The 265,746-nt window shown below is 49.9% G+C and overlaps 15 protein-coding genes and 2 long non-coding RNA genes across 51 annotated transcripts; 8 read left to right on the forward strand and 9 right to left on the reverse strand.

Moving 5' to 3' along the window:
* The first annotated feature begins 24,030 nt into the window (after positions 1-24,030).
* On the forward strand, positions 24,031-35,148 carry TMEM219 (transmembrane protein 219). 4 transcript variants are annotated; one of them, XM_047087649.1, is made up of 6 exons: positions 24,031-24,112; positions 25,185-25,383; positions 25,461-25,650; positions 32,203-32,432; positions 33,841-34,010; positions 35,049-35,148. In XM_047087649.1, exons 2-5 carry the CDS (start codon positions 25,219-25,221, stop codon positions 33,976-33,978), a joined length of 723 nt encoding a protein of 240 aa, XP_046943605.1. In that variant the 5' UTR covers positions 24,031-24,112; positions 25,185-25,218; the 3' UTR covers positions 33,979-34,010; positions 35,049-35,148. The 4 variants fall into 4 exon arrangements, with proteins under 4 accessions (XP_046943605.1, XP_046943606.1, XP_046943604.1 ...); XM_047087650.1 differs by having other exon boundaries at positions 24,044-24,112; positions 25,182-25,383; XM_047087648.1 differs by lacking the exon at positions 24,031-24,112 and adding an exon at positions 24,177-24,615.
* An 833-nt stretch (positions 35,149-35,981) lies between these two features.
* Positions 35,982-54,240, forward strand: TAOK2 (TAO kinase 2). 5 transcript variants are annotated; one of them, XM_047087180.1, is made up of 19 exons: positions 35,985-36,744; positions 39,796-39,962; positions 40,150-40,221; positions 40,320-40,421; positions 40,917-40,962; positions 41,095-41,191; positions 41,341-41,454; positions 41,560-41,651; positions 43,686-43,779; positions 43,877-43,958; positions 44,761-44,928; positions 45,087-45,365; positions 45,533-45,694; positions 47,197-47,562; positions 47,645-47,848; positions 48,137-48,376; positions 51,509-51,721; positions 52,698-52,880; positions 52,973-54,240. In XM_047087180.1, exons 2-19 carry the CDS (start codon positions 39,831-39,833, stop codon positions 53,492-53,494), a joined length of 3,168 nt encoding a protein of 1,055 aa, XP_046943136.1. In that variant the 5' UTR covers positions 35,985-36,744; positions 39,796-39,830; the 3' UTR covers positions 53,495-54,240. The 5 variants fall into 5 exon arrangements, with proteins under 5 accessions (XP_046943134.1, XP_046943135.1, XP_046943136.1 ...); XM_047087183.1 differs by lacking the exon at positions 52,973-54,240 and adding an exon at positions 52,453-52,560 and having other exon boundaries at positions 52,698-52,790; XM_047087182.1 differs by having other exon boundaries at positions 35,986-36,744; positions 45,105-45,365.
* Positions 54,241-55,265: 1,025 nt separating this feature from the next.
* Positions 55,266-57,942, reverse strand: HIRIP3 (HIRA interacting protein 3). Its single transcript, XM_047087310.1, has 7 exons — positions 57,856-57,942; positions 57,658-57,778; positions 57,428-57,542; positions 56,184-57,193; positions 55,915-56,083; positions 55,733-55,831; positions 55,266-55,648 (listed from the first exon to the last, which is right to left on the reverse strand). The coding sequence occupies exons 1-7, from the start codon at positions 57,918-57,920 to the stop codon at positions 55,485-55,487; spliced, it is 1,743 nt and encodes a 580-aa protein (XP_046943266.1). The 5' UTR covers positions 57,921-57,942; the 3' UTR covers positions 55,266-55,484.
* Positions 57,943-58,627: 685 nt separating this feature from the next.
* Positions 58,628-66,984, forward strand: INO80E (INO80 complex subunit E). Of its 11 annotated transcripts, none has more exons than XM_047087313.1 (7): positions 58,628-58,714; positions 58,872-58,942; positions 59,172-59,224; positions 61,783-61,861; positions 61,941-62,076; positions 62,460-62,576; positions 66,363-66,984. In XM_047087313.1, exons 1-7 carry the CDS (start codon positions 58,634-58,636, stop codon positions 66,582-66,584), a joined length of 759 nt encoding a protein of 252 aa, XP_046943269.1. In that variant the 5' UTR covers positions 58,628-58,633; the 3' UTR covers positions 66,585-66,984. The 11 variants fall into 11 exon arrangements, with proteins under 11 accessions (XP_046943269.1, XP_046943273.1, XP_046943272.1 ...); XM_047087317.1 differs by having other exon boundaries at positions 62,511-62,576; XM_047087316.1 differs by having other exon boundaries at positions 61,965-62,076.
* A 382-nt stretch (positions 66,985-67,366) lies between these two features.
* On the reverse strand, positions 67,367-71,271 carry DOC2A (double C2 domain alpha). The gene is made up of 10 exons (XM_047087773.1): positions 71,007-71,271; positions 70,571-70,650; positions 70,268-70,342; positions 70,036-70,145; positions 68,373-68,499; positions 68,229-68,288; positions 67,989-68,152; positions 67,800-67,881; positions 67,613-67,709; positions 67,367-67,512 (listed from the first exon to the last, which is right to left on the reverse strand). The coding sequence occupies exons 1-10, from the start codon at positions 71,269-71,271 to the stop codon at positions 67,367-67,369; spliced, it is 1,206 nt and encodes a 401-aa protein (XP_046943729.1).
* A 6,245-nt stretch (positions 71,272-77,516) lies between these two features.
* Positions 77,517-79,045, forward strand: CUNH16orf92 (chromosome unknown C16orf92 homolog). The gene is made up of 3 exons (XM_047087839.1): positions 77,517-77,710; positions 78,011-78,169; positions 78,285-79,045. The coding sequence occupies exons 1-3, from the start codon at positions 77,647-77,649 to the stop codon at positions 78,374-78,376; spliced, it is 315 nt and encodes a 104-aa protein (XP_046943795.1). The 5' UTR covers positions 77,517-77,646; the 3' UTR covers positions 78,377-79,045.
* Positions 79,046-79,566: 521 nt separating this feature from the next.
* On the reverse strand, positions 79,567-84,472 carry TLCD3B (TLC domain containing 3B). The gene is made up of 5 exons (XM_047087765.1): positions 84,348-84,472; positions 83,358-83,441; positions 80,546-80,780; positions 80,018-80,113; positions 79,567-79,854 (listed from the first exon to the last, which is right to left on the reverse strand). The coding sequence occupies exons 1-5, from the start codon at positions 84,470-84,472 to the stop codon at positions 79,567-79,569; spliced, it is 828 nt and encodes a 275-aa protein (XP_046943721.1).
* Positions 84,473-104,501: 20,029 nt separating this feature from the next.
* ALDOA (aldolase, fructose-bisphosphate A) lies at positions 104,502-109,087 on the forward strand. Its single transcript, XM_047087213.1, has 9 exons — positions 104,502-104,667; positions 105,988-106,114; positions 106,200-106,411; positions 107,252-107,306; positions 107,433-107,593; positions 107,949-108,032; positions 108,160-108,334; positions 108,498-108,697; positions 108,783-109,087. The coding sequence occupies exons 2-9, from the start codon at positions 106,003-106,005 to the stop codon at positions 108,876-108,878; spliced, it is 1,095 nt and encodes a 364-aa protein (XP_046943169.1). The 5' UTR covers positions 104,502-104,667; positions 105,988-106,002; the 3' UTR covers positions 108,879-109,087.
* Positions 109,088-111,112: 2,025 nt separating this feature from the next.
* Positions 111,113-118,357, forward strand: PPP4C (protein phosphatase 4 catalytic subunit). The gene is made up of 9 exons (XM_047087214.1): positions 111,113-111,148; positions 111,389-111,556; positions 114,961-115,012; positions 115,589-115,639; positions 115,856-115,957; positions 116,510-116,683; positions 116,777-116,903; positions 117,731-117,920; positions 118,006-118,357. The coding sequence occupies exons 2-9, from the start codon at positions 111,459-111,461 to the stop codon at positions 118,133-118,135; spliced, it is 924 nt and encodes a 307-aa protein (XP_046943170.1). The 5' UTR covers positions 111,113-111,148; positions 111,389-111,458; the 3' UTR covers positions 118,136-118,357.
* Positions 118,358-118,817: 460 nt separating this feature from the next.
* On the reverse strand, positions 118,818-123,155 carry TBX6 (T-box transcription factor 6). The gene is made up of 8 exons (XM_047087892.1): positions 122,880-123,155; positions 122,563-122,797; positions 121,401-121,668; positions 121,176-121,322; positions 121,029-121,099; positions 119,799-119,872; positions 119,531-119,714; positions 118,818-119,447 (listed from the first exon to the last, which is right to left on the reverse strand). The coding sequence occupies exons 1-8, from the start codon at positions 122,995-122,997 to the stop codon at positions 119,234-119,236; spliced, it is 1,311 nt and encodes a 436-aa protein (XP_046943848.1). The 5' UTR covers positions 122,998-123,155; the 3' UTR covers positions 118,818-119,233.
* A 991-nt stretch (positions 123,156-124,146) lies between these two features.
* YPEL3 (yippee like 3) lies at positions 124,147-127,496 on the reverse strand. Of its 3 annotated transcripts, XM_047087401.1 has the most exons (5): positions 127,280-127,496; positions 126,516-126,698; positions 126,380-126,423; positions 126,055-126,163; positions 124,147-124,631 (listed from the first exon to the last, which is right to left on the reverse strand). In XM_047087401.1, exons 2-5 carry the CDS (start codon positions 126,630-126,632, stop codon positions 124,542-124,544), a joined length of 360 nt encoding a protein of 119 aa, XP_046943357.1. In that variant the 5' UTR covers positions 126,633-126,698; positions 127,280-127,496; the 3' UTR covers positions 124,147-124,541. The 3 variants fall into 3 exon arrangements, with proteins under 3 accessions (XP_046943357.1, XP_046943355.1, XP_046943356.1); XM_047087399.1 differs by lacking the exon at positions 127,280-127,496 and having other exon boundaries at positions 126,516-127,254; XM_047087400.1 differs by lacking the exons at positions 124,147-124,631; positions 127,280-127,496 and having other exon boundaries at positions 126,070-126,284; positions 126,516-127,273.
* A 1,307-nt stretch (positions 127,497-128,803) lies between these two features.
* On the reverse strand, positions 128,804-134,591 carry GDPD3 (glycerophosphodiester phosphodiesterase domain containing 3). Its single transcript, XM_047087206.1, has 10 exons — positions 133,873-134,591; positions 133,581-133,623; positions 133,233-133,368; positions 133,088-133,133; positions 132,834-132,952; positions 132,655-132,744; positions 132,174-132,307; positions 130,786-130,845; positions 130,633-130,684; positions 128,804-129,001 (listed from the first exon to the last, which is right to left on the reverse strand). Exons 1-10 carry the CDS (start codon positions 134,009-134,011, stop codon positions 128,864-128,866), a joined length of 957 nt encoding a protein of 318 aa, XP_046943162.1. The 5' UTR covers positions 134,012-134,591; the 3' UTR covers positions 128,804-128,863.
* On the reverse strand, positions 133,882-140,910 carry MAPK3 (mitogen-activated protein kinase 3). Of its 3 annotated transcripts, XM_047087205.1 has the most exons (9): positions 140,741-140,910; positions 139,510-139,692; positions 137,840-138,029; positions 137,541-137,657; positions 137,138-137,252; positions 136,636-136,767; positions 136,359-136,468; positions 136,111-136,265; positions 134,692-135,290 (listed from the first exon to the last, which is right to left on the reverse strand). In XM_047087205.1, exons 1-8 carry the CDS (start codon positions 140,908-140,910, stop codon positions 136,143-136,145), a joined length of 1,140 nt encoding a protein of 379 aa, XP_046943161.1. In that variant the 3' UTR covers positions 134,692-135,290; positions 136,111-136,142. The 3 variants fall into 3 exon arrangements, with proteins under 3 accessions (XP_046943160.1, XP_046943161.1, XP_046943159.1); XM_047087204.1 differs by lacking the exon at positions 134,692-135,290 and adding an exon at positions 133,882-133,970 and having other exon boundaries at positions 136,111-136,468; XM_047087203.1 differs by having other exon boundaries at positions 136,111-136,468.
* Positions 140,911-143,858: 2,948 nt separating this feature from the next.
* Positions 143,859-159,844, reverse strand: LOC124517734 (uncharacterized). The gene is made up of 3 exons (XR_006963552.1): positions 159,518-159,844; positions 152,782-152,944; positions 143,859-144,502 (listed from the first exon to the last, which is right to left on the reverse strand). It is a non-coding gene; the product is annotated as an uncharacterized LOC124517734 (long non-coding RNA).
* Positions 159,845-183,321: 23,477 nt separating this feature from the next.
* Positions 183,322-189,345, forward strand: CORO1A (coronin 1A). Of its 2 annotated transcripts, none has more exons than XM_047087226.1 (11): positions 183,322-183,346; positions 185,535-185,733; positions 186,800-186,922; positions 187,015-187,144; positions 187,224-187,408; positions 187,567-187,686; positions 187,908-188,012; positions 188,143-188,288; positions 188,406-188,463; positions 188,579-188,794; positions 189,128-189,345. In XM_047087226.1, the coding sequence occupies exons 2-11, from the start codon at positions 185,536-185,538 to the stop codon at positions 189,230-189,232; spliced, it is 1,386 nt and encodes a 461-aa protein (XP_046943182.1). In that variant the 5' UTR covers positions 183,322-183,346; position 185,535; the 3' UTR covers positions 189,233-189,345. The 2 variants fall into 2 exon arrangements, with proteins under 2 accessions (XP_046943182.1, XP_046943181.1); XM_047087225.1 differs by lacking the exon at positions 183,322-183,346 and adding an exon at positions 183,795-183,931.
* A 9,315-nt stretch (positions 189,346-198,660) lies between these two features.
* Positions 198,661-238,126, forward strand: LOC124517743 (leucine carboxyl methyltransferase 1-like). 3 transcript variants are annotated; one of them, XM_047087227.1, is made up of 8 exons: positions 198,661-199,072; positions 199,797-199,916; positions 204,859-204,935; positions 206,977-207,038; positions 210,637-210,739; positions 214,254-214,374; positions 225,368-225,499; positions 237,309-238,126. In XM_047087227.1, exons 3-8 carry the CDS (start codon positions 204,904-204,906, stop codon positions 237,681-237,683), a joined length of 825 nt encoding a protein of 274 aa, XP_046943183.1. In that variant the 5' UTR covers positions 198,661-199,072; positions 199,797-199,916; positions 204,859-204,903; the 3' UTR covers positions 237,684-238,126. The 3 variants fall into 3 exon arrangements, with proteins under 3 accessions (XP_046943183.1, XP_046943186.1, XP_046943185.1); XM_047087230.1 differs by having other exon boundaries at positions 237,100-237,400; XM_047087229.1 differs by lacking the exon at positions 225,368-225,499.
* LOC124517744 (uncharacterized) lies at positions 210,538-244,341 on the reverse strand. 11 transcript variants are annotated; one of them, XR_006963553.1, is made up of 6 exons: positions 244,302-244,340; positions 241,350-241,405; positions 233,467-233,573; positions 219,492-219,531; positions 215,778-215,981; positions 210,538-210,644 (listed from the first exon to the last, which is right to left on the reverse strand). It is a non-coding gene; the product is annotated as an uncharacterized LOC124517744 (long non-coding RNA). The 11 variants fall into 11 exon arrangements; XR_006963554.1 differs by lacking the exon at positions 241,350-241,405 and having other exon boundaries at positions 244,302-244,341; XR_006963561.1 differs by lacking the exon at positions 233,467-233,573 and having other exon boundaries at positions 215,778-215,898.
* Positions 244,342-265,746: the final 21,405 nt, after the last annotated feature.

The raw sequence follows: 265,746 nt of genomic DNA on the forward strand, positions 1-265,746 counted from the left end.
CACCAAATCCTATTGCTTCTGGTATCTTCAATTCAACCACTTTTCTCCAACCCCATGTGATGACCTTGGTACTAGCTCATCATATCTTCCTTGCACTTTGGGAATTTTTCCTAATTTCCCCTTTCCCTCTATTTCCTCCTTTCTGTCTATTCTCCTTCCAGAGGCCAGAGTGATCACTTACAAATGCATATTTTATCATATTATTCTCCTTTAAAATCCCCATTGGCTTCCCATTTCTCTTTATAATAAACTCCAGTCTCTTTACAATGGTTTACAAGGCCCCAGCCCTGGAGTAGCTCTCCAACTTCTTTTCATACCACCCTCCCCTCCTTCATGTTCTGGTCACCCTGACTCCCTACAAGCCAGTCCTTTCCTCTCTGGGTTTATCACTGCTATTCCTTCTACTTGGAATGATCATCTGCCAGACTTTCACACAGAAAACTTCAGGTATCAGCTCAAATGTCACTTACACACACACACACACACACACACACACACACACACACACACACACCAAAAAACACCCCCCCCAAAAAAACACCTATCTGACTCCCTTATTTAAAGTGACCCATCTCTTATTCCCTGTATCTTCATATTCATTTCCTTCACATCCATTTCAAAATTACTTGTTAATGGTCTATCTTTCTCACTACAATGGAAGCTTTATGAGGTCTGGAGCATTATCAAACTTGTTCCCCACTATAATTCTAGCATCCAGGCACATAGGGTTGCTCTGTAAATTTTTGTAGAATGAATGCAGGTGGAAAAGGAGAGAAAGATGTTGGAGAAAGCACTGAGGAGTTGAGAGGGGATCTGGAGCACAATGAGGGGATTGGCCTTGGGCTGGATGAGGGACACATACATGCTCCTCTGTGACAGAGTCAAGGAGAAAAGCTTAGATGGGTATGCAGGCAAGTGTGTTTGTGGGGTGTGGTGGGTGTGTGGCAAGGGCATGGAGTCCAAGGATTTCATGGTTGATGGCTTCTTTCTGGTCACCTGTTGACAACTCAGATGGAAGTTTCAGAGGTTGGGTAAAGGATCTGAAGGAGAGTGGGAGAGCCTTGGAACAGTTACTGAGGAGAATGGGAGAGGGAACTCCCCAACATTTTGAGACTACCACATGCCAGCTACCAGATGAGTGTTGAGGTATAAGAGATAAGGAGGATGTGAAACAGTCTTTGCTTTCAGGAATTTGCAACTCAAAGGAGACTTTCTACAAGAAAGTTGGAATGCAGGATGCTGTGTATTGTAATGGATGGAGTGTTGCAGAGAGGCATGATGAGGGTGGGGACTCTTGAGAGTAGGAAAAAAACATTACAGAGGTTGTGCCCTTAGAGGTTGGTCTTGAAGAAAGAAAGTGTGTACCAGGTAGAAGTAAGTAAGTGTGTTCCAGGAAGACAGAACAGTGCTAGCCAAAAGTATGGTGGTGGGGAATAGCAGAATTGCAAGACGTTTATGTGGCTGGAGTGGAAAATGGAAGGCGTTGTTGGAAAGCAGGGTTGAGGCTAGGTTGTAAAGGATCTTATATGTACCAGGACTTAGAACTTTCTCCTGGAGTCAGCAAAGGTCTTTAGCAGAGCAGTGGAATCTTGGGATTGTTCTTTTAGGAAGCTAACCCAGTAGGCAATGTGGCTGATTGTTTGAAGGAAGGAGAAAATGGAGGCAGTGAGAAGGGTGAGGAGACACCTGGCTGCTGTAGTCCCAATGAGAGCTAATGACAGCCTCAAGAAATCAAAGGCAGTAGGCATGGAGAGAAGGGGAGGGATTCCAGTTTTGATGATGGATGGAGTGTGGGGGGTGAGGGGGGAGGGTGGCGTCAAGGTTGACTCAGAGGTTTCTTGCTTTGGAGACTGGGTAGATAATGATACTGTTACTTGAGATGAAGATACAGTAAGAGAGCAAAAGTAATAAGCTCAGTTTTTAAAAAAATTATGGTAAAATACATATAACATACAATTTTAACCATTTTATTTTTTTTTTTCAACTTTTTTTTTTTTATTTTTTTTTTATTTTTGGGACAGAGAGAGACAGAGCATGAACGGGGGAGGGGCAGAGAGAGAGGGAGACACAGAATTGGAAACAGGCTCCAGGCTCTGAGCAGTCAGCACAGAGCCCGACGCGGGGCTCGAACTCACGGACCGCGAGATCGTGACCTGGCTGAAGTCGGACGCTTAACCGACTGCGCCACCCAGGCGCCCCACAATTTTAACCATTTTAAAGGGCATAATCTGTGGCATTAAGTACATTTACAATGTTGTGCAATCATTACCTCTATCTAATTCCAACATATTTTCATCACCCTAGGGGAAATCCCACATCCATTAAACTGTTATTCCCTAGACCCCTTCTGCCTAGCCTCTGGCAACCACTTGTCTACTTTCTGTCTCTATGGCTTTGCCTCTTCTGGACATTTCATATAAATGGAATCATACAATATGTGACCTTTTGTGTCTGGCCTCTTTCACTCAGCATAATGTTTTCAGGGTTCATCCATGTTGTGTCACATGTCAGTACTTCATTCTTTATTTCCCCATCTTTTTTATTGTGTTAAAATATATGTAACATAAAGTTTACCATTTTATCCATCTTTAAGGGCAAGGTTCAGTGGCATTATGTACATTCACGTTGTGTAACCACCACCACTGTCCACCTCCAGAACTTTTTTCATTTTCCCAAACGGAAACTGTACCCATTGAATAATGACTCCCCATTCTCCTTTCCCTCGAGCCCCTAGCAACACCATTCTACTTTCTGTCTCTATGAATTTGGCTACTCTAGTACCTCATATACGTGGAACCATACAGTATGCATCTTTCTGTGACTAGCTCATTTCACTTAGCATAATGTTCTCAGGGTGCATCCATGTTGCAGTCTGCGTCAGAATGTCCTTCCTTTTTAAGGCTAAATAGTATTCCATTTTATATATCCATCATATTTTGTTTATCCATTCATCTGCTGATAGACATGTGGGTTATTTCCACCTTTTGGCCATTATGAATAGAAACACTGTGAACATTAGTGTACAGATTTTTGTCTGAACACTTGTTTTCAACCTTGGGGGGTATATGCTTAGGAGTGGATTTGCTGGGTCATATGGTAGTTGTATGTTTAATTTGTTGAGTAACTTCCTCAGTGGCTTCACCGTTTTACATTCCTACTAGCCATGTACAAGGTTCCAAAATCTCTACATCCTCACCAACATGTGTTATTTCCCTTTTGTTATTACTATTATTATTATTATTATGGCCATCCTAGTGAATGTGAAGTATTATCGCATTGTGACTTTGATTTGCATCTCCCTAATGACTAATGATGCTGAGCATCTTTTCACATGCTTATTGGTCATTTGTATATCTCCTCTGGAGAAATGTCTATTCAAGCCCTTTGCCCATTTTAAAAGTTGGGCTGTTTTTTTGCTGTTGTTGAGTTGTTAGGAGTTCTTTATATATCCTATATTAACCCCTTATCAGATACATGATTTGCAAATATTTTCTCCTGTGGGTTTTCTTTGCACTGTCTTGGTGGTGTTCTTGAATACACAAAACTTTTAAATTAAAAAAAAGTTTATTTTGAGAAAGAGAGAGAGCATGCACATGTACACGTGAGTGGGGGAGGTGCAGAGAGAGAGGGAGGGAGGGAGGGAGGGAGGGAGGGAGGGAAAGGGAAAATCCCAAGCAGTTTCCATGTTGTCAGTGCAGATCTTGATGTGGGCCTCAATCCCACAACCACAAGATCATGACCTGAGCCGAAATCTGGAGTCAGGTGTTTAACTGACTGAGCCACCCAGGTGCCCCACAAAATATTCAAATTTTGATGAAGCCCAATTTATCTTTAAAAAAAATGTGTTGCTTTGCTGTTGGTGTTATACTCAAGAAATCATTGACAAATACAATACCGCAAAGATTCCCTCCTATTTTTTTCTGAGATTTTTATAGTTTTAGCACTTAAATTTAGACCTTTGATCCATTTGAGTTAACTTTTGTGCATGGTGTAAAATAAGGGTCCAACATTATTCTTTTGCATGTGGAGATCAAGTTTTCCTCTCCCCACTTACCAAAGGTTGGTCCTTTGTCCATTGAATGGCCTTGGCTCCCTTGTTGCAAATCAATTGAACATGTATGTAAAGGTTTCTGCGTTCTTTATTCTATTCCGCTGGTTTATCTGTCTATCCTTATGCCAGTACCACACTGTTTTGATGACTGTACCTTTGTAGTATGTTTGGAAACCAGGACAGCGAATCCTTCAACTTTGTTCTTTCCTTTTTTTTTTTTTTCAAGACAGTTTTGGCTATTTGGGGTCCATTGAGAGTCCATATGAATTTTAAGATAGGTTTTTCTATTTCTCTAAAGAATGCCATTGGGATTTGGTAGGGACTGAATCTGGGGGTTGCTTTGGGTAATATTGTCATCTTCACAATAGTAAGTCTTCCAGTCTATGAACAGGGGATGTTCTTAGGTCTCCTTAAATTCTTTCAGAAATATTTTGTAGTTTTCAGTATATGGTCTTTGACCTCCTTGGTTAAATTTATTCCTAAGAATTTTTTGGATGCTATTTCAAGTGGAATCATTTTTTTTAAATTTCTTTTTCAGATTGTTTGTTGCAAATATGTAGAAATACAACTGATTTTTATGTGTTTTTATATACTGCAACTTTGCTGAATTCATTTATTAGCTCCTAAAATTTTTGTAGTCATCTGTAGGAAGACATAAATTTACTTTTTACATTCCAACACGGAAGTATTTTGCTTCTTTTTCTTGCTTAATTGCTCTGGCTAGGGCTTCCAGTGTGTGTTGAAAAGTAGTGGCCAAAGTAAGCATCCTTGTCTTGTTCCTGATCTTAGGGGAAATCTTTCAGTCTTTTACCACTGAGCATATTGTTAGCTGTGGGTGTTTATTTATTTTTGATGTTTATTTATTTTTTTAATATTTATTTTTGAGAGCGAGAGAGAGAAAGAGAGAGAGAGGTGAAGCATGAGAGGGGAAGGGGCAGAGAGAGAAAGAGACACAGAATCCGAAGCAGGCTCCAGGCTCTGAGCTGTCAGCACAGAGCCTGACTTGGGGCTCGAACTCATGAAGCATGAGATCATGACCTGAGCTGAAGTCAGAGGCTTAACCAACTGAGCTACCCAGATGCCCCGTTCTTTTTTTTTTTTTTTTAATTTAAATTCTAGTTAACATATAATGTAGTATTGGTTTCAGGAGTAGAATTTAATGATTCATCACTTACATATAACACCCAGTGCTCATCACAAGTGCCTTCCTTAATGCCCATCACCCATTTAGCCCCTCTCTCTACCCACTTCCCCTCCAGCAACCCTTAGTTTCTTCTCTGTATTTAAGAGTCTCTTATGGTTTGCCTCTCTTTTTGTTTTTATCTTATTTTATTTTTCGATCTCTTCCCCTATGTTCATCTGTTTTGTTTCTTAAATTCCACATATAAGTGAAATCATATATTTGTCTTTCTCTGACTGACTTACTTTGCTTAGCATAATACACTCTAGTTCCATCCTATTTATACTTTATATTTGTATATTTGTATCTATTTATTTAATGTGGTATATTACATTGATCAATTTTTGTATGTTGAACCACCCTTACATTCCTGGGATAAATCCAAATTGGTTATGGTATATAATCCTTTTAATATGCTGCTGGATTTGATTTGCTAGTGTTTTGTTGAGGGTATTTGCATCATTATTCAAAAGTAATATTAGTCTGTAGTTTTCTTGTGATGCCTTTGTCTGGTTTTGGTATCAGGGTAAAGCTGGCCTCACAGAAAGAGTTAGGAAGTGTTCTCTCCTCTTCTCTTTCTGAAGGATTGGTGTTCATTCTTCATTAAATGTTTGGTAACATTCACCAGCGAGGCCATCTGGTCCTGGGATTTTCTTTGTGGGGAGGTTTTACTTCTTTTTTAATTACCAATTCAGTCTGTTTGTTATAGTTCTGTTCAGATTTTCTGTTTCTTTTTCATCAATTTTGATAATTTGTATTTCCAGTAATTAATCCATTTCATCTAGGTTTTCTAATTTGTTACTGTACAATTGTTTGTAGTATTCTCATAATCTTTTTTCTTTATTTTTTAAAAGTTTGTTTAAATGATCTCTATACACAACATGGGGCTTGAACCCCAAGATCAAGAGTCGCATGTTCTTCTGACCAAGCAACCAGGTGCCCCTTTTTTCTTTCTGTAAGATTGCCAATAATGTCCCCACTGTCATTTTTTGTTAGTAATTTGAGTTGTGTCTCTCTTTTTTTCCCCCTTAGTCAATTTAGCTAAAGGTTTGTCAATTTTGTTAAACTTTTCAAAGAACCAACTTATGTATTCATTGTTTTTCTCTATTGTTTTCTATTCTCTATTTTATCTCCACTCTAAAATTTATTAACTCCTTCTTTTTTTTAATTTGTGGTTGGTTTGCTTTCCTTTTTCTAGTTTCTTTAGGTATTAAAATAGGTCATTAATTTGAGAACTTTTTTTTTTTTTTACTGTAGGTAGGTGTTTACAACTATAAATTTTCCTCTGAGCACTGCTTTCTCTGCATCCCTTATGGGAGATGTGAAACTTAAATTTTGAAATACATATATATATATATTTCCATATATATATTTCCATATATATATTTCCATATATATCCATATATATATTTCCATATATATATATATTTATTTCCATATATATTTGGGAATATATTTATTTCCATATATTTTTTCATTTTCATTCATCTGAAAGTATTCTAATTTCTCTTGTCATTTCTTCTTTGAATCATTGGTTATTTGTGTGTGTTATTTAATTTCCACACATTTGCGAATTTTCCAGTTTTCTTCTTGTTATTGATTTCTAGTTTTATTCCACTGTGGTTGGAGGATATACTTTGTATGATCCTAATCTTTTACATTTGTTGAGATTCGTTTTGTGACCTGGAGAATCTTACACGTGCACTTGAGGAGAATGTATTCTACTATTGTTGGGTAGAATGTCTCAATGTGTGTTAGATTTAATTGTTAAATTAAAACGCTGTTCAAATTCTCTACGTCCTTATTGATCTTCAATTTGTTCTAGCCATTATTGAAAATATAGAGATTTCCAACTATTATTTAAACGCCGTTTCTCCGTTCCATTTTACCAATTTTCGCTTCTCATATTTTGGGACTCTGTTGTTAGGTGTGTATAATCTTTGTAATTGTTGTATCTTCTTGATGAATTGACCCTTTCATCAATATGTAATGCCCTTTGTCTCTTGAAACAATTTTTTACTTAAAGTTTTATGTCTGATATTAGCAGAGCCACCCTGCTCTCTTTTGATTACTATTTGCATGGAATATCTTTTTTTACATTTATTTATTTATTTATTTATTTATTTATTTATTTATTTATTTATTTTGAGAGACACAAAGAGAGTGAGAGTGGCGGGTGGCAGAGAGGGAGAATCTCAAGCAGACTCCACGTTGTCAGTGCAGAGCCTGACGTGGGGCTCAAATGTGGGGCTTGTGAGATCAAGACCTGAGCCAAAATAAAAAGTTGGATGCTCAACGAACTGAGCCACCCAAGCACCCTTGGAATATCTTTTTCTATCCTTTTACTTTCAACCTCTTTGTGTCTTTGGATCTAATGTGAGTCTTTTGTAAATAACACATAGATGTTTTCCTTTTTTTATTCATTCTGCCCATCTCTTCCTTTTAACTGTAGAGTTCAATTAATTTACATTTAAAGTGATTACTGATAGGGAAGGACTTACCTGTGCCACTTTGTTATTTGTGCACTGTATGTCATATCTTTTTGGTTTCTCAATTCCTTCATTCTTCTCCTAACTTCTTTTTAAGTTTATTTGATTTTTTTAAAGTAATGTAACCTTTTGGTTCCTTTCTCACTTCCTTTTCTATTTTTTTATGATTATTTTCTTAGTGGTTGCCTTCAGAATTACAATTAGCATCTTAAACTAAGAGCAACCTAGTGTGAATACCAATGTAGCTTCAATAATGTGCAAAAACTCTGCTCCTATACAGCTCTCCCCCTCCCTTTTATGTTGTTATTGTCACAGATTCTATCTTTATACATTGTGTTGATTAATGTAGATTTACAATTACTGCTTTATGCATTTGCCTTTTAAACCATATAGGAAAAAATGGGAGTTACAAAATAAAAAATACAATAATACTGACTTTGATATTTACCTATGTAGTTACCTTTCCCAGTATTCTTCATTTCTTCAGATAGCTTCAAGTTACTGTTTCATGTCCTTTCACTGCAGCCTGAAGGATTCTCTTTGGCACTGCTTGTAAGGCAAGTCTGCCAGTGATGAACTCCCTCAGCTTTTGTTTATGTGTGAGTCTTAATTTCACCTTCATTCTTGAAGAACAGTTTTGTGAGATATAGAATTCTTGTTTGACAATTGTTTTTCTTTTTGCACTTTAAGCATGTTATTCCACGGACCACCAAGTTTTCGGATGAGAAAATGGCTGTTAATCTTATTGAAGATCCCTCATACACTACAAGTGGCTTCTCTGTTGCTGCTTTCTAGATTTTCTCTTTAGCTTTTGCTTTTGACAGTTTGATTACAATGTGTTAGTGTTGATCTCTTTCAGTTTATTTTACTTGGAGTTCATCCTATGTGGAGTTCATCAAGCTTCTTGGATGTGTAGATTCATATCTTTTTTTTTCTTTTTAATCAAATTTGGGCAGTTTTCAACCATTATTTCTTCAAATATTCTTCCTTCTCCCTTCTCTCTCTTCTCCTTCTAAGACTCCTATTATTTTTATGTTGGTACAATGGATGGTGTCCCACAAGTTTCTCAGGCTCTTCTTATTTTCCTTCAGTCTGCTCCTCAGATTGGGATCATTTTATTTGACCTATCATCAAGTTCACTTACTCTTTCTTCTGTCTGCTCAAATCTGCTGTTGAACCCCTCTAGTAAATTTTTCTTTTTCATTTTATTAATCATTAAAAAATTGTTTTTTCTGTTTTTCCTGATGCTTTTATATATGGAGACTTGCTAACCTAGAGAGACCCCTCTTCCCAGGGCTAGTCAATTCCTAGGAATAGTAAAGGATTCATCTGCAAGTGTGCTTTTCATATGCAAACCAAACAACCCAAAGCCCATATCCCCAACCACCTCCTTTACCAACCTCCTACATTTCAGGCCATTATGCCCCTGCCCTAATCACCCCAGGGCTAGATACAACTAGAGACAGTTTCAACACTCCAGGGCCCACTGAAATTATTCAAACTAGCCAATCCTAAGCATGCTTACCCTGTCTTACCCATTCCTTCTCATGGGTAAAACCACAATAAAGGCACTTGTCCTGGTATTTCTCCATGTTGACCTGTATATTGTGCTGTGCCTCCTGCTTCTAGGTATCTCTGAGTGTAGAAACTTCTTCCTTCATGACTTTAATTTCAATATCTTATCATACCTGATAAAAACAAATTCTGTGTACATTTTAAAATATCATTGTACTTAAAAAAAATTGGGGCACCTGGGTGGCTCAGTTGGTTAAGCATCTGACTCTCGGTTTCAGCTCAGGTCATGATCTTGTGATTTTGTGGCTTGGAGCCCCTCATCGGGCTCTGTGCAGAGCCTGCTTGGGCTTACTCTCTCCCTCTCTCTTTGCCCCTCCCCCACTCTCTCTGTCTCCATCTCTCTCGAAATAAATAAACTTAAAAAAATTTTAAGAATTATTGTACTTTTCAGTTACTAAATTTCTATTTGGTTCTTTTTTATAATTTCTATCTCTTTATTGATACTCTCTATTGTTGAGATATCATTCTGGTTTCCTTTAGTTCTTTGTCCATGGTTTTCTTTAGCTTATTGAATGCATTATAGACAGTTGATTTAAAGTCTTTGTTTAATAAATCCAAAGTCTGTGCTTCCTCAGGGACAGTTTCTATTACTTTCTTTTTCCTGTGAGTGGGCCATATTTTACTGTGGGCTTTTTTTTTTTTTTTTTGCATGCTTTGTAATTTTTTCTGAAAACTGAACATTTTGAAAATATGATGTGGAGACAGGAGAGAGGGAAGGAAGAGGAAAAGGAGAGGAGGGGAAGAAGAGAGGAGAGCAAAATAAAATTAAAAATACTTGCCAGGTCTTTGGAGATTGTCTCTGTGTTAGAGCACTCCTTCAACACTTAGCCAGGCCACTCACAACTCTGCCTCAGGCTTCACTTACTGCTTGTGCAGAACCTAAAGACCAGCCAGAAGTGAAACTTATGGTCTTCTCAGGTTATTTTCTGAGCCCTGGAGGTGGGAGCTTTTCAAAGCCCTATATTCCAAAGAGTCTCACTTCCTGTTTTTTGGTTTTTTTCTCTCCCTGGCTTTTGGTATACCTATAGTTTGCCCCTCCCATTATCTTTCCCCCTAGTTGGCACTGGCTTGTTAATTTAGCTTTTACTGTGTTCTGGGAAGGTCCTCCTACACTATAGCCACTTCTCTGTCCTGAGAGTGTTCTGAATTAGACAAAACAAGTTCATCAGTCCTTCAGGGAACCCATAGGCAGGTCAAAACACAAATATAATTCCTTAGGAATGAGATCCATTCTCTTCCCTTTGGGACCAGGTAACCACACCAGAAACACAATCTTCAAGACTGTCACTATGCAGGATGGGGATGGAGTAACATTAACGTTAAAGCACCACAAAGTTCTCCTACCTGGTTTCTGTGACCTTTCTTTTGGTTAAGCATTCACATAGTTGCTGTAAACCTTTGCTATCGTCCAGACTTGTGATATGTTCATTCTGACAATTTTTGCTAGTTCTGGGGAGAACGGGCTGCTAGAGGTCTCTACCCTGCCCTTCTCACTGATGTTGTTCCATGTGCTCAGTTTAAATGTACTAAGTGAGGTGCCTGTATGACACCAAGAGTAGACAATGTTATGAACTCTTGAAGCCACCAGATATCTGTCCACACCATTAGATACCCAGAACTTAGAAGTTCATTGCACAAGGGGACACTCAACAAATGTTTGTTGAATGAATGGGGATTTTAAGAAGACATTTGAAAATATGAACCTTAAACTTGGCTTCTGTATGACCTAAAGATAGGGATTTTTGAATCATCAATGTATAGATGGTGATTGAAGCCACTGATGAAACAGAAGCTGTTTTCAAATTACATCAGTATTAAATAAATTCTTTTTTAGGACAAAACAAAATTACTACTGTCACCTGCCCCCCTAAATTTAATGACTGGTCCTGTGCCCTGTACTATCTATTTTTACTATATGTGTATATATATATATATGTGTATATATATATATATTATATAAAATGTATGTACATATATAATTTTATATAAAACTATAACTTATATTGAGGCACCTGGGTAGCTCAGTTGGTTAAGCATCTGACTCTTGATCTCGGCTGAGGTCACGACCTTACAGTTTTTGAGTTCAATCCCCATTGTCAGTGAGGAGCCTTCTTGGGATTCTGTCTCTACCTCTCTCTGCCCCTCCCCTGCTCTCTCTCACTCCCTCTAAAAATAAACTTTAAAAAAAGTATATCTTATATATACACAGATATTTGGCAATAGCTTTTTAAATATTTATCTTGGAAAGATATCAGCAAAGTTTATATGATATATTCAAGATATTATTCTAGACATAATATACTACAGATGTTAAAAACACAGATCTAGATTTAGACTGCTTCAGTTCAAATATTTGCCCCAACACTTATTAAATGTGTAACTTTTATAAACTACTCTTACTTTCTTCATCTATAAAATGGAGTGCTCATAATAAATAGTTTATTTCTTGTGTAGTTTTTATTTGAGATTTAAATGAAACAATCCCATAAAAAGACCATAGCACCATGTTTGGTACATGGTAAACTTTCAGTAAAAGTTGACCATTTGGAATGAACAATCTGAACAGCAAGTCAAGAAAACAATGCCATTTACAATAGCATCAAAAAGAATAAAACAATTAGGAATAAGTTTAACCAATGAAGCACAAAACTTTTACACTGAAAACCACAAAATATTGGTGAAAGGAGACCTAAATAAATAGAAAGGCATCCTTGGATTGGAAGGTCTTGGATTGGAAGACCTAACATAGTTAAGATGACAATACTAATCAAAGAGATCTCTAGATTCAATGCAATCTCTATCAAATCCCAATAGCATTTTTTTTTCCACAAGTGGAAAGGTCAACCCTCAAATTTATTTGGAATTACAAGAAACCCCAAATAGCCAAAACAATCTTGAAAAAGAACAAAGTTAGAAGACTCATACTCCCTGATTTTAGAACTTCTTATAAAGCTACAGTAATCAAGACAGTGTGGTGTTGGCATAAGGATGGACATATAGATGAATAGAATAAAATTGAGAACTCAGAAATAAACCTTCACATCTATAGTCAATTGACTTTTCACACCATTGAATTATCTATTTTTGCATGTTTTATACAATAAATAATGTATTAGTAGAGCAATATCGTAAAAACTTTATAAGTAAACAAATACATATGTATTAAAGGTATAGGCTCAAAAGTTCTTCCTAACAGAAGTGTACAATCAAAAAAGATTTAGACAATGGTGTTGTTGACAGGGTGGTTTTCATAAAAGGAATTCAGGGTTGCTTTGTTTTTATATTGTTAATGAATAGAGATAAATATTTGTATGTAAATTAAATGAAGCCAGTGAGAAGGTAGATGACAAAAAACTTTCTTGTAGTAAAAAAAAAAAAAAAAGGTTGTGAAAAACGATTAGATCCGTATTTTGCAAGTCTTGAAAATTGGCTAGTGGCCATGCCTTTGTATGGTTAACTGATTTAAGAAAAAAAAATTTTTTTTAATGTCTATTCATTTTCTGAGAGAGAGAGAGAGAGAGAGGGACAGAGTGCAAGCAAGGGAGGGGCAGAAAGAAAGGGAGACACAGAATCCAAAGCAAGCTCCAGGCTCTGAGCTAGCAGCACAGAGCCCAATGCTAGGCTTGAACCCATGAACTGTGAGATCATGACCTGAGCCAAAGTTGGAAGCTTAATTGACTGAGTCACCCAGGTGCCCCTGGTTAAGTGACTTTTTTTTTTTTACAAGAGTGCTAAGATCATTCAATGGGGAAAATAAGAGTCTCTTTAAGAAATGGTGCCATAAATGCAGCCACTCTGGAAAACAGTGTGGAGGTTCCTCAAAAAATTAAAAATAGACCTACCCTATGACCCAGCAATAGCACTGCTAGGAATTGACCCAAGGGATACAGGAGTACTGATGCATAGGGGCACTTGTACTCCAATGTTTATAGCAGCACTCTCAACAATAGCCAAATTATGGAAAGAGCCTAAATGTCCATCAACTGATGAATGGATAAAAAAAATTGTGGTTTATATACACAATGGAGTACTACGTGGCAATGAGAAAGAATGAAATATGGCCCTTTGTAGCAACATGGATGGAACTGGAGAGTGTTATGCGAAGTGAAATAAGCCATACAGAGAAAGACAGATACCATATGGTTTCACTCTTATGTGGATCCTGAGAAACTTAACAGAAACCCATGGGGGAGGGGAAGGAAAAAAAAAGAGGTTAGAGTGGGAGAGAGCCAAAGCATAAGAGACTCTTAAAAACTGAGAACAAACTGAGGGTTGATGGGGGGTGGGAGGGAGAGGAGGGTGGGTGATGGGTATTGAGGAGGGCACCTTTTGAGATGAGCACTGGGTGTTGTATGGAAACCAATTTGACAATAAACTTCATATATTGAAAAAAAAAAAAGAAATGGTGCCATAAATACTGGATATCCACATGGTGAAAAATGAAGCTGGATCCTTATGCCAAATACACAAATTAATTAAAAGTAGATAATAGACCTAAATGTAAAAACGAAAACTACCAAACTCTTAGAAGAAAATATAGGGACAAATCTTCATGACCTTGGCAATGATTTCTTAAACATCACATCAAAGCACAGGCAACAAAAGAAAAAAAGTAGAAAAATTGGACTTAATTAGAATGAAAAACTTGTATATCAAAGGGCACCCTCAAGAGAGTGAAAAGACAAAACACAGACCGGGAGAAAATATTTGCAAATCACGTATCTGTTAAGAGATTCATTTCCAGAACATATACAGAACCCTACAACTCAAATGACAAAACCGCAAACAACCTAATTCCAAAACGGACAAAGGATTTGATTTATTTCAGAGAACATGTACAAATGATAAATACGCACATGGAAAATGCTCAACACCATTGGTTGTTAGGGAAATGCAAATAAAAACAACAAGACACTATTTCCAACACACTAGGATGGCTATTATCAAAAAGATAATAACAAGTGTCGGTGAGAATGTGGCAATAGTGGAACACTTACACATTGCCGGTGGAGATGTAGTATGGTGTAGCCATGGCGGAAAACAGTCTGGCAGTTTCTCAAAGAGTTAAACACAGGATTACCGGGGCGCCTGGGTGACTCAGTCGGTTGAGCGTCTGACTTTGGCTCAGGTCATGATCTCACAGCTCGTGAGCTCGAGCCCTGCGTCGGGCTCTGTGCTGACAGCTCAGAGCCTGGAGACTGCTTCTGCTTCCCAACCTCTTTGCCCCTAACCCACTCACATTCTGTCTCTGTCTCTGTCAAAAATAAATAAACATTAAAAAAAAATTTTAAAACAAAACAAAACACAGGATTACCTTATGACCAAGCAATTCCATTACCAGGCATATAAAGATTTGAAAACAAGGACTCAAACGGTTACTTGTACACCAATGTTTGTAGCAGAATTATTTACAATAGCCAAAATGTGCAAACAGTCTAAGTGTCCATCTATAAATGAATGAATAAACAATATGTGATGTGTATGTATGATGGAATATCATTCAGCCTTAAAAAGGAAAGAAATTCTTGGGGTACCTGGCTGGCTCAGTTGGTACAGCATGCAACTCTCAATCTCAGGGTCATGAGTTTAAGCCCCATGTTGGGAATGAACTCTATTAAAAAAAAAAAAGTAAAGAAATTCTGACACATGCTATAACATGGATGAACCTTGAAGACATTATGCTAATTAAAATTAGCCAGACACAAAATGACAAATATCATATGATTCCACTTATATGAAATATCTAGAATAGACAAACTTGTAAAAATAGGAAGTAGAAAAGCGGTTTTGGGGATCTGGGTCAAGGGGGAAGTGGGGATCTATTGCTTAATGGTTACAGAATTTTTGTTTAGGGTGATGAAAAGTTTTAGAAATAAACAGTGGTGATGGTTGTACAACATTGTGAATGAACTGTATAGTTTAAAATGATTAAAATGGCTAATTTTATGGGCACCTGAATAGCTCAGTCAGTTGAGCATCCACTTCAGCTCAGGTCATGATCTCATGGTTCGTGAGTTCAAGCCCCACACGCTGCTTGTTAGCCTGTTTGCACAGATCTTCTGTGCCCCTCTCTCTGTCCTTCCCCCCCCCCTTGTGCTTGCCCAAAAATAAACATTGAAAAAAAATAAAAATTAAAAAAATAAACTGGGAAATTTTATTATATGTAATTTATTACACTAAAACAAACAAACAAACAAACAACAACAACAATAACAAAAACAACCCTAAGCAAAAAAAAAATCAGGAAAACTAAGCAAAAAAATCAGGCAGGTCCTCATTTAAAGATTTTGCAATCTAAAAAAAACAAAACCAAACCACAAAAACTTACAATCTAGTAAGATAATTTGGACATTTAAGGAAAAAACATTAAGTATTTGATGATAGCGTGAGAATAGTGGTTTCCTTGGACAGAGGAGATGGGGAATAACTGGAAAGGGGAATGAGAGAAGTTCCTGGAGTGATGGGAAATGTTTTATGTTTTGATTGGAGTGTTTACATGGGCATTACATTTGTCAAAACTTAGAAATTTCATACTTAAGATCTGTGCACTTCATGTAAATTTCACCTGGTGGGGGGGGGGCACTATTAGCTGCTACTAATCATTTGACATTAATATATACAGTTTCTCCTATTTCTCACTTGCATGAAGTCCTTTAACATATATAGGCTTTAAAATTTTTTTTGTACCTCTTAATCCCCTTAATCTATTTTGCCCATCTCCCCACCCACTTCCCATGTGGCAACTCCCAGTTTCTTCTCTGTATTTAAGACTCTGGTTTTTGAGGGGTTTTTTAAATTTCACATTTAGGTGAAATCATATGATATTTCTCTTTCTCTGATTTATTTCACTTGGCATAATGCCCTTAGGCCCATCCATGTTGTCGCAAATGACAATATCTCATTCTTTTTTTTTAATTCATTTTTTAAAATTTGTTTTAATGTTTATTTTTGAGAGAGACAGAGCATGAGCGGGGGAGGGGCAGAGAGAGAGAGAGAGAGAGAGAGAGAGACAGACAGACAGAGACAGAGACAGAGAGAGGCAGAGACAGAGACAGAATATGAAGCAGACTCCCGGCTCTGAGCTGCCAGCACAGAGCCTGATATGGGGCCTGAACCCACAGACTGCAAGATCATGACCTGAGCCGAAATCGGTCGCTTAACCGACTGAGCCACCCAGGCGCCCCTTTTTAAATTCATTTTTGAGAGAGACAGAGACAGCGTGAGTTGGGGAGAGGCAGAGAGAGGGAGAGAGAGAATCTCAAGCAGGCTCTGCACTGTCAGTGCAGAGCCCAAGGTGGGGCTCCAACTCATGAAACCATGAAATCATGAGCCAAAACCAAGAGTTGGATGCTTAACCGACTGAGCCACCCAGGCGCCCCGAGATCTCATTCTTTTTTAAGGCTAATATTCCACTGTGTTTATATACCACATCTTCTTTATCCATTCAGCTATTGATGGACACTTGCTTCTGTATCATGGCTGCTATTGTAAATAATGCTGCAATAAACATAGGCGTACACGTATCTTTTCAAATTAGCATTTTCATTTCCTTTGGGTAAATACCCAGTAGCAGAATTACTGGATTGTGTAGTATTTCTGTTTTTAATTTTTTGAGGAGCCTTCATACCGTTTTCCACATGGCTGCACCAATTTACATTCCAACCAGCTATGTACGAGGGTTCCCTCTTCTCCACATCCTTTGGATCTTCTCCACATCTAACACTTGTTATTTATTGTCTTTAAGATATTAGCCTTTCTGGGGCGCCTGGGTGGCGCAGTCGGTTAAGCGTCCGACTTCAGCCAGGTCACGATCTCGCGGTCCGTGAGTTCGAGCCCCGCGTCGGGCTCTGGGCTGATGGCTCAGAGCCTGGAGCCTGTTTCCGATGCTGTGTCTCCCTCTCTCTCTGCCCCTCCCCCGTTCATGCTCTGTATCTCTCTGTCCCAAAAATAAATAAACGTTGAAAAAAAAATTAAAAAAAAAAAAGATATTAGCCTTTCTGACAGGTGTGGAGTGATATCTCCTTGTGGTTTTGACTTGCATTTCCCTGATGATTAGTGATGTTGAGCATCTTTTCATGTGTCTGTTGGCCATCTGATGTCTTCTTTGGAAAAATGTCTATTCAAGTCCTCTGTTCATTTTTAATTTGAAATTTTTTTGATGTTGAGTTGTGTAAGGTCTTTATATATTTTGCATATTAACCCCTCATCAGACATATCATTTGCAAATATTTTTTCCCATTCACTAGGTACCCTTTCTGTTTTGTTAATGGTTTCCTTTGCTGTGCAAAAGCTTTTTATTTTGGTGTAGTCCCAATAGTTTTTTTTTTTGTTTTTGTTTCCCTTGCCTGTGGAGACATATCCATAAATATGTTGCTAAGGCTAATATGTTGCTATGTCCAAGAGATTACTGCAGAGGCTTTTAATTTTAAATAGTTAAATTGATTCATGGGGTGCCTGCGTGACTCAGTCCATTGAGCATCCAACTCTTGATTTTGGTTCAGGTCATGATCCCAGGGTCATGGGACTGAGCCCCTCATCAGGCTCTGTGCTGAGCATGGAGATTAGGATTCTTTCTATCTCTCTCCCTCTGCTGCTCTCCCCCCACTCCCACCAGCCCTCTCTCTCTCTCAAAAAAAAAAATAAATAAATAAATAAGAAAAGAAAAAAGGAAAAAAACCTAAAAAAAATAGCTAAGTTGATCCATTTTTCCATTTATAGTTTCTGGTATTTGCCTTACTTTAGAAAGTATCTCATTCCAAGTTTGCAAATATTCTTTTTTCCAATATGTGTATCATACATACGTGTGTGTGTGTGCTTATATGTATGTATTACATGTAGCTGTTGACCAGCTGAACACCATGGGCAAGCTTCCTAACATTGCTAAGCCTTGGCTTTCTCATCGTAAAGTAGGGATAATGCTGATTTGCTTTTGCTATTGATAAGTTTGAACTAGATAACTTTTGAAGGCCATTAAATGCTTGACCCACTTAGAAGTTATTCAGAAAAGGGTAACTATTGTTATTTTATATTATGGTATTATCTATTATGGTATTTAACATTTTGTCGTAATTCTTTGTGTATCTGTCTCTTTTAGTAAGGATTTTCATTGGTAGGAAATGTGGCTTCCTCACTGCCTAACCAAGTACCTGGCATTTAACAGGTGTTCAAATGTTTGTTGAATGAATGAATGAGTTGATTGAATAGGTGAATAACACAAGATAAAATCAAGAAGTAAAAGAGAAAGAAGGGCTAATTTTATCAAGCAGTCCTGATATGAAACTAAACACTAAACTGAAGTCAAACTAGGGTAGAAGGAAACTTACTAAATTTGTAGGGTCTCCTGTCTGAGGATAGGCTCCAAGAGAACTGAGTTTCTGCTGATTGAAACTGCAAATGTTCAGGTAAAAGCGCATTTTTCGAGGGAGAACTTCCATTGGCGGATTTTACTTTCTAGGAAGTCAGGGATCCACCATTGTATTCCCCGCCTGGAGAATAGTGCCTGGCCGCTCAGAGATGTTATCTGACTGAATGAAAGCTTGCATCAGATTTTCAAAGCGGCCTGTGACTCCCTAAAGTTTTAGAGCTCAATAATATAGAAGGAAAAAAATCAAACAGATCCCTAAGAGCTTTTACCTGGGCCAGAGCTCAGAGAGGAATCTATCATTATGGAGTGATGGAGGAACCCCTCCCTCGATTCCTTTCAAAGAAATGGGTGGTTCCCTTCTCAATTGGCTTTCTGATTCTCACATTTGTAGATTCTTACATTTGTATTCAGGCTTGAATCATAAGCCAACTTCTGCCTCCCACTATCTGTGTGACCCTGGTTAAATTATTGAAGCTCTCTAGGACCAGTTTTCCCCAGTAACACTCACCTTAAGGGCCTGATGAGTGGATTACCAAACCAGAGTTTAGCTATAATGCTGATGGATTACAGTACACAACCAATTGTGTGTCTTCTTGGGCTACCCCCGCCCCAACTTTTTTTTTTTTTTTTTTCTGTGTAAGACATTTGTTTACATTCATTTACCCTGATTCTTAGGCCTTGAGGCAGTTCAATGCTTTAACCAGTTTGCCTCTACTGGTCCGTAGAATTGGTTGATTGGACTACATAAGTAAATATTAATTATGGTCATTTACAAGAACTGCTGTCCAAACATGCCCTATTACTCTGCAGTACAAGAATAATAAAGGGAAATTCACATTTGTTGACTTCCTATTGTGTACCACACTGGGCACTTTCATGCCTTATCTTATAACCCTGCAAATTAGACTTGTCATTAAGTAGAAACATTGACAAAGTTTTTGCTATATGGATACTAATTTTGTGCCTGGACCCCAGTAGACACTAAAATATAATTGTTGACTAAATAAACTTTCTTTTATCTTTTAACCTAAATTTCACAACCATTCAGCATGGGCAGATGTGCTTCCAACCTTAAAATGAAACCGAAAATTGGTGAGTTCTCAGTGAAATTGGCCTGTAAGAAGCTGTTTTCGAGGGGTGCCTGTGTGGTTCAGTGGGTTAAGCATCTGACTCTGGCTCACAATCTCACAGTTCATGAGTTTGAGCCCCACATCAGGCTCTGAGCTGAGAGCTCAGAGCCTGGAGCCTACTTCAGATTCTGGGTCTCCCTCCCTCTCTGCCCCTCCTCTGCTTGTATTCTCTCTCTCAAAAATAAGTAAGAAGTAAACATTAAAATATTTTTAAAAAAAACCCAAGAAGCTGTTTTCAATACATTAGTCAATAAATATTTATTGAGTAAATACTGTACTCAAACTATGAAAACTGGGGCTTGTGAGAGCATACAATTCCAAGAACTGTGGTAGAGGCTGGGGAGACAAAACTGAGACTAGGGAAAGGTGACCTCACTGGCTCCAACGGGGCTGGGTGTGGCTGAGAGTCAGATGGGCAGAGACTTTTACAGGTTTTCAGGAGAGATCCCTTGGCAGGATCTAGCAAGGAGGATTTGGTGAGAAAGGACTAGATTCGGTGTTGGGACACTTGGGCTCTAGTTCTGGCTGAGGTTTAACTGGTTGGGAGACTTGGGGCAAGTCCCTTAACCTCTCCAGACATCAGTTTAGCACCTGGAAAATAAAGTGGAAGTGGGGGTGGTTATTGTGGAACTTGCTCAGTTATTGAGTGCCTTCCGATTCTTAGATTTTAAAATTCTCTGTCGGCCACACTTCTTTTTCCTTTGAGAAGAAAATACTTCCTATGCTTGGAATTTCAATTAAGTTGATCAATGGATTCGTCACTCACTATACTCTAGGAGACTGTGCCATAAATTCACTCACACACACACACACACACACACCCCAGGGTTTTTTTTTTTTAATTATGTTTGTGGCAAAATATACATAACATACATATTTACCATCTTAACCTTTTTTTTCTTTTTTTGAGAGAGAGAGAGAGAGAGAGAGAGAGAGAGAGCGCGCACATGCATGAGCCGGGGGTTGGGGAAGAAGAGGCAGAGGTGGGGGTAGAGAGAATCTTAAGCAGGCTCCATGCTAGGGGCTCAATTCCACAACCCTGGGATCGTGACTTGAGCGGAAATCAAGAGTTAGATGCTCAACTGAATGAGCTGCCCAGGGGCCCTCCATCTTAACCATTTCTGTGCATCTTTAAGTGCAGAAATCCAGTAGTGTGAAGTATATTCATTACCATCATCCACCTCCAGAATTCTTTTCATCTTGCAAAACTGAAACTCTGTACCCATTAAACAGTAACTCCCCATTCCCATTTCCACCCCCCAGCCCCCCACCCCCAGCTTCCGGTAACCACCATTCTACTTTCTTTCTCTGTGAATTTGACTACTCTACTACCTTAAATCGATGGAATCATACAGTATTTGCCTTTTTGTGACTGGCTTATTTCACTCAGCATAATGCCCTCAAGGTTCATCCAGGTTGTAGCATGTATCAGAACTTCCTTTTAAAGACTGAAAAATATTTCACTGTATGTATATACCATATTTTATCTATCCATTCATCTGTTGATGGACCCTTGGGTTGCTTCCACCTTTTAGCCCTTGTGAATAATGCTGCTATGAACATGGGTATACAAATATCTCTTAGAGATTTTGCTTTCAATTCTTTGGGGGTATATACCCCAAAATTAGACTTGCTGGATAATATGGTAATTCTATTTTTTAAAGATTTTATTTTTATTTATTTATTTAAGATGTTTCTTCTGGAGAGAGAGACAGCTCGAGCAGGGGAGGGGCAGAGAGAGAGGGAGACCAAGGATGTGAAGCAGGCTCCTCCCTGTCAGTGCAGAGCCCAGTGTAGGGCTCAAACTCACAAACCGTGAGATCATGACCTGAGCTGAAGTCAAACACTTAACTGACTGAGACACCTAGGCACCCCAAGGCTTTTTTTTTTTAAAGTAATCTCTACACCCAACATGAGGCTCAAACTCACAACCCCAAGATCAAGAGCCAGCCAAACACCTCTGGTAATTCTATTTTTAATTTCATTTTTCAAGTTTATTTACTTTTGACAGAGACAGAGTGCGAGCATGAGCTGGGGAGGGGAAGAGAGAGGGAGACACAGAATCAGAAGCAGGCTCCATGCTCCAAGCTGTCAGCACAGAGCCTGACACAGGGCTTGAACTCACGAACTGTAAGATCATGACCTGGGCTGAAGTCGGACACTTAACTGACTGAGCCACCCAGGCACCCCTATTTTTAATTTTTTGAAGAGCCACCATTCTGTTTTCTGTACTGGTTGTACCATTTTAAATTCCCACCCACAGCACAAAAGCATTCCAATTTCTCCACAGTCTTGCTAGCACTTATTTTCCCTTCTTCTTCTTCTTTTTTTTTTAATAGTGCCCATACTAATTGCTGTGAGGTGTATCTAATTGTGGTTTTCATTTGCATTTCCCTAATGATCAGTAATGTTTAGTATTTTTTCATGGGCCTATTGGCCGTTTGTATATCTTTGGAGAAACATCTTCAAGTCCTTTGCCTATTTTTTAAACCAGGGTCTTTGTGGTGGTTGTGTTGAGCCGTACGAGCTCTTTATATATTCTGGATATTATTTAGTCTTTAGCAAATACGTGATTTGCAAATACTTCCTCCCATTCAGTGGGTTGCTTTTCACTCTCTTGTGTCCTTTGATGTACAAAAGTTTAAAAAACATTTTTAAAGTTTATTTCTTCTGAGAGAGAGACAGAGTGTGAGCAGGGCGGGGGGGGGGGGGGTGGGGGAGAGAATTCCAAGCAGACTCTGTGCTGACAGTGTCAAGCCTGAGAACTCATCAACCATGAGATCATGACCTGAGCTGAAACCAAGAGCTGGATGCTTAACCAGCTAAGCCATGCAGGCGCCCCCAGAAGTTTTAAATTTTGATGTAGTCCGATTCATCTTTTCTTTCGTTGTCTGTGCTTTTGGTGTCATAGCCAAGAAATCGTTGCCAAATCCAAGGTCACGAAGATTTCCTCATGTTTTCTTCTAAGAGTTTTATAGTTTCAGCTCTTACATTTAGTTCTTTGGTGCATTTTGAATTAACTTTTACATATGGTGTAAGGTAAGGGTTTAACATGTGGGTCTCTAGTCTTCCCAACACCATTTGTTGAGAAGACTAGCTTTTCCTCATTGAATGGTCTTTGCACCCTTGTTGAATATTATTTTACGATTTAGGAAAGGGTTTGGGGCTATAAACTTTTGGGAAGCGGGGTGGTACAGGAATGACATGGTCTCTGTCTTAACAGAGCGTCAGGAGAGTTGAATATTAAGATTTTGCTTCACGGAGCATTTATTTGTCGAGTGCAGTTGAGTGCTCAGTGCATACCGGGCCCATGTTTTCCCACACTTTGCCTCTTCAGCTTCCCATCCAACCAGTGAGGTAGGTAGGATGAACCCCCACCCCCTTTTTTTTAATGTTTATTTATTTTTGAGAGAGAGAGAGACCCAGTACGAGCAGGGGAGGGGTAGAGAGAGAAGTAGACACAGGATCTGAAGCAGGCTCCAGGCTCTGAGCTGTGGGCACAGAGCCCGATGTGGGGCTCGAACTCACAAACCGTGCGATTATGACCTGAGCCGAAGTCGGACACTTAACGGACTGAGCCACCCAGGCACCCCAGGATGAACCCCTTTAACAAACTCGGCTCCCCAAAAGAGCACGGTTATGGCTTATGCAGAGGCAGGAACAAAGTTAGGATTTGAACCCACGGTTCTTGGCTCCATGCGTCTCGCTATTTCAGGTGTTCTCATCTCTAAAATCTGGGCAGAAGTGAAATAAGACGGTCTCTATTGAGCAGCCCTGCAGCTATCCTACGCATTAAGGAGTCGCTAAAACCACAGTCCAAGCGTGAAGTGTAGACGTTACGTCCGCAGAGAAGAGCCGAACCCAAACAGCCCAGAAGGCCAGCGTCCTAGGACTGGAGTCCCGCCCCCGGGCGGACCCCAAATTCTTACCCGGAACCTGGGCGCGGCTGGGCTGTGCGACTGGCGCGGGTGGGGGACCAACAACAGAAAAATGCCCGCGACCGGATTGTCGTTGAAATGCCCCACAGTGTCTCCGGAGTGAGGCTTTCCAGTTCTAACAACGTCCCTGGAGTCAGCGCCTTTGCCTCTCTCCCTGTCACTCACCTACCGCGCGGTAGTTTCTTCTCCGTTGCCCCTTCCTTGCCTTTCCTCTTGGTACGCCCCCGCCCAGTCTGGGAGAGGCCGGGCGGCCGCCCGCGTAGCCACTGCGCATGCGAATCCCACGGCGAGGGTGGGGGTGGGTGAGTGGGAGCACGGACCCCGCCCCTTCGCTGCTCCACGCGTGACGTCGCGGGGGGCGCCGGCCTCCGCCCGGCTCCGAGCGGTGAGAGCTAGCGGCAGGCGGAACCGACGCCGCAAGACCGGGAAAGGGATGTTGCGGGTGTTGAGTTCATGCAGGAGGGGCTTGGGGCGGGGGGAAGGGAGGCCCAGGGGCACCACCAGCCGCTGACCTCGGGCTCTGCCCTCCCCCTTCGCGCTTCCTCCCTCTTTCCAGATGTGTCGGGACGGGAGGCAGGGCAGGGGTTGGGCATTTGGGACACCTGTATTTCCCTGGAGCCTTCCTTCTCCCCCCACCCAATATGTTTATCCCGTCTTCCAGATGTTCCTTTTCATAAGACTGTTGCTTCTTGCTTGGCAAAGGGCACTCTCTCTACCTGGAAGCAGAAAACGGGTTTCAGACCTGGCCCTGCCCCTCCTCTGTTAAAGTCCCCGAACCTCAGTTTCCACCACAGTGTTTTTTGCTTTGCTTCACCTAGTTTTAAAGATCATTATGACACAGAGAAATAGAAAGAAAATGGACATTTGTTGCGTCCCTGCAAGGCCCAAGTACTGTGCAAACTGCTTTATTTGTCACATTTAGTCCTCATTATTTGGTGTTCTTAGAACCACCCTTCACCCTCCTTCCCTTCACAGATCCTTAAGCTCACAAAGGTTAACAGATTTTTCTCACATAGCCAGTGAGTGGCAGAGGAGGCTTCAGACTGAACCGTTTTGCTCCAAAGTGGAGTTCTTTTCATCAGACACTTCCTTTGTCTAGGCTATTGGCTGGAATTGTTCTTCAGCCAAACCCTAACCCCAGAACAGCTGCTTCCTCAATTTCTCCCCTTGAGAACTCTCCATTTGGGTTCCGTTTTCGAGCACAGTGTGCTCTACTTTGCTTCTGCATTGATCACATCAGAAATGAAATACAGCAGACATTTTTTGAGTGGTGCAGGGGGATGAATACTTGGAGTCAAGAGCCTTGGGTTCTTGTCCTGGCTCTGCCACTATTGGCCGTGGAGCCTTGAGCAAGTCCCCTGTCTTTTCAGTGCTTTAGCCTCCCTTTGAATAAAAATGGGTAAGTGCCTTCTGACTCTCAGGCTCTTGTCCAGTTCTTCCTTCCTGTCCTCCAGCAGGCTCTCCGTGGAGGCCCGGACCCCTCTCCTCCCCATGGGCAGCTGCCAGGCAGGGCACAACCTGCATCTCTGTCTCGCCCACCACCCACCTCTGGTCTGTGCCACTTTGATCCTGCTGCTTCTTGGCCTTTCAGGCCTGGGCCTTGGCAGCTTCCTCCTCACCCACAGGACTGGCCTGCGCAGCCCTGACATCCCTCAGGTGAGTACCTTCATCCTTTCCATACAGGTCTGCTCATGCTGCTAAGGTCTCACCTCTCACCTTTCTTTTGCACACAGGACTGGGTCTCTTTCCTGAGATCTTTTGGCCAGCTGACCCTGTGCCCCGTGAATGGGACAGCCGCACGGAAGTCGCGTGGATCTCACGTTGTAGGCTTACTGACCACCTTGAACTTCGGAGATGGTCCAGACAGGAACAAGACCCAGACATTTGAAACCCAGGTCCTGGGTAGTCATATTGGATTGAAAGGTGAGATCAAGGAGGAATAGGGGTTGGGCATCAGAACACTTAGGGGTGGGCCCTGTCTCTGACCTCCCCAACCTGGTGACCTTGGGCATATCCCTTGGCCTTAGTCACTTCTGCTGTAGTAAGGGCTAGATACTTTCAGTGAACAAGTGTTTTCTTTCTCCTCTTCCGGCTCTGAGGTGGGTTTGTTTGTTTGTTTGTTTGTTTGTTTGTTTTTGAGAGAGTGAATATGAGTGGGGGTGGGGGCAGGGGGGAGAGAGAAAGAGAGAGAGAGAGAGAGAGAGAAATTCCTAAGTAGGCTCTGACACAGAGAGTGCAGAGCCTGACATGGGGCTCAATCCCATGACCTTGGGATCATGACCTAAGCTGAAATCAAATCAGACAAAGCCATCCAGGTGCCCCTGAAGTTTTTTGGTTCCATCCTTGGAGGTGTAATGAGATGGGGTAGATTTGACCTAATGTTTTTTCTCATCCTTCTTGATCTCTACCGCTTTCTCCTATTGGAGGCTACCTTCTTTCTCCTCGGGGATATTCAAGAAGCATGTCCTCCTTCAATTAAGCAAGTGTCCTAAGTTTCTCTTTTGTTCTTACCACAGCTCTATGTGCTATGGATGATACAGAAAAAAATTAGGCATCTCCATTCCCACAGAGCTTAGAGTCATCTGGGAAAATGATAAGAGAGAGAGCGAGAGCGAGAGAGAGTGTGTCAGTTTATTCCTGCATGAGATTTGGCCTCAAGTTCCTTGTCTGAAACTGGGGAGATGAAAAGGGAGGAGAGAAAGGTGGAACTGTGTGGCTTCTGAGGTCCTTTTCGACACTATCATTCTAAGCATCTCTTGTGAATTACATATGAAGCTGAGTGTGTCGCAGGAGGAGGTCTCTTATGTCCAGGTATACATATGTGTGATCACAGGATGAGAATAAAGGCAGGTGTCTGATACATACAGACTTGGGGTGCTTTTTCCTGTGCTTTTTATTTTCTAAATATATATACGAGAGCTTTGTTGAGATATGATCACATACCATAAAATTCACACATTTAAAATGTACAATTAAATGGCTTTTCACATACTCACAAAAGTGGGCAACTCTCACCACTGTCAATTTTAGAACATTTTCATTGCCTCCAAAAGAAATCCTAAACCCATTATCAGTCACTCCCCTTTTCCTCCTAACCTCCCAGACACAGGCAACTACTAATCTTGCTTTTTCTGTAGATTTGCGTACTGAACATTTCATACAATATGTGGTCTTTTGTGACTGCTTCTTTCAACCAGCATGTTTTCAAGGTTCATCCATGTCGTAGCACTTACCAGTGCTTCATGTTTTTATTGCCGAATAGCGCTCAGTGTATGAATAGTCCATCTTTCATTTATCCATTCGCCAGTTCATTGACATTTGGATTGTTCCTACTTTTTTACTATTATGAACAATGCCGCCATGAACATTCTCATACAAGATTTTGTGTGATCATACATTTTCATTTCTCTTGAGGAAAATGAAATACTAAGGAGTGGAGTTGCTGGATCATACGGTAACTCTATGTTTAATCTTTTTTTTTTTTAATGTTAATTTTTATTAGAGAGCGCGCATGAGCAAGGGAGGGGCAAAGAGAGAGGGAGAGAGAGAATCCCAGGCAGGTTCCATTCTCAGCTTGGAGGCCAACACAGGACTTGATTTCACGACTCTGTGATCATGACCTAAGCTGAAATCAAGAGTCAGACACTTAACTGATTGAGCCACCCAGGTGTTCCCATTAAATCTTTTGAGGAGCTTCCAGGCTGTTTTACAGCAGTGAATGAGAATTCCAATTTCTCCACGTCCTCACCAACATTTGTTATTGTCGGTCTTTTTTATTCCAACCATCCTAGGCCGTGGGAAATAGCATCTCGCTGTGGTTTTGATTGGCACGGCTAATGATACTGAACGTCTTTTTTTCATGCACTTATTTGTCTATCTCCTTTGGAGAAATGTTTATTTGGAGTTTGCTTGTGAAAAAATAATTGGATAATTTGTCTTATAATTATTGACTTCTAAGAGTTCTTTTTTTTAAAATTTTTTTAATGTTTATTTATTTTTGAGAGAGACAGAGACAGAATGCGAGTGGATTAGGGGCAGAGAGAGAGGGAGACACAGAATCCGAAGCAGGCTCCAGGCTCTGAGCTGTCAGCACAGAGCCCGACGCGGGGCTCGAACTCACAAGCTGTGAGATCGTGACCTGAGCCGAAGTCGGACGCTCAACCAACTGAGCCACCCAGGTGCCCCTATAAGAGTTCTTTATATTTTCTGGATACAAGTCTCTTATCTGAGGTATGATTTGCAAATATTTTCTCCCATTCTCTGGGTTGTCTTTTCATTTTGTGGATGGTGTTCTTTGAAGCACGAAGGTTTTAATTTTGATGAAATCCAGTTTATCAATTTTTTCTTCTGTTGCTTGTGCTTTTAGTGTGTTGGTTTAGCAGGCTTTGCCTAACTCAAGCTCACTAAGATTTACTTGTATATTTTCTACTAAAATTTTGTAGTTTTGACTTTACACTTAGCTCTATGATCCATTTTTGAGTTAATTTTTGTGAATGATGTGAGGATGGGATCCAACTTCATTGTTTGCAAGTGGCTATTCAGTTGTCCCAATATGTTTTGTTGAAAAGGCTATTCTTTCTTACCGAATAATTTTGGTACCCTTATTGAAAACCAGCTGAGCATGGATGTATATATGAATTTATTGCTGGACTCTGAGTTCTATTCCATTGATCCATATGTCTATCCTTATGCTAGCACCACACTCTCTTAATTACTGTAGCTTTGTATTAAGTTTGAAATCTGAAAATGTGAGTCTTCAGGGTGCCTGGGTGGCTCAGTCAGTTGAACATCCAACTTCGGCTCAGGTCATGATCTCACAGTCTGTGAGTTCAAGCCCCGCGTCGGGCTCTGTGCTGACAGCTCAGAGCCTGGAGCCTGCTTCAGATTCTGTGCCTCCCTCTATCTCTGCCCCTCCCCGCCTCAAGTTCTGTCTCTCTCTGTTTCTGAAAAATGAATAAACCTTAAAAAAAAAAAAAAAGAAAGAAAATGTGAGTCCTTAACTTTGTTCTTCTTTTTAAAAATTGTCATTATTGGGGCGCCTGGGTGGCGCAGTCGGTTAAGCGTCCGACTTCAGCCAGGTCACGATCTCGCGGTCCGTGAGTTCGAGCCCCGTGTCAGGCTCTGGGCTGATGGCTCGGAGCCTGGAGCCTGTTTCCGATTCTGTGTCTCCCTCTCTCTGCCCCTCCCCCGTTCATGCTCTGTCTCTCTCTCTCTGTCCCAAAAATAAATAAATGTTGAAAAAAAAAAATTAAAAAAAAAAATTGTCATTATTCCAGATTCCTTTAATTACTATATGAATTTTAGGATCAACTTCTCCAGTTCTGTTTTTGCAAACAAGCCCTTGTTCTTTTTATAATGGTTAGAACCAGAATAATATCATGAGAGATTACTCTGGACAAAAATAAAATATAACCCACCTATGATTGCATCACCTAAGTAATAATTATTGAGCACCTATTATGTAGCAAGCATGGGGAATATAGAGATGTATAAGACCCGGGTCCTCACTCCAAGCTGCTCACAGTCTAGCAAGGATACAGACATGAACAGAAGTAAATACCTTTCTTTCCTTTTAATTTTTATTTGAGAAAGAGCTAAAGCATGTGCACAGGTGGGGGAGGGGCAGAGGGAGAGAAAGAATCTCAAGCAGATTCCCTGCTGAGCCAAGTTGGGGCTCAATCCCACCACCCTGGGATCACGACCTGAGCTGATATCAAGAGTCAGATGCCCAACCCACTGAGCCACCCAGGCTCCCCAAAGTAAATACCTTTCAATGTATGTAGTAGCGCACAAGATACAGTGGGAATAGTTAGGAGCCTGCCAAGCAGGGATAGTGAAAACAGGCTTTTCCAAGGATTCAGTGCCTGAGCTGGCTTGAGGGAGGTTTAGGGCTTTGCTCTTCCAGCCAGAGGGACAAGCACATACAAAAGTATGCAGATGGGGACCGTAATGGCATGTTTGAGAACTTCAAGGGGTTCATTTTGGTGCAGGGGAAGGAGTGTTGAGTGAGTGGCAACAGATGGACTGGAGAGAGCAGACAGAATCCTATGGAAGGTCTTGTGTGCCAAGCCCAGGTAGTTGAACTTTAGTATGTTGGGCAAACTAACAATTTTAGGCAGAAAAATAGTAGGGTTTTGTTGTTGTTCTTTTAAAAGATCACAGTCTGTTGGCTGATTGTCTGGTAGGAATGCGCCCAGACGGAGGAGGACCAGTTAGGAGGTGGTTGCAATAGAAAGATGATGAGAAGGGGCAGCTGGCTGGCTCAATTGGTGGAGTCTGCGGCTTTTGATCTAGGGGTTGTGAGTTCAAGCCCCATGATGGGTGTAGAGATTACATAAAAAAAATTAAATAAAATCTTTTTTTTTTTTAACATTTATTTATTTTGGGGAGATAGAGCGAGAGAGAAGCAGAGAGAGGGGGAGACACAAAATCCAAAGCAGGCTCCAGACTCTGAGCTGTCAGCACAGACCCTGATGCGGGGCTCGAACTCATGAACCGTGAGATCATGACCTAGCCAAAGTCGGATGCTTAACCGACTGAGCCACCCAGGCACCCCTAAATAAAATCTTTGGAAAAAAAAAAGAAGATGGTAAGAAAAACTGAGCTAAAACAATGCTGTGAAAAACCGGGACTGATCTAAGAGACATTGGCAGTGTGGGATTGACAGGACTTTGGTAATTAATTTGATCTGGAAAACACTGAAAAAGGGGCATTCTCTTAGAAAATTTTACATGTACATTTCTCAGTTCTCATTATGATATATGTACTGGTTTCTATTTCTCTTTTTTCTCCTTATGACATCATTCTTTTTTCTTACTGCCCGGCCTGAATGTTATTATTTTAATGGATGTAAGGTGATCCATTAAGTGGCTAGGCCATCACTTGTAATGCTTTTCCTAGTGTTAAATATCTCTACTGTTTCTTATTTTTTGGCATTTTTTGTGAAATCACAATAAACATCTTGGTATACGTGGCATTTTTCTTTTGAATCCTTACCTTAGGATTAGTTTCTACAAGTGGTATGACTGAGTCCAAGGGTATGGACCTTTTTTTAATGGACAAATTCATTTTGTTGTGGATTTAGAGCACATAGAAGTATACAAAGCAGGTGTAAAAATCTTCCTTGCCTCAGGGTGCTCGATGGCTCAGTTGGTTAAGTGACTGACTTCGGCTCAAGTTATGATCTCACAGATGGTGGGTTTGAGCCCCCCATCGGGCTGTATGCTGTCAGCATGGAGCCTGTTTCATATTCTCCATCTCCCTCTCTCTCTGTTCCTCCCTTGTGTCCCCCCCACCCCCTACTCTCTCTCTATCAGAAAAACAAAACAAAAAATCCTCCTCATCTCCCCTGCACAGTCCACAGTTTGATGGGCATCTTCCTAGTCCCTCTCTGTACCCATTTGAAATTATGACAGAAACAGCCAAATTGTATTTTTCTGAAAGGTGTCACTCATTAAAACTGCCCATTTCCCCACATCTTCAGCAATTCTTATTATTATCAGTCTTTTTAATTTTTACCAATTTAATGAGCAAAGGAATTACCTGATTGTTTTAATTTACTTTCTCCCGATTATTAGTGAGGTTGAACATCTTTTGGTTTATTGGCCATTTTTGTGCCTCCGTGAATTTCCTGTTCATATCCTTTGCCCATTTTACTTTTATTTGTCTTGCGGTTTTGTGGGGGGGAAAAAATAAAAAAATGGTTTACCTTTATCTTCTTGATTTTTAGAAGATCCTTTTACATTCTGTATAGTAAACCTTTTTGCCAGTTAAACATAGGTATTTTCATCCATTCTGTTACTTTTTTTAAGTTCTCTTTCACTGTAGAGAAGTCTTTAACTGTTATGAGTTGTTTATTGCTCTCATTCTTTACTCAGGCTTTTAGGTCTTGTGTCTTTTTTAGGAAGGCCTTCCTCACTTTAAAATTAGAAAATATTCTTCTGTATTTTCTTTGGGTTTTGTTTTGTTTAGTTTGTTAGTATAGGTCTTTAGCACATCTGGACTTTATTTTATAGTGTGAGATGAGTCTAACTTTTTTTTTTTTTCCACAAATGGAAATCGTTCCAAATTCACTGACTAAATAGGCCATCCTTTTCCCGCTAATTTGAAATGGGGTGTGAACCTTTCAATGGATTTTGGTACCTAGTAGAAAGCTACTTTCTTAAAAAGGACAAACTAGTTTATACAGACTGACATTGGCAATGTGTATCTGCTCCAGTTTCACTGCAACTTTGTGAGTACTGGTATGATTACTTTATTGATTGTAAGCTAACTTAATTTTTTGTTTATATTGGTACACAGTTATTGTCATTTCTCAATGACATGATGATGGCACATAGAGTACTTTATTGAATAGCCTCAATGCCAAAACACCCGGTACTGTAGGAAGCCTTAGAAATGAATGTAAGTCTGAAGATGGATGCCTTCCAACCCACCCTCCATTTTCTTCCAACCCCTCTCCTGTGTCTCTCATAGGATCCTCTGCAACAGAGCGGGTCCTCATTACAGCCAGGGTGACCGCAGAGAGGACCCCAGGAACCTGCCTGTATTTTAGTGCTGCCCCAGGAATCCTGCCCGCCAGCCAGCCCCCCATATCCTGCTCAGAGGAGGGAGCAGGAAATGCCACCTTGAATTCTAGGATGGCTGAGGAGTGTGTCAGGGTCTGGAGCCACGAAGGCCTTGTGCTCACCAAGCTGCTCACGTCGGTAAGAACCTCAGGTTGTTGGGGTTTCATAGACTGCCGTGCTGAACGCTGTGTCTTGAAGGCTTCTGGAGGCAATTTTACCTAACAGAAAAAGGCATAGGGCTCTATAATTCTGCCTCAGAGGGGGTGTGACCTTGAGCAAGCATCTGAGCCTCTCTGAGTTGTAAAAATGGAAACATCATCTGTAAAATGGAAAACATAATATTATCTCCTGATTCCAACAAATAAAGATGAATGAGAATTAATGTCAAGTGCTCAGGACAATGCCTGGTACATAACAGAGATTTGGATAAACGACAGCTATTACTATTAACTTGTCTTTAAACAGAGTAAAGGAATTTGGAAGCTGTAAGAAGGGGCAGAATGGGCTAATTGCTATCATAGAGATGTGAGCAAAGTGTTATTCAGACATGGAGTAAGGAGCAATTAACCCTAACTTGAACATTTATGGAGAGTGCTTCACAGAGGAGGTGGCATTTAAGAAAGGGAATTGTATACAGTAGTTTATAATGTACCAAATGCTTTCAAGTTCATTATCTCATTTGATCTTAAAATAGCCTTTTGAGGTAGCTGTTATTATCCCATTTTACAGATGAGGAAACAGGCTTAGAGGGAGCAAATTGCCCAAGGCCACACAACTGGTTAAGTGGCAGACACAGGATTGCAACCTCTGCCTTCTGACTGTAGTCCCAGGCTTTGTCTGCCCTTTCACGGTGACCCTTGAAGAGGAGGAAGATGTGGATAGAGAATGCAATAGAGGGGGTTCAGGAGAGGGGGAACGCATTTCAGGCAAAAGGACCGGCACAAACACAGGCCTAGAGATTGAAAAGTGCTTGGCCTTCGAGGGCACTCCATGCTGAGGGGCTTAGGAATGACTGAGGGGAAGAGACAGAAGGGATGCAGAGGCCTGATTATGAGGTACCGTGATGCCAGGCTAAAATGCTACAACTTGACACTGTAGGCCAGGGGGTCCAGTGGTGCTGTGTGGAAGGAGAGAGACCAGTTAGGAGGCTGCTGTGTACTCCTTCCTCACACTTGCAAGGACCCTGGTGAGGAACATCACCTGGGAGTTTAGAACCAGAGAAAATACTTGTTTCCAGACCTGGCCCTACTTGAACATATTTAAAATGTGGATAGTAGTGGACTTTCCTACCTCTTGGAGACATTGTGGGATTTCACGTAAATGGCTGGGCAAGAAAGCAGTTTGTAGACCATCGAGACAATTAGCTTATACAGAAATTACATTTTCTCTTTGGGTTCTCCTTCTCTCCTGGATGTAGAGAGCCCTCTCCCCCATGGGGGCTTCTCTCTGTAGTTCTTGGCCTGGGGATAAGATGTCTTCCCAGGGGAAGATTCTCCACCCTCCCTCTCTCATTCATGCCTCCTTCCCTTCCTGTGCCCATCCCTAGGAGGAGCTGGCTCTGTGTGGCTCCAGACTGTTTGTTTTGGGCTCCTTCCTGCTTCTCTTCTGTGGCCTTCTCTGCTGTCTCACTGCTGTGTGCTTTCACCCGCGCCGGGAATCCCACTGGTCTAGAACCCGGCTCTGAGGGCGCTGGCCTAGTTCCCAACTTGTTCTCAGGTAAGGTTCTTTGCCCCAGTCCTGTGGGAGTAGGGGATGGAGTAGGGGTGGCAATTATAACTAAGATAGAGTCATTCCTTAATAATATGGTTTGGTTTTATTTTTGAACTTTATGTAGATGGAATCACATGCATTCTTTTGTGACTGACTTCTTTCAGTTAACATTCTGATTTTTAAGATTTCATGCATAGCTGTAGTTCACATCCAAGTTTTTTGGTAACAGTGGGAGTCAAGAGGGTTCAAATTTGATGATGCATCCTGGATGCGAATTAGGGTTGTCTTGCTTTTGTCCTGACATCCTGATACCCATTTTTATGATGCAGCTTTTGTAAAACTCAAATTGAACAGCTCAAAAGGATCGGTGATGCCCATTTACTAGGCACATACTTTGTGCCCAAGCATTTTACATACACCTCTTTTCCATCAGCCTTCACTGCATTTAGAAAAAGTTGATTCTGCTAACAGGATCTTTGGAGGAACACACCTCACAAAGGTAGCAGTGGGTGGGGGACATATTGGCTAACCATTTCATGTGTCAGCTCATTAAAGAAAAAAATTTTTTCTGTAAAAAAGTCTCACTCTGTCAGATGGATCTCACATAATATGCAAGTTACCTATTGTGCAGCCAACTCTTAAACTATTCTCAGCTTCAACAACTGGCTGCTGTGCCCTAGGAAATAACCTTGGGAGAAGCGGCAACTGCCCAAGCCCAGGGAGGGGCTCTGGCCAAAGGAACTGGATTGCTGAAAATCAACCTTGCTTATTTTGCTCAGGGCTAGACTTCACTGCCCTATCCATCTGCCTGGGATGGGAGATGGTGGAACTCTCTTAGCTTTTCTTAGATCTGAGTGGACTGGGAAAGGAAGCCTCTCTGGCTCCTGGCAGATTCTGGGGTCCTGAAGTTATCCACCCCAGTCAAGATAAGTGCTTGTACCTATCTCTAGCTGCCATTGCCTCTGCTCCTTACTTTGCAGCCATCCAGAGCTTCCCCCAAGGGCCCTGTGATCTGCCCTGGTTTTTAATTTTGTTTTTCTCCAGGTGTGAATCAACTTCTCTGGCCTTTGTTCTAAGTTCGAAGAGATGTTACAAAAAATGGAGAGCTGGAATGTGGGGGGAAATAAAAGGCTTTTTTGCCCAATGTCGCCCAGGGTGTTTATTGGGGATTGGATGGAGGTGGGAATTTCAGGGCAGACAGGTTTGGGGGACTTTACCTTGTTGAATCTTCAGTTTGGGATAGAGGCTGGCAAAGGGCGTGGATTACTGCAGCTCTATCCTCCTTTTACCTTTGGAAAACACCTTTTGATCGCAGCTCTGCCACTTTATGTCTTGTTTTCTTGTATGAAATAAGGTTGATAGTTCCCACTAGTTGATAGAATTAGGTGGGTATGGTCATGGAGATGCTCTGACATAAAGGCTTTGTGACCTTGGGCAGGTCATGCAATTGTGAGATGCCTGCTTCCCGAAGGGATTTGACAGACTGAGTTTTCCTAGCAGATTCCTCGAACTTAGGAGCCCACGTCCTGGCTGTATGGTTACTAACCAGAGCAGTCCATTTTCCCGCCTTTTCCGAGCCCAGCAAGCCTCCCTCCCTTGCCCCTCCCAACAGCTACCCTACACGCAGGCGCAGATCACGGCTTCTTCTTTCCTTCCACTCGCGCCCCCTCAAAGCTTCCCCTAGCAACAAGCTCGGGCTCTGCGCTGAGGAGGAGCGAACGCATGCGCCGAAGCCCTCTCCACCGCCAGTTGTCGGACTGCGCGCTGAGCTCCTCCCCCTTCAAGCCTAGCCCTTCTCCCCGCCTCCTTCCATCCCAGGGTCCGCGTGGCGGAGCGCGCGCGCACTCCGGCTTGGTGGCTGCACATCTCCCTGGCCGCGGCAGTAAGGATAGAGGGGCGGGGCTATTCACTTAGGGCTCCGCCCCCTTTGGCCCGGCGTCCCTACCGCGCCTGCGCGCTCCCGCCCGGTCTCCATCTTGGAATTGGGAGGAAGAGAGAGAGGGAGACCGGGACGAGACCGGGGCTGTGGTGCGGAGAGAGGCTGAGGCTGAGAAGAGGAGAGGGAGAGAAGGCGCGGGGACCGCCCTTAGCTACAATCTTTCAGCTGCCCTCAGGAGAGGAAGGGGGAAAGGGAGGAGACCGGGGCGGGAGTGAGGGCTGTCACCCTCGGACCCCGGCGTGAGAGGGGCCGTGCGGCCGGACGTCCTCGGGGTGGGCCCCCTGTCGGTGGCCGAAGACCTGGGGCTCAGGCCCTTCCGTCGTGAATTTCCGGGCTTGACTCCTCGCTTCTCAAATATCCGGGTATCAGCCCCTCAGATCCCACATATCCAGGACTCGGGTCCTAACCTCTCTAAACCTGGGGCTCCGTTTCATAGGATTTCAAATATCGGGTTCAGGTCCCTGCGTGCACCAGTATCCGGGGTTCATTCCCCACGCGTTCAGGTATCAAATTCAGCCTCCCTTCGTTCAAATATCTGGGGTTCAGACCCCACAATCAGAAATCCGGGATTCAGCAACTGTCGCCCTCGCGGAGGAGGAGGACTGGACCGCGAGGTCAGATCAGGTTGTCACCCCCTCCCCTCCAGGGGAGGCTTCCCGGGCCCGCCCCTCAGGAAGGGCGAAAGCCGAGGAAGAGGTGGCAAGGGGAAAGGTCTCCTTGCCCCTCTCCCTGCTTGGCAGAGCCGCTGGAGGACCCCAGGAGGAGGCGGAAGCGCTGGGGCACCATAGTGACCCCTACCAGGTGAGACGGGGTGCAGGGGCGCGGGTCCCTGTGTCTAACATTGAGAAGAAAGCGTGCTCCTTTTTGAGGAACTGGGCCTGGGTAGGCCCTCTCCTCAGAATGAAGCCCAGTGGGCCAGTGGTCAGCCTCTGGCTAGCCGTGCCTTCTGCTGCCACCTTGTTCCTCTTCCTTCATAATATCTGTTTCATGGGGGACCTCAGGTGACAGGGTCTTTGATGTCATTGGGGGTCACGCCCTAAGGTGCTTGAGCTAATTAGATGGGTTTGCACTCTTTTGCTCTTCTCCCATGTTCACTTTGTCCCTCACAGCTACCTGTTCTCCATTATACCTCTTTCTCCTGATTGCTCTGGGGTGTTGATTCCCTTGCCTCTGATCTCTCTGATGGGTCCACTTAGCTTTTTTTTTTTTAGGCATGATCTGGTTGGATTTCTTGTCCTTTGAAGGAAGTGTGTGTGTGCATTTGTGTTTGGGGATGCCTGGCAATATTTTCCCCCACCTGTATTGTTACCTTCCAACCTCCTGCTGATGGTGATACATTTGTCAAGCGGTCTGTCATTTACAAGTGTTTTATATCTGTTCTCTCATGTGACACCCCCCCCATTCACCCTGTGGGGGCCTCTTTTATTGCCGTCTTCCCATTTTACAGTTGAGAATATTGAGGCTCAGAGAGGTTGCTCAAGGTCACACAGTAGCAGAATCAGGATTTGAACCCAGGTTCTTGATGAAGTTTTGCCCCTGCTCCATACCTGTCTCTTGCCGTCTCTTCTTGGCCAGGGGTCCAAAGGGGAATGAGTTGGGGTGAGATAGAAGAATGGGGGGTGGGGTGGGGAGAAGAGCTTCCTTTTTAGGAGGACTATACTCAGAAGCTTTCCCTGATGGGAAGCTCTGGCTCCTGTCTTCTGTCTCATGGATTTTTCTCCCTACTGTGACCTTCATCTCTACCCTGATTCCAGTCTTTGGTCTAGGTTCCTGAGAGGGTTCTGTCTTTTGACAAATGATAGCCATAGTGGTGTCTCTTCACAGTTAAAGCCAAGCTGCTGGGGTAGGATGATCCCCAAAGTCTTAAGTCCTTTTTGTGGTGACCCTGGAGGCAGGGAAGGAAAAATCCATATGCTGAGTGTCTGCATAGTGTTCTTAAGGATGAGATCTCATTAAAAATCTCACAACAGCCCTATGCTGTAATCCGTTTTACTGAAGAGAAGACCAAGCATAAGGAACTTACTCAAAACCCTGTTGCTGTATGTTGCCGATGAGATGTACTGTTAGTGTAGTTTAGGGACAGACAGACTTGGGTTTCCCCATCTGCAGAATGGTGATAACATTGTCCCTTGAGAAGGTGGCTGTGATTTAGCACAGACCTTGGTAATTGCTCAAATGTTCATTATTTGAGGAAGAGGCCCCGTGTGATATTTTGTTGGCATCCTTACATGTGGCCTATGGTCCTGGGTTGACATTCTGGGCTGGGTGCTGGTAAAGAGGTCAAGAAGATTCCTTTGGCAAGTTGTGAGCACCTGCCTTTGTGTGTGGGTGTGTGGTGGGGGTGAGGGGTGCTTGGCAGGGTTGCTGGCAGGAGAATGGAGAAGGGGGCCGATTCTGAGCAGCTTGGGAGCTGCTGAGGGCTTGGCTGAGGGCAATCAATCAATCTCCTGGGCTATTCTGAGCCCTCTGCACCCTGGGGGCCCACCGGAGAGTCAGGCTTACTTCTTGCCCTCCAGCTTCCAGTTGGGCTGAGACAAAATTAACAACACAACAGGAAACAATGCCCGACAGAATATAATTACATGCTAAATTGTTAGGTGCTTTAAAGGAGCTAGAACTCTGCCCTGGGAGTCCAGCTCTGCTGAAGGCTCTTTTGTGCCTAAATTCCAACAAGTGCTTAGCCAGGAGCTTGGCCTGGCATTCCCTGGGGAAAAGGGGCGGGGTCCTTGGCTACCAGGTACTGCAGGCTCTTTCTCTGGGTGTTTGGCTGGGTGCTCTAGGAGCTCTCCCCAAAGGCTGAAGTGGTCAAGGGAGGCTTCCTGCAGGAGGGGGCTAAGAGAGTAATAAGCACACAGGCCTGACTGGAGAGAAGGTCCTCTTCTCTGACCTTGAAGAAGTCCTCCTTCCTTTCTATGCCTCAGTCACCTCATCTGTGAAATGGTGATCACTATCCTGCCCTGCTTGTTTCATAGCGCTGTTTTAAAAACAGTGGTAGAGGACCAGCTTTGGATGTCACTTAACCTTTCTGAGCCTGTTTCCTCATTGCAAGATAAGGGTACCCCGATAGTAATACCTCACAAGGTTGTGGCAAGGGTTGAATGAGAGAGATGCATGTAAGGTGCTTACTGTACATGCTCAATAAATGTTATTTGTACACCACAAATGTCCTGTACCTGTGTGTGATGCATATGCAATCGGACTGGTCAAGTAAGACAGCCCAGGTCACAGAGAGGTCCCCAAAGCCAGCCACCATTTCTGTCCCTGTCCTTCCCATCCTCCCTGCCACAACGTCCCTAGGCGTTTTTGAGAGCAAGTCTTCTGGCCCTTCTGGGCCAATACCCACTTCTAACAATGGCCGGATTTCCACTACCTCCGGCCTGGCCGTTTCCTGCTCTCTTCCAGGGTGTGAGAGGTTGAGGGAGGAGGGGGCCTCGACGCCAAGGGGAACAGGAAGGTGCCTGGAAATATTTGGGGTATGGGACTTGTGGGACAGGACACTTGGGAATCTGGGATTCTGGCTAGGAGGTGGGATCTTTATTCTTAAGGGGAGAAGTAGGGGGGTTGTAGGGAAATGGATCTTGCTGAGGGCTGAGGGGGGTGGTAAGGATGCTTAGCTCTCAGTCTTCCTAGCAGTTTTAGGGACTCCAGGGACCCGGCCCCCGTGCTCTGGTTGCTAGGGCAACTTCATTTTTTTGGAGCTTTGATGTTGTTCCTAATCTCCCCCCTGCCCTTCCTCAGCGGTGCCTCCCCCTCATCAGGGAACTAGGGGAGGAGAAGGCAGAAATTTGAGGGGTCCCTGCCTCTCTCTGAGTGTCTCATCTTCGCTGTAAGGGTCCCCTCTTCATTCTCCAGGTCAGGCCCCACTCTCAGGGCCCCCAGGGGCCATCATGCCAGCTGGGGGCCGGGCCGGGAGCCTGAAGGACCCTGATGTGGCTGAGCTCTTCTTCAAGGATGACCCTGAAAAGCTCTTCTCTGATCTCCGGGAAATTGGCCATGGCAGCTTTGGAGCCGTGTACTTTGTAAGTTGGGGCTTAGGAGAATGGGGTAGGGATGGGCACTGCATTCTTCCCCCTGTGGACCTCCAAGCCTCCTTCTGCGCTGCCATACCACACCAGCCTTTCCTGCCCTCTCCTTTTGGGCCAAAAAATCTTCCTGCTGCCCAGTTCTCACCAAGGGCTTTCACCAGCTTCTGGTCTGGTCTTCTAGGCCCGAGATGTCCGGAATAGTGAGGTGGTGGCCATCAAGAAGATGTCCTATAGTGGGAAGCAGTCAAATGAGGTGGGTCAGGTTTGACAAGAATGGTAAGGGACAGAGCAGGGGACCCCAGGCTCAATGTGCGGGCTGAGTAAACCTCTTCTCCCCTGACCTCCTCTCAGAAGTGGCAGGACATCATCAAGGAGGTGCGGTTCCTGCAGAAGCTCCGGCACCCCAATACCATTCAGTACCGGGGCTGTTACCTGAGGGAGCACACGGCTTGGGTGAGCTAGCCCACTGAATCTGGCCTGATCTTTGCCCCCATCCTTGTCCTGGTCCAGTCTCTTAGTGGGCCCTGTTCCAGGTGCCATTATGGGGACCTTGGAAGGGAGGAAGTCTCTCCCAACCTCTTTAGTCCTCAGGCAAACCCATGGACAACAGTGTCTCCAGAAAGAGAGGCTGGTTTGAAGAGAGTCATAAACTGTTAGTAGTTGGAAAGGGGCATATGGGCTGGAGGAAATGGAGATATAATGGGGCTTTGAAAGGATTCAGATGGGAGCTGTGGTATCTTGTCTCCCCTTCCTAGGGGAGGCCCTGACTAGGAACTCTCCCACCACCACCACCACGTTTTCTCAGTTGTCCTTCCTCTTTGTCTTCACCCTGGAGGTAATGCCTGAGTGAAGAATAGGCAGAGAAGCTCTCTGTTTGGATCTCTGCCCAAGAGAGGTGGGCCAGGGGTGACCAGATGTGCTTATCTCTGACCCTTCACCCTTTCTTAGCTGGTGATGGAGTATTGCCTGGGCTCAGCTTCTGACCTTCTAGAAGGTAAGTGGCTCTTTGGCCAACAAGTGGGAGAAGTGAGAAGAGCAAAGAAGCTGTAGGGAAAGGGATCAGGGGAGCTTGTTCCAGCCCCACCCTTGGGCTCCCTCAGTTTGATGTTTTTCCCTCACTCCCCAGTGCACAAGAAGCCCCTTCAGGAGGTGGAGATTGCAGCTGTGACCCATGGGGCCCTTCAGGGCCTGGCTTACCTGCACTCCCACAACATGATCCATAGGTACAAGGAACATTGACAATGGCTGGGAGGGGGTGCGCTCTACACCACTTATTCAGCTGGGCTGCAGCCTTCTTGGAAACCTGGTGCTAAAGCCCCTTGCCCAGCCTTCCTGAGATGTATGCCTCATCCTTGTGCTTCATCTCCGGCAGGGATGTGAAGGCTGGAAACATCTTGCTATCAGAGCCAGGCTTGGTGAAGCTAGGGGACTTCGGCTCTGCATCTATCATGGCACCCGCCAACTCCTTTGTGGGCACCCCGTACTGGTGAGTGGGATGGTGGTGAGTGGAGGGAGCCCCTAGGATGTTGGGAGCGATAGTTGGCAGAGTCTGGGCAGGTGATAAGCCTCTTTCTCCTGACCATTCTCCCAGGATGGCTCCAGAGGTGATCCTCGCAATGGATGAGGGGCAGTACGATGGCAAAGTGGATGTCTGGTCCTTGGGGATAACCTGCATCGAGCTGGGTAAGGACGACATCCTCTGTTTCTTCATCCTCTTTTCTCTCCACTGCTTTCTCTTTCTCTGTCTCTTTCCATCCCCATACCATTTCATCCTCAGGCCTCCAAGCTCCTGTCCATTTTGACTGTACCCTTGACCCCCAAGTCAGGCAGCTGTCAAATCCTACCAGTTCTTAGACCTGAGGATATCAGAGCATTCTTTTCCTGTCCACTACTCTAGTTTTACTTTTTTTTTTTGAGTGCTAGCTTTGTACCACGCTATGCTAGCAGGTTTTGGGGGTATAGCAATGAATGAGGTTCTTGGCCTTGTGGAACTTACATTCCAGTTGGGGAAACAGATGTGTTTTCTCTTACCGGGACAGAAGCTGAATGGAGGTTACAGGAGCAGTACAACCATAAAGCAAGAGACTTGATCTATTTCAGGGGCTAAGGAATATCTTACAGCAGATATCTAAGCAGAACCATAAAGTAGATAATAGCTGTTTGAAAGACTATAGGGAAGAGCATTCCAGATAGGTAAGAGCAGGCATGCGGAGCTGAGACTGGCTTCAGTTGTTTGAAATATTGCAGGTAATGCCATGTAAAGAGCAGTGAATGATAAGGCCAGAGAGTAAGGCTCACGTGAGTTCATGAGGCCTTGAAGCCTGTCCGGGTTCTCGTCTCTGCCAGCCTATGCTACTGAAATTAACTATTAGTGAGGTAATGTTTGTAAAGCCTCCAACACAGTGCCCGGCACAGACAGTTGCCCAAGAAAAGAGATGCTGTTAGTCTCTCTTATCAACAACTTCCTGCCATGATCTTTCCTACCTCCAGTCTCTTCTTCCCTCCAGTCTCTCTTATGTCAGAGAGATCTGCCCTAGCCGGGTGCTGTTGCTTCGCTCCCCTCCTCAGAGCCATCAGTGCTACCCATTCTCTTCAAGACCTATGCCATCCCTGCGCTTCCTTCCACCAAGCTAAAAGCCCCGCTTTCTGAAAGTTGGCTCTCACCTTTATAAGCTCCACACCCTGAGTGTGCCATGAACTTTTCCACTTTCTTAACTTGGTTTGTATTTTGTCTTCTGCCCGAAGTCCGAGATTTGGACACGCCCTTTCCCTCCATGTCCACATATGTGCATTTGTCACTCGAGACCACAGCTGGGCAGGTGATGCAAATACATTGGAACAAGCCAGGTAGAAGAAAAATATAGAGCTGTCCATTTTATTCCTACTTTTTGGTAGAGATGTGGACGCCGAGAAATATTTCTCTGTTATTGAAAAGAAACCACCAGTCCTGGTTATAAGCAGATAGTGCGTATCAAAGAAGTAATGTGAAAAAGATTACGGCAAACTGGAGACTGCTATTGCTTTGCTCTAGCCCATCGTTATGCGTAAGTGTCGGCTCCTTTTCACCACATCTAAGTTTTTAGAAGAAACCGGACATTTAGGTTATTATTACTAAATTGCTAGGTTGGAATGTAATTTAAAAATTGCTATTTGGGCCAAAAACATAACAAAACATTTGTCTGGGCCTCGAGGAGCTCCTGGCTTGCAACTTCTAATCTAAGGCCCAGCTCCAATATCCCTTTTTCCAAAAGACCTGCCCTTAATCCCCTGCACACCTACCAGCTTGAGAACCCACATGCACTCCCAGCTTCCCAACCATTTTTCTGTCTCCCTCTTGTAACTTGATAGTACTTGTTGAGTTTTACTTAATCTTTCCTGTTAGGCTAGAGGTTCCTTGAGGACAGAGCCTGTCTCTTGTTTTTCCTTATCTTTCCCTTAACACTTAGCAAGTTTTTTGCTCTTACTTGGCACCTAATAGAATGTTAGTTGGGCTGATAACTGCTTCTTTCTGCCTTTGATCTCTATTCCGTTGTATACAGGGGAGAGGATGGGTGTTACATTTTATGGAGGAAATTAATTGAGATGATGAGAATTGCTCAGGGCCATACAGCAAGGAAGTCAGGGAGCTGGGGTGTGAACCCAAATCCTCTGATTTCCATTCCACTCCTCTGCCCATCTGCCACCTCTCACCTTCTCCCTGTTCACCTTTCTCTGTAGCGGAACGGAAACCACCGCTGTTTAACATGAATGCGATGAGTGCCTTATACCACATTGCACAGAACGAGTCCCCCGTGCTCCAGTCAGGACACTGGTGAGGACTGGGATTCCTGGGCCCAGGGGTTAGGCCATAGGGTAAGGCTACCTGGCTTATGGCCTCCCCCCCTTCCTCATCCTCCCATGACTTCTAGGTCTGAGTACTTCCGGAATTTTGTTGACTCCTGTCTTCAGAAAATCCCTCAAGACAGACCAACCTCAGAGGTTCTTCTGAAGGTAAGGGCTCACTGGCCTAGCATTCTCCTAGAACCGTTGCCTGTTAGAACCACAAAACCCTTCAGTGAAATTAGTGATTCCCAGCTCTTCCTCCACCAAGAACTTCATGTATGAATTCCCACCCGCATTCCCAGTGCCCAATGGACTCTGTGTTTTGCAAGATTTTGTCTACCAGACTGTCTTTATTTATTAAGTAATAATTTGTTTTCCCATCTTTTGTTAATCAAAGACGTATATAATTGCCAGCCAGAGCTTCTGGTCTGCGTGCGATAACCAGGGTTACCACACTGATCTGATGTAATTCAAGCCAAAAGCCTGGGTAGCCTTGTCATGGGTAAATGTATGATTTCCCTTAGGTGTGTTTTGAGATCTCAAAAGTAGAGGGGCCCCCATTCCCTTCACAGATCCATGGGGCCTAAGGAGCCCCAGTTGGGAACTGATGTAGACAGTCTAGTTTGACCTACTTGTTTTATAATTGTGGGATACCTTATGAAATCCAGAGAGGCCTCATGACATGTCCAGGGGCACACAGCATGTTGATAGAGGACCTGGACTAGAATCCAGATCTCCTGCCTGTTCTTGTCTGTCAGCTGTGCTTGGAGGAACAGGAGCCTGTCTGGGGAGGGGTGATTGGGTGGTGAAAATGTGGGGGCAGGGCTTACCTAGCACAAGGCCAGCATCAGCTCCTGGTGGGCATGGGCCCCAGGGAAGTTCCACAGGCCAGAGGGAGTGTCAGGGCCCATGGGATATTTGGGGTGGGGGTAGGTGCTCTGCAGCAGGCCTCAGTGTTCTCTCCCCTCAGCACCGCTTTGTGCTCCGGGAGCGGCCACCCACAGTCATCATGGACCTGATCCAGAGGACCAAGGATGCCGTGCGGGAGCTGGACAATTTGCAGTACCGAAAGATGAAGAAGATACTGTTCCAAGAAGCACCCAATGGCCCTGGTGCTGAAGCCCCAGAGGAGGAGGAGGTGACCCAGCTTACCCTGCCACCCTTTTTTCCCCACTGTGTTTTGCTTGCCTCCTAGCAGCTGCTTGGCTCACCTTCCCTCTCCTTCCTCCTGCCCTCTGTCTCCCTGTGCTATCTCCATATACATACCCCTTATCCTTCCCCTTCCCTGCCCAACAGCCTGCGCCCTGTCCACAGGAGGCCGAGCCCTACATGCACCGGGCTGGGACGCTGACCAGTCTAGAGAGTAGCCACTCAGTGCCAAGCATGTCCATCAGCGCCTCCAGCCAGAGCAGTTCAGTCAATAGCCTAGCTGATGCCTCGGACAACGAGGAGGAAGAGGAGGAGGAGGAAGAGGAAGAGGAGGAGGAGGAAGGCCCTGAAGCCCGAGAGATGGCCATGATGCAAGAAGGGGAGCATACAGTTACCTCCCATAGTTCCATCATCCACCGACTGCCGGTATGCAGCTCACCTTCAGGAGGCCTGATGGTGACAAGGCCGAGCCCCAGCTCTCCCTCCCAAGTGTGATTGCTCCTCCTCTAAGTCAGACTGGGTCTCCAGGGATCTCCTCTTGGGCCCAGTGGCCTCTGAACCTTGGGCATCCCTTTCACCTTCCCTTCCTCTAGGGTTCTGACAACTTGTATGATGACCCCTACCAGCCGGAGATGACCCCAGGTCCTCTCCAGCCACCCGCAGCCCCAGCTCCCACCTCTACCACCTCTTCTGCCCGCCGCCGGGCCTACTGCCGCAACAGGGATCACTTTGCCACCATCCGTACTGCCTCCCTGGTAAGTGTAGCCATCCTCCCTCAGCCTGGATGCCCCAAACTCTTAAGTCCAGAGATGATTTGTTTTTCCCCTCTGGCACTGGATTAAGTTCAGATTCCGCTCTCACTTTTTGTTGCCGTCTTTCACTTTCTCCTCTCCTTGACCCTCTCCATTCTCTTCTCCCAACGGACTGTTTTGGTCACATTGCCCGATGTGGGTATTCCTAGTTTGATAAACTCTTCCTCCATTTTCATGGCTAGGCTTAAGTAGCATGTCCTGGGGTGCCTTCCCAGGCCCTTGACCAGCCAGGTGTATCACATCCCTGTGCTGTGGTGCTTCTAAATGACATTGTGATAGGTGTGCTGGATTTTATGCTCCTGGAGGGCAGGAATAGTGGCCAGTGTCTGCCTCATACCATGACTGGCTCTCAGGCTCACACACATGCCTGAGTATTTCATCCTTCCAGCTCCTCTGGAGGGAGAGGGTATGATCCCAGTTGAGAGATGAGGCAGTGGTGACTCAGACATTCTGCTTGTCCAAGGCACTTGCCGAAACACCTTTGGTGGTTTTCAGATTCTCAAATTAAGCAAGACTGGTTTTCCTAAGATCAAGTCATGGTAATGTTTTTCTCAGTTCACAGGAAAAGATGGGTAGACTTTTCATAAAACACAGTCTTTCATCCATACTTTGAGTAAACCTTTAGATTTCGTTCTTGCTTAGTTGCAAACACCAACATTAATTCCGTTATGGGCCAGTGATTGGTCTAGTGTATTCTTATGGGACAGCTGTTCAGATCCTGTGATGCTTAGTGCTTTGTTGTACTGTGTAGAGAGGTCCAGGGTTTCCTGGACCTGATTTCCGGTCCCTGATTTCCAGGGACTTGGCCACCTGGACTAGTTGGAGTTGTGCCCACTTGACAATGGGACCTGAGCTCCAAACCTCAGATGTGGACATCCAGGCCCAGTGTTCTTGATACTCTCAACATCTCAGGGCCCAGATCCCAGCTGCATACCTGGGCTATAATGAGTCCTCAGTGTTTGCTGAAGGGGAAGAAAAACAGTGTTTGTTAGTTCAGAGTGTTCTAGACGCTATTATGCATGTATCAGGCGTAATCTCCACAGCTTTCTATAAGGAGGTGGTATTGTCCCATTTAGCAGATAAGGGAACTGAGGCTAGTGTCATTAACTTGCTTGAGGTTACCTGGTTAGTAAGTGACCAAGCTGGGGGTTGGGCCCAGGTATGTTTGACTTTGAACTAACCTGAATTGTTGCCACTTTTGCATCGGGCCCTGCGCGCGGCACCTTTTATCGACTCATTCAGTGATATCAGCGTGTGAAATAGACTGTATCTCCATCATCCAGTGGAGGTGGCAGACTCAGAGGGGCTACGTGTGATGAAGGCACCAAATGAGAACCGAACCCATGAGTCTGAAATCCGTGTTCACCAATAGAGCATGAAAACCGTGTGAGTAATGAGATGAGGCCAGGACTGAGCCCCACTTCTCATCCTCTGTCCTGCCCCAGGTCAGCCGTCAGATCCAGGAGCATGAGCAGGACTCAGCCCTGCGGGAGCAGCTGAGTGGCTATAAGCGGATGCGACGACAGCACCAGAAACAGCTGCTGGCCTTGGAGTCACGGCTGAGGGGTGAACGTGAGGAGCATAGCGCACGGCTACAGCGGGAGCTTGAGGCACAGCGGGCCGGCTTTGGGGCTGAGGCAGAAAAACTGTCCCGGCGGCACCAGGCCATTGGTGAGAAGGAGGCACGAGCCGCCCAGGCCGAGGAGCGAAAGTTCCAGCAGCACATCCTTGGGCAGCAGAAGAAAGAGCTAGCGGCCCTGCTGGAGGCACAGAAGCGAACCTACAAACTTCGGAAGGAGCAGCTAAAGGAGGTGAGATGGGGCTGCAGCAACGGACAGGGCCTGTGGTGGGTGAGGTGCCCTGACTCCCTGCCCTCCGCATGGCCTTGCCCAGGAGCTCCAGGAGAACCCCAGCACACCCAAGCGGGAGAAGGCCGAGTGGCTTCTGCGGCAGAAGGAGCAACTCCAGCAGTGCCAGGCAGAGGAGGAGGCGGGGCTGCTGCGGCGACAGCGTCAGTACTTTGAGCTTCAGTGTCGCCAGTATAAGCGCAAGATGCTGCTGGCCCGTCACAGCCTGGACCAGGACCTGCTGCGGGAGGTAGGCCACCCCACCCTCCATCCCCCTCCCCACAGCACAGGCACCTATTTTTCCCTCTACCCTCTTTCGTGCTGTGGTTTGGCTTCTCTTCCACACCCCTTGTTTCCTCGTGCCTGTCACCCTGCTAGAGCTCCCTGGGCTTCCATTCCCAGGCCAGCCAGCAGCTTGGCTCCTTTACACCCCTCAGCTCCCCATGCTCAGCTCCCTCTGCCAGGGAGTTCTGGGGCTCTCTTGACACCAACAAGGCTTCCTGACTGAGCTCTGGGCCCTGCCTCCCTTCTGCCTCAGGATTTGAACAAGAAGCAGACCCAGAAGGACTTGGAGTGTGCGTTGCTGCTGCGGCAGCATGAGGCCACGCGAGAGCTGGAGCTACGGCAGCTCCAGGCTGTCCAGCGCACACGGGCCGAACTCACCCGCCTGCAGCACCAGACAGAGCTGGGCAACCAGCTGGAGTACAACAAGCGGCGTGAGCAAGAGTTGCGGCAGAAGCATGCAGCCCAGGTTCGCCAGCAGCCCAAGAGCCTCAAAGTACGTGCAGGCCAGCGTCCCCCGGGCCTCCCGCTCCCCATTCCTGGGGCTCTGGGACCACCCAGCACAGGCACCCCTAGAGAAGAGCAGCCCTGCTCATCTGGCCAGGAGGCAGTCCTGAACCAAAGAATTCTGGGAGAGGAGGAGGAGGAGGAAGCAGTTCCAGAGAGAAGGATTCTGGGAAAGGAAGGGGCTACCCTGGAGCCAGAGGAACAGAGGATATTGGGGGAAGAATCAGGAACCCCTAGTCCCAACCCACAAAAACATAGTTTGATTGATGAGGAAGGTTGGGGTCTGCCTGAGGAGGAGATAGAAGAGCTTAGGGTCCCATCCCTGGCGCCCCAAGAGAGGAGCATTGTGGGCCAGGAGGCAGCTGGGGAATGGAGGTTATGGGAGAAGCAGGACGGGAGCCTCCTGGATGAGGAATTTGAGCTTGGCTGGATCCCGGGCCCAGCGCTGACCCCAGTCCCCGAGGAAGATGAGGAAGAGGAAGAGGGGGCGCCAATTAGGACCCCGAGGGATCCTGGAGATGGCTGTCCCTCACCAGACATCCCCCCTGAACCCCCTCCAACACGTCTGAGGCATGGCCCTATTAGCCAGCTCCCTGGACTCCTGTCCCATGGCCTCCTGGCTGGCCTCTCCTTTGCAGTGGGATCCTCCTCTGGCCTCCTGCCCCTGCTACTTCTGCTGCTGCTCCCACTGCTGGCAGCCCAGGGTGGGGGTGGCCTGCAGGCAGCGCTCCTGGCCCTTGAGGTCGGGCTGGTGGGCCTGGGGGCCTCCTACCTACTTCTTTGTACAGCTCTGCACCTGCCCCCCAGTCTGTTCCTCCTCCTGGCCCAGGGCACCGCACTGGGGGCTGTCCTGGGTTTGAGCTGGCGCCGTGGCCTTATGGGTGTCCCTCTGGGCCTTGGGGCTGCCTGGCTCCTAGCCTGGCCAGGCCTGGCTCTACCTCTGGCAGCTCTGGCAGCTGGGGGCAAATGGGTGCGGCAGCAGGGCCCCCGGATGCGCCGGGGCATCTCTCGACTCTGGCTGCGGGCTCTGCTGCGCCTGTCGCCTGTGGCCTTTTGTGCCCTACAGGGCTGTGGAGCTGTGGGGGACCGAGGCCTATTTGCACTCTACCCCAAGACCAACAAGGATGGCTTCCGCAGCCGTCTGCCCGTTCCTGGGCCCCGGCGGGGTAATCCCCGCACTGCCCGACACCCGCTAGCCCTGTTGGCGAGGTTTTGGACCCTGTGCAAGGGCTGGAACTGGCGCCTGGCACGGGCCAGCCAGGGTTTAGCCTCCCACTTGCCCCCTTGGGCTATCCACACACTGGCCAGCTGGGGCCTGCTCCGAGGTGAGAGGCCCAGCCGTATCCCCCGGCTGCTGCCCCGTAGCCAGCGCCGGCTAGTGCCCTCTGCCTCTCGCCAATCAGCGCCCGGGACTCTAATTGGGCGGCGATCCCGACCCCGCCAGTCCCGGGCCCTGCCTCCTTGGAGGTAACCGACTAGCTCTTCCCCTGCCCAAATCTTAGAGCATCGAGCACTTTATTTCCCACTACTCAGTGAGGTTTCTCGAGTTCCAGTCCTCTCCTCCCTTTCACCCCTACCTCCTTAGTACACTTCCCCACCTCAGCCCAGTCCTCTGGACCTCTAGACAGGCAGCCTCCTCCACCAGGAGTTCAGAAGTTACACTTTGTGTTCTCCTGACACTCCTCCCCACCCTAAGTTATTGCTGTTCTCCCACTGTGTGTGTGCTCATCCTCACCCTCATCAACTCAGGCCTGGGGCCAGGGGTGGCGGTGGGTGGGAAGTCATGTTTTTTTTTTCTCTCTTTGATTTTGTTTTTCTGTCTCCCTTCCAACCTGTCCCCTTTCCCCCACCAAAAAAAGAAAAAGACAAACACAAATAAAATATCTGAGCGGAACTGTACCTTTGGCCCAGGCTGCCTCTGTCTGCTTTGTCCTGCCGCCTAGCCTCCCCGGTATGCCCCCAGTCTGGACCCTCGGCCCCCAGTTCCATGACCTCTTCACCCCCATCTACGTTATCTTAACCCCTTTCACTCCTCAGCCTCATCCTCTCTGCCTTCATAGCTTCGTTGCACCATGACCACCACCAGCTCAGAGGTCTGGGCCCCTGTTGAGCTTCCACAGAACTTCTTGGCCCCACAGCTCCCCTGTTGGTGGGTTCTTTTCCAGAGAGTGTCCTTAGGTTCCGGGGCCTTTTGTCCTTATCACCTGCCTTTTGTCCCAGCCCCTTCCCTATGTGGTTCCCTTCTGGGAACTGAATATCTCCCCTGGCATTAATTAGGCTTTACCCTAGAGGGCTTGGGGAAGGGACTGCAAACTACAGTAGGGGGTGGTGAGTTTGGGGGGCCAGGCAGAGAGTGGGGGCATGGAAATGGGATTGGTTGTGGGCTTGGAGTGGGAGCTGAGTGTCTAAGGGGCTGGGCTGGGACGTGGAGATCTGGTCAGGGTAGCAGCTGCTGGCCCATTGAACCTGTCAGGCCCTTTCTGGCCACCTCCTTTGCCCCTTTCCCTTACGTGGCCCTAGATGGGGCCACCCCATCTTATCCATTTCTCAGCTCGGAGCTTATCCTCCTTCCCTCCCTCCCACCCTAAGGTGTTGAACCTGGGACTTTCTCTGTCTTTCCTTAGCTGTGTCGCTCTCTTCCATGGGTGTGTTATGTGACTTGGTTTTCTCACTCTTGTGCACGTTCTGTATCTGCTCACTTGGTTTCTGTCTCTGGGTTGTATTTCCTCTGTCTTTGCATGGTCAGAGCTTCTTGTGTGTACTCCGTACCCTAAAGATTCTCAGTTCTCTGTCCACGAATTCTCCTGCTGTTTCTTGTGTTTTCTACCCAACCCTGAACATGCTCTTGGAACATGCTCTTGTTTACTTGTATCTCTTGCCCATTGAGAATCTTCCTGATCTCTCTTCAGCACAATCCCATCTCTCCATGTCTGTCTGTATACAGCTCCCCCCGCCCCCTCTGTCTAACATGTTTTCTGTTTCTCTCCCTCTCCCTGTCTCTGCTTCTGTCTCCTCTCCTCCTCTCTCTCTTCTCCCCTTCTCCCCTGGTTGTTCCTCCTCCTCCTCCTCCTCCTCCTCCTCTCCCTTGCCCCCATCTCCCCTTGGTCCGTCCACTGCATAGTCTAAGGAGCTGCAGATCAAGAAGCAGTTCCAGGAGACGTGTAAGATCCAGACTCGGCAGTACAAGGCCCTGCGGGCACACTTGCTGGAGACCACACCCAAAGCTCAGCACAAGAGCCTCCTTAAGCGGCTCAAGGAAGAACAGACCCGCAAGCTGGCGATTCTAGCCGAGCAGTATGACCAGTCCATCTCAGAGATGCTCAGCTCGCAGGCGGTGAGGCCTGGGGTCCAGGGAGGGAGCGTGGTGGAGGCTGGCCTTTGTACTCCCGCCTTGGTTATGGGAAGTTGGAAGTGGGGGAGTGCGGGGAAAGATGGGGCTTTTGTTCTTGGGGGAAACTTGGATACTCTCCCACTGTTAGTATTCTCCACAATGGTTTTTTTTTTTTTTTTATCTCTCTTGAGTATTTTCTTAAGGTCTTGACAAAGCCAGCCTGACTACTCTACCAAGAACCACCAAGGAAAGAGTGGCTATAATTGTTTCCTGGGCCTGAGTTAGTTTAATGTGTGAACAGGGAGCAAATCAAAATGATCGTGGCCCTTGGGCCGATTTACCCAGACTTCTGAGGATTTTGAAGATTGCTGTTCTAAAAGTGATCACACAACAACACTGGAATGGGCCAATTAAAAAATACCATAGCGTAAAAAGTGACAGTGCCCCTATTCATTGCCATTCTCTCACCCAATCCCATTCTCTGACCCAATCTCAGTTAACTGTTAATAATTGTATTTTAGGTTTTTTCCCTATGCATATTTGAAAGATTACACAAAATTATAAACAAAAGTAGGATTGTGTTGTACATACTGCTCTCTTCTTTTTCCACCTAGTATTTCTTGGACATTTTTCCATGTCAGTACACCTATCTCATTTTTTAAACAGTGTAGAATTTTCCATGGTATGGACGTACCATAATTTATTTAACCCATCCCTTATTGGTGGACATTTAGGTTGTTTCCAGTATTTTGCTATCACAACGCTTCAGTGAACACCTTCGAGCACATGTGCAAGTATACCTGGGGGATAAATTCCTGGAAGTGTAATTGCTGTGTCACAGGGTATGGCGACCTTTCATTTTGATAGATGTTGAGACTGGCTGCTTCTTGAAACCTTAGGGCCCAGGCCTACCTGGGGCAGGGGAGGATTGCGGGGGTGGGGGAGGAGGCCCCTAAAATTAGTTCTCCCTGTTTGCCAGCTACGGCTTGATGAGACCCAGGAGGCAGAATTCCAGGCCCTTCGGCAGCAGCTGCAGCAGGAGCTGGAGCTGCTAAACGCCTACCAGAGCAAGATCAAGATCCGCACCGAGAGCCAGCATGAGCGGGAGCTGCGGGAGCTGGAGCAGAGGGTGGCTCTGAGGCGGGCGCTGCTGGAGCAGCGGGTAAGGGGGCTCCGGCACCAAGAGGCGCTGGGGAGGGCAGGCTCCCCACCTCCTGCCCCCGGATGCGCTAACCTCTTTTCTGGGTGTCCCAGGTGGAAGAGGAGCTGCTGGCCTTGCAGACAGGGCGCTCCGAGCGAATCCGGAGTTTGCTCGAGCGGCAGGCCCGTGAGATCGAGGCTTTCGATGCTGAGAGCATGAGGCTGGGCTTCTCCAGTATGGCTCTGGGGGGCATCCCAGCCGAGGCTGCTGCACAGGGCTATCCTGCTCCACCTCCTGCCCCTGCCTGGCCCTCCCGTCCTGTTCCCCGATCAGGGGCACACTGGAGCCATGGCCCTCCTCCACCGGGCATGCCCCCCCCAGCCTGGCGTCAGCCCTCTCTGCTGGCTCCTCCGGGTCCCCCAAACTGGCTGGGGCCCCCCACACAGAGTGGGACACCTCGTGGTGGAGCCCTGCTGCTGCTAAGAAACAGCCCTCAGCCCCTGCGGCGGGCAGCCTCAGGGGGCAGTGGCAGCGACAACGTGGGCCCACCTGCTGCTGCAGTGCCTGGGCCTCTGAGCCGTAGCACCAGTGTCGCTTCCCACATCCTCAATGGTTCCTCCCACTTCTATTCCTGAAGTGCAGGGTGGATGAGCAGATGAATGGGGCAGGGGCAGGGGCAGGGGTGGGTGGAGCCGGTTCCTGGAGGGCTGTAAGCTTGAGGTCCACCCACAGGTGGGGGACAGGATGTTGGCTCCAGCTCCCCTTAGACCTCCTCATCTCATGAGCTTCTTGGGCTGGCCAGTGGCCCAGGGCCAGCTTGGGCCTCGGTGCCTCAAGGCTGACCAGGAGCCCTTGCCTCCCCACCATGGTGCCAGGGTCTCTCTCCATCACAGCCTTGGGAAAGGAGGGAGATGTGCGTGTCAAATATTCATCTGGTCCCCTGGGGGAGGGGAAGGGTGGGTCTAGATATATTATATTCAGAGAACTATACTACCCCCTGTAATGGGGCCATGGACTGGGGATGCCAGGCCCCCCAGACCTGAGGTGTGGCAGAGCAGGTCTGGGTGGGGAGAACAGAAGGAAAAGGCCTTCCTAGGAAAGGATCAGGATGTTGTCTTGGGGTCAGGATGCCTGGTCTCTCCATTCCCCCGTTGCTGTCTGACGTCCTGTGCCGTTTTGTCCTTTATCTTTTTTCTTTTTCTTTTTTTTCTTTTTTTTTTTTTTTTTTATTGAGATCAGAGCTGGGGCAGGGGAACAAGGGAAGGACCTTGGAAGGGGCTGCTTCCAGACCTGGGGGCAGTCGTGGGAACCCCTCCCAGCTATGGGGTTGGCACAGAGCCCCACAGCAAGCTTTTAATAAACTGTTGGTTATTCTAACAGACCCCGGGACTCACCCTTTCTGTCTAAAGTGTGTATTAAGGACTGTTCGTGGGAGGTGATAGTGTCATTTGTATTTAAAAAGAGAATTTATTGGGATGTGTAACTAAAAATTTCAGTGATTTTAATGACTTCGGGTAGGACTGGATCCACAACTTTAAAGGAGGTCATCCATCTCCTGACTTCTGCTTCCCTTTGTTTTGACTTCAAAGATTTCAAAAGGTTCACTTCACACCAGGCTCCTGGCAGCTCCAAGCCTGTATCTTCATAGCAATCTCAACAGCAAGAATGCCAGCAAAGTCCTAAAGTGACTTCATTGGCTCAGTCTGTAGCCAGAGGCCTGGGGTACTCCTGACCAGGTCTACGCCCTGTACCCACCCCTTAAAGGCTGAAAGAATTGGCTCAGGGACTAAATGGCTGTTTCCAGGGGGAAAAGGAAGACGTAGACACCAGCTGTCCCCAGGTTCTATCATTATGTTCCTCACATTCTTCTTAAGGCCAGTTACTCAGACCTTCCTCCCAACTAGGCATTAGGTTATGATAGCTAAAAGCGTGATGATAATGAGGGCCCTGCTGGTCAGGCTGGAGGAAGAAGGGTAGGAGCCACCCTCTTCTCTGATAGAGCCTGGTGGCAGATTGGATGGCAGGGTCTGGAGGCTGGGACTTCCTTTGGAGAACCTGAGGGAAATGAAAGGGAATGGGATGGGGTAGGGAGGCAATGGCTACTCACCTTCCTGGCCCACGGTATAGGGGTAAGAGAGGGGACCGGTTTTTTGTTTCACTATTTTTTAAGTTTATTCATTTTGAGAGAAAGAATCTAAAGCAGGCTTTGTTCTGTCAGCACAGAGCCCTACATGGGGCTCAATCCCATGAATCATGAGATCACGACCTGAGCCCAAACCGAGAGTTAGTCACTTAATCTTATTTAAGTAATCTCTACACTTCGAACTCAATGACCCCGAGATCAAGAGTTGCACCTCCCAACTAAGCCAGGCACCCCCCAAGTGGGGACCAGTTTTGACCAAGTGATTCAAACAACTCCTTTATTGAGTCTTAAAAAATAATCCCTGTAAACACCTTAAACTGAGAACATGAAGCTGAGAAGTAGGATCCCAACAATTTGTGTCCTTGAAGAAAGTCCTCTGAAGAAAGCGGCTTCTGCTCTGCAGGCACAGATTGGAGCGGGGGGTTGGCGGGCGGCATATCTGCTTTCTACAAGTGGAAAGCCTCCTGGGGAAGGTGAGGAGCTCAGTTACTCTCCCCATCACTGCTGATGATGCCACGCATATGTGACCAATCTGGGGGTGGGGGGCGGGGCTGTTCATCCTCTGAGCCCAAAGTCCGGCGGTATAGCTCCCCTGGGGGATCTGCTTCTCCTGAAGGGTTCCAAGCCGTGCGTCTGCGTGGCCGACCTAGATTGGGGGGCAGGAAAAGCAGATCAGTTGTCTGAGAAAACCCTAGCCCCACCTCTTGGGGAGTGGGAGGAAATCCCTCACCTGAACCACTGATGATGTTGGTAATGTCCAAGGAGGCTACCTCAGCCGCCTCCTCCCGCTGCTCCTTCAGGGCCCGACACTTCTCTAAGGAAGGATTGCCTGGGGCAGAAGAGGCTCATGATCCTCTCTTCCCCAGCAGCCAAGGCCCTCTCCCACAGCCTCCAGGGCACACCCAGCCTCACCCTTCATGCCCAGGGCTTCCAGCTCTGCCCGGAGGACACTGAGGCGCTCCTTGTGTGAGCGGCAGGGGCCCAGAAGCTTCTTGTAGTTTCGATGGGCACCACAGGCCCGAATGTAGCGCTTTAGCCTCATCACGGCTGGGTGGTCCTCACCACGGCGACCGGAGCCAGCCTGGCAAGGAAAAACAGCAGCTGAAGGCCAAACCTTCAGAGTTTGAGGTGAGGTCTCCGTCTTCCCTAAAGGTGGCCTCCCAGCCCATCTTCACCCTCACCTTCCTGCCTTTGGACTGCGGACTGCCATCTGTGGAAGAGGAGGAGGAGCTTCGTGCCCGGCCTTTCCTGGAGCTTTTCTTGGAAGAGCGGTTCCCCCTCTCCCCCTTAGGGCTATCCTCTGCCTCACTGTCACTCACCTCCCTCTCTGAGTCACTCGCCTCACCACTGATACCGCCCGCTTTGGCTGTCTTTCCAGCACCTTCAGCAGTTGGTTTCACCTTTCTCCAACTGTCTTCCCCATCCTCGCTGCTTCCACTCTGCCTTTTCCCACCTTTCTGCGGGGTCCTGTCCTTGCTCTTTCTCTGCACCAGGGGCTCTTCATCTCCCCCGCTGTTATCCCCACTGCCTGCTGCTGCTTTTTCCTCTTCTTCCTCTGTTTCCCCCAAGTCTCCTAGTAGCCTGGCTGCCCTGCTTTTCTGCTCGCAGCTCCTCTCCTCCCAAGCTGACTTTTTCCCTCCACTGCCCCGGGCTCCAGCTTTCCAATCCTTTTCCTCTTTCTCTCTGTTCTCTTTCTTCTTGGCTATGGTGTCTTCCTCCTCACTGTCCTTTGCACTTTCCTGGTGGCTTTCAGCACCTTTCTTTCCCTCCGCCTTCTTTCTTGTCCTCTGGGCAGGTTCCTCCTCACTGTCCTCACTCTCTTCCCTGGCCTGCTTCCTACTGGCTGAGGTTTTGCCCGGTGCCTGCTTATTCTTTGTCACAGGTTTCTTCCCAATCCTGCCTCTGGACTCCTCCTCGTCCCCTTCCTCATCTTCCTCACTGCTCTCTTCCTTTGAGACCTTACTTGTTCTGGCGGAGCCCTCTTCCTCCTCCCCACTGCTCTCCTTCACCTCCCTCTCTAATCCAGTCTTTGCAGCCAGGTCCCTCTGCTGTTCCTCATCACTGCTCTCCTCAACTGCTTTCCTTGAGGCTCGCTTTGGACTCTCCTCCTCTGCTGAACTGACTTCTGCTGCCATCCCATTCTTTGCTGAGAGGCCAAAACAGTCTGGACTGGAGGCTGCAGAGCTGGGCTCTGGAATATGGAGAGAAAAGAAGGTTGGGATGGGTTCCTCCTGTCCCTTCTCCCTCCACTTGGGATTGGTTACCTCTGACAGATGGAGGGAAGGGCAACAGAAAACACAGCTATCAATCGGTCCACCCTATTCCTGGTTCCTGACTCACTGGCCTCGTACCCTCATCTAATGCTTTGGGATATAATGCATGCACGATACTTTTTGAATGAACCAACTGTACAAAAGTCACTAACCTGACTCCGAATCGAAACGGAACCTTTTTCTCCCAGGGCCACTGCTGGGGGTGGGAGGCCTCTTAGCCTTCTTGGCAAGATCTGGCCTCTCTTCCCTGGCACCTGCTTCATCTACCTGCGTGGGCGCAAGAGGTCAAAACGTGTAGGAAGGTTGTGTTTCCTACGCCATCCCAGGCCCCTCCTCCTCAGCAACAAACCCCGCCTCCCGCGGCCCAGGCTCGCGCCCACACCTGCACTTTCAGCAGCTCCTTCTCCACCAGCCGCTTTAGTGCTTGCTTCTCGTCGGGTTCCAGGTGGTCGCGGCCCGCGTGAGCCAAGAACCTCCGCCGCACTATGGAGTGCGTGAGCGTGCTGCGGAGACATGTGTCAAGACGGAGTCCCCGTCCCGCCCCTGCCCTTTCCAACCCCAATTCCAGTCTCTAGTGCACCTGAGGTCCGGGCGGCCTCGGAAGAAGCTACGGATGAACTCCTGCATCTCGTTCTCCCGCGCCATTTTGCTCCACCTGGGATTGGTGGCTCCCGCCTTTTTTTCTTCTCGGCCTCCGTCACCGCGTTTGACAGGAGCTTGCGCACTCTGGAGGGTCGTGACGCGGTGAGGGGAGGGACGGTTGGGGGTCGGTGGCGGGTCGCTTGGACCGAGAACTTTGCCAGACAAAACTTGTTTTCCTCGGGTAGTTGGAGGGTCTCGCGGCTCCTTTTCTTAGGACCAATCGTTTTTTCAAGTTCTCGTTAGAAACTGACTGGGCGCCCGCAACCTTTGGGTGTAACGTAATCAACCTGCGACACTGCCTCCTCTCGTGGTCACAGGCCCTAGCTAGGCGACTGTGATTTCGAAAGACAGATGGAAAAGGATATCCTCGCCTGAAAACTAAGAATCCCTGGAGGCAAGTCTTGCGGCTTCCGATTGCTAAGCACATCTGGAATCAGTAAACGTGCCTTCGTCGTCCGCCATCTTTATGACCTCATCGCGTCGCTGCGACGCCATCTTCAGCGTAGTCCCTGGAAGCAAAGTTCCTTTCCCGGTGTTCCCTAAGAGGGCAGCCCCTGTGGTTAAGATCCCTGGGCGCAGGGTACGCCGGGAGTTGTAGTCCCAGCGGACACAGCCTTGCGGAGTCTCCGGAAGTGGAGGCGTGAGAAGCCGGGCTGAGCAGGCTCCGGGTAGCGGGACGCCCGACTACTGCTGGGGCACTGCTCCCGGGGCAGGTCATGAACGGGCCGGCGGACGGCGAAGTGGACTACAAGAAGAAGTACCGGAACCTGAAGCGGAAGCTCAAGTTCCTCATCTACGTGAGTGCTGGCGTGAGAGGTTGTGGGGGGTGAGGCCTGGAGTCTGTAGGACCTCAGTTTACCCACGTGTAAAGGGGAGTGGAGTGAGCTGTCCCCAGGTCCCGGGCGTCTTTACGGGTGGCCGTTGGCTCAGCGCCCCACCTTGCCTGTGATACAGGAACACGAGTGCTTCCAGGAGGAACTGAGGAAGGCGCAGAGGAAGTTGCTGAAGGTGTCCCGGGATAAGAGGTGGGACACGGTGGGGGTGGGGGACTGGGGGGAAGGGGAATGCCTGCGGGTGATATGGCTCCTGTGGATCTACATTCGGACCCTGTCCTTGGAATTAGGCCACAAATGCATGGCGCCTTCCTTGGGGCTGTTGCAAGGATCCAACGGGCCGGCTGGACGGGACAGGATTCCGGGAGAATGTTACTGAGATGGCAACAAACACTCTTGTTCTCTCCGCCTCTTCCCTTAGTTTCCTCCTAGACCGACTTCTGCAGTACGAGAACGTGGATGAAGATTCTTCTGGTGAGCAAGGTCATGAAAAATTGTTGGAGGACATGGCTCCTGGCACTTCAGCAAGCCTCCTGGGCCCCTCCTTTTAGGCTGCGGAGGCTGATAAAAACCTCCGGTGGTTCTTAAATCTATCGGTTATCCTTCACTCAAGCATTTATTGCTTTGCACAGGGGATACAGTGGAATTCGCATTCTGGTTGAGGGTGATAGGAAAGCAAAGCAGCTAGGGTCTCAGATGTGAAAGGAATAAAATCAGGGTTGTATGGTAGTGATTGGAGCAGAGCAGGGGTTGATAAGCTTTTTCTGTAAAGGACCAGGTAATAAATAGTTCACATTTTGCAGAGCTGTTGCAGCTACCCAGTTCTGTTATGGTGGTGCAAAAGTAGCCAGAGGTGATCTGTAAATAAATGAGCTTGGATGTGTTTCAATAAAACTGTATTTATGGACACTGAAATTTGAATTTCATGTAATTTTCACATGTCATAAATAGCATTTTTTTTATCCCTGCCCCCAACCATTTGAAAATGTAAAAGCCATTCTTAGTTTGCAGACCGTGTAAAAGCAGGTGACAGAGAGCGTCAACAGTGCTCAAGAAAAGCCTTTTTCAGGAAGTAATATTTGAGCTGAGACCGAGATAAGAAGCAGAAATCAATCTTGGAAAGATAGAAGGGAGAGATTTTCAGGTGGAGGAAATGACAAAGGCAGAGGGAAGAACGGACCAGGCTGTCTGGAGAGCAGCAGGGCTGAAGCATGTAGTGTTTCCAGACTTTGTTTTGAGCGTGGGACTCATTACATCAGACCAAGTCCCCCCCGTGCATACTTACTTATAAAACAATTTAATGAAAAAACAATGTTAAGATCATTGTATACAATTTGTTCTGTTGGTGTGTAGACTTTTTTCTTTCTTTCTTCCTTTCTTTTTTTTTTTTTTTAAACTTAATGCTGGTTGCAAACCAGTCAATTGACTTGATGACCCCACTAATGGATTGAGACCCACAGTTTGAAAAAGTACAAAGGTGGGCGTTTGTGGTCCCGTTCCAGGGTCCGGTCCATGTAACTTATTTGAAATACGGTCACCTCTTCCCCATGGTGCCTTTAAACACTGGTCTGGAGCAGGGGTGGGCAAGCAACAGTCAACGAGGCTGTTTGCTTTTGTAAGTAACGTTTTATTGGAACACACGACGCCCATTTGTTTATGTATGATAGGATGGTGGATGATGCGTGAGATCAGAGAAACAGGCAGGAGCCAACTCGTGTAGGTCAAGGCAAAACGTTTGGCTTTTTATTCTTGTTTCTCATTGTCTATCTACTCCTTTCCTGAGATCTTCCAGTTAGTTTGCTGTTTGAGGGGGGACTTCAGGACAGGAGCTATGAGAAAACCAGCAAGTTCACGGTCACAGTGGAGTGAATCTGAGGGGTGACAGCCACAGCTGTCAGCCACCATTCCTATCCGGGAAAAGCCCACAGTCTGGTCAGGGAGACACCCACACACGACACATCTTAGCACAGTGTGAGGAAAACCATGACAAGTGAGAGTAGCGAGTTGTGGGAGAGCCCGCAATTAACTGAGCCTGAAGGATTCCAGAAGGATTCTTCCCAGAGAGGTAGCATTTAATCCGCTTCCTAAAGGATCTCTCTGAGCAGGGAAATTGGGAACAGCATATGATCACGGGTCTCGGGTTTTTTTGTTTCTTAAGTTTATTTCGTGTTAGAGGTGGGGAGGGGCGGAGAGAGAACCCCAAGCAGGTTCCACACTGTTAGCGCAGAGCCCAGTGTGGGGGCTCGAACTCACAGATTGTGAGATCATGACCCAAGCTGAAGTTGTCTGCCTAACCAACTGAGCCACACAGGTGCCCCTGTCAGCTATTTGGAAATGAACCGTGGGCCTTCGAGGTGACGTACAGAACCGAGAGATGAGTTTCTTTTTGAGAACATAGGTGGGCATGATGTGGATAGTACAGTTTGGTTGGGAGACCAGAAAGGTAGGTTGAGACCAGATTAAGAAGCACTCCGAGTGCTTGCAGGCAGTGGGGAACGTCACCAGAAAAGCCGTGATCGACTTTACCTTTAGATCATTCTGGAATTGAAGTACTCAGTGGGTGGAGGGAGAGGTGAGATTGCTTAGATGTGATTTTGATGGTGGCCCGACCTAATAAAGGCCAGTGGTCTAAAGTGGTCAAGGAGTCAGAGATGTGGGTTCAAGTCCCAGCTCTACACTTTGCTCTCTGAGCCACAGTGGCCTCCTATGGAAAATGGATGTGATGCCCTCAACTTCCTCCTTGGTTGGTTATGAAGACAGGGAGTAACAGTGACCCAGAACACTCTTTCAGAGCCTGACACACAGTTAAGTGCTTGACAGATGTATTATGATGGAGTCCAGGCAGGAAGTCCATTGTCAAGGACGTTTCAGGAAGCTGGAGAGGCTGTGGGCCTCCCAGCATAGCATGTATGTGCCACCTGGGGAGTCAGGTTCCCTGGGCCCCTTCCATAGAGTTGAGATTGCACCTCTCTGAGGTAGACTGGAACCCCCCTCCCCCCGCTGCCCCACTGATCAGCCCTCCCCCCTCACAGACTCAGATGCCACTGCATCTTCAGATAACAGCGAGACAGAGGGAACACCCAAGTTGTCGGACACGCCAGCCCCCAAGAGGTGAGAAGAAGCCATCATTCTTCTCTGGGGGTGGAGGGTAGGGGGGGGGTACCTGGGCTTCCTAGCTGCTTCTGACCAGCCCCCTCCCCTGTCCTTTCTCCAGGAAGAGAAGCCCTCCACTGGGGGGTGTCCCCTCCCCCTCCAGCCTCTCCCTGCCTCCTTCAACAGGGTTTCCCCTTCAGGCCTCGGGGGCCCCCTCCCCATACCTGAGCTCGGTGAGTTGGGGTCAAGGGTGGGAAGTATAAGTGAGATGCCTGGGAAGAAGGTGGGCATCGTTTGGGCAGATGGGCCTCATGAGGGGTGAGGCCGGCCCAGCCCTGGGGGCGTCTGTCTGGGTGTGACCAGCAAGCGTTCCTTGGAGGGGTGTGAGTCGGGGCTGCCCGCTTCTCTCTGGCGTAGGAATGGGGGACAGACGTGACTGAGGAGAGCAGAGCTCAGGACAAAGTCCTGCTGCTGTCCCCTCCCCTTCTGTTCTCAGGAGCCACACTCATCACCATCTCTTGTTTTTCCATTCTTCCTCCTGTTTGCGTTTCTTCCCTTCACCCCCCACCCCATCCACTCCATTTCCCATCTCCATCCCCCTGACTCCTGCCTGCAGCTGGCTTCCCCCCCCTACCCCCCATTCCCTTCCGACTACCTGGCCCTGCAGCTGCCCGAGCCCAGCCCCCTGAGGCCCAAGCGGGAGAAACGGCCCCGCCTGCCCCGGAAACTCAAGGTACCCTGATTGGGGAATGTTAGGGAGGGGCCAGGATGGCAGCAGGACAGCCAGCTGAGGGAGGCTCAAGACAGGGGCTGGGGCCTGTCCAAAAACTTCCAGGGATTGATTTAGGGCTGCTGGGGGCCCAACCCAGGGCCAGGCGCCAAGGGCCAGGTCAGAGAAGTGCTGGCCCATAGGCTTGGTGAGGAGAAAAATGAGGGGTAGGACCAGCCTTGTGGGACTCAGAGTGAAGACTCCTGGAGGCCAGTCTCGTTTTTCATAGCTGTTCTGTGATGCCAGGCAGTCCCAGGGGACAGGTAAAGTTGTGGACAGTCAAGTCAAGGCTGCACCAGTTAAAAACCACGTGACCGTGAGCAGGTCTCTCTGACCCTCTAGATCTCCAGTTTTGCATCTGTAAATGAATGAGTGATGAACAAGGGTTTCTGGAGCACCAGCTATGTACCAGGTACTGTCTTAGGTGCTGCAGATGCAGTAGTAAACAAAAGAGACAAGAAATCCCTGTTCTAGCAAGAGCGGGGGAAAATGGACCCGATAAATCGGTGCCAGTGCTAAGACATGGAGCCAGGTGAAGGGCATGGGAAACTCCAGGGTAGATAGGAGCTGATACTTATGGGGGTCTGGTCTGGGACGGTATTCGGTCAGAGGCTTAAAAGAAAGGAGAACCAGCCATGCGGCTCTCTGGGAAAGTGTTCCAGGGAGAACAGGCAGCGCGAAGGCCCTGTGGAGGGTGGGTGTTTGGCTTGTTCAGGGACCAGGAAGGAGGTCGGTGTGGTCGGAGGCAAAGGAGGGGTAGGTGGGGGAGTGAGTAGATCAGAGAAATAACCAGGGGGCAGGATTGTGGAGAGCTTTCCGGGTATCGTAAAGATTTTACTTGTGCTGCGAATAAAGCGGGGAGCCATGGTAGAAGGTCGGGCAGAGAGGAATCTGCTCCAGTGTACGTGGTTCGCTGCTGTGTGGAGAGTGGACTGGGGAGGGGCTGGGTCAGGATGGATGTGGGGAGACCTCCGGGGAGGCTCCTGCGGGGAAGCGGGTAGAGCCGCTGAGAAGTGGCTGCTGGATCGATTTCAAAGATTGAGCCATGGGAAGACCAGCACGGGCTGTGGGAGAGAGCAAAGGCAAGGGCGAGTCCAGGGTGTGGGTCCCGAGCCAGGGAAGAAGTGGGCTAGCCTTTCTCTGGGACCAGGAGATCTGGGAGGAGCAGCTTTGGGAGGGAAAACGAGTTTGGTTGTGGATGCATGAAGATGTTGGCTGGAAATGCCAGCCAGACAACAGAGGAACGTGAGCCTGGGGCTCGTGGGTGCGCGTTTTGAAGTCATCGGCGTGGAGGCGGGCACGATTATTGGGTGAGAACGTGGATGGAGAACAGAAGAGGCCTGTGCACTGAGCCCCGGGAGAGATGGGGCACAGAGGACACAGTGCCCTCCCAGCTCTGAATCCAAGTGGAATTCAGACTGGGCAGGACAGCTTTCAAAGTGGGTAGACTATAGACACAAGGCCCTGGAGCCAGGAGCAAACTGAAAGGTCGCTTTGTGGCGATTAGGAGTGTGGGTTTTGGAGTTCACATCTCAGCTGTGTCTCTTACTCCTTCGGTGACCTTGGGTCTTGAGCCTGAGAAATGGGTAGATAATGCGTGATAATGCTGGCCCTTCGATCTCCTTGGCAGGGATTTTGCTTCTCGTCTGTAGGGCAGGATGGTGGAGAAAGCAGGGGTCAGCGAAGCCTGGAGCGGATGGGTAGGGGTGTGGCATGGCGGTTTGAGGCTTTCTAAAGTGCTGGGTCCTGAAGAGCTAAGTTCTGATCATACCAGCACGAGAAGGTTGGTTGAGAGAGGGGCTGGGATCTGTTGCTGTGGTGGAGGAAGGGATAAGTCGGGGAAGGCCTCCAAGAAGAGGTCATATTTGGGCCCAGGGAAAGTGAGATTTGGAAATTTGCAGGCTGAGCAGGAGTGGAAGGAAGACGAGAGACATGGTGAGAATATTGTTTGGGCTGACGCAGGAGTGAGAAGAGAGAAGGACGTCGGAAGGAAAGACAGGGTGAGGTGGGGCCGCAGAAGGCCTGGGTATCCACAGCCAGGATGTCCTGTTAAGGGGTGGGGGTCACTGAACTTTCTGGTGACTTCGTCTGAGGAGACAAGAGACAGGCACAAAGACAGGAACAGGTTAGTTAGGAGCCTGGGCCTCGGTCAGACAGAGTGGGTTTGAGTCCCAGGTCCTCCAAGCACCCACCTTGTGACATTGAGCAAGTCATTTGCCCCTCTGAGCCTCGACTTTCTTCTCTGTTCAGTGGGGTTAGTGTAGGATAAAATGAGTTAAAGAAGAGAAAACACATAGCCCAGTGCGTGGTCCCTGGTAAGCTGTGGGTAAACAGGAGTGCTCTCGGTCACACAGAGGCAGCCATTGAGTAAGGCCAAGCAGGTGTGGGCTGTGGGGACGAGGGTGGGGATCCAGTGGTGGCAGCCAGAGGAGGGAGGCTTCCTCATGGAGCTGGGCCTCCTGTCTATCACTGGTCCCAGCAGACTCTTGTACCTGGAGGCACCGACCAGGAGGTAAAAGCCACCGCCACCCCAAGGACAGCAGCCTGAGGGCTGAAGGTGTGAAAGCAATCCCAGGGACCACCGTAAAGACACATATAAGCGCTTCCTGCCACCCCGACCTGGGGCCAGATGGGACACACTGCCCACTGGGGTCCCAGGAGCCCTGTGCCTTAAAAGTCTCCCTTTGCAAGTCTCAGATTCCTCCTCTGGCCCATGACCTCCCCTCCCTTCGAGGGTGTTCGGAGTGGTCAGAGACCGTTAATGGAAATCACCTGGCACAGAGCAGGTGCTCAGTTTGTGCCCACGGGCAAAGGGTGAGACCCCCCCCCCCCCAGAGCTCTCTGTGGGGAGGACATCCGGCGACGGTGAGGCTGGAGGGTCGGGCAGGACAGAGGCCACTTCTCAGCCTCAGAGGACAAAGCAGGACTTTTGGTAAATAGAAAAAGGCACTCCAGGTGGAGGGACCGGCCTGTTCTCAGGCACGCCTTACCACCTGTCCCAAGGGCAGCGAGGAGCCTTTCCCTTGTGTGGAGGAGTGACGTGCTCAGGTTTGTGTTTTAGAGAGCTCACTCTGGCTGCAGTGTGGAGGAAGAGCTGGCTCTGGGAGAGGCTGAAGGCAGGGAGTCCAGTTAGGAGGCTGGGACCGTAGCCCAGGTGAGCTGTGAGAGGAGGGCCTGGCCTGGGCCAGCGGCTGTGGGTATCCCAAGGAGGGGCCCATCCAAGATATAAGAGGTAGAAACCTCCCGCTGGGGGGGGCGGGGGGGGGCGGGGCAGAGACCTCGGACACCCTCCACCTAACCAGTGAGTCCCGAAGTAAGAGGGAGGAGAGGAGGCCAGTGCTGGCAAAGTGGGGTCTGGGGTGCCCAGAGGCGGGCGGGCAGGCAGGTACCGGAGGCTGCCTCTGACCGGCTGTGAGTGCCGACACAGGGGCAGCCAAGGTGCCTCCCTGGAGAGGGCAGGGCCAGGCCTTCCCCTCCTGGTTTCTGTAAGACCCCTCACCACCACCACCCTCATCACCGCCTCCATCACCACCCCTCACCTCCAGGCACTTGCTGGTTCGAGGCTCAAGGGGCTGAGGTGGGGCAGGCCCCTGATTCCAGCATTGGCCGGCCCGGCTGTGTCCACTACCCCTTGGATGAATCTTTGCCCCCTTCCCCATCCCCCAGAACTGCCTTAGGAGGCACTGCCAGCCCCCTGGATTCCAGTGCCTCCCTGATAAGCCCACTCTGTGTTTCTTCCCCCTGCTGCAGATGGCCGTGGGACCCCCTGACTGCCCTGTGGGAGGGCCGCTGACTTTCCCAGGCCGGGGTTCTGGGGCTGGGGTGGGGGCAGCCCTGGCCCCACTGCCGCCCCCCAAGATGCCTCCCCCCACGATCCTCAGCGCCGTCCCTCGGCAGATGTTCAGCGACGCGGGCAGCGGGGACGATGCCCTGGACGGGGATGATGACCTGGTGATCGACATCCCGGAGTGACCCCCCCACCCCTACCCCCGGCCAAGCCCTTGCCCCGTGCCCGATGCCAGCACACACGAGCCCCCAGCTTCCGCAGAGACGTTTATTGACGCCCAGTTGCCATGCTGCGGCCACTGACACAATCAGAAAAGGCGTAAACATGCACGAACGTCCCCTGGAAGGTGGGTCCCCACTGGGGAGGGCACAGGCCCTGCCCTCACATCCCAGCCCCATCCAGGGGACAGTTATTTAAATGAGTGGCCAGGAGCACTGCCACCTCTCCGAGAGGCAGAGACCCTGCAGTGGCCCCCCACTTAAAAGGGCAGCTGTACAGGGCTAGGTTGGTTGGTTGGTTGGTTGGTTGGTTGGTTGGTTGGTTTTTAACGAAGATTCTGTATTAAAGGAGTGGCTCTTTTTTGTTTTTCGTCCTCTTTTTTGGAAACATTCTCCTCCTCCAAACCCCCCCTAATCCGACCTCCTCCCTGTGGGCCGAGGGGGACGGGGCAGCCTGGAGAGGCAGGAGAGAGGAGCGCAGCCCCCTGCAGGTGTGCACAGGATGGGTGTTTGCATATTTGCGTAGTAGCGAGTCAGGCAGGAGGAAGTTTGCATATGTGAATATAGATCTCCACGGTCCCTCACGAGAAGACAGACCCACGGTCACGCAGACTCTCACAAAATAAGACAGGTAGTGGGGGGCGGGGCTTCCACCCCGTGTAAACGTGCAACACACTCGTGCGAAGGTTGGGTACTGGACCTGGCCCCGGGGGAGGGGGGGGCCCTGTGCTGGGCAGGTGTGGTCCCGCTCAGGCCGAGGGCAAAGCCCCGGCCGCAGGGGGCAGCTCGCTGGTGAGGGTGTGCCAGCGTTCCAGGGCTGCGTCCGGCTGCTGCAGACAGTCACGCCAGTGCTTCCGGGCCTCTCCCCGAGCCCCAGGCCCCAGGGACACGCCACCTGGGAAGCAGGGAGAGGCAGGCAAAAGCAGGGCCCATCTCACTGCGGGTCTGCGCCCCCCCACCCCCATCAGCGCCACCCGGCAGGCTTCCCTCCTCACCGATGAAGTCGTTGGATTTGCCGATGTCATAGTCCCAGACTGTGACTTCCAGAGTCTTGGTGGCCAGAGCAGAGAGCTCCATCTCGTAGAAGAAGTCCTGGGGCAGAGCAGGCCACATCTTCCCTGAGGCCCTGGCCCCTGTCCCGAGCCCCAGCCCCCCTTGATTTCTGAGCCCTGCCCCACTTACCTCGTTAAATTCTGGATTGAGAGTCTTCTTCTTCACACACGTTTTATGCTTGGATTTTTTATCCACGTCAGGCCTCAGGTACCTGCCGAGGAGGGGGTGGCGGAGGAGTGGGGAGGTCAGGGGCAGGTGAGGCCCCGGGGGAGGATGGGGCAGAGGTCAGGCTCCCTGGGGAGGGAGGGGTGGGCTCACGTCTTGACGTAGGGGTCTGAGTAGCCATTGACGTCCATGGCGGCCAAGTGGGCACAGCGCACGATGCCCACCAGCAGCCCCCGGCGCCGAGAGCTGTAGCTGAGACTCAGCAGGATGCGCCCACGCTCTTCCAGCAGCCCGGGGCCCTGCTCTGCCTGTTCCAGCTGTGGGGCAGATGCAGGGGTCAGCCTGCATCCTCACCACCCCCCCCCCAGGTGTGGTCCCTGTGAGGTGCCTCACCTCCTTCAGGTAACAGGAGATGCCCCTCAGCGCTGCTGACATGGAGGAGGGTGAAGCCAGCTGAGGGGGCAGAGAGAAGGTTCTGGAAACCGGCCTCCCCAGGGCCCGCTCCCCCCACCCGGCACCCCACAGCCCCACACAGACCGGGACCTGGCGCTCAAGGCAGATGTTAAAATGTTTCTTCTGTGAAGGCTTGAGGCGGCGGAGGGGTACTCTGATCTCCCCAATGAATTCATTGTGGCTCAGCTTGTCCTCGTCACAGACGGAGATCCTGGCAGGGAACTGCAGGGTCAGGGCCCCCTGGCGTACCTGAACCTGCTCCAGTGTGGGGAGAAGGGTCCTCCGACCAAACTCTGAGCACCTGAAGCCAGTGCTAGCTGTACCCTAAATACTCTGCGCCTCGCCTGTCTCACGGGCCGTGTGGTGAGCACCAGGCCCGGAGCTTGAGAAGGGTGCTTTGATTTGCCCTGTTCCTCCACCCCTCCCTTTCCAGCTGCCCAGGCCACCCCCGGTCCATCAGGACCTGCGCCGCCACTGTGGGAAGCCCTCCCAGATCTTGAGGCCACTACCCTCCACTGCCTCCACTCAAGAGCCTGGGGACGGGATCCAACTGAATGTGCCCAGGGCATGCACTGGTGGATGTGGGTCACAGATTCAGTATGTGAGGGCTAGAAGGGCCTTGAGCAGCCTTGCGCAGCGGGACAAGGATCCCACACCTCCTCTGACGCTCCTGTCCTTTTCTGCACGGAGCCGGGGAACCAGCCTGGGAGGGATACGGGAGCCCAGCCGTGAAGCAATGGTTGCTTTTAGTTCCATGCGTCCCCTTCTGCAGCCCCCTGCACTTTCTTTTGTCCTGATGCTCTTGAGGAGCTATGTCATGTAGGGATATTTATACCCCAGCTCTGCCACTTGCTGGCCACCTATGTGACCTTGGACGAGTCACTTAAGCTCCCTCTACCTCAATTCCCACCTCTAAATGGAGATAGTGAGTACCTACCTCCCAGAACTATTGGGATCAAGGGAAATAAATGTAAAGACGCATAGCCCAGGGCTGGGAGCACTAGTGAGCACTCAGTTATTGGGCCTAATTCTCTCCCATCTGAAAGATGGGCCAGCCTTCCTGGAGTCAGGTCTGTCCTTCCCTCCAGTCTGCCTCACAGCCAACACAGGGCGATCTCCAAAACACAACCCTGACTGTGCGCCTGCCCCAGTACAAACCTTCCCCTGGTTTCCCAATTTGCCAAGAGCGCCGATAAAGGTCTCCCAAGCCTGGGTTTTGCTGCCCTTCACTCAGGTCGGGGACTACACCCCCCACAGCTCCCTCTCCTGGGGTGATGGAGCAGGTTTCCTGTCCTGATGGATGTTAGGGAGACACAGGCAACAGCATGGTTGCTACACAGGTCTGACTTGTCAGGGGCTCTGAGGAGGGGTCTCGGTGACCAGAGAAAGCTTCCAGGAAGAGGCACAGCCTAAATTTTGAGTGGGATTTAGTCTGGCCAAGAGAGAGGAAGCAGGGAGCACTTTCCATGGAAGAGACACAACAGGCAAAGGTCAGGAGCATAGAACCTGACCACTCCGAAGACAGCAGTCCTCTGTTGGAGCAGCAGTAGGAGGAGATATTTGGGGAACAGGAATGCCAGGGAAACCTCTGGCCTACTGCCGAAGGGGATGGGGAGCCCGTGATTGTTCTTGAGCATCTGAGAGGCACTTAATGGGAGGCAGATCAACCAAAGAAGGTGCCAATGACAGCTGTCCCAGAGGACAGCTGAGATGGAATCCTTGGTAACAGGGAGAATGGAGCGCTCACCTGAGCACCTTGTGGGTGATGTCATCATCCGTGATCCCACTGTACGTCAGATCTTCATTCCACACGGGATTCAGCGTGTTCCTCTGAGTCTTAGTTTTTAGCTTATTGGCCTGAGGTGTGGGGGCAAACGTTCTCAGGACATGTCCCCCTGACCCGTGGAGGCTGAAGGTAGGGGAAGGTTGGGGGCAGACCCACAGGCCGGGTCAGGCTAGGGGAGGAAGGAGGACGATACCTTGCAGGCTCCAGGCAGCAGGTGCAGCTTGACGTAGGGGTCGGCCAGGCCATTGAAATCCATGGGCTTGAGGCCCTGCAGGGGAGCGGAGGGAAGAGGGCTGTAGGCTCCCAGCCCTCCCTCTCTCCCTCCCTCCCTCCCTCCCTCTGCAGAGTGGTTGTGGAGAGTCAAGAAGAAGGGTGCTGGGGGATAGGGGGAGGGGGAAGGAGAAGGGGTCCAGCCCAGGGAAGGAAAGGTGGAAAGTCACCCCTCCCAGGGTGCGAGGCAAACAGGGCCAGGGCTTGGGGGGCGGGGAGAACCCACCTTGGCCCTGAGGATACTACAGTGCAGAGTGCAGGAGGCCTGGTCGTAGAGAAGGTCAAACTCCAGCATGCCCAGGGCGGCTGCAGAAGAGGGAAGAGTCAGTGTGTGAAGACAGGTGTGTGAGACCGGTGGGCAGACGGGCTGTTGTGCTGGCGGTGAAGGTGTGTGCCCGGCTGTGTCTGTCAGCCTGCGAGTGTGTGCGCGCATCTGGGTCCCTGGCTGGGCCGTGACTGGGGCTGTGTGGGTGGTTGAGTGTTTCAGCAGAAATATTGAATATTGAGCCTTGCTGAAACTGTAGCCTCCACACTGACTGCAGCCGTGGTGGGCCCGCCTCCCCCAACGCGCCCAGCAGGGCCCCAGCCCCTTTCCACAGCCCTGAGGCGGTCCCCCCCCCACCCCCCGTTAGCCCCAGGGCCCTTCAAGCCCCCAGACTCACTGGTATCATCCGAGTCGTAGCTGTCCACCTCGGCTCCCTCCTCGGGCGTGGTGGCCCCAAGGAGGGCTGCAGGGGGGGCCAGGGCCAGGGGGGCCAGACGAGCAGGGGCCTCCCTGAAATCCCTGCCCCCGCCTTCGGGTCCTGGTCCCCGGCGGGGGAAGTAGTCAGAGATCTGCCGGATGGGCCGGATGGGCCCGGGGCACACGTTGATGGCCATGTGCTCCTGGATGTTGATGGTCATGCGGTCGCCCCTGCGGCCCCTCATGCAGCACCCTTGGCTGCGGGAGGGAGGTCCAGGAGAGCATGAGCCCAAGACGGACTCCTCATACCTGCTGTCTGCTGGCTGAGGGCCAGGCGGCAACCTCCCCAGTTGGTGGGGCCCTCACCGGCCTCCCTTCCCAGGTGTCCAGGGAGAGGGTGGCCTGTGCCAGCTGGTGGGCAGGCAGGAGGCCTGGACCCTCCAGACCCCAAGCTTTGCTCCTCAGGGGCTGGCCTGCCAGCCCTCCCCCCCACCCCATAAGTCCTGGCGCCACCTCAGCCATGCCCACATGCCTTTGGATTGTCCCTATGTCATCTTCCCAGCTCCTGCCCCTCCTCCTGGTCGGCCGTCTGCCCCCCCACCCCACCCCTGGGCTCTGCCTGCTGGGAAGCAGCCCCACAGGCCCCCTCCTCTATCTCTCTTAAGCTCTGTCCATCCCTCTGCACCAGGCGCTCCTCTGGACCGGGTGTCACCTTCCCTCTAGGCTTTCATTGCCCACTGCCCCTTCATTCAGCCCCAGGACCTGCCTGCCTGCCTGCTTGGTACCACCCCCCCCCCCAACCCTGCAGCCCAACCCCGGGACCCCTGCCTCCGATGCCTCCTCCTGAGACTGGCTCTCCAAGAGGAGCCAGAAATTGCAGCCTCCGGGGAGCTAAACACCCCGTGGGCACAGAAGCTAGCACACACGCTCGCTGTCACCCTCACGCCCCCCGGCGGCCCAGCCCTCTGCACCTGTGTCTCTGCCTCCAACAGGTGCCCAAGCACTGGGGGGATGGCGGGTACAGGCTGGGCGGTGGCAGCCGGCGATTCCCGGGGCGGCCAGCGAGAAGAGCGCGGAGTCCGGTGGTGAGAGCCGAGAGGGAGGGAGGGAGAGCAGGAGAAAGTGCGAGGAGGAGGGGGTGAGCGAGGTGGAGGCGAGGAAGCAGCCGGCGCAGGCGGCGGGGGGCGGGGAGGGGCGGCCGGAGGCTGGGGAGGGGGCGGGACTCTCCCGCCGGCGTCCGCCGGGCACACTTAGGGGAGCACGCGAGTGCACACACACACACACACACACACACACACACGGGCACTCCCGAGCACACGCCTGCGCCCACGTGTGCACGCTCGCACACATGCACAAACCCACCCCGGAGAACTTCGCATGCACACACTCGGAAACACACGGGCTCCCTGCGCCACCGGGAACCGGCAGCGAGAATTGCCCGGTGTTCCCCAACTCCCCGGGGACCCGGGCCTCCGCCCCCGCCCCCGCCCCCGCCCCCGCCCCCGCGCCGGGCCCGCGGCCCTCTCTGCCCTGTGGTCTCCTCGTTTCCAGGCCGGGTCTGCGGGGCCCGACCACCCGCCCGGTTGCCATGGCGACGCCCGCTCCTCCTCCCCCTTCCCCCCCCAGTAGCTTCACGCCCCTCCCCCACGGAGAGCGTGTCGGGGAGGGAGTAGGTAATCAGGCCCCCCCCATCCCCAGACCCGTAGGGGCGGGGCTTAGAGTTCCGCAGTGACCCAGGGGTGGGCAGGGGGAGGGGATCTGATCCGCCCGCGGCCGCTGGCCTGGGATCTGGGGGTCCCCGAGCCAGGCTTGGGGAGCCTCACCGTCTGAGGGAGGAAACAGGTCCGAGCCTCTTCTCTGTGGCCGTTCAGGCGTCTCTCCTTGTGGCCCACCCTAGCCTCTGAGGGCCGGGGTCCCCTTCTCAGGGATGGCATCTCCCTTGGGGATCCACCCTCCCTCACCCCACCCCCTGCCATCTCCGATTCTGTCCATCAGGCGGGAAGGGCCGTCCGGCTTCGCTCTGAATGCCCCTGAGCCTTGCAGTTCAGCTCCACACCAGCCTGCCATTTCCCACCTGAACCCTGCCATCTGCCTGTCAAACTCCAGCCTGAGATCTTTGCTCTTCCTTGCCCTGAACTCGCCATCCCCCAACCCCACCCCCGCCATCCCTGCCCAAGACTGAGTCCTCAGAGTTCTCACAGTGGCCGTCAAGGCCATCCAGCCCAAGACCCTGGCTTCTCCCATCTTGTCACCTCCATGACCTTTGGCTGGCTGGCAGGAATGTTCTTGCAGTTCCTAGAACACACCTGGATCCCTGAGGTCTCTCGACCTTTGCTCACAGGACCTCCACTGCCTGGAAGACCTTCCCTTCCTTCAGGGGTCACCCTGGGTCACCTCTTCCTTGGAGCCTTTCTGGAGCATCCCCACCACACCCCCTAGCTCCGAATGTGCTATCTTAGACTCAGTTCTCACCACCCTGGTTTGTCACGTCTCCCCCACCCCCCACCAGGGAATGCCATGGGGGCCGCCCCAAGCAGGCCTAGCACTAAATTGGCCTCCCTAAGTATTGTGATTTTAAAGTAAGAGAACCGTGGCTGCACAGTCATGTGAATATACTCAACAGTACTCAACCGTATGCCTGCAAATGCTTAAGACGGAAATATTGTTGGGGTGCCTGGCTGGCTCAGTTGGTAGGTCATCCAACCCTTGATCTCGGGGTCGTGAGATTGAGCCCCATGCTGCGCACGGAGTCTACTTCAAAAAAGAAAGAAAGAAAGAAATACCGTTATGTGTATTTTTTTAATGCACGATTTTTTTTTTTTTAATGAGAGAAAAGCAAAGTCAAACCACACTGAGATAGCACTTAGCACCTACCAGATGACAAAACTCAAAGCATCTGTTAACACACAACGTGTGCAACGCTGTGGGTAAATGGGCACCCCCCTCTGCGGAGGCCATTCTGACGGTGGATACCAAGATGACGAATACACAGACTCTTCCACCCAGAGATTCCGCTTCTAGAATTTTATCCTATAGATAAATCCTAGAATTTATCCTCATGCTGGCCCATGAGCAAAACCGTTGGAGTTCAGGATTATTAACCACAGCGCGTTTACAACAGCAAAAGACTGGAAGCAACCTAAGTGTCCACGGGCAGGGGATTCATTCAATCAGGGATGACACAATTTCATACGATGAAATAGTATGCAGCCAGGACAAAGAAAGAGGCCCCTGTGCTCATACTTGTAGAGTCATCATGCGGTCTCAGGTTAACTTAAAGTGCAAGGCAGCACGTACAGAATGAGGAGAAGAGAGTTCATATATGTTTGTTTATGTGTGCCTAACTTATCTCTGGAAGGCTGCCCAAGAAAGTGGTAACTACATTGACCTCTGAGATTGCTGCGAGGGAGGTTTGGGCAGGAATAGGAAAGACTTACTTTCCATCCTTTGTACCTTTTGAATTTTGTACCGTGCGCATATCCTGCCTATTCAAAAGAATACATTAAAATAATATGTATTTAAAGGCAACCATCAGGCTGCCTTCAGGGATGTCCAGGACCAGAGAGGAAGTAGGACTCAGAGACCCTGTCCAGGACCAGAGCCGGCAGGTTTGGAGCGAGGCAGATCTGGGTCTGCGTGAGAGGAGGGGCAAGCTGGACAAGAAGCCAGTGGTCCTGCCTCCTCCACTGTGGCCCCTTTTCACAGCTTAGCTCAGGCCCAGAAGCCCAGGCTACACAAAGCCTTATTGGAGGAACACAGGGATAAAGCTGGAGCTCAAGCCAATAGCAGGGGAAATGGCAGACAGTGCTGAGCCCCGGCATGTTCACAGGTGGAAAGGTTTTCTTCCATCCATTTAGCCGATAAATATTTATGGAACACCTACTGTATACTCTGGTGACAACTGTGACCAAGATCAATGATCTCTAGCTTCACGGCCTTGTAGGGGAGGCGGACAAAGAGACACCTCCAGTGCAGTGAGATTGATGCGGTGACGGGAGATGGTCAAAAGGCCGTGGGAGTTCCCTTCCCAGGGGAAGTGTTTTCTCAGCTGAGACCCGGGAGATAGGAGAAGTCGGCCGGTTCAAGTGCGAGGGCAAGCGTGTCGTAGGCACAGGCGTGTGCAAAGGGTGGCATGTGCCAAGGGAGGGAGGTCGCGGCAAGAGCTGAGGTGGGGAGGTGGACAGGGCTGGGCAAGAGCCTTGCAGGTCAGGGTAAGAAGTTCATAATTCACTAGGCATCACGGGAAGCCATTGGAGGGTTTTAAGTGGTGGATCTGAGTGTTCTGGTTTGTTCTCCCTGAGGGAAGAGTGAACAGAGAGAAGTCAACCAGTCTACAGGCTGTTGAAATACCAGAGGAGGCATGGGGTTGACAGTGGGCAGCAGCGGAGGGGGAGGGAAGTGGGCGAACTTGAGATTCATGTTGGAAAATTGAGCCAACAGGTCCTGATGATGGCTTTGTCAGGAGGTGGGGGGGGGGGAGGGAGGGAGGGGTTGACCTGACTCCTGGGTGTTTGTGTGGAGCAGAGCATCTAGATGAACAATGAGACCGTTCGCAGCGTTGGAAAACAGGAGCCAGTTTGTGATAGGAGAACCAAGAACTCCATTTGGGATCTATTGAGTTCGAGATGGTTTTGGACGTACAGAGACACGAAGCAGGAAGTTGGGTAGAGGAGGCTGGAGCCCAGAGGAGAGGACTAGGCTGGAAATATACATTTGTGAGTCACCAGCATATAGATGGTATTTAAAGCCATGAGACTGAATGAGATCACCTAGGGAGAGAGAATATAGACAGAAAGGAGAAGGTCCAAGGCTGAGCTGGCTGGAGAAGGAGGAACCCTGAAAATTGGTGAGGCAGGGACAGGCGCACCCTGCTGACAGACAGACAGAATGGACAGAGGAAGTAACCTTTAGATTTGGCAAGTTAAAGGGTCATTTGTAGACTTGGCAAGAGTGGCCTCAGTGGAGTGGTGGGGACCAAACCAGGTTGGGAGGGGTTGAAGAATACATTAAAGGTGAGGGAGCGGAGACAGCGAGTGTAGACAGCCCCGAGGGGTTGTCCGTCTATACTCTGAGTTCTCGCCCCTGTGATCCCCGAGGTCAGAGACCGTGCCCTGGCGATTTCTATTGAAGCCATACATGGAGCCCAGCACATAGCAGGAGCTCAATACATGTACCTAATGATTGGATGAATAAATGAACGGATAATTCACTGCCTGTGTCTAAAGGGCCTTTCCTGGTAGAGAGGACAGCTGTATCCTTTTGGGGCAATTGAGAAAACTGTAAGATCCACGCCAATGGCCAAAGGCTCTGGACCCCTTCTCCCAGCTAAACGAGGGAGAGGATGGGGAGCAGTTGCACACAGGCCTGGGGTGGGAACCCTGCTCCACCCCCCCACTCCTCCCCCCCAGCCATCCCCCTGCTCCTCCCATGCCTGTGACTTTGGGGAGAGAAGTGAAGGGGAAACAGTCCCACAGGAGGTCCCATAGATGTTAGTCTGCCTCTCCCCCCCCCCCCCATTTTCTTCTCTCTGGGCTTTATGGTTTAGGAAATAGAAGTTGAGCACGGCAAGGACCTCCCAAGACTAAGGGGAGGAGACTAGATGGGTAGACCCTGAGGGCAAGAAAGATGAGGGGTGGGGATCCAGTGGAGGGGGGTGCCTCCATCATAGGGCAGAGGACGTCCCAACCCACCACAGACCCATGCCTGGTGTAGGGGTAAGTCCTGGAACTGCCACTGTCAGAGATTGTTGAACAGGCAATTGTGTAGTCGGAACTGAGGAGACCCTGAAGTGTCCTTGGGCTTGGGTGGGGCGGGACACATCGGTGACAGACAGGCCCACCTGCCAATCCGAGGGGAGCTAACTCTTAGAGGCTGAGACGGGCCTGCAGGACGGAAAGTGGCTGTTGGGAAGTGACAAATAGAGAAAAGCAGGGACTGGAAATGGGAAATGGGAGGGCCCTTGGGGGAGCCCACCCAGAGAGCGGAGCCTGCGAGGGCTCTGTGGGTGACCAAGAGACCCGCGTCGAGATGGGCGGGGGGCGGGGGGGTTCCTCTGACAACCCTCGCGCCTGCAGTACCTTTTCCTGCAGCACCTGCGGGAAGAGGCGGGAGGAGGGCTTGGAAGGGCTGGAGCCGGGCCTTCCCGGGTGGGAAGGAAACAGACCAACGTGGACGCTGCTGCCACCTAGTGGTACAAGCCTGTTATTTCTCTTGGCTGCCAACCCCAGGGTCTTCCTCAATGGACCCCTAAGAGATCCCTAGGCCCTTGAATTTGGTGACACAAGGCAAAGGGGAGCGTCCGAGAGAAAGATGCACACCCCTGGGAAGTGTGCATTGCCTCCATTGCTTTCTTTGCCCCTCTTTGTCCCTTTTCTGTATAATGCAGGCAGGCTTGCTGTGATGGGTAAATAAGTCGTCTGTGTTAAGCGCTGGATCCAGGGGTAACTGGAGGTGTTTATCCCTGCCCTCCCTCCAGGAAGAACTGCCTGCCACACACAAATGCACCTCTTCTTCGTCCCAGCTTCCAGTACTTTCTCCCCTCAACCCGGAGTTCCTGATCAGAATGGCTCCAGGCTGTGACATCACAGAGCCCCCACCCCTGTCACAGGAGGAGAGGAGTCATGAGGCTGTGGCTGTGGGCTTGGGTGTGGGTGTGGCTGCTGGGGCTGGGGGCCATAGAAACAGGTGGGAAGCTGTCCCGGGAGCCGCGGGAAGGAGAAAGTCTTGGGGGTTAAAGGGCCAGTCTGCCCGAGGAGCTGGGTGGCCAAGGCTGGGCCTTCCTCTTGCCCTCCACATTTCTCTCCATCCAGCATGGGCCTTCTCATGGAGAGCTCAGTTGATCCTTGAGAGATTCCTGGAACAAAATCAAGCCCCTCCATAGCCACACTAAGGCCGTGTGGCCTGACAGGGTCCTGGGTTGGCTTCAGCTTCTTGGGGTAGAGGGCATGGGTCTGCTGGATTCTTGAGGTAGACTTTGCTCCCTAGCACCCAGCCCACAGAGGGCCAACACCTTGACCCGGGGAGCAGAGTCTGTGCTCTTCCTGGACAGACCTGACTTCTTTGATTACCCGGACTCAGACCAAACCAGGCTCCTGGCCGTGGCCCGGTTTATTGGAGAGAAACCCGTCATCTTTGTTAACTCAGGTATGAACCAGCTTGAGACGGCCTCCTTCCTCGCCAGGGTCTGGAGAAGAGCTGCCCTTGGCCCTCCAATTGGAGGTGAGTCCAGGGTCCCCATCTCCCCCTTCTTGTCTAACAGGATACAACTCTGAGTTCTTCTATCACATCCTAGTGGGTGCTCTGGTAGTGGCCTTCCTCTTCCTCCTTTTCCAGTTCTGCACACACATGTAAGCCCCCCCCCCAGCCCCTACCGGCCTCCCGCCCCACCCCAGCTTTCCTTGGGAGAGGCTGAAGGACCCCAAAGCCTAGGGAGGCAGGGCGTGGCCTCCCACTTCTGATCTCATACCCCATAGGAGCTGCCAAAAAGGGGCCTAAGGAGCCGGACAAGGGCCTTGCACTCTGCCCTGAGTGCCCAAACCTGCCCTCCTTTCCCGCTGATGAATAAAAGTCTGCTTTTTTCTTCCCTGACTGCTCGGTAGCCATCCAGGGGGTCCTGCCCCGTCCTGTGGTCATCTGTGCTTTCTGTCCCCAGGCCCCCCCCCACCCTTCCCAGCACCAAAGAACTGGGTGAAGAGGGCCTTGGTGGCGTTCACGCAGATCGTCTTTATTAGCGGTCTGTAAAGCACCTCCCAGGGTCCCCTGACCCCAGACTGGAGGAAGCCTTGAGAGGTCTGTAGCACCAGGGACATGCCAGGGCCCGAGGGCAAGATGTGCAGCCTAATGGGGAAGGGACTGGGTGCCCCTCGCCCGCCCCCGGGGTTGCTCAGCACTGGGAAGGTTGGGGGGTAGCAGCCACCTCCCTCCCCCCATCCCTACAAACTAGTATGAATTTGGGCGAATAAATAAAATAAATAAGATTCCTTAGGCTGGCCTTCCCTAGGGAGGAGCAGTGGAGGCAGCTAGCCCCAAGCGAGGCCTGGGGTGGGGGTGGGGGGGATAGTTAGGGTGTCCCCTCCCTCCCAGATGGTGGGGAACCGAGAGGAGTCTGCAGCAGGGGGGCTGGGATGGCCTTGACAGCAGGGCCTCCCCCACATTCTCCGAGTCCTGGTCCCCTTGAGTCAGTCTCCCCACGGCCCTCTAGCCCTCAGTGGATAGGAAGTGATGCCCCCTTCCTCTGGTCCTTTGCTCCCCCCAGAGCCCCAGGGTTGGTGACGGGAGAAGGGGGGCCGCGCAGGAAGGGGCTTGCTACCCTCAGCTCAGGCACTGCTGGGAGAAGAGGTTCCCCCTCCCTGCCTTCCTTTTCACCTGGTCCCTGACCCTCTGCCCCTGAGGGCAGATGTCCCGCCCCTCGGCCCCTTCAGAGTCCATCTGTCAGTCCCCGGGCTGTCAGGGCAAGAGGCCCCTGGCTCCCACCCCCTGCCCAGCGGCCCCAGAGCCCCGTCCCCAAGGGGTGGGATGGGGAGGGTCCCCCGGCCCCACCCTCAGTCCTGGGTCTGACAAGGGGAGGGCGGAGGGGAGCCCCGGGGCCTGAAGAGGCGGCAGGCCCCGCGGCAGATGAGGAAGAACCAGTAGAGCTGGGGGGCCAGCAGCAGCGCGGCGCCCAGGTTGACGTGGGCCGGGATGGCGAGGGGCACGGCGAGCAGCGGCAGGCCGGCGTGCCGCCCGTAGGCCCAGTACAGGTAGGGGAAGAGCAGCACCCGGCAGCAGAGAAAGCTGATCAGCATCAGGGCCCCGTTCACCTTGTGCAGCAGAGTGTGCTGCTGCTTGTACTGCGGGCGGGCAGGGGGCAGAGTGAGCGGGGCGAGGGGCCCCACCCTCGGCCCACTGCCCCCACTCAGCCCCCCAGAGCCCTGCCTCCCCCGACCCCGGCCTGTAGCCCCTCCCAGGTTTGCCCTCCCGTGGGGCCCGCTACACCCTCAGGTACCCTCTCACCTGGATGAGGATCTTGCCAAGGCAGACGAAGGGGGTGCTGACCTCAGCCATCAGCAAGCAGCCTAGAAAGAAATCTCCCTTGCCCTGACGCCACACCTGCGAGGAGAGGAAGGAAACAGCTTGACCTCACCCTGGACTCCCTCCCTGTCTCCTCTTGGCCACTTGCGGAGATGCTTGACCCTGAAAGTCTGAACACGTGCGTATAGCAGCAAAGCTGCGAGCATCACTCACTGTATCCCTCCAACCGTCATCCTGCAGGTGAGATCGCTCTCCCTTATATCACAGATGAGGAAACTGAGGCTCAGAGACATGCAGCCACAGGTCCCAAGCACCACGGCTGAGCATGTCCAGCCCAGGCCAGGCTGACCCCACACCCTCACGCTGTTTGGGGCCGGTCTGGTGCTCGGGAAACCCTCTGTGGAGACTCTCCCGAACCTGTCCTGCTATTGAGACCCGGCCACAGGGCTTCCCCGGTTCCTGCTGGCATGAGCAGGACAGGAGACTCTGGCTTTCTACACCCCGACTCACCACCGACAGCGGGAAGCATACGAGCACCATGACGGCGTGGTGGAGCACCATGAGGAACTCCTTGTGCAGGTAGCCGCGTGCCACGGCCCAGGTGCTGCCTGGGGCTCTGGCCCCCCCTTCGTCCCCTCCGTGCCCCTTGACCTGGTGCTTGTGCCAGTGACAGAGGAACATGGCGTAGATGTCATAGATGAAGTAGGGCACTGCAAATTGCGTGTAGGCAGAGGAAAGCCAGTGTCTGTTGGGCAGAGAGAGAGAGAGAGAGAGAGATCAAAGAGGAAAGGAGAGGGACAGAGCAGCCACCAGGTGCCACAGTCAGCACTGGACGTGCCACATGAGTCAGATCTCAAGTGATATTCACAACAACCCTGAGGCGAGAGTGGACTCTCGAATTACATGACGGAACCCAAGGGTAGAGGGCAAGAAACTGGCCCAAGGTCACACCGTCACACCGCTGGTAGGTAGTAGTGCTGGAATTCAAACCCAGACTGTCTGATCTCAGAGCCCACCCATTTTTCATATTCATTCATTCATTCATTCATTCATTCATTCATTCTTCTCTCTCTCTCTTTCTGCAATATGGTAGGCAAGAAAAGGGAAAAGATACCCAAAGACAGCCACAGACCATAGGGCAGTGTGAGAGTGAGAAAGCAAGTTCCGGCAAGATATGAGAGACAGCTGAGGTTAGGACAAATAACAGCAGAAGAGGCAAGAGCAGTGGAGAGGGATCAGAGTGGCCGACATCCATTGACTGCTTATTACAAGCAGGCGCTGTCCTAATAGCTAAAACCCTTCACATACATAGACTTATTCCCTCCCCACAAAAAAACTTCATACAAAGTAGGTATGGTTATCACCCCCATTTCACAGACGAGGAAACTGAGAGATTAGGTAACTTGGCCAAGGAATAACCATGAGAGAAGTCTGGTTCCACAGCCTTCGCCTAGAGCCCCACTGTCTCTAGAAGATTCGAGACAGGTGTCACAGACGGGCCTTTGCTAGGGATTTGGTGGTGCTTTCAGTGCTGGTTCTTCCGCCTGAATGTGGTCCAACCTCTTGCTTTTTCAGGTACAGCCAAGCATTAAGGCAAAAACGCTGAGCGAAAGGAGCCAAGAGCAGAGAAAGTTCTGTGTACTTTGGGAGTAAACAAAAATGAAAAGTGCATGAATGTGCAACATTGCATTTTTCTTCTTGACTCAGCATGTTGGACACTGTCTCTTCAATCCTGTAGCCCTGTGACAGCTCTGAGGTGGGAGTGGGAGATCAGGGAGGTAGGGCCCTGGGAACTCGCCCAGCAAGGCGGAGGGATGAAAGCAAAGTCAGCCAGAGTGATGCAGAACGAGAGTGGAGACAAAATATGAGGAGCTGCTGAAGGGAGAAGTGGAATGAGGCCTGGTTGGGGGGGGGGGGGAACGGGGGGCGGTAGTGCAGCGAAGGATGGAGTGAGATGAAAACAGAAAACAGAATGCAAGCCCTGGGCCAGACTGGCCTGGAGGAGGACAGGCAGCCCAAACTGTCCCAAGAGAAGTTACAGTGGGAGTGGCTGGGAGAGCTGGCCCCAGGAGCTGAGTGGCTTGTGGGGAGGGAGGGCCAGGACCCGCGCTGCACCTTGAAGAGTTAAGCCCATCCCCACCCTCTCAGCAGTTAGGTGCTCAGAAGAAGGAACAGCTGTTGTCCCCGCATTAACCCTGATCTTGGACACCCACCTGAGGATTAAAGGGGGAGGGACGAGAACAGACCTGAGTTGGGGGAAGGAAACGTAAGAGCCAAAAGGTGACCTCTGTGTGAGAAGGCGAGAGCAGGATAAGCCTGGGAATCCAGGCTCATCTTAGAACCAGGGGTGGGGAAGAAGCAAAGAGGGCAAGAGGAACCCAAGTCACCAAGATGTGAAGGAAGAGTTAAGCACCCACTGTGCGGCAGCCAGAATTGCTCTAGGCATTTGACACACAGCTCAGTTCCTCCTCATGGCAGCGCTTCCAGGAAGGGATGTACCTCACCCCACAGATAAGGGAACTCGTCTGTAGAGAAAGAGGGGCACGCCAGGTCAGGGTCATCCAGACAACGTTCCTGTGGCCCCACAGTCACCAGAGAAGGGGGTCAGGGCCAGAAGTCAGGTGTGGGGGGTCTTCAGCACCCTCCCAGGCAATTCTGCAGCAGCCCGTGGGTCGCCTGGAGCCGGCCCGTCAGCACCACGGACAGGGCCCCTCTCCTTCCTCTGGCCGCCCCACCTCCTCAGGCCTGGGCTTTTTTGGCAAGCACCGGGCACTGCAGCAGCTACCAGTGCCAAATTTTGGCCTCTTCACCCTTCTCCTCCCCCTCCCCCACTGCCTAACCATTAGTGGCCTTGTCTCTGTCATCTCTCTCCTCTGTCTCTCTCTTGTACCCAGCGCTGGGACTGGACACCTGGGTTCTGGGAGGAGGTGAGGGGTGAGCCCAGCATGAGGAGGAAGGCACCCCATGTGGGTGCTGATTAGAAAAGGGGTCTGAGGGATGTAAGGGTGGGAAGAAGTCGGGAGGGAAGGACACACAGGACCTACTAGTATGAGGGTACGAGAGGCCGGGAAGCCTAGGGGCTGCTTTGACAATCCTTTCTGATCGCCACTCCTTCTCCTCCTAGTTCTGACCTTTAAGGACAGGACAAGGATAAATTTATCCCTGGGTGTTGAGTTGCAGCTAATGCAGTTAACTTGCTCAGTCCCAAGTGAAGGGCTCGGGGACCATTGAATGAGTCCCGTAGAAGACCTGGGGTACTCGGGAGTCACACACACACACAGGCTGCTGGAAACTTGGGCAAAGGCGGTCTCATGGCACTTACTGGTCATCAATGATGTGCTTGCAGGAGGTGGAGACGATGTAGCCAGCTGTGGAGGCCATGACGGCTTGGACAGAGGACACTAGCCTAGGGCGAAAGAGGGAGCCGTGGTAGACAAAGGAGACGCAGATCTCAGTTTCTCCTCTTTACTGTCCACTTACTGCGCTTCGGACTCGGGCACCTCTCGGGCCACTCTCTGCCCATCTCTGCCTGAGGCTGGCTTGCCCAGGGCTTCCCCCAGCCTGAGGCTGGGGGACTTGCCCAGCTGCTACTCCTCAGTCCACCCAACTCCTCACTGCCATCTTCCTTCCCTCAGTTGTGGACACTGAGTCGCCCTCTTCTCATGACCAGGGAGGTCATCTTGAGGTGAGACGGTGCTGATAACGAGGTCTCTTCCCAGGGAGAGGCAGGAAAGGGACAGCACTGGATGGCAAGAGGGAGCCCTGGGCCTGTTCTTGCAACATTCAGCCACCCAGTCATGCCACTCATCACCTGGTCCCTCAGTGACCTCAAGTTCCCCCTGGCCACTTTCCCACTCACTCTTTGACTGCCCCCGTGCTCCCCTCCTCAACTCTGGCCCTTATTCTGGGGTTGTACTGAGTTGAACCATTCACTCCTCTGTCCCTTGTGCCCTCAAACATATGCCCTGAACAATAAATACACAGCTCTCTGCCCCTTGCCTTATCCCCTAATATCTTAGAGGAATGTTTCAGTCACACGCTGGCCCTGTTTTGGAGGCTGGGAGGGTGAATGGGGGAAAGGAAGGAAAAGCAGTCTGGATACTAGTAGACCAGATGGCTGGGTTTGGACGAGGTCTCCTGGGACGGCGAGTAAGGCAGTGAGGGAGGAAGGAAGCTTGGAGATAAAGCCCACCAATCACTTCAGGAACCCCCAATCCCCCATGAGCCAAGGGTCCAGGGAAGGATGGGATCCCTTCCACCCCCATAATGCTTGAGGAGGGGAGAGGGGCTGAGACGAAGGGAGGCAGTTTACCTGGCTGAGACAATGACCGCGTCGGCCTCCTCCCAGCGCAGCTGGGGCAGCCGCTGGAGCGTGTTCTTGGAGAGGAGGAAGAGACCGGGGAACACCACCCCCCCAGCCACCATTGGGGTCAGCATGGTGGCTCAGGCCTCAGGCAGGGAAGCGAGAGGCCGTGAGGGGGCAGGGAGGCCGAGCTGAAGGGAGTTTGAGGTGGAGAAGGGACACCAAACCAGGGAAGGAGAGAGAAAAAGAAAAAGGGGCACAAAGGGGACAGGGCGGGGACAGGATGGGGCAGGCGAGTCAGACCAGAGGAAGGGAGAATGGGAGTTAGATGAGACTGGGGAAATGGGGAGAGGCTGGGGAGAGGGAGGATCCGGGAAAGGGAGCGGGAGGAAGCTGGCCAGAGGGCTGGAAGCGAGACGGGAGGAGAGGACTTGGTCAGAGGACAGAGAGGGAGAGGGTACCGGAGGAGGAGGATGCGGGTGGGGGAGGGGAGGGAGAGAAGAGGCAGGTGGGGAGGGGGGGCTTACGTGGAGAGGCTGGGAGGACCCGAGAAGGCGGGGTGGGACTGTGGTGCCAGCCCTGAGAGGGAGGGAGAGGGAGGGAGGGAGGGAGGTGGGAGGGAGGGAGACAGAGGAGTGGCCGGGCAAGTGGTCAGCGGTCAGCACTGCTCTCCCGCCTCTCGCTGCTGCCACGGTCCCCGCTGCCCGGCCCCGGAGGCTGCACGGGGCATTATAGAGAGTTCGTGCCCAGCCCCCTGCCCCCTCGGAGGGGAGGGGGAGGGGGAGGGGGAGTCACCAGCTTGGGGAGGGCGGGGGGGAGGGGTGGGGAATGATGGCACCGACCAGACACCAAGAAACCGGACCTGCAGCGCGTCTCCCATGCAGCTCTGAGCCACAGCAGCGGCTGCGACAGAGATGGGGGGAGCAGAGAAAGAGGGAGGGGGAGGCCCTTAAAGAGACAGCAGCTGCGGCGCAGGGGGCTGCTGGGGACAAGGGCCAGGGGAGGGTCAGCTCTCCTCTTGGGGAGAAAGGTGGCCCTGGGGTCCCTGGCTAGCTGGGAGGGGGCTCTGAGCCGTCAGATGGGGGCTCGACCCTGTTTCCCACCAGTACATTTGCAAATGCCTACCATTTCTTCCGCTGCCAATGCCTCCCGACACTTGTCCCTCAGTGACCCGCTGGGGTCCCAGTTTAAGGGTGTCCCTCCAGCAAAGAGAAAAAGAGGATTCCCTGGAGGAGGGAGCAAGACAAAGTGGTGCATCTTGCTGTCTCTGAAGGATGAGTTTAAGGACGCATGGGAATAAAAACACCTCAACACAGCATCCTTTCAGGCTCTGAGATGCCCACCCCCCCCCCCCCCGCCAACACACACATCCTTCATTCCAATGGGAAGAAGAAAATTCTAGGTATACATGAGGTGTCTCCTGACTGCTGCAAGACTGCCCTGTAATCTTGTCTAACTATCGTAATAGCACTGAGGTGACAGCACTTATCCCCTTTTTACAGGTCAAGAAATGGTCCTGAAGCCTTCAGTGGCCCTCCCCAAGGTCCCATAGCTAAGAAGAGGCAGGAACCTTCTCGTGCTGGGTGTCAGAGTGGCTGCAGGGTTTGAAGAAGAACACCTGCCTCTCTGAAAACCCACCTGGAGCACAAGGAGGCCCTGCCCCTGTCCTTCAGGCTGCCTGGCCTCTCCTGGCCTCCCCTAAGCACTGGTCACTTTGCTTTTTCTTCCGGTTTATCATCTTCCTGGCTCCCCTTCATTTTCGACTTCACAGAACAGCCCAGTTTCCCAGAAAAGGACCTCAAGGATTAGCTGGTTCGAGCCCCTCATTCAAGCACAAGGAAATCAAGGCCCAGTGATTTGTGTGTCCAAAGCCCAGCTGGAACCCTCTGAGCGGCTTCTCACCCTTTCGTGCTGCCTTCCTGGAAGTTGGCCTTCCTGGCCTGCACCCAACTGTCCTACGGACTTCTGCATGATGTGGGGCCTGTACCCACACCATACTTTCGTTTCCAGGCCTGTCCTAAGGTGCACCTCAATTAGCAGCCCTACGATTTGCTTTTGCCTGTCCTCAGACCATTCCATTTCCTCCCCAAAAGAGAGGCAAAAGGCTGGATTTGCAATTTTATGCTGCCCTCTAGTGGCACGAGGAAGGAACAGATCCTGAGAGGTCTCTGGCCTTAGGCAGAAGTTGGGGACAATTTAGAGACAATAGTGGACCCAGCTTCCTGACTCCAGGGCTTCCCTTCAGGGGGAAAAGAACCCAACTTTTTTTTAAGTTTATTTATTTATCTTGAGAGAGGGAAAGAGAGCAGGGGGAGGGTCAGAGAGAGGGGAAGAGAGATTCCTAAGCAGGCTCAGCACTATCAGCACAGAGACAGATGTGGGGCTCGATCCCATGAACTGCGAGATCATGACCTGAGCTGAAATCAAGGGTCGGAGGCTTAACCGACCGAGCCACCCAGATGCCCCAGAACCCAACTTCTTGAGTGTTCACTGTGTGCTGGGCATGAGGCAAGGTGATTTATGTTCATTCTTATTTAATCTCCCAAAATGGTAATATATGTTTGATGGACAAGAAACAGGTTTAGAGATTTAAGAAACAAAAGACAAAAAAACTCGAGCAAGATAACACAGCTACGAAAACTGGCAAAACTGGATAGCTCCAAAGGCAAAGAGTAAAGCCACTGAGTCTGGGGGAAGATGGGCACCATCCTGGGGGATGGTAGGGCACCATAACTACTGGATTGAGCACAGCAAACTTGGCCAAGTTGTGGCTTCTCTGCAGATGACATGAATTACAGCAGGCAGAGACACTTTTCTGTCCTCCAAGAATTCACCTAGACACCCAAGTGAATTCTGCCTTCTGCCTGCTCTCTCTCCTACCTAAGTTTCCATGATAGGTCACATGTACATTAAGCTGTGTCAAACAGGTCATAAATTTGCAGTGTAAGGGCCCCAATCCAGCCCACAGGCATGCTTTGTTCGGCTAGTATAGAGTTGCCAATACAGAATTTTCTGAAATTCCAAGTTCTGTGTCAGTGTTTGAAAATTACGAGATTTCCCACCAAAGCTCAACTTCCTTTAGGAAAGAATCCAAAGGCCAGACTACATGGAGCCCACGTTCTAGGTCCATACTATCTGGCTGGAGCTGAGCAGCCGCTGCCCCATTCGATGAGCTCACCAGTCCTCACGGAGCCTGTGGCCTTCGTGTGACTTGCAGGAGTCTGCAGCCCCGACTTCGGAGATATGAACTCAACCGACTCAACTCAACCCAACATCTCCACAAGGACTGGATGGTGGGTGTTCTTAGTAAGCCCGTTTACAAGTGAGGGCTCTGAAGTTCAGAGAGGTGAAATGACTTGCAAAAGATCCCAGAGCCAGTTTTTTTTTTTTTTTTGACTCATCTCCCCTGGTGCGCGTGCACGCGCACACACACGCACACGCACGCACACGCACGTGCGCACGCGCGCATACTGGGCTTCTGCTCTCACCGCTGACTCTTCCTGAAAGCAGGGGATCAGCTCCACCAGCCCTGGCCCCAGGAAGGATGCCCTCACTCTGTCCTCTTACTTGGACGCCACCAAAACAGCCTCTGGTCTCTCCATCCGCAGGTGGGAGTGGTTCTGCAGGCCCCAGCAGAGGACAGTGAAGCTCAGTGGGAAGAAAATGCAGCCCAGTACAAAGAGCAGGGGCATGCCTGTGGGGGAGGGGGGTAGAGAAGGTGAGAAAAGGTGACCATGAGAACGCCTCAGCACGGTTGGCGTCCCTCAGCCCCAGACACCCCTTTCACCCCAATAACTCAACAGCCCATGGGATCCACCCATCTGTAAGCACCAAAAACCACCAGGCATCTCTCTTCCCTAATCTCTTTGGGACCTTTACTGCTCTTTAAATGTCCCTCATCCAGGGCAATTGGACATCCTTTTTTCTTTTTTTTCTTTTTTTTCTTTTTTTTTTTTTTTTATCAACCTGTTCCAACAATTTCAAGCAGTTTCCCTGTCACCCTGGAAGCTGGTCTATACCTCCCAGTCCATCTCACACCTTAAAATTTCTTCTCTTCATCCTCAACCCTAAGGATGTGCCTGCTCTTTCTTAACTCTACCCCGTCCCATCTTCTGCCCCATCCCCAAGCTCTTCGGGTCACCTCTCCCTTCTCCTAGGTCCTCACCTCTGAGGGGACGAGGTGGAGGCTACGGAGGAAGGCTGATGATTCTCATCAGCGCCCGGAATTCAGAAAAAGGAAAGAGGGTGTTCACATCGTAAAGATATTGGAATTTTAAAACTAACCTTTTTTTAAAAAAAGAAAGAGGAAGGCCAAAGTATTATCCCATTGACAAAGGGAAAAAAAAATCAAGAAACAACAGAATCCCTGAAAACAGACGTATTTACATATATGTTATTTTTGTCTGGAAAAGCCTCCCCTCCCGTCCACTCCAGGGAGGGGAGGGGTGGAGAAAGCCCAGGGGGGATGCAGGGAGTTGGGGCCGCCATCCTGCATCCCTTAGGCAGCAGTGAGGGGACCTTCTTTCAGGATACAAGGAAAGTGTCAAACTGCAAGGGCACGAGGCTGAGGCGGCTCTGCTCTGGGGAGGCAGTTGCAGAGGGCGGGAACTTCCCTCCCATTGGTGGACTGGTGGGCGGTTTAGACCATGCTATCCTCCCATTGGCCCACTCTTGACACCTGTGCCCTATCATATGCTTGCTGGCAGCGGGTGGACTGTGGGGCCTTCTAATGCAGAATTGACCAATTAGAACTGGTCATGGCTCAGTGGACAGCTACATTTCCCCCAGAGCTAAAAGAGGAGTAAGGAAAGGGGAGGGAGAAGATAACGCCCTAAGTAGTCGTGGCTTTAAAAGGCAGTACAGTATAGGATAAGAGTTAAGATGGCAATTTCTAGGCTGGGACCATCTGGGCTTCACATTCAGGCTCCGTGTATAATAAAAGAAACATACTGTATGAATCCACTTGGATGAAATTCAAAACAGGCAGAATATCTTCAGTGAAAAATCAGAACAGCACTTAACTTGGTGGGAGGTATTGATGAGAGGGGACCCCAGCGAGCCTTCTGAGAGATTAGGAGTACCCTTATGTTGATCACGAGTGTATACATGGATAAACATGTCCAAGGCATACCCTTAAAATGGTGTGCGCTTTATTTAAATTAAGCTGGAATTTTATTTTATTTTATTTTATTTTTTTATTTTGAGAGAGTGTGTGCAAGCACATGTGAGAGGGAGAGGAGTAGAGGGAGAGAGAGAGAGAGAGGGAGAAAAAGAGAGAGAATCCAAGCAGTCTCCCTGACTCGGGGCTTGATCCCATGCCCCTGGGACTACGACCTGAGCCGAAATCAAGAGTTCCACGCTTAACTGACCAAGCCACCCAGTCGTCCCTGGAATTTTAAAAATGCTAAACAAATTTAGGCTCTCCCATTCCCTGAATGATTGTGGGTCAATTTCTGTGGGTCAATTCTTCATTTGTGGGATAATAATAATTCCAGTTTGTTAAATGCTACTTATATGGCATTTACTATGGGTCAGACACTGATCTGGGCGCTTAAAAATATCAACTCATTTCCTCATTAACAAAGGAACAGCTTTATGAGTTGTTTTCTATTGTGTCTACTTTACAGAGGCACAGACAGGTTTGGTACCTTGTCCAAAGTTACACAGGATGTGAACAAAGTAGGATTTTTAAAATCTTATTTTCTGAATGCATTGGTCTCTATAATGTTAAGCAGATATATAAAACCCATAAACTCATTTTCCTAAAGGAACTGCAAGATTAAAAAAAAAATAACTTCACACCAGTCACAGTTTCAGAACTTATCTCTGTTAATGGTTCTTGCTTCCTTAGCTACTCCGTCGGTGGAGTGTACAACTCCTGATCTGGGGGTTGTAAATTCGAGCCCCACGGTGGGTGTAGAGATTACTTAAAAATAAAACCCTTAGGGGCGCCTGGGTGGCACAGTCGGTTAAGCGTCCGACTTCAGCCAGGTCACGATCTCGCGGTCCGGGAGTTCGAGCCCCGCGTCAGGCTCTGGGCTGATGGCTCAGAGCCTGGAGCCTGTTTCCGATTCTGTGTCTCCCTCTCTCTCTGCCCCTCCCCCGTTCATGCTCTGTCTCTCTCTGTCCGAAAAATAAATAATTTTTTGTTGAAAAATAAAACCCTTAAAAAAAAAAGTTAAGATTTTTTTTTTTTTTTTTTTGCCCTCAAGAACCTATTGCTGTCCCCTTGGGGGCGATATTACCCCTGTTGAAATGCATTAGGGCCATCACACCAACTCGTGTTCTGAGCCACCTTTACACACACCATCTCAACATCAGTGAAATAGTATTAGTCTCGTTGCACACCTGAATACTGCGAGAAGCTATATTAATTATCGAAGTTTGAAATGGCTGGTAAGTGGATGGGGAATCCAGAGACCTGCGGAGATCCTAGCTTAGCCACTTAATTATCTTCTCCAAAACTTTGCTTCCTCACATGGAAAATGGTGGGGTCGGTGCAAAGAAACTTTGTCTAAACCTCGGGGTTTTGTGGTTTGTCTGTTTGTTCGTTTTTGCCCTATTTAAGCTAACAGCAAACATTTACACAGCCTACATATCAGGCACCCATCGGTGCCCTTTACATACACTAATATAATCCTTACAATAACATAAGGAGGAGATGCCATTATCACTTCCCTTTACAGAGGAGGGAGTTGAGGCACAGAGAGGTTGCAAGACTTGCTCGACGTCACATCGGCAGTTCAGTGGCATAGCTGGGATTTGAACCTAGTTAGTCTAATTTCCAGAGTACCTGCTTTTAACCATGTACTTTAAAGGGAAACGTCTTCTCACTACCGAAAATAGAAAACCAATATCACTTGTAAATAGAAGGTAACAAAAAATAAATGAAATGAAAAACAAACAAACAAACAAACTCGTTCTAACCTTCTAGCTCGATACTTTCATCTGCTCGGAATTCTGAGCCGGAGGCCTACCCTCTCTCTCTGTTAAAGACAAGACATGGCAAGATAAGCACGGAGAGAGAGGTGTTAAAAGGCTTCTGGCGGCAAAATGAGACTTGCTCCTGGAATAATCAGAAGCGTTGAAAAGGAGTTGGAAAGAGAAGAGCTCGCGCGCTCGCTCTCTTGCCGAGGGGTGCAGCGTGGGAAATAAACCCGAGATGGGACGCATGCCACACACCGTGGTCCTTCGCCTGGGCCTTCTAGGAGTGCCTGAACTTCCCGGAGGAGGACAGCGCCGGCCAGTTCCGCGCAGGGGTGCGGGCCCTGCCCACGCGGCGCCTCGGACAGCGCCTGCCGAGAGGGACGGCGTGGGTGGCGCTCCCCGGGTGCCAGGCTCGCGGGACCCGCTCTCCCGGCCCAGCGTGCTTCCTCGGGTGAGTCTCTCGCCCCCGCGCGGTCCTCACACACCTGTCACGCAATTCACCCGGGGCCTGGAGTTTACCGTTTCCTGCTACTTCAGGCTCCCGCGACGGCCCTGGGAGGTGTGCGGGTGTGATATCATCGAAGGCCGTGAATAAGTAAACAATAAGAAGCCAGAAGTGGCCTGTTTCCCACATGATACCCAGGGAAGGGTCCAATTCCCCCTACCCGTGCTCTGGAAAGAGTCCCGCCCAGCGGGCCAGAACATTTATTATTTAGTGCTTTTATTGTGCCTGTCCCAGGCTAGGTACTGCTCTGAGCAAGTCCAGTCCCCCCCCTTGATCTGTGTGATAGAAAAAGCTGAGGGGCACAACAGGTGCATCGGGAGTGAGAAAACCAAGAGTCTAGCCAGGCGTTTTTTTTTTTTGTTTTTTGTTTTTTCTCCCATAGATGGGCTGTGTGACCTTGGTCAAGTGTCAGAACCTCTCTGAGCCTCAGTTGTACACACACAAAGTCCCATTCCCCGGGCTCAAATCCTAGTTCTGTCACTCAGTAGCCAGGAGAAGTTGTGCAAGCGACTCATCTCCTCTTAGGATGAGGACAGGGCCAGGAGCAGGGCTGCTAGGATTAGGGCATGAGAAGGGTCTAAAGCACAGTTCCTATGTGGTGCCTTGTAAGTACTGTGATATTCATTCCTAGTTGTTCCGGTTATATATTTTTAAATTCTTTTTTTAATGTTTATTTTTGAGAGACGGGGGGAGGGGAGGGGCAGAGAGAGAGAGGGAGACAGAGAATCCCGAGCAGGCTCTGTGCTGTCAGCACAGAACCGGATGCGGGGCTTGAACTCACGAACTGTGAGATCATGACCTGAGCCAGAATCAGCGTTTGGAGGCCTAACTGACTGAGCCACTCAGGCACCCCTCATGAGCCCTTATTCTATGCCAGGTAGTCTACATACCTTTCCTTCAACCATCACAAACCCTCTGAGGCTGTTAGGTGATCCCCGCTTTCCAGATGAGGAAGACTGAGGCACAGTGAGGTCGACTGACTTGCCCAGGGTCACTGAGACACACGGTGGCAGGCCTAGAATTCAAACCTAGATCTTGCCTGGCCTAAAATTCTTTTCCAACCAGGTCAGGATTCTTTTCTATCTCTACAATGGAAATAATGATTGCTGCCACTCAGGTCTGCTGTTAGGATTCAGGAAGATAAAGTCTGGGAAGAGGCCTTGACTAATGGCTGCTCTCGCTCTGGTTACCTCAACTTCTTATTCCCCCAGGGTAACTACTTGAGCAAAGGCCTTCAATTTTCCTGAGAAGGAGGCTGAGGACCTCCTCTTAGTCTCTGCGAGGCAATATTGTCTGATGTCCATAGGAGGGGCTGAAAGTCCAAGATCAAAATCGGAGCTGCCAGATTCCGTTCCCACGCCCGAGCCCAGGCCCGCCCAGGCTTCCTTCATCTCCTGGGTGTTCGGTGGGTCTCAGGTCTCCCGCCCAGCCCATGACCACTGAGAGCACATCGTCTTTTTGTCTCCTTCCCAGGGGCAGAGCAAAACTCCATGCGATCATATCTGACACCCCCAGCTTTGAACTTCAGGGAGAAGGAGACCTTATGGCTATTTGACTATTCTGAAGTCATTTTCTCCCTGCCTCCAATAGGGAGGGCAGAGGTGGCCTTGGCAGAGTGGGGTGCCTACATCACCCATCTTATTGGTTGGTCTTACGGCAAGCAGGCCCGGTGCACTGTCCACCATCCTGCATAATGTATGAGCCCCCGGTAGGAACAGAATACCATCAGCAGCGAGTCTGACCACTGCAGGCCACGGACGTGTCCAGAGGCCTTGCCAAGGCTGACGTCTCTCTTGGCAGGAAATGAACAGAGGGCGGGAGTGGGTGTCACCTGAGACCTTTCCTGGGGCTGGGGTGGGGACTGGCCTCATCTTGGGCCTTGGGGTTTTGCAAAGAAGATGGGGCAGACAAGAAGACAGTCCCAAGAAGGCAATCTGCCCCTGACTTAGAATCAGCAATGTGACATTGGGGACAGCTAGCCTCCTGTCTTCTCGGCTTGAAGCTCCCACTGAGAGGGCTGGGGAGGGCAGGGGGGGGGCGGTGCTGGGCGGGACTCTGTCAGTGTGGTTGAAGGTGAGAAGGGAGATTTGGGAACCAGGGACACAGGCCCTGGTGATTTCTGTGGCTGCCTTGTGGTGCAGGAGATCCCCAGGGGCAGCAGTGTGGCAAGGTACTTCGGGGTGGACAACATGGACAAAAGTAGGTACACGGTGGCACTGCTTTCAGGGGAACATGCCCAGATACAGTAATCATGGAGGAAGTCTGTGGCCTCCATGGAGGAGGCGTGCTTCCGTGAGTGTGCACGAGCGCGAGCATTGTTTGCGTAGAACCGGAAAGGTCAGGAATGAAAAGTGGGAGGCCCGAGTGGCTTGAGAGCCAAAGGAGGTAGGGCATCTGGATAACAACACTTCATTGGTGGATGGCATTGGATTTGATTCATTCACAGAATCAGTGAGTACTCACTCGAGGCCCCCAAGACCGCAGGAACTGCCAGGGCTTGGGATATGGGGATGAATCAGACCCAGCACTCGCCGTCTAACCGGGGAGCAAAGTGGAGAATTCAAATAGTTGTCATCAGTGCTGGGACAGCGGTGCATATATGGTGCTATAAGCAGCCACCTCCCCGTGAGGTTGGCAGGAAGACCTCCCTGAGGCAGAGGCTGGAAGGATGAGGGAACTCTTCAGAGGGAAACAGGGGAAGGGTGTTCTAGGCAGAGGGAACAGCATCTGCAAATGTATGGAGCTGTGAGACCCTCTGCACTGGTTCAGGAAACTTGAACAGGTCCTACGGTAGAAATTTGGAAGAATGATTACATATTGTTATTTAGTTATGGTTTTACAGATTATCTGATTCCCCTCCCCTAGTAGAATGTAAGCAACATGAGGGCAGGAAATTTGTCAGCTTTATTCTCTGCTAGAGTCCCAGAGCCTAGATATGCTGTGAATGAACAAACGGAAGACAAAAGGGGCCCAGAGTGGATGATGTTGTCAGCTAAGCACTTGGGCTTTATCCTGGAGTCGGCTGGGGAGCCTCCGGAGGTTTAAAATAGAAAAGGGACATGGTCTGGGGTGCCTGGTGTCTCAGTCAGTTAAGCGTCCAATTCTTGATTTCCCTGCAGGTCAAGATCTCACCGCTCATGAGTTTGAGCCACGCATCAGGCTCTCTGTTGTTAGCACGGAGCCCGGCTGGGATCCTGTCCCCTCTCTCTTTGTCCCTCCTCCACTCATTCTCTCTCTCCCTCTTTCTCAGAATAAATAAATAAACTTTAAAAAAGAGACAAAAGACCTTTTTTTATTTTTTTAATGTTTATTTTTATATTTGAGAGAGAGAGCACAGGCAGGGGAGGGGCAGAGAGAGAAAGAGACCCTGAGACAGAACCCAAAGCAGGCTCCAAGCTGTCAGGAGAGAGCCCGACTGGAGGCTGGAACCCAGAGCCATGAGATCATGACCTGGGCCGAAGCCTGACGCTTAACCAACTGAGCCCCCCAGCCCCCCGGAAAAGGGACAAGATCTGATGTGGGTGGGAGGAAATCACTCTGACAATTATGTGAAGGTTAAAGAGACCCGCTGAAGTCTTAAATTAGGACACTGTCAATAGAAATGGGTGCGGCCAAGTTGGGGAAAAAAAAAAAAAAAGAATAGCGGTATACAGTTAACAAGTAGCTTTGATTTTTACAACATCCCCGTAAGGCAGGCGTTTCCCGGTTTTACAGACTCAGCGAGGCTCAGTGACTTGGCCGAAGTCACACAGCACGCTGCTGGTGTAGCCCCGGGTGTCAGTCTTTTCTTTGCAGCGCCGCCGGACGCCGCACAAGATGGGGGTCCGACTGCGGCAGGTGGCAGCGGGAAATCGCCACTTCCGTTCAGTAACGGCGGGAAAACCTGGTCGACCACGGCTACGAGGAGCTGGTGACCGCAGAGGATCTGGCCGGAGAAGAACGGCTGGGAGAAGGAATTTGGGTCTCGGCGGCCGCCGTAGGAGCGGCGCTCGGATCCCCATGGCAACGGCAAGAAGCAGCGGGAGCTTCTGGGCGGTGCTGCCGCCGCGGCGGATTGGATGAGAGCGGCGCGGAATCCGTGAACTGCCCGCGGCCCCGCGGGTGCAGGTGCTGGGGACCAGCGGACGGAGGGGGCCGGGGTGTGGGGACAGTCAAGGGTGTGGCCAGGGCCAGGCTGGGGCCTGCGAGGGGGGCGCCGCCCCGAATCCCCCGGACCCCCGACCCCACTGTCCCGACCAGTAGCCATCGTTCGGCCTCAGTTTCTCCAAACTGGGCGGGGGGTATCGGGCACCTCAGTCCAATGGCCCCTCTTAGCCTCTGAGACCCAGGACTTTCTCTCCTCTGCAGCTCCTGGACTGACCGGCGCTGTCCTGCCCCATGGACGTGAGTCCTAGGCCCCTTACCCTTTCCCGGAGGGACCCCCTAAGTGCCTTAAACTCGCCCTGACTTTGCCTGCCTTCGAGCCCGGACTGGACAGGGGGCTCTGTACCCAACGTAGACCCTTCGAGCTCCGGAGGAGGGCTGTGAGACAGTGCCGGGAATAGACTTCCCACGGAGCGCACGTTCCCGCGCTTCTTGGCAAGATGAGATGCTTGCCAAGTAATCAAGGAGAAGAGGCATCCCAGGCTGGGGGAGCAGCTCGGGCAGAGCCTCGGGGGTGGGAGGGAGGGTAGGCGTTTGGGGAGCTGCTGGGACTTCAGTATGGCTGGAGTGGAGAGGAGGAGGGAGGCTGAGGTGGGCAGGGCTAGCTCAGGGCTTTGCCACCGAGATAAGAAGTTTGGACTGAGTCACTGGGAGCCATTGAAGGACTGGAAGGAAAGGACAGATACACAACACAGCTGGGATGGGAAGGAGCAGAATTGCGGGTTGGAAGACAGTCAGCGGCCAGTAATGTGGCCTAAGGGACAGTAAAGTAGTGCAGAGGAATCAGAGACAATAGATATGTTATGAAGAGGCATTCTGAGAGGAAGAGCAACACATCTTGGAACATTCTAGAATGATCAACAGGTACCGATGGTGCTGAAACGGGGATGACAGAGGAAGGTCACATTTGGGGAACAGGATAGTGTAGTCCCAATGACTCTCTCCCCAGCATCTGATGGCTGTTCCTCCCCTCTTCCCAGCCACCTCCGGTGTCCCTCCTGGTATTTTTGCCTTCCTGCAGCCCCTCCCACCTCCTTGTCACCCCTTCCTCCTGTGCTTGTCCAGGCCTCCTCTAGCCCGTGGAACCCAACCCCGGCTCCCGTCAGCAGTCCCTCCCTGCTGCTCCCCATCCCCGCCATCGTCTTCATCGCTGTGGGCATCTATTTGTTGCTGCTCGGTGTAGTGCTGCTGACGAGACACTGCCTGCTGGTGAGGGGCCTGGTGGAGGCTGAAGGGTGGGCTCTGGGGAAGAGGAGGCGGTCAGTTGGTGCCCTCATCTGCAGGCCCTTACTCTGAGGCTCCTTTGCCATTTAGTCCCCGCATCTGTACCTATCACGGTCCCTCCTTTCCTGTCCCCCCCCCCCCCCCACATGCCACCTGGCCCGGATCCTGAGCCCTTTCCATCTCCTAGGCCCAGGGCTGCTGCACGGACTGCAGCTCCCCCTGCAGGAAGCAAGGCGCTTCCCGGCCCCAGGACTGTTGCTGGACCTGTGCGGAAGCCTGCGACTTCCCTCTGCCCAGCCCTGCCCGCTGCCTGGATGCCTGCTGCCCCCAGCCCACCGAAGCTGTGAGTTCTTGTCCTGTCCCTGGCCCCCCGAGCCCCGACCTGGGCGCGCTCTGTGCGTTTTTGTGTTGTTGTTGTTCAACAACGTTGATTGCTGAGCACCTGCTCTAGGCCAGGCCCCGTTCGGGGTCCTGGCTCAGTGGGAGACAGCCCAAGACACCATAAACAGCACATCACATACTTTTCTGGTGCTGAAAACTACTTTGAGAGAAGAAAATAAGGTGGCAGCCGGAGAAAGGTGAGTACCATGTAGGGCACACAATGGCTTCCGAAAACGGAAATATAAACGACTCCTCTCACCGCTCCTTCCGTTCACTGAGTGAGCACTACATTCCAGACAGTGTGCCACTTTTACTGGCATTATTATTTTCTCAGCAACCCTGAGAGCTGGGTATTTTTTAAACATTTATTTATTTTTGAGAGAGAGAGAGAGAGAGAGAGAGAGAGAGAGAACGAGTAGGGGAGGGGCAGAAAGAGCCGGAGACACAGAATCCGAAGCAGGCTCCAGGATCCGAGCTGTCAGCACAGAGCCCGACATGGGGCTCGAACTCACAGACTGCAAGATCATGACCTGAGCCGAAGTGAGACGCTCAACTGAGCCACCCAGGCGCCCCTGGGTATTATTTTTAATGTTTATTTATTTTGAGAGAGAGAGAGAGAGAGAGAGAGAGAGAGAGAGAATCCCAAGCAGGCTCTGCATTGTCAGCACAGACCCTGACGTGGGGCTCGATCTCATGAATCATGAAATCATGACTTAGCGGAAATCAAGAGTCAGACGCTTAAACGACTAAGCCACCCAGGCGCCCCAAGAGCGCTGGGTATTTTTAAAAAGCTATATAGTACTGATTATGAAAAGCATTGATTACAGTGTGCGTGTCGAAAAACATAGAAAGTACAAGTCACTTTATAAACCAGCTCCATAACCAAGGTTGCTACATTTTGTGTACGTCCCTTATATACTAATATGCAGTACTATTCCTGCTATATTATGCCATTATTTGGTAAAGATGGGGTCATACCACACATACTGTTTCATCACAACTGCTACTTGCCCTTTTTACCTGGACATCACACCTTGACCCCCTAGCTATGCCTGTGTGTGTAGATAGTTAAGTATTTTTATCCTGTTTTTGCAGGGGGACAAGTTGCCTCCGGGAGGTTCGGTCAGAGTCTTGCAGAGCAAATCGCTCCATTGTGTGTTGAAACAGAATCCTCAGGGAGGAGCCTTGCTCCCAGAGGCCAGGCCATTTTTGTCTTTGTGGGTTTTACATGTTAAATGTAACTGACCACCTTCCTATTTGGGGCTCAGATTTAGACAGCAAAGCTCTTGCCTTTGAAGTGGTGACCTTCCCCAGGAGGAAAGAGGGAGGATAAAAGACCCAGCAAATTCCCAACTTGTGCGGACCTTAGTTGGTTAAATTCCTGGGAGAAGTTGTGAGTTTTGAAATAAATTATGAGGCAAGGGGCTCTCCTTCAAATAATCTGCTTTTGGTTTCTGAAGGGTAGCCGGGAGAGGAGCCCAGGACTGGGGGTAAGAGGGCAAAGGGGAAAACGAAGACCCAGGGTCCTAAAAACTCCTATTTTATAGGAAATGCTGAATTACAAAGTGATTTCTGGCCCCCTCTCCTGGCGGGGGGGGGGGGGGGGGAGGGAGGTTGCCCTTTGCCCCTTCTGTCAGTCTGGGCCTTTCCTCCCTGGTCAGACCCGTGAGGATGGAGTGAGGAATTCTGGACCTGGAGACCTCAGGGCCTGATCTTTCCGGCTTCAGCCAGAGCCAGGAAGGAAGGATTCTAGAATGGCACAGAGCAGGGCGGGATCATTCTGTCCTTGAGCCGTCTCTGTACGTAGTATAGTAAAGTGTCTGTTCTTCAGTTTCCTTATAGTAACAAGGACCACAAATATTACAAAGCTCTTGCCTACTTTATAGCTGTCCAAAACTGAGGCTTACAGAGGCTTGAGTGAGTCACCTGAGGCCTAGGCCAGGACACAAACCCAGGTGTCTTTTCCTTTCTGGGACAAACCTGCCTGCTCTGCTTTTTCACAAGCATGTGGCAAGGATCTCATTCATTCACTCATTCATTTATTCGTTCACTTATGTATTCACCTACCAAAGATTTATGGAGTCACTGTTGAAGCCCTGTGCCAGGCCCTAGGGGCTCAGCAAAACAAGCTGGACACGGTCCCGGCCGCACAGGGCTTCTATTCGAATGAAGGGCAGAGAAGAAAAAGTAGGCAATTATGCTAGACCATGAGAAATGAAGTCATACAGTGCAATGGTTGGTTCTCAGCCCTGTGTGTGATCAGAGGCACATATGAGACATAGAAAACCACACGTCCAGGCCCCACACTCAGTAGGTCTGGGATGGGATTGGAGTTTGTGAATCAAAAAAAATTTTTTTAAATGTTTATTTATTTTTGAGAGAGAGAGAGAGTGCGAACAGGGGAGGGGCGGAGAGGGGGACAGATGATGTGAAGCAGGCTCTGCGCTGACAGCAGAGAGCCCGACGTGAGGCTCGAACACATGAACCGTGAGATCATGACCTGAGCCAAAGTCAGACTGCTCAACCAATTGAGCCACCCAAGTGCCCTGGATTTCGTGCATTTTTAACAAATTATTTAATTAATTAAACAAACCCTGGGGCACATCAGGGTTAAGAACTATTGTTCAGGGCAGTGCCTGGGTGGCTCAGTCTGTTGGGCGGCCGACTCTTGATCTTGGTTCAGTTCTTTTTTTTTTTTTTAATGTTTATTTTATTTATTTTTTTAAATGTTTATTTATTTTTGAGAGAGAGAGACAGAATGCGAGTGGGGGGGAGCCAGAGATAGAGGGAGACACAGAAGCCGAAGCAGGCTCCAGGCTCCGAGCTGTAGGCACAGAGCCCAACACGGGGCTCGAACTCTCAGACCACGAGATCACGACCTGCGCAAAGTCGGCACGCCCCCCTCCCCCCACCCCCGCCCCCGGTTTGCCTCCATGCTGGGCACGGAGCCTATTTAAAAACCTGGGGGAGAGAACGCCGACAAGAATATCTACCTGCCATTGAGTGTTCACTGTGTACCAGGCATTGTTCTTGCCGCCATGAACCTATGAAGGAGGCACATTTGGATGAGAAAACTGAGGCTCGAAACATGAATTAGCCAAACCTGGGCCTGAATTCGATTCACATCCGGGCCTGAGCTCTAACCACTAAAGATGGCTGGCCTTCCCAAAATCAAAGTGAGAGAAATCGAAGCGGAAAGAGCCTAACACACAAGGGTTAACGGTCTTGTGGCATTCTTGCCTAATGTACTGAAGTAGCAGATTCCTTCGAGAAGCCACATGGCTGCTTGTGAGAGTCGAGAAATCCATTAGACAGTTATAAATGACTAGCTGTAAACCCTTCCAGTGGACAGAGCCCAGAAATACTTTTCATACCCTCTCCTCTGAGCTGATGGCAACGGAGCGTCTCTCAGCCACCGGTCCTGTGTAGGGAGTGACGGTGTGGTCCTCCAAAAACCCACAGAGCCCGCTTCATGCCCAGACTGGGACTCCCCAGGGAGGCCCCAAACCACCCCAGCATCAAACACAAGGGAACCACTTCAATCTCCCTTCCACCATGACACCTCTAGCCTTCTTCTTGAGAGACAATTCTGCTGGCACTACACCAGCCCAGTTCAGACCCCTGTCCTTGCAGCGGGCAGATCCCCTCCCCTCACCGCAGCCCCTACTGATATCTGATCTCACCAGTCATCTGACACCGCACCCCCAAACCTCAGCTGTTTGAAAGGTCATTCCCCTATTCCTGGCTTGGCCTGGTGTCTGATTGAGCTGTGCAACTGTGACTGTCACTAGCTCTGCCTCAGGCCTCCAGGAGCCAATCTCCTGTCACATCCTGGGTGTGTCCCACCCCAGCCACTTGGCCTGACTCCAGTCCATGCGTGAAGCAGTCACAGATCACCCTTGTCACAGGGCAGGAAGGGAGACATAGGACAGTTCTCCGTTCTTGTCACTAAGGACATGCTGTTCCTAGTTCCCAAGAGACAGACCCTTCTGATTTCCTTGAAGCCCTCTTCTTTCTTCTTTGCCCAAAGAGGGGGAAATGGTTTGATTTATCCACTCATTCAACATTCATTTGTTTCTCACATACCTACTGAGCACGAGTACCCGTGCTAGGCCAGTGGTGACATGAGATAAACTGTCCCTATCCCAGCAGACCCAGAAGGAAGCTGGTATTCCTGGCATTGGTGTTGAGGGGTATCCCCCTCTCTAAGCCTCCATTGCCTCTTTTGTAAAGAGGCCCCCTGTGCAAGGTTCTGATACATAAAAGAGAGGTGACTCTGTGTGAAACACTAAAAAATTTTCTTAGATCTGTACATTACCATTCTCAAAGACAATTGAGATTTTTTAAAAGTCATTCACGAATACAGTCTGTGCCTTGCATGGAGTAGGCGCTCAGAAATGATGAACGAGATCCCGCAATCTGGTCTCATGCCAAGGAAGAAATTCACAAAACCAAGTCATTTTCATCATGGACAGAAAATGTGTGCTTTCCCCGGTCTCCTGGCTTGGAATTGAATGAGGCCACAAGGATATAGTAGAATCATCTTGGAGCTGAACATTGGGACTTAATCAAACAGGATTAATTTGGTCCTCAGTCTCCTTGTCTATTAAATAGGAAGAAGGAAAGGACCGCCTGAACTCAGTTGTTTGGAACACTGCCTCCTTGCTGATTTAATAGCACAGGGAATTGATTTGTTCCCAAGAATGGTAGACGGTACCCTCTGTTCCACTGGGCAAATGGGACTCTCCAGGCCTCCCTGTTCCCTTCTCCCCTGAGAGGGAAACAGCGTAGGGCACTGGTCACCCTTCCTCCTGCCCACCGCCCTCACCCCTTTCTCCTCTCCCTCAGGGTTGGGCCTCTCGCTGCCCTCGCTGCTGCCCACTCTGCGACTGTGCCTGTGCGTGCCAACTTCCTGACTGCCAGAGCCTCAACTGTCTCTGCTTTGAGATCAAGCTCCGATGAGGACCCGGAGTCCTTGCCCTTTGGGGAGCGGCCAACCTCCTGGGCCCACATGTTCCTTTCCCTGAGGGGCCACTGGACACCTTTCTCTAGGCCACTGGAACCACAAATGGCCTGCCCAGCTCATCAGCCCGGGAACCAGCTGTGGAGAGCCTGGCTTCCTGCAGAGCAGGACTCAGAGAGCCCTTGGCCCGCTGGACTGCAACCCCTTTGGGGGGCCAGGAGGGAGAGGGGCTAGTGCTCTGGCAGGTGCCCCCTCCCCGCCTCTCCTCCTCCCCACATAAACTGTTAAAATTGAAGGTGAGGGTGGGAGACACTGCTCACCACAGACCACATTATGGGACAAACTTGAGCCTTGAGCGTCAGGATATAGGGGTACCACAACCACACCTTGTCCACGGACTCTTGGTTATTTTGAGGTGAGTGTAGTGCCTGCAGCTGCTCTCCTGCCAAAAGCTTGGTCTCCTGAGAATCACAACAGCCATCATCAGGGCCCAGAGGGGAGGGGGTTGAGAAGGAGGCAGAGAGGGCCACAGATCTGAGTCCCCTTTCCTCTCCTTCCCTCCCCACAGATCCCTGGCAAAGATTGATTTCTCTTGACAACCTTTGAGGGCCTCAGGCTGGATTTCCAAGGAAGAAATTTCCTCAGATGGACGCGTGAGTGGGCAGGGGCCCTCCCCCTGCCCCCCAACTAGGGCAGGCCCAGAGCTTCCTCCCCCTTCTCTCACTTTAGGCCCCACGCTGGCCTGAATGTCAGGGGCTTCAGGTTTCCCTAAATATAGGACCCTGCCAGGGGATCCGTGGCAAGGAAAGGGCAGGGGTCACCGGAGAAGGTTGGGGACATTGGCTGGGGGGAGGGCAGGAGCTGCCTTATAACCCAGCCCAGGAGCGGCCTGGCTCACTCGCTGCTGACCAGGCTCTGCCCGCTCCTTCAGCCTCCTCGCAGGTGGGCGCCAGCAGGACGCCGCAGGGTTGGGGTTGGGCCTAAGGGGTCCAGATTAGGAGGGGAGGCTTGGCTGGTAGGATGAGGGACGCGGAATGTATCTGGGGGCTGACCGGCTAGGGACAGGCTTGAGTCTGGAGGGGGAAGTCAGGTCCCAGGGAGACGTTTGCGCGGGGACTCTGGCGCTGCATCTCCAGACTCGCTGGGGCGAGCGGCGGCCGGCCGGTTCCGCCGCAGTCTGGCTGTGGATGGCGGCGGGGGCCGCAGGCGGGTCCGCGCCGGCCCGGGCGGAGAGGGCGTGCGCACGCACGGCGAGGCCGGTCCCCCGCGGCCGCGAGCCCGACCCGGGCAGCTGGGGCGCCTACACCGGCGCGGGCGGGCCACCCGGAACGGCTGCCGCCCGGCCTCCGCCCCCCCCCCCCCCCCCCGCCAGCCCCGCCGCCCTGTCGTGTTCCTCCCGGGGCAGCCACTCGCCGCCCTTTCCCCCCGCCGCTCTTCCGCCTGGGCTGGTGACCCAGGGAGGGGCGGCCCCGCGCGCCAGAGCCCGCAAGTCGAGCCTGCAGGCGAGGCCGGCAGACGCCCAACCTCCGGGTTCTGTCACAGTGTGACACACGCTGCATCAGCGCAGGCCGGAAGCTGGGGCTGCCCCGCGGCCGCGCGGCTGGGCCTAGGCCGGGAGGCTGAGCCTCCGTCCTTTCAGGCTCTTGCACCCACTTGCCCCCACCTCCCTTCCCATCTCCTCCGGGGCCCCTAATCGGCTGAGTCACGGCTCCCCAGAACGCGCCAACTGGGGGGAGAAGGGAGACGGCGGGTGGGGGGTGGAGAGCCCAGGCGACCCGAAGGATGTGGCCCGAGTCACGTCCTAGGGGGCCGGGGGGTGAGGGGGGGGGGCAGGGATCGTGTTCTCGTAGCGCTGGCCCCGCCCAAGCGCCGCCTCCGGGCTTCGCCTTTCGGGGGCGGCCTCTCCACCGTTCCTCTCCTGCAATTGGACGCCAGCGCTCTCCCGGCCCCCTTCAAGGGAAAAAACCCGGCGAAGGCTGGCGCGGTGCCTTTATAAGCCCGGCGCCACCTCCCTGCTTCCCGCCCCCTGCGCCGCCCCCTCCGGAGCTGAGTAGGCTGCGTTCTGCTTGGAACGCGCCGCAGAACCAGGGTGCTGGTGACGACTGCCGCGTTCGCTCCCTCAGTCCGCTCGCCGGCCCGTCGCCCTCCACCGCCGCACCCCGCAAACCCGCCCCCTCCCGTGCCAGGTGAGCTCCCCTCGCCGTGTGCGAAGGTCAGGGACCCTGGAGAAGGATCCTGGGGGCAGTGGCCGGTCGGGTCGGAGCCCACCCCCATTCCCCCGTCCCAGCATCTCCCCCCGCCCCACTACCTCCCACATACATGCTCCCAGCCCGGACTCCTCAACCCTCTTCAGCTTGAGTTTCCTTGGTTTGCTGCGCAATGCAGCGACTACGCGCGCTGAGTCATGGCGGAGGAGGAAGCAGGACGAGATGAAGGGCCATTCCTTTTCTCCTTTCCTTGCTGGGATCCCAGGTGCAAAGGATTACGGCCCCTTTGCCTCTGCGGTGATCCTAAGAGGCAGCGAGGGGGTGGGGGCCAGTCCGTATACTCTCAGGGTTTCCGAAAGCGTGGTTGGTCCCTGCCCTGGGAGGTGGGACCCCCCTGGCGAGGAGGGGAAACCCCTTGGAGGCGCGTGCTGCTCAGTTAACACTTTCCGTGCCTTTACTTATCTGGTGACCTTGATTGTGAGCCTGGAACAGCTGCAGCTGTGCGGGCAGACAGGAGCATTTTCAGGGGAAGGGGTGGGGCCGCTCGCCTCTCTACAATTCTCTTACCCTGTATGAGCAATAAGATCGGTAAACCTTACCCCGTTCCTCCCCCTTGGGCTGGGCTTCCTCTGCTGCCCTTTCCTGGGCTTCCCGTTACCCTCCTGCCCTTTTTTCTAACACCCTTTTCCTAAGGCCCTCCCCCAACCCTGGGAGGAGAAGTTTAACCTTGGGATGTCCTTGAGGCTTTGGAGCCTGGGCTGGCCCTGGAATCTTGGGTGGATCCCGTACAGCAGTCAGAAGATCTGGGTTCTAGTCTCAGCTCTGGCCCTTGGTTTCTGTGGGACTTGAAGCCCAGAGCTTTCCCTTCTCTGGGTCCTTCTGTTGGGCCCTCTGCCTGATGTGCGACCTCTAAATTCTAAAATACTCCGGTTCGGTTCTGCTTCTAGGCAAGGTGACCCCATGGCAGAGCGCAAGCCAGAAGGGTCCAGCTTCTACATGACCTGTCTTTCCATGTCTCTGGCCTATTGCTTTACCACAGATGCCAGTACGCAACCCCACCCTAAGGTGGGAAACACCCAGCAACAAACAAAGTTAGGGAAGGTACAGGAGGCAGGCCTAGTACAGGGAAGTTGGGTGTAGGGGAGGCTTGGGCACAGGAAGTGCCCCAAGACCTGCCCAGTGTGGACTAGGGGAGGTAGGGAACCTTTGTCCTGACCTCCAGGCAAGGGGCCCTGCTTGTGGGGAGACCATGGGAAGAGCCAGCTAACCATTCCTCCCCTGTCTGCCTCCTTTGGCCAGGAACTGACCGGCACCATGCCCTACCAATACCCAGCGCTGACCCCAGAGCAGAAGAAGGAGCTCTCTGACATCGCTCACCGCATTGTGGCTCCGGGCAAGGGCATCCTGGCTGCAGATGAGTCCACTGGTACGGGCAGGACACAGTGGGAGGAGGGCCCAGGGTTGAGGGTGACAGGCTGATCCTCTTATTTTTATATGATGTCCCCTCCTAGGGAGCATTGCCAAGCGGCTGCAGTCCATCGGCACCGAGAACACTGAGGAGAACCGGCGCTTCTACCGCCAGCTGCTGCTGACTGCCGACGACCGTGTGAATCCCTGCATTGGGGGTGTCATCCTCTTCCATGAGACACTGTACCAGAAGACAGACGATGGCCGCCCCTTCCCCCAAGTCATCAAATCCAAGGGCGGTGTTGTGGGCATCAAGGTGAGGGGGCTGGGTCTCAGGATATGAGATGGATCTCGGGGAAAGAAATCAGAGTGGCAGGCCGGGGTGGGGGTGGACATTGGGTTGGGAGCCTGGAGACGTGAGTGGAGTCTGCCCCAGGCCACCTCCGAAGCATGTGTGAGAAAAGCCAGAAACTTACGGGAACTGCTTGGCTTCTTTTTCTTTTGTTTTTTTAATATTTTAGTTAAGTAATCCCTATACCCGGTGTGGGGCTCGAACTCACAACCCCAAGATCGAGAGTCACATGCTCCCCCGACTGAGCCAGCCAGGTACCCCTGCTTGGCACTTTTCATCCTCGTAACTCCAAGAGCAAGGCGTTCCCCTTGTACAGACTAAGACCCAGAAGCTCAAGGCAGTGAAGTGTTTGGCTCGCAGAGTTAGTAAGTGGTGGCAGTCCAGGTTTTGTCCAGTAACCTCCCCGTGTATTTTCCTTCCTAGGCCCAGGTATTGTAACTAACTGAAAACATTTGCAAACCGTGAGGTATCACTTAAGATTAAGTAAAGTGAGGGGCGCCTGGGTGGCGCAGTCGGTTAAGCGTCCGACTTCAGCCAGGTCACGATCTCGCGGTCCGTGAGTTCGAGCCCCGTGTCGGGCTCTGGGCTGATGGCTCGGAGCCTGGAGCCTGTTTCCGATTCTGTGTCTCCCTCTCTCTCTGCCCCTCCCCCGTTCATGCTCTGTCTCTCTCTGTCCCAAAAATAAATAAATAAACGTTGAAAAAAAAATTAAAAAAAGATTAAGTAAAGTGAGGGGCAGAGTGGAGTACTAGAGGTCACTCCTCCTATCTTATGTTGTTGCTTCCCCACCCCCCACCCCAACAGGTGGACAAGGGCGTGGTACCCCTGGCAGGAACGAACGGCGAGACTACCACCCAAGGTGAGAACCGTTGCCTGCCCTACGGACTGACTCACCCAGGCCACCAGCCCTCTGGGTGCCGAGGTTGAGTGGGGAGCCGCCTGCCCCCTCCTCTGCTGTGCTCTGACGATTCTGTTCCCTCTCCAGGGCTGGATGGGCTGTCTGAGCGCTGTGCCCAGTACAAGAAGGACGGAGCCGACTTTGCCAAGTGGCGCTGTGTGCTGAAGATTGGGGAACACACCCCCTCAGCCCTTGCCATCATGGAAAACGCCAACGTGCTGGCCCGTTATGCCAGCATCTGCCAGCAGGTGGGCCTCCAGTTCCCCAGCCGGCCACCTCCCACCTCATTTGGTTCCGGAGTGTCAGCTAGCCTGCCACCCATCTGCCAGGATACGTACCTCCCCCGGCGCAGTTGTTCTGCATCTTCCCCAAGCATCAGGCTCGGGCCTGTGGAGGACACTCGGGGGTTCTGTGAGCAGAGGGGCAGAATAGGGATTGTGTGGGTGTCTTGGAGGAGATGCCTGTTCCCTACAGTCTGCTGAGGGCTGTGAGGCCATGAGTCTCTGTCATCATGGAGATAAGATCTTGGCTGATAGCTGTGGAGAGCTATGGGTGGGCTTCAGCTTAGAAGGCCTCATGGCCACCCTGTCCCTCACCCCACAGAATGGCATCGTGCCCATCGTGGAGCCCGAGATCCTCCCTGATGGGGACCATGACTTGAAGCGCTGTCAGTATGTAACCGAGAAGGTAAGTTCCCTGCCTGCCTGGGCAGTATGGTGGATAGGTGACTGGGCCAAGGGCTGTAGGACTGACCCCTGTTCCCCCCGCCTCCCCCGCCTCGATCGCAACCGACTTTGGCCCTGCTCTGCTCTAGGTGCTGGCTGCTGTCTACAAGGCTCTGAGTGACCACCACATCTACCTGGAAGGCACTTTGCTGAAGCCCAATATGGTAACCCCAGGCCACGCCTGCACCCATAAATACTCTCATGAGGAGATTGCCATGGCAACTGTCACAGCTCTGCGCCGCACGGTGCCCCCCGCTGTCACTGGTGAGACCCACATCCTCATCTTGACCTCTGGGAGGTAGATGAACTGTGCCCACAATCTTTACGCCCATTTGGTCTGACTTCCAGCTCAGCTTCTAGGGGCTCCTACCAAGCCCTGAGTCTCTGACTATATCTGCTTCCCCCCCCTTCACCCCTTGTTCTACAGGGATCACCTTCCTGTCTGGAGGCCAGAGTGAGGAGGAGGCTTCCATCAACCTCAACGCCATCAACAAATGCCCCCTGCTGAAGCCGTGGGCCCTGACCTTCTCCTACGGCCGAGCCCTGCAGGCTTCTGCCCTGAAGGCCTGGGGTGGAAAGAAGGAGAACCTGAAGGCTGCCCAGGAGGAGTATGTCAAGCGAGCCCTGGTAAGGATGGGGGCAAGAGGCGGGCGGGGTGCCGGGGTGGACGGGATTCTGATGAGACCTCACTCTGGCTCCTCTCCCCTCTTAGGCCAACAGCCTCGCTTGCCAAGGAAAGTACACCCCAAGTGGTCAGGCTGGGGCCGCAGCCAGCGAGTCTCTCTTCATCTCTAACCATGCCTACTAAGCGGAGGTGTCCTAAGGCTGCCCCCTCAACACTCCAGGCCCCGTCCCCTCCCACACTCACTCTGGAGGAGGGGACTTCACCCAGGGCTCCAGGCTGCTCTTTCCCATCACTTTTGCCTCCCATGTGACATTGGTGTGTGGTGTTGTCTGTATATGCTAACTCCACTGCTCGTTCCAGCCCACTGCCAATAAACATCTATTTAAGGGGGAGTGTGCCGTCCGTGTCTGGTGTTCAGGACCGGGGAGGGCCAGGGGAGGTGGCAGAGCCTGGAAGAAGAAAGATCCCTTGTTTCCTATTCTTCCTTCCTGGGCAGGAGAAAAGTGAATGGGTTGGGAGAGGACCTTCCTGCTTTGTTTTATGCTTGCCCAGGGCTTCAAGAAGAGAGCTCGTGAAATTTTCTCCCTACCATCAAGCTCCCCATCCGCTTTTACCAGCAGCACCTGATAAGGCTCACAGTGGGGGGGACTATGTGTTAGGCTCAGTCTCACTTTTAGACCCAGAACTCCCAGGTGCACAAGGCCCGTGACAAAAACAGCCACTAACCTAAGCCAACATTTCCTGAGTGGTATGAGCCAGGTGACAACGACACGACACCACGCAAGTGATCTGTATGAGTGGGTGTTGTTATTCCCATCTCCTGCTTAAGTCTGTGCTGCCTGAGGTTGCACTTTCTTGATGAAGACAAGATTATTAATGCCTATGTCCTTAATCTGTACTGTTGAGCTTGTCTGTTTTCCCATCTCAACAGGAGATGGGATTAGAACTGGTTTCTTAATTAATCTTCCTTGGACCATGGAACCGCCTGAAGAACCTGGAATTTATTCCAACAACCCCCTCAACAACACAGATTGTTCAGCCCCCTCAACAACACAGGGCGCAGGTTCCAGGTTAAGAACTGGGCCAAAGTAGCTGCTGCGTTCCGTGAAGCCAGAATGAAGGCCCCGTACTTAACGCCTCTGCCACACCTTGAACCCTTTCCCAGTCACCCAGGTTGGGCTGTAGCAGTAACTGCATCAGGTCTCTTGAGCTGTTAAAGGCCCTAGTTCTAACCAGGGATCTTAGTGAGTCCTGCCACTTCCTGAATTTCCCTCTGGGCCCTTTACTGTCTGAGCTCCCTTCTGGAGGGAAAAAAATAACCTTGACTTTTGTGATCTCTCTGGACCTACTGAATTCCTGTAGTGATGTGCATAGAACTGACTTAACCTAGGACTTTTTAGGAGTTTAAGAACTTGGTCATTTCCTTCAGTGCACATCTGCACCTATTACCTACATACAAAACCAACCCCACTCCCAGTGCCTCTCTAAACTTTGGCTTCGCTTCTGTGCCTAGCCTCACTCAATTCTCTGAAACAAAGTCTTAAGGAAAGCAAATAAAAATTGAAGGTCAACAGAAGATAGCAAAAAGGGGTTTTCAAAAGGGAGCAGCATGTGCAAAGTCTCAGACACCAAGTATGCTCACAGACCAGTCCCTTCCCCAAATACCAGTGGCGGGGGTGGGGGGTGGGCTTTTTATACTAACGGTGAATTCCAGAACGTGTGATAGGTGGAGATACTAGAACTGATTCCTTTAAAAAAAAAAAAAAAGGAATAAAACTTGCAGGCAACAGGAAGCAACTGAAGGGTGTCGGGGGGGGGTACTGTTCTGGAATCGGGGAGGTCATTTTGACTGAGGCCCAGACTCGGTGTGGGCAAGGTGGACTCCTTTCTGCCTCTAACTTCGGAGGTCCTCTACGGCAGAGATTTCTCTGGGGCCACGGAAAGAGATTTGGACAGGATTCTTCCACCCACTGAACAAATGTTTAGGTATGCCTACTGTGCCAGGCCTCGTTCTAAGCACCAGGGCTGCAAGGGTGACCCTCAGGGATGGGTAGGCCGACTCAAACAGGTAAATAAAATCGTGTCACAAAATTACACGACGGCCCCGCGGCTCAGCTTGCTTCCCTAACGGAGATGGGAGTGGGGCGGACTGAGGCGTCCATCAGCTCGCAAGAGGCGGGTCCGCCGGGCCCCCGGTGACCTCCGCCTGCACGCTGCCCACATCCGCTTCCTTCGGCTCATCCCCACTCCTCTGCTCCGAGAGGTGGGGGTAAGGGCGCGGCGCGCGAGGGGGAAGGTGTGTATGACGCCACATCCGGCGCGCGGCGGAACTGATCTCCCTTTGCTTCCGCGGCGGGGCCGGAAGTAGAAGCGGCGGCGGCGGCGGCCCAAAGCGGAGGGAAGGAGGAAGGCAGGCAGGGAGTCCGGGAGCCGGAGCCGGAGTCGCGGCGGCGGTAATAGGCTGAGACCCCTCTAGGCCACCGTCCCGAGCGCGGGATCGCGGGGTTCGGCGGGAGTTAACGGGGAGCGGCCAGGGCCGTGGGACGCTGGGGGTCCCGGGGCCGATGTGAGGGGAGGCGGGGGTGGGGGTGGGGGGGCCGGGCCGGCTCCAGAATTTAGTTGCCTCCCCACCCCCACCCCCCCGCTCCCCCTACGGACGCTCTGATCCACGGACTCGTCTTCTCGTTCCTCAGGAGACCCCTGTGCGGTGCGGAGGGGGCGGCGGCCCCGGCTCTGACCCGCGCCGGGGGCGGGTGGTGGGCCATGGCGGAGATCAGCGACCTGGACCGGCAGATCGAGCAACTGCGGCGCTGCGAGCTCATCAAAGAGAGCGAAGTCAAGGCCCTGTGCGCTAAGGCCAGGTGAGCCTGGTGGCCCCGCTGCCCAAGGGGGTTCCGGTCTGGGGCAAAGCCAGTGACAACTTGGGGCCTGGATCATCCTGGCATCTTTCCCAGAGAGGAGCAGAATAGGGCCACTTCCCTCGAGCAACCAGCCTGTTGAGAGAAGACAGACCTGGATAAAGACACCGAAAGTATGAAGTGACACGTTTTCAGTGGCATTAGAGAGTCATAAGATACTTAGGAAGCTCATGGAAACAACTTTACCTGCCGGAGGAACCGAGGTTTCTTGGAGGAACTGAACTTTGGGGATAAACCCAACCCTTGAGTTCTGTGGGAAGTAGGATGATGTAGTGGTTAGGAGCTCAGGCTTTGGAATGTGATGGTTCTAGGTTGGGAGGTGAGCTCTGCCACTTACTGGCTGTGTTGGTGATCTTGAGGTCCCTGACAGTTTCTTCATTTGTAGACTGGGGATAATAGTACTTACTAAGATGGCTGTGACGAGTCAGTAAGTTGGTGTGTGGGGTGGGCTTAGCATAGTTCCTTGGTACAACGTAAGTGCTCACTAATCCTTAGGTGTTACTGTTGTTACCGTGTGGGAAGAGGGCATTGCTGATATGGACTGAAGTCATCAGGGAAGGCTTCTAAGAGAAGGTGGCCTGGAAGGATGAAAATCATTTAGCTGGCTGATGGGAGCAGGGCCAGGGAGGAAGGACATTCGTAGTAGGATGAGGGCAGGAGTGGAGGCCCCGAGATGTGTGGGCACCAGCAAGGAGACCACTTAAACCTGCCTCCCCTAAGGTACTGTTTGCAGCTTGCACCGTGCTGGAGAATTGTAGGGAAAGAGCCAGGAGAACCACCGTACGTTTGTCGAACAGCAGGCCCACGGTTCCACAACAGGCCTTGTACTGGCCAGGAACTTCCGTCTTCCTCACAGCAGTTTTGTGAGGTCAGGACTATTTGCTCCATTTAACGTGACTCCTGGAGGCCTGATGACTTGACTGAGGTCACCCAGAGAGAACGTGGCGGAGCTAGGTTCTGAACTTGTGGCTCTCAGACTCTTGCTTGGTTTTACTTCACACAGACAGACTCGTAGCAGTGAGACGAGGCCTGTTTGGTGAACAGGCAAGGCCCTTTTTTGTCTGTGACTGTGTTTTGCCGTTTGAAGAAAATTTCCCTGACTGGAAGAGCCCCAAGATGTTTTTAGTCATCCCTGTTCTCTCTGTCTTGAGTGGCATTTTTAGGAACTTAAACCAACTGTTGCCTGGCACTGTTCTTTTTCCTGTTAGACTCATCTTGCCCAGAGGGCCTGAATTGATTCGGTGGTGAGGATAGCTAATGCTCGAATAGCACGGTGGAGTTTTCAGAATAACAGAGAGGTAATTTATTCCGTTTCCATTGCTCTTGGCAGCAGCCCTGTGGCTTCGTCAGGTCAAGCGTGAGTGTTTCACAGAAGAGGAAACTGAGTCTCTGAAAAGATAATGTCTTGCCTGCAGTTTCACAGCTCGTTGGAGGGGAGGTTCATTTTGGATCCAGATCTTTCACTGTACTCCATGCTCATTGACAGCCAAGCAGAGACACTTAAACTGTGTACAAAGTACTGGGGAGCTATAGAGGACTGAGGAGTGGGAGAGTCCCATCCAGCCGAAACTGAGAAGGGCCTGGGAGGTACTGGGCTGAGGCCCAAGTTGGCCAGTATTATCTTGGGCCCATTCTGAAGGGGGAACAACTCTTGCACCTGGCCATGGCCTCCTGGAGACCCACCAGGGGCCCAGCCAAGGCTGAAAGTGTCAGGAACCTCCCTTTGCTCACAGGGTACATAGTCTCAAACCCTTGGAACTAGAGAGGCCTGAAGTGTGTGGACTGAACTCAGTCCTACTAAAAATACCAGTACAGGAAAAGAGCAGAGGGTTTGAATCCGGTGGTTTTCAATATGAGTCCCAGCTTCGTCACCTATAAACAATGTAATCCTGGTCAAGTCTCTCCATCTCTCCAAGTCTTTGAAGTCCTTACGGAGCTCAGATGAGATTCTGCATCTGTAGGGACAGGGGCTGGCACTTTGGCAGGCATTTTCTAAAGGTAGCATTCGTTGTGGAAGTAAAGGTGGGCAGGTGTGACCCCTGAGAGGGCGGATGATGTGCTGTGAGTGACAGAGCTGGGCTTGGAGGCTGGGCCTGGAATCTGTGGATGAGGCCGGCACAGATTCATAGGAGATTGGGCTCCTGAGTTCAGTTCATTCACTCTCCAGCTTCGTGACCGTGATCCTGCCCCCTTTTTTCTCTGAGCCTTGGTTTTTCTGTCGAGGAGGAAAAGAACCTCCCTGAGTCCATTGGGGAGGTCATCATAAGCAGTTGGTGTGGAACAGTGCTTCACGCCAGATGCGTTCCTAGTGGGAGGGCCTGGTTGTTGGATGGCCGCTCGATCACTGCCAGTGCCTTCCCCCGAACGTCCCCCCATTCCCAGAAAGCCAAGCAAACGCACTTCCCTCAAGCCCCCTTTTTCATAGAGAGCATCTTCAGGGCCATAGGTGAAAGCATCCGTTCTCGGAGCTCAGGGAGCTGCTTGTCTCCTAGGAGGAGGCTGGCAGAAAAAGGCCAGTGCCTGAGCGCCCCCCACACCAGAGTAGCTAGGTGGCAGCGCCAGGCTGCCTGAATTAAATCCCACCTGTATGACCGTGGCCAGTTTGTTCGCCTGAGCAGTGGGTGTCACCACAGTGCCCGCCTTGGGGGGTGGCCGTTGGGTTTGTGTCATCGACACCAAGCTCTTACTACGGTCCTGGGGTGTGGCGTGAACTGGAGCGGTTACTGCTGCCATCATCACCAAGGGTGAAATCTGGAAACGTGGCACCGCTTACTTCGCTGTGTGTGTGTAGCTGACGGAGCGGTTTCACGTCACGCGCTCTCGAGTAGTAGTAGACTCCACTGCAGGGAGGAACGAAAGAACAAAGTTGTCACTCCCTCTAAATAAGGCAAAAGCGCATCACTTTGATGGCGTGTTTGATCACTGGGTGCCTTTGGACAGTCTGGGAAAGCCTCCGTGACGGGCGGAGAGGAGGCTCAGCCGGGGGCACGGTCTCGGAGCGCTCCAGGCCAAGGGAGCAGCGTGAGCAGAGAGCTCTGCGTGGAGAGCGGGTCTGTTCTCTGGAACGAGCACTGGATGTGGGAAAGAGGGCAACAGGGAGGGTCAGGGCTTGAAAGGCCACTGTCTCCTTGGAAAGGCTTTGAATGCCGCAGCAAGAGTTTGGGCTCTGGCCTCTTGGCCTTGGGGAGGCCTGCGGTCAGCCCATCCTGGGGATATTGCACACCTCACTCCTGCCCCCTAGAGGTTCAAGGCCCACCTCAGATCCTCCCTTCCAAAAGATGAGGAACTGGGCTGGGCTGAGCTGGGCTGGCCTGGCTGTGGTGACCCTGGTCTTCTCCCGTCCCCAGAGAGATCTTGGTAGAGGAGAGCAACGTACAGAGGGTGGACTCGCCAGTCACAGTGAGTACCGCGTGTCCTTCCAGAGCCTAGGCACATGGCCGTTCCCCTTAATCTTGTGGGCTACAGAGGTCTGCCCCTCATCCCCGAGAGCCCGGAAAGTCCCGTGTATCCCTCTCCCATCTTCAAGGGAGCTTTGCTATACGAAATGGATGTTACGGGAAGGGTCTTTTGAGCTGATGGGGGGATACTCTTGGTCAGGGCAGAAGGACTCTGAATCTGGTGAGTGATTCTACCCCACACATTTCTGTGTATTCTGTGTCATTAGTAGCTTTATTCCGGGTTCCTTGAGGGAAACACGGAGAGGAAGGGGCCAGGTCCTCCAGAAGCTACAGGCCTAGCTCAAGAGACCTAGTTTTAGCTCTTGCCCACAGAACAGCTGGCACTCAGTGCGGGATGGGGGGTGATTCCAGAGCAGATGAAGTCCGGGTAGGAGAGTAGATTGGTGGCCCTGAGAAGTTGAGGTTTCGCTGGGAGCAATAAGGAGCTACTAAAGCGGTGGGTGTTCTGAAGGCCAGCCCCTGGAGGCGGAGGCTCTCCGGCTATGCGAGTTCCGACCCAGCTCTCCTCACTTCCTAGGTATGCGGCGACATCCACGGGCAATTCTATGACCTCAAGGAGCTGTTCAGAGTGAGTGTGGGGAGACTCTGGGACAGGTGACCTGGGGGGTGACTGGAAGACCCCTTTAATTGAGAGTGGAAGCTTTGACTTGGGTGAGTGAGAGGCCTCCTGTTTGGTGGGCCCTCTGTGAAAGAAGGGCCTCAACTTGACCGGCACATGGGCTGCCACGGCGGGGGACAGGTGAGGATCGAGCAAACCCTTCTCCCCCCGCTCCTCCCTCCCCAGGTGGGTGGCGACGTCCCTGAGACCAACTACCTCTTCATGGGGGACTTTGTGGATCGTGGTTTCTACAGCGTCGAAACGTTCCTCCTGCTGCTGGCACTTAAGGTGGGAATCTGGGCTTCCGGTGCCCACACCCGGGCCGCCTCCGGCCTGACCTGTGTCCTTCCTGCCCTCGTCTCCTTCTCCATCCACCCCCAGCTCTGAGCCGTCCTGCTGGTGTTCAGCTTGCCCGGGGATGGGCAGAGCAGCTTTCCTTGGCTTGGGGCATCTGATGGGGTTCCTGGAGGAGAAGGCGGAGCTGCGGCATTGGAGGGGAGGGAATAGAGGCTCCCCGTGCTCGGAAAGTGGCAGCGTGTTGAGTTCACCTGGGTGCGGTATCCGTTGGTAGGCCAGATGACAGAGGACCTGAGGGTCTCAGTAAGGACTCAGTGGTGAAAGGGGAACCGATAGGTTGTAGTTGATGGGGAGGGGTCAGCCTCAAATCCCCTAGAGGAGGGACCGGGGCCTGTGAGGTTGGCAAGAGGTGGCATGACTCTGGGCTGGGGTAGTGGTGAGGTGACAGGGTGGGCAGGTATGAGGAGATCTGGGAAGGGCCGGTGGGGCTGTGAGGGAGGGACAGAGCCCAGCCCCCAGCCCTGGATCGGTGGCCCCCTCCAGGTTCGCTATCCTGACCGAATCACCCTGATCCGGGGCAACCACGAAAGCCGCCAGATCACCCAGGTCTACGGCTTCTACGACGAGTGTCTGCGCAAATATGGCTCGGTGACCGTGTGGCGCTACTGCACTGAGATCTTTGACTACCTCAGCCTGTCGGCCATCATCGATGGCAAGGTGGGCCGGCTACCGGGTCCCGCGGGGATCGGACTCGCGGGGGAAGAGGCGCTGGGCTCAGCCGGCCTTCACTCCTTTCTTGTCCCCCTGTAGATCTTCTGCGTGCATGGGGGCCTCTCCCCCTCTATCCAGACCCTGGACCAGATCCGGACGATTGACCGAAAGCAAGAAGTGCCCCATGACGGGCCCATGTGTGACCTGCTCTGGTCTGACCCTGAAGGTGAGGGCAGGCAGGCAGGGCAGGGTGGCTCTACCCTTAGTGTGGCAGGAGACTGAGGGGGTCTTGTAGCTAAAGCAAGCGCCTTGAAGAGACAGGCCAGGTGGGCTTAGGGAAGAGCAGAGTGGAGCTGGTCTTCACTGGTGTCTGCACTTGGCCGGCTTGCCCCCTGGCACCCTCAGAGAGGAGGAGGAGTGTGGGCAGCTGGTGCTCGTGAGCTCGGAGAGGGGATGGGTGTGTATTTCATCGCTCAGAGGCTTGTTTGGGACGAAATCATTGGCCCCCTGAACCTGAAGGGGCTTCTGCAGAGGTCACACTCCGAGAATGACGGCCCCACGAACGTCCCTCATTTTGTGGGGTTCCCCAGCTGGTACAGAGCAGAGCCAAGACTGAACGCCGAGTCTCCCAAGTACCAGTCCAGAGCTCCTGCTGTAACACGCACAGCCTCCGCCCCCTCACTGCCGTGCCCGCCTGCCTGGCCACTGCTCCCAGGGCGGCCAGGACAGCCCTTGTTGTCACCTGCTGGACCAATGTGGTCATTATAAGTGTCTTCTCTCGCTTTTGTGTGCACCTGTTTGGCCTGTAAGTCACATGGTCACTCTGGTTATGGGGTAGCTCCAACCGTCAGAAAATTCTTTCTCCTTTGGAGCTGATTTTCTCCAGCATTTGCTGTCCTGTCTCCAGGATCCCCCAGAACACAGGCCGTGTGCTCTGGCCCCGTGGGGCTTGATTGAGAGAGGGGGACAGGATGGTCTCTTTCGAAGGGCGGTGGGCACCAGAGAAACCTCGAGGACACCCTCTCCCCCCATCCCTACCTTCCTTTGCCTCAGACACAACAGGCTGGGGCGTGAGCCCCCGTGGGGCTGGCTACCTGTTTGGCAGTGACGTGGTGGCCCAGTTTAATGCAGCCAACGACATTGACATGATCTGTCGCGCCCACCAACTGGTGATGGAAGGTTATAAGTGGCACTTCAATGAGACTGTGCTCACTGTGTGGTCGGCTCCCAACTACTGCTACCGGTGAGCTGCCTGGGCCAGGAGGAGGGGATGGGGGTGGGGGCCCGGGCTGACCCACTCCTCTCACACCACTGCCCTCCGCTTCTAGCTGTGGGAATGTGGCAGCCATCTTGGAGCTAGATGAGCATCTCCAGAAAGATTTCATCATCTTCGAGGCTGCGCCCCAAGAGACCCGGGGCATCCCCTCCAAGAAACCCGTGGCCGATTACTTCCTGTGATCCCTCCAGCCCCTCTGGCCCTCGGACCACTGTGACTCTGCCCTCTTCTCCAGACGGAGGCCGGGCGTTGGGGGGTTGTCTCGGCCCTGCTCTCCCCCCAGAGAGGGCACTTCGAGGGTGAGGACTTTCTTTGGAGACGCTTGGAGCTTCCGCTCCATGCTCCTCTCCTTTCTCCCCACTTGAACCATGATGTTTCCAATAATTTTTTGTTTTTCTTTTTTCCTTTTTTTTTTTGTTTGTTTTTAGATAAAAAAATTTTGAGAGAAAGAAAAATTCTAATAAAAGGAGAAAAATGGTCTTTGGGTTTGTGTCAGACTCGATTGGTATTGAGCAGCGATGCCGGCCTTGGGGCCTGGGGTAGACCTGAGGACCTTGACTGCCCCAGAGCCTCCTGGTCTGCATCCAGTGACAGTGACTTCCGGGAAGGCTTCTGCCGTGCCAGGCAGAGGGCTGGGTTCTCAGAAGCAGCCTTATTTAATTCTCAAAACAGTGAGGGTCAGGACATTCACGTTTCCCCACTTCCCTGAAGAGGAAACAGCACCAAAGCCGGTTGATTTACATGCACGAGGTCATGCAGCTGGAAACTGGCAAGTGTAAATTGGGGCTCGGGTCTCCCCACAAAACCTTTGCTCACCCAGCCCTGCCCAGGGCTAAACACCATTAGCCAATGTTTCCAGAGCACTGAGGTCTTTTGAGTTTTATTAACAAAAATACTCTGGTCCTGAGAACAAACCGGTGTGGGTTGTCCTGGGGCGAGGGGGTAGAACTTGCAGAGCCCAAGGCTGAGGCCCAGGAGGAGGGGGTGCTGGGCAGTGGCCCCATTTGGCCAGGCAGAGCCTCCCTCCATTCACACCGAGGTGAGAGCCTGGAAGGGGAAGCTGGCCCCAGCTGGACTCCCAGCAGCTTAGCCAGAGCTTTGAAGCCAGGGTGGGTGGGAGTGAAATCAAAGTGTGAAGTGGGGTGGGGGAGGCCCCCCCGGGCCGCCATTTGGTGTGGGGGATGGGGCCAGTGGAGGTGATGGGGCTGCAGGCCTGGGGGAAGGGCGGCGGAGGTCTGGGACCGAGGACAGGGAGGGAGGCAGAGGGGCCCAGCAAGAGCTCAGTACATAGGTTTGGAGCCCACGTCCAGGTAAGCCCCAGGGCCGGGGTAGGGAAGGGGGAAGGGGCCCCCCTGGAGGAAGTGCGAGGCGAAGGGGGCTGGGGGTGCAGCTGCTGGGTATCCTGAGCCCCCGGGCCCAGGCTGCAGCTCCAGGAACGCGGCCGAGTAGGGGGCCGGGCGCCCAGAGTCCGCAGCCTCGGGGAAGCTGGGGTTCCTGAAGTAAAAAGGAGGTGTCAGGACAGGACGCAGGGCTCCCTGACCTGAAACAGCCCAACTCTGCGCCCTCGTCCCACTCGCCTGGTTGGAAGGTGACTGGGAGCCCCGTGGAAAGCGGCAGGGTGCAGAAGGTAGGCTTCGGCACTGGAGCCGCCACACGGAGGAGCCGGGGCCTGGGCCGCTTCGCGGGGGGCTGGGGCCTGCTCGGGATCTGACTCACGGACGTCCCCCCCCAGTGTGGAATCACAGGGGCCCCCTGGTGCATCTGGGGAAGGCAGAAGAGAGAGGTCGGGCTAAGGAGGAACAGCGTCTGAGGACTGGCCCCCATCACTATTGAGACTATGCTCACCTCCACTCCCGTAGGTCTCTGTGGCCACTGGCTCTGGGCCCCTCAGTTTCCTCTTCACACGGGCATCTCGCTCCCTAGAGGACAGTGACAATGATGATGATGATGATGATAGTGATGATGATGATGATGATGGTAATAATGGCACTTACCAGGTGCCAGGCCTTTCACCCTCCCAGGGACCTTGTTAGGGAGGTGCCATTATTATACCCATTTTACAGATGAAGGAACTCAAGGCCAGAGAATTAAGGGACTAGAAAGGGCAAAGTATCTTCCACTTAAACCTTTCCAGTGGTTTCCTATTGCCTTCATTGCATTTGGGAAACTCCTTCCCAAGCTAGAAGGCCAGGGCATGGGCTGAGGCCACCTCCCCATCACTGGCTGCCTGGCAGCCATCCTCTGGAATCCTCTCGTCTGCCCCTGCTCACCTGTTCAGCTCATCCCTGGCTCAGTTCACGCTCTTGTCTCACGTCCTCAAGGAAGTCCTCCGACTTCCCACGGCACTACACCACCACCCTCATAGCATCTGTCAACCGTTCTGCTGTATATTTGTTAGGGTGACCCTTTGATTAACGGCTGTCTCTTCTGCCTGACTGTACACCCCTTGAGGACAAAGAACAGCTCGACTGAGAGAGCTCCACTCAGAACAGAAGCCAAAGTCCTAAATAAACCTTCACTGTCCAACAAAGCCTGGCTCCTCTTCGCCTCTCACTTGCCTCTTCGCCTCTTCCACTCCAGCCGCACCGCAGGTGTGCTCCTACCTCAGGGCCCTTGCCCATGCTGTTCCCACTTCTTGGCACGCTGTGCCTCAGATATCCACTTCCTTCAGGACTTTTTCCCCCCATACTTCCTTCAGGAGCTGGAACAGGCTTCTAATCTAATAAATACCCCACTCCAGTCTTTCCCGTCTTCCTTTCTTTCTTTCCTCTTCAGAACTTATCCCTAACACATTATATTTTATTTATTTCTCGTGTTTACTTGTCTACTCTGCCCACTAGAGTGTCAGTCCCATAAGGGCAGGGGCTTCATTTCTTTTCTTCATGATGGATCTCCAGTGCCTGGAACTGTGCCCGGCACACAGCAGGTGCTAAGACAAGTATCTGTGGGATCATCGAGCGAATAAGTGTTTTTCCTTACTGTTGTGTTCCTGGCTTCCAGCACAGTGCCAGACACACGGTGGGCCGTCCATAGACGTTTGCTGAAGGAAGGAGTGAATGAATGAGCAATGCCCACCTCTTACAGTTTCTGCCATTCTCCCGGAAGCCCTTGGCAAAGGGATTGGCTGCGATCTTCAGTTGTGTGATCTGGGGACACACATTCGGAGTCAGAGCTCCCACGGCCTGGGTGGGGCCCACCACCCCCTCCAGCAGGGTCACTTACCCGCGGGTTCTGATAGGCTGTCACAGAGATGAATGTGGTCTCGGGGAAGCGGAAGGAGGCAACGCCCCCCCAGTGTTGGCTGCAAAGCTGGGCTGCCCGCACCAGGTGTATGCGGGGCTGGTACTTGTGCATGGAGTGCAAGATCAGCTGAGAGGGAAGAAACGAGATGACTCCCCGCCCGGGGTCCCACCCCCAACCCCCAGCCTGTCCCAGCCAGGGCCTCACATGGCCATGGGGGTCCAGCGTGCTGTTGGTGAGCTTGACACGATGGAAAGACACGGGCTGCCGCATCCAGTGGGCACCGGTGGCAGGAGAGTCAGGGTGAATGTAGACGCGGTCAGGCAGGCGGGGCTCGGCCTTGCCACTGGGCTCCCAGCGCCGGCCCTGCCAGCGGTAGCGAGCCCCGTCCACTGGAACCACATCCAGGAGAAACAGGTAGCGGGCCTCGGGGTCCAGCCCAGTGACTGATATTCGGCAAGCAGGGAACATGCGCCTGGACAGGGGAGGGGATGGGAGAGGCCTGGCGCGACCCGCCGGCCAGGGGTGGGCGCAGCCACCACCGGCGCTCACCCGGTTTCGTCAGAGAAACGTTGAGAGAGGTGGAATTAGAATCCAGAGGGCAGGGTCTTTGAGCCGGAAGTGACGGGACAGACAGGTGATCTGACCGGGGTCACACAGATTAGGAGCAGAGCCAGACTCTGGACTCCTAAGCCCTCAAACTCCATCTGCAGAAGCAGTGGTGACACGCTTCTGTCCCTAAAGTCTTGCCAAGAGCCTACTGCTCCCCACTCTGGTCTCCTCACCTAGTCTCCAGCACCACAGTCTACACTGCTGGACACACCTGCTTCAGGAAAACAGTGTCCTGCCTTCAGCGGGACCGAGGACTTACCACGCTCAGGCCCGAGCTCCTGGCTCACAGGCCACACGCCATGCCTCCAGGGCGACCCCAGACCTAGTCACATACTGACCCTGATCCTGGCCAGATTTCTCTGCATGCTGGTCACTGGCTGGCCCTTGACCCCAATCGTAGTCTGAACCCTGGCTCCAGTCACAGACTGACCCCTGATCTGGGCCACATATGAATTATACTATAACCCAGCCGGACTTTCTGACCCAGGCCCAGACTGACCTAGGACCCTTGCCGTAGGTTGGTCCTTAAACCAGCTACAGATTCCACAGACTGACCCTTGACCTTTGCCACAGAATGACCCCTGATCCTGCCGTAGAGTAACCTGTGACCCAGGCCACAATCGCACCCTGAACTTAGGGAGCGCTCTAGACCCTCTAGGAACCCCCAAACCTAGCCCCTTCACCAGGAACTCTGCCTTTCCCAAAAGACCCCCACCAGGAGCACACTGGGCCCTTTGACCCTGGCCCAGCCCCTCACCTCCCAGCTTTGGTGATGATCATCTCTGTTCCCACGGAATTGAACTCTTTCCACAGCTCCCGGTTCTCCAGGCTCAGGCTGACTCCAGGGAGCGAATGAAGGGCGTCTGGGGCTGGGGGGGCCGGCTCAGTGCCCAGGGCTGGGGGCAGCGGGGGCAGGGGTGGGGGAGCGGCCAAGGTGCAGGGAGCAGCCTCAATCCCGGAGAGGAAGCAATCCAATTTGGGAGTGTCCAGATCTGGAGATGGGGGAGGAATGAGAGCCAGCAGAGGGCCACAGCCCCCCACGGCCTCTACACCGGAGCTGGCCCCCATGCTCACCAGGGTAGCGGTAGCCCTCTGCCAGAGCAGGCGGGAAGCTGGAATCTGCTCCCGGCTGGGGGGGCCCAAGGCGGTAGCCTGTCCCCAGGGAGGGGTACAACTCTCGTGGATGGTACATGGAGTAGTCCTGTCTGGCCTCAGGTCACGCTGCCTAGAGTCCCCGGGTGCTGAGAGATGCCCCCTTTATAGCTCACAGCTCAGCCCCTTCCAGACCCGGGATCACAGCCCCTCCCCTATTTGGGGCCCTGGAGTTGGGCTGGGTGGAGACCCCTGGGGCCTGGAAGGGGTCCAAGAGGGGGCCGGATACCTGGGTACCCTCCCCTTCTCTCCCCCCACCCCAGGCTTCATTAGCCCCGACCCCCTGCCCCCTCATTACATAATTAACTCCTCGGCCTGATTGATCCCCGGGGCTCGACAGGGACGCAGTTTGGCGCTTCCGGCCAGCTGGTCCCCGTTCCCACGGGGGGAGCCCCGGCTAGGGATAAGCTACTGAGGGGCGGGGCCTGGACCCTGGGATGGAGTCCATAGAGTCCCGGGGCAGACCTTGGCGCCCCACACTTTTCTAGCAGGTGACCCCCCCCCATCCCCCTTCACTTGGAGACCAGAGCTTGGAGGGGATGAAGCATGACCTGAGGGAAACAGCAGGGCTGGAGGGACGCGGCCTGAGCTTATTGTCACGCGGGGCACTGGGGACCTCGAGGACTCCGCAGCCGAGGCCTGAACCCTGTAGTCCTTCCTGCTTCCCATTCTGAAAAACCTCCACCCTCCGCCGAGTCTCCGAGGTGCCGAAGCACCCACCGCTCGACAGCCACTGACGGCTGGCGCCTGGGTTTCCCAGAAGGTCCCGCGCTGGGGAACCCTCGGAACTACGCTTCCCAGCAGGCGCAGCGCCGAGACTCGGTGCGGAGGAGACGGACGGACGCGGCTGGGGCCGCTGGAAGTTGTAGTGGCGGCGAGAGGGGCGGTGAAGCCGGCTGCGCGGTTGCCTCCCAGGAGAGCTCGCCCCTAGGCGGCGGCAAAACGCTAAAGCTGAGAAGGCGCAGATCAGCCGAGGTCAAGGCCTAGGGAGCCAGAGTGGGCTCGGGAATCTGCACGGACAGTGAGATCGGTCCCGGGTCTCAGATGGCTGAGTCTCCGGAGGGCAGACTCCCAGCTTTGACCGCAGTGCCTACTCCATGCCTTGTGGGGGCCCAGAAAAGAACAGGTCGACGGAGGAAGGAATCTGCATTTGAGTCCCCCTTTCCCGGATTCCACGTGAGCCTGGGGCTGTCTCCACTCCATTGTTTTATTATGTACAAACGCTACAGAACAAGGGGAGCAGACACGCGTGGGGTAAAAGGGGCCCGGTGGGAGAAGTTCACAGGGCAGACGGTGCACTGGGGCCAGGAGAGCAGCACACAGGCCATATCTATAGGGCAGGCGGGGCAGGAAGGGGTTAAAAACGAGATCCAAGCCAGCCAGATCGCAGGGAAGTGCGGGGGTGTCGTCCTCCTTCTGAGCTCCCCCCAAGGTCACAGTGCATGCAATAAAATATATGTACAGGAGCTGGATCCGTCCTCTGCAGGAGCCCTGAGGGTCCAGAGCTCCCTTCTGGTGGAGGGAAGCCAGTGGCGCCCCCTGGCGGTCAGGCCGGGCTCGAGCCACATGCGGCAGGAGCAGGGGTCAGTCCCAGCCGTTGTCTTTGATCATGTGGTTGAGTTCAATGATGTACTTCCCCTCTTTGTACTTCTGGCTGCTCTCGAAGGCCTGTTCCTGAAAAGAGGGGAGAGGACGGCATCTCTGGAGCAAGGGCTTTACCAAAAGGGATCGGGTTGGGGAATAGATATGACTGGCCCCATTTTACATATAAGGAAACTGTCATGCGGAGAAGCCAAACCACCTGCCCACAAGACACACAGCTGGTAAATGACAGAGCCAGGTTTCTCACTAATGGGACAGACAGAGCTCTCTGAATCACCGGTACTTTTTAAGTACTAATGTTGGCTCCAACAGAGAGGATATGGAAGTTTCTAAAAGATCCGGGGATTACAAACTGGTAGCCTGAAGGGCAATTTTGGCCTACGCAGGTGTTTTATTTGGCCATCAGAGAGTTTAGTAAAAATAACTTAAAAATACTAGGATATAGGCAGGCCATGCTTACTCCAGTTTGCTACAGACCCTCCTCCCCCACTACCCCAGATCTATGGTGCCTCTTTTGCAGACCCACAGTATGCGCTTGGCCCTGCAAACCCTTGAGTTTTTGACATCTGGATTAGGCCATCTCTTTATTTTACAGAGGTCCAGAGAGGCCGAGCCACCTGTCCGGGGACACAAAGCACAAATCTGTGGCAAGGCCAGGGGTGAACTCACATGAGGGCGGGATGCCTGCCTCTGCTGGGGGCATCCACCTCTCAGAGGCACCAAAACTCCAAGTGAAGCCTGAGGAACCAACCATGTCCCCTACAGTTTCCCAAGAGCATCTTTTTTTGCTGCATCTAATCTGATCCCCATGACAATTTTGGGTGCCAGGTGGTGGCTTCATCCTCCACAGCCAGATAAGGAAATGAGACTCAGGTAGTGAAATCAGACCCCGGATAGCAGCTGTGGCCATGAGGGCAGTGAAAAGGAAGCTCATGGACCCAAGTTCCATGTCACTGTGGGGTCTGGGGCAACTTCTCTGAACCTCTGAATGACAATGGAAGCCGGTGGCCGAGGATCTGGAGTTAAAAACAGACAGACAACAAAACACGCAACCAGGACTCTGGTACCTGTTCTGTTCCTTACCCGTGGTGTGACCTTGGGAAAGTTACCTACCATCTCTGGGCCTTCCTTTCTTCTGTAAAGTGGAGATAATTACAGACTCTACCCACAGGATTGTTGTAACAATGAAATGAGATAACATATGCCAAGCACATAACAGTGCGTGGCACGTAAGCATTCAGTAAATGGTCATTCTGCTGATCGCCTCATCTCTAAAATGGGACGCATGTGCACGTGAGGGATGGGGGGAGAGAAAAATTCTAAAAGCCCTTGCAAGATGTGACAGAAGAGGGCATGGTCAGGGGATGAAAAGACAGTCTGACTTGAGTGAGCGGGGCCTGTACACTCCGGAAGGTTACCAGATGACTGCTTGTGAGGAGGAGGTGAAGTGAGGTTGGGTCAAAGGCTTGCCTGGGGTCAGGGGTCACGGACTCACATATTTCCAGCCCAAAGTCGTCTTGCAGTTCTCGCAGTGGATGTCAGCCACAGCATGGAGGCCTGTCAGCAGTACCCGTTCCTCGGCTGGCCCGCAGCCCACGTTCACCCTGCAGGGACATGGGGGCAGTCCCAGGGAGGGTCCCGCCATCACAAAGCCCCCCGCTAGCTTGTATCCAACTGTGTCTGTTCTTAGCATCCAAGAGAAGGGCGATCGCATCAGCTTCCAACCTGAATCAGGGGACTCTGGGAGTCTCAGCACGATGCCAGGGGTCACAGGTCACAACAGAGGTCAGGGAAAGAAAGAAGGGGGACCAAATACTCACACAGAGTTGAAGAGGTAGGCACGCCCCTGACTGCCCTGGAAGGACTAAAGGGTGGAGGGAGAAAGGAAGGGAGTCAGGGCCATTGGTGGGAGAGCTGCCAGGTAGCCCCTCTCGCCTCCAACTGGGACCTGGTTACCTTGGAGATGAGGTCGTCGTGGTTGGCCAGGTGAGCGCGGCAGTGGGCACAGCTATACCTCCGGTGACAATCATCCAAGTAGGCCTGAAACGTCTTGGGCTTTGAAATACGCACCATGGCGGGGGCCGGGGGCAGTGGCCCCACCCGGGGAGCGGCCCACGGGGAGCAGAGGGAGCCCAGTGCCTGCCGGGGAGGAAGTGGGCTGTCAGGACCAGGGCCACACATACGCGGGCACACCCAGGGCCATGGGGACTCTCTCCGTCACACTTGGCTGCTGTCTCCTCTCCCCAGAGGCAGCAGCTTCTCCAGGGGCCGGAACCGGCTCAGTTTTGACTCACTGAGGAGGCCTCAAGTTGCATCACGGGGAAACTGAGGCTTGGAGAAGCCTGAGGTGAGTCACGCATCTAATTCCGGCCTCACCCCTGCGGACCTGGCAGTTGAAGCTGGAGGAAGGGGCTCTGGCTTGGATGAGCTGTCAGTTCTCATTTAGGGGGAGTATGGAGGGGTTAGGAGCTGGAGGGTCCTTAGGACCTCACCTGAACTGCCAAGGGCGGGGCGGGGCGGGGTGGGGTTTTAGCAGCTCCACTTGAGGTACAAGGGAGTTCACCTGGGGAGAGGGTCCCTCACCTGGAAGAGGCAGAGGCCCTCACTGAAGGTGGAGGGTCACCTAGGAGGGGAGGGGCTCTTACCTGGGGCGGGGGGGGTGGGGGGCGCAGAGGCCCTGTCTATGCCGAGGGGCTCTTACCTGCATCGCGGAGCCTTACCTGAGACCCCGGGGCTCACCTGGGGCGCGGGGGTGGGGGGCGGACGCCGGGGGAAGGGGGCAGTCCTCGCTGGCGGGGCGGGGGCTCGGGGCGACGCGCAGCCCTGACGATGCGGGCCTCACCTCGCCTGGGCGCGCGGGGGCCCGGTCCGCCGAGGTGGCCTGGCCTGGGAGTGGGGGGCGCTCCTGGTGGGCGCCGTCCCCCCCGGCCCGGGTTCGCAGCCGCCGCGACTTGTTTACACCGAGACCAGCTGCTGCCGCCGCTGCGGCGGGAGGGGGAGGGGGCCGGCCTCTGGTCCCGGCGGCCGCCGTGGCCAATCGGCGCGCCGCATGCAAATGAGGGGGCGCGTCACACCGCGGCCAGCGCAGGCCTCGGCTGCCCTTCCCCCTGCTCCGGGCTCCGGCCGGCCCGGAAATGCGGCTGCGGCCCGCAAGCCAGCCAGACAGCCCCGCGGCCCGGGTCTCGTCGCCCTTCTGGCCTCCCGCGGTCCTTGAAGGGGCGAGGATCTGCGGTGCCAGACCTGGCTCGGGGTTAGGTGTCTGGACGCACGTCCCCGGGGAGATAATAGCCATAATTATCTGCATTTAACCACCCGGTGCCCCACTCTCTTAATCCCCGCAGCAATCCTATGAGGCAGCTTTTGTTCCCCATTTTACAGGGAACAGAGGTCAAAGAGGTCTAGCTACGCTCCCGAGGTTATCCAGCCGGGAAGAGGCAAAGTTGGAATGCTCACTTTGGTCCGATTCCACCGTCTTTGCCATAGCACCCGGGACAGGCTCTTGGAACAGAAGAGCTAACGGTGCCCGTCCGTCTGTGTTAGATCTCTGGGAGCCGGAGCCTGGGAACAAGCCAGTTCCTACTGCTGAGCATCACCTCTTCCAGGCAGCCTCCTCTGATGCCCCTGCCTCTGCAGGCTGAGTTAGGTGTCTGCTGTGGGCTTCTCACGTGACTCTGAACGGGAAAATGTGTGCGTCTGCCCTAGGAGACTTGTCTTGTTCCCTGCAGTGGCCCCAGTACATAGCCTGGCCTAGAGTAGTCAACAAAGGTTTGTGAAACATGTGATTCGTTCAATGCATAAGGTTCTAGGGTTGGAGAGGGTTGAGGAGTTTGGGGAACTTCTGGAGTAGATCTGGAAGTGCAGGTTGGAAAGGCTGAAGCAGCAGATGAGCAAACCCTAAACTCAGCCTCTGAGGCCATGTCCACCATCTGCGGCGCCATGAGCAGATGAAGTCCCTTGTCCTGTGCCTGTGTCTTAAGGCTCTTCGTAGCCTCAAGAGAATGGAACCTGTGGCCCTGAAGGGGCAGGAGCCTTGCTCCTTCCTGCAAGGGACATTCCTGAGGAGAGTGGAGGCCAGGTTGGCACAAGGTGTGGCATTACTTGGCCTGGAATGTGGTGGAACCAGTGGGTCAAGGTGGTTAGGGCCCCAGACTCTGGCCCTAGGCTGGCCTCTTCTGCCCTAAGTTGCCCTCTGCAGTCTGCTAGGACCTCCTCCCACCCATGCCCCCCAAACACCACCACATGACTGAAAAGAAAATATTTATTGAAGAAGAGAAATAGAGGAGAGGGTGAGGGCCTCCGGGCTGTTAGGAAGCCTGGGCAGCTCCTCCATGGTTGTCCAGGTAGCGCCTCAGGGCTGTGGGGTAATCTGTCATGACGCCACTGGCCCCCAGGCCATAGGCCACTTCAAAATCCGACTCTTCATTAAGGCACCAAAAGACCACCTGCGTGGGGAGGGAGGGGCTCATAGTTTCAAACAACTTTACCTGGAGTTTCCCCTTGAATCCAGATGGTGGGAGCTCTCCTCCTCTGCGGAGACCTCCCAGCAGTGGGATGCTGGAGTGGATTGTTAGTCTGGATTTTTTTGCAAACTGGTTATTAAACACAGCCATTATTAAATATTAAATTATATAAACGTGTAATTCAATAAATTACTTTAAAAACGAAGGTAATAAATACTCAAAACTCATCACTTCCTAATGATTTTACTACATTTTACTGTTACCTACGCTCTGGCGGTTGTTCGCATCTGCTGAATGTGTAAGGTGGAAATACTACCCAACTCTGTGCTCAGTGACTTCATGTTGGTGGCCTGAAATCGGACAAGGTGAGAGGATGCACACCCAGGGAAATAAATCGTCTATTGCTCAAATCAGAGCATTTTGTTCCCCCTCCCCTGGAAAGCCGGCTGTGAGGTCTCCAGGCCTGCCCGAATCTGCTGCCGCTCTGTGTCTGTCCTGCCTCCTGAATCCTCTCTCGTGGGCACGGCGGTAGGTAGAGATGGTGTCTGTACCCTGGGCAAGTCACTGGACCTTTCGGTTTCTTAACGTGACAAATGGGAACGATGGGCCAACCTCCAGAGTTGTGGTGAAGGCCCACGGAGTGGAGGCGCTGTGGAGGTGCAAATCTGAAAGAGGCGCGTCCTCCCCATGCCTCACTCACCCCCACCTCCGGGCTGTGGAGTGCTGCTGGCCCGTCAGCCAGCTGGTCCACCCATCCCACTGCTGACGCCTCAGCCCAGGACCAGTCAGCGACGGCATCCGCCTCCTGAGATTCTCTGCTCCTACCCTGGCGCCCGTGATCGCTTCTCCACATCGGTGGCCAGAGTGACCCTTAATCCCAGACTCCACTGGATCAGGTCTCTGCCCTGCTTCAGGCCCTCCAAAGCTTCCCGCCCTCCAGGCTGAAGTCCAGGTTCCTTACTGAGGTTCACAGGCCGCCTCCTCCAGCTCCCCTCGCCACACACCGCGGCCTGGTGGAACCTCTCTCAGCTCCTCCTCCTGCCGTGGCCTCTTGCTCCCCGCAGCTTTCCCACAGGCTGAGCCTGCCTGAGACGCTCTCCTTTCCCCCTCCGTGCGAGCCAGCTCCTCATTTCTTCCAGAGGGCCTCCTGTGACCCCACAGACCACAGTGCTGTTTCCTTTCTGTCCACTTGGTGCCTGTGAGTGCCCGTTTCCTTCCTCTGCCCCTGATTTGACTCCCTGCTCCATCCCTGGTACCACAGTGCCTGGAATGTAGTCCATTCTCAACAAAGGTTTGCTAATTAAATGATCAAAGTGGATGCTCAGGGGAGGGGACGGCCGGTTTTCTTCCCCAGCCCACTCACCCCCTCCTCAGGAATCAGGACAGTAGGTTCAATGCAGCATCATGGCGATAATGGCTACACTTGTCAAGCCATTACTAAGTACCAGTTAAATGTACCATCACCCCCATTTCACAAATCAAGAGACTGAGACTCCGAAGGTGACCTGCCCAGGGGACCCAGTTAATCGGTAGCAGAGCTGTTCACTGGAACGCTGTGCTAGGCCCACACTGTGAATCACCCACTTGCTGAGGGCGTGGAGGTCAAGCCTCACCTGCACTCCTCGCTGCTCCAGGTGGTGGATCAGACTTTTCCTCATGATTAACCTAGTGGGGAGAGGGTGGCAAAGGCCACGATGAGAGGGGACTAAGAAGGGCAGTGGCAGGTCTCCACGGGGACACGCCATGCAGCATCCTCACCCCCTCACCATTTGGAAATCACAGCTGCCAGCTGGTTCAGCCCAGAGCAGGAAAATGGGAAGTAGGTCCTGCAGAGAGGTGGAATCATGATCAGCCCCCTGCGTCTCACTCTGTCACAGGAGTGGGGTGGTAGTGACCCCTGACCGGTGTTACCCTGGCGCCTCTAGAAGCCCATATGAAAAAGTCACCTGTTGTTTAGTGAGATTCTTCTATGTGCACATCTGTGCCTCCATACTTTGAGAGTGTGCCCTCCCTCGCTGTTGTACAGAGGAGGAAACTCAGTTTTGGAGAGCTAAAGTGACTTGCCCAAGGTGTCGCAGCAAATCTGTGGTGGGGTCAGGGCCAAGACCAGAACCCAGCTTGATTCTCAAGCTAGATGCACAATCTAAAGGTCCCCTGGTTGGGCCCGACCAGCTTCTTGTGACCAGACAACACTCCAGTGAGTCGGCTACTTGCCCATGATTGGCCCGCTTCAGGGATGACTTTAGAGGCCCTTTACAATGTCCCAGCACAGGTTTTGGGGTCAGACACAGACAAACCCAGGCCCTGCGCTTCTAGCTGTGTGGCCTTGAGCAAATTACAGAACCTCTCTGAGCCTCAGATTCTCCGTGGGTACTGAGGGGGCGGTGTCATGATTCTAGTACCTTCTGGGTTGCCACAGATAAAGCTCTAACCAACCAAAGGATGTGAAAACACTTTGCAAACACTGTATGAGAAGGTCTGTACACAAAGTTCGGTAGTCTAATGATGTCTTTGTAGCAAGAGGTTGTGGGGACTGGCTGAGAGCTTCCCTCAGGATAACATAGGGGAGAAGGAAGCCTAGGAGCTGCCACAGAGTTCTCAGAAAGGGAAGGGAGGGGCCAGGCTTCAGAGCTGGTGAAGTATCCAAATTTCTGATACTTTACCCAGCTGTTACTTTGTTAATCCCACTCTCCCAGCAGGAAAAAACTTGCTTTTCCTTTTGAGAATCAGAGAATACTATAATTGATTGGTATCTGTCTCCCAGCCAGACTATAAGCTCACTGAGGGCCTTACTCCACTCACACTGGGTTTATTTACTAGTGTCACTGTGCCCAGAACAGAGGAGACATTCAATAAATATTTGTTGGATGAAATGGATGAATACATGAATACTCTGTCCTCAAACCCATCCACATCAACACACATTTGCATAGAATTTCAAAGGGTTCCAGGAGGAAGCCTCCTGGCTCCTCAGTATTCATGAATGCTCCTGAAAATCCTTCTCTTCAGGGGACCCTGGGGGGATCCTTGAGGGTGGCCAGGGAGCTGGGGACCCCATGTAGTGGGGCGTGAAGTGGGGGGAGTTTATTTGAGGACAAAAGCATCTGGGGGCCTGGGGGAGGATGTAGAAGGCAGGCAGGGACCTTGCAGGTACCTATTGATGATGGTGGGCAGGAAGCAGAAGAAAAACCTCTCCGGGATGGATGCAAAGGGCAGCAACCCCAGGTAATAGAGCAGTAACAACCAGATAGCTCGGCCGATGGTGAAGGAGAACGGCATCTCAGGGTTCTGGGAGGCAAGGGGAAGGGAGAAGAGGGTCAGTCTGCTCCCAGGAAAGCAGAAAGGGGACTTGGGCTGCAGGGGAAACAGCGGTGGACATTCAGGAAGGTCCACCACCTGCGGAATCGGAGCTGTATGTCGGCCCAGCGTTCAGGCCTGACCGCACCCTCTGGGTCTCCAGCAGCAATGCCTGTGCTCCCCCTGTCCCCACCCCTCTCCTCTCGGCATCCTACCCTTTGAGACTCTGCTCAGGGCTGGTTCCTCCACAACACCCCACACCTGTCCAGCCTAGGCCCCTGGAGCCTCCAGCGCCTGGGAGAAGGGGCCGCTGGAGCAGGGAGGGAGCAGGGACTCACAGCAGCCCTGCACTTCTTCATGACCGAGCTCTTCTCCGTGGCCCAGACGGTGATTTCATTTCGGTCAAAGTGCCTCACCAGGACTGCTATCTGGGAGGAGGAGAAGGAAGAGGTGAAGGGGAGTCAGGCCTCTCTCCAGCCCCAGGTCCCTTCCCACCCCAGCCCCGCAGCAGCACCACCTTGTTAATGAGGTCTTCGTTTTCCTCTTTGATCTCCACGCTCATGGGCATCCGAGGGAACCTCTGGAACACGTCCTCCAGACTCACCATGTGCCGGTCCGACCCGTGTGCAAAGCGACCTGGGTGGGTTGTGGCAAGAGGGATCAGAGGGGGATGGGCAGGGTGGGAGCCCAGGGGGAGGGGGACCAGTCCCAGAGGAGAAGGGAGGGCAGGAGGTTGAGGCCAGGACCCCACTCGTGAGGTCACACTCTCACCTGGTGAGAAGTAGACCTCCAGCTCCTCCTTGTAGAGGGGCAGCTCCTGGGGAGAAGAGGGAGCACGTCACCAGGGGGCACGCGTGGAGGCACCGTGGCTCTCTGGGTAGAGTCGGGGGGGGGGGGGGGCTGGGGCAAGGCCCACCTCAAAGTCCAGGCTGCTCACGTCCCTATTCACGCCTGACTGGCGGGACAGGTTCTTGTCGTGAGATACCACCACCACGCCATCTCGTGTCAACTGGCAGTCAAGCTCCAGGAAGTCTGATCGCTGGGCCAGGGAGCTGTGGGAGTGAAGGTCAGTGCGGAGAGGCCCGGGGGAAGGAACAGGACAAACCACAGGACAGCGGGGAGGCTTAGGGGAGCGTGGGCCAGAGTTCACGGCAGGATGGGCAGGCTGTGCACTGCACACCTCCAGAGGGCCCCGGTCACTCAGACTAGGAAGTGAGTGGCGCCTCCTGGTGTCTCGCAGCTCACAGCTGGCAGGTGCACTCACTTCTCCATGGCCTCCATGGTGTTCTCCAGTAGTTCTCCAGATCCTGTGTGGGGCAGCTGGGTGGGTCCCAGGAGCCTGGCCTCCCTCCTCTCCCCTCACCCCTGCCTCTTCTTCCCCCTTCCACGTCCTTCCCTGCCGTCCTGCTCTCCTACCTCAGGCTCTGCCCTCTTCCTGACAGCCCGCTGCTTGGACCTCCCCCACTGCCGTCCACCCTTGCTGGCACCTTGCTGTCCTTACTCCACCCTCAGCGGTCACCATCACCATCCTCCCGCCCAACCGCCGCCCAGCGTACCTGCTCGGTGGGCCCCCAGGCGTGGCAGGAAGACTGGAGCCCAGGGTGTGTGCAGCAGGCGAGGCCGGCGCAGGAAGAAGATGGACAGCATGGCATAGCTGCCCAGGGCGGGCAGGGCGTAGGAGAGCAGAGAGCTCATGGTCACGCTGCCTCTCTGGGCTCCCGCTGCCACACACTCGGCTGCTCCTGATGGACTGTGCTGCCTCTGCTGACTGCCTGGCCAGCGTAGGCTGGCTCCACCGCTGGTAGCCACCACACCCCTGGGACCTGCTGAGCCGGCTCTTGGCCTGGGGCCAGGCTGCAGGGCTCAGCCGGGGAGGGGGTACAGGCAGGAGAGGTGCCCGGCAGCTCTGGCTCTCACGCCTCTAGATCCTCCACGGACCCCAGCACCCCTCTCTCCTCGGCCATGCTGGGGAAACAACCCCCACCCCCACCCCAAGCGCGGGGTCTGCTACAACCTTCCCCCCGCCCGTGGGTGCTGGTGGCCGGGGTATACAGCACACCACCCCCTGCCACTTCCAGAGAATCCAGGGGTGTGTAGGATGTCCCTGAGTCACCCCCGAATCACCCCAGCCAGCGAGATGGGAAGCCATTTGGGAGCGGAGAGGACAGTGACTAAGGGGAAAATTGACCCCACTCTGTCCAGGAGTCTGGCGCTCCTTACACTCCCATCTTCAACCCTGGCCACCCGGGGAGCCAAGGAGCATCAAGACTGGGGAAAGCCACCCCGCTGGGAAGGGGCTGGGCAGGCGAGTCAGTCCTCAAAGTAATGGTTAGGGTAGGGCATCGGCGGATACAGACAGAGCCAGGGCCATCATATACACGTTTCTATCTTTATATATTAGATACAGGCACAGGGGTGGGCAGGGGCACCAGGCTCTCCTCGTGCCCCCAGCCCCACTTCTGTTCGCCCACACACACAGGCAGCAGGGGGTGTTAGATGTGGCAGCTTTGGGGGAGGGGCTTTCGGCCTGGGCCCTGCTCCTCAGGGATACTAGCCCTTGAGCCTCAGGAATATTCCTTCGGGGAAAATGGGGCGGGGTTTTAGTGGGTCAGGGCTTGCCCTGAGTCCCTTACTCAGCGTCCCCCATCCCCTCACTGCCCTTCAGGAGGTCCTGGGACAGCCAGAGCCCTTCCATTCCAGAACTACCAGAGACTGGGATAGCCGGGGTAGACAAAGGCAAGCTGCAGAGGGTAGTTTGCGTGGGGGGCCACCTAAGCCCCTCAGGTCCTGGGAGGGACAGGGGGGGTGGGGCGGAGGGAACCTTGGCCTGCCTGAAGCAGGAGGCCAGAGCAAAATCAGGGAAGGTGGCCAGGCCCGCCCTCCGCCCTGACCCGGTCTGCCGGGGGGGTCTGGGCGGGGCACAGTGTCCATTTTCTAACAGTCCAGCAGGGGAGGGGCAGGCAGGAGGCAGGGCCTAAACAGAAAGGCAGGCAGGAAAGGAGCCATTAGCACCCACCAGATGACCTGCCAGAGCCCTGACCTCAAGTCCCCTCATTTGTTCCTCACGGCTGACTGGGATGTGTCTTGTTTTCCTTGACTGCGAATGAGAATAACATCGGTGCCTATCTCAAGGGACAGCCGGAGGGCTGAACGCGTTAATACACATAAGCCTCTCGGACCAATGATTAGTGCCCTATGTTTGCTCTCGTCATCAGGACTCTCCCCAGGAAACTGAGGCACCGACAGGTGAGGTATCTTGCACAACATCACACAGCTCTTACTAAGGGGCAGGGCTGGAATTTGAGCCCAGGTGTGTGTGCCTTCCTTCCATCAAGCTGCGGCTGGCGGGAAAGGTGGAAAGGAGACTCGAGGAAGGAGCCCTGCATGGGTGGGTGTGCAAACCGCTGACCCGGGCACCAGGTGTGAGGAAGCCTGGCATCTGGGTCAGGCCGGGTGCTGGCTCCTCCCAAAGCAATTACTGCCCCACCTGCCTCTCTGCCCATACCGGGAGAGCCGAACTCTGGCTGTCCCTCAGATGGGAGAGAGGGGCTGAGGTCCCTGAGGGGGCTGGAGGGTGCAGGGTGTTGCCCGGGGGGGAGACTTTGGGACTAGGGGAAAGGAAGATGGATGTAAAGAACCTGTGGCCCCCAGGTCTGTGGCCCGGGCAGGCTCTAGCCTTTCTGTGGCCACCATGCACACGCCTCATTGGCGTGAACAAGCTTGTGACTATACGGAGGCGTGCCGGGAGCACTGGCGTAGGCTGAATCTGTGCGCGGGCTGTGGGGAGCACTCACCAGGCCTCAGACTGCAGAGGTGTCTGTCCAGGTTAGGGGGCCTCCAGTGCCCCAGGCTGGAAGCGGGCTGTCTCCTGGAAGATGAGCTCCTTCAGCCGCTCCTTGGGTAGATCATCCAGCTCCATGTCGAAGGTGAAAGGCTCCTCGGCCACTGGCTGGGGTAGTAAAGAAGTCAGGCTCAGGCCGGGTACTGAGGGTCGCCTACCCATCCATCTACCCACCAGCCCTGTTGCTGGTGGCTGGCCCACCTCATCCGTTGGGTCGTAGTACTGCTCCAGGTAGGGGTGAGCCAGTGCTTCCTCCACTGTGATCCGTTTGTTGGGGTTAAAGGTCAACATCCGGTCTAGCAGATCAAGGGCTAGGTAAGGGCAAGAGTCAGGGGTCAAAAGGGAGGCTGGAAGAGTTCCCAGAAGCATTGCTTTGCTTCTCATGCCCAGGTTTCTGTCTACTCAGTCAGGGGCTTGGCTCATGTTCCCTCCTCTGCACTGTGTGTTTACCCCATACCGACCCCCATGTCTCTCTCACCTTTGGCATCTGACTTGGGAAAAAGCTTGGCCCAGGCCACCTTGGTCTTGGAGGGCAGAGACTGTAGGTAGTTTCGGGCCTTCATGTTGATGATACAATTCAAGTCCTCCTGGGATGGGGAGCCCAGGATCCCTGTGGGTAAGGCAGGTGCCTTTTTGAGAGTTCTCCTCTCTCTTCTGGGAACAGAAACTATAGAGAAACTAGAGTCCCCACCATCGAGCTCTAGGCCCTGACAGTTAATCTCTCAGCCAATACTATGGTGATGAAGGGCAAGGGATCTGGATTTGGGCAGTCGTTATGTTCAAATCTGATGTTAGCACTTCCTCAGTGTGGGCTGTAGCCTTGCTTTTCCCATCTATCGAATGGGGATAGTACCTGTATCTCATCGAAATACTGTGAGATGCTGTAGGGGCTCCACATGCGGTGGTACCTGGACTATAAAGAAATCTCACCTCCCACTAATCTCCCCCCACCCCCACTCAGCTGGCCAGGCCCCCCTCACCCAGAATGTGGTTGAGCTGGTCCAGGTAGTGCTTGCCAGGGAAGATGGGCCTGTTGGAGAGCATCTCAGCCAGAATGCAGCCCACAGACCAGATGTCGATGGACTTGGTGTAGCCCTGGGGAGGAGGAGAAAGTAGTGGGCTCCTAGGCCAGCTTCAGCAGGGCCCTGCTATTTGGGCCAAGCCACGACTCCAGTCTAGACTTAATACCAGCCACGGAGGCAGAGGGCACAGGCCTCTTTCCAGAGCCTAAGCTCAGCCTCTTTCCAGAGCCTAAGCACCAGAGTCATGTGACTAGGCCTGGGGGCAGACTTCCTGTATCTAGGGGTCATGCCTGGCTCAGAGGTGGCTCTAGAGCTCTCTGGAACCTGGTCCCTTTCCCTCAGGCATGGGTGGCCCCTTTACCTTGGAGTTAAGCATGATTTCTGGAGCCCGGTACCAGCGTGTGGCCACATATTCTGTCAGGAAGCCAGTGTGGTCATGCTCAGGATCGGCAATCCGGGCCAGGCCAAAATCACAGATCTGGAAGCCAACCCAGGCTGCTAAGCTCGGTGCCTAAGGCCTCCAAGGCCCAAGAGGTCACCTCACCACGCCTCTGCCCACAATGTTCCCTTTGCTTGCGATGTTCTACTCAAGCGGGCCGGAATGGCCGCCTGGAAGCCCCAGACCCATGGGAAGAAGGGACAGGTACCTAATCCTCTGACCTTAAGGTCGCAGGTGGTGTTGATGAGCAGGTTAGAGGGCTTTAAATCCCGGTGGAGCACGTTGGCTGAGTGGATATACTTGAGGCCCCGCAGGATCTGGTAGAGGAAGTAGCAAATGTGGTCGTTGCTCAGCTGCTGGCTTTTGAGCAACTTGTACAGGTCTGTCTCCATCAGGTCCTGCACAATGTAGCTGAAGATGGCACCGGAGACCCCCCACGTGGGGGCAGCAGGAGATATTTGGTTAAGAAGAACAGGCTCTGGTGACTAGGCTCTACGTCCCCTTCCAGCTAGGACTCGAAAGATCTGCCAGCCCTTATCACGAGCTGGACAAGGCCCAGACTCAGCAGTTGGGCTCGGGCCCCCTGCCGCATCTCAGCTGGGAGCGCTGAGCAGAAGTACTTCAATTCTGTAGCCTCAGTTTCCCTCCTGGGAAAACGGGGATAATAAACCGCAGGAGGCGGGAGAGCTTCACAGTCAAGAGCAATGCTCTGGAGTTGTCCCGCCGGTGTCTGAAACCCCCACGCCACTGCTCATTGGCCTTATGACCTCAACCTGGCTGCACCTCTAATTCCCTATCTGTAAAGTAGGGGAAAGAACGGTTCTTCAGAGAGTAGTTATGGAGATTCAGCGAGATGACCCTCAGGACTGTCTTTTAGAATCAGCCTCAAAAGGGCCTTCTGAAAACATGTGGATCAATCCTGCTGTTTTAAGAGACAAAGAGGCCCAGCAAGATGCAGTGCCTGATTTAAGGTCACACAGCAAGCTGGGGGTGACTGTGGAGGTTTCCTGCCCACAGCTTGTGGTGGGGGCTGCAGACAGTGCAGCGCAAATCCCCACATTTGAGTGGGGAACTGGGACTAACCGGGGGTGGGTTGGGTGGGGAGAGGTGATGGGTGCTACAAGCTGCTAACAACAGAGCCTGGCAGGAAGTGGACAGCGAGCTAGGAAAGCAATGTGGGGGTGGGGGAAGGGCAACAAAGGCAAGGCTGTCCCTCCCTGGGCAAAGTGCAAGTCCACAGGTGACTGGGGTGAGGCTCTGAGCAGGAAGTCCCAGAGAAAGAAGGACAGTTCTCATCTGGGGGAGGGTAGGAGGCAGCAAGGGTAGCACTTGATTTTAGGCTTTCTGAGGCCCAGTTTCCTCATCTTTGAAATGGAGCTGATGACCCATCTCAGACAGCAGTTGGGAGGTAGAACAAGAAATGTCAAAGTACTGGGTATGCACTGCACTTGACTCATAGTAGGCCCTCAAAAAAGGGGCAGTTCTCTTCCTTCCTGCCTTCCTTCCCGTCTGAGGACCCAGAGAGAAAAGAATCATCGTCTGTTAAACAAGAACTGACTGTGGGCAGAGGCCGGATCACGTCACAGAACTGCAGATGTCAACAGACAAAGCTCCCATAGAGCCCAGCCCTCCCCTCCCTCCCCTCCAAATGAGGCAGAGCATGGAGAACAGACTTGCCCAAGGCCACACAGCCTGTCTGCGGCAGGCCAGGATGCACCTCGGGCCTCCCAGTCGTCTTACACTCTGTGGCCTCTTTTCTGCTGGGAAGTTTCATTTACTGGGTTTGTTTTGGAGTGTGGCAGGGAAGAAGGAAACAGAAAGAAGGCCAACGTTCTCCCAGCCCAGCTCTGAGGCCATGCCTGGCCAGCCATCTGGCCACGGTGAAGGATACACATCCCTCATGGCTTCCAGGGTGGGCGCCCGCAGAATGTCCCGGATGCCAATGACGTTCTCATGGCGGAAGCGCAGCAAGATCTGGATCTCCCGCAGTGTGCGCTGGCAATAGGTCTGATGCTCGAAGGGGCTGATTTTCTTGATGGCCACGCGAGTCTTGCGCACGTGGTCATAAGCTGAGCTGAGGGGGCCAGAGAGATGCTGTTGGTGTGGCCTTCCATAGGGGGAGTCCAGGCCTGGGGGCCCCACCCAGGCCTGAGCAGGGAGGGGAGGGAGCAAGAGAGGATTCTGGCCAAGTTATAAACAATGCTGGTTCCTTCCTGCTGTGAAGGCCTGGGATCTCCAGGGAGAAAGCTGGGGACCAGCCAGGCAGCCCTTCAGTGACTTCACAAACAGAGGAAGAGACTGACCGCTCACTGACTTCCCCTTGCCTCGATCCTGTCCATTCTAGTTGCCCTGACCTCTCATCCTCCCCTATCCAGGATGGGCTCCCTCAACCCAAGACAGGTCCAGGGGGTGGGACGTGAGTGGAGGATGTACAGTGAGGCACACACAGTGAGAAGGAGGGAGTCATAGGAGAGACGGGAAAGAAGGGCTGAGACAGACACGGGTGTTAGGGCGAGGCACCTGGGCAGGAGAGCTCTTCCCAGATGAACAAAGGCCCAGAGCACACAGTGGGGATGAGAGAGCTCACAGATCCCTCCTAAAAGTTGCAAGCGGGCACTCCTGGACCCCTCATGGCTCACTGGGCCCCTGGCCCCAGGCCCAAAGGCCTGCCCCACCCTGTCCAGCCCTGAGCTCCGCTCTTCTCTCCCAAACTCTTTGGCAGGCCTTACTGGGAGAATCCAAGGCATCCTCTCCCCAGAGTAGGGTCCTTCGCTCGCTCTTCGCTGACGATATCACCTCCCCCAAGAATACTTAGTTTCTCCGCCTCTCCCCGAGTCCGTAGGGTCCCCGAGGGCCCCACAGCTCCCCCACGTACACTCAGATGCCCCTCCCCTCACAACGGAATGGGCGCTTCTGCGGCCTCCAAGCCCCCTCCCATTAGAACGTACGCAGCGCCGCTCCCCCAGAAAGCAGCCCAAGGCCCCCTCCGTGGGACTCCCCCCAGCCTCCCGAAAGCCCCCGCCTCCTCAGGACCCTGGGAGTCTCCCCGGCCCAGAAGGCCCTCGGCATCCCTCCCGGTCCCCCATCCTCAGGAGCCCCCTCCCCCCGGAACGCCCCCTCACCTGACCATGCCGTACGCGCCCTCGCCGATGTACTGCAGCTGCGTGTAGCGCGGGCCCACGTCGAACGGCTGCCCCTTCACTACCTCCACCTCCCCCGAGACCCCCGGGCCGACCCCATCAGCTCCCCCGGGCTCCCCGCCCCCGCCCCCCTGAGCCGCCGCCGCCGCCATCTCCACTCCTCCCCTCCCGCCGGCCCGCCCGCCTCCCCCCGGCGGCCCCGCCCGAGGCCCCGCCCCTTCCCGCCCGCCCTGCCACCCGCGGAGCCGCGCGCACCAGGCCCCGCCCCCGCGCGCCCCCCGCGCCCGCCACGTGACCTGCGCCCGAGCGCGCCCGGCTCACCCCCTGCTCCGCGTTGGTCCAGCGACCCCCGCCGCTCCGGCTGCTCCAGGCAGTCTAGGGGCTCCCGGGGGCCGTCTGGACACGGTCCGAGGCCTCCCGTCGAACGCGGAGCAGCCGGCAGGTCCGCCCGGTGACCTTCCCCAGAGCCACCCTGCGAGTGTACGCGGGCCCGGGGACCGGGACAGAGTCGCCTGGCCCTGCCAGCTCTGCTGCAGCCTGGGGCTCGAGAACCCTCCCCAGAGCTCTGGAGGGTGGCCTCCCCGAGCCAGGCTTCTTCACGGATGTGGCCTGCCTTTCACAGACGAGGTCATTGAATGACGCCTGAGCCGGGTCTGGCCACTGGGAGTCCGTCAGACGACTGACCGCTGGAGAACCCAGGGGCCCAGGCTCCCAGCCTGACGGCGTACTGACCGAGACCTGCGGGGGTGGGCTAGGAACTTGGCCTCTCCCAGCAACCGGCCAGTGCCGGAAGTGAGGACAGATAACCTCAGCCCACCTTTACGTGGAACTGCCGCAGAAAGTCACAAAAGCTGCGTGCGGTGTTGATTAGGTTTGGTTAAAACACACTATCAGGCTTTTCCCCAAAACAGCAAAAGAGATAAGCTTTGTTGTCGTTGGACTTGACAAAACCGAGATCCTGTCAAGATCATCAGCTTTTGATTTGGTACCAGACTTTGTAGTTTCCACCATACTGTGACCACTTGAGTTTCTTCCACAGGACAACCCCACACTATAGGCGTCCACCGAGTTTCTTAGCAGGATGAGCAGGGACCACTTCTGCCTTGCTCTTTACTGCCCCTCCCTTGCGGGGCACTCAGATATTCAAAGCTTTTTGACCGGATGAATCAAATTTTACACCTGGGGAATCTGAGTTGGGGAGTTGAGACTCAAAATGGTATCTTCTGACGCAGAAGCAGAGGCTCTTTTTTATTCCTTCCTATCTCCCAGAATCATAGACTTAAAACCAAAGAAAGGACCACCATGTCCACCCCCCTCACTTCACAGAAAAGATGTGAGCTGAAACTTCACAAAACACATCTCTCAGGCCTCAGAAAGTAATCACGTTGGGTTTTTTTTAATCCCTTAGAAGCTGGGAGTAGATCCTTATATGCATTACAGATCAAGAGACCAAATGGAACAGTAATTATGCTTCTGAAATGGCTCATAATTAGATCTACAGCCAGGCACTGTAGTGCAGATTAATGAGACTCAGTTGCCGCTTCCCAATAGCCCAGGAGTCGGTGAAGGTTTAAGAGATGCTAATTAGATCAATGTTTGGGGGAGGTTTTTGTTTTTCGTTTTTTGTTTTTTAGTTATACATTTGATAAGCTATTGCATAGCACTGTGTGCAAAGCTCTGAGCTAGGCACTGTGGTTGATGAAAGGTTACTATATAGCTGTGAATTCGTGGTTAAGAGCAAGAGCTCTCTGGATTTCCTGGGTTAGAATCCCGTCTTTACTCGCTGTGTGATCCTGGGCAGATTACTCCCTGGCTTCTCTACCCAAAGAGTTCCTAATCTATTGAAGAGACAAGATGCACATACATAAATCAATGAAATACAAGATAGATGGATATAATATATGGTGTGGGAGCTCAACGGTGGGAGAGATCACTCTTTTCTAGAGAAGTAAGAAGGGAGTTAAGGGGGAGGTACATTTACATTCCTGAAAAAGAAGTATGGTTTCAGAAGGTCAGGATAGAGGGAAGGCGTCAAGAAGGAGCTGCATGTGCCCCGACATATAGGCAGGAGCTGATTTGTCCAGTGTGGCCGCAGTATAAAGGACTGAAGGGAGTTCAGGCTGGAGAGGTAGGTTGGGGCCAGACTGAGGAAGGCTTTGGATTCAGGCAGGGAGTTTGGATGTTACTCAGTAAGCAGTAAAAGCCTTTGAGGGACTTTTGCCAGATCATTTTGCAACTGTGGGAGAATATAATGACTCAGAGAAAACACCATGGAGTTCAGCGTGGAGCCAGGTTTCCTGAGTGGGACTGGCTTTCCCGGCAGAGGAAAGGCTGGTGCATCGGGAGGGGGTGTCTGCCCCATCAAGCGGTATCGGAGAGTGTCTTTTAAAGGAGGGTGACTGAAATCCCCCTCTAGTGGCCGAGGTTGGTACTTCCTTGGGATTTCTTGGTCTATTTCATAGATTGGTATCTGACTAGTAAAGACTGAACAGCTATTCTGCTCCAGGCACTTTAATGTGCTTTATCTTCCGTCCTCCTCACAGAAGCCGTATGAAGCAGATACTCTGAACATTTAACAGGAACACAAACCCAGAAGCTTACTGAACTACTGATCTGGAAGGAGCTTTAGGAATAATTTTCTCCATCAGACAGTTCATTACCTCACAGCTCACTGCACTGTTAGAGGTTTTCTAACGACTGCCGCATATATGGCTTAGTTCTAGCCTCTGAATCTACCCAGACCAGGTCTTTTTTTTTAAGTTTATTTATTTATTTTGAGAGAGTGAGAGAGTGCAAGCTGGGGAGAGGGACAGAGAGAGAGGGAGACTGAGAATCCGAAGAGGACTCTGCATTGACAGCAGAGAGCCCGATGTGGGGCTCAGACTCATGAACCATAAGATCATGACCTGAGCTAAAACCGAGAGTGAGAAACTTAACCGAATGAGCCACCCGGCGCCCCTACCCAGATTAAATGTTAAACCAGTCCTTATTTGTGTTGTTAAGGTCCCAAGAGAGGCCAGTGGGTAATTTGCGAGGGAGTAACATTTGAAGAGCGTTATTGAACATTAATTAACGAGGGAGTAACATCTGAAGAGCACCAGTGAATGTTCCCATTTCTACCAACTCAACCAGTCAGCACAATCCAAGAAGGCAGCCAGTGTTCAGGAATAGGAGTCAAAACACATTTAATAATTTATGAAGATTTAAGAACTAGGGGTTTTTTTGACCCCCAAAACCTCTGATAGAGTTTTCTTGTTTGTTTCGACACTTCTTCATATCTCCGAGATGAACTGTACTCAAACATCCCTCCTCTGGCATAAGCATTCTGCAGATGATTATCCCTTCTCTGAAATCTTTGTGGTCAGCACTGCCTGCCCCACTGGGCTCCTTCCTTGACAGTGTCACCCTTGGTCACATCATACTCCTGTGCTGTCAACTTTCTCCTTTATGGAAACGTCTGTCCTTAGCATCGTCTTTGCCCTTAATCCCAGTTGCAAAGTTTCAGCGTTTGCTGGACGGCTTCACCTGGAGGCTTGCTGGTACTTAAAATTCAGCACGTCCTGTGAAATGTGCCCTTTCTACTTCAAACCTGCTTGTCTTCCAGATTGTGCTTGTGGCGGTGAGTAGGGCCACAATGCTTTCAGCGTTGAACCCAGATATTGTCTCCTTTTTCCACTCCTCTCCGTATCCAGACAAGTCCTTGCCAATTTATTACCATCGGCGTTCCCAAGGCCATCGCCTCTACTGTTGATCAAACCCAAATTTCATATTTTAATTTTTTTACTTTTTAACTTTTTAGATGTTTTCAGAACTTACCAAAAAGCTGCAAAAATAGTTCAAAGAATTTCCGCATACCCTTCATCAATGCTCTGCAAATGTTAAGAGTGTCAATAAACACAATACGATTATTTTTTTTAACACAATCCAATTATTAAAATCAAGACATTAACATCAGTAGAGTTAACCTATAGATTTATTTTTTTTTTTTTTCAGATTTTGCCAATTGTCCCACTAACCTCCGTTTTCTGGCACAGGATCCAATTTAGGATCACATGTTGCATTTAGTTGTTATGACTCCTTCATTTCCTTTAATCTAACAGTTCCTTAGCCTTTTGTTTTGTTTTACTTTTATTTATTTATAGCGGGGGAGAGAAAGTGTGAGCGGAGGAGGAGCAGAGAGAGAGAATCCTAAGCAGGTTCCAAACTGTCAGTACAGAGCCTGACGCAGGGCTTGAACTCACGAACCTCGAGATCATGACCTGAGCTGAAATCAAGAGTGGGAAGCTTAACTGACTGAGCCACCCAGGCGCTCCCAGTTCCTTAGTCTTTACTATCGTATTGTCCTATTACTATTGTATTGACTTAGTCTCCTTTCTTCAGCCCTTATAAGGTTTGCATCAAGCAGGAATCTTCCATGCTCTTTTTTTTTAAGTTTACTTATTTATTTTTGAAAGAGTGAGGGGCGCCTGGGTGGCTCAGTCGGTTAAGCGTCCGACTTCGGCTCAGGTCATGATCTCACGGTTGGTGGGTTCGAGCCCCACGTTGGGCTCTGGGCTGACAGCTCAGAGCCCGGAGCCGGCTTCGGATTCTGTGTCTCCCTCGCTCCCTGCCCCTCCCCCACTCTCACTTTGTCTCACTCTGTCTCTCAAAAATAAATGTAATAACAAAATAAACAAATGTAATAAAAAAATTGAAAAGAAAAGAAAGAGTGGGCATGGTGGGGAGAGGAAGAGAGAATCCCAAGCAGACTCTGCACTGTCAGCACAGAACCCAACTCGGAGCTCGAACCCATGAACCATAAGATCATGACCTGAGCCAAAATCAAGACTTAGAGGCTTAACCGACCGAGCCACCCAGGCACTCCATGCAGGAATCTTTCAGTAACAAGAGGTCAAAGACCCAGCTCACACCAACTTAAACAAGAGAGGGAATTTATTAGCTTACTGAAAAGTTTAAAGGTAGATATTAAGGTGCATTTGGCTCAGGGACTCAATCTCATTCAGATTTGGGTCCCAGCCCTAAGCTCTGCTTTCTTCTGAATTGATTCCTGTCTCAGGTGGTTCCTCTCATGGCATCAAGAATGCCAGCAGTTCTAGATTTATGTCTGATTTTTTCCCCCAGTAACTCCAGCAGAGGGAAAAGGTGACCTCTCTCTGTCTCCTTGTACCAAAAACTTCAGATTTGACTCCCATTGGTTATTGGTTCTGCTTGGAGCCTGTACAAATCCCTGAACCAAGGGGCGCCTGGGTGGCTCAGTCAGTTAAGCCTCCGACTTCAGCTCAGGTCATGATCTTATGGTTTGTGGGTTTGAGCCCCATGTCGGGCTCTGTGCTGACAACTCGGAGCCTGGAGCCTGCTTCTGAATCTGTGTCTCCCTCTCTCTGCCCCTCCCCTGCTCATGCTCTGTCTCTCAAAAATAAATAAATGTTAAAAAAAAAAAATCCCTGAACCAATCAGTGTGGAACTGAGGGTTTAGCTATCTCTACTTGTGTCACCTGAACTAGGCTGGGGAAGGGATGGGTTTCCCACAGCAAACTGGGGTCCTCGGGGTGCCTGGGTGGCTCAGTCGGTTAAGCGTCCAACTTTGGCTCAGGTCATGATCTCGTGGTCCGTGGGTTCGAGCCCCGTGTCGGGCTCTGTGCTGACAGCTCAGAGCCCGGAGCCTGCTTCAGATTCTGTGTCTCCCTCTCTCTCTGCCCCTCTCCTGCTCATGCTCTCTCTCTCTCTCCCTCAATATTAAATGTTTAAGAACATTTAATAAAAAAGAAAATTGGGGCCCTAGCGCCAGAAAGTGCTGACCAGGCAGAACAGCAGTGTTCATTACAATGTTCCTCATTAGAAATTCTTAATTCCTCCCATTAACTACCAAATAACGCCCAAATTCCTTTACCAACATCCAAGGCCCTACTTACTTTGATCCAAATCTATTTTTCCGGGCTCACTTCCTAGATGAACCTTTTGCTCTGGCCAAACTGGACTTCTCCCTGGCATACATCCCTGCTTCTGTACCTCCGCTCATACTACTATTTTGGATTCTCCTTAGGTGGCATGGGTTTTTCAGTAAAAGGAATCCTTTCCAGTTCCAGAATTAGCTCAAATACCACCCTCTTATGAGATGCTGCACCTGCCACACCTGTACGTGCTGTATCTATACTTCTTATGTCTTGGGGCAAACGTCAACTTTGCATTCTATTTCCTTATGTACTCACCCTGCCCTCCCTACTAAGTTGTAAAATTTCCAGAAGGCCACAATGCTAGTGTCCCTATTTTTATTTTAAATGTTTACATTAAACAATTTTTTTAATGTTTATTTATTTTTGAGAGAGAGAGATAGTGGTGGTGGAGGAGGGACAGAGAGAGAGAGAGAGAGGGAGACACAGAATCCGAAGCAGGCTCCGGGCTCTGAGCTGTCAGCACAGAGCCCCACGCGGGGCTCGAACCCACCAGCCATGAGACCATGATCCGAGCCGAAGTCTGACACCTAACCGACTGAGCCACCCAGACCCCCCTGGTGTCTTTATTTTTAAACTCTCTCTAGTATCAAGTAGTGTTTTGTACTCAATAGATATTTGCTGGATGAGGGACCTGAATGTTTATGGTGCATATTAAACCTTTCATCAGCTTGGGAGAGCGCTTTTCTGGATGAGTGCAGGGTTGACTCTGTTCCTGTTAAAATGCAGCATCCAAAATAGACCAGTGGGAGTGCGGTAGGAGTATTGCTTCCCTTGCATTGGACCAATATTTTATCTACCTCCACACAGTGACTCTCCCTGAACCCCCAGTCTGAAATATATGCTGTTCATAAGCCTCCCTCACGGTGTTCTTTTCTTGCGTGGAACTTATCACAACTTGTTCTTGCCGACCCCTTTGCGAGGTGACGGAGGGCAATGATTGTAAGTGTGGGGGCTGCAAGGTTCCTTTTCTTCCTGCTTCTACGAATTTACTTCCCAGAACTGTGGAGAAATGAGGTTAGCTCCAGAAGCTTGAATTCTATTACTTCAACACACTTTTATTGAGTCCCTTTGTGCCAGGGGGCAATGGCTACAATGGAGGGGGAACCTGCGTGCCTCCCGAGGGGCTCGCACGAACCTTGTGAGGTAGATGTCGACCTTTTGCTCAAGACCACACATGTGATAAGTGTCAGGCCTGGGACTCAAACCCATGTCCCTCTGACTCCAGGATGGTGGCTTCAAATGGTGGCCCAAGGCCATATTCAGCTCGCAAATGCATATTGCGTGGCCCATGTCATTTTGCTTTCCTTTAATCTGAACCAAAGCAAGGAGCGCCTGGGTGGCTCAGTCAGTTAGGCATCCGACTCTTGGTTTCAGCTCAGGCCGTGATCTTACGGTTCTTGAGTTCGAGCCCGACGGTGGGCTCTCTGCCTCTCCTCAACTCATGCTGTCTCTGTCTCTCTTGAATAAATGAGACAAAACAAACGCAAAAAGTCCTGAAAAGCAAAACAAAAATACACATTCTGGAATCAGACTGCCTGAGTTTGAACCCGCTCACCACGTAGTGGTTTAACTTCTTCCTCAGTTTTGTCACCTGGAAAAGAGGATACACTACTTACTTCATAGGGATGCTGAGACTGAAACACTTTTACGTATGAACTTTTTGAAACTTTAGTTTTATCAAATGCAAATTTGGGATGATAAAATTGATGCTGTCTACTTCACAAAGTTGGGAGGTACAGTAATAATATTTTGGACATATTTGAATATGCAGGTCTCCAAACCGCAAAGGATATACCCATGTTACACGTCTCTGTGCCCCCTCATGGGATTCTCTCTCTCCATCTCTCTTAGGGTTGCTTTTTGCATGATCTTTTTCCATTCAGTTACTTTCAACTTATTTGTATCTTTCTTTTTTATTTGTTTTTTGTTTGTTTGTTTGTTGTAGAGAGAGAGAGGACACAAGTTAGTGAGGGACAGAGAGAGGGAGAGAGAGAGAGAATCCCATGAGGGGCAGAGACAGAGAGAGAGAGAGAGAGAAGCAGGGCTCACCTGAAGTGGGGCTTGAGCTCACCCAATGTGGGACTGGAACTCCCGAGAGATCACGACCTGAGTCAGAGCCCCCCAGGTGCCCTCAACCTATTTGTATCTTTCAATCTAAATTTCCTTTATTGTTTTATTTTGCATTGAGTACATATTGTCATATATCATTTTTTTCTATAATTTTTTTTTTTTACTGATTTTTCATTTATTTTCCTAATGGTTGCTTTAGGGCTTACCATATGCATATTAACTAATCAGAATCTACTTTGAATTTATGCCAACTTAATTCCATGGGGATATAGAATGTTACTCCTATGTCACTCTATTCCCCCTTCCCATTTTTATGCTGTTAGTGTTAACACATATCACTACATGTTTCAAACCTGACAATACATTGTTACACATTTTTATCATTTTATGTCATTTAAAAAGCTGAGAAAAGAAAGAACAAGTATATATTTAGCATTTCCTTTTTTTTTTTTTTCTTTTAAGTAGGCTTCAACACCCAGCAGGAAGCTCAATACAGGGCTTGAACTCACGACCCTGAGATCAAGACCTGAGCTGTGGTCAAAAGAAAGGTGCTTAACCAACTGAGCCACCCAGGCACCATTTTATTTAGAATTCCTTATATTTATTCCACCATTTCTGGTTCTCTTAGTTTGTTTCTGTGGGTTCGGGTTACCATCTGGCATAATTTACTTACACCAATACAACTTTCATCCCACCCACCTTCTTTGAGATGTTGTTGTCAGATATATTTTTACGTGTTTTTATATATACATTTGTATATGTTATAGACCCAACAACACAATTATACGCATATTGTTTTATATCTTTATATCTTTTAAAATCATTTAAGAGAAGAAAACAAAAATATGCATTCATACTGACATAATGACATAATCACCTTAACTGGTACTTTTGTTTTTTTTGCGTGTGGATTTGAATTTCTGTCTGGGTTTACTTGCATTCGGCCTGATATATTTCTTAGTATTTCTTGTAAGGCAGGTCTGCTAACAAATTTTCTCAGTTTTGTTTATCTGATAATATCTTAATTTTTATAAACGTTTTAAAAGTTTTTTATTTATTTTGAGAGAGAGAGAGAGAGAGAGAGAGAGCAAGTAGGGGAGAGGCAAAGAGATAGAATCCAGGGCAGGCTCCACACTGTCAGTGCAGAGCCAAATGCAGGGCTTGAACTCATGAACCATGAGACCATGACCTGAGCCAAAGTCAGATGCTTAACCTATCGAGCCACCCATTTTACCTTCATTTGTGAAAGATAGTTTTGCTGGATGTAAGATTTATTGGTTGATTCTTTTTCTTTCAGTACAGTTGATCCTTATTATTCACAGATTCTCTATTTGCGAATTGCTTACTTACTAAATTTTATTGAGCGTGCTCCCAGCTGAGGTTGAACAGAGTGATGCTCTGCCCTCTTATTTCAGCTCTTATAATAAACAAGTGTCCTTGTCGTGGTCTAGTTAGTGCCATGATTTTGAATTTTTGTGCATTTTATTGGTGTATTCACTGTTTAAATAGTTCCCCAAAATAGTGTTGAAGTGCTGTCCAATGTTCCTATGTGCAAGAAGGCCATAATGTGCCTTAGGAGAAAAATACATGTGCTAGAGAAGGTTCCTTCAGGCATGAATTATAGTGCAGTTGGCCATGAGTTTAACGTTAGTGAATCAATAATATATATTAAATAAGGTGTCTTTAAGCAGAAACACACATAAAACAAGGTTATACAAACTTTGAAAAACATGAGTTTGAACTACACAAGTCCATTTGTACATGGAATTTTTTTCAATAAATATATTGGAAAATTTTTTGAAGATTGAAATGTACAGTTTAAGAAAACTCATAGATGTCCAGCTTTAGCTGAGGTCACGATCTTGCATTCATGGGTTTGAGCCCCGTGTTGGGCTCTGTGCTGACAGCTCAGAGCCTGGATCCTGCTTCAGATTCTGTGTCTCCTTCTGTATCTTCAGATTCTGTGTCTCTGCCCCATCCCTGCTAGTGCTCTGTCTCTCTTGGTCTCTCAAAAAAATAAAATAAATGTTAAAAAAATTAAAAAATAAAAACACATAGATAAACCATGTAGCCTAGAAATGCCAAAATATTAAGAAAAAGTTAGGTATTGTAAGAATATAGTATAATACATGTAACATATAAAATATGTGTTATTTATATTATTGGTAAAGCATCTGGTCAACAGTAGGCTTCCCAGTGTTAAGTTTTGGAGGAGTCAAAAGTTATACATAGATTTTTGACTTTATGGGAGATTGGCATCCCAACATCTGTGCTGTTCAAGGGTCAACCTTATATTGATCAGTTGACAAAAATATTGTGACCAGAGGCTGGCATGAACTTAACCTTGTATTTCCTCCTAGGAACAGCGATTTAGTATTTGCTAACTCAGTGTTTGCAGTGACTTTATAGAATATAACTACCATGAACAATGGGACTCAACTGTACTTTGAATATGTCATCCCACTGCCTCTGGCCTCCATCATTTTGGATAAGAAGTCAGTTGTTAATCTTATTGTAGACGCTTTGCATGTGATGATTTTTTTTTCTCTTAATGTTTCCAAGACTTTCTCTTTGTCTTTCAGTACTCTTACTATAATGTTTCTGGGTGTGGATCTCTTTGTACTTATCCTACTCGGAGTTCATTGAGCTTCATATTTTAGCAAATTTGGAAAGTGTTTAACCAAGTTTTCTTCAACTTTTTTTCTATTCTTTTCTCCTGTCCTCTGGTACTCTTATTACATCTATGCTGGTATTCTTTTTTCTTTCTGATGTTTATTTATGTATCTTGAGACAGAGAGAGAGAGAGCGCGCACATGCAGGGGAGGGGCTGAGAGAGAGAGGGGGAGAGAGAGAATCCCAAGCAGGCTCTGAGCTTCCAGCATGGAGCCCAACACAGGGCTCAACCTCACAAACTGGAGATCACTACTTGAGCCGAAATCAAGAGTTGGATGCTCAACCAACTGAGCCACCCAGGCGCCCCTATATTGGTATTCTTGAAGATGTCTCACTTTTCTCTGAGACTCCGTTCATTTTTCATTTCATTTTCTCTCTGTTCTCTGGATTCCATAATCTCTATCTATTTATCTTCAAGTCTTCTGATTCTTCTGCCAGGCCAGACCTACTGTTGAGTAATGAATTTTCCCTTTTGATTAGTGTACTTTTCAACTCCAGAATTTTTATTGTTAAAAAATAATACTTTCTACCTCTTTATTGATATTCTCTATTTGATGAGACATTGTCGCCATGCCTTCCTTTGTTTCTTTAAGCATGGCTTTCTTTTGTTCTTTGAACATTTTTAGAAGGGCTACACTGAAGTCTGTTAAATCTGACATTTGGTTCCTCTCTCAGTCAGTGTCTGTAACCTGATCTTTTGCTTGTGTATGGGTCATGCTTTTCTCTTTCTTTGCATGTCTCATAATTTTTGTTGAAAACTGGACATTTTAGGTAGTACATCATAGCAACTCTGGATACCGATTCCCTTCTCCCTGCCTGGGTATTGTTTTTGTTGTTGTTTGCTTGTTTATTCTCTGACTTGACTCCACTATTTTGGTTAGGCGTATTCCCCCCCCCCAGTGGGAAACATTTGGTTTTGCTTCTCAGAGGGCATAGCCTTGGGCAAGTGCGCAGTCACTTTGGGATGATAGTAATTGTAGCAGGCTCTCTTTGATGGTGTCTTTCCCTGACTTCTCTGTTAAGCTGTCCTCTTCATGTGGTATCACACACTAACAGTTAGGCTCCACTAATTACTGACTGATGGCTCTATTGTTTGTGACAGTGCCCTGGGGCATATATTACATAGCATTCTGACCCAATTAAATTGGGGAGGGGTAAATTTGAGGCTGGTCTTTGAAGTTTGTCTTGACCTCAGGAGGGCTTTTCTTAGCAGTCTCTTTCCCAGGTTCTCTCTGGAGGATTAAATAGCCTATGGTTTAGCCTAGTGGGGAGCTATTGGCTTGGTTTTGTTTTTGAGAGTGCCCTTAGGCTTGAACTTTCACATACCTTGTCTCAAGTAAAGTCAGTTCCTTTGTAGAAAGTCTCATGTGTCTTTTCTTATGGACTGCCTGTCCCCTGGACAACTTCTCTGAGGTACTACTCTGGGCACCTGGTAGAGCCGTAGCCTCTGGTCCTCTTGGCTTCCTTTTCCCAGGATGAGATCCCTGCTCTGCGAGAAAGCAGGCATGAGGGCAGTCAGAACCTGATATTTTTTAGACTGTCACACCTGGGACAGAACCTCCATCCTATGAATAGAGGCTGGATAAAGGAAGGAAGCCCCTTACCTCTCTGCCACACTCACTGGAAGTTGAACTTAGTTAGCTTGGAGTAGGAGGGGATGAGAAATGCTGAAAGCTTTCTCCTCCTTGTGAGATATGATAAGACTTGATTGGGAGCTTACGGGAGAGGGAACTGTATCTTTTTTTTTTTTAAGATTTAATTTTTTTTAATGTTTGTTTATTTTTGACAGAGAGAGACAGACAGAGCATGAGCGGGGGAGGGGCAGAAAGAAAGGGAGACACAGAATCCGAAGCAGGCTCCAAGCTCTGAGCTGTCAGCACAGAGCCCGACGCGGGGCTAGAACTCACAGACCGCAAGATCATGACCCGAGCCGAAGTCGGCAGCTCAACCGACTGAGCCACCCAGGCGCCTCTTTTTGAAGATTTTAAAGTAATCTCTACACCCAGTGTGTACGACCCTGAGATCAAGAGTCACATACCCCACTAACTGAAACTGCCAGGCACTCTGGGAATCTCTTTTTGACTACACGGACTCAAAATGGAGTTTCCCTCGAGCTGAGCTGGGGAGAGAGAGGGTGAGAAGCAGGGAGGGAATTGGTTGTGGCTCCTATGCCGCAGACTCTCCCTATTCTTACTAAGTTGTAGGAGGTTTCCTTAAATAAATGGGTCTTAATTGGCTATATGTCATTAGGACAATTTCCAGAGATTTTATTTTAATTTAATTTAATTTTAATTTTAACCAGCTTTGTTTGTTTTGGGGGGTATTGGGTATACAGAGCTCCTTACATCATCTCAAAACTTTGATCTCCCCCAGGTTTTATTTCTTTTTCTATGTTAATTTTTTTTGAGAGAGAGAGACAGTGTGAGCAAGGGAGGGGCAGAGAGAGAGAGAGAGAGAGAGAAAGAGAGAGAGAGTCACAGATCCAAAGCAGGTTCCAGACTCTGAGCTGTCAGCACAGAGCCCGATGAGGGATTCAAACCCACAAACCTTGAGATCATGACCTGAGCCAAAGTTGGACGCTTAACCAACTGAGCCACCCAGGCACCCCTCCCCCAGGTTTTCTTTTTAAGCTTTTTGGTTAGTCTATTGTTTGTCCTAACAGTTGTCCACTAACTTAGGCACCTGCAAAGTAAAACACTTGTCTGTAAATGCTTTCAGCAAATTACCCCCAGGAAGAAGTTTTTTCATTCTGAGCAAGCTCCAACTCCAAATATAGCTGGCCTCGTTAAGTGTAATCTTCCAAGGAACCACAAGACAGTGCCAATAATGACATTTCTTTGGGAGTAAGACCCAGAAAGAGGTCTGGCTCTGTACTGTTTTCTTCATTGACTGCCAGGTTGCATTGGGGATGTGGCCTGTTTTTCAAGGTTGTAACAGAGCTGGAGAGTGGGGGATAGGACTAGGGCAAGTTAAAACGTCACAAAGTTCACTGTCCTTACTAAGATTCAGCCATTTTTCTTTAACGAGCATTCCTCAAGTGGCTGTAGGCCTTTGGTTACTTTCCAGAGTTCTGAAGAAATTGATTCTGGAAATTTTTGTGGGCTTTTTCATTGCTTTTATGTAGGTAGGAGTGAGTTTGCATAGGTCCTTTCTTTGCTATTTTTGATGACACCACCAAGATGAACATTTAATTAATGTTAATGTTCAAACTACTATAGATTCACTAAATTCTTGTGCTTGTGCTCAGGTTTCTTTATCTGATCTGCAACGATGTCCTGAAAGATTGTGTTTATTCCTTGAAATCAAGGCAGAAAATCAAAGGATACAAAAATGCTAATTCGAAGGAGCACAGGCATCCCAATGTTTATAGCAACACTATCAACAATAACCAAATTATGGAAAGAGCCCAGATGTCCATCGACTGATGAATGGATAAAGAAGATGTGGTATATAGAAAAACACACACACACACACACACACACACACACACACACTGGAATACTACTCAGTGATGAAAAAGAATGAAACCTTGCCATTTGCAACATGGATAGAACTGGAAGGTATTATGCTGAATGAAATAAGTCAGCCAGAGAATAACAAATACCATGATTTCACTCATACGTGGAAGTTAAGAAACACAACAGATGAACGCAGGGGAAGGGAAGGAAAAATAAGATAAAAACAGAGAGGGAGGCAAACCATAAGAGACCCTTTTTTTCCCTTTAAAAATTTTTTTAATTTACATGCAAATTAGTTAGCTATAATGCAACAATGATTCCAGGAGTAGATTCCTTAATGCCCCTTACTCATTTAGCCCATCCCCCCTCCCACAACCCCTCCAGGAACCCTCTCTTTGTTCTCCATATTTAAGAGTCTCTTCTGTTTTGTCCCCCTCCCTGTTTTTATATTATTTTTGCTTTCCTTCCCTTATGTTCATCTGTTCTGTGTCTTAAAGTCCTCATATGAGTGAAGTCATATGACATTTGTCTTTCTCTGACTAATTTCGCTTAGCATAATACACTCTAGTTCCATCCATGTAGTTGCAAATGGCAAGATTTCATTCTTTTTGATTGCCAAGTAATACTCCATTGCATATATATACCACATCTTCTTTATCCATTCATCCATCAATGGACATTTGGGCTCTTTCCATACTTTGGCTGTTGATAGTGCTGCTATGAACATGGGGGTGCATGTGTCCCTTCGAAACAGCATCCCTGTATCCCTTGGATAAATACATACTAGTGCAATTGCTGGGTGGTAGGGTAGTTCTATTTTTAATATTTTGAGGAACCTCCATACTGTTTTCCAGAGTGGCTGCACCAGTTTGCATTCCCACCAACAATGCAAAAGAGATCGTCGTTCTCTGCATCCACACCAACATCTGTTGTTGCCTGAGTTGTTCATGTTTGCCATTCTGACAGGTGTGAAGTGGTATCTCATTGTGGTTTTGATTTGTATTTCCCTGATGATGAGCGATGTTGAGCATTTTTTCATGTGTCAGTTGGCCATCTGGAAGTCCTCTTTGGAGAAGTGCCTATTCTTGTCTTTTGCCCATTTCTTCACTAGATTATTTGGTTTTTGAGTGTTGAGTTTGATAAGTTCTTTATAGATTTCGGATACTAACCCTTTAACTGATATGTCATTTGCAAATATCTTCTCCCATTCTGTCGGTTGCCTTTTAGTTTTGCTGATTGTTTCCTTGGCTGTGCAGAAGCTTTTTATTTTGATGAGGTCCCAGTAATTCATTTTTGCTTTTGTTTCCTTTGCCTCCAGAGACGTGGTGAGTAAGAAGTTGCTGCGGCCAAGATCAAAGAGGTTTTTGCCTGCTTTCTCCTCGAGGATTTTGATGGCTTCCTGTCTTACATTTAGGTCTGTCATCCATTTTGAGTTTATTTTTGTGTCTGGTGTAAGAAAGTGGTCCAGGTTCATTCTTCTGCATGTCGCTGTCCAGTTTTCCCGGCACCACTTGCTGAAGAGACTGTCTTTATTCCATTGGCTATTCTTTCCTGCTTTGTCAAAGATTAGTTGGCCATCTGTTTGTGGGTCCATTTCTGGGTTCTCTATTCTGTTCCATTGATCTGAGTGTCTGTTCTTGTGCCAGTACCATACTGTCTTGATGATTACAGCTTTGTAGTATAGCTTAAAGTCCAGGATTGTGATGCCTCCAGCTTTGGTTTTCTTTTCAAGATTGCTTTGGCTATTCGGGGTCTTTTCTGGTTCCATACAAATTTTAGGATTGTTTGTTCTAGCTCTTGTGAAGAATGCTGGTGTTATTTTGATAGGGATTGCTTTGAATATGTAGATTGCCTTGGGTAGTATTGACATTTTTTTTTTTAATTTTTTTTTCAACGTTTATTTATTTTTGGGACAGAGAGAGACAGAGCATGAACGGGGGAGGGGCAGAGAGAGAGGGAGACACAGAATCGGAAACAGGCTCCAGGCTCTGAGCCATCAGCCCAGAGCCCGACGCGGGGCTCGAACTCCCGGACCGGGAGATCGTGACCTGGCTGAAGTCGGACGCTTAACCGACTGCGCCACCCAGGCGCCCCAGTATTGACATTTTAACAATATTTGTCCTTCCTATCCAGGAGCATGGAATTTTTTTCCATTTTTTGGTGTCTTCTTCAATTTCTTTCACAAGCTTTCTATAGTTTTCAGTGTATAGATTTTTCACCTCTTTGGTTAGATTTATTCCTAGGTATTTTATGGGTTTTGGTGCAATTGTAAATGGGATCGATTCCTTGATTTCTCTTTCTGTTGCTTCATTGTTGGTGTATAGGAATGCAACCGATTTCTGTGCATTGGCTTTATATCCTGCAACTTTGCTGAATTTAAGGATCAGGTCTAGCAGTTTTTTGCTAGAATCTTTTGTGTTTTCCATACAGAGTATCATGTCAAATGCGAAGAGTGAAAGTTTGACCTCCTCCTGGCTGATTTGGATGCCTTTTCTTTGTGTTGTCTTCTTTCTGAAGCTAAGACTTCCAATACTATGTTGAATAACCGTGGCGAGAGTGGACATCCCTGTCTTGTTCCTGACCTTAGGGGGAAAGCTCTCAGTTTTTCCCCACTGAGGATGATATTAGCGTTGGGTCATTCATATATGGCTTTTATGATCTCAAGGTATGATCCTTCTATCACTACTTTCTTGAGGGTTTTTATCAAGAAAGGATGCTGTATTTTGTCAAATGCTTTCTCTGCATCTATTGAGAGGATCATATGGCTCTTGTCCTTTCTTTTATTGATGTGATGAATCACATTGATTGTTTTACGGATATTGAACCAGCCCTGCATCCCAGGTATAAATCCCACTTGGTTGTGGTGAATAATTTTTTTAATGTATTGTTGGATATGGTTGGCTAATATCCTGTTGAGGATTTTTGCACCCATGTTCATCAGGGAAATTGGTCTATAGTTCTCCTCTGTAGTGGGGTCTCTGTCTGGTTTTGGAATCAAGGTAATATTGGCTTCATGGAAAGAGTTTGGAAGTTTTCCTTCCATTTCTGTTTGTTGGAACAGTTTCAAGAGAATAGGTGTTAACTCTTCTTTAAATCTTTGGTGGAATTCCCCTGGAAATCCATCTGGCCCTGGACTCTTGTTTTTTGGAGAGATTTTTGATTACCAATTCAATTTCTTTACTGGTTATGGAAAACCACAAGAGACTCTTAAGTATGAAGAACAAAGTGAGGGTTGCTGGAGGGGAGGGAGGTGGGGGGAGGGGTTACATGGGTGATGGGCATTAAGGAGGGCACTTGTTGGGATGACCACTGGGTATCATATATAAGAGACGAATCACTGGGTTTTACTCCTGAAGACAAGACTGTGTTGTATATTAACTAACTTGAATTTAAATAAAAGTTAATTAAAGAAAAAAAAGGCAAGTGAAGTCCTAAAGGTTCCCCTGTCTCACAATGTTGTAACCTTATTGTAACACTGAAAAAGGGAAGTGAGTACTCCTCATTGCTCCTGCCACTTGGTGTTCACAAATTATCGGAAAGAATGTAGCATCCAGAACCTTGTCAGGGTGATTAATACCAACATAATCAGTGAACCATCTTATCAATTACTTTTGAAAATGTCTTGAAAGTCAGAATATTTGCCCGTCCCCAGTCCTCTTCCTATTTTCCAAAAGGTCTCAGAGTTTGTCTGCAATGTTTCCAAAACCGTATCTTTCTTTCCTCATTGTGGGGGATGTACTGCATCCAAATCTGAGTCTTGAACATTTCAATTGAGTTAATGTTCTCTTATCATTCTTCACTTCTTTGGGGCTTCATTTTCCTCCTCACTACAACTTTGGACAATGTTACTATTGAGCATCATTCTCCTTATAAAGACAAGCCAAATGAAAGTTGAAAAGTTCTGCTTTCTCTTGGTCATCTGTTAATATTACACCATCTACCCTAAGCCATGGGCCCATTTCTTCCTTCTTCTTGCTCCAAATATAGCTATAAAAACCCTTTTTTTTGTTGTTGTTGTCTATAGCATGTTTCACAACCTCAGCTGATTCTGCGTTATGGCCATCCGGACACTAGTCTTACAGGTTTATACCAGCCCTCTGTGTTTATTCACACGGTTCATTCCCCCCCCCCCCCCCGTGTTATACTGTATCTCACACAGTTTTGGCTACATAGATATTCCCAGTTGGCATCACTGTAACTATGTAAATGCTATCCACAGCTGAACCATGTAGAAGAAGGTGGTTCTTCTGTCCTTTCTCATAGAGTCTCCTATGCAGCCACCCTTGTCCCTTTAAATGCTCCCTCACTGCTTCCTCATCAAGGTCTAAAAGGGATGAAGGGGTGACTATTTTTCTTTGGGGGAGATGAATATTCTTAAAATGATCATTAAAACCACACATATTAATTTAGTATTGGAATATAAAGAAAAAGATTTAGTACATGTAGTAATTGTTCATTAATATAGCCATCGACGCCTCATTCATGCACTTATGCATAAACTAGCCATGCAACTTTTTCCCTTGGCTTTTGTTTCTTTATTACGGCGTAACAAATCATCACAGGATTTAGTGGCATAAAAATGACTTCTTTTTTTAAATACTCACTGATTCTGTGGGTCAGGAATTTGGAAAAGGCATTTATCAGGCATTGACTCTGTTCCGCAATGTCCAGCCTCAGCTCGTTGACCTGAACAGCAGAGGGCGACTCTAACAGCCAGGGTTTGGAGAGCGACGGCTGGAGGACCCCCTTCCCAGATGGCTTCTTGACTTGTCTGCCACCTGGACAGGGACTGTCAACTGTAGTGCCAATGGCTGTCCTTACTAGCCTGGTTATGGCAGGGGAGCTGGACTTCTTCCCCGGGAGTTCCGGACTCCAGGAACGAGCATTCCAGTGAGCGAGGTGAAAACTGCATGGCCTTTAAAGTCTCCTTGGAAGTCTCATAGCATTTCTTCCACCACACTCTGTTTATTGCAGCAGTCACGGTCTGCCCAGAGGAAGGGGAAGGACCTTGGCCACACCTACGTCAGGAGTGTCAAAGGATTTATGGCTCAGAAGAACTGCTCAGCCAACCCACAGAATTGTAAGCCAAATAAAACAGTATTGCTTTTTTTTTTAATTTTTTTTCAACGTTTTTTATTTATTTTTGGGACAGAGAGAGACAGAGCATGAACAGGGGAGGGTCAGAGAGAGGGAGACACAGAATCGGAAACAGGCTCCAGGCTCTGAGCCATCAGCCCAGAGCCTGACGTGGGGCTCGAACTCACGGACCGCGAGATCGTGACCTGGCTAAAGTCGGACGCTCAACCGACTGCGCCACCCAGGCGCCCCAAAACAGTATTGCTTTAAGCCATTAAAAAAAAATTATAGCCCAGTTTTAAACATGCTTCAACTTTACAAATAATTATTTATAAAGGTCAGGTATATGTCCCTGGCTGGATGGTGGCCAAACCAGTGACCAGAAATATTTATTTTATTTTATTTTATTATTTTTTAAAGAATTTTTTTATATTTATTTATTTTGAGAGAGAGAAAAAGAGAGAGCACACAAACGGGGGAGGGGCAGAGAGAAGGAGGGACAAAATCCCAAGCAGGGTCTACACCATCAGAGCAGAGCCTGAAATGAGGTTTGAACTCACAAACTGTGAGATCATGACCTGGGCGGAGATCCAGAGTTGGACTCTTAACCGACTGCACCACCCAGGTGCCCCAGAAATATTTACTTTAAACATTTATGCTTCTTATAAAAACTCAGACGTGTGGAAAGTGAGAAAATTCTCCATCTCAATTTGGTTTCTTTCTTTCTTTTTTTTCCCAAGTTACATATGCACCTGTTTAGGAATGCTGTGTGGCTTATTATAAAAACCAGGGTCCTCTATCCCTCTTTTCCTGTTCCCCAGAAGCACCACATTCAACTCCTTTAGCGGATTCCTTTGTATTCTCTATATATCTAAGTAGTGTGCTCATTTGCTGCTTCTTGATTTTTTTGGTTTTGGGCATTATCAGTGATCATTTTGAAAGTTGAGACTTTAACTCTTTCATCTTTTCTAAACTTCCTGTCTTCAGCATCCACCCCTCCCCCCCCCCCATGTTACTCTATCGCCCACAGTTTTGGCTACATAGATATTCCCAGTTTGCAACACTGTAACTATGTAAATGCTATCCACAGCTGAACCATGCAGTTACTTTTCTTTTCCTGCACTTCTTGTCTGCCCCCTCCTCAACTTTCTCTGCCACTAAGTTAATAATTACATCCTGTTCTTATCATTTGTTTGCATTGTACCAACAACACTAATTCAATCTTACATTCTGCTTTGAGGTGTAAATATCTCATGACGTTCAAGCACATTAGATTTTCTATTGGTTTTATTTTCTAAAAAAACACCTCTACACAGCCTTCTGACCTGCTTCCAGCTGGGGTGGTTATTCTCCAGGCTTGCTGCATAGCCGGGTCCTTGAGAACTCTAATCACCACCTGCTGGGACTTCATTCATGGTTTTCTTGAGTTGGATCCCTGCTTTTCTGGATTCCATATCTTCCCCTTTCTTGCCTCATCCCTTGTTTTGGTGACTACATTCTCTAATACTTTAATAAGTAAGAGTGCATTTTGGAGACTTGGTTGTCTAAAAATGTCTTTATTTTACTTTCATACTTAATAGCTTGGGTAGAGAATTCAAGATTGGAAATCATTTGTCCTTAGCATTAAAAACAATTTTTTTTAGTGCTTATTTATTTTTAAGAAAGAGAGAGAGAGAGAGCATGCGCGTGAGTTGGGGAGGAGCAGAGAGAGAGAGGGAGACACAGAATCCGAAGCAGGCTCCAGGCTCTGAGCAGTCAGCACAGAGACTGACGGGCTTGAACCCACAAACTGCGAGATCATGACCTGAGCCAAAACTGGATGCTTAACTGACTGAGCCACCCAGGCACCCCTGTCCAGCTATGTCTTCTGTTGTCAGCTTTGAGAAATCCAGTTTCATTCTGGATCATGACTTTTAGAAAATGGTTTTGTCTCTCTGGAAGCATGTGGGGGTCTTCTCCAGCCCCAGTGTTCAAAATTTCCTGGTTTCAGGGCACCTGGCTGGCTCAATCGGTAAGCATGCAACTCTTAATCTCGGGGACTTGAGTTTGAGACCCACAATGGGTGTAAAGATTACTCAACAAACAAACGAACAACAAACAAACATACAAATTTCTTGGTCTGGCTCTGTTTCCCTTCACTGTGTTGGATCCCACCAGTCTGGAAATTCATTTCCTACATATTTTTTCTTTTTTTTTCTTTTTTATAGTAGAAATGTGTACTAAGAAAGCCTATTACTTAGGGGCACCTGGGTGGCTCAGTCGGTTAAGCGTCCGATTTCAGCTCAGGTCATGACCTCAAGGTCTGTGGGTTCCAGCCCCGCATCGGGCTCTGTGCTGACTGCACAGAGCCTGGAGCCTGCTTTGGATTCTGTGTCTCCCTCTCTCTCTACCTCTCCCCCGCTCGTGCTCTGTCTCTCGCTCTCCTAAAAATAAACATTAAAAGAAAGAAAGAAAGAAAGAAAGCCTATCACCTAGATCAAGACATGAAAGATTGCCAGCATCCCCAGAAGCCCAGTCTCAAACCCAGATGGGTCCCTCCCCTGGGGGTCTAGTGACCATCATGACTGTTTTGATGACCATCTTCTTGCTTCTCTTGGTAGGTTTTCCTCCCATGGATAGATCTCTAAGCAATCAGTTTAGTTCCACCTGCTTGGGACTTTATAAGAATGAACTACACGTAACATAAAATTGACCACCTCAGCCATCTCCAAGTGTAGAGTTCAGTGGTGTTACGTACATTCACATTGTTGGGCAGCCCATCTCCAGAACTCCTTTCATCTTCCCCAACCAAAACTGTACCCATTAAACAACTCTCCCTTCCCTTGTCCCCCCCCTCCCAGCCCCTAGCAGCCACCATTCAACTCCCTGTCTCTGAATTTGACTGCTCATATAAGTGAGTCACATAGTGTTTGCCTTTTTGTGACTGGCTTATTTCCCTTAGCATAAGGTCCTCGAGGCTCATCATTGTTGTAGGATGTGTCGGAATTTCCTTCCTTCATAAGGCAGAATAATTCATTATGTGTGTGTGTGTGTGTGTGTGTGTGTATCATATTTTGTTTACCCACTCAAGCAGTTGGTCTCTGTTCTTTGTGTATTGGATGCTTTTCTCAAATGTCTGGTGAATCCTGGGGGTCTGTTCATTCTTAATCATGGGACAGTTACAAGGCCAGCTGAAAGCTCTACACACATGGGCAGGCTTCTCCCGTGGCCTTCATCGCAGGGACCCAGCCGGCCAGATCCTCTCCTGAAAGCTCTTCCAACTTCCTCCTGCCTGAAGGTGTGTCCTTTGTGGCTTCTGCAAAGAAAATCCGTTGACTTATTTTTTCCACTGCCAGCTCCAGATTCTGCTTTCTGGGTTCTAGTAAACCAATTACCACACGTCCATCTATTAACTGGCTTTGAAAATCGTGTCCCTACAGCCTTCCCTCCCAATCCCATGGTGGCTGTAGATTTCTGGCATTGAAAACATCTTCTTACTGCCATGTTTATTATCGGGCCAGAGCAGAGGTAAATACCTGTGTTGAACACACCATTTTTCTTTTTTTCTTTAATTTTTTTCAACGTTTATTTATTTTTGAGACAGAGAGAGACAGAGCATGAACAGGGGAGGGGCAGAGACAGAGGGAGACAGAATCAGAAGCAGGCTCCAGGCTCTGAGCCATCAGCCCAGAGCCCGACGCGGGGCTCGAACTCACGGACCGTGAGATCATGACCCGAGCCGAAGTCGGACGCCTAACCGACCGAGCCACCCAGGCGCGCCGAACACACCATTTTTAATCTGAAGGGTTCCAGTTTTTAACAGGAAATCTTTTCTTGAAGTGTAAGATAGACATCCGGTTTGTTTGCGGGAAGTTGTCTGATTCTTAAGAAATTATTTAGGAGTTCAGAAGAGAAATAGCTTCATGGAAAAACCGGGATTTCGGGGATGCGGGTGGGGTTTGAATAGGTAGGAGGAAGTGATGAGAAAACCAAATGCAGAAGACAGTGTATTTGCCTGAAGTGAAGGGGTCAAGAATTAGAGCTGTGTGTTGAAGAATCGACAGCAAATTATGAAGAAATCCCGAAGGCTTGGATAACAAGATTGGATTTTCTGCCAAGAGAGAGTATTCTGTCATGTTACTCAGCTTCAGGGTGTTGCAGGAAAACATTCACACATTTGAATGTTGATGAGGGCATTTACAAAAATAGGCAAAATGTGACCATTTGTACCGTTTCCCGATAAGCTCCCCGGTTGGTGTTACTGATGTCATATGATTGCACCCGGTATAGTGTGGGTGAAAAAGTAGAGGTTCAGGATGTCAGGATCGTACCTGATGTTGGAGCATTGGAAGTGGGTTTGAAGGAAGAGGAAAAGGTTACCAAGGGCTCCGCGGTGCTGGAGACGCAAATGTGAAACTCCTTTGCCAAGACGTGCGGTCACCTTTAGGTTCCATGATGGATTCGAGGTGGAACTTATCTGGCGCTCGTTTATTGAAAAGAGGAGATGGGACCAAGTGTAGAAAACAAAAGGATTTATCATCCTCAACAATCAGCGGAGGCTGATGGTGAACCTTTTGAACATTTGCCTGTAAATGTGCATGCTGTCATATTATAACACAATTTTAATTTCAAGTCAAAGCACAAGGTTTTCTTCCCTTGCTCAGCGGACAGATCTTTACAGGAAAAAGCAAGCTGTACCCGAGAAAAAGCATGTGCCAACTCTGCTTGAACCAACAGATGGAATTAATGGTTGTGTGGGTCCTTTTAGCATTACTCAGCGTCAGCATTGTCCCTTAATCTTTCGTGTGTTTCCTGGGTTCGGGCTTGGTTTCGAGGTGTTTTACAAACGTTGTGAACCCTGCCATCCCTCATCAGTGTCAAAAGGACGAAGTAGAAAGTGTGCAGGTAGCAACAATTGTAAGTCGTAAGAAAATGGTGAGGGGTCATGCGTACGTGAGATGAATTTCTCCCCAATAGAAGTCCAGCCCGAAAAGCAAAGATCCCATTATGCAACCCGCAGAAATGTGTCATTGACGTTAATCGTCAAGAAAAGAGGAAAGGTGATGGCCGAATGCCACCAAGGCCTATTAGCTTGATATTCGTTCGGGAAGCTTACAGGCTCCCAAGGTCCTTCTGACACGGACAGCATCCAAATCCAAATCCAGGTGGCAAGAGTGGATGTGTGTAGCTGCGAGGAGGTCACTCTGACACTGAGATAAAGGGGGAGGAGGTTTTCTTCTGCCGCGGATGTCAACAGCAGTGTTCTAGAAAATATCTGCAAGGAGGGGACAGCTGGGTGGCTCAGGTGTGGTTAAACGTCTGGCTCTTGATTTCTACTGAGGTCATGATCTCACTGTTCATGGGATCGAGTCCTGTGTTGGACTTCTTGCTGACAGTGTGCACAGCCTGCTTGGGATTCTCTCTCTGCCCCTCCCCCACGAGTGCACGCTTTCTCTTTCTCAAAATAAATAAACATAAAAAAAAAAAAAACATCTGGAAAGAGGATAAGAGGAGCTTGTTTTAGAGTTTGAGGACTAACACATAGTTCTGTTTCATGAAAATGTATCTAGGCAACACAAGCCCAAACCCCGCTTACCTCCTTACGAATAAAGGGACATGTGAATAGCACTTCAGGATCTAGCCTATTTCTAGTTTAATGAGCTTCTTTTTAAAAAAAATTTTTTTGTAATGTTTATTTTTGAGAGAGAGACAGAGAGTGAGCAGGGGAGGAACAGAGAGAGAGGGAGACACAGAATCCGAAGCAGGCTTCAGGCACAGAGCTGTCAGCACAGAGCCGGATGTGGGGCTTGAACTCATGAACTGTGAGATCATGACCTGAGCGCAAGCCGGATGCTTAACTGACTGAACCCCCCCAGATGCCCCTCTAGACTAATGAGCTTCTTAGTTACCAAAACTTCTTCTTCCAAATGGGACATGTAAATAATATTTATTGAGACTCCACTGTGTACAGGGCACCTGGGGAAGCAAAGCTAAGACTTGATCCTGTCCCAAAGGAAGTTACACCCTAAGTGGGGAATACATGCATGTAAATGGTTCATTGTAATACTTTACAAGTGTAGTTATACACTATATTATTATTATTATTATTATTATTAATTATACTGTATTATCATGCTGGAAATATCCAGAGGGTGCCATGGAACACAGACAGGAGAGTCTTCCTGGAACGGGTGATGCTTGAGTGTAGACCCACAGAATGAGAAAGGCATACCAGGGAGAAGGGAGGTGAGAGGTAGCAGAGGGCTTTCAGGTGGATATATAACCTCTGGCTGAGTGACTCAGGGGTTAGGTCGCGGAGGGCCATCGGTGCTCCATTAAGGAGTTGAGACTCTATTTGGTTTTGGGCGGTAAAGGTCATTAAGGTTTGAAATGGGGTCCGCCTTCAGATTTATTGTTTAGGTATCGTATTCGTTTTCTATTGCTGCCCTAACCAGTTACTACAAACTCAGAGACTTAACACGAATTTATTGCCACGCAAATTCTGTCGTTCAGCAGTCAAGGTTGGCGCCACTGGTTTCTCCGCTCTGGGATTCACCAGGCTGAAATCAAGGTACTGGCCGGCCGGACTCGGGAGGCTCTGTGAAGAATCTGCTCATTCAGGTAGTCGACGGCATCTAGTTCGTTGTGGTTGTAGTACGGCCGTGGCTCCCGTTTCCTGGCTGCTGTCTGCTGTGGGCCACCCTCTGCTCCCAGAGACCTCACTCCTGCGCTCGCACACAGCCCTCCAGCCCAGAGCCTGCAGCACCATGTGGAACCTCTGACTTCCCCTTGTGCCTCATCTCTCTGGCTGCCAGCTGGGAAAGTTCTCTGCTTTTACAGGTTCATATGATTAGATTGGGCTCTCCTGAATAATCCAAGATAATCTCCCTATTTTAAGGTCTGCAGACTTGGTTACATCTGCCAAGTCCTCTTACCTATGTAAGATAACATATTCACAGGTTCCAGTGGTTAGGTGTGGACCTCCCTGAAGGGGCATTATCCACGTGGACATCCCTGAAGGGGCATTATTCTGTGGCTTCTATAGGGCAGAGTTTCTCTCACACCCATGTTGTGCCCCAGCACCTGGTTTTCCTCCTATCTCCCTGGCTGCTTTAAAAAACAAAAACAAGGGTGCCTGGGTGGCTCAGTCAGTTCAGCGTCTCACTTGGGCTCAGCTCATGATTTTGAGGGTCAGGAGTTCAAGCCCCGCGTCGGGCTCTGTGCTGACAGCTCAGAGCCTGGAGCTTGTTTCGGATTCTGTGTCTCCCTTTCTCTCTGCCCCTCCCCCACTCACGCTCTGTCTGTCTCTCTCTCTCTCTCAAAAATAAATAAAAACATTAAAAAAAAATAAAAAGCAAAAACAAAAAATCAGCTTCATTGAGGTATAATTTATGTCCACCCATTTTATGTGTTCAATTTAATGACTTTTAGCAAATTCATGGGAGTCATGTGACCATTATGACAATCTGCTTTTAGAACATTTTCATCTCCTCAAAAAGATTTCCCATACCTTTTCCAGTCCATCAGCTTTCTCTTTTTATTCTCTTGCTTAGGCGCATCTTCCCTTGAATGCTTATGTTGGCCAGGACTTTTTTGGCTGTCTGGGAAATACCTACACTTAGGATATTCTTTACCAGGTGGGCAGGAATACACATTAAGCTGCTGACATCGCACTTGAAGCTAACATTGTATGTCAAGTATAAAAACAAAAATTTTTCCAAAATCTATAAAGAATTTAGCAAACTCAACATCCAAAACACAAATAATCCAGTAAAGAAATGGGCAAAAGACATGAACAGACAGTTTTCTAAAGAAGACATCCAGATGGCGAACAGACACATGAAAAAATGTTCAACATCACTCATCATCAGAGAAATACAAATCCAAACCACAATGAGATACCACCTCACACCTGTCAGAATGGCTAGCGTTAACAACTCAGCAACAACAGATGTTGGCGAGGATGCGGAGAAAAAGGAACCCTTTTGCATTGCTGGTGGGAATGTAAACTGGTGTAGCCACTCTGGAAAACAGTATGGAGGTTCCTCAAAAAATTAAAAATAGAACTACTCTACCACCCAGCAATTGAACTACTAGGCATTTATCCAAGGGATACAGGTGTGCTGTTTCGAAGGGACACGTGCACCCCCATGTTTATAGCAGCACGATCGACAATAGCCAAAGTATGGAAAGAGCCCAAATGTCCATTGGTGGATGAATGGATAAAGAAGATGTGGTATGTATATACAATGGAGTATCACTCAGCAATCAAAAAGAATAAAATCTTGCCCTTTGCAACTACGTGGATGGAACTAGAGTGTATTATGCTAAGCAAAATTAGTCAGAGAAAGACAAATATCATATGACTTCACTCATATGTGGAATTTAAGATACAAAACAGAGGAACACAAGGGAAGGGAAGCAAAAGTAATATAAAAACAGGAAGGGGGACAAAACATAAGAGACTCTTAAGAACAAACTGAGGGTTGCTGGAGGGGTTGTGGGTGGGGGGATGGGCTAAATGGGTAAGGGGCACTAAGGAAGACACGTGTTGGGATGAGTAGTGGGTGTTATCCATAGGGGATGATGAATCACTGGAATCTACTCCTGAAGTCATTATTGCACTATATGCTAACTACCTTGGATGTAAATTTAAAAAATAAAAAGAAATAATTTTTTTCTCTTTTTTAGACAAAAAAATTGTTGACATTTGTTACCTGGGGGTAATGAGAATGCAGGGTTGGCAATGGAAGGATTAACTTTTTCTGTTGTTTTTTTTAAGTTTATTTATTTTGAGAGAGAGCGCAAGTGGGGGAGGAACAGAGAGGGAGAGAGAGAATCCCAAGCAAGCTCTGTGCTGTCAGCGCAGTGCCTGATGTGGGGCCCGAACTCACAAACCGTGAGATCATGACCTGAGTGGAAATCAAGATTCGGACACTTAACTGACTGAGCTGCCCAGCCACCCCTAACTTTTTCTGTATTTATTTTTCAGGATTTAATATACAATGAGCATGTATTGCTTTTAAGATGAAAAGTTCTGGGGCCCCTGGGTGGCTCAGTTGGTTGAGCAACCGACTTCAGCTCAGGTCATGTTATTGTGGTTTGTGGGTTCGAGCCCCACGTTGGGCTCTGTGTTGACAGCTCGGAGCCTGGAGCCTGCTTCAGATTCTGTGCCTCCCCCCTTCTCTGCCCCTCCCCTGCTCATGCTCTGTGTCTCTCTCTCAATAGTAAGTAAACGTTAAAAAAAATTTAAGTGGTAACAAAATAAATTGACAGCAAGAGAGCTCTTATCTCTTTTATTGAGTGACAGGAAAACACAGCATTTAGTTCCTTAAAATGGGGAACAGAGTAAGGTCACATGTAGTCTTAAAAAAAAAACAGTTTTATTGAAATACAATACATAGTATATAAAGTTTACCTTTTTAAAGTTCAGGCGACTAGGTGACTCAGTCAGTTAAGCATCTGACTCTTGATTTCAGCTAAGGTCATGACCTTACAGTTGGTGGATCAAGCCCCGCGCGAGGCCCTGTGCTGAGAGCTCGGAGCCTGCTTCAGATTCTCTCTCTCCCTCTCTCTCTGCCCCTCCACTGCTCATGTGCTCTCTCTCTCTCTCTCTCTTAAAATAAATAAACTTTAAAAAGTTCAGTGGTTTTGTTCTTCACTACATTCACAAAGTTGTGTATCAATCACGACTACCTAATTCCAGATTTTTATCACTCCAAGAGAAACCCCACACTCATTAGCAGTCATTCCCCGACTCCTTCTTACACCCCGCATCTCTGGAAACCATGAATCTAATTTTTGTCTCTAAAGATTTGCCTATTCCAGACAAGACACAAGTGAAGTTTTTTTAAACCTGATTAGTAATTTCTGGAGTCTATTTTTACAGATGGCTTTTCTTATCAGCAAAATGAAAGGGATTTAAAACATAGTACCTGACCCCCAAAAAGTTATTTTAGGTTCAACTGATCTATTTCAGTTTCTATTTAATTAAAGCCAATTTGTTATTAGACACCTAGGGGACGTCACTACTACCAATCTTATAGAAATAAAAAGAATTATGCAGGAATACTATGAACACCTGTATGCCAATACATTAGATATCTTAGACGGAATGGATAAAGTCCTCGAAAGACAAAAACTGGCAAATTTCAAAACGAAATAGAAAATCTGAATAGATCTATAACAAGTAAAGAAATTGAATTGGTAACCAAAAAACTTCCCACATACAAATAGAAACTCGGGTCCAAATGGCTTCACTGGTGAATTTGAACAGACATTTAAAGAGGAATGAATACCATTTCTTCATAAACTCTTCCCAAAAATAGAAGATGAGGGAATACTTGCCAACTTTTTCTATGAGGCCAGTATTACCCTGTTACTGAAATTAGACAAAGACGTCAAACAAAAAAAAACACACCAAAAACCATACATCAATATTGCTTATGAATTTAGAGGTGAAAATCCCAACAAATACTAGCAAACGGAATCCAGCAAGTATAAAAAGGATAATAGACCATGACCACATGAGGTGTATCTCAGCGATGCAAGGTTGGTTTAACATCTGAAAATAAATTGATGTCATAGACCACATTATTAGAATGAAGGAAAAAACCTACATAATCATCTTAATATATGCAGAAAAAGCCTTTGCCAAAATCCAATACCTTCTCATGATAAAAACAGGCAACAAACTAAAGATAAAAGGGAACTTCCTCTACCTGATAAACGACATCTACAAAAATCCTACAACCAACATCATACTCAATGGTGAACGTTCAGGAACAAGACGGGGATGTCTACTCTTGCCACTTCTGTTTGATATTGTACTGGATATTCTAGCCAGGGAAATTAGGCAAGAAAATGAATTAAAGGCATACAGATTGGAAAGGAAGTAATAAAACTACCTCTATCTGCAGATGACATTATCTTGTATGTAGAAAATGCTAAGGTATCCACTCAAAATTAGAACTACACCACTAATCATCAGGGAAATGCAAATCAAAACCACAGTGAGGCATCACTGCACACCTGTTAGGATGGTCATTATAAAAAAAATAAAATAAAACTGGAAATAACAAGTGTTGATGAGGGTGTGGAAAGATTAGAACCCTTGTGCACTCTTGGGGGGAATGTAAAATGGTGCAGCCACTATGAAAACAGTATGAAAGTTCCTCAAAAAAAAAAATAGAATGACTATATGATCTAGCAATCTGACTTCTGGGTATTTATCCAAAAAGAATTTAAATCAGGAACTTGAAGAGATATTTGCACACCCAACTCCACTGCAGCATTATTCACAATAGCCAAGATCTGGAAACAACCTGAGTGTCCACTGATGGATGAAACGGGGGGGTGTGGTGGGAAATGTGGTATATACACACAGTGGAATATTATTCAGCCATGAAAAAGAAAATTCTGTCATATGCTACAACGTGGGGGAACCTTGAGGGCATTACATAAAGTGAAACAAACCAGTCATAAAAAGACAAATACTGCATGATTCTACTAGATGAGCTGTCTAAAGTAGTCAAATTCATAGAAACAAAAGGGCTGAGGAGAGGAGGAAATAGGGAGTTCTTATTAGATGGGTATTAAATTTCAGTGATGCAAGATAAAAAGAGATTTGTGGTACAACCCTGAGTTTATAGTTAACAATACTGTACTATACACTTAAAAATTGTTGACAGTAGGTCTCATGTTATATGTTTTTCACTATTGTAAAAAATTGGGGGTTGCCTGGGTGGTTCAGTCAGTTAAGTGCCTGACTCCTGGTACCAGCTCAGGTCATGATTTCGTGGTTGTGGGATCAAGCCCTGTGTCGGGCTCTGTGCTGAGTGTGGAGCCTGCTTGGGATTCTCTCTCGTTCTTTTCTGCCCCCTCCCACTTACATGAGCACATGCGCTCTCTTTCTGTCTCTCAAAGTAAGTAAATAAACATTAAAAGTTAGTTAAAAATTAATAAAAATTAAAAAACTAATTAATGGGTCCAAAGTTGTAGGATACAAGGTCAATATGTAAAAATCAATTATAATATGGTCACTTGCAATGAATGATCCAAAAGGTAATTAAGGAAACAATCAATTTATAATAGCACCATTACTCAGCCATCAAAAATAATGAAATCTTGTCATTTGTAAGGACATGGATGGAGCTAGAGTATAAATACTAAGTGAAATAAGTCAGTCAGAGAAAGACAAATGCCATATAATTTCACTCATATGTGGAATTCGAGAAGAAAAAAAACAGATGAACATAGGGGAAGGGGGAAAAGAGAGAGGGAAACAAACCACAGGAGACTCTTAATGATAGAGAAAAAAAACTGAGGGTTGATGGATGGAGGCAGGTGGGAGATGGCCTAGATAAGTGATGGGTATTAAGGAGGGCACTTGCTATGATGAGCACTGGGTGTTGTATGTAAGTGATGAATCACTGAATTCTACTCCTGAAACCAATATTGCACTGTATGTTAACTAACTAAAATTGAAATTTAAAAAAAAAGGAAAAAAAGAATAATGTAATTGAAAAGAAATTTAACAGAAGAAATACAAAACATATACTCTCAAAACTTCAAATAATTGTTGAAAGATATTGAAGAAGATCTAAATAAAGGGAAAGACACTTCATGCTCACGGATAAGAAGACATAACATTGTTAAATCGATCTACAGATTAAACACAATCCCTATGTGTTTAACACCCACCCCAGTGGGTTTTTAAAATAGAAATTGGCAGGTGCATTCCAAAATTCATATGGGAGCTTAGCAGTCCTAGAATAGCCAAAATAATCTTGAAAAAAAACAAATTTTGAGGACTCACACTTACCAATTTCAAGACTCACTACCAAGTTACAATAAGCAAGACAGTGTAGTACTGGCATAAAGATAGGCACATGGATCGATGGAATAGAATATAGAGTCCAGAAATTAACCCATATATCTATGGTCAGTTGACTTTTCACAAGGCTGCCAAGACAATACAATGGGAAAAATACTGTCATTGAACAAATGGTTCTAGCATAACTGTAGACACACATGCAAAAGAATGAATTTGAGCTCCCTACCTCACACCATATACAAAAACTAACATAAATCAATCAAAAGCCTAAATGTAAAAGCTAAAACTATAAAACTCTTGGAGGAAAATATAGGGATAAGTCTTCATGGCCTTGAATTTGGCAGTGGTTTCTTAGATATGTCACCAAAAGCATAAGCAACAAAATAAAAAAAAAATAAATTGGACTTCATCAAAATTAAAAATTTTTGTTCTTCAAAGGACACCATCAAGAAAGTGAAAAAACAACTCACAGAATAGAAAACGTTTGCAAATCATACATCTTATATAGGACTTCTATCCAAAACATATAAAAAACTTACAATTCAGTATTTAAAAGACAACCCAATTGAAAATGGACAAAAGATCTGAACAGACACTACTACAAAGAAAATATACAAGTGGCCAATAACACATGAAAAGATGCTCAACATCATTAGTCATTAGGGAAATGCACATAAAAAGCACAATAAGATTCCATTCATACTTACTAAGGTGGTTATAATAAAAAAGTTGAATAATAATATGTTTTAGGGACACCTGGGTGGCTCAGTCAGTTGGGCATCTGACTCTTGATTTTGGCTTAGGTCATGATCGCATGTGGTTCATGGGATCAAGCCCTGCATTGGGCTCTGCACTGACAGTGCAAAGCCTGCTTGGGATTCTCTCTTTCTTTTTCTCTCTCTTCCCCTCCCTTGCTCATGCAAGTGCTCTCTCTCTCTCTCTCTCTCTCTCTTTCAAACAATAAAATAAAATAAAATAAAATAAGAAAAAAATAACAAGTTTTGGAAGGTAGGGATCACCAGTCTATCTTTTTTGTGAGCAAGGAAGTCTTTACATGAAGCCACCCCTAATGACTTCTTCTGGTCTCATTGGCCAGTTTGAGACTAACGATCATTTCTGAACCAATGAGGTTCAGCATGAAGAATAGAATTTCCATGATTGAATTAGACTCATTGTTTGGAGTGGAATGGAGGTTTAGGTAGGCAACCATCATAGCACCACTATAGACTTCCAAAGGGAATTCTGGTTCCTATTACTGGAGTATAGAATGGATGATGACCAGGCAAAAAACCAGATGTCTACGGCACCATCAGAAACAGCTGGGATGTGGTGAGAAAAACTTATATACTGGACTCTGCTCCTAACTTATTGGGTGATTTTACAGATTACTTCACTCTTTAGGCCTGTTTCTTCAAATGGAATTATTCTTTCTAGCTTTTAAATAGCCCTGCTACTGAATATATATATATATATATATATATATATATCTCCACATAGCATATACATAGCTATATATATATATATATATATATAGCAATATAGCCTTCTAGCAATGAAAAAAGGCACACATGCTTTTCTGCAACTCTGATAATAACATAAGAGCAACTTTTGTAAATACCACTCAAAATCTCTTTACCCTAATATTTATGTACCATGAGACTCCTATAGCATCAGAAACGTAGATGATTCATTGACAATAGCCACCTAAATCATGCAGTTTAGTCTGTGTTTTTGCCTGCCAAGGACTATTCTTTCTTCCGCTCTGATTTTACTTTGGGAAAAATTTTGTTCAGACTCTGTCCAACTGGTCTCTGGGTCTTGGTTTCGTCACCCATAAAAAGAGGGAGCTGGGCAAAGATCCCTTCCGGTGTTGGTGTCCCAAGATTCCATCGCAGAGCCCCTAAGGGAGGCTACAGGAGGAATCTGTATCACTTGGAGAGATCCTCCCTGGGGCTGACAAAGCTTTGGGATAAAATCCCTCTCTAGAGCTCATGTGCGGTGAATTTGGTTTGTCAATTCCAAAATGGAAGTTGATTCGTGGTGGGTCTCGTTCTCGGAAAATGCAGCAAGGTGGAAATAAATCAAGCAGGAGTCTTCTTTGCTGAATGTCCTTTGTTTTATGTACATATCACTTCTGCTTTTCACATCAGTCAAACCAGGCCCCTGAGCCTAGCTAGCAGGCTGTCTATCTCACTGTCTATCTCACTTGACTCTGAGAACAGAAGAGCCTGGAATGTACCCAGCTTCAGGCACAATTAGATTGAGGGGCTCAACACGGTCATTGAATCAACCTGTATCTTTTTCTTTCCTCACCCTTCACTCCCACTTGGTTTTCCTTTGTTGGCCTCATTCTCAGGAAGGCTTTCCTCTCATAGTGACAGAAATGGCTCCAGAAAAAGACCCAAGGCTGACATTGATTGGGTCTACTGGACCAGCCATAATGGACAGGCACAAAAACTAAGATCCACCAACCCACCCCATGGAGTGGATTCTATTCTGAAGAATAAAGGAGGAATCTTGAAATGGGGTTGACATGTCAGATCTGTGCATTAGGAGCCTGGTTAAGGGACAGGGATTGGGGGCAATGGAGGAGACTGGAATTGAGATTTGCTAGCAGGCTCTTGGAATCATTCTGGGCAGAAGCGAGGAGGGGTTGAACTGGGGTAATGGCAATCAGATGGAGGATGGACCGAGCAGGAAATCAAATGGGTGAAGGTAGAGTGTGCGTGAGTTGGTGGTTGATTAGCAGTATTGGGAAAGGAAGGAGGATTTTATTGAATGCCAGCTGCGTGTTGGGCCCTGTGCTGGGGAAATAAAACAACCTGGTGGAAGAGTCAGACCTGTAAACAATTATTATGCAATATACAAATTGCCATGATAGAGGAATGCACCAGGGGTCACTAGCATGGGGGGGGGGGGGGAAGAAATCACTCTGGGAGGGGCTGTGTGTTGTTAGGGAAGGCTTCACAGACAAGGGAATTTTGACCTGAGTCTCTTTTATTTTTTATTTAAAAACAATTTTTTTAATGTTTATTTTTGAGAGAGAGAGGGGAGACAGATCGCGAGTCAGGGCGGGGCAGAGAGAGAGGGAGACACAGGATCCGAAGCAGGCTCCAGGCTCCCAGCTTTCAGCACAGGGCCCGACGCGGGGCTCAAACTCATGAACTGTGAGATCGTGACCTGGGCTGCAGTCAGAGGCTTAACCGACTGAGCCACCCAGGTTCCCCTAACCTGAGTCTTAAAGGATAAGTAAGGCACATAAGAGTCTGGTAGCAAACATGGAATAAGAGATTTCAGGCCTATGCCAAGGGCAAAGAAGAGAGTCCAAAAAAATTGTTGCCCAGAAAAACCACATTCAAACTAAAGACACATTTAGTTTTGTTCGTATAATATTTTTAGAAATTTTTGAATTAGTTGCCAACATTGAAAGATCTGGAGCTTGCCTATAAAAATACATAAATCTAACTTGTCTTGAAAAACCAGAAGGTTTATGGGCACTTGGGTGGCTCAGTCGGGTAAGCATCCGACTTCAGCTCACGTCGTGATCTCACGGTTCATGGGTTCGAGCCCAGCATCTGGCTCTGTGCTGACGGCTCAGATTCTGTGTCTCCCTCTCTCTCTGCCCCTCCCCCCCTCTCAAAAATAAACATTTGGGGCACCTGGGTGGTGCCCAGTTAAGCAGTGAACTTAAGCATCCAAGTTCAGCTCAGTTAAGCATCCAAGTTCAGCTCAGGTCATGATCTCACAGCTCATGGGTTGGAGTCCTGCATCAGGGTCTATGATGACAGCTCAGAGCCTGTTTCAGATTCTGTGTCTCCCTCTCTCCGCACCTCCCCCACTTGCGCTCTATCTTTCTTTCTCTAAATAAATAAATACATAAATAAATAAATAAGGAAGGAAGGAAGGAAGACCAGAAGGTTTAGCTCAGCGTCTGAATTCCCTTGTGGTAGAAAGGTCAAGTGCAGCCGCACCCCCTCCATTCCCTATCGTAATTCACCTGGCCCTTATCAACTCTTCATCTTACCTGCCCAGTCCTCTGCATCCGATTAAGGATGACTGCAAGCTCCTTGTCACTCTCCGCATCAAAATGAGTTAGGGACGCCTGGGTGGCTCAGTCAGTTGAGGATCTGACTTCAGCTCAGGTCATATCTCGCAGTTCATGAGTTTGAGCCCTGCGTTGGGCTCTGTGCTGACAGCTTGGAGCCTGGAGCCTGCTTCAGATTCTGTGTCTCCCTCTCTCTCTCTGCCCCTCCCCTGCTCACGCTCTGTCTCTGTCTCTCAAAAATAAATAAACATTAAAAAAAGATTAAAATTTTAAAAAAAAGAACCAAAAGGAGGAGTTAATTTCCTCTCCCCTGGAATCTGGACTGGTCATGTGACTGCTCACCCAGTAGAATGTAGTTGAAGGACCCCGTGTCAATCATGGGCTTACCATCTTGGAGGGCTCTCTCTTGGCACACTCCCTCTCAAAACCTTAGAATAAAGAGAGATAAAGAAGTGGTTGTAGTTTGGGACTAGTTTACCCTGCAACAGGTAACTGGACCAGCCACCTGCTCTCCTCCCCTTGTAGACATCCGAGGGTCCAGCCTCCGGACCGGAGGAGGGAGGCAGCATGTCATCATGAACAGCAAGGCCGGAAGGGGAAGATCAGGAAGGGCTTTGTACATCGTGCTGGGAGAGTTTCAACTTTTTTTGCTTGAGGAGACGGTAGCGTTTTGTAAGGTAGGCATATTATGACCAGGAAGGTGACTTTAGCAATGGCATAAGAGAGCGGACAGTCACTAGACAGGGAGCTAGGGCGATGGCCCAAGCAACACAACTCAGGCCACGGTGCTGGGCACGGAGCGAAAGGGAGAGATTCAAGGTCAAGACTTCCTCCTCTGGGAGGCCCTCCCTTGAGGTGCTAACAGGTCGAGCCGGGGAGTCGTCAGTCAGAACCAGGGAGCACAGGCGGCAAGTTTGGGCCACAAAGACAGATGGGGGCGAGGCGGGGAGGGGGGGTGTCAACATTTGTAGTTGAAGCCGCAGACATGGATGCGATGGGGTGGGGAGTTTGGGAGCGAGGAGAAGCAGCCAAGTCCTGGGAGCACCTTGCCAGTTGAGCAAAGGGAGCCGCTCTGCAGGGGGTCGAGAGAGAAACCTGCAGAGCAAAGCAGAGAAGCAGGAGGGGGACCCCAAGGCAAGAGTCCAGAGGGAGGGAGTAGTCAGTGGCATCAGCTTGGCGGCCTCGCCGCCAAAACGTCTGATTTCACGATCAGGAGGGCATCGGTGGCCTTGGCGAGGGCGAGGCGATGTCTGGTGGTGGGAACCGCAGCCGGTCTCACGTAGGTGCCAGAGTAGGAGATGAGGAAGTGGAGGCCATGAGTGTGAACAGCTCTGTCAAGAAACTTGATGGTGAAGGGTAAGAATGAGATAGGGAAGTGGTTTAGAGGTTGCCAAGTTGAGAGAGCTTCCCCCCAGAGGCACAGGGGACTTAAGCCCGTTGGTACACGGCGAAGAGAGAGGGTTGGTGGAGAGTAGGACTCGGCTGTGAGGGAGAACGGGGTTGAGGGACCGAGCGAGGTCACTAGGGCAAAGGGAAGGAATGCGTCCCAAGGAGGAGGACTCAGCCTTGGGCCCAAGTGGGACGTCTGTGTGATTACAGTGTCTGGCTGGTCAGAGGAAGTGGAGGTGCTGTCGCTGGTGGGAGCGGAGGGTTCAGAAGAGTTCTCACCTCTTTTCCCCATGCAATAGGAGCGGCGATCATCTCGTAAATGTGAGGAAGGCCGCCTGGGCAGATGGTCAGGAGGAGGGACTGGCAAGGTTAACTTAGGCCAGAGCCTGTGGCCACGGCGCCCTTAGAGCCTCCTGCTTAAGGTCAGGGTTGGTTCTCGGATGTGGGTTAGAGCTGAGCCTGGAGGCAGTTGGAGGACCACAGCCGAGAGAAGGCCTGGGGGGCCACAGGGGCAGGGGCCAGGCTACCGGAGTAATGCCCTGCAAATGAAGCCCCACCACTTCTTTGCTTAGAGACTTGTGTGCGCTTCCCCTGGTCATTTTTTTTTTTTTTTAGTGTTTATTCATTTACTTTTGAGAGCGAGAAGGAGGGGCAGAGAGAGAGGGAGAGACCCCCCTTTTTTTTTAGTGTTTATTCATTTACTTTTGAGAGCGAGAGGGAGGGGCAGAGAGAGAGGAGAGACCCCCTTTTTTTTTTAGTGTTTATTCATTTACTTTTGAGAGCGAGAGGGAGGGGCAGAGAGAGAGGGAGAGACCCCCTTTTTTTTTTTAATGTTTATTCATTTACTTTTGAGAGCGAGAGGGAGGGGCAGAGAGAGAGGGAGAGACCCCCCTTTTTTTTTAATGTTTATTTATTTACTTTTGAGAGCGAGAGGGAGGGGCAGAGAGAGAGGGAGAGACCCCCACGCTGACGGCGCAGAGCCCCACGTGGGGCTCGATCTCACAAACCATGAGATCGTGACCTGAGCCGAAATCAAGCGTCAGATGCTTAACCCACGGAGCCACCCAGGCGCCCTGCTTCTCTTTGTCTTGGGAGCAAACTCCTCGAGAAGACACGAGTTGAGGACCCTCCGGATCTGCTTCTTGCGGATCCTCCCAGCTTCACCACCTTCCCCTTGACCCCAAGCCCCCAAGGCTCCAGCCATGGCCAAGAGCTCCACTCCAGTTTGTCAACCCACCTGCCCTGAGGGGTTGGATTTGAATGCCACTTTGTGTGCTCTTGGGTGGGTCACTTATCTCCGCTGAGCCTCGATTTCATCATTTGGAAAAGAGGGACAGCAAAACACCTGACAGGGTTCCCGAGACTCCTCAGGGACAGAATGTTAGTGCTGCACGGGGGACCTAGTACTGCTTGGAGCAGTCGGGACTCTGGGTTGTAAGTGACAGAACCGAATATAAAAAATCTCCTTCTGCGGTTGCTTTGTTTCTATCACGGATCAGCCCAGATATTACAGTTGATTGATGTTTTCAAAAGTCTCTCATACCGTTTCCCCTCCTTTTCTTTGAATGCCATTCATTTGTTGAATGACAAATAACCTGGTTTATTTGTCCCATAGGGTTTTCACACATTTCTAGATTCACACATTTTTCACATGCAGATTTATGTAATTGCACCCCCCATGGTGTCATTTACCCTGGTTTTCTATCCCCAGTATTTCATACAAACTAACAGTTAGATCTAGGGAATCGAGTAGATTCAATAGTGAGGTTAAGATTGACTGCTGAAGTCCTTTTTTTAATGTAATCATGTAAACGTGAACATAACGTGGGCATTAGATTGCGTTAAGAAATTATTGCTAGCTTTTTAAAGGTGTAATTATGTATTACATAATGGTATTGTGCTTAGGTAGAGTAAAAATCCTTATCTGGCATACAGTAACATGGATGGATTGCAACACATTATGCTCAATGAAAAAAGTCACACCCATACTGTATGATTGCATTTGCGTGGAACATTCTAGGACAGGCAAAACTACTCCAGACTGATAAAGAGCAGATCAGTGGTTCCTTGGGGCTGAGGGTGAGGATTAATTGTAGAAGGACAGGAGCGAACTTTTAGGGGAGATGGAAGTATTTCACATCTTGATTATGGTGCCTATTACTTGGGTATATACATTTGTCAAAACTAATTGAATCATGCCTTTTAAAAGGAATGTGTTTCTGGGGCGCCTGGGTGGCGCAGTCGGTTAAGCGTCCGACTTCAGCCAGGTCACGATCTCGCGGTCCGTGAGTTCGAGCCCCGCGTCAGGCTCTGGGCTGATGGCTCAGAGCCTGGAGCCTGTTTCCGGTTCTGTGTCTCCCTCTCTCTCTGCCCCTCCCCCGTTCATGCTCTGTCTCTCTCTGTCCCAAAAATAAATAAACGTTGAAAAAAAAAAATTTAAAAGGAATGTGTTTCATTGTATGGAAAGAAAGACGTATTTTATTGTAAATAAAAGCGATTTTAGAAGGAAAGAAAGCATTCTAGGATAAGAAGAATCCATTCAAAATGGTTACAAAACGATAATACACCTATAATATACCTATACTTATAATATACTATATAATATAAACTATTATATACCTATGGCAGAGAGAGAGAGGGAGACACAGAATCCGAAGCGGGCTCCAGGCTCCGAGCTGTCAGCACAGAGCCCGACGCGGGGCTCGAACCCACGAACCACAAGATCATGACCTGAGCCGAAGTCGGCCGCTCAACCGACTGAGCCACCCGGGCACCCCTGAAAATACTTAAGTTTTTATTTAAGTATTGAAATGCTATGACGTCTTGGATTTGTTTTAATAGACAAATATGTCTATTTGTTTAATAGACAAGACAATAATGTGGAAGAAGAAATGAATCAATACTGGGTACCTGTTAATAATTGTTAAAGCTGGGTGATGGGTACGTGTTCTAGAAAGTGAGCAGTGCTGTGTACCTTTTAGCGGTTAGGAACTATCACTCTGCCTGGGCAGCAGAACATGCAAAGCTACGGTTCTCCAGGTCTGTCCGACTCCATCATGCTCTACAGTCTCTTTAGGGCCGTCCTGTCTCTCTCAGAGTGGGTGTACCCATCAGGACCTCTTTCCGTTGTAAGTGTCAGAAATCCGACTCAGACTTACTGGCTTATGTGGAGAAAGGAACCTATGCCTTACGTGACAGAAAGGTTAAGGGGTTCAGGCACAGCTCGATCCAGGTACTCAAATGACGCCAAGAACATGTTAGTCTTCATATCTTGCTTCTGGAGGTGTCTGTGTGGGCTGATTCGGGCCAGCTTTTCCTATACGGTGACAAGATGGTCACTCCTAGTGCCGGGCTTATAGCCTATCGGCTTACTGACCCCCAGTGGAAAGTGGGCTCTTTTTGCCAGCAGCTCCAACGCGTCTGCTTCTGATCACATGGCCTTGAATCCAGTGGCCCTCCCTGAACCAATCAGAAAAGATTGCTTTGACTGGGGAGCTGTGGCCCTGTGCCCACCTCGGACCCCCTCTTGAAGTTTAGAGACTGCCAGTGTGGAAAGGTTCGTTCCCCGAAGGAAAAGGACGCTCAGAGGCTGGGCCAGAAGCACGCCACAGTCACACTGTCCCAACGCCCCTCTCAGGGAGCCGTCTGCCCCTCCTTAGGTACACGAGGAGCCTCGCGGCAGGGCCTTCGCCACCCACCACTGGACTGCCTCTCGGGCTTGCGTTCCCCGGACACCTGCTTCCCCGTAGCCGGTGCCACTGGCCTCACATCTGTCATCTGCGGCAGCCCCATACCTGTCCGTCCCACCACACGCCGCACACCTGCTGGGATGTGCAAGCGGCATCTGCGGTTCCCAGCCTGTCCCTCTGTAGGCCTGTCAGGCTCTCGCTTCCGGGGGGCATGGTTTTCAGGCCTCTGGCCAGTCCACTTGTCTCCTGCCGGGAAGCGGGGCACTCCAGGGCCGAAGGCAAAGTGTGCCTGGGTCCTCCGTAAAAGGGAGGTGGTATCTGTGTTATAGGGATGAAACGATTTCCTAAGGATGGATGGATGGGTTTCCTATGCTAAGGATGTAACATATTTATAGTGTTGAGACAGCGCCCGGCACACAGTAGGCGCACAGTAAATGCTGGCTGTTATTCTCATCACTTCGGGTGGAGACGACCCGTTGCAGTCCCCGACCATCCCCGTCCAGTCCGGTCCAGGCCAGTCCAGTGGCAGGCTCTCAGGTACAACACCACCCATAGGTTTCTACAATTTAATAATGTGTAGGACACTTTTACGAGTTTTGTCTCATTGGAGCCTTACACCTTTGTGAAGAGGGCAGGTCACACGGTCTTTGTCCCCCATCTGCAGACGGAGAAACGGAGGTTGTCAGAGGTCAGACCTCATGCCCGAGATCGTGCCGCCAGTCCGTGGTGGAGGTGGGATTTGACCCCATCCCTCGAGGAATCACATCACTGGGCCTTTGCTCGGCTGCCCCTCAGCCCACAAGGCCTCCTCCGGTCATGCCTCTTGGCCCCCCTCCCACCTTCTCAGGCCCAGCCCGGTGCCCTGGAAATAGTAAAAATGATAAGAGCCCACACTTCTTAAGCACTTGTATCTCTCCGGACGAAGTGCATAAGGCTTTGCTTTCCCCATAACCTCTTGAGCGGGGTATGAGGCTTACAGAGGGGAGAAACTGGGGCTGAGGGAAGTGAAATACGCCTGCCCGGGATCACTCAGCAGGGGCAGCCAGGAGCCCAACTCAGAGAGCAGTCTCACTCTGGGGAAGGCCTCTCGTACCCTCTGCAGCCTCCATGACCCCTTCTCTGAGCCCAAGGATGACAGTGGACTCCCCCTTCCTCTTGAGCAGGAAGTCGGGCTTCTTCCTCTGCTTAGCATCCTTGGAGCCGTCGTTCGTTCGCTCCCCTCCCTCCAACAGGCTGAGAGCTCTCTGCGGGGCAGGCACCTGACCCTCCCTGACTCATTCACCTCTGCAACCCCGGGCACGAAGAAGCCTCCGTGATGCCAGAGTATCTCATCCGTTCTCCGCGAGGCAGGCGGGGCGGAGGCGCTCCCGGATGAAGGCACGAGATGCGAGAGGTGGTGACCCTCCCGAGGCCACCGTTTGTAAGTGCAGGAGCCTGGACGAGCCCCTCCCCCTCCATTCCCCGTCTGGCGGGGGCGGGGGTGGGGTGGGGGGGTTGCGGAAGGCAGCTCAGCCTTAGCTGGGGGTGGGCGGTGGGGGGGGGCTGATGGGCGCTTCTACGAACGCCAGGGACAGGATGGTGAGTGGGCTGGGAGCGGACTGAGGGAGGGAAGAAGGAACAGGGTATTTTTGCATTTTGACATTACAAAAGCGCCCATGAGATTGTCAGAGACTGGCCGGCAGCATCTGTTTGGGTTCGGAATTGGCAGGCGAGGCCGAGCTGGGCGGAGGGAGGGCGGCCGCGGGCGGGGGGCGGGGGGGGGGGGGAGGGGGGCGGTGCCTCCGCCCGGAGAAGGGCTATCCCCTTTAAGAGCTCCGCCCAAAGGGGCGCTGCCACCCCGAAGGAGGCGGGCAGCCGCCGCTTCTCATTCATTGTCTTGACAAGAGCATCCTCAGCGGGCAGTCTCTGGCTCCGTCGGCTCCTTCCTCCTCCTCCTCCTCCTCCTCCTCCTCCTCCTCCTCTCCCTCCTCCATTTGGGGGTGGGTCACTCATCTCTCAGCGGCAGGTAAGCCTGGGTCCCCGGGCAAGGGACTAGGCATCCCTGCCCCGGGCCACCTGTGGGGCCGGCGTCAGCTTGGCGGAAGCCGGCTGTGGGGGCGGCCGGGCTGTCGCGCGCCGCCCGGGGGTGGGAGAGAGCCCACCGTCCGCGCCGCCGTGGAGGGGACTGGCCCCGGGGGTGGGCGTGCGTGGGAGGGCCCATCCGCGTGTCCCAGGGCGCTGTGAGCAGGCCAGGGTGAGGGACCACCGCAGCCAAGATGGAGGTGGGGGAGCCGGGGGCCTGACGCTCCCCGGAACGGGCATCGGGGGTGGGGGTGGGGACAGGGTGGGGTGCGCCGAGCAGCTGCCCTGAGCCTGGAGACAGGAAGGGGTTGAGAGCAAAACAAGAAAAGACCAAGTTCCCCTTTCCGCGGTTTCTGGGCCTGGTACCTGCGGTGGGGGAGGAGGCAGGGTGGGGCGCCGGCTTCCTGTCCCCCAACCTCGGTTTTGGGGCTCCCCTCTCCCCAGGCCCAGGTCTCTCACCTGGGACTGATCCCCCTGTTTCCAGACTGCTCCTTCTCACAATGCTCCTCACCTGCTCTCTGGGCAGGTGGCCCTGGAGCCTCCTGGAACCTCCCAGGCCAGGCCAGGGTGGGGGGGGGGGATGCCTGGGTGAGAAGGGGTGAAGCTGGGCGGGTGGAGTGGAGGCCTGGCAGGACGCCCTCTGAGCCGGCAGCGTGGCCCCGCGGCTCAGCAGGAAGGTGATGCAGGTGGGCGTCAGGATGGGGTCTGGAACCTGGGGAGCCAGAGGCAGTCCCCTTGGCTTTAATCGCTCTCCGCCCAGCCATGGTGGGGGAACCGTCTTCACTGGACCTCAGAGAAGTCAGCACCGCCTCTCCCTGTGGATAGTTTCAGTGCAGGTGGAGACAGTATTTAAGGGCACCTGCTTAGGCAGACTCTAGAAGCAGAGGTGTGGGAAGGAGATAGTAGGACCCAAGCCATCTGCCTGTTTCTGGTGTCCAGAGACCTGTTGGGGAAGCTGTCTTGACCCCAAGGACCTGCCTCCCAGGCAGGCCCGCACGCTGCTTCCCTGTGTCTGCGGAGCCCGGTGCCAGCAGGCGATGGGGGGCCAGCCCTGTCCCTGCCTTCAGGAAGCTCCCCATGTAGTGTGAAGGATGTGAGGCCTGGCTGCTGTGACTGAGCGAACCCACCCTCCGGGCTGTCTACACTGAAGCCCCCAGAGTGTGGGAGTGAGGCCTCAGAGAGGAAGGGCTGTGTCCATCAGCGGTCGACAAATCGACACTTGGTGCTACCCCACACCAGTCTCTGCCCTAGAGGCTGAGGGTACAGACGTGAGGCCTGGGGTGGGTAGAGAAGGTTGGCCTTGCAGGTTAGCCGGGGGTGGGGGGGGGGTGGGGGGGGGTGGGGTGAGAAGGGGTGAGGAAGGCGAGCATGAGGGCAACAGGATGGCAGTTATGGTGGAGGGGGCAGGGAGCCCAGGGAGATGAATTAGCTGAGACCTTAAAGGCCAGGCGGAGGGGTGTTCTGGGGGGCACAGAGGACACTCTAAGGTCAGAGTTGACCTGAAGCTCCCTTCAAAGCCCTCAAACCCCACGTTCCCCGCCCCCCAGGATGAGCCGGCAGGTGGTCCGCTCCAGCAAGTTCCGCCACGTGTTTGGACAGCCAGCCAAGGCCGACCAGTGCTATGAGGACGTGCGCGTCTCACAGACCACCTGGGACAGTGGCTTTTGTGCTGTCAACCCCAAGTTCGTTGCCCTGATCTGTGAGGCCAGCGGGGGAGGGGCCTTCCTGGTGCTGTCCCTGGGCAAGGTGAGCCCCTGGAGCAGCAGTGTTCCACTTGAGGGGGCCTCTGGCCATCCAGTGGCCCCTTGGGGGTCCTGATGGCTGTCGCTAAGCCTCCCCGGGCTGCAGCGTTGTCATCTGTAAAACTGAGCTGGGCCACATGAGCCTTACGCCTCCTCCAGCTCCTACATGTAGTGGTCGCATGGAAACTGGAGCTCAGATGACACCAGAAAGGTCACACGGCGAGTCCTGCAGACCCAGGGCCTGGTCTCCCAAGCCTGATGCCTCTGTGGAGCACAGAGAGGGCTCCGTGGGGAGAGGGGAGACCCAGCGGTGCTCTCAGGGTAGGGGTGGCTCTGGGCCTGGGCCTGCTTGAGCCCTGGCCCCCCCTGCTGCAGGCAGGGAGGGTGTAAGAGGCCCTCTCTCCTCCCCCAAACCTGCCTTTCCTCTGGTCCTGCTCACAGCCACCCCCATCCGCTCTGCTGACCCCCACCCCCAGCACACTCCTGTGCTCTTGGGGGGTGAGACAGGAAGGGGAGATCGGCCCTAAGATGTTACCTTAAAAGGGCCGATGGAAGCAGAGAGAAGAGGAAGTGGTTGTGGGGTGAGAGCTGGGTGCGCTCTTCACACAGGAAGCCCTGCCGAGGCAGCAGCCGTCCCCGGAAGCGGCCATTTCCAAACCTCTGCTCCTGCCTGGGGCCAATTATGACGGCCTTTCCTGGTCCCTGTCCTTTTGGAAGGACCCATCTCCATCCCCATCCCCACATTTCCTTGGGGAACACTAATCTTAATGCAGCCTCCCTTCCCTAGAGCCTTGGCCTGTCATCCCCTGGAAGCTTCACTCAGGGAAGGGGGCGGGGGCCAGCCCCAGGGCATAGGTGAGATGTCAGGACCTTGGCCAGGGTCTAACACTAAGGCAGGACCAGCGCCCGGTGTGGCATCCCCTTCCTGCACTACTTGTGGCCAGCCCTTCTGAGCTGCCCGGACAGGGACCCCACTGCCTTCCTCTGTGCCTCTCTGAAAGGGTCTGGGGAGGTTGGATCAGGTTTGGAGAGCAAAAACACCTCCCTCAGAATCCTGCTGTGCTCTCTAGACTGGACGTGTGGACAAGAACGCGCCCATGGTCTGCGGCCACACAGCCCCGGTGCTGGACATCGCCTGGTGCCCGCACAATGATAATGTCATTGCCAGTGGCTCTGAGGATTGCACAGTCATGGTGAGTGGTGGGGGGGACACGGGGGCCGGGAGAGCTCCAGCACCAGATCTGATATTTGGAGCCCCCAAGTCTCACTTGCCCCCTCTCTGCAGGTGTGGGAGATCCCGGATGGGGGCCTGACGCTGCCCCTGAGGGAGCCCGTCGTCACCCTGGAGGGCCACACCAAGCGCGTGGGCATCGTGGCCTGGCACCCCACAGCCCAGAATGTGCTGCTCAGTGCAGGTGCCTGGGGGAAGAGGAGGGGCGGGCTGGTCACGTGACAGCGAGGCTCGTGGCTTCTGACAGTGGGGATATCACCCAGGTTGCGACAACGTGATCCTGGTGTGGGACGTGGGCACCGGGGCGGCTGTGCTGACGCTCGGCTCGGACGTGCACCCGGACACAATCTACAGTGTGGACTGGAGCCGAGATGGCGCGCTCATTTGCACCTCCTGCCGCGACAAGCGCGTGCGCATCATCGAGCCCCGCAAAGGCACTGTTGTAGCTGTGAGTTGCCATGTATCGTGCCCCTTGACCCTAGGACATTTACCCTTGTACACACCACCAGCCGGGTCCCTAGATGCTGCCCTCCCTTGCTCTCACCTGGAGTCTGGTCATTAGGATGAGTGTGCGGGTACTGACTGACCACCTCCCTTTCCTTCCAGGAGAAGGACCGTCCCCATGAGGGGACCCGGCCTGTGCGCGCCGTGTTTGTATCTGATGGGAAGATCCTGACCACAGGCTTCAGCCGCATGAGTGAGCGGCAGGTGGCGCTGTGGGACACGGTGAGTGCCGGGTGGGGAGCGGCGATCGGGCAGGACTGGAGGCTTAGTCCCCGCCCTGCCACTTGCATGATCCCACACAGCCATGGGCCTCAGTTTACCCTCTGTGGGATGGAGGTTTCCTCTGGTTGTTCTGTGAGGGCCTTCCCCGAGTCCCTGCCCGGTGGGCTTCACAGGCCTGACTTGGACCAGCTCATTGTTCCCTGTCTCACCCATCTCTACAGAAACACCTGGAGGAGCCACTGTCCCTGCAGGAACTGGACACGAGCAGTGGCGTCCTGCTGCCCTTCTTTGACCCCGACACCAACATAGTCTACCTCTGTGGCAAGGTGTCCCAGTCGGGCAGCGGCTTGTGGAGGGAGGAGGGGGGTCTGGGGTGGGGGGGGGTGGATCTTGGAGAGGACCAGGCAAGAGGGATCTGTCGGTGCTGATCCCGGGGTTTGCACGCGCCACCTGCAGGGTGACAGTTCCATCCGGTACTTCGAGATCACTTCCGAGGCCCCATATCTGCACTATCTCTCCATGTTCAGTTCCAAGGAGTCCCAGCGGGGCATGGGCTACATGCCCAAACGCGGCCTGGAGGTGAACAAGTGTGAGATTGCCAGGTGACTGACCCCTGCCCCTGCCCCGAGCATGCTCCCTGGGCTGTGCTGACCCCGTGCCGACCTTGGATTCCAGCCGCCCCCATGCCGCAGGCGCTGCTCACCTTCTCGTTTCCACAGATTCTACAAGCTGCACGAGCGGAGGTGTGAGCCCATTGCCATGACAGTGCCTAGAAAGGTGATGCTCCCATGTCCCTTCCTGGGCTGCGGGCCAGGCACTGACCTCACACACTTGCTGGGTGGTGGTGGTGTGGCCCAAGCACTCGCTTACCCAGCCTTGGCCTTGCCCACAGTCGGACCTGTTCCAGGAGGACCTTTACCCACCCACCGCGGGGCCTGACGCTGCCCTCACGGCTGAGGAGTGGCTGAAGGGCCAGGATGCCGGGCCCCTCCTCATTTCCCTCAAGGATGGCTATGTGCCCCCAAAGAGCCGCGAGCTGAGGGTCAACCGGGGCCTGGACACCGGGCGCAGAAAGGCAGCACCAGAGGCCGGTGGTACCCCCAGCTCGGTGAGAAGTGGACGGGAACCTGGGAGGCAGGACGAGAAGACCTATAGGGCAGGGGCTGCTACTGATAGATGGAGTCATTGTCCGAGTGGAAGGTGGCTGGTGTTTGGGCCCCCTCACACTCACAACGTTGGGGATCCTTTGGGGGCCGGGAGTGGGGGATCCTGAGGCCTCAGAAAACAGGTTTCAAGCTTATTGGCCTGCAGCTGTCTGGGCAGCAACCAGCTGAGAGACAGAAGGGCCAGGCCCTGGGGCTCTTGGTAGGGGGGTGGGGGGCTGCCAGGGTCAGGGGAGCCCGGGATGGAGCTGGGACTCACGCGACGATGGGTCCCCCAGGACGCCATACACCGGCTGGAGGAGGAAATGAAGAAGCTCCAGGCCACAGTGCAGGAGCTACAGAAGCGCTTGGAGAGTCTGGAGGAGACAGTCCAGGCCAAGTAGAGGACCCGAGGGCCTCAGCTGGGGCCACAGCATCACCTCCCTCCCTTCCAGTCGTACCCTTCTCCCCAGGCCACGATGGCAGATAAAAAATAAAATGGCTTTATTTTCTGGTACCTCTCAGACTCTGATGGCCACCTGAATGCTGGGTCTGCTGAAATGACCTGCCCTTGAGCTTCCCCCTCAGTTACCTTGTGAGATTGGCCCATAGCAGGAGCCGGGGAATGCCTCCAAATACCCTAGACCACAGGAACAGGCCTTGGTGGGTGGGAGCCCCCATGCTGATGTGGGCCGCGAGCCTACTCTTTTCCAGCTCCTTCGCAGAGCTGGCAGGGTCTGAGCCGCTCCAGGCCCTTGCCACGGTTACTCAGGATTTGTCTTTTCTAGTCAACCACAACAACACGCCACCTTACTGTCAGTATCAGTATGGCTGGTGGGGGAACTGAAACTGACGTGACACTTACACAGCACTGACATGACATCTTTCAAACTGCAAGCTCCAGGGAGCAAAATCAGGGGATCTTTTGTGAGGAAAAAGCTTAGAACTCAACCCTGTTTTACAGGTGAGGAAACTGAGGCACAGAGCAGGAGAGAGGGGTTTGCTGGAGGCAGATCTGGAGGCATGAGCTGTCTCTCCTTCCGGTCCCCAGCCTTCCCTGCGGTGCTGCTGCCTCTCAACCCCTTTCTCCGGTTCCCAGCAGATCCTCCCCGGACAGAAGAGGCCCGTTAGGCCCTATCAAGTGGGGGCTTACACGTGGGTTTCTGATGCCCACCTTAGTGGGCGACCTCAAGCTAGGGCACGGTTATTAGGGATGGCTGTCCTGGCCACAGCAGAGCTTTCTTCATACCACACAGGGAGCCCAGCAAGGACCCAGCGCCTCATCCACAGTCCCCGCCCCTTCTTCAGCTACCTAGTTAGACAGGCAGCTGATAAGACATCCCTGTCCATCCATTTGGGTCTCAATCTCTGCAAGCCATGTGACCCTGGGCAAGTCACTTCCCTCCAGGTCTCAGCTGCTCTCTAAAGAGGGGAGGGTTGTTAGCAAGGCAGCTCTGTGAACGTAATGGGTGGATCCAATCAGGGGCGTGATAAAGAGAGAATCAGAAAATCTGGAACCTGGGCCCCTGAAAGTGACGTTCCTTCCCTGAGCCTCTCCTGCACAATGGGGATGATGCGCCCTGCTGGCAAAGTAGGCTTGAGTACTCTGAGTCACTAGTTCCCCTCCTGGCCCGAGGGATCTGGAAAAGTTCGGGAAAGGATTATAGAAACCCAGAAGGGTTAACCGTCACCACCAGGACTTCTAGCTTTACCGGCCCATTCTCCCTCTGATAGGAAAGAGGCAGGTACGAGGAAGGATGGAGGTTACTTAGGGGCCAAGAAATTGGCCCTGAAAACACAGGGGAACAGAGTGACGGGAGGCTTGAAAACCGCAATCCTTCGCTCCTGAAGGGCCCTGGTCCCATCTGGGTTACCTGCTACCCACCTGGGTCCTGGGGACCTCATCTGTGCCAGGCCTTACCAACCCTGGCACCTGTGTTTAAGATTGATACTAGGGGCACCACGTACCCCAATCTGATGGCTCAGATGGCTTTATTTTCCCTTAACTCTATCCCAGCTCCTGTCCACAGCTCCATTCCTGAAGTCCTCATACTCTCTCCAGGAGCAGTTGTGGCCACATCAAGCCCTGGGCTAACGGGGTCACTGGACTTTCTCCAGTGGGCCAGAAAGCATCAACGTTCCAGGTGTTGGGGAGACGCTGCTGTGGTACCACATGCTGTGAGGCTACCAAGGGCTGGGTAACCTGCAGGGAGGTGTGGAATCCTCCATCCACCTCTGACACCGGGGTGATGTTGAGGAGCGGGGGAGGTCTGTCACGTTGGCCAGTGTCCTGAAACTCTGGGTACTTTTTCATCTGTGCGCCTTGAAAACTGGCAGAGGGCAGGAGCCCCCAGTAATGGCCGATGAATAGTAGCAGTATTTCTAGGGCTCTACCAAGAGTTACAGAGAAGGTTTGCGTGGCCTGCCCTGGAAGAGACTTCATTTTATAGGTGGGGGCACAGAGGCCTATGGATCTACTTAAGAAAGCAACAGAGCTCACAAGAAAGGAAACAAACTGAAAGTCTGTTTAGGTACAAAGTCTGTTGCCCTTAAGACTTTGCTTCCTGCCTTCCATTTATAATCAAGAATAAAACTACCAAGAAATAGAAACAAAAAAAAATGAGACTAAAAAAAAAGAACAATAAAATTAACAATAAGAGGTAGAGCAGTATCTTAGGCTAGTATGCAGTATGTAGTTCAGATTTCAAACTTAAAAATTGATGCTAAGAGTATCGGATTGATTTTTGCAATTGCATTTAAGTACGTTGTATGTATGTGTATGTGTGCATACGTTACATATATGTGTTTAATGTATAAATATGTATGTGTGTGTGTGTACATATATACACACACACGCACACACAGATATCATTTAAGCAACTGAAGTGTCAGGGGAGGGATCCAAATCCAGGTGGGTAAATAGGTTTGAAAAGCAATAGAATGAAATTTTCTACAAGGTTCCGCAGCTTGAGGGACCGACCTTCACCTCAGTCTGTAAAGCAGTGCCTCCCACGGAGGGTCACTATGAGGGTTGTAGGCGTTCCGTTCCTATCGGTCAAGCATTTGGAATGATGCCTGGCATTGTAGTCAGCTCTCAGGAGTGTTGATAGAAGTAAAATGAACCTGGCCTTGATCCTCACTGGCTGGGAGAGCGCGGAGGGCCCCTGCCCTTTCCTTCAGGTGAAGAAATCCCTGGCGGAGAGCATGTCACCCCTTTCCTGTTGCAGGTGGTACTCATGCCTATAGGGCAGAGTCAGTAAATGCTCTCGAGTGAGTAGGCGGTTGGCCCAGATCAGTGTTTCCCACGGAAGGAATGTGAAATGACTTTAGGTGGCACACAGATGTTTGAAATTTTAATAGTTAGGTATTTATTATAGCATGTGTTAGAAGAAAATCCCAGGTAGCACGTCAGACCCGAGTACTAAAACAAAGCGAGTTGATTTAAAGAAATGTTACACTGAACAGGTGGTATGTGAATGTCATGAAAATTTCAAAAGCAATAGGGATTGACCGAAGACTGCGAAATAGGTCTTCCCAAATCTGAGATTTTTGATGCTTTGGGTTTTAAACAAAGTCAGGATACACAAAGAGAGGGGCTATTTTCTGGGTTTGGGCAACAGAGGACTGTGGTGGGGACAGACAGACAGACAGCAGCACTAGGTGCACAGCGTCAGTGTAGAGGCGACCACTGTTCACCTTTTGGTGCCTACTCTGGGAAGTCTCGATATGTATACTGTACATGTATGTATATTCACGTGTATATTCATCTAACAGAATTGGGAACATTCCGTACATAGAATTTTGTAGCTTGCTTTGTTCACCTGATAGCGTAACCCCAGGTTCAGTGTTCTTACCGAAACCTTTTTGTGTTCATTCTTGAGTATTTCCTTAGGGTAAAATCCTAGAAGTGGGATTGCTTGGTCATCGCGTAAATATAACTCTTCAGCTTTGAGTACCAGCAGCCGAAGTGCCTCGTGGCATGGCAGTGACCCTCTTTCTCATCCTCACCAAAGCCGGGTTCTATTAAACGGTTTTGTTGCTGATTTGATAGCAGATTTACTGCTTGCTGTTTCTGCTTTCATTTTGCATTTTGGGTTTCTTTATTTTGTATATTCAGTGATCACTTGGCTCTTTGGTGAACTGCCCATTTTTGGCCTTTCTTCTGGGATATTAGGATTTTTTTCCTTACTGATTTATAAGTTCTTTATGTTTTACGGATGTTACTCTGTGATGTCACAGGTACTTTTCATTGCTTAATATTTGCCTCTTATGTTTGCTTATGATATCCAAGCTTACTGTTGCTCATGTGGTGAAGGCAATACTGTATTTGATCCATGCTGTGACACACGTTCTTACGTCTTTGCCATCAGCTGTGATTTATTCTCGATGTGTCCCGCGGTCACTGCCAAGTCGTGTTAGAGTTGTCATTACCTGTGCAAGTGGATGTGGTCATTGTTGCTTGCGGCATGGCCGGAGGACTACACCGTCAGCTCTTGGGTGCTTCTGGCCACGTGCCTTTTAAGGGCCATTTGCAGAAGGAGCACAAATCCTGATGCTGTTGGAGAACCATCCATTGATACCTCCTGATGAGATCGAGAAAGGCTCAGTAACAAAACCTGCACCGGAGGGTCGGTAGCGTGGAAGGAAATCTTGGAGAGGATGATGGTGATCTCTTGGGGATGCAGCCTTGCCAATGCCCTTGGCGGCCCGAAGGTCAATATTGTGTGGAAACTCACAGATACCCCAAAAGGGAAGCCTTAACCCTCTTATTGCATTCATCCATTCCCTTTCAATCCGTTTAAATAAGCACAAAAGGGCTTTTGCAGGAGCGTCTGGCGGCTCAGTCAACAGAGCACGCAACTCTGGATGTGGTTGTGAGTTCAGGCCCCACGTTGCACACAGAGCCTACTTGAAAACTAAACAAACAAGTAAATGGGCTTTTTCCAACAAGCACAAAATTAAAATTGTAAGCAATAAGAAAAACATTAAGCTAACTAACTGGCAGTGTTTCTTCTTTCTTTTTTCAGTCTTATAATTGATAATGTCTTAGATGAAATATGGCATATAGTTCATGGACAGAAAGTTTAAAACATAAAGATAAATTAAAACACACACACACACACCAGAAATCGCCAGTTCCCTAGTACTCGTCTGTAGATACGCACATACACGTGTTCACAGGCACGTTGGCTACCTAGGTTTTTGGCCTAACATTTTTCCCTTCACGGTGTCTTGAACATCTTGGCATGTCTGATCCTTCTAGTTCATGTCTGAGATGACCGGTTAGTGTTTCCTTGTGTGGATCCACCATGTTCAGCTGGGCTCCCAGGGGTGACAGAATTCTGAGCTCTGAAACAGGTTGCCCATCTCCTTTTGGAACTCCCCATCAGCAGTGCCTGCTAGTTCTTTGACCCTTACTCTTCTTAGCAGTGCTCTGTAAATCTTCTTATGTTAGCCACTCTGAAGGGCAGATCAGTGACATCCTTTTCCTCCCAGAAACCACTGGCAGTCTTCTAGATCTGGAGACCGGAAGGAGACGCATGTTGGAAACATTAGGAAGTGGGAGTCGTAAGGACTCGTGACCGGATACGTTTGTGTTCTGTCCCCACCTGTTACGTTTGTGCACCTCGCCGTGGTTTGGGGCCGCTGCACGTGGCTGCAGAGGTCTCTCCCTGGCTCCCACCACCCGCCTCTCTAGTTTCTCCTGTTTCTCCGCTGTTCTCCAGCCTCCCTACCGACTTTGTTACTGGAACATTCCAAGGCGGTTCCTGTCCAGAGCATTTCTGTCTGCTCTTCCTCCTGTCTAGAACGCCTTTTGCACAGCTTTCTCCAGTTCTGTAAGGACCCAACTCAGCCCATTCCCTTTTCAGAGAGGCTTTCCCTCTCACATTCTCTAACGTAGGTCCATCCGTCCTCCATGCTGTTGTCCTTCATCTGTCACAAGCCCTTCCTTCTCTTTGTGTCTGGTTCACTACTGTATCCCCAATGGCTGGCACTTAGCAGACACTCACCAAAGATGGCTTGACGGAATCAATAGTATTAACTTGACGGAGGATACGGTTGAGAGGAGGGGAAACTGCTCCTTGTCATCCAGAGGAGGGCGGTAGTAAGTCCAACGCAGAGCTTGCGGAGGGGGGCGACTCGATCAGCTTTTCAGCAGGTAGGGCTGCTGGGCATTGGAGTGAGTGCCTTCTTTGTGGTGCGTAGTCAGGCAGTGGCTTGGTGTCGTTGAAGGATTCTGGCATCGGATGTCAGGGTTGACCAGGTCAGTTCCAAGGCCGCCTCCAACCCTTAGGTCCATGTTTGATGTTCCCATCGCTAGTCTGTGGTTCTTGGACTGCAGATACGGCCTTTACCACTAGATGGCACTAGGTGATTCCTTTGAGGCCGGGGCTCCTCAAATCCGCCAACAGTGAGAACAGCATCTTCTCTCTTTTTTTACTTATTGAAGTATAGTCGACATACAATGTGACATTAATTTCAGGCGTGCAACAGAGTGATTTGACAAATCTACATATCACTCAGCACTCACCACGGTTAGGTGTCGTCACATCTGTCACCGTACTGTTATAACAGTATTATCGACTGGATTCCCTATATTCCACTTTTCATCTTTGTGCGTTACTTATATGACTGGAAGTTTGTACCTCTTAAGCCCTCTTTGCCTATTCTGTCCATCCCCCCGCCCCCTCTGGCAACCACCACCTTGTTCTCTGTGTTTCAGAGTCGATTTTGGTTGTTCGGAGAACAGACTTTTCATTGCATTTTACCCCAAACACCCACCTCAACAAAAGCTTCACAAAACCGTCTTAACTCTTACAGTGTGGAATGCATACTGATATTGTCTATTTCACTCTATTCGACTGCATTTTCACAGATGGAGACTTGCAAACTACTACACTGATTTTATTATACGGATGGGTCCTAATTCATCGTTTGGAAAGCACCGTTTTAGACAGCTGAGCCTGTTCACCCTTGGAAAACTTGGACAGTCTGGGCCCGTAGCGAATCGCGTTCCTTAATGAGTACTTTGTGCATTTCCGTGCTGACTTGCTGCCTCGAGAAGCCAAAAGTATGTGCTTCCTTGTGTGTGTGTGTGTGTGTGTGTGTGTGTGTGTGTGTGGATGTGTGAATGTGGACATGAGAGAGACTGGGGGGGATAGGTTTGTACAGGATTAGCACCGACCACAGTCAAGGCAGCAGTAAGCCTTGTCAGTGGACGTGAAGAGAAGATATAATATCTGCCTCTGGGAGCTCAGACTCTAGCTGGGTAACAGTCACTCACCCCTTCCCCTCTCAGCTTGTTCATCAAGAAACACGGAAATGAGCTCATACACTCAGGATATCACTTAGGATGCTTCAGGGTGTAGCAGGTAACAGAAGCCTGACTCCGTTTGGTTTAAGCGATGAAGACATTTGGAAACTCTCAAAATGTCTGTGGAGAGGTAGAGCGGGGTGAGGCCCACAGTGGCTTGGCCTTAAGGATCCAGGTTTCTTCCATTACATGTCCTTGTCCTAAGGCTGGTTCCACTCATGGTTGCCAGAAGACCTTAAGTGGTCGTTGGGGTTTCAGATCCCTGGCTTAGAACACTAGAGCTTTGATTCCCTGTCGTGTGGCCTGGGGAGAGGTTAGGTTACTGTAGCATTTTCCAGGTTGTAGTGCATGCCAGAGAGGGTAGGCTACAACGGCATTTTCTAGGTTGTAGCTGTTCTGTTTGTTTGTTCCTGGTTTTCCCTTTTACTCCTTAAGGGACGTGAAATGACAGAGCCGGGGGAAATACTTAGGGAGTCATTAGCGGGTTTGACAAAACAATTCTAGATCTTTCCTGTGGACCCAGAACTTCTGGTTGAGTAGAGTTGTCTGAATAGTTCTGGCCAGCGAGTCTGCCGAGTGAATAAACGGTTGCACGTCTTCTGGGTGAGGTACGAGGTGAGGTTATATGCTCTCCAGGGTCCTGGGAAAGGAATTAGCAGTCAGAATAAAGAGAGGTGACACATGGCCGCCGTGGGAAGGGTGAGAGGCAGTGTAAGTGAGCACCTCGGCTGATGGCTGAGTCTGTTTACATTTGTAACGGAGTGCTAACTGGGAGCGTGTTGGCCTTGTGAAGTAGATGGTTTTCCTCCTTGACCTGGTTCCCGAGAACCTGAATCTACTGACGTCTACTCACCTGCCTCCTTTTTATCCCTTCCAGGTTTGCAGTGAGCATTGGCTACTGGCATGACCCTTACATCCAGCATTTGGTAAGACTGTCTAAGGAGAGGAAGGCCCCCGAAATTAACAGAGGCAAGTGACCCCCTCCCTTCTCACTATTCCCTCATCAGCAGAGAGGCCTGGCGTTTTAGGGATTCATTCGTTTTTCTTTTTTTTACACAATACAAATTTATTATCTTACAGTTCTGAAGGTCAGAAGTCAAACATGGGTCTTACTAGGCTAACATCAAAGTGTCATCAGGGCCGTTTCTTTTGGAGACCATAGGGGAGAGTCGATTTCCTTTTCTTGTCTACCTTCTAGAAACCACCTACATTCCATGGAAGATGACCCCTTCTCCATTGCAAAGCCAGCAGTGTAACATAGGGATTCATTCTTAACACGAGAGTTCCAGTGTTCCTTCTCTCCGGTAGTATATGAAAGTGCTTATTTCCCAACATCCTCACCAACACAGTGCATTATGAAACTTTTCATCTGTGTTAATCTGATCCATGAAACATGGTGTCTTACAGTAATTTTATTTTAGATTCCTCTTATTTTGGGGTGAAGTTGAAGATCATTATGATTATTTTTTTAATATCTTTTTTAAATGTTTATTTTGAGAGAGAGAGAGCGAGCGAGCGAGAGTTCACTTGCTTGCAAGCAGGGAGGGACAGAGAGAGAGAGGGAGAAAGAGAGAGAATCTCAAGCAGGCTCCATGCTGTCAGCACAGAGCCCGATGTGGGGCTCAAACCCTTGAACCGTGAGATCATGACCTGAGCTGAAATCAGGAGTCGGACACTTGCTTAGCCCACTGAGCCACCCAGGTGCCCCAAGATCATTTTATATGTTTAAGAGCCATTTATATATCTTTTACTGTGAACTGTCTGTTCATGGAAGGAATTACTTTTTTTGGCCTTTAAAGTGACAGTAACACTGTTAGGCTGTACAAGTCATTTCTATCAAGGCAGTGAAAGGATTTGAGACAGGAGGGTGACTTAGTCTCAGCCAGATTGAGAAATTGGCCAAATGACCATAGTTCTTGTGGGTGCAGGGCATCTTGGCCCTAAAGACGGATCCTATGGGTAGTTTCAATGAGAAATGCGAAGAAATTTTAAAGTGGTGCTTCCTGAGAATAAGGACATGGTACTTACTTTGAGCTGAGCGTGAAACTAGGCATCAGTAAGATTGGACGAGGCCTGGCTAAGAGGCCTTAAGCCTCCCTCCCACACTCTTGAGGACACTTTCCTAACAGACGCTGCAGAGGCAGGGCCCCACCATGGTGCCCTGGGTGCTGGGGGCCCTGGGCAGCAGGTCAGCCCTCCGTCCTTCTTCCTCTCCCTGGGTTGGCATCGCTAGACTAGGGCCCCATAGTAGGAGAGTGCGTCCCAAACAGCGTGTGGGGAGCATTTTTAAAATTTTTCCAATGTCCAGTCCGTTGTGGGTGATAACTCTGTAACCCACGGTAAAAAGGATTTACTAGAAAAGTAAAATGGAAGAGACATGTAACGTTTATTTATTTTTGAGACAGAGAGAGAGAGACAGAGCATGAACAGGGGAGGGTCAGAGAGAGAGGGAGACACAGAATCCGAAGCCAGCTCCAGGCTCCGAGCTGTCAGCACAGAGCCCGACAGGGGGCTCGAACTCACAGCCTGTGAGATCATGACCTGAGTCGAAGTCGAACGCTTAACCGACTGAGCCACCCAGGAGCCCCAAAAGAGACATGTAAAAAGACAAGCTCAAATTATTTACTAGTAGAATCCATAGACATGAAATCCCTATGTCAAATTGCAGTAAGTGTCTAAATGCCACTCAAATTTTGTTCTTAAAATAGTAATACTGTAAGCAGAAGGGTTTAGAACACAGATCAATGTTATCTTCCTTTCACCCTCTTTTATTTCTTGTCTCCTCTGTTCCAGCTTCCCACGCCAGAGCTTCCCAAGTCAGTTTATTAGGCACCATTTGCCTGTGCACCGCCCCCCGCCCAACCCCGCCTGGGATGTTTTACAAACATCGAGGCTCTAACCCGCACAGGATGGAGATGAAGGGAGCACGGTAAGAAATATGGCTGTCTTTGCTTTGACATTTATCTGCCCCATTTCCTGACCCCAGGATACTTTCCAGACGGTCTCCCAATTTTGAGTTTCAGCCGAATTCTGAGTAGCTCTCACTTAGCCACGAAAAGACACATTTCTAAGAGGGACATTTAGATCCCATGTTTTGATGTAAAATATTTTTCTTTCATATGTAGAATTAGGGGGCGTTTTCCTTAAGGTAGTTGATCCAACCATTAGATAGATTGTGCTTCTTTTGGTTCAAATGGCTTTAAAAAAAAAAAGGAAGAGAATTTTATTTTATTTTTATTTTTTTTATTTAAAAAAAATTTTTTTTTCAACGTTTATTTATTTTTGGGACAGAGAGAGACAGAGCATGAACGGGGGAGGGGCAGAGAGAGAGGGAGACACAGAATCGGAAACAGGCTCCAGGCTCTGAGCCATCAGCCCAGAGCCCGACGCGGGGCTCGAACTCACGGACCGCGAGATCGGACCGCGAGATCGTGACCTGGCTGAAGTCGGACGCTTAACCGACTGCGCCACCCAGGCGCCCCAAGGAAGAGAATTTTAAAGTCGTTACTTCTCCCATAAGGTCTATGGATAACCTAAACCGCTACCCCTGAAGAAGGGCAGAAGGGTTGTGTTTTGTCCTCCTGGTGTGGTGAACTTGGCAAGGCTTATTTCCATCATCACTGAGTCATGGCTTGTCTCTGTCTCTCTCTCAGGATATGTTGCTCGCGTCCATGGCGTCAGTCAGCTTATAAAGGCATTTCTACGGAAGACAGAATGTCCCTGTCAGATTCATCTTGGGGCTGGGATGACCCTAACCCTTCTGGAGACTCAAGGTAAATTAAAAAATACCGCCCCCTTGTTTCCTGAATTGTTTACTTTTGTGAAGGTTCCCACCGGGTTCAAAAATGTCAGGGGCGCCTTGGTGACTCTGTCGGTTGAGCACCCGACCCTTGACTGCGGTTCAGGTCATGATCTCTCGGTTTGTGGGTTCAGGCCCCGCATTGGGCTCTGTGCTGACGGCACAGAGGCTGCTTGGGATTCTGTCACTCTCTCACTCTCCCTCTCTCTCTGCCCTTCCCCCATCTCTCTCTCAAAATAAGTCAATAGACATTTTTTTAAATGCTAGAAATCTATTCAAAAGGAATGCGGTGACTGCCTGTCTCGCGTCCCTGTCCCCATCTGCTTGCACCTGCTGTGCCACCACTGTCAGCCACGTACGTGATGTCACCAGGGCCCTAGATATGTGCCTTGCTTCTGAGCTCCTGCCGTTACAAACAGGGCTTTTGATCAGAATCCTTGTATATGTTCTCTGCGTGTGTGCAAGAGCCAGCCAGTGGAGTAGCTGAGACCAGGGGCCCATGCATTTGCCGTTTTGACAACAAAAGACTTTACTGTCGTTGTGACGGTGTCTTCAGTATAGCTTGGAGATTTGCAAGGCTGGGTGATGGTAGCATGACATAAAGCCCTTTTAAGTTTATTTATTCATTTGGAGAGAGAGAAAGAGAGAGAGAGAGAGAGAATCCTAAGTGGGGCTTGGATGCGGGGCCTATCCCACGGAGCACGAGACCGTGACCCAAGCCGAAATCGAGTCAGAGCCCAACTGCCTGAGCCATCCAGGTGCCCCTCCATTCTCGGATTTGGTCCCTCACCTCCTTCGTTAGGGTTCAAGAGCAGGTATAATTACACTCCCTCACAGAAGAGGAAATGGGTCCAGTTAGTGGCAGAATCAGGACCACAGGCCTGGTCTTTGATTCCGGGCTGGAATTGTAGCACCAAACCTTTTCTCTACAACGATCTCACTGATTGCGTTTTCTTTTTTGTAGGTTTGTACAGATCTCTCTTGGTTCTCCTGTCAGGTCGGTCATGTGGCAGTCGTGGGTACGTGCATTTCCCCAGATTCTTGCAGAAGTACACCAAGATAAACTAGAGTGTGTGGGCCTAATGCGACCTGAGTGTGTATTTTGTCCCTCATCAGCTCACCCGATAAGGTCTTTGGTCATCGGTGCCCCCAGCCTCTCTCTCACTGAGGCGAGAAATCAGTGGCCTCAGCACAGCCTTAGTATTAACCGGTTGCCTTTGCATTCTTCATTCGGGATAAGATAGCTAACTTTTCTGAAGGGCGTGCACATCCATGACCTGGGGAATGAACATGAGAGCTCTGCAGGTGGGGGGGGGGGTTACCCAGATGGGGCAAGGCGGGCTCCGAGAGCTTGTGCCATCCCCAGGTCGGACAGCCAGTGGCACTGGAGCGTGGAACAAACATTGGACTGCAGTTCGTCCACGTCCAGATTCCCTCCTTGTTCTCTCCAGAGAGCCCTGCGGCTGCTCGGGGGGGGGGGGGGGAGCTCTTTCCTATAGGTCGGCGGTGCCTCTGGGCCTCAGAGACCACGGTGTGGTGGAAGGAACTGGAAGAGAATGCAGTGGCAGAATGTGTGCAGTGTGAACAGAAGCCACGGGAGAAACTCCTCCTTTGGGCTTGACACCCTTTTCAACGTGGTCCCATGGTTTGGTTTCTGCCCCCGCCGTGTAGGTGGGTTAATCATTACTAAATCTGAGATTTTTATTTCTGAGCAAGGTACACTGAAGCTCATGTGCCCCTTCCAAGAAAAAGGTTATCTGTGAGGAGTGAAGAAGGAGAATAGTGCAGGGTCTGAAAAATTTGGTGGAGTTTTTTCGTTTTGATAATGACATTAGTCGAAAGGGTTTTAAAAAATCTAAGTTTCTTTTTAGAAAAATGATGCTTGTTTGCTCTTTGGAGCAGGAGCTGAATGGGCCAAACTTAGGCTGCCACCTGTGTTGGTAAATAAAGTTTTACTCCGACACAGCCAACTCCCAGTTCCTTCCATCTTCCCTATGGCTGCTTAGCCCTACGGCAGCAGAGTGGAGAAGTCACAGCAGAGACCGTCTGGCCTGCAAAGGCTAGAGTACTGGCTGTTTACAGCACGTTCCCTGATCCCTGTTTTTGAGCTCTATGTGCTTCTGTAAAAGAGGAGGGGAAATCTCGTCGGCTAGTCTTGTTGTCTCGTGCACCTTCCACCTGGGAGGGTCCCCTGGCTGCACCAGCAGAGGCTTGGCTGTGGGTCACAGGCTTTTGGCTGCCGCTGGTGTGTGAGCTCGTTCTGTATGACGTCAGGCCCCAAGACCACTGGGACAGTTGAAGGCTCCCACCTTCAAGCAGCGGGTGAGAGTAGGGTGCAGGAAAGCCAGTACAACCCCAGACAAAGAATAAAGGGTGAGTGAAACCCTTTAAGGGACCTCAGCTTCTTGGTGTCTCTTGAATCCTATTTCCACACGGCCAGAGGATCAAGGACGCAGGGGGTCAGTCTCAATATGGCAGCCTGTGCAGCGGTCGGCCACGTTGGATCTCCTTTGAGCCTACGGGATACTCTTCCTCACGGTTGTCCCCGGCTGCCCTCCGGTAGCTAGGCACGGTCCTGGTTGCCTTCCATGCCTCCTGTGACGTGCGAGCTACTGGCGAGTGGAGTGTCGGAAGGGCTCAGGGAATCCCAGAATAAAAAGTTGAAGCCTCATGTCCCACAGCCATTTGTTGCCCCTTTCCCAAAGGCAAGAAAGAAGATGTCTGTTCCTTAAAAGCTCCAGGTGTGCCTTTTGGAAGCTTTCCCTCCATGGTGACCCCTTAATCGGCATTCTTAAGAGGGCAAGTAGCTGATGAGTGGGAAAGCTGTTTAGAAAGTCAGAAGTCCTAGACGAGCTATAGGATCGTATGCTGTCCTGCATTTGCTTTTGTTCTCCAGGCCTTCTTGAATTTTAGCGTGTCCTTAACTTCATATCATGTGAGCGAAATCCTTAGAGGGTGTTCTGGAATTTCCTAGCAAAAGTCATCTTCTGGTATGCTCTAAACGTTTCCTCCAAATATCTTCGGACAGCTTTTTACCTGGCCCTGCCCTACACACGGGCAGGGGAGCGCGGCAGCACCGAGAGAGAACGGTTGAGATCGGTGAGCGTGTCTCTTCTGATGGGTCAGGAGACTGTCTTTGTCTCTGTCTTCCTGTCTCCCCCTTCCTCCCTCCCCCTTTGTCCCCCAGACCAGATCCCCTGAGATTTTCCAAGGGCTGAGGGGTAGCTGGCTCTCACAGTTCTGACACTTGCCCTTAGGGTCACCTCCTACTGGAAAATGCTTGCTTGTGATTGCAGCCCCCCCCCCCGCCATCATGCTGTCTTGGGGGGCCGGCTCCCTCTCTGTCCCTGCTGTCCATCGCTCGTTACTGTGCACGTAAATGGTGTTCTGCGCAGTTGCTCAAGTCAGAAAGAGGGGTGTCATCCTCACCCCAGCTCTTCCTTAATCCCGGCCCACACCTGTGAGGCCCACCACCGGGTTCTGGGCACCAACCATTGTCTTTTTCTTGGTCTTTCTTTCCACTTTAAGTAAGCGGCTCTGTACTTGTGGAATGTAAGTACAGGTGGATACGGAGGCGTTAGAAGAGCGCTTTGGGGGGGCGCCGGGCAGGTCACCAGGTTGTGGAGCGCCTTGTTTCTTTCCCCAAGCCTCAGGGGCATCGGGAGCTGCTGCAGGCAACACGCAGGGTGTCGCTGAGAGTCCAGACAGCGGTGTCCTTACAGCGTGTGCAGTTGGCGAGCTGAGGAGGAGAGAATGCGTTCGTGAATACGCATCGGGGCTGAGGGATTGGTTGGACGTGACAGAGAATGTGCTAGGATGGCCAGGGGGCCAAGGGGAGACCAGGCTGGGGATGCAGAAGGGGGAGCAGGGTCGTGTGTGTGTGTGTGTGTGTGTGTGTGCGCGCGCGCGTCTGCCACGCTTTTTTACTGCAGCCCTCAGTAAAGATAAATGTACACCCCAGGCCAAGACCTAATTCTAAGTACCCATGTCAATAAGGTTTTTAAGTTTATTTATCTAACTTGAGAGAGAGAACCGGTGGGGGAAGGGCAGAGAGAGAAGGGGACAGAAGATCCAAAGCGGGCCCTGGCCCCTACGTGGGGCTCAAACTCACGAGCCGTGAGATCATGACCTGAGCCAATGTCAGACACTTAACCGACGGAGCCACCTCGGCGCCCTGTCCCCGTGACAGTCAATGATAAAGGCACACACGTGGCACTTACTAAGGCAGGCCCTGTTCTGAGTGTCCCTTGTGTGTACTTATTTCCTCATTACTCCTCACAACCCCGTGAGGTGCTGTCCCTGTCTCTGCTTCGCAGAGGAGGGAAACTTGGCCCAGGGAGTGGAGTGACTTTGGGGCCTCGCAGCAGACAGGCGGTGGAGCTGGGATTCGAACCCCCGTCCCCTGCTCCAGAGCACCTGCCCTTTACCACCCGCTGTATCCTCCCCTCACAGAAAAAAGTAAACGTGTCACAAAAGAGTACTCACCCCCACTGTGTGCGATGCTTCGGGATTTTTGCTGTTTTATTCCATTTTATCCCTCAAATGCTGGTCAGCATTGGTGTCCTGACCCTCTCTGATTCATCTCGATCTGCTTTTTGGAAAATTCTGTCAGGTGCTACTCCCCCAGTGCCTCCACATACCCCCACCTCCATCCCAGGCACTGCTCCCCCAGTTCAGGCTCCCTGTGACTTCTTCCCTGGACAGCTGTGAACCCCTGACTCCTGTCCTCCATCCATTCCCCACGTGGAGACCACAGTAAGCTGGAAAATACGTCTCTGCCCATATCGTTCCTGGATGTCAAACCCTTAAGTGCCGTGATGCTCTTCGGGGCCTAGTACTCGCTCGGTACATGAAGGTGGTCAGTAAATGTAGGAGTGAATACATAATTCTAAAGCTTACTTCGTGTTTTTCCTCAGGACGAAGATCTTCTCCCAAGTAAATATTGTGAAGTGGACTTTCCCATGAGAGTCACGAGAAAGCTGCACAGCATCAAGTGAGTATGGCTTTGACCAGATGAGAGAGCCCGGTAGGATTCAGGGGCAGCGTTCAGGAGGTGGCCGGTCTGAACGCCAGACACCTCATTTTAGGGGACTCTTCCCTTTCACCCCCTTCCCACTTTCCTTCTGGCCCCAAGATCCCCATTCCAAACTGTCTTCAAAATGAAATGTCCCCTCCCTTGCAACTCTTCTGTCCGTTAACGTAATTCTCTGAACACTTAATAGAAATGACCTATAGTGGTTTAATTTTAATCTGAAATTTAAAAAAGTGTTTTAATGTTTTATTTATTTTTGAGAGAGAGAGAGGGAGACAGAGTATGAGTGGGGGAGAGGCACAGAGAGAGAGAGAGAGAGAGAGAGAGACAGAATCCAAAGCAGGGCCCAGGCTCCGAGCTGTCAGCACAGAGTCCGATGTGGGGCTCGAACTCATGAACCGTGAGATCACGGCCTGAGCCAAAGTTGGACACTTAACCGACTGAGCCAACCAGGCGCTCCAATAATCTGAATTTTTATGTGTGCTCCGGCTACTTCTGTATCTCCAGAGCATAGAAAGGGGCCTGGCTCAGAGCAGATGTGTAGTAAATAGCGTTTGAATGAATAATGGGAGGCCAAATTGGCCATTTACTATATATGAGATAGTATGGGGGCCACCCTGAGTCCATGTTTTAAGAATTCTGCAGTTATAGATGACGAGTTTGTAAATCTTTGCTGAGAGCTTTTGGAGCACCATGTGAAATGCTTCACTCAGATGATCTCATTCAGCCCTCAGAGGCGACTCAGGAATGACATGCTTTTATTAGCAGTTGAGGAAACCAAAGCTCAAAGAAGTTAAGCTAATTTCCATAAGGTTACCTGTTGACAAAGGGGTACAGCTGAAATTTAAACCCTGACCTCAAGCCCAAGGTCAGATTTTCTCCGTGGTTTTTAACGTATACTTCTTCCCCTTCTTTTTAAATTAGTCATTTAAACAAAATCTTAAGTCTTACATTGAAAAAAATTTTTAGTAAACATTAAAACTTTCACCTTGTCCTTAAAAGATGTGTAATTCCCACAAGCTAGAAATAGTTTTCAAGTTTTTTTTTTTCTAACTTACCCTATGGAAACAAGTTTTCCCCTTTTCCAAATACAAGATTATATTACACGGAATGTGCATTTTATCTAAAAAAAATGTTTTTTAATATTTATTTATTTTTGAGAGAGGGAGACAGAGTGCAAGCTGGGGAGGGGCACAGAGACAGGGAGACACAGAATCCGAAGCAAGCTCCAGGCTCTGAGCTGTCAGCACGGAGCTCAACGCAGGGCTCAACCTCACGAGCTGTGTGCGAGATCATGACCTGAGCCGAACGAAGTTGGATGCTCAACCGACTGACCACCCAGGCGCCCCACGTAGTGTGCATTTGAGATGCGCTATGGCATCTGACGCTGTGCAGCCACAGAATACGACCTAGCTTGTTAGGACACCAAGTCAAATAAGAGCAGGTGGGCTCTCACTTAAGCCTAGAGGAGGTTTCTGGGGTGAAAGATGTGTGTATGGTGGTTGCGATACGGAAATCGGCTCTCTGCTGTCTAATTTTTTGCACATTCTGGAGGAGAGCAGAGTCATCACACAAATGTTACTGAACGTCAGGTCTGAGTAGGAATCGGTTTGTTTAGTTGTCTGTGATTAATAATGGTTAAAATTTTTAATTGAGTGAGCAGAAGCAGGAAACGAGAGATGGCTTGGAAAACACTGGAACGTTTGGAAACATATCGCTAGCCTATCTTTGGCGATTTCTACGTCTTGAGTGTTTCATGATCAGTTTGTGACTTGACGTCAGGTTCGGAGTGTAACGCTTACTGACCTACTCTGACAGCTGACCCACTGAATTTTTCATGTGTGTGCCTAGGGTCAGACGTGATTAAGCAGCAGGCCCTCTGGAGTCGCCCTTGCTTTGAGCAGTAGCGGTACCTATTGGCCATTTCGGTAGTGGGTGTTTGCGTTTTTTTCACTAACTAAGCTACTTGACTCATTTCTCTCTCTTTCCCATCTTCCCATAGATACAAGCCTTTCTTATTACAACCCATTATAGAATTACATTCAGAGGACACACTGCAAATTGGCAAGTACCCTTAACCTAAGTAATACAGTACGGGCTACCTCTCTGCTTTTCTTCCCCTTTCTTTTTAAAGATGGTGTGTATGTGTGTGTGTGTGTGTGTGTGCGCGTGCACGTGCACGTCTGAGTCTGCGCTTGTGTGCACATGACGTCACAGAGTGTATACTTCTGCATCACATTTACTGTAAAGGAACTTGAAACAATTTTTTGTATGGCCCCTCTTAGATGTCCATAGGTCCCAATGTTAAATCTTTTTAAAAACATTTCAGTGAGTTGCAAACATTTCAAATATAGGAGCTTTTTCCCGAAAATCTTTCCTTGGAAAAATCCAGTCCGGCAGCCTCAGACCCTGACTCCTACATGGCTGCTTCACTGAGAGGGAATGCACATCCCCACCACTGTTGTCTCGTACCTGAGCCGCTTCACGTTAGGTTAGGTCCTTGGCCCCGGGGCTCAGTTTTTCCCCGTAAGTTTTCAGTATGAGTGTTTCCAACAACTCTTTCCTCCCTTCTAAGCCTTTAAAACTAAGATCACAAACACTCTTCCAGAATGTCCCATTGTGTTCAGTGTGTGTCTGACAGAGAAGTTCAAGGGGCTTATTAATAATTCAGGTCAGAAAACATGCTCAGAGAGGATGGCCTTAGATGGTGGGCACAGATAACACAGGAAACGTCAGGCAACTAGACAGGCCTCTACAGCAGCACAGTGCCCTCGTCACGCTCCTAGTGAACAGACTCCCACGGAAACTAATATCTCCCCCATCCTTTGTTTCCCTCGTACAAATTTTAAGTAGAACCTCCTCAGGCTTTGCCATTGGCTGGCACATCTGCTTTCTCTACATCGTAGCCGTCATACTTTTCTGTGTATTTGGTTAATATTTGCGTCAGAAGGATTAGCTGTAATGAAAGGGTTAGCACTTTGCATTGCCTTTGACCCATCAGTGTAGAAACAGGTCAAGTAGAAAGTAAAGACCCTGTGTAATCTCTCCCCCCACCACGATAACCACTGTGCAGGGTGTTTTCTCCTGTGGATGGACAGTGTCCCTACAGGCAGATAAATATCACGCGTAAGAAAATACACATGTAAATAGAATCCCGTGCCCGGCCCGCAAAAGGTTCAGTAAATTTTTGTTGAAGGAATGTATGCATATATTGAATAAATAAATATATATGATGTAGATCAACATGTGTTTGTTGAAAGAGTGAATCTATACTTCTATAAATAAATAAATACAGTTTTATGTATAATTTTAGTAAAGTGAATCATTTACACGTACTGTTTTGAAACTTGTTCTTCGTGCATCCTAGTGAATCACGGCTGTCTTCATGTTGCCATATTAGATCTACCTCGTTATTTCTGGTGACTTCGTAGTACTCCTCTGCATGGAAATTCCATTTTACTTAACGTATTTGCGACTGATGGTCCTTTAGATTGCCGCCTTCTTTATGGTTTCCTGCGAAACAGTTTTGTAGAAAGCCTAGTTATATGTGCATATTTGCAGGAATTGCCAGTTCAAAAAATTGTACCTTATGAATTCTAATAGCTACTGCCAAGCCGTGCTTCAAGACCCTTTCGACTAATTTGTATTTTCACTAGAGTAGATGAGGGTTCTCTTTCTCTACACCCTCACTAACACTGGCTACTACCATTTTAAAAAATTCCTGCCAGTCTGCCAAATCTATGAATTAAAAAATTTTTTGTAACTTTTTTTGTTTGTTTTAAATTTTTTATAACTTTGAACGTGCTGGTGAAACGGAGTACCCTTCCTTCCTTCTGTTGGCCTGTGGGATTTCTTTGTAAATTTCCTTTGCTCATATATTTTCCAGTTGCATTGTTTCATTTTCTTTTCAATTTATAGGAATCCTTTACAACATAAAGCAATATTCTTTGATATAAATCCCTCGTCAACTGTTGATTGGCAGATTTCTTTCCTAGCCTGTCACTTGGTTTTTAACTCTGGGTTTGTGTCTTGTGTAGGCAAATTTTCTAGTCCTGGCCTTGATAGTTTTTGATCTTGCCATCATACTGGGAGAGGGACAGTTGAAATAAAAATTAATGAAAATACAAATGTGAGTGAAAATTTGAGAAAAGTGATAGGCGATGATAACACTGACACATTTTCATTGAAAAACTGCCCTATTTCATTAAACGTTTGAGGCTGTGATTGCAAGAATCGCACTATTTATTTACCGTCAGGAAAGAAAAGGTGCTGATAAGTTAAACCTAAACGTTATTGACTGATGCATCCTCATTTCAGAAATGTGAAACTGAGAAAAAATACGCATCTTGAAATTGATCATTTCTTAAAGCTGAAATATGCATGAGGTGAAACTTAAAAGTATATAAATGGGCACACAATGAAAAGTCAGTCCCAATGAGTAAATCAAGGGGGACGTCTGGGTGGCTCAGTCAGTCAAATGGCCAAGTCTTGATTTGGGCTCAGGTCAGGATCTCACAGTTCATGAGTTTGAGCCCTGCACTGGACTCTGTGCTATTAGCACAGAGCCTGCTTGGGATTCTTTCTCTCCCTCTTTCTCCACCCTTCCCCCGCTCTCCCTCCCCCCCCCCCCCCCCCCCCCCGCCATCTCTCAAAATAAGTAAGTAAATGAACCTCCATGTTCCCGTCACTGAACTTTTAACTGTGGCCAATTTCATCCGTACCAGTGGTTCTAAAAGTGTAGTCCTGGACTAGTGACATCACCACTGCAGAGCATTTGTTGGAAATACAGATGTCTAGCTTTTGAAAGAATCTGACAAAATGTCTACTTCTGGAAGATCTGCTACATCAGAAACCCCGGGGGGTAGAAGCCATCAGTCTGTTTTAACAAGCCCGCCAGGTGATTCTGATGACTGCCAAAGCTCGAGAACCACTATAGAAACCATGCTATCTGATCTCTGTGGGAGTATTTTCAAGCAAATGTTATCATTGTGTTTGTAAATACTTTAGAAGCTATTTTCTTTTAAACATAGTATCTCACAAATTGGCACGACATTTAGAGAGTGGCCAGCCGATCGGTACCAATACTTAAATAGGTTACCCTTTGACCTCCTAATTCTACTCCTAGAGACCTACTTAACTGGACAGGTGCTTCATGAGGTCTATACAAAGATGCTCATCGCAGTGCCTCAGATGGAGAAAATTTGGAGATACCACAGGCCTAATCGTGAGGGCTTGGCTGAGTAAGTTGTTTTATCCACTGATGGAATGCTGGGAAATCATTACAGACGATGATGTCATTGATATTACTGTTAAGTAGGAAAAGCAGTTTTCAAAAGAAGAATTGGCCCTGTTTTCTTTTTCCTGTGTGATGTGTGTGTATGTATTTGTGTGACAGAAAATGTGCTTATGATGTGTGTATGAGTTTATGTTGTATGTATAGGAAAAAGACTGGAATGTTCTATACCAAAACATTACTAGTTGGAAGATGTGATTTTCGTTCATTCCACCCTCCTCCTTCCTGATTTTTTTTTTTCCTTTTTGCAGTGGGACATGTATTTCTGTATTGGAGAAAAAATAATTTAATTTTGAAAAAAAAATCCATTGAAATGATCATCTCTGGATGAATTTCTGTTGAAATGATAATCTCTTCTTGGCTTTCCAGATGGACACCTGTTGGATTCAAAGAGATATGCCATTATTGGAGCAGATCTCCGAGATTTACCTGAACTCGAAGAGAAGCTAAAGAAATGCAACATGAATCCACAGTGAGATATTTTTTTAACCTCTTACGCGTTTGTGATTTCATGTGAATGCGAAATGAGGTCAGCTGAAAGTGCAGCATGAGACCCGTGTTCCGTTTTTAATTCTGAAATGTTTATCACTTCATTGCTATGAGGGAGGTTTTCTAAGTTTTTGAGAAGCACTGTTTCTCCTGTTTTCACATCAGAATCACGTGTATTGCTTTTATAACATACCGGTGCCTAATACCATAAAGTTTGAGAGAAGATAATTATATGTATAGAAACCTACAACTGCAGGGCGCCTGGGTGGCTCAGTTGGTTAAGTGTCCAACTCTTGATTTCCGCTCAGGTCATGATCTCACGGTTAGGGAGATCGAGCCCCATGTCAGGCTTTGCGCTGACAGCTTGGAGATTACATTAAGTATGCGTGTGAAAGCAGTTCAACGGAAATTGGCGCATAAGCTATAATCTGTAGATTATTACAGTTGCAGTGGTAACCAGCAGCAACCCGCTGCGAACGTAGAAACACACCATTTGGGCAAATGTGCTACATAGCCAGGGAAATAATCACTTACAAATCAGGAGAGCTCCTGGGATGCCTGCGTGGCTCAGTTGGTTAAGCGTCCAACTTCTGATTTCGGCTCAGGTCGTGATCTCATGGTTCATGAGATTGAGCCCCACATTGGGCTCTGTGCTGACAGAGCCTGCTGGGATTCTCCCTCCCTCTCTCTCTGCTCCTCTCCTGCTTGCCCTCTGTCTCTCTCAAAATAAGTAAATACACTTAAAAGAAAATTAATCAGGGGAGCTCTTGATAGGCAAGTTTGCCTCACTTATGGAGATCTACAAAATGGATAAGGAACAGCGGCTATCACAAGTATTAGAATTACATCCATAATTCTCTGGGGTTCATTTGTGCTGTGTTTTCCTCCGTGGGCTGTTTTTGCTTCGCTGAGACTTCTCTTCTGAAAAGTATTAATCCTGTTTTTAATATTGGCGAAGGCTGCCTCTTAAAAATACACTGTAAACGTGTTTAACTTTTCATTTTCAAATAATTCAAATTTGTAAAGGAAAGTTGCAAAAATTGTACAGGAAATTCCCACGTAGCCTTCTCCACCTGGCTTCCCCCCATGTGGTAATACCGTATGTAATAGTCGGTGCCTTTTGCATTAAACAGGTTTTTGGAGGGGCACCTGGGTAGCTCAGTCAGTTAAGCATCCGACTTCAGCTCAGTTCATGATCTCATGGTTCGTGGGTTCGAGCCCTGCATCAGGCTCTGTGCTGACAGCTTGGAGCCTGGAGGCCTGGAACCTGCTTCAGATCCTGTGTCTCCCTCTCTCTCTGCCCCTCCCCTGTTTGTGCTCTGTCTCTCAAAAATAAATAAACATTTAAAAAATTTTTTTAAATAAATAAAAACGTTTTTGGAACTGTTTTTCTCTAATTACCAACCTATTGAGGTTTTGAAACTTTTCTCCCCACTCACTCATTTTTTCGAATCGTTCCTATTGATATAATCTGGGGTTTTAGACTTAGGTTAAAAAAAAATGCTTACTTTAAACTTCCTTTTAATGTTTTTCTTTCTGATTTTCAACTTCATCTGCAACTTGGACTTCATTGTCTATCCTCTGGATTTAGTTCCCTCATTCTTTGTACCATGACCCAGTTGGGTCCAGAGAGCATTTGTAGATATACACATACATATGTGTGTGTGTATGTATATACACATACATATATTTTTATTTTAGAGAGAGAGAAAGAGAGCATGTGCAAGTCAGGGAGAGGGGTAGAGGAAACGAGAGAGAGATAAGATCCCAAGCAGGCTGCATGGTCAGCATGGAGCGCAACACAGGGCTCAATCCCATAACCCTGGGATCATGACCTGAGCCGAAATCAAGAGTCAGATGCTCAACTGACTGAGGTACCCAGGCGCACCTGGATATATATTTTTAATTTCTTTTAGTGTTTGTTTATTTTTGAGAGCGAGTGCGAGCACGAGCCGGGGAGGAGCAGAGAGAAAGGGAGACACAGAACCCGAAGCAGGCTCCAGGCTCTGAGCGGTGAGCACAGAGCCCGATGTGGGGCTCGAACCCATGGACTGTGAGATTATGACTTGAGCTGAAGTTGGATGCTTAACCGACTGAGCCACCCGGGCACCCCTGGATGTATATTTTTAAGTCACTTGAGTTATACAACATTTCCTTGTCAAAAAAAGAAAAAAAAAAAAAAAAGGAAATCCTGATAAACAGTAACAGTGGATAGTTGGGACCGTCAGGTCAAAGCCAGCAGCATTTGTGGGCAGCCTTTCTCTCTAGCGATCTTGAGTCCAGGCACTGAGTCTGACTGCATGGGTTACATTCTGACACTAGCGTACACGATGTTCTTTTCAGCAAATTTCTTGGGTATTTTCAGTTCAGACAATTTACTTGTTTTGAAATTCCCCGCCAATAAAAATAGGCAAAAACAACCTACTTGCTTTGTGAGAAAACTAGCAACCAGCCATGAGGAACAGCAGCGTAAAGGGGCAGAGAAGGAGGAGGATCCAGTAAAGGAGTCAGAAGGAGCAGGAATAAATCAGCAGAGCTCACGTAATTTAGGGCTGCCTGTGTTCCCTTCCAACATGTAAAGCTTTTAGAGATTTCTGTAGGAGTTTATTGCTTTTCCTGTTTCGTAATTTGTTCGTTACTTCGGGTCTGGTAACTCAGACCGCATACTAGTGTGTCATTTGCTGAAGACTGTTCGTGTTGTTTTTAATTCTTGATGATAAAAGTCTGTGTAAGAAGAATTAGATTCTGTTAAAGGGACAGCAGTATTTCTGCATTTTATCAGTCAGCTTTTGACGTGTACCAAAATCTCTGCAGCCTCAGCGGTCTCGAACAACTCACAATTCAGAGCAGTTCACAAGTTGCTCGGGATTGTGTGAGTTGACCATTTGGACTGGGCTTAGCTGGGTGGCTCTTCCACTGGAGCCGGCTGCAGCTGAGGTCCCCTGGGGTTCACTCCTGTAGCTGAGATCCCCTGGGGTTCCCTCCTATGCGGATGCCTCATTCTCACGCACAGGGCCTCCCCTCCGATAGCAAGCCAGCTTGGGTTCATTGCCACACTGGTTCAGGCTTCCGAGCAAGAGGGCAAGGGCCAACGTGCAAGTGATTTTCAGCTTCCGCTTGCGTCGTGTTTGCTACTGTTGTATTGGCCACAGCAAGTTACAGGCCTAACCCAGATTCCAGGGGAAGGGAACTAGACTACCTCGGAGCAAGGGGTCTGCAGGGCCACCTCGTCACCATGTGCGGGCATGCCGGGGGAGAATTTGGAGCAAGCCAGACAAAACCTTGCTCAGTGCTCACGTTGTTACGGTCTGAAACTTTGGGTCACAACGGGGCTCTCCACCTCTTACCGCCCTGATAGTTGACGTGCTATCCGGGGCTTCTCCTCTTCCTGCGGTGTGCACCCCAGGGTTTTCCTGCCCTGCCAGCACTATCCGTGGCTGCCGTTAGAGTCCCGATTTGATGAATACATACTTATGTGCCTTTTTTCTTCTCTGAAGATTGCCAACACTGCTGATAACGGAACGCGTGCTGGTTTACATGACTCCGGAGCAGTCGGCCAACCTTCTCAAGTGGGCAGCTAACAGTTTTGAGACAGCTATGTTCATAAACTACGCACAGGTAAAAGGAAGCTCAAGACCTTTGCGTGCTGTATGCGTTCGCGTGGTGGCTAACCCTCTCTGAGCAACCTCAGTATAAATTTCCACTCACTCTTTTCCTTCCGCCTCTGGCCACACACACATCTCCTTTTTAAATCGATTCTAGCAATTCCCAGCGTTCCTGATTTCTTAACTTCCTGCAAACTCGCAGCCAGGGTTTTTGGAACTTCTCTCTTGGCCTTTACAAAAACTTTGTAAAGTTCACATTTTACCGTTGTATTAATTATCGAGTCATAGATCGCGATGGAAGGAATTTTGGCTAACATATGGGTGTCAGGGTAGCGAACCCTGATTCCTTCCGAGGCAGGCAGGTGATGCAGTGGAGGAAGTTGGCCAGGTGTAAGGCAGACAGGAGTGCTGGGGACTCTGGTGAACCACAGTTCACCCCTGCTCAGTGCCACCTCGTTGTTCCCACGTGGACATGGGAGCCTGGAGTTGAGAACCCCCAATTTTTCAGGAGAAGCTACAGTGTAGAATTTTAATGTAAAATTCCTAATTTGTAAGATCCCCGAGTTTGGCCCGCTGGTTGCCTGTTTTTCTCTTCTGATGTGGTGGGAAGGCTTCTGTTTTAGAGCTTTGGAATTATTCAGCGTGGGTCCGAGTCCTGGCCCTGGCTCTTATGATTGGCCGGGTGCCCTTAGGCAGAATTGTAGGGTGGTTGGGAGTCCATGCTCTGGAGGTAGATTGCCTAGCTGTGTGACCTGGACAAGTTTCATAACCTCTCCGTGCTGTCTCTTTATCAGGAAAATGAGAATAATAACAGTCCCGACGTTAATAGGGTGTAGTGAGGAGTAAGCGAGTTAATTTGTACAGGAGCGTTTTCAGGATTGCCCGGCTGCTGAGCAGGTTATTAGCTGTGATTTGGATCTTTCTGAGCCCCAGGTCCTTGTTTTTGTTTTCGATTTGTTTTTAAAGTTCTCTACTTATTTTGAGAGAGAGCATGAGCAGGGAAGGAGCGGGGTGGGGGTGGGGGTGGGGGTGGGTGGAGAGAATCCCAAGCAGGCTCTGCGCTGGCAGCCTGGAGCCTGACGCGGGGCTTGATCCCACGAACTGTGAGATCATGACTTCAGCCGAAATAAGGGTTGGATGGACGCTCAAGGAACTGAACCACCCCGGTGCCCCCGCCAGGGCTTTGTTTATAAAGGGAGAACTTCTCTGGACTATTATGGGAGTTCATGAGATGATGTGTAGCGGGGGGGCACGTGACTGAATACGTGGTGGCTAATTTCATTGCTTGTTTCATTTTAAGTTTATTGATTTTATTTTTTTCATCTCATTTTATTTTTAAATTCCATTACGGATGAGAGCAGTAAAGGCTTTGCCCCGTGTCACATAATTATGGACAGATCTACGGCTAGACCTTACCTTGGTTGACTTTCTCACCCCTTCATGCTCCAGGCCACATTCCCGTAGAGGTGGTTCTCGGTTGAGTTTTCTTCCTTCCCTCTGTGTAACTGGGGGCATTCCTCAGACTCGGTCTTCAGTCCTGGTGAGTGGACATAATGGTAGCTGGCCTCATCTGGCTTCTGTAAGTCCTGGGAATCTGTCTTTGCTTGCAGGATACCAGGACTGGGGAAAATGAATTCTGCTTGCTTTCTTTTTCAAATTTATCTTATTTTTTTTAGCGTTTGTTTATTTTTGAGAGAGAGAGAGAGAGGGCGCGAGCAGGGCAGAGATAGAGGGAGAGGGAGACACAGGATCTGAAACAGGCTCCAGGCTCTGAACCGTCAGCACAGAGCCCGACGCGGGGCTCAAACTCACGAACTGTGAGATCGTGACCTGAGCCGAAGTCGGCCGCTTAACCGACTGAGCCACGTAGGCGCCCCTGAATTCTGCTTTGTTTTCACACATTGTGGGTGTTCACCCTGCTCTGTTCACCTTGTTTCATTCGTGCATTCTCTTATTCAACATCATATAGCAATGGTGGATGAAGTGAATCTTGACCACGGACCCAGTCACTTGGGAGCAAGCCTGGGGATGTGTCCGTTTTAACTTAATTCAGCAATTTCCTAACAAATGCAAACCATCAGCCTCCTCAGGTGTACTAATTGCTCACATGCCTTCCGTGATTTCCTAATCAGTATTTTAAAATGACAAAAACCACATGAATGATGAAAAAAAAATTTTTTTTAATATTTATTTATATTTTAGAGAGAGAGCGAGCAGGGGAGGGGTAGAGAGACAGACAGAATCCCAAGCAGGTTCCATGCTGTCCGCACAGAGCCCAGTGCGGGGCTCAAACCCACAAACTGTGAGATCATGACCTGAACCAAAAATCAAGAGTCGGTCGCTTACCGACCGAGGCGCCCTGAGTGATGCAGATTTCAGTACTGATATAATAAGGGTAGCGAACTTGTAGAAGTTGCTTGCTATATAGCAGGCACCTTCCATGAGTGTGACCTGTATTAACCGACTTGTCACAGTAACCAGGGTGTGGCGGGTGTGGCCGGTGAGGGGACCGAAGCACAGAGGGATTGGACAGCTTGCTGCCCACGGCCGCACAGCCTCACGGCTGGTAAGTTTCAGGCCAGGATTCCGACCCAGGCAGGAAGACGACGGAGCACGTGCTCACAGACACCCAGTGTGACCATCCGTGCCACGTAAGCCTCACACGTCCACCGAGAGAGAGTGATGCTGCTTCTTGCTTGCCACCGTTGTCACAGGAGCTCTGGGAATCGTTTCGTATAGTAAACTGTTGACGTTTTGGGACAAAGTAATAATAGTGCGCAGTGTATTATGTACGTTTTGTGACATTTGTGCGTATAGATACGTTAATGTTTTTTTTGAAGTGGTAAATGGGGGGCGCATGGGTGGCTCAGTCAGCTAAGCATCTGGTTTTGGCTCAGGTCATGATCTCACGGCTCATGAGTTCGAGCCCCACGTCGCGCTCTGGGCTCACAGCTCGGAGCCTGGAGCCTGCTTCGGATTCTGTGGTTCCCTCTCTCCCTGCCCCTCCCCTCGTTCATGCTCTGTCTCTCTCAAAAACGAATAAACATTGTAAGAAGGGGGTTTTAAGTGGTTTCTCATTAGATAACACCACATGCAAAACTTCAAAAAAAAATCAAATAGTACAAAAGGGTATGCAGGGAAAGGTAAGTCTCTCTTCTACCCCGGACCTTAGTGAGTCCTCCAACCTGGGAAGCAACACTGCCAGATTCCAGAATTATTCTGTGCATGTATAAATGTAGCTAGAGATTTTTTTTCTTAAGGGCAGACAGGAGCATGTTACGCACATCCCTCTGTACTGTACTTTTTGAGAGTCTGTTATCTGAGAATCATTCCACATCCGTATCTGTGTATGTGTGTCTACATCTGTACCTACGTCTACTTGGATGTCCTCTTGCTGTTTTCATGGCAATGTAATATTTCATTAAACGACCATGCCACAGCTGCTTTAACCCCAGCGGATGGGCATGTGAGTCCTTTCCGTCATAGGTCCCGTTACACATCATGCTGTGGAGTAAACCCTCTTGCACCTGGCGTGCACGTGGGAGTCTACCTGTGGAGCAGCTGGTCAGTGGTCTGACCGGCTCCCAGGCCGAGCCTGCACCCGACTCCGTTGACTGCACTGGGTATTAGCAAACATCAGCCTTGACGGAATACTGTGGGATGTGGGATGTGGGAGAGAGAACACTGATGGGAAACCTAGTCTAGTTAAAGGTTATCGAGCCCAAGCAACATTTCTGAAAGTCTGAAAGTGAAGCTGAAATATACGATAAAAGCCAATGAGGAAATATTACTAAGAATAAGATTGTCAGGGCTCCTGGGTGGCTCAGTTGGTTAAGTGTCCAGTTTTGGCTCAGCTCATGAATTCACGGTTCAGGAGTTCAAGCCCCATATTGGGCTGTGTGCTGGCAGCTCAGAGCCGGGAGCCTGCTTCAGATTCTGTGTCTCCCTCTCTCTCTGCCCCTCCCCTGGTCACATTCTCTCTCTCTCTCTCAAAAATAAAATAAACATTAAAAAGAAAAATTAAAAAAAAAAGAATATGATTATCTAATAATTCTTAAAAAAAAAAAAACAACCCCTCCTACTCATAATAAAAACTTCTGGTCCTTAAAAAACAACAACAACAACAACAACAACAACAACAACAACAAAACGTGCTCTTAGAATCTTCTACCTGCAGGTGGCTGTCATAATTTAGAAGGATGTTCTGACATGGGCTGGCATGGCACCATTTTTCTAAGCTATGCCAGCTCCTCTCTGTGGGAAGAGACAGAAAGTCACCCGGGAGCAGATTGCTGGTCTTCAGGGGCTCAGGTGAAAAGACCTGCCGAAGGTCATGGAATGAGAAGCAAGGACACAAGCAAGGAGGCTTAAGGGAAACCTCAGTGCAGAAGGGTTCTGTCTTTCCCGGCGTGCTCTGGGGTGGGCGGAGACGGAACGGGGCTGAGGCCGAGTGAAGGGATGTGCACAAAGGGCCCCAGGCCTTCTGGAAGAAACCCCCAGCCCCAAAGTTAGGGAAGCCTGTGAGAGACGAAGTGCGGTGGCCCCGGCCGAGGTCCCTGCAGGAAATATCCCTCCTGCAGGGCAGAGAAGTCCAGGCTGGTAACAGGCCACCTCAGGGCCTCAGGGTGGTTCTGACAGGTCTGGTCACCGTCACTGAGACTCTAAGTCCTTCAGGAGCCAACTCAGCCCAGAAGTGGAGGATGATAGCATGAGAGGCAAGAAGTGGAAACTCTAGGCTGTTGCTGGCAGGGCCTGTCCCATCAAGGACACCGTCATAGCAGCGAGCGACAAGGCCCGCAGCCTGCCCGGGACCCGTGACCAGGCTGCAGTGCCGGCGGACCGCCCAGGCCAGCCAGCGCCTCCCCCACCCCACCCCGACACCTGGCACTTGAAAGCAGGACAGCCCCATCTGAACTTTACAACATGACACCGAAGTTCCAGATCCCCTTTTCATCACTGTGCAACCCAACTGCTTTTCTTTCCTGCTCGGGACCAGGCCGATCAGTCTCATCGTGTCTCAGATCATACATACACACGTACATACACAGATCTGCTTCAGTTCTCGCCGATGAGGCTTTGTTTTGTTTTCCTCTTTAAGCAAAGCACTTTAAGAAGATTTTATTTTGTTACCTGTAACAGATCTTCACTGAGGACTTCTGTTTTCTCAGCTCTGTGGGAAAAAATGAAAAGCTCAGAGTCAGAAATCCAGAAATGCAAAGGAACTCGTGAAATGTAACAATTATTATCCCAGAGTTTAAAACAAAACAGCTAGGGACGGACGCCTGGGTGGCTCGGTCGGTCGAGCGTTCAACTCTTGACTTCAGCTCAGGTCATGATCCAGGGTCGTGGGATCAAACCCCACGTCAGGCTCTGTGTGGAGGGTGGCGCCTGCTTGGGGTTCTCTCCGTCTCCCTCGGCCCCTGTCTCACCCCATTCCCCACTTGTGTATGCACACTCTCTCTCTCTAAAATAAAAAAATAAAAAATACATAAAACAGGAAGAAATGAATGATAACATGGGAGGAAATTCCACTAATGTGGAAATTCCACCAATCAGAGGGCTCCTTGAGCAAAACCAAAGAAAAAAACCAGCAAACAAAAGTCTGCAAAGAATAGCAACCCCAAACAAGAACAAAGCCTCAAGACCAGTGGCTCCCAGACCTGGGCGTGTATAGAATCACTGAGGGTGGGGAGTGTGCGGATTTAAAATGCCAGTTTCCAGGCCTCACCTCTGTTCAAAAGCAGGTCTGGAACACGATCCTGCTTCTTTAAGAGGCCCTTGCCTCCCAGAATTCCATGGCCGAGACCCACAGGCCACCCTTGGAGAAAAGACTGCTCTAGAGGCGCCTCGCTGGCTCAGTCGGTAGAATGTGCAACTCTAGATCTGGGGGTCATGAGTTTGAGCCCCACATTGGGCATGGAGCCTACTTAAAATAAATTAAAAAAAAATAAAATAAAAAAAGACCGCTGTAGAGAAGCTGAACCTTCAGTTCCTAAAACGATCATTTCTGAGCTACACAGCCTTACTGAAACAAGTTTGTCACAAATCCAGGAACGTGATTCAATACTACACACACAAATAGTTAACAACTGAGTACTCCTTCCTTCAGGCATCTCATCTTTACTTTAAAAAGAAACAAAGTATTTTCACAGCTTTCTCCCACTCATGCTTTCCAATTATCATTAACTATGTAGACCTTTCCAGAAAGCCGACCTGGCGGCCATCAATCGGCAGAGGAACAGCCTGAGTTGCTCGAGCCTCAGTTGCCAGATCACGGTACTTTCCGAGGACTCCTCTGCAGTCCAAAGGGGCAGCACTGTTGCTGTACGTAATACCCAGAATGATGGCAATCGAGGTGCCATAGTGGGACTTCTGGTTCAAACAGTGATTTAAGTCGAGTCATTTGACACCCCTGTAATCAAGTCATTTGATTACAAAGCAAATCAATGTATTGATTATCCTTTTTTTCATTTTACCAACTAGACCCTTTGCTTTCAATTTAGAGGTACTTTACCTAAAAAGGTATCTGGAGACTGAAATCTATGTGGAACATATTATATGAAAATGTTAACATACAGCTTGAAAGTAAGTTTACGCTATGTTTCCTGCCTTTATGGACACTCAGCCATATATTACGTTGATAAAATTAATTTTAGAAAGAGATCCAATATCTCTTCTTAATCAGATTTATTTCTGGGCTTTCTAGTCTGTTCCATTTATGTATCGTTTTTATGCCAATACCATCCTATTTTGATGACTACTGCTTTGTAATATACAGCCGACCCTTGAACAACATAGGAGTTAGGGGTGTTGACCCTGTGCAGTGAAAAATTGGCACGTAACTTTTAACTCCCTGAAAATTTAACTACTAGTAGCTACTGTTGACCAGAAACATCACTGAGAACATGAATAGTTGGTTAACATGATTATATGTTATGTGCATTATTTAATGTATTCTTACAATAAAGAAAGTTAGAAAATGTAATTACTTTTTAAAATTTTTTAAAGTGTATTTACTTTTGAGAGAGAGAGAGAGAGAGAGAGTGTGTGTGTGTGTGTGTGTGTGCGCGCGCGCGCGCAGGTGAGGGACAGAGAGAGGGAGACAGAATCCAAACCAGGCTTCAGACTCTGAGCTGTTAGCACAGAGCCCAATGCAGGGCTCGAACTCACGAACTGTGAGACCATGACCTGAGTCGAAGTTGGACGCTTAACCGACTGAGCCAGCCAGGCACCCCTAGAAAGAAAATGTTATTAAGCAAATTGTATGGAAGAGAAAATACATCTACAGTATTGTACTGTAAAAAATCTGCATATAAGTGGGCCCATGCCATTCAAACCCACGTTGTTCAAGGGTCAAGGAGTTTGAAATCGGGGAGTGTGACGCCTCCAGCCTCGTTCTTCTAACTCAGGATTGCTTTTGCTGTTTTAGTCGTTTGTGGTTCCATGTGGATTTTACAATTTTTTTTTTTTTTTTTTTTTGTGAAGAATGCCATTAGAATTTTGGTAGGAACTGTACTGAATCTGTAGACAGCTTTGGGTAGTATGGAGGTTTTAATAACATTAAGTCGTCTAAACCATGAGGAAGATTACTTTTCGTGACGAATCATGAGTCTGGAATGTAACATACAAACTGGGGTGGCTCCTTCACACAAAGATACCCCCATTGGTCTATGCTATCCCCACCTTAATTTTAGGGAACCACCATGGTCCCTACCTCCCCCAATATGTGCTCCAAATGACTCGATCTTTCTCATCACTGTGTCTGGTCCAAGGCTCAGCCCTTTCTATGCTGAACTGTTTGGGAATGTTCATCTTTAGCAGAGAATTTGCCAGTAGAATTTTCACCCAGGGAAAGTCTAGCAATTACTCAGAATACTGGCCACGGTGTCCATTCAAAGAGTATATTAGCCACAGAAACTTGGTTTTTACTGAGATGTGATTTTTTTTTAAGTTTATTTATTTATTTTGAGAGAGACAGGGAGAGTGTGACTAGGGGAGGGGCAGAGAGAGAGGGAGAATCCCAAGCAGGCTCCTCGAGATCAGTGCACAGAATCTGATGCAGGGCTCAATCTCACAATCTGAACCGCGAGATCGTGACCTGAGCCGAAATCAAGAGTTGGACACTCAACCGACTGAGCCACCCCGGCGCCCCTGAGATGTGATTTTTGATCAGATTTTAAAAATTCATGAATAAAGCAAAGAGGGAGAGCAATATGTTAAGCTTATCAAGGCACCTAGAGACAACGCAAGCCAACGATTAAACATAATACTTGCTAAATCAGATTGTTTTCAATCAGACATTTTGCTCCACAGACGTAAACGTTTTGTATACGGGTCTTTTTTCTGCTTCGTCAGAGCCTTCTTTGTGTCCAGTGTTCTGTGCTTGAAAACACACTTGAATGTTTCCTGTCTGTAACTGGGAAAACGATACAAAGCAGGAAAGCACTTCCGGCTCACCATTTTACTCTGGGGTTTGTTTTTTCCTATGCAAGCCACCGTGCAATCCCACTAGTCATTCCAACAAGGCTTACATAGGGCAGGATTTTTAAATTTATTACTTTTTGGTAAAGCATTAACTTTTTCCCTTGTAATCCCCAAAACCTACAAGCGGCAGGGCTGTGCAGGCCTTGATGTCTTCCCCGGTTCCCTTGACTGGTTGTGGTAATGGCCAGCCTTTCAGTCGTGCCTAACGGGAGTCTCACTCTTACTGGGCCAGAAGAAAATGGAAACGCCCCCAACCTGAAGCAGTTCAACTTACCCGGAAAGACACAGATGCTTACACTAGGGCACAGGGTCAAAGGAAAATCTCCAACTGGCGTGACAATTTCCAACTCTAATTGTGGACTGATTTCTGGAGAAGTTTCTGCCATCGGTACACTCAAATGCCCAACGCCACTAATGTGAAACACCACCCTGTTTCCCAGGATACAGACTACTGCACGTGGGCCGCGTCCACCTGCATAACGCACGTATTATGGGACCGTGGAAATAAATGCTCAAGTCCACACCTTCAATGCATGCTGTGATCTGCCAAGCACTGTGCATGACTGACCTCTTCCCTGCGAGCCAGAGAGATCCACGGGGGCAGAGACCAAGTCTATCTTGGCCATCACGGCCCCCTTCCCCGGAGCACCCGGCTTGCCACTGCCACCTGCCTGCCACACCATTGTGGGTGCTTCGTAAATACACACTGAATGCATTAATGAAAAAGCAAATGGCTGTCCCAACAATAGAGAATGGTTTGAAAAAAAGGTCTTTGTAGATTTCAACAGCGGTAGCAAGAAAAAAATTCAATAGCAGTAGGCAGAAAAGCAGACGTGTGCGTAGAATTGCCTTCCACAGTAAAATCCACAGCGACTAAAATTAAAACATGATAGTGCCTTCCAAAGCTCATGTTGTTGTTTTTTTTTTAATGAAAAAAATACAGCAAGTAAACTACCCATATTACCAGGGGTCAGCAAACTGTGGCCTACAGATCCAATCTAGCTCACTGCCTATTTTTGTATGGCAAGCTAATGGTTTTTACTTTAAAATGGTTGGGGGTGGGGGAAAGAAACTCCAAAGAGGAACATACGTACGATGCACAAGAACGATACGAAATTCAAGTTTCGGTGTGCACAAATCAAGTGTGACTGGAGCACAGCCAGGCTGATACGTTTCTGCATCATCTATGGCTGCTTTCACACCACAACGGCAGGGTGGCGTTACTGCGACAGAGACCAGACGGCCTGTGGAGCTCAAAATATTTACTCTCTGGCTGCCTACCAACCAGGGTGCCAACCCCGGCTGCACACCAGTGATCCTCACGGGGTGTGGTGCAAACCTCGCAAGGAGGCTTTCTGGAGTCACTTTGAGGACTGGTACGTGAAGCCGGTCTGGAGGCGTGTAGCCGGCCTTCTCCGAAGTCCCGCCTCATGTTTGAGACGCTGCTGCTAAAATGAACGGGGGCGGCTGACTCTGATGATACGGTCCAAATGTGAGGCACAGCCCGATGCTGGTGACGTTGGTGACAGGCGGAAATCAGAAATGATGTCTCTCCTCCCCCCTACCCACCTCCACCCACTCCCCTCCCCAAAACCCACTGAAGTATTGTAACTATTGTTCTCTTCCTGATCCTTACCGACACACCAATGTCAGGACAAGTTCTAAATAAATACAACTGCCTGGGTCAGGCGTCGGCAAACTTTTTCCGGAAAGGCCAGATCGTAAATATTTCGGGCTTGCAGGCCACACCATTGCCGCTGCAACTACTCTGCTCTGCCGCTGAGACACAGAGGTTGTCACAGACAACATACAGACGAATGGACCTGGCCATGTTCCAATAACCGTGACTTCTGGCCGCTGAAATGTGAGTTCACATAACTTTCCTAGGTCACAAAATATTCTCCTGATTTTTTCGCCAAACATTTAAACCTGCATAGTTTGCTGACCTCTGATCTGTGTACCGGTTCAGTGTGGTTTCCCAAGAAGCTTCGATCTTTTCTAATCACTCCCAATTCTTCTTACTTTGAAGGGGGATGTCTGCGCGTTCCCAACTTGCTCTTCTGAAGGCAAGCGGCGCCGCTAGCTTTTCGGGATTTCACCAGCTCTGAGCCACTCTCAGCCCGAGAGCAAAAGCTCACCTTTTACCACTCAGTCCCTCTCTCCCCAGGGATGGCAAACACACGGCCCAAGAGCCAACACGAACTTCAAACATCAGTGCCTTCCCGCTGCCCCAAGATTGTGGTGTTGACGGCTTTGGTTGACGAATCCACACAAGAGCTCATAATTCTGTTGGTTTTTCACTTAAACAATCACAGTTGGGTGTATCAAAAAAAAAAAAAAAAAAAAGGGAGACATGGAAAGAATTTTTAATAAACTGATTTGAAATGCTGGTTACCTGCAAATATTTAAGTGCATGTTTGAGAAAGAATATAAACTATGACCAATCAATTGAGGCGTCTCAATACGGTCTACAGGGCAAAGACATACATGGTCACCAAATGCAATGAAATTTATATTTGCAGGGAAATGACAGCGGCCAGATGCATTCTGCCGGGAACCAGATTTTGAGCAACGCTGTCCTCTCCTGGTACAAGCCTTTACAAAACCCACTTGAGCCTCTGTGCCCAGTCTGGACACACTCGTCTGATTTCACAGTGAGCCAGGGAACTACTGGGTGACTTTTTCCTGTTCTGTCTCATTAGATTAGCTGTCTTCTTAAATTTCTGGGCAGTGATCTGAAGTCTACCTAACTGGATTTTAAAAGTAAAGGAACCCTATGACACTTTATAAACGAAACAATTTGTTACACATTCCAAAAGTAGTTTTAAAAGACTTAAAAGAGGGTTTATAGACTTCTAAAGGGAAAGTATGGGAAAAGAAAAACAGAAGACCCCCCCCCCCCGCATAACACTGAAAAGAAAAAGGGTATTTTTCAGAGGGAAAATGATCAAAGTATTTTGGTAATAGGATGGGTGAAATATACCTAATACCTATTTGTATATACCTAATACATATACCTACGTACATATTTGCCTTCATATTTATAGCTTTCCTAAGATTAATACCGTTTACTTTTTGCCTTAAACAACGATAACAAAACCCTGATGGCTCTTAACTGAATCTCTATACTATTATTTGAATTCCAGTCAATAAGACAAAAGGTTATATTCTCAGATAAACGGAATTGGGTTTTATTGTCTTCCTACGCACGTAAGCTTATCCCACAGCTTTTTGTTTGGTCAGTTGGCCTTTTTCCCCCCTCTGGCACACGAAATGGAATCTATTTGCTGTCCCTGCTGTAACCATGTGCTCCACCAACAATTTCTGCTCGTGGCAAAGTCGGAAGGAAGCTCGCTGCCGGGGACACTGTGCAAGTCCCTGCAGCGGTCTCCCCAGGGGAGTCATTTAGATAGTAAACCTGCTTGGGCCTGAGGGCAGCTGAGTTTGAGATTTCAAAATGTACTGAAGCAGGCAGAAATATGTGAGACATATTTTGTAAAGGATCTCAATGCGGACAAAGCATGTGGAGCTAAATCCTATCGGGGAGGGGGGGCGGTTCTGGGATGGGGGATTCAGTTTACTGCCACAGCCGGGCAAGAAGTCAGGCGGAGGCGAAAAGCCATACACAAAAAAATGTAAAGCAGAAGTGCCAAAGGCAAGGCCACACGAATTCAGGGCTCGGCTCTGACTCAGTGCCGTGGCCACCGGCAGGGAGGCACTCCGCATCTTAAGACAGGTTGTGCAAGCTCTTTTCCAAATGCTTCTCCCTAAGTCAGCACATTTGGACTTTGAAAAGCACGTTTCCATAAAAAGCGGGTTATAAATGATCATGAAGCTCTCAGTCCAGGACCCGTTGGGCTTACGGCTTATCTGAAGTGCTCATTACGCTTACAGCTTATCTAAAAGGTAGCCCTTGTAGGCGCCTATTGATTTCTCTGAGCCACTGCGAATCTAGGCAACAGTAGTAAAAAAAAAAAAAAAGAAAGAAAGAAAAATCCAAGAGGTAACAGCGATTCTCAACCATAGCTACACATTATAATCCTGGGGGCTTTAAAAATACTACAGGTGATTCCATTTTTTTTTTTAATATTTATTTTTGAGAGACAGAGAGACAGAACACGAGCAGGGGAGGGGCAGAGAGAGAGGGAGACACAGGATCCGAAGCAGGCTCCAGGCTCCGATCTGTCAGCACAGAGCCCGACGCGGGGCTCGGTCTCACTAACGGTGAGAGTGTGACCCGAGCCAAAGTTGGAGTTTAACTGACTGAGCCACCCAGCCACCCCCAGATGATTCCATTTGTATGAAATGGCCAGAAAAAGTAAATCTACAGAGGCAGAAAGCAGATTAGTGTTAACTGAGGGCAGGGGTGGAACTGAGCACTGACTCTAAAATGGCCTAAGGGATCTCATTGGGGTGAGAGAACTTTTGTAAAATCAGACTGTGGTGACGGTCACACGATGCTGTCGGTTTGCTAAGAAATCACTGAGTTTTGGGGGCGCCTGGGTGGCTCAGTCAGTTAAGCGTCTGACTGGGTTCGGCTCAGGTCATGATCTCGCAGTTCGTGAGCTCAAGCCCCACATCAGGCTCCATGCCGACAGCTCAGAGCCTGGAGCCTGCTTCGGATTCTGTGTCTTCCTCTCTCTCTGTTCCTCCCCTGCTTGCACGCTGTCTGTCTGTCTCTCTGTCTCTCAAAAATAAACATAAACATTAAAAAAGGAAAAGAAAGAAAGAAATCACCGAGTGTTGCACTTAAAACGTGCGAATTCTATGACATCCCAAGGTGGTTTCAGGAAGATTAATACCCGGACCCCAAGCCGGAATGACCGAATGGAACCTCTGGGGGTAGGGCCGGGCATTCTGTTGTAAAGCTTCCCAGGCCATTCCAAAGTACGGCGAGGGTTGAGAACCCCCGAGGGAGGAGGGTCAGAGGACCGAAGCTGGCAGGTGGCGCGGTAATCACCAGGACGCGACAGAAAGAGGGTCCAGCAGTAAATGGCTGGCAGTAGCAAAAACAGAGGTGCTCCCATAGAACGGGCCGCGGCCGCACCCTTGCTGGGTCAGTACTGCCTGGAACGGGGTCTGATGTGTGTGACTCACAACCGAGCTCACGCTCCTGCCTTTGCAGGCTGAAAGATAAGAACCCGAGGGCTGGCAGACTCTAAGGTTCACCGCAGGCAAAGAAGGAGACGGAATGCGGTACGAGCTGAGTCAGGGCTCTGGGGTCAGACAGATCTGACTTGGGAGTCCCAGTGCTGTTGCTTGGTCGCTGCAAATATGAGTGCCCATGCCTTCCACAGTCAAATGGGAACGATGGTCATAATAATGCCACCACCACAGTGATCGTTTAGCGACGCCATTCATCGCCTTCGGCTCATTAATGTGGTCCCGGGTGAGGGTTCACGGAGCGTCAGCTGTCCGGAGCAGTACGACAGATGACCGCCACCTTCAGATAACTCCCAAGCTAAGTCTTATCTGTGGAAGGCTTCTGCAGTGACCAAGTGTTCTTGCTTCTCCCAGAAGTTATGGCCGAGTGCAGGCCACACAAAGATAAAACCACAACAGAAGCGGGCAGCCCGTTCAACTACAACAAAGAGTTGGTTGTGGTCACACTGCGTGGGCTGGAGGCCCCCAAAGAGAATCACAGGCACGTAACGCACAGAAACTCAGAGACCTAGTACGTGGTGAGTTAGCAAAAACCCTTCATCGAAGGATCAACGTCTCAGTCCTCTGTGCCTGACGCCGCTGGGAATGAGGCTATAAAAATGCCAGCCCTGGTGGTTCTCAGGTGTGCCTTCCCAGAGGGCCAAAGAACTCTCTGGACAGAAACCATCTTAGGATGACCTTGCTATGAGATGTGTAGATCTTCATTCATTCAGCCGGTATTCGTGGAGCCCTCTCTAAATGTCAAGAACTGGGGAGGCTAGAAGGAGAGAAATGAGCCGCAGTCCCCACCCTTGGGAGCTAAAAGGAAAGACAGAAATGTAAAGAACCAACTTTGTTCCGAGTTTCTGGGAGCAGAGAGAGAAGCAGAATGGATTGTGTGGCCAGGAAAGGCTTTACAGGGAAGCAGCCTAAGCAGACCCCAACAGTATGGGAGACGGAATGCGCAAAGGGTCCTACACTAGGGCACAGAAGAAGAGGAGAGGGGGGCCTGGCTGAAAAGAACCAAGAACCAGGAACTAAGGGGCAACGGGAAGCCATTGATGGTTTCTCTGTCCTGGAGTGGCATCAGACTTGAGTTTCAGAATGAAAATTCTGACACTGGAGGACAGGCCAAAGGTAGGAGAGCATTTGAGGGCCTCTGCAGTTATTCAGGGAGTGAACAAGAACACAGGCAGGAAGCCCTCCCAGTCCGATCTGGGCCGATGCCATGCTGCTATTTTAAAAGAAATGGTAGGACTGACTGACTCACTGACTATAAACCATCAACTTGAAAAACGCTTTAAAAAGTTCAAGAAAAACCTATAAAATGTGGAGGTCTCTCTCATCAGGAAAAAAATCAGAACAGAAGCTAGAATTCATGGACATAACTCAGGCAATCAACCAGCTTTCCAGTACTAGATTAAGCTTGCATTCGTACATTCCTCTCTGTTATGAAAGCACTTTTGCATAATTATTTCATTTTATTCTCTTACACGTACCCTTATCGGGCAATTTTTATCCCTATCTCACGGGTGTGGAAATTGGGGCAGCCACCCGTTAAATAAATGACATGGGAACCGAAGCCTCTGGACCCTCAGGAAGAGCAGTTTTAAGGTCCCTGACCAAAGCGGACTCTCTCCTCATTTGTTTTCACGCCAGATTCTGGTCCCAGCTCCACCACAAACTAACCTTATGCTCTAAAAATACAACTCGTGACATTCCTGTACCTCACTTTATTTACGTTTGCATCAACCATCTCATGCAACTTTTAAGAGATTGCAACAAAACAGAATATTTGTGAGAAAAGAGAATATTTGAAACCTTCAGAGCTGTGCTTTGCAAATGTACGGTCGTATCTCTATAAACAACAATAAATGCTACATATTTTTCAAGGCATGCAAGGCAAAGGATTTGGAGTAACTGTGGATCCTCTAAGTGTCGAGGAGGAGAACACATTGCAGATGTAGCCCAGAAAGTTCCATGATCAGCGTGGTGCAGAAAATGAAGGGAAAAAATGTTCACCTGGAAAACTGGGGTGAGGCTCTTTTGCTGGATGACGGCGAGATTCTGGATGGACAACACCATAAATCTTCACTTGCCCTTTTTTAAAGGTCAAAGAAAAGAGTGTTCCAACACCGTGGCTTGATGGAGGGAAGGACGCTATTGATGACTCAAAACAGAACGCGAGTTTTTTTTTTTTTTTTACCCTTAAAAAGAGGCTTTTCCTCCAAAGGATATTCAGAATGATGAAATGGTGCCTGAGTGGAACAGTACGGCCCATCGCTGCACTCGACCCCACAGGCTGTCATGCATACTTTGCCACTAACCTTTTCATTCAGTTAGTCACTGAGCAAATATGTGTTGGAGTCCCTTCCATGAGCCATCGCGAGTAAGAGTCACGGCCCCTGCGCTGACTGGGCGCAAGGGCTGTCAAGGAAAGTAAGCAATTAATGCTCCAGCGCAGTGAGTGAGGCACAGGGCCTCCGAGAGGAGAGGGCTGTCGTCACCACCATCACAGCTAACTAACGTGTACTGAGCTCATACTATGTGCTTGGCACTGGTCCAGGTGCTTCGTAAGAGTTAATCCCCTTGACATTGGCGGTAACATCCAGGGGGTAAGTATCGTTACCTCCACGTTAGGTAGGAGGAAACGGAGGCACTGAAAAGTGATGTGACCTGCTCCAGGTTTCACGGGAGGGCGCTGAGTCTGGGCAGTTTTGCTCCCGAGATCCCGTTCTTCGCCTCTGTGTTCCGAGTGCTTTGCACGTGTGGACTCACTGAATCCTCAAGATAACTAAGCCATCGATGCTATCACCACACCCATTCTGGAGATGAGAAACCTAGATGCAGAGATGATGATAACTTACCAAAGGTTAGAAGTGATGGGAGGGCATCTGATGCAGGCCTGAGAGAGCAGGAAGGTTTTCTGAAACCGGTGATGGCTCTTGAGACCTACTCCGTGAGCTGGATTTAGAAGCTTGGGTGCTGAGGAAGGGTATGTGAAGGCAGTGAGGACGGAGGTGGGAAAGAGAGCGCAGGAAGAACACACGCAAGGCGATAACGGGGGTGGGAGAACCCCGGGCCCCGGAACCCCTCAGGCTTGGGTGTGTGGGGCCTGCTGGAGTCTGAGGGGGAGCGGGAGGTCAGGGCCGCCCACCACGGAAGGAGGGCAAGGGACAGCTGACGACACCCCCGACCCTGGGACCATCCGAGGCTCAGACAGGCAGAGCCTGCTGAAGAGCGGTGGGAACGAGCGAGAGGAGGAGCGGTCCCTGCCGGCCTCTGCACCTCAAAATGAGTATCGGGCACTGGTCCACTACCGTAGGGAGGGCACGAGAGCTGAGGAGAGTTCTAGCTCTCCTGAGGCAGGCACACAAGTCCTACTAAGTTTGGGGGTAAGGCAGGACAACTGAGATAAACAAGAGCTGCCAAAGGAGACATTTTCATCCGACCCTCAAATAAGCGGAAGCCTGTGGCGAACTGAATGCGCCCAGAGCCACAGCAGAGCCCAGACTCCTGCAACAACAGACTAGCAGAGCTGAGTGCCTGCACGAACAGCCTGACACAAGAGGTGTGGCACTCTCAGTGTCTACACGTGGCTAGCATCCCGTCAAAACTCTCCACAGGAGAAAAATAGAAACTATGCATTATCAGGACACACAGTCAGTGGAACTAGATCCAAAGACGGCCAAGATGTTGGAATTATTTTGCAGGAACTCAATTACAGTAAGTACCTTAGAGCATCTAGTGAAAAAGGCGGGCCGAATGAATGAGTAGATGAGGGGTTTCATCAGAGGTTTGGAAGTTGAAAGAAATTATCCAAACGAGGGGCACCCGGGTGTCTCAAGTCAGTTAAGCGTCTGACTTTGGCTCAGGTCATGATCTCACAGTTTGTGGGTTTGAGCCCCGCATCGGGCTCGGTGCTGACAGCTCGGAGCCTGAAGCCCGCTTTGGATTCTGTGTTTCCCTCTGTCTCTCTCTGTCTCTGTCTCTCTCTCTGCCGCTTCCCCGCTCGTGCTCTGTCTCTCTCAAAGATAAATAAAAACATTAAAAAATTTTTTAAAAAATGACCCAAATGAAAATACAGAGAGGAAGAAAATTGGAACAATATCCAAGAACAGTGGGGCAGAGAACTACTGAATACCCAGTGGCTGGGAAGTATCCAAATTTAATGAACAATACCAATCCACTTATTCAGAACTCCAAGAACTCCAAGCAGGATAAACACAGAGAACAACACACCTAAAAGGATCAAGGTTGAAGTGTTGAGAAAGAGAAAGAGAAAATCTTGAAGGCAGACAGAAAAAAAAAAAAAAAAAAAAAAAGAGGCACTTAACGTGCAGGGGAGCGACACAGGAACGACGGCTGACTCATCATCAGAAACACTAGGACCAAGTGACAATAGAGTGGCATTTTAAAGTGCTAAAGGAAGAAAAAACGAACAATCCAGTCAACCTGCAATTGCACACCAAATGCCAATATTTCAAAGATGAAGACAAAACTAGTAACGTTTTTGTAAGTAATCTCTACAGCCGATGTGGGGCTCGAACTCACGACCCCAAGATCAAGAGTCACATGCTCTACCAACTGAGCCAGCCAGGCAACCCTAAAATCATGACATTTATCAAAGAGACAAAGGTTAAAGAGATCTCATCTCCTGAAGACCTCACCACGGCACGGTCGTGCGGAGGGGAGGGAGAGGGAGGTGGAGAAGGAAAGAATTTAGGCATCTGCCATCTATACTGGACCAGTCTGGGTGGGGATAGCTCTTAGGGAAGGATGATGCCAGCACTGACTCGTCATGGCTGTCTGCAGTCCCGGTCAAAGGAGGGCTGTGAGACTGCACCCAGGCACCCTGGGAAAGAGAACCAGACAGACAGTGACGACAGAAGGATGTACCAATCAGTCCAACTACGGATGTTTTTTTCCCCCAGGCTAAATGTTATTCTTGATGTCACGCCTTAAGCTTCACTGTGCGGGCACATCAGGCACAAGAAGTGTTTGTTAGAGACTTATCTACTTTCTAGTAAAGTATTAGGAGAGTTTAGCATAAAGAGAAGACTGCCAACTTTGAGCTTGCAGCTTTTAACTTCTTAGGTCTCTGACATCTTGGGAGAATAAGGAAAAGTTCTGGTTGCAAGTCGGCTTGGCAATTTACAGTTAACTATTTCCCAGCCTTGACACTTTTGACATTTTGGTCTAAATAATTCCTTCCTGTGGGCTGTCCAGAACACTGTAGAATGTTAACAGCATCCCTGGCCCTTACACGCTTAAAACCCAGTGGCAACATGTCCCCCTCTCCCCAGCAGGGACAGGCAAAACCATCTGGAGACACTGCCAGATCAGGGGGCGAGGAGGACGACAAAACTGCTTCCGGTTAAGAACCACTGGGATAAAAAAAAAAAAAAAATCTTTAGGGCTGCCAGGAAGGCTAAAAGATAGCAGTCTTTTTGTGTGAAAGTCAACGTAACTTAGTCACCTTAATAGGACGGGAGGCTTGCAGGAACAGGAAGGACGCTGCTCTGTGTAATGGCCTGTTTTATGAGTGCTATTCCCGACGATGTCCATTTGGGGGAGTCCTATATCCTGAGAAATGAAAGAACACAGAAACTTGCTTCACTGCTTTTCCAAAGACCGTTTCTTTGCTTAGTGTCCTAGGACTTTTTATGAACTGGTGACAGATTTTTTAATTGCCAAGAACTCTGTACCTTTTTCTCAGTAGCTTGTTGTTTTGTTTTGTTTTGTTTTTAATGGATGTACGAGCCTTTCTGAGGATTTTCTTACATCCTATTGTCCTGCCTTGGACAATGAGCGAACAAATAAAACAGCCCCAGGGCTGCTTCTTAATCAGTCATCTGGGACTTTTTCTGAATGGCTTTTAGTACCATCTTTTCTAATTCCCAGATTTTTCTTTTTTTTTTAAATACCTAACATTTCAGTGGACTGTAATGAGAGAGAAGAAATACACACGTGTTCACCCGGTCACCTGAAACGAAAACGTCTCCCATAATGTCTTAAGTTCACGAGAGAATTTTCCTACCCTGGATAATTTCAGGAACCCACTGGTGGAGACAAGCTGTTGTGCTATAACATATTACTATGGTAGTTGTATTCCTAAGGATTTATGAAAAATCCCAAATTATACGGTCAACGCCTACAAAGGCAGGAGGGAAAAACAGAATGAAGCATGTTCAACTGGCACAGGAAATTCAATGGCATTACTGGGCAAAGCGTCCCATTCCATCTGGATATCACTTGAACAGGCGCTGGTCTTTTCTCATCACACTCTTAGTAGCATGAACATCTCACACAAGTATACCTCCTTTGCCACCCACAACCCAGAAGAACAGAAAAATACTCATGAAAGTGTGAGTTCAGAAGGTGCTGGCCCCTTGTGGGCGGGTGAGGTGGCTAAGACTGACAGCCCAGAGCACATCTGCTGCGGGTCAAAGCCCCGTCCACCACCTAAAAGCCGTGTAAGTATGAGCGGGTTACTTCATGTCTCCGTGCCCCTGTTTCCTCGTCCGAAAAGTGGAGACGTTAAGAATTTCCAACTTCCAGAACTGAGTGGATTAAAAGAGACGATACACGCAACGAGCTAATTCCTAGAAAGCTCAAAATGTGGTTTTTGTTGTTATGACGTTAAGTGGCTGAGAGTGTAGACTCTGCAGACAGACTTGCTGGTTCTGTGACGGGGGACAACTTAACTGAAGCTCTCTGGGCCTCTGTTTTCTCACCTGTAAAAGGGGATAATACAGCACTGATTTTGGTATTAAATGAGTCAACACAAGACTAGCACTTGGGAAAAGGCCTGGCAGATGGTAAGCACCCAAACACACGTAAGCTAGCAGTGTTACAATTATTTTCTTTGGAAGGATCTTCCTGGCAACAGTGTGGAAGGTGCGTGGAGGGCTGGGGAGGGAAGACACACCGGTGCGCAGGGAAACCGAGGACTTGAGAATGAAGAGACCGGAGGGAGAATGGGAGATCCAAGTGAGAATAAGGAGCCTCCCCCCACCCCCACCCCGCCCAAAAGCAGCGGATAGGGAGGGGAGGCGACAGAGAGCTATTACAAAGATACAACACGCAGGACTTCGTGACGTGGCGTGGATGGAGAGGGAGAGGGAATCCCCTAGAACAGCCACCATGTTTCCACGCTGAGTGACCGGCTAGACAGCGAGGCTCTTCAACTCCAGAGAAAGTCTGGGAGCCTCTGAGGTTGGGGTCAACATGGTCAGCTCCGGAAATGCCGGATTTAAGGGGTCGATTGGGCGTGCAGTGGAGACGTCCGGTGTGTTTCTTGCTATGAGGTTCCGAAGCACAGCAGAGGCGCCCGGAAAGGAAACTCAGAGCGTGTTAGCAGGAGCAGCAAAAAACACTGCTTTGGGGGAGTTTGCTCGGAACGCAGATCTGGGGAGAAGACGAAGGCTAAGCACAGAAGCCTTAGGGGCAACGCAGCGCAAGAGCAGCCCAAGAGCAGAGAGCAGCGGGGAGGCCGGGGAAGAAGCCCAAGAAGCCGGGAGTGTGGGCCACCAGAGCAAGGATGAAGGACCAGCCGAGAATGCAGAGTGTGGCAGGGAGGGCAGGAAGGTGTGAGGGCGGTGGCTCCCGGGAGCCAAGACGCAGGGCGCTGAGCGCAGACAGAGAAGCAAAGCCACGTGAAGAGAGACGCGAGCTGTCGCAAACCTGAACATCGCGAGTGGCAGGAAAGAGCCAGTGGAGAGAGGGAAGCTGGAAATGCAGAGTGGCCAGAGGAAGGCCGAGGAGGGAAGCCCCCGGGGAGGGGGAGAGCCGTGTGCGTGCGGGAGGTAATGACCTTGACGGCAGGGAAGGTGGCGGCAGCAGGTCTTCTCTGGGAACTGGGAGGCAGGTCATCAGGCCCAGGAGAGCGGGTGTGTCTGCAGAAGGGGTGGAGTAGGTTTGAGGGAAGTAAAAGTCTGGCAACAAGGCTTAGGGAAACGGGATGGGAAACTGCGCCAAGGGCTGGAAGGCAGTCTTTAAAGCCCAGCTGAGCTTGGAGGCCGTGACAGTTGGGCCGGCCTGACCCTCCACATGAGACGATCTTTCTGGACCACGCCCTGCATCCCAGGTACAGGCGCGAAGAAGCCCCAGATGAACGAGCCTGGCTGTGGCTCTGCGAAACAGGTGAAGGAAAGAGGCCGGCTGGACAGACGGCTGGAAGGGATGTGAAAGACACCCTCTGTGACTGACTGAGGTCAGAGAAGGAAAGGGACCCAGCAAAGCACAGAGGGGGACTGTTCAGGAAAGGAATCCAAAAAGACAAGAGACTGGAGGATGAGGTGGACGATTTGGGTTCCAATTTTAGAAATGGTTCTTAAAACGCCAAGGCACATTTCTTTCTGGAAACGAATGCCAGTTTATATTCCCACCTGTGTATGGCTGTATGACGGCCTTCGTCAGTTCTCCCAAGACAGCAACATATCATCATTTTGAGCTGTGCCAGTTTAGTAAGTGAAAAATGCAGTCTCAGAGCTTTGGGTTTCTTCGGTTAGTTACAATTTTGAAATGAGTCTTATATACTTACTGGTCATCTGTATTTCATCTGTGAGCATTCTGTTCATGGCATTTGCTCACTATAGTGTGCTTTTTTGGGAGAGAGAGAGAGAGAGAGAAAGAGAGAGACAGGTTAGTGTAGGAGAGGGGCAGAGGGAAGGAGATAGAGGGCAGGAAGGAGGGAGGGACGGAGGAAGGGAGGGAGGGAGAGAGGAAGAGGAAGAGAGAGAGAGAGAGAGAGAGAGAGAGAGAGAAAATCTTAAGCAGGTTCCATGCTCAGTGTGGGGCCCAACATGGGACTTGATCCCATGACCTTGGGATCATGACCTGAGCTGAATTCAAGAGTCAGACGCTCGGCCAACTGAGCCACCCGGGTGCCCCCGTCGTGCACTTCTTTAAACTGATCGATAACACAGCTTTATACATTAAAGATCTTAATGCTCCGTTGTGGCTGCTCCTGTTTCCACCTAGTCATTGGCCATAATTTTAATTATGAGATAGGCAGACAGAAGTTTAATTCTTGTGTGGTTAAGTTTATAATGGTGGTTTTATTTGCGTGGTTATCTTTTATTGTTCATTCTCTGTACTTTTATGCCAGAGCGTGAAGAACTTTCCATCTTTTCCTCCGTTCTGTGGTTCTGGGTTTTCACTTGAAACTCTTCATCCATTTGGAATCGACTTTGGCCCCTAACGGTGAGGTACAATCTAACCCGCCTACTTTTTCCAGTGCTAACCTGTTGTTTCATACTGTTTCCTCCCTGTCTTCTGACGCCTCCTTACCTCATGCCGCCTTCTTAAATCTCCCAGGGCCGGTTCCCAGGTGGTAGCAGGAGCCCCGTCTCACCAGCGTGGGAGCACAGCCGGGAGGCTCAGGCGGCCACGGTCAGACAGAGAGCTGGGGGACCACACGGACTCAAGTCCAGTTACTCTTTACTAGACTCCAGCTGCCCCACAGGAGTCTTCGTTTTCTTAAGCCCTCGCCTAAAAGCTTTGAAAACATTATGGAACGGACTATCAAAAGAAGCCGATTATTCAGGGAAAGTAATTTCATGTGATCGCCAGATCTCATCGTGGAGAATATCCCATCTCAGCTTTTCTGGGGAAGGCTCTCACAGACGTCAAGTGTGTGTTCTGGAGAACAGCGGAACACCACCCACCTACACCGGAGGTAGACACCTGTAAACAGCGCTTCTCCACAGATGTGTTTCTAGCGTGGGGGCCGTGACTACACATCTCTCCAGGAACTAGCCCGGGGTTCTTGGCCGTGGGCTTGAAGAGGTCTGTGGAGTCCGTGAAATTCTCTGCCAATCTGTGTGTGTGGATGATTTTTGGGGGGGGGGGGGGGAAGAGGCCGTCAGAACCTCCATGTAACATCTACAGGGAGCAAGGTTTCTATTCCTAAAGACTGTTCTAAGAGTCAAAGGCTGCAGTTAAGTCCACTGCCCTGTGACCTGCTGATCACTTCTTTAGAAGTTATATTAACATATGTTGCCGGGGCGCCTGGGTGGCTCAGTCAATTAAGCATCCGAAGTCAGCTCCTGTCACGATTTCGCGATCTGTAGGTTTGAGCCCCGTGTTGGGCTCTGTGCTGACAGCTCAGAGCCCGGAGCCTGCTTCGGATTCTGTGTCTCCCTCTCTCTCTGCCCCTCCCCTGCTCACATTTTCTCTCTCTCTCTCAAAAATAAAAACCTTTTAAAAATTAAAACTAACGAAACAAATACAAGCCTATTGCCACATAGGCTGCATTTCAAATTTCTCTTCCAGTTCCTTCCTCAGTCCAAGTGCACCGTGATTGTTTTCTCCATACAGTTAGGCTACCTCAATTCAGTATTCTGCCTTTAAGCCACACGCCTGCCAATCTTATGACTGAGCCTTGGAACAAAGGCTCAAACATCAGACACACTACAAGGTGTGTGGCTCCAAAAGCAGAGGGAAAATGCTTGTAGATTTCCACTGAGAACCACTCAGATTAGGACATTCGCATTTAAACACGAGCTCACCTTACCACATTTCTGAAACGCCTAATTAGGGTGAAATCACACGCCCTTCAGACAATATTGCTATAAACAATTACACAGCTACACATTATTTTCGAGTCTAACCAATTAAACGAGGGATGAAAAAGAAATTGCTGAAAGAAAAGGAAAAGGAGAAATAAAAACATAGATAATACATACGTAGAAATTCAAAGAAGTCACAAAAATGATCAGCTATGACTAATTTAGCACATCTTTATTTAGTACATAAAGAGATAGACAGACATGAACACCACTCACGTTTGCCAACTGAACTAATCAGGGACTCTTCCTATGACAACAAAGCCCTCAGGAAGCACAGAAAACCTTTGTGTGTAGAAAGAGACGTGCCAGGCTCATGGGAAAGGACATCAATCCTCCCCAAAGTTTAGTTCACAGATATGCCAGGCCATCAATGCCTGGGATTTACTTATTTTTGGGTTCTCAGGACCCACCCCATAGCAGGGACCCACTAAATACATGGATTAATGTGCTCTTGACCAATCACAATCATAGAATTTTTCTAGGAACTAGAAACGATACCAAAATTCACTTCTACACAGAAATGGGAGACAGCAACTGAAAAAGGAAAGCCAAAGGAGCCCAGCTCTGCCAGAGTGAGAACACATTACACATCCACAGTTATTATTAGCACAGTGTGGTGTCGGTGCGCACAAACACACCCACCCGAAGCCACGTGTCAATGAAAACAAAGTCAACAGAAAGTCGAGGCAGGTGTGAGAATTCTATGGTTCAAAAAAGAGAAGCATTTGAAACGAATGGAAAAGCGAATAATCACTGCGTCACCGATTTCAGTAAATAACATCCAGACATAACCCGAATCACGCCAACCCCTCCCTTCTTCGCCCCTAAAGCCATGGTGCTCAATAGTTTCTCACGTCAGTCCCACGCCATTGTCCTGCTCTGGGGGCCATCACCTCTCCCTCAGGCTGCTGCGATCGCTTCCTGCTTCCTGACTCGTCTTTCACTCGTGTCCCTTCCCCTTCCTCCACAGTCCTGGCTCACCTGCCACCACAGGACACCTCCTCAATCACCAGCTTGGCTTCCTCAACCTTCTGCACATATGGGCTCCCCCAATTCTACTGCAGTGGTCCTCAAACCACGATCCCCCAAAACTGGCCCGGAAGCTTTTCGAACAATGGTCCTCCACCGATGAGCACAAAGGCCGATCGATACTGCCCGTCTCTAAAAGTTGACGTCCACGGTCACAGGTGTTCGTGTGTTTTAGTCCTGCCATCTTGGGGTTGTTTGAGGAACAGTACACATCCTAGCGTGTCCAAGAAGGTAAAAGCCGTGAGAGTAGTGAAAAGGTTCTAAGAGGAGATGAATAAGCATGATGCAAATTAAGGAAATGATAAGCTTCACCGTGAGAAATGATGCCTCCACCGATTTTCCCATACAAATATGGGACACATTCATTTCAACCTTAGCAGAAAAAATTAAAAATTGTCTATTTTGGGGAAAGATGGCTGTCAGTGTTTATTAAGCAAAGAAAATAAGGATACACTAGTTTTAAACCTTGTTTACTAATGTTGATTTATTTTGAGAGAAGAGAGAGAGAACAAGTTGGGGAGGGGTTGAGAGAGGGAGAGAGAGAATCCTCAGCAGGCTTCAAGCTATCCGCGCAGAGCCTGACACGGGACGGGGCTCGAACCCATGAACCGTGGGATCATGACCTGAGCCGAAATCAAGAGCTGGTTACTTAACTATGAGCCACTTAAGTCCCCTGATTTTAGAGCTTCAAAGCTTTTAAGAACCAACTTACTCTATCTATTGGATGGAAATGCATCCAGAGGCTTGTGAATTTAAACACCACAATTGCTCTGGACTTGAGAACATATGGATCTACAAACAGCCATTAGTTCACTACCTCATTGGAAAATAAGAGCTGGACAGACTTTTCCCACTGCTAGCAATCAGATAGTGTCGCCTTTTTCCAATTTATAGTAAACAAACAAGCAAACAAACAAAACATGAAGTTAAAGGACAAAATGGTCAGTGGGTTAAGTTTCCCCCGAGAATTTTTCTTCTCCCTGGGAATCCTCTACCACCCATCACCCCTACCTTCCTGTTCTCAAGATTATTCAAGTGTCACATGTCAGAGAAGGCTTCACGGACCCCTGGGCACGTCTCAGCGACCCCATGCCAGCGCCCACGCTACATCTATCCTGCACCCACCGTACCTAGTGAAGTAGAAGTACTTTCGTGTATTTCCCCAAGGTACAGATGCGCGTGGGTTCAAGTGGCCAGTCCTGTCTATGCATCAAAGTATCCAGCGACCACGTGGAGTCCAAGCTGGTAGACTTATAAATGGAGCTGGTCATTGCTTAGGAGAATTTCTGTGCAGTTCTGAACATTTATTTTCATTTGAGTACCTTGTCACTCAGTCTACCGCTTATACTATAAACTCTTTAGGAGGCAGAAATTTAACGAACCCATTCAGAAATGACAGAAAAACTGCTAATGAAACATGAATGGAGAGATCAAGTGGACAAATAGGCCGAAGTATCTCTGATAAGGAAGACACGTAAAAAAAAGAACTGTGAGAAAGGACAGAGAGAAACATGCTGGGACCAATCAAAAGGAAGGAGTCTAGGCAAGTAATTAATAAGCTGTAATTCACAGGGAATAGCAAGACTTCAGAAACGAGTCTTAAAACCTGGAGAGCTGAGATGAACTTAATATTGTTTTCGTGTCACTGGCTACAAAGAGGCTCCTCCTATTCAAAAGCAGTTTCTTCTATAATCCACAGGGTCGGTCGGATTTTCAACAGAATCCGCTTTATTTTCTGAATCTTGTATCAAACCTGTACCTAGTCGTGAATGCGTTCCTTCAAGATTCTGTCACTGCACTCATTACGTGATGTACCTGAGGATAAGAAAGTGAACCTGTTTATTACCTTGTCATGTATAAATAAATCAAGATGTGGCATTCATACTTCCTAAGGCCTGCTGGAAGAAGTACAACCGGCTGTATTCAAATTATCTGCTTGTAGGTCTCTCTCCCCACTCAAATTCCTAGGAATCCGTTATCTTTTTAACCCCAGCATTTGACAGGTTCTCAGCAGACAGGTGTTGAACCGAAACTGGTGATTAAAAAACGAAATTGACAACTGGCAATTAAATGACCAAATAACACATATAGAAAACTCATCAAGAAATACAAATATGGGACACATTCATTTCAACCTTAACAGAAAAAATTAAAATAGGTAGATTTTTTACAAGACAGCATCTACAAGTCAGCACAGCGTGACAGTGAAACACGACATTCATCATATCACGCACGGTGACATACAATCCAGTGTAAATTATTTGCCGCACCGTAACTCAATGACAGCACTACGTTTCGAAGACAATTTAGCAATACTAGGACGACGTAAAATGTCCTATGAACGTCATGATTTCATCAGAAGAAAATAATTTAGAGAGGAATAGCTATGACCATTAAAATTTGGATTGGCCATGTCTGACCAAAGTGGAAGCCCAGATGTCCCACGTATGGATAAAATCCAGCTCAAGCTAGCTAAGCCAGTTGGAAGACAATTGTGAGTCCAGGTTAAAAACAAAAACAAAAACAAACCAGTTCAAACCGTAAGAGACTCTTAAATACGGAGAACAAACTGAGAGTTGATGGGGGGTGGGGGGGGGAGAGGAAAGAGGGTGATGGGCCTTGAGGAGGGCACCTGTTGGGATGAACACTGGGTGTTGTATGGAAACCAATTTGACAGTACATTTCATTAAAAAAAAAAAAAGAAGAAAGAAAGAAAAAACCCCGCGAGCTTGAACTAACTAAGGCCACCGAGAGGCAGAGACCAAGTCAGAAGACAGTCCAGAGGCAGAGCTGCCAGATGGCAGGGAGAGCCTGGATATAAAGAAGATGGAGGAGAAAGAGGGGGATCGCAGGTGACAGAGGAGATGCGCTTCCGGCATTCAGTGCGCCAGGGCGGGTGTCCACAAACTCTTCCTGCAAAGGGCCAGGCGGTAAATAGCATGGGCTCCGTGGGCCATACAGTCACCGTGAGATCTGCTTGACTGTGCTGCTGCAGTGCGTGGCTGTGATCCAATAACCCCTTTTCGCAAAACAGGCAGTGGGCAGGATTTGGCCTACAGGCCAGAGGTTGCTGACCCACGGCCTAAGGAATAAAGGGAAAGAAGGCCAATTTGAGGATGCAGTTCATGAGCTGAATTTCAGCAGGACTTTTAAATAGAGAAGTTCAAGACAAAGATCAATCTAGAGATGAAGAGATGCCAGGACTAGAGACATAAAATTAAGGAGCACACAGAGGGGGGTCAGTCGGTTAAGCATCTGACTCTTGATCTTGGCTCAGGTCACGATCTCCCGGTTTGTGAGTTTGAGCCTCGCGTCAGGCTCCGCCCTCACAGCGTGGAGCCTGCTTGGGATTCTCTTTTCCTCTCTCTCTGACCCTTCCCTGCTTGTGTGCGCTCCCTCTGTCTCTCTCTCTCTCTCGCTCTCGCTCTCTCTCTCACTCTCCCAAAATAAATAAATAAACTTAAAAAAAAAAAAGACATCAAGTTCAAAGTCATCAGCCGTGTGGCGGTAGGTATGGGGATAGGACCAGGGATACGGTCTGAGAGGACAGAAGATGAGGCACACCTCCCAGTCCAAATACGGGGGCAGACATGCAATGGCACTTCAGATCACTGTGGCCCGGGAAAGGCAGGGACATTATAATCTAACCCCCCTTACCTCAAACTTTTTTAAAAAGAGGGTCCTATTTTGACTTGGAGTTCTCATTCCCTTTTCCAAAATAAATAACGTTAAACTTTCAAATAAATTCATAGATGAGAACGAAAACTTCCCACTGGCTAGAAAATAAGGCAGTGCTCCAGTGTTTTTTTCTTTTGAAATATTTTACGCTCCAAAATTATATAATAGGGGGTATAGCTCAGGGGTAGAGCATCTGACTGCAAAATTATGTGACATATACGTAAAGCACAACGAATAATGATAAAGCAAATGTCTCATCCCCATCCCAAGAAAGCGTTGACTACCAAAACACCACGGTCCAACTTTTCATTTGGTAAGAATCAGTCTCGCAGCTAGAGGTCAGAGCAGGCAGCCCAAGGCCAGATAAAGCTTGCAGATAGATTTTCTCTGGCCTACGTCCAGCGGTTTCTTTTCTTTTCCTTTTTCATTGCTGATATTTAAGTATCAATAAACTTCACAAAAAAAAATCACCGTTCTGGAGTATCCTTAAAAATGAGAAGGTGGGTGTTCCTGCACCCACATTCACCATGTCAACAGGTAGCTAGACTTGCCAAGAGCAAGCAAGCCCGTGCAATGAGCTAGTTTTGCTATTCCTCGCCTCTCTCTACTGCCCTACAATTACCTTCCCTTCGCTTATTAATTTTACCTGCCTAGCACTTGAGTCTGTGACCCCTAGTTACAGAACATCATTGTGGTTTCTAACTTTTTGGAGTAAGGGAGCATTACGTAGAGTAAAAGGCAAAACAAAACAAAACAAAAAACAAAAAACCATCTCAGACTCTCTCAATAGGAGCATTACTGCTGAGTAAACCAGCTCCATAACCCCTTATCCATCACTTTGAACTCTAAAAAACAAGGTTCTTTGGTAACTTACTTGGTAACAACTTGACCTGAACTAATATGAAGCCATTTACAATCTTTAAGTGTTCCATTTAGCATGAAGTACCTTTATATTTTCACTCTAGAAATATTAACATATTCAACAAAGGACTGCTGACCCACACCATGGATTATACAGTAACAGCATACGTACATTTTTACTTTTCTAAAATCTGAAAAAGGGGCGCCTGGGTGGCTCCGTCGATTAAGCGTCCGACCTCGGCTCGGGTCATGATCTCGAGGTCCGTGAGTTCCAGCCCGGCGTCTGGCCCTGTGCTGACAGCTCAGAGCCTGGGAAGGGGGCAGGGTGGGGGTGAGGCCTGAAGAAAGCTTGGGTCCAGACCCCAGAGGACGATGCTCAGCGGCGCGGGGACAATGGGCGGCGGGGACCCGCGCTGGTCGGGGGGGGGGGGGGTGGTGGGGGCCTCCCGGCCCCCACCCCGCTGTTCCCGGGGGCTCAGGCACCGGCTCCAAGCTGGGCGCCTGGCCGCTGCGTGGCGCAGCCCTCGTCCCTGGCCCGCAGCGGACCCGGCGTGGAGCGGGCGGGCGGCCCGGCCGGAGCGCGGGGCCCCGCGGGGCAGCGGGCCCGCCCCAGCCCGGGACACGACCCCGACCCCCGTTCCCCGACCCGCGCGCTCCCGGCCGGCCCTGCACGGCTCACTCACCTGCCCACGGTCTGGTTGGCGAGCTGCTTCGTGCGGTTCAAGGGCAGCGGCAGCGGCGGCCCGCGGGGCTCGGGCCTGGCGCGGCTACATCGCTTCCGGACCGAGGCGGCGGCGGCGGCGGCGGCAGCTGCTACTGCGGATGCTGCGGGGACTGAGCGGCGGCTGCGCCGGCTGCGGCAGCGGCTGAGCGGCAGTGGCTGCTCCGGCTGTGGCTGCTACTGCGGCAGCTGCGGCGGCTGCCCGGCAGCAGCTGCTGCGCCGCCTGCGGCTGCTACTGCGGCTGCTGCGGCGGCTGCTATGGCGGCTGAGCGGCCTCTGAGGCGGCGGCTGAGCGGCGGCGGCTGCGCCGGTTGCGGGTGCTACTGTGGCGGCTGCGGCGGCGGCTGCTATGGCGGCTGAGCGGCCTCTGAGACGGCGGCTGACCGGCGGCGGCTGCTGCGCCGCCTGCGGCTGCTACTGCGGCTGCTACTGTGGCTGCTGCGGCGGCTGAGCGGCGGCTGCTGCTGCGGCGGCTGAGCGGCTGCTACTGCGCCAGCTGCTACTGCGGCGGCTGCGGCGGCTGAGCGGCGGCTGCTGCTGCGCCGGCTGCGGCGGCGGCTGAGCGGCAGTGGCTGCTCCGGCTGTGGCTGCTACTGCGGCTGCTGCCCGGCTGAGCGGCGGCGGCTGAGCCGGCTGCGGCTGCTACTGCGGCAGCTGCGGCGGCTGACCGGCAGCAGCTGCTGCGCCGCCTGCGGCTGCTACTGCGGCTGCTGCGGCGGCTGAGAGGCGGCGGCGGCGGCTGCTATGGCCGCTGAGCGGCCTCTGAGGCGGCGGCTGAGCGGTGGCGGCTGCTACTGCGGCGGCTGCGGCACCTGAGCGGCGGCTGCTGCTGTGCCGGCTGCGGCGGCGGCTGAGCGGCAGCGGCTGCTCCGGCTGTGGCTGCTACTGCGGCTGCTGCCGCGGCTGAGCGGCAGCGGCTGCGCCGGCTGCGGCTGCTACTGCAGCTGAGCGGCGGCGGCTGCTACTGCGGCTGCGGTGGCGGCTAAGCGGCGGCGGCTGCGCCGGTTGCGGGTGCTACTGTGGCGGCTGCGGCGGCTGAGCTGCTTGCCGCGCCGACTGCGGCTGCTACTGCGGCTGCTGCGGCGGCTGAGAGGCGGCGGCGGCGGCTGCTATGGCGGCTGAGCGGCCTCTGAGGCGGCGGCTGAGCGGTGGCGGCGGCGGCGGCTCCCGGGCCGGAGCCCCGCCCTCGCCGCGTGACTTCCAGTGCCGCCCTCTGCCAGGCTCGGGCGCGGCGCGCGGCCCGGCCCCGCCGCCCAAGCCCCCGCCGCCCCCCCCACCCGGGCTGCCCCGCAGAGCGCACGGAGCCCCCCGTCCAGGCGCCGCCTGGGTCCCGACTCCCGGCCCCTGCTAGGCGGGGCACCGGTGGGAGGGGGCAGCAGGCGCCAGCGGCGTGACCCGGCGATCCTGGCGGCCGGGAACAGCCACACCCGGGCTTGGGGCGCTCTGGGCACGGGGCGGGACCCGCGAGGGGGGCTGGGGGGACGATGGTGGGAGACGCCAGGGGTTGGGGTAGGCGGGAGCCTCCGGATGCCCCCTTTAGGACTGTGCCGACGCGCGGGTGTAGACCTGTTTCTACCTCCTAGGTGGATGGGTGCTGTCACTGTGCACATTTCATGTCAATTACAAGAAATTGTTACCTGGAAACCACAAGCTGCAGAGCTCTGTGTACTTTGATTGGACTTCCCGGGAAAGTCCAGGGAGAGACGCATTTTCCGCCGCAGGTGCTCACAGGCACCTGGGGGCCGCCAGGGACGGCGCGGGGCAGTGGGGGGAGGGTAAGGGATGGGAGGTCGTGGGCAGGGGTCTCGCGGACCCTAGCAGCCCCGCGTGCGGTGTGGCGTTGCCTAGAAACGCCGGATTTGTGATGTCATCGGTAGCCTGGCGCAGGCCTCCCTCTGGAGACAGTTAGCGGGACTGTCCGACTGCGCTGGACGCTTTTTGCCGAGCGGACCAGGTCAGTTCTGTGACCCGCAGCGATGTCCTTTTCGTTTGGTGGCCTGGGCCATTCCCTAGAGCAAGTGGGTGGTAGTGTGGCTTCCTTCACTGACCACATCTCTGGGGTCATCAAAGATGTGCGGATGGAGGGAACCGAAAAGGTGGGAGAAGGACCTGACTCTGACCGAAAAGAGAGTGAAGTGAGTCGGAAAACCTTAAGATCGGAGAATCAGAGACTTAAAAGTCTTTGTAGTCACCTGGAAGAGAAGTATGAAGCCTCGGAGCTTCAAATAAAGCGGCAGACTCTTAGCTACCGACATCAGCTACAACAGAAAGAGGTAGAAATGAAACTTCTTACAGCGAGACTGATAGGGCTCAAGAACCAGTTGCTGAAGCTCCAATCAGCCCTTCAATCAACCACAGCGTCACCTTCCTTGGGTTACGGTATCAACCACTTTGCTTCAGCTTCCCCGGGGGATGACCTGGGCTTTGCTGACCTCACTTGGTCACAACAAGAAATAAGCAGACTGTCAAATGAAGTTTTAAGACTGGAGGCTGAAGTTAGCCATTGGAAGCATTTGTCCCAGACTTCAGCACCGGGAGCGAATAGCGCCGAGCAAAATGAAATCTACAAACTGCAGGTTACCATCAGGGAACTTGAACAGAATCAAAAGGAGGCAATTGATGACCATCAACTTGAAAAGGCAGTAGTACTGCAGAACGTCTATCAACAGACACTGGCAGAAATACGTCGCAGGTACCATCAAAAGTCAAAAGGCTATGAAAAAAGAATCAAAGAACTGGAAAATCTGTTAGAGAAGGACGACTCTGGACTCAGAGCAGCTGATGAGTCTGTCATTGAGGATATGCAAAACACCATTCAAGTGCTACAGACTGAAAAAGTGGAGTCTACCAGGAAAATTGAAGAACTTGAGGACACCGTCAAATACATCAATAGCAAATTATCTTCGGTAGAAAGTGAGAGAGACGCTTTAAGGAGAGAATGGGACCGGATAAATGAGGAAAAGAAAGGAAGGACTGAAGAATGTGAATCGCAGCCTTCCGTTTTGAGGCAAAGTGACACAGTGACGGAAAAGGAAAGAGTTCTTTCCGAGAGTACAGCGGTGGAAGAAGTGTCTGGACTGCGGCAAGTGCTGTCCGATGCGGAAAAGGAGATGACGCCACGGTGTAGCTTAACCCAGGGTGACAACCTCATTGGAGGTGATCTGAAACTTGAAGAGCGAGTCTACGTTTTAGAACAAGGAAACTCATTAGGTCAAGGACGGGAAGCACTTCAACTGGCACTTTGGAAAGTGAGCCATGAGCAGGAAGTCATTGAACGTACGGCTCCAGGAGGTGTGAATTTGGATTCAGAAGGAGAGCGTTTAAGATGTGACTTGGAGGCCGACGGACAAAAATCCACTCAGGGCAGGACCGAGAAGGAACTCCCAACAGCAGAGCTGGGGGAGTTCGATGGACAGAAACAAACCACACAGCCCAGGGTTTTGATGAAAGGTCAGCTATCAGAACAACAAAACGAAGGCAACGGCATCAACGGCAAAGTGGAACACGATCTCAATGATGAAAAGAGAGCTTGTCCATTTGAAGATGAGCCAATGGACAGAGCTAAAGAGTTAGATGCGCAAAACGAAGAATCACCTCAAAGTCAACTGGCTGTTAATGATTTGCATCGGTCAGATCCGTCGCAAACACATAATTTAAACGTCCCGACGGAGAACGTTGAACTTAAGGAACATATTAAACAAGAGGAGGAGGAATCTGCTAGAGCTGAGAAGGAGCCAGCACAGTCTCTTAATCAAGACTCTGACAATACTGTTGAAGAGGACTCACTTCAAGAGAGGGAAACGACGGTTAGAAAGTTGCAGCAAAGCCTTTCAGAAATGGAAGAGCTGAATGGCAATTTAAAGAAAGTTGCTTGCAATCTCAAGGTGGAAAATGGAAAGTTGGTTTTGGAGCTTGAAGACGTAAGACGTCGGCTGGAAGAAATTACTGTCTGTAACCGTAAGAATTCTCTGGAAACAAAATCTATTATGCGGGCCTTAAAAATAGAAAAAGGACAGTTAATCGTAAAATTGTGCCGGGCTGAAAAGAAGCCGTTGGAGGAAACAGCCAGGTATGAGCAAGCTATTAAAGAACTGACCAACACGTATAACTTGTCTAAATCCTCCTCCCAGTTAGAGCAGGAGTGTTTAATTCAACTCAGTCAAGACAAAGATGATGAAATACTACAACTCAAAAAGAGTGTTGAGCAGATGGATGCCGACCATAGAGAAACTAAGGACATGCTCTCCTCTGCTCTGGAGGAGCATAAGCGATTGACACAACTTATTAAAGAGAAAGAAATCTGTATCGAAAAACTTGAAAGAAGGCCAGAGCTCCAGGAGCTATTAGAGAAGTACGTCCAAGTCTTAAGAGAAAATGAAATTTTACAGCAAACCGTGGAGGAGCAAGACATTCGTCTTGCAACCACGAGAGAAGAGAATGAATTTCTGCAAGACGAACTGGAGTGTCTGGGAGAAGACAGCCAAACTGTACCTGTGGTCGACCCGCAAACGCAAGACCGTATCACAGAACTAGAATGTGAGGTGTATCAGCTGAATGTAGAAAGAGTTCGTCTGGAAGACGAAATCAAACAAGAACAAAAGATCATTGAGGATCAACGCCAGGGTAAGCTACAATGGCTTCGTTTTTTACAAGACCAGAAACGGAGGGTAGAGGATCTCACACACCAGCATGAGCAAATGACCATTAAACACGCTCAGCTCCTTTCAGCGAAAGATGAGGAGATTAAGATTTTGCAGAACACAATAGAGGAAATGAAAACCCAGATCCTTAAAAAACCCAGCACATTCCTACAAAACATTCTGATGTTTTCCAAGTAACAACGATTCAGCATCTTCCTGTAGAAAAACGGAAGTGAAAAGCATGATTTATCTAAAGCTGAAACTGAAAGATTAAGTAAAAGGAACAAAACGACAAGAATTGGAGATTAAAAATAAAAAAAAAAACATAAAAAAAAAAGAACTGGAGATTAAACTCCTCACTGAAAAGAACATCTGATTAACTGAACAGATTGATCACCTATCCAAAGATGAGACTGGTAAACTAACTCAGATTATCCAGCAAAAAGATTTGGAGATAGAGGACCGCCCCAGCAGGACGTCTGTGGCTTCCTACAACTAGAATGTGGAATACCTTCAGCGGCAATTGCAAGGTATGCTTTGGAAAGAGAACAAGTATTAGCTGCCTTACAGGAGAACTAGGGAAAACAGCAATCTGAACAGAGAGTATCACAAAATGACAGATAGAATTGTTGCCAAAGAAGCATATCTCATGAAGCTGTAAGATGAAAATATTCACTAGAATCGAGTCTAGCGACCAGGACGTGTTTAGACAAACGATTCAGAATTTGTCACACGGTATCCAAGAAAAAGACACTGGAGTGGATGCATTAAGGCAGGAATGTCAGGCTTTATTGGCAATTTTGCCAAACTCACCGTGACAATAATCCTAAACTACAGATGACCTGTATTGGCCTGGTCCAGAGTCACGAAGGAAACGAAATCAAACTAAAAAAATTCAGAGACAGGACTGACACAAATTCAGCTTAGCACCGCGGAGCTTTGCAATGGCAAGGATCTGCTTTTAGGGAAATTCGCCATCATTTCGTTCCAGCCCTCCACCGAATCATCCGAGTCAGCAGGCTCTCTTAAGGCAATTAAGTCTGATGTATCCGAGTGAGTCTTCTCGATTGCTCCATTAAGAGGTAGAGGAGCTCAGAAAGTCAATGCAGGAAAAAAGATGCCACAATGAGAACCCTCCAGGATGATAACCAGAGACTGTCTGCTTCGACTGCTGCCCCTTCAGAACTGGAAAGAAAACAACACGAACACCCCGATTCGGAGATCAAGCAGCTCAAGGAGAAGCGAGATGTTTTACCAAACTTACTTCAGGAAAAACAGCTCCTGTTTTCCCAAAGCAGAAAACGTGATGAATTGCTTCCCCTGAACGAGAATTTCACCGGCGAAGTGGGTGAAAAGGAACTTTGGAGGCAGGCAGTAACAAATCTGAAGGAGAGACTATCAAATTTTGAAATGGACGTGTGTAAACTAAAACAGGACAATGAAACAAGAGTGGAAACGTCTAGAGAACGGGAGACACAAAATCAAGCACTACCAGAGACAAATACGCAGCTTTTAATGGTGCAGAGAGAGGAAGAATCCTAGCGTGCTCCAACGAAAGAGAAGGTGCTTGCTTCGAAAGGGCTACTGAAAGACAAAGAACAGGGCAAGACCGGGGAATTACATCAGCTTGTAAATGCAGTTACATCAATTCAGGACAAGACAGCCATGTGCCAGCGGGAAGAGAGATGAAGTCATGTGGGCCCCGGAACAAAGAAATGGAAACCTGTGCCCTCCAGAATGAGACCCAACATCCACGTGAAAAAGAATGACACCTAAAGCAGGAGCTGGAGAGATCACAGCGCCACGCTTTGGGATCCGAAGATTCTCGTCAGCGCGGTGCTTTGGCCACAGAACACGGAGCGGCTAAACTAAGAAAGTAGACCATGGTATTGGAGGAGAAGCTAGTTGTGTCTTCCAACGCAATGGACAATGCGAGCCATCGAGCCAGTCCGCAGACAGCGTCACCGCAGGAGCAATTACACGTGGTCACCAGGCAAAAAGATGAAAGCGTATTCTGGCTTTCTGCCTCCCAGGAACAAGAAAAAAGCAGCACGCTGGAGCACTAGCTAAGCTAAAGCTGGAAGCAGCCGAATGGATGGAAAAAGCGGACACCCTACAAGGAAAACTGATGTCATTGCAGGGACAGTTAACCGAAGCGGATGCTGTCTTGGATCGGAAGGAAGACCAAATTGAAGAATTCAAAACGCAAAATGAGGTCCAACAGGAAATACCGGATGATGCGCAGAAGCAATTCATGAACTCACTGACGCCGAGAGGTGGACAGAATCCTGATAAGGAAACTCTTAACTGGATATGTTCAAGCACAGGAACACGGACGTCGTGAAGCTTGATGGCTGATGGGATGCAGCCTGGGTATCAAAGAGGAAGAAATGAGGAACAAGGTGGTGTCACCGGGTGGATGACTGGGTGGTTTGGACCCAAAGGTGCCCCCAACACACCTGTGAAACCGAATCACCAATCCACGCCCAGTAACTCTTTTCCAGGACTTTTGGTAAAATTTCTAAAAACTGAACCTCAATTAGCTTTTCCACCGCCCAAGCTCCCTGCTCATGACATGAAGCCTCCAGACTCAGCAGGAAGGAAAGCACTGTCTTTAAGAAAAGTACCACCATGTCTTAAAACTACCCTTGGATCCACACCCAGAAACACAGATGGGATTTCCCAAGCCACGGCCACTGCTGTGTCTCTTATTAACCCACCTGGACCGGAAACGGATGGGGGTGGGCATCATCTTCTAAATGCTGTGACTGACACTTTACCCACGTACAACACCATTAATACTGTCACCTGGGAAGAGGACTGACCTGGCCAAAGACCTTTCAAAGCAATACAGGATTCTTAAGCCAGAGAGGAGACAGTACTTGAAAGAAACCAAGTCACTATGTGTGTGTACCTTATCACAAAATGGCCTTTTGCGAAATGTAATAGATTTATAGTTTTGGTTTAAGTTAAATAAAAATATTCTTAATATTTGAAAAGACTGTCTTTTAAGGACTGCAGAGGTATTCACCAAACTGAAAACAGTGGCTATGTATGGGGCACCTGGGTGGCTCAGTCAGTTGAGCGTCCGAAAAAGAGCTCAGGTCTATAGGCAGGAGGGAGCAGGAAGAAGCAAGTAAAAAAAAAGTGGGTTGGTTATTGCAAGGTTCCTTTCCTTTGGGGGATGTAAGGGGCTTATCATGCAGATGACCTGACTCATGATGATCAGGCAAGTCAACGGTTTAAGGTTCCCTTTCTGGGAGAGCCAAAAGTGTAATTAAGTTAAGCCTTAGTTTGGTGGAGTGGGACTTAGCATAAGCGACTCCAGTTTGGGTATGCTGTCTTGTCTTTAACACTCTCAAGGTGGAAAGGACCAGCACTGGAAAGGCTCGCCCAGTTGCCACTAGAGAAGGAGGGGCATCTGCTTCAGGGCTCTGCACTAAAGCACCCCTAAAGCACCAGGGGTCAAGTGGGGCCTTAAGTACAGTCTACGCTTTCCTTACCAAAGCACATTCCCTGGTTCAGGGCTGAATGTGCCAGGGGAAAGAGACACATTTTCCTCCAAGAAGGAGCCCTCCCATTGCCAAGCTGTGTGGCCATGGGGTTGTGTCTACCCAGAGGGGGCACATCTTGCAAATCCACTCAAAGGCATTATATAAGCTAGCAGCAAGCCTGAGCTGTACCACCCCTGCACTACTGTGGCCCCTCCGATCTCTACGACCCCTCAGAACACGGAGGACAGGTTCCTATGGACCCCATCCCCGAATCAGGCTTACCCTGACAGGTCACCTGAAGAGCAATCTTTTGTTCATTATGAATCACAAATCATTTGCAAAATAGGAAGCTGCCTAAATGCTGGCATGAGCTCCCCGTGAACTGCTGTAGGAGGCAGATGGTTGCCAATTAAGGTAGGACTCGGCCATCATGGATTCAGTAGGGCTTCAAACGGGGTGCCTCAAACAGGCTTTGTTCACGCGCCGAGAGGCTCCAGCTCTAAATGCCGAAGCACCTTCGCCCTGGCCTGTCCTTGTTGTTTCCAGAGCTGACAGAAGCCCAGCTGTGGATGTCCAGGGACATCTTTGGGCAGAATACCAAGCCTCGCAGCAGTCAGCCCCTGTTCAATTAAGAGAAGAGAGGACTGATAAACGTTCGGTTTACTTGCATCCCCTCAAATATCCAACACGAGGGAGAGAATAATCTCATACATTCTGAAATAACTTAAACTCATTAAAATTGAAAAAAAGAAAGAAGGGAAGAAAGAATTCTGCAGCAATGAGCTGACACAGAGAACAGGGATTTGGGGACGTCACACAACAAGCCAAAGATGTGGCTCAGAAAAGACAGGAAACCCACTCGGGATACTTAAAAGTATGACCGCTCAGCTAGCTAGCTAACCAGCTAACCAGACAGGCAAACCAGGACCAGGAGATCAGTCTCAAACACCCTGTGAAGTGAGGATGGACGGTTGAGTTCTGTTCTCAATGTTAAACCCGAATGAATTATCCTGGAGGAGGGAGAACTGCTATCAATTAAACAAACAATATGCCGATAAAAGAGCTGTGTGATGATAACCATTAAACACATTTATTCATGCCCTCTGTTCAAGACATAGGCTCCTCATCTGTCACAGTCACACAGACATGATGTACGTACTTGCTCCGATGCCAGCAGATACAAAGCCCCTCTCCCTCGGCACGCACACCACTCACCCGAGACCACCCAGGGAAAGGGCCTCCACACGCCGACCCCACGTGCACCTTCATCCGTTCCCCCGCCTCAGAGCCACACGTACCAGTGGCCAGCCTCTTCATGCCTAGCAAGATGATGGAACGTTCTGCAAAGCTGGTGGGGTCACTCTACTCCTCAGGAAGGTGCCACCTCCCGTGGCCTTGTGTGGCCCCTGGCTTGGGTCATGGCACTGCAAGCACTGCTCTGCTCCCCCTAAGGGTGTAAGGACCCTGTTGACCTGAGGCTCCAGGCTGGCCATCCACAAGTCAGTACCTGTGATCTATCCTAGGCTGTGAGGACCCGGGGAAGACACAGGAAGACACCCACTTCTGTCCTCTGGGAAGTCCTGCTGCTCTGTTCTCTGTGAAACCGAGAGTTACAAATGCAGAAGGAACCAGCCAGACTGGGGATATAAACAAGGGCAGCTGGCTGGGTGGCCCCCTGTGAATGAAGCCCTAGGCCCCATTTAAAGAAGACAGATGCTGCTCAAGCCCTAGATTAGAAGAGAAGCTAGAAACAGGATTTTCAAAGGAACGCTCCTCATTAAAAAAAAAAAAAATGCTATCAGGACACGTGGGTGGCTGTCAGCTGGGCGTCTGACTTCGGCTCAGGTCATGATCTCAGTGTGGATGGGTTTGAGCCCCACATCAGGCTCTGTGCTGACAGCCCAGAGCCTGAAGCCTGCTTTGGATTCTGTGTCTCCCTCTCTCTCTCTGCCTATCCTCTACTCACGATCTGTCTCTCAAAGAAAGAAAGAAAGAAAGAAAGAAGGAAAGAAAGAAAGAAAATGTTGAAATGAAAAAAAATAACTTTTAGAAATGCTATCAAATTCTTTAAATCTCCCCTTTTCCAAGATAACACAAATCTATTTGCAACTTGGTCTGTTGTCCCAAATATCTGGTGAATCATAGCTTTTGCTGTACTTGAGGATGCCGTTTTGGTTAATCTTCATCATCAACAGCTCTTCTGGTTATTGCACGTGTGCGAAAACTTCACGGTCACGATGTTTCTGATGGGGCTTTCCACACATGACAACTGTCTTGGACCTCGGCACAGAAATAATTTTCATGCGAACCTGTGCCCCTTCCAGAGTTTTCTTTTTCTCTACCCCCAGTGTACCCGCCTGTACCCTGGACTCACTGCACTGACCTCTGCACTGACCTCAGGGTAACACAGATGTTGATGAATGATGGGGCCTTTTACACTTTACAGGATCTGTTGATTGTCATCCACCCAGAGAACCTTCTCAAACATTTGTAATACAGAAGGTCCAAAGAAGAGCTTGACGGGTTAGGGGAATTTCTAAGGAAGGTGGCCTTCTTAAGTTCCCAAAAGCCTTCTAGGGTGGCATTTGCTTTTTCTGTTCACAATACAGTTCTCAGTTTATTGGGCTGAAATACCGTCCAGACTCTGACGTTGGACCCATTTCTGAGGTGGACTTACCGAAGTAAAGGCTGGCATGGAAGGTGTAATTTCAAAGCATTCATTTACAATGAGAAATACAATTGTTCATTCAAGCCCAATGGCCAGCACCATCTTTACTGTAGAGAAAGCCACATGGGAAGCCAAACTAGAACTAAAAGTTTGCCGATGGGGGGAGAAATGAACTTGATTCACCTCAAACGGAGTAGCCACGCTGAGTCTGGCCAGAAGCCGGGGCCTCTGGCTTCTCATTCATCTGCTAAATGTCACCATGGGTTCTCAAGAGAAAGAATACTGTAGGCAAAATCACACTTTGTACCGAAAGGCTTTTGTCCCAAATCTAAACCGTGTGGCCCATTTTAGAGGCAGGCCAAGGTCCTACTCCAGGGTAAGCAATTCTTCCTCCCTGGCCTCTTCTCTCACATTTACTGCTTGATTTGGGGGCTTGTGGAAGACCCAGAGACACAGCGCTCAAGTTCCCCTTCAGAAGCAGCAAACTGCCGTGGCAAGAATATGAATCACTGACAGCCTCCATCTGGCAGCTCCTCCCAGGTACTTAGATTTGAACCAAGGTGACACTTTTTGTGGGTTGGTCCTTGGCCAAGACTGAGAAGTATGGCAGTACTAGGGGCTGGCCATTTCTGCCCAGTGCAGGACTCCTCTAATGGGCAACCTGGGCCCTGGAGCACCCTCTACTCTGGAAGTCCCCTGGGATTCTGGACACCCTGGAGAAGAGACGGGAACTCCTTGAGAGGAACAAGACATCGAGAGGATCCAAGGAAGAGGTGACCTGGGCTTGCCTCTCTATAGCCCCAGAAGGACGTGCCGGCGTCTTGGCTGCAAAGACTCAGACCTCAGTGATGAACGGTATCTTTATTCCAAAGTCCTCTGCTGGGATTGTGGTGTCCTGAGCAGGTATTTTCCCAGTTTCAGTGAAGCAATTCCTTCCAGAAACAGTCTAATGGTATTTCCAAATCCTCCAAGCTGGGTAACCAGGGGGATTTTATTAGACATATTTATTCTACAATCCAGCATCTCACAAGACATCCAGAAGCTTCTTGTAAGCTGCCTCGCCTGCCTGCCTCCCAGGCAGAATTCTCACGTTGCTTCTCAGACATTAAAAATAAAATGAAAAAGCTCCTGTTGTGCAGGATGAAACCGTCTGAGCTGAAAGGTTCCTGCTTCCACCCCAGCCAGTTGGTAGACATGCCTGTCTTCCACCTCCTTCCTGTCTGTGTAAGTCCCCTTGTGGCTGGCAGCCTTTCTCTGCCATGGTCAAACCGACTTTAGATCTGCAGGGCCGAGGCCGTGGTTGAACTGTAACACAAAACTACCCTACTTCTATTTTCATTTCTATTAGACCTTTCTAATGATTCCTTCTTGAACTGACGCTTAAATGGCTAAAGACTAATCATAGTAGAACATTTAATTGTTTACTTGTCTAACTCTCTCAGCCCTAATGAAATATTGTGTTTTCACTGAGCAGCTTACATGGTGTTTTCTTCCTGTCACTGAAGAGAGCAAGGGGGCTGAGGCAGAATTCAGATGAGCCCATGCTCACTTGGTGTTCTCATCCTAGGCATTTTTCATCCGACAGCGAGGAACAGAGCCCTCTGGAGGGAGAATCACAGAGTTCTGGGGAACAAGCTTTCAGACATGATCACATGCAGGTCCTCAGAGAGGAAGAAGGCGGCTGAAGAGGAGTCACCAGAGACCATGTCACCCTGTTGGGATTCCTAGACGGGGCGCAGGCTCTGCGTGTTAAAGGCTGGTGTTGGAGCCACTCCAGTTACCTTTCTTCACACACCCCCTTCTCACTGCCCATGGTGTCACCTCCGTGCCATCCCCCGGGTGCACACCACCCTCCCCTGTCACCAGATCGTTACAGAAGCCTCTGGACTGACCCGTGTTTATCCCAGCTTCACTACAGTCTGCTTCCAGCGCAGCAGCAAGAGGTCTTTCGTGTCCCTCTCCATCTGAGGACCCTCCAGTGGCTCCCAGCTCACTTCGAGGAAAGCCAGGGTTCTGGCCACAGCCTCCACCGCCACTGTTCCCTCTAACCTCGCCTCTTCGCGGTCACCCTTTGCTTGTTCAGCTCCAGCACTCCTGACCTCCTACCTCAGATATTCTTCACGTGCTTCCTCTTTAGGGCTTTTCACTTGCCATCCCCTCTACTGGGACAGAACTCTCCTGGGAACCTGCGGGGTTCACTCCCTCATACCTTTATCCAAATGTCATCATTCAATGCGGCCTCTACCCCTTACATACTCCCTAGCCTCCATCTCTGTCTTCTTTTTCTCCGTAGACTTTCCTACTGACACACACTTTAGTTCACCTACTTATTTTGTTTGCTGCTGATCCACCTTACTGGGATCTTAGCTCTAGGAGGGCAAGGATTTTCCTCTGTTGTTTTCACTGCTGAATCGTCAGTGCCTAGAAAAATGTCCAGCACTAATTAGGTGTGCAAATACATATTTTTTTGAGTGACTAGAGTACATCAATAAATGTAAACATGCATAAATGAATGAACAGGCATTCATTTCTGGCCACGAACCCCAATGGCCAGAGACTACTCTAGGCCAGAAGCCTGGACGTATCTGCACTTTGCATTCTAGGATCCTGGGCATAAAGAAATCTTCCAATGGGAGACGGCGATGCTAAAGGCAGAGTGAGATCCAGAGCTCAGAATGAGCCCCAGCCTTCCAGCCAGAAGCGCTGATTTAAGCCTAGGGCAACATGATGGAGGAGGAGGGGATGTGAACCTGAGTTCAAAAAGGCCCTGCTTCACAGCATGAGAAGGGACAAGTGGACTCAAGGAGCTTCCCTGGAGGCATCAGATAAAGACAGTTCGGTGAGTGGAGGAGGCATCACTGTGAACACCCCTTGAGTCTGGGGATGCTCTGGGAGCCTGGGGATGGTTTTGGCTGTTAGAGCCCAGAACAATCCAGGACAATTTTCCAGAAGGAGAAGAGGGGAAGTTGGCTACCTAGGACCATGTCCTTTGTATAGGACCGATTCAATAGAATCGTGGGGCCAAGGTCAATGACTGAGACACATCCCTCTCCGAAGGCTTCTGGAGAGGGGAGTTCCATTTATCCCCTGTTCGCCAAGTCTGGGGTTTCAAACTTCTTACAAAAAAGTAGTATTTCTCCGTGAGACTTCGACATTTGAGAACCTCAGTCAGTTCAACCTAACACTTATGTATTCATCAAATTTTCAAGGTACGCACATTTTACATTTTGACAGTTGTGTCAATCCGCCCACCAGAAATATTGTACCAATTTATATTGTCTGTTTCTCATGCCTTACATTGAGTATCTATCTCTTTCTACCTGCTTTGAGGGGAATCCTATTTCCCAGAGACTTGTCTACTTGATTTATCCTTCCAAAGTTCTGGTCCTTGATTTGATTAATCAATTCCACAGACTTTTTGCTTTGTGATTAATGTAGGCTCGTATCTTTAATAATTTCTTCCACCACTTTTTATTTTGCTGTTCATTTTCTAGCTTAGTTCGAATTCTTCATCCAATTATTCTCAATCTTCCAATGTTTAAGCGTATTTATGTTAGCAGTATCAGCTTTAGATGATGAATTTTTACTAAGAATAACTTTAGTCCCATCCCCGTATGTATTTGTATACAGTGGTCTCATCATCTTAAATGTCTAGTCTGTCTTTTCAGTATTGATTTCCACTTTGACAGAGGAGCTATTTTTTATTTTGTTTAACTTCCAGATGGCTATCATTTATCTTCATTTAGGCACAGTCTTGCTATTAATGTGATCAGGAAATCGAGTTTGTAAAATTTTAATTTGGGGATTGGTTGTGGATTTCTTTGCCTGGGTACGTACATTGTATCAGTCAGGATGGGTTAGGTTAAGCTGCAATTAACAACTAAATATTCTCAGTGCCTTAACTACCATGGGTAAGCTGGGTGTTCTTCTCATCATATCCATTTAAGGACTGGAGCGGATAGAGGCTCCACTTTGACACCTGCTTCCATGATCACAGGGGCAAAGAAAAGAGAACCTGGCTCTTAAAGCCACTTCTGTGTTCATTTCATTGGCTGAAGGAAATTCAGATGCCAAGGTTCCACACAGCATGGATGTCTTAACCTCCCAAGGGAGGAGGACTGAGTATTTGTGAATAAACATTCTATCATATGCATTCAACAGATACTTATAAAGGACTGTGGAGACACGTCCTGCTATATACCAAAATGTGTCATAGACTTTGGAATCCTAGCAGATATTGTCAGTTGATGTCCTGCCTCCCCTTCTCATCCCTGACCCTCCTGTTATCATCCACTTTCCAGCCAGAGGAGGCCATGTGACCCAGATGTAAGTGGAAGTTGGTGAGGTTCCTAGGAAAGCTTTTTTTTTTTTTTTTCTTTTTTAAGCTTTTGTTTTTCTGATGTTGGTGCTGCCTGGTCTTCTTCCTCCTTCTTCCTGTCTTGAGTGCTAGTGTTGAGAAAGGCCAAGAGAATGCCAGAAACATTTGCCTTGACATTGTTGAGCATCTGAACCAATGTCAGCAGCTGCCTACTCACAGATTTCTCATATGAAGAAAAAGGTAGCCTCGTGTTTGTATAAACCACGGTGGTTGGGTTTCTTGTTACTTGCATCTGAAAGCATTTCTGAGTCATAATAGAATTCAGCATGTAAACAAGACAATTCCCATCTTCAGTGAGTAATAACCCATTAGAAGTATTGTTATGAAATTATAGAAAATACGTTCATTGGTCTCTGCCCCCAGTTCCTGCACAGAACTCCCAAAAGCCTTGTAATTTCCTAACCGATCAGAGCACTAAGAGCTTCTTTTGTTCCAATATTTGAGATTTGATCCCAGTTCCTGACACAGTTCCTAAATTCCCCAGAATTTCCTGGGTGATAGCAGTGCCTTTTGTTCTAATGAGAAAACTCTGGATGGGCTAATGGGTGGCCCCTGGATGGGGGCTGGTTACTAGAAAGACTGTGATTAGAAGCTTGGGATTTTCAGCCCTACCACCTCTCTCTGTGCCTTGCCCCTCCAACCATTCTCCACAGAGAAAAGAGGGATGAAAACGAGTCAATAGTTGTTCATGCCAACGTGATGAAGTCTCCATAAAAATCCAATAGCACAGGGTTTGGAGAACTTCCACGTTGGTGAACAGGGTTAGTGAACCCTCCCAGAACCTGCCCTATGTATCTCTTCATCTGGACAGTCCTCTGTATGCTCTATCACACATCATCTTTGTCAATGTAAATCAGTGTTTCTCTTAGTCCTATGAGCTGTTCTAGCAAGTAACTGAATTCAAAACGGGGGTGGGGGTGGTCATGGGAACCTCTGACTAGCAACCAAGTCAACAGAAATTGTGGGTAATCTGAGGACCTACTACTTGGAAATGGCATCTGAAGTGGGGGGCAGTCTCGTGGGACCGGGCCCTTAACCTATGGGTTCTGTGCTACTCCTGTTAGGGTCAGAATTGAATTGAATTGTAAGATACCCAGCTGGTATCATGGAGAATTGCTTGGTACCAGGAGGCGGGAGGGGAACACAACACATCTGGTGTTAGAAGTGTTGTGAGTGTGGTAGTTGTGTGAGAGTAAAGGAGAGAGTCACAAGAAGAGTGCGTTTTTCCTCCTCATCTGTGGACAGCTGAAAAGAATGCTAAATATGTATTCTAAAAGAATGTATGTAAAAGAATTTATATGGTCCCAGATTATCAAAGGTGTTCAAATATGTGCTAGGAGACAAAGTAAGATTGTCAAAATGTTGATAATCGTTGCACAAAGAATCTATTTTTTCCCAAAACATAGTTTTCTCAATTATTATAGGTGCAACAACCACACTAACAATTACTTAGCCAACTCTAATTTTCACTGGTATCAGTGACTCACCACTGTTATTTTTACAACAGCTTTATGGAAACTAGAATTCACATACCATATAATTGACCAATTTAAAATGTACATAGTTCTGGGGCGCCTGGGTGGCGCAGTCGGTTAAGCGTCCGACTTCAGCCAGGTCACGATCTCGCGGTCCGTGAGTTCGAGCCCCGCGTCGGGCTCTGTGCTGACGGCTCAGAGCCTGGAGCCTGTTTCCGATTCTGTGTCTCCCTCTCTCTCTGCCCCTCCCCCGTTCATGCTCTGTCTCTCTCTGTCCCAAAAATAAATAAACGTTGAAAAAAAAAATTAAAAAAAAAAATGTACATAGTTCTTAGTATATTTGCAGAGTTGAGCAACTATCACCACAATCTATTTTAGAGTATTTGCATCACTCCAACAAGAAACTCTGTATCCTCTTAGGAGTACTCCTTATTTCATCCCAACCTCCCCCAACCCCTCTTGCCCCTCCTCCATCCCACTTCTGCCCACAGCCCTAGGCAACCACTAATCTATTTTCTCTTTCCACGGATTTACCTCTTCTGGACATTTCATATACATGGAATGATACATACATTAGGTGGTCTTTCAAGATGAGCTTCGTCCACTTAGCATGTTCTCACAGTTCGTCCATGTTGTAGCACACATCGGTACTTCATTTCTTTTACTCCCAGTTATTCCATTGTATGAGTACACCACATTTCTTCATCCATTCGCTGGACATTGCATTTTTTTCCTTTTCTTCTATGATGAATAATGCTGCTACAAATATTCATGTACAAGTTTTTGTTTGAACACCTGTTTTTCATTCTTTGGGGGTATATACTTGTGAGTGAAATTACTGGATGTTTAACTTTTTGAGGAACTTCCAGGCTGTTTTCCTAAGTGGCTGCACCCTTTTACATTTCTACCAACAGTGTATCACATTCCTATTTCTCCTATCCTCTCAATGCTTGTTATCATCTGTCTTTTTTATTTTAGCCATTCTAGTAAGTGTAAAGTGGTATCCTGTTGAGGGTTGGATTTGCATTTCCCTGATGACTAACAATGTTGACATCTTTTCACATGTTTATTGGCCATGGGTGTATCTTCTTAGACTGAGTTTTTTGCCCACTTTTTCCATTTTTTAAAAAATGTTTTATTTATTTTTGAGAGAGTCAGAGAGAGAGAGAGAGAGAGAGAGAGAGAGAGAGAGAGAGAGGCAGAGATAGAGAGAGACACAGAAGCTAAAGCAGGGTCCAGGCTTTGAGCTGTTAGCACAGAGACAGATGTGGGGCTTGAGCCCACAAACCGTGAAATCACGACCTGAGCCAAAGTTGGACGTTTAACTGACTGAGCCACCCAGGCATCCCTTTTGCCCATTCTTAAATTGAGTTATTTGTTTTTGCATTTTTGAGTTGTAAGAGTTCTGTATCTATATTAGTACAAGTTTCTTGTCAGAAATATGATTTGCAAAAATTATCTCCCATTCTATGGGTTGTCTTTTCACTTTTCAACTATGTCCTTTAAAGCACAAACGTTTTTTAATGTTTACTTATTTTGAGAGGTAGAGAGCGTGCATGAGTGGGGGCAGGAGCAGAGACAGAGGGAGAGAATCCCAAGCAGGCTCCATGCTGTCAGCATAGAGCCTGACGTGGGGCTTGATCTCACGAACTGTGGGATCATGACCTGAACCGAAATCAAGAAATGCTTAACTGACTTGAGCCAGCCAGGCACCCCAAAGCACAAAATTTTTAAATTTTGATAATGTCAATTACCTGTTTTTTTCCTTCTGCTGTGTTTTTGGTGTCAAGGCCACAAAGATTTACATCTATGCTTTCTTCTAAGAATTTAATAGTTTTAGCACTTAACATTTAGGTCTTTGATCCATTTTGAGTTAATTTTTACCTATGGTGTGAGGCAGAAGTTCAACTTCATTCTTTTGCATGCAATATCCAGTTGTCCCCACACTGTTGAAAAGACTGTTCTTTCTCCCATTGGGTTGTCTTGATGCCTTTGTTGAAAATCAATTGGCTATAAATATGATGGTACATTTCTAGATTTTCAATTCTATCCCATTAATCAATATGTCTTTCCTTACACTAATACCACACTATCTCGATTACTGTAGCTTCCTAATAAGTTTTTAAGTCAGGAAGGGTGAGTTCTCCAACTTTGTCCTTCTCTTTAAAGATCTCCTTTGGCTATTTTGGGTTCCAGAAATTCCCATATGAATTTTAGCATCAACCTGTCAGTTTCTGCAAAGAAGCCAGCTGTGGTTTTGATAAAGATTTCATTGAATCTGTAGATCAATTGGAGAAGTGCTGCCATCTTAACAATATCGTCTTCCAATCCAGGAGTCTGTTTATTTAAATCTTGTTTAATTTCTTTCAATAATGTTTTATAGTTTTAGTGTACAAGTTTTGAATCTCTTTTTTAGTTAAATGTAATTAGTATTTTATACTTTGATGCTGTTGCAAATGCAATTGTTTTTTTTGGGGGGGGGTTAGGTTTATTAATTTATTTTGAGAGTGAGAGTGCGTGAGTGGGGGGAATGCAGAGAGAGAGAATCCCAAGCAGGCTTAGCATTGTATGTGCAGAGCCCAACGCAGGGCTCCAACTCAAGAACCAGGAGATCATGACCTGAGCTGGTCTATAGCCTGGCCCCCCGAGGCTTGGAGTTGAACAACGAAATTGAACAAAACTAAGCAAAACGTTGGGGGGGGGGGGAACCAAAGTGTAAAAAGCAAATATAGAAAGCTCAAGGGGAAGTAAAAGTGTTTTCAGACACACACAGAAAAGGAGTGTCCCCACGTGCTCTGGCCAAACCAAACACCCCCTTTTACTCAACTGTTGAAAACAAAGAAGAAAAAGCGATGAAAAAGTCACACTTTCATACCCCTTCTCGGAAGAAACAGTCAGCGGGGACAGGACAGCTCACTGCCCTGAAAGACCTTGAAAGATTTACCCCAGATAACACAGCACACCATAATCAACCTCCAGAGGCTCTCAAAACCACCACAAACTCCGGTCTCTTCTATCATTTCATCATCGATCGTTTCCTGTCAAGCATTGAAGCCATCCATACCAGTGAAACCTGGACAAGGATTTGCTCCCCAATCCAAAGTGAGAAAAGCTGTTTGGAAAGCCCCCCCCTTTTTGTTTTTCCATTTGCCCAAGGCCTTTCCACAATTCTTTCCTCCCGGTTCCAAATGTCTACAGGTCAAGAACTTGAGCAGTCCGGTCCACAGGGGCCACGGTTGGGAGACGGCACACCCTCCAAAGTCCCTCCAAGGGAGTCCTGAGTCTCACTAAGCGGCTCCGATGGGCTCTGATCGCCCCTTCCTTATTTACTGCCTTCAGGCACTTGGAGGTGGACGGTCGGTCGGCAGTGGCCGAGCGACCCGGAAAGGCTGAGAATGCCGCCCCCCAGAGCACCGCGCCCGCCCGGCCTCGGGCACACCAGTTAGCCGAGTTTTCGCCCAAGGCAAAGCCCCGGGGGGGGGGGGGGGAGGCCCCGGGAAAGCTTGGGTCCAGACCCCAGAGGACGACGCTCAGCGGGGCTGGGACAATGGGCGGCGGGGACCCGCGCGGGGGGCGTCCCGGGAGGCCGGCCCGCCCCGCTGTTCCCGGGGGCTCGGGCGGCGGCCCCGAGCTGGCAGCCTGGCCGCGGCGTGGCGCAGCCCTCCTCCCTGGCCCGCAGCGGACCCGGCGCGGAGCGGGCGGCGGGGCCGGAGCGCGGGGCCCCGCGGGGCAGCGGGCCCGCCCCGCCCCGGCCCGGACCACGACCCCGACCCCCCGTCCCCGGCCCGCGCGCTCCCGGCCGGCCCGGCACGGCTCACTCACCTGCCCACGGTCTGGTTGGCGAGCTGCTTCGTGCGGTTCAAGGGCAGCGGCAGCGGCGGCCCGCGGGGCTCGGGCCTGGAGCGGCTACATCGCTTCCGGGCCGAGGCGGCGGCGGCGGCTGCTGCTGCGCCTGCTGCGGCTGCTGCTGCTGTGGCGGCAGCGGCTGCTACTGCGGCTACTGCGGGGGCTGAGCCGCGGCTGCCCCGGCGACTGCGACGGCGTCGGCGGCGGCTGCGCTGGCTGCAGCTACTACTGCGGCTGCTCCTGCGGCCGCTGCGGCGGCGGGGGCTGCGCCTGCGGGCGCGGCGGCTGAGCTGGCTGCGGCTACTACTGCGACGGCTGCGGCGGTTGCAGCGGCTGAGCGGCGGCGGCGGTTGCGGCTCCTACGGCGGCTGAGCGGCGTCTGTGGCGGCGGCGG

Source organism: Lynx rufus, unplaced genomic scaffold (assembly GCF_022079265.1).
Source record: "Lynx rufus isolate CCGP_SWC_20201006 ecotype Redwood Valley unplaced genomic scaffold, mLynRuf1.p SCAF_23, whole genome shotgun sequence".
In the NCBI taxonomy this organism is placed as follows: domain Eukaryota; kingdom Metazoa; phylum Chordata; class Mammalia; order Carnivora; family Felidae; genus Lynx; species Lynx rufus.

Excerpts from the sequence above, each read along its gene's own strand:
- TLCD3B (XM_047087765.1), bottom strand. The coding sequence starts at position 84,472 with ATGCTGACCCCAATGGTGGCTGGGGGGGTGGTGTTCCCCGGTCTCTTC. Across the intron at positions 80,114-80,545 it reads TATGCTTCCCGCTGTCGGTG|GTGTGGCGTCAGGGCAAGGG; the intron begins GTGAGTCGGGGT and ends CTCTCCTCGCAG. Across the intron at positions 79,855-80,017 it reads TTGGCAAGATCCTCATCCAG|TACAAGCAGCAGCACACTCT; the intron begins GTGAGAGGGTAC and ends GCCCGCCCGCAG.
- INO80E (XM_047087311.1), top strand. The coding sequence starts at position 58,634 with ATGAACGGGCCGGCGGACGGCGAAGTGGACTACAAGAAGAAGTACCGG. Across the intron at positions 59,225-61,782 it reads CGTGGATGAAGATTCTTCTG|ACTCAGATGCCACTGCATCT; the intron begins GTGAGCAAGGTC and ends CCCCCCTCACAG. Across the intron at positions 62,077-62,459 it reads CCTCCCCATACCTGAGCTCG|CTGGCTTCCCCCCCCTACCC; the intron begins GTGAGTTGGGGT and ends TCCTGCCTGCAG.
- TMEM219 (XM_047087647.1), top strand. The coding sequence starts at position 25,123 with ATGGGTAAGTGCCTTCTGACTCTCAGGCTCTTGTCCAGTTCTTCCTTC. Across the intron at positions 25,384-25,460 it reads GCAGCCCTGACATCCCTCAG|GACTGGGTCTCTTTCCTGAG; the intron begins GTGAGTACCTTC and ends TTTTGCACACAG. Across the intron at positions 32,433-33,840 it reads TCACCAAGCTGCTCACGTCG|GAGGAGCTGGCTCTGTGTGG; the intron begins GTAAGAACCTCA and ends GCCCATCCCTAG.
- YPEL3 (XM_047087399.1), bottom strand. The coding sequence starts at position 126,740 with ATGTGTGGCCCTGGTCCTGACAGCCCACTTCCTCCCCGGCAGGCACTG. Across the intron at positions 126,164-126,379 it reads GCCTACCTCTTCAACTCTGT|GGTGAACGTGGGCTGCGGGC; the intron begins GTGAGTATTTGG and ends ATGTCCCTGCAG. Across the intron at positions 124,632-126,054 it reads CGACTTTGGGCTGGAAATAT|GAACAGGCCTTCGAGAGCAG; the intron begins GTGAGTCCGTGA and ends CCCTCTTTTCAG.
- DOC2A (XM_047087773.1), bottom strand. The coding sequence starts at position 71,271 with ATGAGGGGCCGCAGGGGCGACCGCATGACCATCAACATCCAGGAGCAC. Across the intron at positions 68,500-70,035 it reads ATCACCCACAAGGTGCTCAG|GATCTCCGTCTGTGACGAGG; the intron begins GTGAGCGCTCCA and ends GTTCCCTGCCAG. Across the intron at positions 67,710-67,799 it reads TCAATCCAGAATTTAACGAG|GACTTCTTCTACGAGATGGA; the intron begins GTAAGTGGGGCA and ends GCTCTGCCCCAG.
- HIRIP3 (XM_047087310.1), bottom strand. The coding sequence starts at position 57,920 with ATGGCGCGGGAGAACGAGATGCAGGAGTTCATCCGTAGCTTCTTCCGA. Across the intron at positions 57,779-57,855 it reads CGAGGCCGCCCGGACCTCAG|CACGCTCACGCACTCCATAG; the intron begins GTGCACTAGAGA and ends ATGTCTCCGCAG. Across the intron at positions 57,194-57,427 it reads CCGTTTCGATTCGGAGTCAG|AGCCCAGCTCTGCAGCCTCC; the intron begins GTTAGTGACTTT and ends TCCATATTCCAG.
- ALDOA (XM_047087213.1), top strand. The coding sequence starts at position 106,003 with ATGCCCTACCAATACCCAGCGCTGACCCCAGAGCAGAAGAAGGAGCTC. Across the intron at positions 106,412-107,251 it reads GCGGTGTTGTGGGCATCAAG|GTGGACAAGGGCGTGGTACC; the intron begins GTGAGGGGGCTG and ends CCACCCCAACAG. Across the intron at positions 107,594-107,948 it reads ATGCCAGCATCTGCCAGCAG|AATGGCATCGTGCCCATCGT; the intron begins GTGGGCCTCCAG and ends CTCACCCCACAG.
- TBX6 (XM_047087892.1), bottom strand. The coding sequence starts at position 122,997 with ATGTACCATCCACGAGAGTTGTACCCCTCCCTGGGGACAGGCTACCGC. Across the intron at positions 122,798-122,879 it reads AGAGGGCTACCGCTACCCTG|ATCTGGACACTCCCAAATTG; the intron begins GTGAGCATGGGG and ends CCCCATCTCCAG. Across the intron at positions 119,448-119,530 it reads CCCAGTCACCTTCCAACCAG|GAACCCCAGCTTCCCCGAGG; the intron begins GCGAGTGGGACG and ends TTTTTACTTCAG.
- TAOK2 (XM_047087178.1), top strand. The coding sequence starts at position 39,831 with ATGCCAGCTGGGGGCCGGGCCGGGAGCCTGAAGGACCCTGATGTGGCT. Across the intron at positions 40,222-40,319 it reads GTGGGAAGCAGTCAAATGAG|AAGTGGCAGGACATCATCAA; the intron begins GTGGGTCAGGTT and ends ACCTCCTCTCAG. Across the intron at positions 47,563-47,644 it reads GGAAGGAGCAGCTAAAGGAG|GAGCTCCAGGAGAACCCCAG; the intron begins GTGAGATGGGGC and ends GGCCTTGCCCAG.
- CUNH16orf92 (XM_047087839.1), top strand. The coding sequence starts at position 77,647 with ATGAGGCTGTGGCTGTGGGCTTGGGTGTGGGTGTGGCTGCTGGGGCTG. Across the intron at positions 77,711-78,010 it reads GCTGGGGGCCATAGAAACAG|CACCCAGCCCACAGAGGGCC; the intron begins GTGGGAAGCTGT and ends TTTGCTCCCTAG. Across the intron at positions 78,170-78,284 it reads CGTCATCTTTGTTAACTCAG|GATACAACTCTGAGTTCTTC; the intron begins GTATGAACCAGC and ends CTTGTCTAACAG.
- PPP4C (XM_047087214.1), top strand. The coding sequence starts at position 111,459 with ATGGCGGAGATCAGCGACCTGGACCGGCAGATCGAGCAACTGCGGCGC. Across the intron at positions 111,557-114,960 it reads GCCCTGTGCGCTAAGGCCAG|AGAGATCTTGGTAGAGGAGA; the intron begins GTGAGCCTGGTG and ends TCCCGTCCCCAG. Across the intron at positions 115,640-115,855 it reads ACCTCAAGGAGCTGTTCAGA|GTGGGTGGCGACGTCCCTGA; the intron begins GTGAGTGTGGGG and ends CTCCCTCCCCAG.
- CORO1A (XM_047087226.1), top strand. The coding sequence starts at position 185,536 with ATGAGCCGGCAGGTGGTCCGCTCCAGCAAGTTCCGCCACGTGTTTGGA. Across the intron at positions 185,734-186,799 it reads TGGTGCTGTCCCTGGGCAAG|ACTGGACGTGTGGACAAGAA; the intron begins GTGAGCCCCTGG and ends TGTGCTCTCTAG. Across the intron at positions 187,409-187,566 it reads GCAAAGGCACTGTTGTAGCT|GAGAAGGACCGTCCCCATGA; the intron begins GTGAGTTGCCAT and ends CTTTCCTTCCAG.
- LOC124517743 (XM_047087227.1), top strand. The coding sequence starts at position 204,904 with ATGAGAGTCACGAGAAAGCTGCACAGCATCAA. Across the intron at positions 207,039-210,636 it reads AGAGGACACACTGCAAATTG|ATGGACACCTGTTGGATTCA; the intron begins GCAAGTACCCTT and ends TTGGCTTTCCAG. Across the intron at positions 210,740-214,253 it reads AAATGCAACATGAATCCACA|ATTGCCAACACTGCTGATAA; the intron begins GTGAGATATTTT and ends TCTTCTCTGAAG.
- MAPK3 (XM_047087204.1), bottom strand. The coding sequence starts at position 140,910 with ATGGCGGCGGCGGCGGCTCAGGGGGGCGGGGGCGGGGAGCCCGGGGGA. Across the intron at positions 137,253-137,540 it reads AAATCATGCTTAACTCCAAG|GGCTACACCAAGTCCATCGA; the intron begins GTAAAGGGGCCA and ends CCTCCTCCCCAG. Across the intron at positions 136,768-137,137 it reads CCAGCTCAACCACATTCTGG|GGATCCTGGGCTCCCCATCC; the intron begins GTGAGGGGGGCC and ends CCTTACCCACAG.
- GDPD3 (XM_047087206.1), bottom strand. The coding sequence starts at position 134,011 with ATGAGCTCTCTGCTCTCCTACGCCCTGCCCGCCCTGGGCAGCTATGCC. Across the intron at positions 132,745-132,833 it reads ACGAAGACCTCATTAACAAG|ATAGCAGTCCTGGTGAGGCA; the intron begins GTGGTGCTGCTG and ends TCCTCCTCCCAG. Across the intron at positions 130,846-132,173 it reads CTGCCCACCATCATCAATAG|GACCTACTTCCCATTTTCCT; the intron begins GTACCTGCAAGG and ends ACCTCTCTGCAG.